Source organism: Rhinopithecus roxellana, chromosome 13 (genome assembly GCF_007565055.1).
Source record: "Rhinopithecus roxellana isolate Shanxi Qingling chromosome 13, ASM756505v1, whole genome shotgun sequence".
Lineage (NCBI taxonomy): Eukaryota > Metazoa > Chordata > Mammalia > Primates > Cercopithecidae > Rhinopithecus > Rhinopithecus roxellana.
Window position 1 is genome coordinate 69,030,225 of NC_044561.1, and position 288,358 is coordinate 69,318,582.

Genomic DNA, 288,358 nt, shown 5'->3' on the forward strand with positions numbered 1-288,358 from the left:
AAGGAGAGAGATTGGAGGCTGGTTCCTAATCATTCTGTGAGGTTATTGTTGGTTTCTGTAGAATTTCAGGAAACTATGATGTTTTTAGCAAGACTTTGTCATTGATCCGTAGCTGTGCCAGTTGTCACAATCTATTCATCATTATTGATATTAAGTAATATCAACAAGTACCACTCTTACCTGGAAGGTCATTGATGTGAGCTGCTCAGTCTCTGGAGGGTAAGATGAGGGAGGAGAACACAGCCCCACCAGCCCTGGAGACACATCCGTATTACTTTGCGAGGGCTGCTGTGACAGAGTACCACAAACTGGGTAGTTTAAACAACAGAAATTTATTGCCTTTCAGTTCTGTGAGCTGAAGTCCAAGATCAAGATGTCAACAGGACTGGTTCCTTCTCAGAGCTGTGAGGGAAGGATCTGTTCCAAGCCCCTGTCTTTGGCTTGTAGATGGCCATCTTTTCCCAATGTTTCTTCACCCTGTCTTCCTTCTATATGTGTTTCTTTCTCTACACATCATGTTCTTTTTCTAAGAACACCAGTCATATTGGATTAGGAGCCAACCCTATTTTAATATGACCTCATCTTGACTAATTACATCCACAAAGGCCCTGTTTCCAAATAAGGTTATATTCTGAAGTACTGGGTGGTCTGCGGCCATACCACCCCACACACACCCGATCTCATCTGAAGTACTGGGTGTTAGGACATCAATATATGAATTTGGGAGGTGGGGGAAGGGGGACACAATTCAGCCCACAACAACATCCATGGCATAATACTTGTCCCGGCAGGTGGGCAGGTGGCCAGCCCTTACTTTCTCAAACTATCCATTTGGAGCAGGTCCCTTTTTTTTTTTTTTTTTGAAACAGAGTCTCTCTCTGTTGCCCAGGCTAGAATGCAGTGGTGCGATCTTGGCTCACTGCAAGCTCCACCTCCCAGGTTCACGCCATTCTCCTGCCTCAGCCTCCTGAGTAGCTGAGACTACAGGCACCTGCCACAACGCCTGGCTAATTTTTTTTTTTTTTTATGTATTTTTCGTAGAGACAGGGTTTCACTGTGTTAGTCAGGATGGTCTCGACCTCCTGACCTCGTGATCCACACACCTTGGCCTCCCAAAGTGCTGGGATTACAGGCGTGAGCCACTGCGCCCAGCCTGGAGCAGGAACTTTTTATCTATCACCTTATTTAATCATCATATCCCTCTTAGTCTGCTAGGGCTGCCATAAGAAAATACCATAGAACAGGTGGCTGACACAACAACAATTTATTTTCTCACATTCTGGAGGCTAGAAAGTTCCAGATCAAGGTCCTGCAGGGTTTGGTTTCTGGTGAGGACTCTCTTCCTGGCTTACAGGAAACCACCATCCCATTGTGTGCTCACATGACCTCTTCTTTGACTGATCTCTGACAGAAAGGGAATTCTGGTGTCTCTTCCTCTTCTCATAAGGGCGCCAGCTCTATGGGATTAGAGATCCACCCTTTTGACCTCATTTAACCTTTATCACCTCCTCACAGGCCCTATCTCCAAATGGGGATAACATTGGGGGTTAGGGCTTCAACGTATGAAGTTGAGGAGAACATGATTCAGTCTACAGTAATCCCTAATGAGAGACATCATCATTGTCATTTATAGGAAGCTGAGACACAGAAAGGTTAACCTTCAGATTCCACAGCTAGAATTAGTGTAAAATGCAGGTGTATTTGACTCCTAAAACCCATTTCTCCATCCACTATTCTGAATGTCTCAAACTGGGACCTAAAATGGGGAGGTCTGCACATGACCTGAAATTACTTCCATTACTGGGGGAAGGGAGGATTGAGCAATTTCCTATTTCTATTAAAGTGAATTATACAAACTTGTCATTCTAGGGATGAAAGGTCATCCTAGAATTGCCTATGGGTGATTTCATACAGTTCAACCTAGAATGAGAAATAGGAAATTCAGAAGGGCCTTGCAGGGCTTTCTGACCATGCATCCTTGTCACATGCCCCACTGCACAACTTCCCCAGCTCCTCGATATCACATGGATCTGGAAAGCAGGGAGACCGGACTATGGAGCCAGCCCTCCAGGGTTAGAACTGAGTTTGAATCTCAGCTTGACTACTTACTAGGATCTAAGGTAACATGTTTAATCTCTCTGTGCTCAGTTTCCTCATCTGGAAACAGAAATTATAATACTCCTCCCTCATATGATCGTAGTGAGGACTGAAAGAGTTAATGCATATAAGGAGTGTTTGGGCAGGATCTGGCACACAGCAAATGCTTTATAAGTGTTAGTTGTTATCATCATGATTATTCTTGTCTGAATTATAAGGAAGAGAAAAAGTATGTATCTTAAGAATAGAGGGTTTTAAAAATGTTCCCAAGTTCCTTAACCAACCTGAGCCACCTGTAAATTAAGTACTACGGGATTTCCAGCTCTGACATGTATTCAGGGGTCCTAGAAACTGACATCAGTTTAATACAAACTATTCTAAAATGTCTTGTGCCCTTGACAGGGAGGTCCAAGTACTGGATACTTGCAATGCAATCCAGCAGTGGCCCTGTCTTTCTTACAAAAATGCCCCAGTCACATGATGATGAGGCTAGATCTATTCCTGTCCTCCTTCTCTTCCTCATATTTCCTTCTTCTTCAAGGTCTAAACGTTTATTGAACTGATACTCATGAATGAGTTACTCGACTAGGCTTGCAGGACAAACTTGGCAGGCTTTAGATCTATTTGTTCCTTTCCATCCCCCAAAATCAAATGGCTGCTCCAGGAAAATGTTCCCCTTGTGGCAGGGTCCGGGAGAAAAGAGAGAGGAAAAATTAAAACGACTGAAGGCCCATGTGCTCCAGGAATGTATCCTGGAGATGGGAGTGGAGGGCAGTGGGAGAACGTTGGTAAGGTTAAAATTTTTAAAGTTTCAGGTCCTGTATCTTGACATCCCGAGTATAAATGCGGGTACCAGACATAGCACAAATGTATTCAAAGCCCAGTTACATATACCAAACCAAACGTGCGCTCTTGAAGGGTGATGAGGTAGGGATGAAATACAGGATCGCCTGAGATCTTCCTCTCTTAGGGACCTGCTTGGCTCCAGCTGATTCAGTCGAGGAGGAAAAACCTCCCACTTGCTCCTCTCGGGCTCCCTGCATGGAGAGAGGAGACACACTCCTGCCACCCAGTTGCAAGAAGTCGCCACTTCCCCCTCCAGCCGACTGAAAGTTCGGGCGATGTCTGGGCCGTCATTTGAAGGCGTTTCCTTTTCTTTAAGAACAAAGGTTGGAGGCTGAGCCTTGCCGCGCGGGTGCAGGAAAGTACACGGCGTGTATCGAGAGAAAAAAATACACACACGCAATGACCCACGAGAAAGGGAAAGGGGAAAACACCAACTCCCCGGGTGCTGGGCTTTTTCGACTTTTCCTTTAAAAAGAAAAAAGTTTTTCAAGCCGTAGGTTCCAAGAACAGGCAGGAGGGGGGAGAAGCGGGGGGGGGGGGAGGGGGTTTGCAGAAAAGGCGCCTGGTCGGTTATGAGTCACAAGTGAGTTATAAAAGGGTCGCACGTTCGCAGGCGCGGGCTTCCTGTGCGCAGCCGAGCCCGGGCCCAGAGCCGCCTGCAGCCTTGGGAATGGAGCGGATCGCAGAGCCCCAAGCCGCCCGCAGAGCAAGCGCAGGGAACCAAGGAGACGCTCCTGGCACTGCAGGTACGCCGACTTCAGTCTCGCGCTCCCGCCCGCCTTTCCTCTCTTCAACGTGGCAGGGACGCCGGGGGACCTCGGTGCGAGGGCCACTGCCGGGTGGACTGGCGGGGTAAGGCGGGGGCAGCGCGCACGTGGCCGTAGAGCCCGGCTCGGTCCCGCGCGCGTCTGCGGGTGCCCCCTGGGGACTCAGAGGTGTCGCCTCGCCCGGGACCAGAGATTGCGCTGGAAGGATTCCCCCGGGCCGAGGCGGGGGAAGGAGGGGTGTTCGAAACCTAATACTTGAGCTTCTTTGCAAAGTTTCCTTGGATGGTTGGGGAGGTACCTGTATAATGGCCCTGGACCAACTTCCCTGTTGAAGCCGCCAGAGAAGTGTGTAAAACACACTACAGGGGCAGTGTGGAAAAAAAGACTGCCTTCAAAACTTGTATCTTTTCTATTTTGAAAAATAACTGCAAATCTATTTTAATTTTACAAAGTTAGACTCATAGCATTTTAAATATCAATGTCTTCATTTAACAGAAGTGAAGATGGAGCAAACGCTCAATCAGCGTCTGTATTATTCGCTCCTGTTGTGCCAGGGTGCGTTTTTGCTGAGCGGTTGCCTTTACTCTCACAAAACCCCGTTGGTGTCTGTCCTCCACATTTTATGAGGGAGAGCTGGATCTTTTGAAGTTTGTATCATCTAAAGCAGGTATATTGAGATGACTATGGATAGAAGTTTACCTGAAAATACTGAAGTTGACAGCTGACAAAGATATAAGAATCCAAAGTATGTTAAAAATTAAGGAGCTGGGGCCGAGAAATGAAGTTACTTCACCAGCATCACACAGCAGATCCAGGACCCTGTGTGATTTGAAAAGGCCAAGGTATCTAATGATGCTCATAATTTAGTTTACATTTTGTGTCAAACAGATGAGGTCAAGTGGACATTATGTGTATATTCCAAAGCCAAAATTACTGCTTGTAATCTCCATTCATCTCTCTGAAGAAGTAGTGCCTCTTTTATATGGCTTTAACATAATGTATAATCGAAGTGAATTAGGGCAGCCAAAGTTTTAATCACAGGACTGATCTTTTAAAAACGGGTATATGTAAAGTTAATTGCTTATCTATGTGAACAGTAATATATGCTATAAAAAGTTTTCAAGGCAACTTCCTGCCTGTGGTTTAATTTGATAGTCACAATGATAGGAAATTGGCAGGGTTAGGTGGTGGTATCCACATTTTGCCCATGAGGACTTGTGGCTCAGATAATTTGAGTTTTTTCTAGTAAGGTCACTAGGTCCCTAGTGCACAGCCTGCTTTTAGGTACGGATGTGGGATGGGGGTGTCGGCAGACCACAGGTTTTTGACTCTCAGTTTGGGCTCATTTCCATGACTCCTTGCTGCCTCCCTGATTTCTGTCAAATGACCAAAGCACATTTACTAATTACTTCTGCCGCAAGGACTACTCCTTATTAGGCTGTGACAAGCAAGTTTCCTCACATAGCGGGTCAGCTCACTCTGGCCACAGGACCCAGCTTCCTAACCACACACATTAAGAAAGAGAAAAATTAGCACTGTCTGAAACCTACAACCACTTCAAGGGGGAAGAGTGGTGTTTGCACAAATATCTACTCTTGTTTTAACCTAATCATGTGTAAAAAGTGTAATTCACTGTCTTTACCAAAAAAAAAAAAAGTCATCACAGTCTGCCTGTGCTGGACGCTATGCTAGAGGCTGGAGAGACAAAAGTGAGCAGGATAGGCACCACCCTACCCTTACAAACCCAAAAAGTTAGAGGAAAGGCTATCAGGATGTTACTATGCAATCTGATAGCATTTCAATTTTGGTAACATAAACACTTGAACTAATTAGAATGTGCTACAAATTTTGCCATTCTTTACTTTCCATGTGCCAACATGGAACATTTGTAACCTTCATCTTTCAATACCTCATCTTAACAGTCTTCTATAAATCAAAAAATCTACCCCAAAAAGCCCTAGGTTTTAACTTTTGAAAGTTTTTTTATTTATCAGCTTTTCATGTCATGACTAAGATCTGCCATTCAATTTAAAGGAATTCTTTCATTTTAGAGTAACAGTTATTAAAATCCTTTATTCCTACCTCCTTGAGAATCTAACTGGAAATTTTATATCTTCTTCCCGGAAAATTTTTTTTAATGTGCATCCTCACACACCATTTTGCATTCGGCGTCAGCAGGCTAGAGGCTTCCTTGAACCTCAGTCATGACCCTCTTTGGGGGTCCACTTTCATAATCAGTATTCTAAACGTAGTAGGCATAAATAGCTTGAATAGAGGAAAGTGGTATGTAGACTCTTGGCCTTCACTTGGACTGAGCATCTCTATCCTTAACCAGTTGGTGTCTCCATTTTTGTTAGTCATTGGCTACTGCTTAGCTGAAGCTATTGATTTTAATAGCCTTATTGTTTTGGTATGAGGCTGCCACTCTGCAGAAGCCTAATATTGGTGAAGGAACACCAGTCTAAGAACCGTAGTTTGTTTCTAGTATCAACTCTGCAGATTTCTGTGCCTCATTTTTCTCATCTCTAAGATGGGTAGCTGATGGGTGGCCGGGACTGAATCATTTCTAAAATCCTTTAAACTGATGAAATTCTGTGATTCCAGTGTACCTACCAAGTTCACTTTCATATACCTCCTGAGACACAGCTGGTCTTTAGTAAATTTAGATCCTCTATGTCCAAAGAAAGTCAAAGTAAGTACCACCATAATTCACTATAGAATGTATTTTTGTCTTTCACTAATCTTACTGGACTCAAAACTGTTACATGTTTCCTTAAATTAGATAGAATAAAACAATTGTGAAACACTACTTTTCAAGGAAAAATGTTACAATTTTAAAAGCCTCTTTTTATCCCACCTCTCAGTAGCTACAACTTTCATGTATGAGTTTCATATATATATATGAAAAAATTTTTCTTATCTCAGGCTCTTAAGGAAATGCAATGCTTTTAATATGATCACTGCTGTGCAATTCTCATCTGCCCTGAAACACTTAAGTTCTGTCCATCAATCAATGTCTTTGGGCTTACAATATTCAGAGCCTTAAGCAAAACCAGCGCAAAAGCACATCTGTCCTCAAATAAGCACATCATATGTCTGAGCAGTTCAGCACCCTCACTCAAAGTCCACAGCTCTCAGCAATGTGGAAGAACATGTGATTCCTAAAATCACCACCCTTACACACAGTGACACACTCACCAGAAAGTGAGGCTTAACATGGCTTAAGTTGCTGTAGTTTAAAACAGATTGTGAATATCTCTGCTAATTCTGAGAAACAATTAGCAGAGATATTAATCAATTAGCACAGATCACTAATATCTGTGCTAATTGTTAGGACAGATTAGCACAGATATGGCTACCTTGTGTGAGTAGATAGGGTTAAGGCACTGGCAGAAGGAAAGATTAGTGAAGAATATCAAATAGGTGATTTAATGAAATTGTGAGGCTGAAGTTGTGAGGCTGAAGTTTGGATAAGGTGAAACAATGCCCTACAATGACATTTATGCCAGTTCTCCATAAACGAGTGTTCTACACAAATAATAAGTTCCTGGCTGTCTTAACAAAATGCTATGGTCCTTTGTATGCTCACACAAATAAGGGTTCCAAGCATGGGAAACAGGTGTCAGATTGCCCAGGTGGGCAACCCAGCCGCATGCTCCTTAGCCACTGATTAACCTTGTGCAAGTTACTTCACCTGCCTGCGCCTCAAGGCCCCCCCATGTTTCAATGGGGAGGGTGTAAATACTCATTCCTAAGGTTGTGAGGAGGAATAACGGAGTTAGTATACATCAAACACTTAGGTGCTTGGCACAGAGGGAGCCCTGTGTGTTTGCTATTATTTTGTTTCAGTGGATGATCTTGTGTATTATAAGAAATCAATTTGGAAGGTGAGATACAAATGCAGTCTGAGAAAGTAAAGACATTTTAAAGACATTTTACTGTGTCACGAATTTTCAGAGATCACAATGACACGGTAAAAAGTTGTTTGGTTTTTAGAATTTTTGTTTCAGAATGCATATCCTTCTCCTTAACCAAACGAAAACTACTAAAATACTTCTGAAAACTATTTCCAAGAAAACATTTTGGTGTATCTTTTAGCAGTTACTTTACAACTTAAAAATTAGGATAAACCAAAGAATTATTTTAACTTGGCTTTTACCTGCTTGTAGATAACCTCTAATTTATATAATGGTTCAATTATACAGTGGTAAATGTATCTGGGCTTGTACTTTTAAAATAGCAAGTGTAACATGTGATCGATGTAGGGTACTTATAAAGTACTCACTAAGCACTGATGACTGATGTCATTAGTATCACGGCCATCATTCACTGAACCCTGATTATGAGGCTGGCACCCAACTAAATGTTTTGCATTGTCACTTCATCTTCACAAGACTTTCTGAGTAGGTTATACCTTTATCTCCATTTTCAGGGAAACAACTAAAACTTAAAGAGGTTTATTAACTTGCCAAATACCACACAGCTAGTAACACTGGTGGGGTATGGAATGGAACCCAGGCAAGCTGAAAACAACAGAACAATGAACACTCCTGCTTTTCAATTAGATTTGCTAATCATTAATATTTGCCACATTGGCTTATCTTTCTGTGTCCCTACCCATCTCTCTCTCTATATCTATATGCAAATCTGGCATCTAACTTCTAGATGTTTCAGCACGGATCTCCTAAGAACAAGGACATGGTTCTATGCAATGAAAACATATGATTATAGCATCCAAGAGTGGTTTTTAAAATCCGGGATGAAACTTAGTTTTTACCCACAAGTCCAGATGATGATTTCTACCAGTATTCTCCAGCTTTACTTTATACTTGACAGACTGAGATCCAAGCCTGGAATCTTCTAAAAAGGGTCCACTGCCAATCTGGAATGCCAACAAATCTTATTAATATATCCCCACATTTGTAAGCTTCTACTAAATTCTCCAAGAACCTGCATATCGGTTAAGTCCTGAAATGCTCCAGTGCCAAATAAAAGCCTACTGTGCAGAAAGAAATGCCTTTGGAAACTCTCAAACATTTATTCAAAAGTATGTAGTGAGTATCTGTCAGCTGTATATCCAGCACTGAGGGATATATATCAGTCTCTGCCATCACATACACCTCAGCACTAAGAAGAGACGCATGAAATAATTACCATCCAGTGTGATAAGTGCTCTGACAGAGGATGGAGAGAGGACTAGCCACCTTGGGGAAGATAGACAAGCAGGGACCCATCAGGCGATGAGGAGAAACCAGCCTCCAGGAGTGTGCTATCTGAGAGTACAAGATAAGGAAGGCAAAGAGGACAGGTCCATACTTGAACAACTTGAAGTAGGTATATCTAGTGCCTAAGAGTGTGTATGGTGACATCTTGTGGAGCAGCGATCATGACCCTCATTTGGTTTGTTAGAGCATTGGGTCAAATGCCATGGGAATGTAACATGTAAATGGTCTTTGCCTTGTAACACAGGGGATCCCATCCATTAAGAGTGAATTTTTAAAAAGGCAAAACCAAACCTTTTGTTTACAGAATTTGCTCTATTTGCCTTAAATAGTTTTTAGCACACAAATTCTTCCTTGCTTGGGGCCACTATGGTGTGTGGAAGCAGAAAAAGATAAACTGTAGCTTACAGAAATAGAAAAGCAATTTTGTCCGATGATACAGACATATGGATATAAACAACAAACAGGTAACACATAATAAGTTCCAAATGAGGCATTTTGTTGAAATTCAGTGTTAAGCATAAACAGTGAACTCAAATGCACAAAGGAGGCCTCATGGAAGAGTGACAAAATACTCCAGAGCAGATAACAGCCACCCTATTTTCTGTTCCCTGGAGTGGGGAGAAAAGACATCAAAATCGAATTATAAATTTTAAAAAGTATTAAATTTCTCTTATGGAAATATGATATTAAGAAGTTTGTTAGACAAATGGAAAACGTTTTGTGGAAACAAGAAATAAGAAAGAATGGCCATCACTTAAAGCAACAGAATACATCTCTCCCACTAGCTCTCCCCTCCCTACCCACAGCTTTATTCACATTTGTTCTATAACATTTCAGCACAGTTCAGACCTGCCGCTGAGCCAGTGTGAGGTCAGGGTGTTGAGGAAGCGAGTCCCCGCAGTCAGACTCCAGCTGGCTGTCATCCTGCTTCTGCTTATTCCACAGAATCAGTCTGGTGGGGAAGAGGAAATTCCTAACCTTTTTTTTTTTTTTTTAACACATCTTCATCAGAAAAGTGACAGCACTAATTACTGTCCATAATAAAACTACTGGGAAGGTAACTTAGCTTGTTCCACAAAGTCATTTCAGTAAAAGCTTCCTGGTTCTAAAATTGGGAAAAGCAGGATAATCCTCTAAGGCTGCCATTCTTTCTCTTTTGTGCATTTACAACTAAACAGTCACTGATACACATTTCCACAGTGACTCTGCAATATCCACACTGACTTTCTTCTAAGACACTTCAAAAATCCATCACACCTTTATGTGTTAAATATCACTATTGGCATATATCTTTAAAAACATTTATTTTCTTAGTTCTCAAAATACAGAAAAGAATGTTATGCTATTTTGTGTGCAAACTGCTATTTTCAATAAGGAGCTCTTAATTGAGAAACAGTTGCTATTTTTCAATAAAGAACTCTCAATTAGAAATATCAAGAAGTGATGTTAAGTTTTTATGGAAGTAAATAAAATATCATGACATGAAAAGTTTATAATTTTTCCCGTAGCAATGGCTTATTCAGGGAATTTTTCTTATATCTAAAGTTAATGATCTGAAAAGTGGTAATCTTATCATTCACCAAGATTTCAGGATGTAAGTTATTCCTACAGAACAATCCATTTTTACCTTTAAAGATGAGTTTGTGTGCTTCAGAAGATGTGACCCCAGTTGGCCACCATCTCAATCAGTAGTAAGTCACACCATCAATCCCCTATTAATGATGGAACTCATGTGAAGTTAAGAGGAAACATAATACTCTTTACCTCATTCCCTGGTAGCAGAGCAGTTGACTCATCTTTAACGTCAGTTACTGAGATGTAACACAGAATCATATTCTACAGAAAATATGTGATAAACTTTACACAAATAAATACACTTTAGAAAGGCAGTCATTTGGATTCTTTTTGTCAGAGAACACTGCAAGTCTTCAAGAATCTCTGAGAAATTAAACACTTTATATGACATTTTATAGCATGTAGAGAGGTTGAAACTCAGAGAACTAAAACTCAGATGATAGTCTACATACTTAATTTGTTGCTGCTTTATGCTGTACATGAAAAGTGTGAGCTTAAATTATAAATAAAAAACTACTGAACTATCAAACTATTTGGAGTACATCCTTATCTTTCCTCTAAATTACTCTTTTTTCCCATTAACATCTACCTATCCCAGGTCCTCTCTCCTCAGCCCTTGATCTCTGCTTTCAAAGATGACTAACTAACCTAATAAACACATCTAAGGCGATGTGTCAACTTCAACCCAACCCTCTTTCCCCAGATAACTGTCTGCATTTCAAGAACAACCTACCAGAGACCTTACCTGTCACCTTGGCTCTCCCACCCAATGGAGATGGCTCTAATGGTAAGGAATTCTGTCTTAAGTAACAGGGAGGGGAAACACTCTGACAGATGCAGAGTTTTCATAGAGGCAGGTTGTTGGTGCATCATGTGGGCAGCCACTTGCAACTTTTGACCCTGCCTCAAAAGGTAACGAAGAAATCGTTGTTATTCTAAAGATTATGACAAATCCAAAGTTTCACAGAATCCTGATTTTTATATACTTGCATTAATCACTGCTTATTTCCATGACATAAACCCAAACTGCAGCTGCAGAATATAGAGAATCAGAATAAATTCTGATAGAAAAGCCAGATACTGCTTCCACATATGCAAGTATATGCTAATTGCTTTTAGCAAATGGATGCAAATAGGAATCAACATTATTCCATCTTAATGATTATGTTTTTGATTGGTACACATAAATGTTAGTGGGAAAATATTTAGAGGAAGTTTAGACCTAAACTAAATCACTTCAATTTTCAACAACATAATTACATTTCACCTACTAAAATGGCTTTGGACCTAGAATTTGTATTGCTACATCAATATAAGATGACTTTCGGTAAAAACAGATGTACATTTGATTTGTAACAACAAATTGGTAGTTTTAAATTATTTGTATATTTCAGGGTAAATAAATTTAGAGCTATCCCACAGTCGCTTTGGTTCTGAAATTTGACCGCTGTAACTTTTTTTAAAGAAAACTGTATGGTGTGCAGTTCCTTTGGTTGCAAATATTAAATGGTTGGTGCTGAGAATAAGCAGCAATATAGAAATATACATAATTGTAGAAGAATATAACCTATGATTTAGACATAAAACGAGATCCTTACAAGATAAAGAGTTATGGAGATGTATGCTAATGATGGTTGTACAACATTATGACTGTTTAATACAGCTGACCTGTACACTTAAAAGTGGTTAAGATGGCCAGGCACGATGGCTCACGCCTGTAATCCCAGCACTTTGGGAGGCCGAGGTGGGTGGATCACAAGGTCAGGAGATCGAGACCATCCTGGCTAACACGGTGAAACCCCATCTCTACTAAAAATACAAAAAATTAGCCGGGCATGGTGGCGGGCACCTGTAGTCCCAGCTACTCAGGCTGAGGCAGGAGAATGGCGTGAACCTGGGAGGCGGAGCTTGCAGTGAGCCGAGATCGCCCCACTGCACTCCAGCCTGGGTGACAAAGCGAGACTCCGTCTCAAAAAAAAAACAAAAAACAAAAAACAAAAAGTGGTTAAGATGTTAAACTTACATTATGTTTACATTACATATTTCACCACAATAAAAAATTTTTGAAGGAAAACCAGAACTTTAATGACAAACTTAGGACATATTATGCTCTGAATATATAGTTTCGATAACGTCTTTCCTGGCAAATCAACAAGGTAAGAATAAAAGGATATTCTGAAATCTTTTTTTTTCTTTGGAGATGGAGTCTTGCTCTGTTGCCCAGGCTGGAGTGCAGTGGCACAGTCTCGGCTCACTGCAACCTTCTGCCTCCCAGGTTCAAGCGATTCTGCTGCCTCAGCCTCCTGAGTAGCTGGGACTACAGGCACGCACCACCATGCCTAGCTAATTTTTTTGTATTTTTAGTACGGGATTTAACCATGTTGGTCAGGCTGGTCTCGAACTCCTGACCTTGTGATCCCCACCTCAGCCTCCCAAAATGCTGGGATTACAGGCGTGAGCCACCGCACCTGGCCAGATATTCTTAAATCTTATGCTAACACCCCACCCTGCCCCCGAAAAAATGTCCTTCGGGAAAGCATAATCTAAGGAAAAATTTCCCAAAGTGCCACCTTCAGCTTCATTCTTACTACAAGAGGAAGAATTGCCTGTCATATAATGAAAGATACTTGGTGTTATCATTAATCTGGTCTACACAGTGCTTCCTCTTGGTAGATTTTTTACCCACTGTGAGAAGGAATGATTTTGATACTCAGTGTGTAGTAATTCTGTTAAGAACATTTAACTTGGAACCTATGCTACATAGTAAAGCTTATACTGACAATGGATATTTCATGTGGTAGGCATAAGTATTGTGGCGTGAGGGGAGGACTGGAAGTATATCTGCAGAACTACCTAGTCAAAGACCCCAATCTAATTTCTAATGTATAATTCATATAAATCCTTCTTGTATTGCTACACATTAAACATTATGCTTGTTACATTATTGGTTAGCACTGTCACTACTGATTGTCAGGCTTATAATTGTGTATAATTCTTCCCCTGCCACTTTACCAGCTGGTGGCCACACTGATTCCAGAAAGAAGTACTTCATTTCTTATTACCTCATGAAAGCACCCTCTGCCCAGTGCCTTGGCTAACAGACTGGCCTTTGTTGTCTACGACCACTAATTCCCACTCAGGCACATAGCAATTCTGTTGCTGGTTGCTTAGCCCAGTCAAAAACACTGGAAGTGGATGTAGACTCCACACTGATGGATGAACGACCTTCTGGTCATTTTACTGTCCTTAAAAGTCTATTTTTAAATTGAAAAAAATATACATATATATATTCTGGGGTATGTTCTCCTTTATTCTGTTCATTAATGTTTTTCATCAATCACTGTGTTTTAAATATGACCTAAGGTTCTACAGTATATTTAGACAAACTTCTCATTTCTCTGCAATATTAGGAATTCATCACGCCTGTATGACAAGGTTGTGTTTGAGAACAAATGGGGACCTGTGTGACATGTTTTATTTCAATATACATTTAGAGTTTGAACCAATAAAAAAGCTATTAGAATTTTTAATATATATAACACATTATCAAAAACACTGTCGCTTTTCTGAGTGCTCTAATCAGGCATTCAGATGTATATTTAAAAAGAGGGAAAAGCCAATCAGTATACTAAATATATTTATTTTAATACCTGTGCTCATATGTTACCTTTAAAGAACAGGAATAAAATTTATGGGTAGAATAGTATGCAAGCAATTTACCTTCAATACAAATTAAACACATCTTTTTAAGAAAAGGGTGAGTTATCTCGACTGGGGAGGCACTAACGCTAGATTATTAATATGTATTTATTAATATGTATTATTAATATGTATTACTGTGACCAGGACCCTGTAAGGGGGGATAAAAGTCCTTATTTTTACAATCTTTATTGACTGAAATTCTATAAAATGAATTGAATTCCTGAAATGACATCATTTAATCCAAATTTTTTCATCATCAACTAATTCATCTCAGAAAACAGTAAAGTTTAAAAAAAATACTATCAGTAAGAATGATATATTTCCTTGGTTTGGAAATTTCCAAACCACGATATTCTGCCCCGTCAAAATATATTCACTGGGGAATTTTTTACTTCATACGTTTCTTTTGAACTTAGTCACATTTTTGTATCTAGCTGGTTTCATTATTAAATAAAAGAAAAGGTGATTCCCCTCTTGTACTGCAGGAGACCACATACTTGAATGATACTCTAACTTCTAGGTTCTGCTATAGTAACACTGAAATCAGAAACCTGTGGGAGAAATGTCACTTTATCTGAGAGAGTAAAATCTGACTCTAAAAGGAAGTAGCAAATTCATCTTGTTCTTTTTTTTAATCAACCCTCTGCCTAAGACAAGTAGTTTGAAACACAGAGGACTCTTTAAGTCATACTTCCTTTATGTAGTCAAAACCAAAGCCACTGGGTATTGCTTTCCCCAAAGGAATCTCTAAATAGCAGACGGGGACATTTTCAGATAGATTCATTTGTAGGCAAACCTCCATTGCTTGTATCGTATTTCCTGAAAGAATAAAGGTAAAACTTCAACTATTTATTACAGAATGAAAAATTCAGCCTTAACTCTACCTTTATAAAACAGGTTAATTGGGTTTTAATTTTCATAAATCATAAAGGACCATTTTGAATATTTGGGCCTTTAATTGTCTAGCTCCCAGATGAAGTACAAACCAGAAAAAAAACAAAAAAAAAACTGTACTGTGTCAGAATGCAAGCTTCCCTCTTTGCATTTTGGCATTTGGAAACGCTGAAGAGTGGTTTTTGTTTTTGATTTAAAGAAGATGATACATATGTGTACCTGATTCAAAACTAGAGAATAGAATTGAAAACATAATTTTCAAAAAGTTTTCAAATATGCCTAAAGGTAACAATGTCATCTTTTAATTGCCAATTTCTCTACCACTTTCAACAAATTACTTCCACGGATTTAATTAGCTCCTTCCTTTCAAGAGAAAATGGACTAGTTTCCTTTCAGATTTACTATATTCTGTCACTCCAGCTTTATAACCGCATGTGCATACACAAACATTTCTTTCTCTCTTGCAGGTGGCACAAACCAGGAAGGGGAAATCTGTGGTTTAAATTCTTTATGCCTCATCCTCTGAGTGCTGAAGGCTTGCTGTAGGCTGTATGCTGTTAATGCTAATCGTGATAGGGGTTTTTACCTCCAACTGACTCCTACATGTTAGCATTAACAGGGTATGATGCCTGTTACTAGCATTCACATGGAACAAATTGCTGCCGTGGGAGGATGACAAAGAAGCATGAGTCACCCTGCTGGATAAACTTAGACTTCAGGCTTTATCATTTTTCAATCTGTTAATCATAATCTGGTCACTGGGATGTTCAACCTTAAACTAAGTTTTAAAAGTAAGGTTATTTAAAAGATTTATCAGTAGTATCCTAAATGCAAACATTTTCATTTAAATATCAAGCCCACGTTTGTTTTTATCATTAACATAAAATGTATTCCTGTCATTCTTAATTGCAGGTTTTGACTTGCTCAATATAATGTTCATAAATACCTTTGATTCAACTGTTAGAAATGTGGGCTAAACACAAATTTCTATAATATTTTTGTAGTTAAAAATTAGAAGGACTAGTGACCTCCAGTTATATCATGGATTGTCTGGCAACATTTTTTAAAATACTTAGAAACTGGTACTTTCCCCCATGTAACGATTTTCTGTTTAGGCAACTTCAGTTTAGAATTAATACTTTCATTTGACTCTTAAAGGGAAATTGAAAGGCTATGAAGCTGAATTTTTTAAATGAGATATTTTTAACAAGTAGCAGGGTAAATAACATCTGAGAGCTAGTGAGATATTGTTTCCATACAAGATACAAAGATTTAATTTAAAAAGTCATATTTGAAATGAAGTCCCAAATCTAGGTTCAAGTTCAATAGCTAAGCCACATAACATGGTTGCGCAAGCTGAGAATCTACCTTTCCACTTCTAAGCCTGTTTCTTCATCCATGAAATGGGGATAATGCTTTACAAGGTTGTTGTGAGGTTTAGGTGAGACACAGAATATTCTGTAAGATAATCAAGTGCTCCATCCATGTTATAGTTGGGTTAATCCAAGAACTAGTCACCCTACTTTGTTAGAGAAGAGAAAAGCTAATGATTTAATTTGCAGGCTTTTTAAGGTTTGGGTTTCTATGCAGTTTTTCTAAATAACCATAACTTACAAACATGTAACCAAATGTAATTGTTAGTATATTTAATGTATACTTGTTTTAACAACTCTTCTCAACATTTTGTCAAGTTTATTCACTGTAACCAAATAAATCTCATGAGTCTTTACTTGATTTAAAATAATTTTTATGGCCCATTTTCTTTTGCAAAGTACAAATTATAATTTCAGAAGATATCTGCCAAAAAAAGACAATGGAAGAAAATTATGAGGATACTAAGGGGAACATTCCTGACTCCTAGGACACAGTATTCTCATGTAAGAGTACCCATTTGGCTTTGCCCCACTTTCTGTTCAAGTTGTATGTGCTGCCAATACAAATTCCTTCTCCTAACCCGTGGAATGAGCTTATGGCTCCATGGAGCTTCCATGTAGGTAGAACATACTCAAGAGAGTTTCTTCAGGCCAGGCATAGTGGCTCACGCCTATAATTCCAACACTTTGGGAGGCTAAGGCAGGTGGATCACTTGAGGTCAGGAGTTCCAGTCTACCCTGGCCAACATAGTGAAACCTCGTCTCTGCTAAAAACACAAAAATTAGCTAGGCATGGTGGTGAGTGCCCGTAATCCCAGATACTCAGGAGGCTGAGGCAGGAGAATCACTTGAACCCAGGAGGTGAAGTTCACAGTGAACGAAGATCGTGCCACTGCCCTCCAGCCTGGGTGACAGAGTGAAAAAGTGTTTCTTCATTTTATCTGCCACTGTATATCTACAAGAGGATTCCTTGCTTTGAGTCCTAGTTCTTCAAAATCCTACTTGCTGCCTGAAGACACAAAGTCATAGAACATTAGGGCTGGAATAAACTATTGTAGTATAACCTTCCTGCTGTTACAATAAAAAGCTATGAACATTACAAAGGCACTTGAAGAAAATCTGTGCTGGGAAATGCCTTATTTGAAGAGCATTTGAGTATACTCCATGAAGCCTAAGATAGTTAATCTTCCTCTAAGCCTCAATTTCTTCATCAGTAAAATGATGAATATATTTCATATTTCATAGGATGTAGGCTTAAATGAAATCATGCATGTGAAAAGCACAATGTCTATTATGCATTAAGTGTTAAACACAAACTTTCAAACTTTTACATTTCAGTCATTTAAATCAAATGATCTACCACAGATCTCCCCAAGGACACTCTAGCTCCAAACTAACTATAATCCCGTGGTGACAACCCAAAGAACCAGGGTTCCTGGGTTTTCTCTAATGCCCAGCCCTCCTAGGCTTCTGACTGCCTATCTCCTCATCGTAGAGGGATTCCTCCTGACCAGTCATTACAAAAATTCTTGAAGCATGAGTAAGACTGAGTCTGTGTTTGGATTGGAGGAATGGGTAAGTAACAAGGTATACATATGTATGTGTGAGTGACTGAGAGTGTGTGTGTGTGTGTGTGTGTGTGTGTGTGTGTGTGAAAGTCACAAACTAAGGATGGTTTTTAAAAATTGCAAAATGTTAAGAGATTTATCTAGGACCTGACCCGCTTGCCCAGAAATTTACGGAATTCAAGACCAAGCCTTTCATATTCACTGTCATCAGTTAGATGGACCCAATAGCTAAAAAATTAAGGAGAAAAAAAATGGAGGAATATGACAAAAAAAGTCAAGTCAGAGGACTGAAGAATATATACAGAACATAGAATACTAGAAATTTTCTGAAAATAGATGATAGCGAATACCTCAAGAAAGTGAGGAAATGTAAAGAGAAAAGGGAGCTTAAAGAAAAATTGTAGAGTTCATAGATGGGACACAAGCACAAAAAGCTGGCTGAGCATGTGGTTCTCTACTAATAACAACTGGAAAACAGTGAAACTAGCAGGAAAAACTTGCACATAAGAGTTTAACTTTCCACTTTGGGTTTCAAATTCTCCCATAGCAATAAGGGCAAGTGAAATAATGTTCACATAAGGATTTTTTGTTTTTGTTTTTGTCTATTACTGTAGTTTTTTTGGTCTGTTTTGTTTTGGTTTTGGTCTTTTTTGAGACAAACTCTTGCTCTTGTCCCCCAGTCTAGAGTGCAATGGCGCGATCTCAGCTCACTGCAACCTCTGCCTTCAAGGTTCAATTCTCCTGCCTCAGCCTCCCAAGTGGCTGGAATTACAGATACGTACCACCACGCCCAGCTAATTTTTTGTATTTTAAGTAGAGAAGGGGGTTTCACCATGTTGGCCAGGCTGGTCTCGAACTCCTGACCTCAGGTGATCTGCCCGTCTCGGCCTCCCAAAGTGCTGGGATCACAGGCGTGAGCCACCGCACCCGGCCTGTTACTGTAGTACTTTAACAAATCTAAGTGTACTAGTATTAGTCTTCATTCATCTAAGACACACAAGTACTGGAATTTTTTAGGTGGGTTCCTCAAATGTCATCACAATGGTGTCTTCTCTATATTCAGTCACTCTTCCACCCTTCTCTGTAATGCTCAGGGATTTCCCAGCTCACTAGCACTTAACCTAGTATATCCTAAAAGTCCAAGTCTAACTACAGAAATGAGTTTAAATACAGTGAACATTTCATTTTCACTATTGCACTAAGCTGAAAGAAATGATTTTTGGTAAATAAAAGTTCATCACAGCAGACAATTAAGTGAAAAGTTCTATATATAACTGAAGATCAAAGGATTCTCACCTGGGAAGCTTGTGAAGCTGCATATTCCCAAGCTCCCAGGCTCCCACTCCCACTGATTGTAATACTGTAATGGAGCTGAGGACACTACATTTTTACGAGGCTGACCAGGCAGTTCAGATTCAGGTGGATCATAAACCAGCTCTGAGGAAACAGTGGTTTTATACACGATGCTACTGTTGATGTTGCTACTAGGAATGGTGCTCACCAGAAATCCTGCAACATATGACTCTGTTTACACACTATTCACCATGTAATGAGAGTCTGCAACATAGGCTAAGTGATAAGAGATGTCTTGTGGTTGACCTCTCTGGAGATAAGCAGCAATGAAATTCCAATGAAGTCTCATCATCCCTCATCACCAAAACCATCCTAACCACCTCAATGAAATACACCTGACTTCCCCCGCTCCCCCCACCCACCGCCCCGAAACCAGCTGCCCTGTGTTCTACCACCAGCTGTAACCAACCAATGACCTGATACTAACTAACCCTAATCTATCAGCTGCTGCCTAGTGCAACAGAGAGGGAAAGTCAATGAGAAGGAATTGGGTGCCAGTTCTTGCTTTGCAAGTAATGGGCTGACTAATGAGATAGCCACAAACGTCACTGCCATCCCATCTCACCCTCTCACCTGTGCTGCAAGGCTTCAACAATCATACCCAGTCTCCACTTAGGAAAATTCTGTCCTTTCTCAAATGCTGGCAGCTCAGCAATGTGCTCTCTTAACCCAGGCCAAGCACATAGTAAAAGAACTCCAAAAAGGGTTCTAGCCGGAAGTGATCTTTCTCCTCCATGCTCCCAAAGCAGATTATAGCTCCTCCATAAACGTGCTTCACATTTGTGCCCCATGTTTGGTTTGTTACCTGTGTATACATTATCCTCTCTTCTAGATGGAGCTTCTGTAGGAAACGAGAATCCTTTTTAATTTTTTGGTATTACACCCAGCTCAGGACCTTGCTCAGTTGCTTAAATTGAATGAGAAAATGTATCCAAGTACCCACTGATGTTGGAAATTCAACTTGTTCTAATATTGTGGACTGTCTGTACCTGGCATATCTGTGTCCCAATTTGAGGAACTGTTTTTCAAGTTGACGTGAATGGATTCCTTACAGATGCTCAAGCATCAATTTGGTTTTCCCTAAATCCTGCAGATCAGGAAGTCAGTATCCAAGTTTGCTTTAAGAAATTTCATTATTATAAATATATGTATGAAATTTTGTCCCCAGAATTTTTTTCTCAACAGGGAAGCCTGACATAAAAACAACCAATTTTGAGATGCTTCAAAAATAACACTGCAGTAATAGCCACTCCTAAAACAAAATATTTCTCCTTTCCTTCAATATATGTAATCACATATGACATATAAAATCTGCTTACTGGATAAATTTATCTTTAAAAGATTATCTATATTTATTAAAAGTTAAAATACATATACTCTTTGACCTGGAATCAGGTATAACAATATATTTTACAGAGCTACTAGCACACATGTGGAATCATATATGTACAAGGCTACCTAACTGAAGTATTAGTACAGTAACAAAAATTAAAAATCAACCATAAATAGGGAATAGATTAAATAATGGTACACTTATGAATGAAACGCTAACTTCTAAAACAGAAAGTAAAAAGAAAGGGAAAATAAGGAAACTGGATCAATCCAACTTACGACAGGAAAGGAGAAAAAATAATGCAAAGAAATGATAATCACAGTAAAGTGAATACAAATTAAAATTTATCTACTAAAAGACAGTAATTCAAAGACTAGATTTAAAAGGAAATAATAGTTTTATGCTGTTTACAAGACAGACTTAAAACCTAACAACATAAAAATGTTGAAAGTAAGAATATACCAGGTAAATACTAAAAAAAAAACTAGTATTAACAATAGAACCTGATTTTTTTAAAAAAATAGATTAAGAAAACTAGATTAAAGGAAAAAATCATTATTACTGAGATAGAGAGGATCATTATTTAAATGATAAAAAGAAGCAGTTTATCAGCACGTTTAAAAATCCCCAACCAGAACACACAGTGCTAACAAAATCATCTTAAAAATAAAATAAGCAAATGCTGATTTAGCCATAAGGAGAAACCGCCAAATCCACAATCATTTTAGGAGAATGGGTTTAAGAAAGGAAAAAAAAAAAAAAAAAAAAGATTTCTGTATGCTCTTAAGAGAAAATCTAAAAAATAATGACATGAAAAAGTTGAAAGGAATGGAAAAATATGTACCATTAAAAGGAAACCCGACATAGGAATGTCATTATAAGACAAAACAGATTTTAAGACAACTAAGAAGTTAACAAGCTGACCCTACAATAAGCATGAAAATTTTGAAAAAGAATAGGAAAGGAGAACTCACCATAAGAGAAATCAAAACTTCTTATAAAGCTATAGTCGTTAAAACGGTGTTACAGTGGTACATGGACAGATAAATGGACCAATGAAGCAGACTCAGGCACTGAAAGGAACCTTTTATATGACAGCATGGCACAATCATTAAGAGTAGAGAGGAAATAGGCTGGGCACTGTGGCTCACACCTGTAATCCCAGCACTTTGGGAGGATGAGGTGGGCGGATCACCTGAGGTCAGGAGTTCAAGACCAGCCTGGCCAACATGGTGAAACCCCATCTCTACTAAAAATACAAAAATTAGCTGGTCGTGAGGGCAGACACCTGTAATCCCAGCCACTCGGGAGGCTGAGGCAGGATAATCACTTGAACCCAGGAAGCAGAGGCTGTAGTGAGCCGAGATCATGCCACTGCACTCCAGCCTGGGCAACAAGAGTAAAACTCCACCTCAAAAAAAAAAAAAAAAGAAAAAGAAAAAGAGTAGAGAGGAAATAAATGGTCCAGAAGAACTGCCTATCCTTGTGAAGGAGAGGGTGATTCAAAATTAGGTCCCTTTCCTCACTCTATATGCAAAAAGTAAACTTCAAATAAATTATACAATTAAATGTGAAAATCAAGACTTTAAAATAAACAATGCAGTAGGCTGCTTTATAACATCAACTTAGGGAAGGCTTTCTTAAATTTCATAAATATAAATCATAGAGGAAAAGATGAATTGTCTACCTTAAAACTAAAGACAATAGAAACAAAATTAAAAGGTAAGCCAGACAAGAGAAATATCTGTAGTGACAAGGGTTTAACTTTCTTTTGCTGCACCTGGCCCGCAAGGGTTTAACTTTCTAAAAATATAAAGAACCAGTCAGGTGCAATGGCTCACACTTATAATCCTAGCACTTTGGGAGGCCAAGGAGTGCAGATCACTAGGGGCCAGAAGTTGGAGACCAGCCTGGCAACATGGTGAAACCCCATCTCTACTAAAAATATAAAAAGTAGCTGGGTGTGGTGGCACTTGCCTGTAATCCCAGCTACTCGGCTACTCAGGAGGCTGAGACAGGGGAATTGCTTGAACCCAGTAGGCAGAGGCTGCAGAGAGCCAAGATCGTGCCACTGCACTACAGCTTGGGCAACAGAGTGAGACTTGTTCTCAAGAAAAAAAAAAAAAAAAAAAAAAAATATATATATATATATACACACACACACACTATTAATATGAGCTGCCCAAAAATCCAATTGTAAAAAAGGGGCAAAGGTTGTAAACTGGTAATTCATAAAAACAAATGAAGACATGCTTATTGGTACTATATGCTCAGCATTAAGCAAATTAAACGAGATAGGATCATGCATATTCGAACAAAATATCTGAATGTCTGAAAATAATAAATGTTAATGAGGGAGTGGAGAAATGGGAATGCTCATACTGCTGATAGAGAGTAAACTGGTATAACTATTGTGGCAGCCGGTTAATATTTAGTAAAGCTGAAGATGCATGGTCCACTGTGGTACAGGCCCTGGAGATATTATCAAATGTGTACACAAAGGAACATGCACAAGGATATTTTCTGCAATACTGTAATACTCAAAAGCCAATAACATCCTCAGTGGTCATCAATAGGAAAATGAATTAATGATAGGATTAATCATATAATGAAATACTATATAGCAGTTGAAATGAATGTACTAACTCTTTACATGTATCAACATGCTATACATAAAAAACAATGATGAGCAATAGAAGCAAATTGCAAAAGGATATATATTATGAAACTATGTTTAGTTTTAAAATACACAGAATAATATGGATTGTGGTAAAAAATATAAAATCATGAAGAGTAAGGACAGGTACAAACAGGATAGTGGTTCTTTGTGAGAGTAAGGAAATGACATAAGATCTTCAATAGATGTGCAGTTTTTCCTTTATTTAAACACAAAAGGATCTGAAGTAAATAAGGAAAAAGGTTGACAGTCGTTACAATTAAATAGTGGCTGTATATCAACACTCTTGGTTACAAACAACAGGATCTACACTTGCTAGTTTAAACAAACAGAAAAAAAATGGCTCACAAGTCTCAGGCCTGGAGGTCAGGACTATGAGGCTCAAAAACACGCTGATTTTTATACCCTGGAGCAGCTGTGGGGGAAAAACTGCTAAGCACAGCCTCCACACCTTGCACCATTACATGGGACCTCTGCCACTGCTGCTGCATTGAAAACCATATCACTGCTCCTCTCAACAACTACTCTTGTCTGCAAAGTACTTGCTTCCAGATTTCACACAGGTATGTCTAACTGGTGAGCCCACGCTACCTGTACCTGTCTCAGCCATAGCTGCAAGGAAGGGTAGGAAATTAAATTTCATTCTTCTGGCCGGGCGCGGTGGCTCAAGCCTGTAATCCCAGCACTTTGGGAGGCCGAGGCGGGCGGATCACGAGGTCAGGAGATCGAGACCATCCTGGCTAACATGGTGAAACCCTGTCTCTACTAAAAAAATACAAAAAACTAGCCGGGCGAGGTGGCAGGCGCCTGTAGTCCCAGCTACTTGGGAGGCTGAGGCAGGAGAATGGCGTGAACCCGGGAGGCGGAGCTTGCAGTGAGCTGAGATCGGCCACTGCACTCCCGCCCGGGCCACAGAGCGAGACGCCGTCTCAAAAAAAAAAAAAGAAAGAAAAAAAAATTTCATTCTTCTACTGGGTAAGGTAAGATCCATGAAGTGGGAAGTTGCCAAAAAGCAGGTGTTCAAACAGTGCTAGTTGCCCAAAAAGCATGAAAAACGCCCACTCAAACAAGAGTTTGTGAAATTATTCTCTGTACTTTTCTGTATGCTCAAATATTTCACAATTTTTAAGAGAAAAAAATGTTGAAGTATATAAATTCACAAACAACAAAGGGAATGGAAAAAAAAATCAATAAACAAGAGATGTCAACCAAATTCTAAAAGACAAAAAGCTAAGTAACTAATAAAACACTAGAGAACGTCACCACCTAGAAAACATGTGGAGGAAGTTCCATCAGAGGCAGCCAAGCGGCCCAACTGGGCCTTAGCTCAGAGACGGCAGAAGTTCACAGATGACAGAAGACAGTAGAGGGATTAATTAAATCTAAACTAATTAAAAAGAAGGAATTAATTAAAGGCCTGTATACAAACAGGTTGAACACTACCCCATCTTCAAATACAGAATGGCCTACATCCAGGGAGTGCCCCATGTAAAATATCAAAGAGATCTTTTATAAAGTCAGTGAAAGAACAGTCTGCGTAAAACTAGGAGTCAATTTAGAAATCAGTAGCCAAGACAAGACCTCTTCATTCCAGCATTTTACAAACCCTCGCCCTACCAGCCAGATTTACCTACTCATCCTTAGTGATGCCTACAAGAAGCCAAACCTTGCTCAAACCACAGAGCTGCCACTCAACCTCCCTATATCCACATTTTCAACTACAAACTGACAGCCAATAAATATAAGACATTTGAAAAAAGCCTGAAACATGTAAGTGAAAGACTAAGATAAAAAATCTGTCACCAGAGAAAAGAGAGAATTCAGGGACTAGAAAGTGAATGAACAAATGAATACCAATTATATCGAATCTTCAGAGAGCTTCATGAAAAAACATCACATTCAAAAACCTGAAAAGGGCCGGGCGCGGTGGCTCAAGCCTGTAATCCCAGCACTTTGGGAGGCCGAGACGGGCGGATCACGAGGTCAGGAGATCGAGACCATCCTGGCTAACATGGTGAAACCCCGTCTCTACTAAAAATACAAAAAAACTAGCCGGGCGAGGTGGCGGGTGCCTGTAGTCCCAGCTACTTGGGAGGCTGAGGCAGGAGAATAGCGGGAACCCGGGAGGTGGAGCTTGCAGTGAGCTGAGATCCCGCCACTGCACTCCAGCCTGGGCGACAGAGCGAGACTCTGTCTCAAAAAAAAAAAAAAAAAAAAAAAAAAAAAAAAAAAAAAAACCTGAAAAGGATTCTATGAAAGAGAAGCAAAAGACAGCTTTCAGAAATTAAAATATGCTTGACATAATGTATTACAAGTAAAATATAAATGCAGGAAAAATAATAAAGGGAAAAAAATACAGAGGACCAATACTGAAGATGCAAATACAGCTGAACGGTATTAGAGAAACAAAGAACCTCCAGAGAAAAGAAAGAACAAAAAAAGTAAGAAAACATAAAAGAGAGATGTCGAAAATTGAAAGGACCGCCTACGTACCAAGCAGAATAACTGACTAAAGACCGAGATACGGGTACAGGATTGTCGAATTTTACACCACCAAGAATAAAAAGATCCTAAGTGTCCAGAGTGTGTTGAGGGAAGGGGATGCAGAGAACAGGTTATATAAAAAGAAACAAGAATCAGACTGGCATCAGACCTTTTATTAGCAAAATCAGATGCCAGAAAATAACTGAGCTGCTTTCAAAGTTCGAAGAGAAAAACTACTTTTCAATCTAGAACTCTGTATCTAGCTGAATAGTTCATCAAATATAAGTGCAGAACCCACTTTAGACATGCAATGGCTCACCTCTTAGACATTTTTTCCTAGAAAGGAGCATAGAGACAAATGTTAGCAAAATGAGAAAGTTAATCAAGAAACAGGAAGATATGGACTGACCTCACCCAGAAAAAAAAAAAAAGATACAGCCTTCAGAGGAAGCCTGTGCACAAGACACAGAAAACTTGCTGACACTGAAGCAGAAACTTTTTGGCAAAATATTTTTGTAAGACTGATTACCGAGGCTTACTCAAGGTGTGGGTAAACAGGCACTCTTTTTTTTTTTTTTTTTTTTTTTTGAGGCGGAGTCTCGCTCTGTCGCCCAGGCTGGAGTGCAGTGGCGCGATCTCGGCCCACTGCAAGCTCCGCCTCCCGGGTTCACGCCATTCTCCTGCCTCAGCCTCCCGAGTAGCTGGGACTACAGGCGCCCGCCACCGCGCCCGGCTAATTTTTTGTATTTTTAGTAGAGACGTGGTTTCACCATGGTCTCAATCTCCTGACCTCGTGATCCGCCCGCCTCGGCCTCCCAAAGTGCTGGGATTACAGGCGTGAGCCACCGCGCCCGGCCTCAACAGGCACTCTTAGACACTGTTACTGGGAGTAACATTCGGCAAAACCTTTGGGAAGCCGGCATCTGGTAGCGCCTGTCAATAATTCCACTGCCAGAAAGCTATTCCTACAAAATTATTTATACGTGAGGCAACGTAGAACATAAGAGCATGTGAGTGAAACTGTCTCCATTCAAATTCCCACTTTACCATTTTCAAGCTCTATGCTGTTTCCTCATTTAAAAAATAGAAACATCTTCTCAACAGGTCACTGTGGGGATTACACAAAAGGTTCCAGGTGATGAGCTTAGCACAAGGCCCAGCACATGATAAATACTCAGTTAACATTATTTACTACAAACACTTGCCATTTTTGCATAAGGATGTTTACTGTGCCACTGTTTGGCAAAAAATGCAAGCAAGTATAGTATGATCCTATTTATGTTTTTTAGAAATTACATTTATATTTGTATGTACCTGCCTAGATTTGCAGGAAAAAAAAAAGAGAAAACATGCCAAAGCGTTGCATCCATGGAGCAGGAACGGAGTAACCTGTTTTTGTACAGTTTCCATTTGAGCAACATGAAGTGTTTCATACTTCAGAGAAAAGAAAAAGTAAAGATCACTATTAATCTTGGGAAGAAAGGGTTAATCTGTATAAGCACACACCAACATATTAAAAACATTTAATTTATTAAACTTATTTAAATTTTAGAAAGTTATTAGGTAGATGTACATTCCTCTGTTGGTTTAGTTTGATCTTCAGTTACCTGTAAAAACATGAATAGCTTTACTTTCCTAATAAATACTTTCAGTTTTACCCCTTCACCCACCATTTTAAATCATTTCATAGCCCTCTTATAATGACCCTTTATCTTTCTCCTTCAATAGTAATTATTACAGAAAGTTAGGTAAGGAGAAAGATTTAAAGGCCAAGTAACCAATATAAATTATCAGGTAAAGAACAATAATTCCATTCAAAAATATAATCTAAAGCATATTATACCTAGGCTTCTCAAGTTTGCCATTTTACTTTTCAGCCATAAAACAAAATCGTTAGTGTAAGAAAAAACACCTGAAGTGCTGTGACAAGATATTTTAAATCAGTTTATTTTCTTTTGGAGTATAATCCATTTAGAATACAGCATATTACAGATTTAGTCTAAATAGATATCTCTATGTCCCTATTTCTATTCTATGTCACTCAGACTCATCAAACAGACACGGCTAAATCTGAATTCAACACCCCCAAAACCTGTCCTGCCTGCATCATCTATCTTGGTAAAGGGCTCCACCTGGCTACCTAAGGCCAGCATTCAATAATTCACTCTCTTCTTCCTACCTGCATATTCCAGCAACAGTCCTATTCATTCAGCCTAAGTTAACTCTCACAGTCCTTCTCCCTATCATGGCTGAACTTTAGGGCCTCATTCTCTTCTATCCCCCTAACAGAACTCTTGGCTTAAGTCATGGCTATATCCCATGACACTCCTACAATGAGCTTTTAAACAATAATAGCTGATCAACAGGTCACTTCCCTACTCAAAATTCTCCAGGTAGTCTCTATTATCTCAGTGAGGTGGAGGAGGAAAGTCAGGAAGGCAAGTTCCACAACATGGAACACAAGCCCCTCATATTGTTTTCGGACTGACTGATTATCTACCCTACATGTGACCTGTACATTCAAATTCATCTTACATTCATCATGTTCTCTATGTAGGCAAGTGACTTCCTCTGAGATAACCTCCAACCCATTCTCCAACAGAGTATCTGCATGGTCCACTTTTATTCACCCTTTAAAATCAGCTTAAGAGACTCCAATTCCTGGAAGCCTTCCTTAAGCAACTCCCCAGCTTGGTCTGAGCCCTCTTCTTTATGCCAGAGCCCCACATGTACATCTGAACTGTCTCCTTATAAGTCTAATTATCCAATCAACATTACTTCCCTGAGACAGCAAGTACATTTTATTCATTTTTTTGTACCACCAGACCATAACAGTACCTGGCACACAATAAACTATCATAAGTCTGTGTTGAATCAATGAACCACGTTTAATCTAATCCCTTCAGAAAAGCAAAACGGACAGTAGAAAAAAGCAACTAAACCAGATTAAATGTTTGAAAAAATATGTATTGACTAACATCATTAGATATTCGAGGTAAGACACTGTCTCTGCTGTTTTTCTACATTTTTCATTCCTTTTAAAGTGTTCAGTTACTATTGCTTCTTTAGTTTCCCAAACTATTTATTTAATATTCATTTCTTTAGTTTCTTTTTTAAATTGTTTTTAATTTTACTTAACTCCAAGTAAACACCCTGAACATTTCTTCTTTAGTTTCTTAATCTAAAATGATCACTGTGACCAACTAAAGAGAGAAAATTACTCTATCCATTCAAAGATAATTTCTCCTCCTGAGAAAAAAAATTTATATACCCCTTACCCAAGAACATTATGGTGAAGTCCCTAAACAATCATTCCTATCTGTAGAGTCATTAATAAAACTAGGTTTATATATCATTATGAAAAACTGTCAATAAATATTTCTTGGGTAACCCCTTCATGTGCTAATGTTGTGTTCAAACTTTGGGCTTACACAAATAAAACAAATCCCGAAAGACTTGGTAGAAGATAACTGTACAGGCAACGAAAACAATCAAAAAACAGTATGTGGATGTATACAATCAAGCACAAACTTATATGAATGAGTAATTATTTGTTAGAGATTACTCTGAGACTGTTCCACGGAGGAGGTGTGACTCGGGGGAGGTAGTGAAGAATGACTGTGTGGTAAATAGACAGAAAGAGAATGGAAAATGGAGTCCAGAAAGAAAAACTATCATGAAGAAATAAGCAAACTTGAAAATAAGTTTAATGTGTGATGCTTAATGTGCTTGCAAGCTTAACCAGAGTGTTTGTGGCATTGTGGGAAATCAGGATAAGGAGGAAGGCCTAATGAGGCCAGATTACACAGGACAGCTATCAGATAACCTAAGTAAAAGAAGCACATTTAACCTATGAAATAGGAAACAGGGATAGTTGTGGTCAAGAAATACAATCACTCAGGCCGGGTGCGGTGGCTCATGCCTGTAATCCCAGTACTCTGGGCGGCCAAGGCGGGTGGATCAGGAGGTCAGGAGATCGAGACCATCCTGGCTAACACGGTAAAACCCTGTCTCTACTAAAAATACAAAAAAATTAGCTGGACGTAGTGGTGGGCACCTGTAGTCCCAGCTACTTGGGAGGCTGAGGCACGAGAATCGCTTGAACCCGGGGGTGGAGGTTGCAGTGAGCCAAGATCACGCCACTGCATTCGAGTCTGGGAGATAGAACGAGACTCTGTCTCAAAAAAAAAAAAAAATACTATCATTCCTACTAAATGCTAATGACAAAAAATAAACTACAAAAACACAAACATTCAAATCTGGTTTTTCAGGACATTAGGACATTTGCACATTTACTGTTAATGGCTAAAGACAGCTTTAAAATATACCTGACAAATCTTAATCCTTTAAATATTCATTAAGTTTACAAAAAAAATCCTAAGATCTAATTGATACCATTACAACTATTAAGAACTATTACTATTACATAGTAATATTATTTCTCTTCAAGTTCTCTTCAAGTTAACAAACAAAATCAAAAGAGAACTGCCAAGTTACAACTTTACCCTTACCAAAACACTAGTGAACAATCACAACACTGCTTTGACTATTGAGACAACTTACTTTTTTCCTTTCTCTTTGTTTCTTTCATTTCCCCCCGCCCCTTTGGTTGTTATTGGTTAATTTTGATGAATTTCTTCAAGAAGAGTACTCATTAGCTGTCAAAAACACTTACCATTTTCCGAGATCTTTCCAATAGCTTATCCCATATCGTAAAATGTGCCTTGAAAAGAAAAGATTTGCGATAAACTAAAGTAGTAAAGTCAAAGTAAAAGGGACAGACTCTTTATATAGCTTTTAGAACAAAATAAATAAAAAGCTAGGCAGCACTAATATAGATGAGTGGTTATAAAAGTAGCGAAAAAAGGTACTACACAGGATAGCTGCTTTGTTTTTTGCTTTCTTCAATTGCTTAAACCCGGGCGGCAGAGGCTGCAGTGAGCATTTAAGAAAAAAACCCTTAAGGATTGAACGTGCTCTTCTTTCACTTTTGCCCCTCTTAATCATTTCCATCACAGAAAGCATTTCTTCTAATAGGAAGAAAAAATCTGCCCTACTTTCCCATAGATTGTGGTTCAATCCTTAAATAGCCAGTTTCAACATTCTAAAAGTCATTCTTCAAATCATAAGACAGTCATTAAAAACCAACTGTGACATCTTCACACTGAAATGGCAGAACCAAAGAATTATTCAAGTTACCCTAAAGAATAAGTAAAACCTAACAAAGACAATAGTAAATTTTTCTTCTTTTTTTTCGAAATGGAGTCTCACTCTGTCGCCCAGGCTGGAGTGCAGTGGTGCGATCTCCGCTCGCTGCAACCTCCGCCTCCTGGGTTCAAGCAATTCTCCTGCCTTGGCCTCCTGAGACAATAGTAAAATTTAAACTCAATTTCCTTAGTCCTTAACAATCTCCTGTAGCAGAGGATTATCAGAATGCATTAAGGAAAACTGTACAAAGTGTATCATGACCACATCAATTGTATTAGGTCAACTGAAAGTGATACCAAGGCATATGGGCAGGCCAGTGACTATTTCACACTGCGTAAAATCTGTAACAAAAGGTAAAATTAATAAATATTGACACACAAACCCTTCTAGAGAAAGAGCTGATTGGTATGTTTGAAGGGAACACCATGCCTGACTCAGGCGGAATGAACTGCTGGTGTAGAGACCTTGAGCTGTGGCTGGAATACAGTGAATGAGGAAAGGAGTGGTATTAGATAAAGTCAGAGAAGCAAGCAGGGATCAGATAATGCAGGGCTTTGTGAGACAGGGTAAAGAGTTGGGATTTGTTCAAGGGAAGCCATTGGAAAGTTTGGGGCAGAGGCAGTACATAACAGATTGTGTATTAAAACGATCACTTTGGCTACTCAGTGGAAAATGCACTGTAGAGGGCAAGAGTGAAAGCAAGGAAGGTGAGTGAAAACAAAGAGGAACTTGGATAAGGGAAGTAGTAGTAGATGAGATGCTATAAGGTGCATAGATTCAGAATATGTCTCAGAGTTGAAAGTTGAAAGGACTTGCGGATGGATGGGCTGGGGCATGGCTACAAAGGGAAAAGAGAATCAAGGATTACCTTAAACAACTAAGGAAACCAGGAGTATCCAATCTTTTGGCTTCCCTGGGCCACACTGGAAGAAGAATTGTCTTGGACTACACATAAAATATACTAACACTAATGACAGCTAATGAGCTAAAAAAAAAAAAAAAAATCATAAAAAAATCTCATAATGTTTTAAGAAAGTTTACAAATTTGTGTCTCATTCAAAGCCGTCCTGGGCCACATGCAGCCCATGGGCTGTGAGTTGGACAAGCTTGAGTTAAAGGATGATTCCATTTTCTGAAATTGGGAAGGCTAGGAAAAGAAGCAGGAATGTGGAGAAAGTCAAAGTCAAACGTACATGAGAGGTGTGCTAAATTTTACAAAATGAGAGCGATGAAAGAAGATATAAATAAGTAAGAAGATACAGTAAGTTCATAGACTGGAAACCTCAACATATTAAAGATGTCAATTCTCCCCAAACTGCTATACAGCTCTAATGGACTTCTTATCAGAATCTCAGGAAGACTCTGTTGACATTGAAAATATTATCCTAACATTAAATGGAAACTCAAATAAACTAGAAGACTTAAAACAATTTTGATTAAAAAATAGTAACAAGAGAGGAATTACTCTACCTGATTTCACAGCCTATTTAGAGCTACAGTAATCAAGACTGTGTGGTACTGATAGAGAACTAAACATACGTGATCAATGGAACAGAATAGAGGACCCAAAATAGACCTACATAAATATGCTCAGCTAATTTTTAACAAAGATGCAAAAGTAACTCAGTGGAGGAAGAGTGGCCTTTTCAACGAATGGTACTAGAGCAATTTGACATCTATAGCCCACAAAAAAAAAAAAAAAAAAAAGCCTAAACCTAAACCTAAATCCCACACTCATAGGAAAAGTAACTCAAAATGGACCACAGATTTAAATAGATGTAAAACTCTAAAACTTTTAGGAAGGAAAAAAAAAAGGAGAAAATCTTTGGGATCTAAGGCTAATCAAAGAGTTCTTAGAATTAACCCCAAAAACATAATCCATAAAAACAAAAATTTTATCAAATGTTGATAAACTAGTTTCATCAAAATTAAAAACGTCTTCTCTGCAAAAGGTTGCTCAGAGAGAATGAGAAAACAAGCCACATATACAAACACAAGGTAGAGACAAAGAGAGAAATCTGAAAACTACATATCTAACAAAAAACTAATATCTACAACATATAAAGAACTCTCAAAACTCAACTGTTAAAAAGTAAAACAATCTAATTAGAACACTAGCAAAAGACATAAACAGACATTGCACCAATGAAGATATATAGATGGCAAATAAGTACATGAAAAGAATGATCAATACCATTGGTCAATAGAGAAATTCAAATTAAAACTACAATGAGATATCACTACAAATGTACCAGAATGACTAAAACAAAAAAAAGTACTGACAGAATCAAATGCTAGTGAGGATGTGGAAAAACTGATCACTCATACATTGCCAGTGGGAATGTAAAATGGTACAGTCACTCTGGAACACTTTGGTTGTTTCTTAAAAAACTAAACATACACTTATCACATGACCCAGCAATTGCACTCCTGTATTTAGCCCAGAGAAATATTCACAAAAACCTGCACACAATGTCACAGCAGCTTTATTTGTAATAGCCAAAAACTGAAAAGAACTCAGATGTCCTTTGATGGATGAATGGTTAAACAAACCATGATATATCCAGACCAAGTAATACTACTTAGCAATAGGAATGAATGAACTACTGATATACTCAATGACTCAGATGAATCTCCAGAGAATTATACTGAGTGAAAAGTGCCAATCCCAAAAAATTACATACTGTTCAATCCCATTCATATAATATTCTTGAAGTAACAAAATTATAGAAAAGGAAAACAGATAAGTAGTTGGCAGGGGTAAGCAGGCAGGGTAATGGGGGCAACAGAGGGAAGTGGCTGTAAATGCGTGTGTCTATAAAAGGCCAACATGAGGGATCCCCTTGGTGAAGGAATTGGTCTGTATCTTCATTGTATCGCTGTCCATACCCTGGTGGTGATACTGTATTTTAGTACTGCAAGATGCTACCATTGAGGAAACCAAGTAAAGATACATGGGATCTCTCTATGTCTTATAACTGCAATTATCTCAAAATCAAAAATTTAAATAAAAAGATTAGCAAGGGGTGGGAGCAATGTGGAAAAGGTCAGGCTTCGGGTCATGAATGGATCATTAAAATTAGAGGGAAGAGCATGCCAAATTTAAGCTTAAAAGGCATTCCAGAAAGGTCTTACCAATATGCACTCTAATACCCCCTCTCTGTCAATGTACCCTCACCTATGCTAATTTGAAAATTTTAAATGCTATATCAATTTGATTTAATTTTTTCAACTAATGTTTCTTTTGTAATTGTATATTTGCACCCTGGGCAACTTTGTTTTTAATCATAAACCTGAGTTTACAAAATATTAGTGTCATATAACTTATGAAAAATTAGAAGTTTATACTCTTCAAACCGGTATAAAATCAAGTCTGGAATTACATCTATACCCAAATTGGAAGGCCTGGAACTTTAAGCTTTACTTACTCTTAAGTGAATGGGTAAAGACACACCCTGGAATCTTCGTATGAGACTTGGCTGGGTGGGTTGAAGATTGTGAACTGCTGACACTTCATACTGGAAACAAATACTTGTTCTTGGAATAAGAGGGCCCTCATTCACATCAATGAAGTCACCCATTCTGATTGATTTAAAAATAAACAAACAAAACTGCAACATCAAATAATTTGTAATAGCTTGAAAAAGAAATCTCTTCATTCTCTTTGCTGCTAGCATCCCTAATCAAGAACATTATATATGGTTCAATTCAGTTTCTGATGACACCTGACATAATGACCTCAAGTAAAGAGGCTAAAACTTTGAAAATTAAATCAAATGAACCATTTTCTTAATTAGCATTGATATAAATTTTAAGGTCTTTAAGAGTCACACAACACATCATGCTATCAAGCTGATCCAACTGCCTAAAACCGATCATCTACAACCTTAAAACAACCCATGTAACAAAGTTTAGAATTCACCGTGTAGGACAGATTGTGTTCAGAAACAAAGGGCAGTTTCTAGAGGAAAAAAGTTAAGTCCAGTTCATAAAAACAGGAGGTTGAGAAAACAGATCCAGGTCATGAAGTCATCTCTGCAGAATGCATTGTCTTGGGACTCGTTCCCCATGGGAGGATGTCATCATAAGCAGTGGACCTTTCTCATCCATGTGTCAGAAAGCACATTCCGGCTTAACTTACATGTATCATAAATAATTACTAGTTAGTCAATATTCATATGAATTACCATGTTCAATTCATAACAATGACTATCTTGCCCAGTTTCAAAACTAACTCCTAAAAATTACATTCTTAAACAGTGGTTTTCAACTCAAAATTAAATAAAAATAGCAAACAATAAAATGAGGATTATAGAAACTACAAGTGTTCCTGAAGGTAATTTAAAGCTTCCATTTACCACCATATCAAAACAATGAACAAAGCAAAAAAAATAAGGTGAAAAGAACAAAATAAGGTACAAATTCATCTTTTTTGGTCATATGCTTCATTCAGATTACAATAAAGCTAAGCCTTATTCTAACATAGCAGCCAGTTTTTAGACTTTTACTTACCTGTGTAGCTTGACTATTCTCTCAGGGTTCTGAGATGCCTTCTCTTCTATGAAATCTATTTTGTACCTGAAAAGCAGCAAAGAAAAAAACATTTTAACTCTAAATAAGTAAAAAAGTGTTTAAAGATACCTCCCTTTCTCTTCCTCTTCAGCCATACTTTTTGAGAGTGGGTTACACTTGGAACCTCCCTTTAATCTGGCCACAGACCCATGACTCTGCCAAACTGTTCTCAACAAAGTCACAGGTACCTGCTTGGTGTCAACCCAATGAACACTTTTTGTTCCTCATTTTCTTAATACCAATGCTCACCTCCACTTCTCAAAGTGTTCTTTCTTTCCATTTTTATTTATTTTGATTTTTTTTGAGACGGGGTCTTGCCCTATCACCCGCCCTGGAATGCAGTGGCACAATTATAGCTCACTGCAGCCTCCAACTTCTGGGCTCAAGCGACCCTCCTGCCTCAGCCACCCAAGTAGCTGGGACTACAGGTGTGAGCCACCATGCCGGGCTAACTTTTTGTTTTGTTTTGTTTTGGTAAAGATAGGGTCTTGCCAAGTTGCTCAGGCTGGTCTCAAACTCCTGGCATCAAGCAATCCTCCTGCCTCAGCTTCCCAAAGTGCTGGGATTATAGCGATGAACCACCACACCCAACCTCAAAGTGCTCTTTCCATGGGTATCAGTGGCATTCCTTACTGCTTGTTATTTTACATCTCTGGCCACTCTTGTCTTTCTCTACCCTTTGAGAATTTTATGCTACACCCTCTTTTCACTTCAAGCATCCTCCTTAGGCCAGCCTCTGAGCTACAATTTAGGTAGTTATATCTCCTATATCTCTGCTTCTAATCTACCTACCTCTTCTGACCACAGTTTCCAAGACCCATCTGGACATCCCTCTAGGATGTTCCACAAGCACCTTACCCTGAAATTTCCAAACTGCACAAATGATCACCTCTTTCCTGCCCAAACTTGTTCTTCCTCCTGAATTTCCTGTCTTAGTACAATACTACCAACCACCCAGGTGTCCATGTGAAAAACCTGCGAGATTTCCTTGATTTCTTTCTCCAACCATATCCCCTTCATTCAATTCATTATCAAGTTGTCAATTTGACTGCCCAGTGTCTCTCAAATCTACCCAATCCTGTCAGTATAGCTAAAGGCACAGATGAAACTGCACAGCCCAGGTTCAAACCATGACTTTACCATTTACTACTGAGAGCTTTGTCCATTTACCCCAGGGTGCTAAACAAGTAATACGTGTATGTGCACCACAGGTGTATGCACAATTATGCGGCAAAGTTGGGGGACATTGGTTTATGCAAAAACACCCCCTGACTACTACAGTCCCCCAGGCACTAATAAGGGTGCCAATTACCTTGAATATTTGTCCCTCCTGACCCACCTCCAAGAGATGCTCCTGTCCCCTCAGAGTCAAAGCCACAAAAAGGCCCCACCCCTACCCCTGCAGCAGAAAGGCTCAATCACTGACCCACCTTCAATGATTCAACTCTTCTGTCCTATCAAGCTTCCTCCAGAATTATCCCCTTCCTCCTACCACACACTCAACTAAGTTACAAAAGTCCCAGAAGCCCCTACCAGTCCCTGACAGGTAGGTAGCGGAATGGGAAATCTCAATGTATACTGAATGGAAGTCAAAAGTATACTGTCCAGTAAAGTACCATGGTGCACTTAAATGTGATTAGTACTAGTTAAAATGAGCCTTAAGTGTAAAACACATACCAAGTTCTGAAGATTTAGAGTGAAAAAGAATATAAAATAACATCAATATTTTAATATTGATTACACTGAAATAACATTTTAGATGTATCACTTAAATAAAATCATTAAAATTAACTTCACCTTTTGACTTTTTTTCAATGTAACTACTAGAAAATTTCAAATTATACAGATGTCTCATATTATATTTCTTTGGGGAGCATGTGCCTAGACTTTTGGCACAGAGAGTGACTTGACGTGTTTGGACAGTCCAAAGAATTTTCTTGTAGAATCAATGCTATAAATGGTGGTTTGGTTCTACAATAGTATCTGTACTCTAGTTAAAACAGTACATTACAACTGGTTTCTAAGTCCACTGGTTCCAGGACATGCTAAAAATGTTTCCAGATAAAGTGTTTCATGGGCAAATATATTTGGGAAATTTTCAGTGTCCACTTTGGGAGACCCTTGAGTGCAATGAGTAAAATTTTTTAAGCCACCGTTCTTCAAACTCAGCTTAACACAGTACATGGTTTCACACGTCAATTAACATCTTATGGAAGAATATTATGAGACAGATAGCTTTGAGAAATGCTAAGCTATAAAGTATGTGTCAAAAACACACTCATAACTAACCCAATATATTTATGATAACCTATCCCTATAAGAATTTGTAATTCATCGCTTCTCGGCCTTTTGGCTAAGATCAAGTGAAGAATTTGTAATTCAACTTCTATATACCTAAAGAAATTCTATTCTATAACCTTTAACAATTTGTAGGTGCATATTTTGACTTCAGACTCTGGTTTTTTTTTTGTTTTTTTTTTGTTTGTTTGTTTTTAACAGCACAGATTTCTCTTTCTAAAGTTCTAATATTCTATTAGGTTAATGTTAAAATTTAGCTTATGTTCTTATAACTGGTAGTAGAAGGTGAAGTGAAAGTTTTCTGAGTGAGAATTGAGAAGCCAGGCAGGAATTAAAATGTTAAAGAAAATCCATCAAATGAATAATTCACATGCAGAAGACTAAACCCCGGCTGTGTAAACATTTTACTTCAGCTATTAGCCCTCTTCCAAACTGCTTGCATTTTCAGTCTTATCAGTGTCATTTTAAGTGTGGAGGGGTAGGAGAGAAACGCTGCCAAATACACAAAATTATATAGTTGCTTAACGTGCGTTATCACTTCACACTAGAAAGAAAAAAGGGAAACATACCACTATGTTGATATAATGAGAAAGACTGGTCCAAGAACAGAGAAGTAAAACAAAGTGAGAAAATTATCAAGGGAGGTGGAGAACATTTTCCTCAGCGAAATAAATGAGATCAGAAACAGAGGTCTCAGAGTGGAAAATAATACACTGTCACATGTATATCAAATATAAAAATTCTTAAGACCTGAATTTTCTTTATTACATATAATACTGGAAGAGTTAGCCTTGATTTAAAGAAAGCCAACACTTACTTGTTGTGTTGAAATATTTCCAATGCCACTTTTGCTTCAACTTCCAGAGTTTCAAATGGAAGATCTTTATAAATTAAAGCATGAGCATCCTTTGTGAAAGAACGTAAGTTCTCCTTAAAAATGAAAGTAATAACCTTTAGTAACAATTTACGGAAAAGCATTTCTCCATAAGCCAGTTGAGACAAAACTCTATGCTCAGTACTGCAAATCCAACTAAAATAAAAGACAAAATCAAGTTTGTTAGAACAGGAAGTTATTAATTTACAACAACTGAAGTTTTCGACCATAAACTATAAAACTTCTTATTTACCAGTAATTAAGGTGTCAGCCTTCATTAATACTAATTATTAAAGATAAACCTATAAAGAAATTTTATCCAAATTATATTATAATTTCATTCAAATTACATAATCTTAAAATGTTATTAAAACTATGATGCACCAAGTAAAAATGCCAATAAATCAATAGCAAGACACAAAAATGTGTTTACAGTATGAATAAAACTAAGTTTATTAAATGTATGGGGAAAAAATTATTGTTTTCATAAGAAAGTTTCACTAGAAATGTAACATCATCACCGACTCTGTACAAAGTATAGCATGTCCAATATTAAGTTTTTGCTTAATAAAAATGTCAATTTTACACAATTAAAATGATGAATAATACACATTAACAATGTTTATAAGATTTTTAATAAAAATTCTAATTAAACTTTCATACTACAAATCATTACTAATACAGAAAAGACCAAGCACTATTACACAATTAATTTTTATAATAAAAAAGACCAAGCACTATTACACAATTTTTATAATAAAATTATTTCCATAAAAATCCTATTAGACTTTTTTGCATGAAATGACTCTTCTTTATAAAGAATAATTTACCATATAAAAAAATCAACATTCATGGTTTAATACAACTATTCCTTCAATGTAACTCTACTTTCTTTAAGCTCTCTACTCAATCCAACTCCATGCAGTTTGCAATCAGCTTGCATATTTCTTTTGTAAGGTTTTATCTTTTAAAAAAGAAAAATGCAAAAGCCAGGCACAGTGGCATACACCTGCAGTCCCAGCTACCAGGAAGGCTGAGACAGGAAGATTGCTTGGGCCCAGGAGTTCAAGGCCAGCCTGGGCAACATCGTGAGACCCCCCCATCTCTTAAAAAAAAAAGAGAGGCCGGGCGCGGTGGCTCAAGCCTGTAATCCCAGCACTTTGGGAGGCCGAGACAGGCGGATCACAAGGTCAGGAGATCGAGACCATCCTGGCTAACCCGGTGAAACCCCGTCTCTACTAAAAAATACAAAAAACTAGCCGGGCGAGGTCGTGGGCGCCTGTAGTCCCAGCTACTCGGGAGGCTGAGGCAGGAGAATGGTGTAAACCCGGGAGGCGGAGCTTGCAGTGAGCGGAGATCCAGCCACTGCACTCCAGCCTGGGTGACAGAGCAAGACTCCGTCTCAAAAAAAAAAAAAAAAAAAAAAAAAGAGAAAGAAAAAAGCAGTTACATTTCATAGATAACGAAAATTAAGGCCGGGCGCGGTGGCTCAAGCCTGTAATCCCAGCACTTTGGGAGGCTGAGACGGGCGGATCAAGAGGTCAGGAGATCGAGACCATCCTGGCTAACACGGTGAAACCCCATCTCTACTAAAAAATACAAAAAAAAAACTAGCCGGGCGAGGTGGCAGGTGCCTGTAGTCCCAGCTACTCGGGAGGCTGAGGCAGGAGAATGGCGTAAACCCGGGAGGCGGAGCTTGCAGTGAGCTGAGATCTGGCCACTGCACTCCAGCCTGGGTGACAGAGCGAGACTCCGTCTCAAAAAAAAAAAAAAAAAAAAAAAAAAGATAACGAAAATTAAATCTTGAACTCAGTTTGCCCCAGTAAAGAAAATCTTAAATTTGGAGACATACTTGAAAAGGAAGCTACACTGACAGGAGCCCAGAAGTCATGAAGAAACAGTTCCAATCCCTTCCCTCCCCTTCTTCCATCCTCTTCGTTCTCTCTTCCCTCTCCCTTTTTCTCATTCTTTCTTGATTCCCTCTTCTCTCCCTCTCAATATTATGTAATATGGGCAGGATTATACAAAAAGTAATTTCCAAGGCCAAATTTAAAGCTAGATCTGCCCTTACTTCAAAATCCTTGCTTTTAAGAACTACTACAGTATTTCACTAAATCTAAGATATATTACTAAAGGAAAACACACACACACACACACACACACACTGCAAATTCTAATTGCAAGATACCATCTACTATAAGGCTCATATATTTTCAGAGATACTAAATATAAAAAGAATGTCCACAGTGGAAATGATAAAATGATGTGGTACACGGCTTCCCCTTTTCAGATCTCCAGACTCCCAATACATAGGACATATAGTTTTGTTTAATTAAGAATTAGGTATTTGCCTATTCTTCCCAATCAGAATCACATCTCCAGGCTTGATCTTTGACAACCATCAGCACCCCTTACCTACAGAGCACCTGATCTAGACTGTCCTTGTTAGGCTCTGTTGCTACCCAAGTCCCAGACCAACAAGGACCATCCTCATTACAAAGGCAGACCATTCACAAAGAATTTAGTTTGTTAATATTTCGTTTGTTGATGCTTGAGTTAGCTTTGTCAAAGTTGGATTCTTTAATTCACCCAGCTCTCAATGTGCCCCTTGTATATACAGGGACCTCACTGTATGCAACAAGTTAAAATGGTTTAAGGGAGCGGTTTTCAAATTGTGCTCTGGTGATCCAAACAGGTATGGCGCCAGGCCCCCTACTACCACATCAGTCAAGATAGTTAAGTTTTTATATTTTATATTCTGGGCCTCTTGAAAACCACTACCTTAAAACCACTTAGAAGGAACATCAAGAAAAGGTCAAGCAGGACATAAAGTTTCAAGACAACTGACCATGTTGATGTAAATACTCTCATTCATCTATCTCTGTCTTAAATAGGCTGAAAAAGCAACAACACCGATAGACAGACAGACAGACAGATACACAGATAGATACATAGACAGATTCTTTTAAATGTCCTCAACGTGCAGTATTATTCAACAAAACTAACGCAGGAATCATTCTAACAAAGAAAGGCAGACACTCTAAAATGAATACTCCAGAAGAACACACTTACTTTTGTTGGCATCCACTCATCAAGTTTGCTATCCAAAACTACGTCATAACAGAAGGCACCAGAAATTACTGTAAATCCAACCAAAATAAAAAGCAAAGTCAAATCTGCCCTAACAGAAAGTTACTAATTTGCAACAACTGAATATTTAGACTACGAAATGAAGGATTAGCAATGTCTCCCAACTCTACAAATTATAAAATGGTTGCCATTCTTCCAGCTGCTTGCCAGAGCTCTATCAAATTTCCCTTAGCCAAAAGATTGTTAACCCCAAATCACTAATCACTAATATTTTTTAAACATTCAAGTTTTCTTCAAAAATGCTAATTACCATACAGATTTCATAAAGTTACCAGATGTAAAAACTCCAGGTAGCCGAGGCGGGTGGATCAGCTGAGGTCAAGAATTCAAGACCAGCCTGGCCAACATAGTAAAAACCAGTCTCTACTAAAAATACAAAAATTAGCCAGGCGTGGTGGCAGGTGCCTGTAATCCCAGCTACTCGGGAGTCTGAGGCAGGAGAATCACTTAAATCTGCGAGTTGCAGGTTGCAGTGAGCCAAGATCACACCACTGCACTCCAGCCTTGGCGACACAGCTAGACTTAGTCTCAAAACAAAAAAAAAACAAAAACAAAAATTTTTAAAAAGAACAATGTATTTAGTAAGTAGATAAATAACTTAATGGATATGAAATGCTAAATTTCTTTTATATCGCCTAAATAGCTTCTTTTTGGTGTTTTGTTCTTAGAATCATTTATTGAGTTTCTTTCAAATATTTTAGGTATACCTACTTCTTTAAAAAAAAAAATTATACATGTGATCCTACCATACTTACTATTCCAAAATCCTAGTTTTAGCAAAATTACAATTTACACCCTTTCATCTCACCAAAGTGTTGTCTCTCTCCAGAGTAATAGTCATGTCTGGTGAGATATTACCACCTCAGGACAGCTCTTCCCAGCAGTCTACTTATACTCATATTTCCTCCTCCTCTACACATGCAATTTGGAAATATATGCTTAAAGTTGTAAAAAATAAACGCTGAGGGCTAGGAGTGGTGGCTCACACCTATAATCCCAGCACTTTGGGAGGCTGAGGCGGGAGGATCATGAGGTCAGGAGATCGAGACCATCCTAGCTAACACAGTGAAACCCCGTCTCTACCAAAAATACAAAAAAATTAGCTGGGCGTGGTGACGGGCGCCTGTAGTCCTAGCTACTCGGGAGGCTGAGGCAGGAGAATGGCGTGAACCCGGAAGGCGGAGCTTGCAGTGAGCTGAGATCGCGCCACTGCACTCTAGCCTGGGCGAGAGTGAGACTCTGTCTCAAATAAATAAATAAATAAATAAGTAAATGCTGAGATAGTGGAATTCCATGAAATTCATATTCAAGACAAACACTTTCCAGTAATTCTATGATGTTAATTATTAACCTGCAAAGACTACTTCATGTTTCATCATCATAAGATAGATTTTGTTACTCATGATAAATGAAACATATGTATAATGCTAATTTATACTAGATAAAATTAGAACTAAACTCTATACATCATCAAAAATAGGTATCGAAATATTTAAGGATCACAAAAAGACATATATTTATATGTGTACATTACCAGGAATTTCTGGAGCTCTGACCAAATTGACCATGTATTCATCTTTGAACGCCCTCTCTATCACACAGCCCATCATCATAGCACAGGAACGCCAATAAGCCTAGAAAAAAATATATACGTATATAAAATATATATAAACACACTGAGATTCACTAAAGTTTCGACAATATTAAATTTTAAGTGAACTTTTGACTTCAAAAATATTTCTCATATATTTCTGTTCACACAATGTAGCAACAGTTACCATCAGGCAATGACTTTACCTCAACCAAGCAAAAATCAAGAAAGAATGAAGCATCAACTTCAGGTTCTTAGTAATGTTTCTGTGCAAGATACCAAGCACCATAATGGTTGTCAACCCCGACAGATAGTTTTATTATCTGAAAGTATTTATTTTTAACCCAGGATAAAGTTAACTTGTTAACAAACTTGTGCTAAAGTAAAATAAATGTATTAATTATGTAACTGTTTATACCATTTATAAATATGGAGAAAAAACTCAACTTTTATGAATGATTAGTGACTCTTATCCTAAACCTAACACCCTAACATGTCGTTCAGATTACTCATATTTACAGCAGAGCAGCAGCAACTGGGCTTTCATCTTACCAGCACATTTTGACTCATGGACATGCCTGATTGAGATGGTATCAGAGCAATGACCTGATCAGAGTCAAAAGGAGAAACCTGCAGTGTACCTGTCCATTGTGTTCCCCTCTTGCTGACACTACTCTGAGCACTTTTCAGAAGCTCTGTTTAGCATTTGAGGACTACAAAAGTGGGATCACTTCTCCATTATAAATTCTGTGCAACCACATTACACTAAAAATAAGTACAGACCCAGGCCTTGAAGACAACTGGCAACATGTACTTCTTCATCTATCCTACTTAAATGTCTTTAATGTCTGTTGAACTCCAGCCAGAATGCCTAGGTTCAAATCTGGACTCCACTAGTTCATAAATCAGTAACCTTGGTCAAGCTGCTGAACTTCTCTTTGTCTCAGTTTATTAATCGGGAAAATGGGGAGAATAGTATGAACACTGTAGAGTTTGTATGAAGGTTAAACGAGTTAATATCTGTAAATCACCTAGAACAGTCCCTGATACATAATACATACATACCCATTGTTGGCTATTATTGTCACTTCTATCATTTTCTTGTTCAATTATTTCAACAAATATTTATTAAACACCTACTGTATGTATATCAAGAACTAGGTCCAGTAAGGGAAGTGGTCCCTATCTTCACATTCAACAGTTTATGGTACAAAACAAAATTCAAATATCGTATCTAGAGACTAGCCAAGTTGTGTGAGACCTTAGAGAAAAGAGGATTAATTTTGACAAGGAGAAACTTAGAAGGTACCACAAAGCAGATGGCCTTTTAATTGAATTGTAAAAAATAAATAGGATTTTAATAGAGAGAAAAGAAAATGCTCACATTTGAAGAAAGCATCAAAAAAAGCAAGGTGGATAACACAGCATAAACCATTAGTGACTGATATGGTTTAGCTCTGGTTCCCCACCCAAATCTCATCTCGAATTGTGATCCCCATGGGTCGAAGGAGAGACCTGGTGGAAGGTGACTGGATCATGGGGCGGTTTCCCCCAGGCTGTTCTCATGATAGTGAGTGAGTTCTCATGAGATCTGATGGTTTAAAGGTGTTTAGCAGTTCCCCCCCACTCTCTCTCTTGCCTCCACGTATGATGTTCCTGCTTCCCCTTCTACTATCATTGTTAAGTTTCCTGAAACCTCTCCAGCCATGAAAAATTGAGTCAATTAAACTTTTCTTTATAAATTACCCAGTCTCAGGGAGTTCTTTATAGCCATGTGAAAACGGACTAATACAGTGGCCAAGTACTCTAATGTGGCCAGAACAAGAAGGAAAAGGAAAGAAGCAAGGGGGAGGCCAAGCTGGAAAGGCAGGCTGGGAACAGATTATACAGGGCCTGGAAAGCCGTGTGAATGTTATCAGGTAGGCAAGTTCTTTAGGTGTAAGTGACATGCTCCTTAGTCATGTCACTTAATAAAGCTGTTATAGGCCTGTAAAAGAACAACTTTTAAGTACCGAAAAAGAAAGTGGGGAGATGGGTAAGCAGAAAGAGTTAAAAAGTTATTGAAATCATCTAGATAAGATCGTCAAAGGCTGAATTCAAGCAGTAGCAGTGGAAACGGAATCACCCACAATATAGTGATTAATGAATGTAAGTTGAAAAAAGATATTAATATAAAAGACATAGCATACCAAAAACACCCAGAAATGGATGCCACTGATATTTTTTGAACTATAAAAGTGCCTAATCTAACAGGTAAAACATTGACTAAAGAGTACAATACAACATTTAAACTTGGCCATATTTTTACACTACACCCCATAGAAAACAGGTCTTAATAAAAAGGGAAATAGGGAAATAGAAAAAGAATGTAGAGACAGAAATACCTTATTCACTTCTCCTGGATCACGATCTTTGAAAGTAAGAAATTTAATTTCACAGGACTTTGTTAAAGGCTTATACATGTCCCAAGGCTGTCCATCCACCAGAGCCAGAATGGACTTCCTGCAGTACCACTCACTTAAATCTAGAAATTTAAAACAGACTGATTATCTAACAAAATCCAGAGTGAAAAGGTACATGTTTAAGTGCTACATTTAGAAATAAAACAATGGGAAGGCAAGATTCTGCAGACTGTCCTTTTTAGAGAAAAAAAGTATATTACATCTATAATCAATTAAAAAAAAAAAAATACCCTACAAAAATTAGCCAGGCATGGGGGCACATGCTTGTAATCCCAGTTATTTGGGAGGCTGAGACAGGAGTATTGGTTGAACCAAGGAGGCAGAGGTTGCAGTGAGCTGAGATCATGCCACTGCACTCCAGCCTGGGTGACAGAGCGAGACTCCGTCTCAAAAATAAATAAATAAATTAATTAAATAATACCCAATATACTCAAGGTCTTATTGGTTATTAACAAAATTACCCAAACCATTTACAAAATTCATTAAGGCTACAACTAGTTTGAAATTAATTTGTCAATTATTAATGAAACAATTTTCTAAGAGTTACACTTGAATATTTAGAGAGCAGCATCACGGATATATCTGGATAGATACACACACAACTCAAAAGGAAAGGGAAATATATTAACACACACCTACAAAAATCAGTTCTAGATTGGTTTTGGGTCTTGCTCCCAAACCATCTCTTATTTCCATGACATAGATGCTTCAAGTTAAATACCGTAGTTACCATTTTTTCGAAATTAATATGAATTCCCAGATAAGCCAGTCAGCTCTGGTCTGTTTCATCATCCCAGAATGCAATGCCAACTGTGATTAGATGTTCTGTAATGACATAGCTACTTACAAAAGTACTCAAACTACAGGGTCTAAATTATCAACCCCTACATAAGCTCTGTAAAGACAGGGATCATGTCTACTTTTGCTCACTCATCAGTATATCCACAGCCTAGCACCAGGCCTGGTATTCACTAGCACTAGCAGGTATTCAGTAACAGTTTACTGAATGACTGCAAGCATGAATGACAAGAAAGTCTCACAGCAGGGGTCATGCTGAGGATGCTTCAGAAGCTGTATCACTACATGTGATGTGTATAAAGCTCCTTAAGGGCCTGAGTTTTGTCTTATCCTCTTCTGTAATCCTAATGCCTATCATATGGCAGAGGTTCCAGAAATACTTGAAAACCAAATGAGTACATATTTATAAGTACTAATTCAAGTGCCAGAGTGAAGGAAGATTAAGAGGGAGTGTACACTCCTTAGGCCAGTTTAAGCTGATAACTAAAGTTGTTAATTACCTAAATGGAATCATTACTGAGTTTTCCAAAAGTTTAAGCAATGCAGCTAGTCATGCCTGTATCTATTTTGGCGTTTAATTTAAATAGTACCAGTTCTATCAAAGGTACTATCAAAACATTTTCATCAAAAATAAAATATAGAGGTTCTTATTCCCTTCATTTCCACACCAAAGCACACATGGGGCACAGCTGTCTCCTTTAAGATATAAATACTTTTATCCCAATCACATTCACCCCATGCACATTCCCACTCACACATTTACCACATGTACATGTAAATGTAAACAAAAATACAACACAGAGAGAGCTCAATGGAAGACAGATGATAGATGTAAGTTAGGCTATACAACGAAGAGGGGAGAAAGAAAAAGGCAGCAAAAAAAGCTGATGAATCTGTGGCCATGGCAACCCCTTTACACCAAAATCCTTTCTTGAGACCTGCATGGTGACTGCTCCCACCACATCACAGCCCTAGCTAAAAGGAGCAAGCAAATCCCAGCTACTTGGGAGGCTGAAGCAGGAGGATAATGTGAGGCCAGAAGTTCAAGACCAGCCTGGGCACCATAGCCACCCTATCTCTCAAAAAACAAAAATAAATTAGCCAGACGTGGTGGTGGGTGCCTGTAGTCCCAGCTACTTGGTAGGCTGAGGCTAGGAGTTTCAGTGAGCTATGAGAGTACCACTACACTCCAGCCTGGGCAACAGAGCCAGACCTCCATCTCTAAAATTAAATTAAAGGAGAAAGCACACTAGTAACAATGCACTCAGGTCTGGCCACCTTCTGCCAGAAAATAATCTAGTACCGTAAACAAAGCTAGATTCAAACAAGCCCCAGGCAGGACAATCTGTGCACTACACTGCCAATCTTGCAATACTCATAGTACCCTCCGGAGCTAAAGGGACAGTGAATAGACAATAAGGTGCCAGATGAAGAACCTCTGGGAAATCCAGGGACTTCTGCGCCCACCACATCTGGCTAATTCATTTCTATTTTTTGAGACGGGGTGGCTATGGTGCCTAGGCTGGTCTTGAACTTCTGGCCTCAAGCTCTCCTCCTGCTTCAGCCTCCCAAGTAGCTGGGATTTGCTCGCTTCTTTTAGCTACGGCTGTAATGTGATGGGAGCAGTCACCATGCAGATCTCAAGAAAGGATTTTGGTATAAAGGGATTGCCACGGCCGCAGATGATCAGAAGTAATTACAACATCCTGTCTCCTGCACCAGTTCTTCCACACAGCTCAAGTAAAAGGGTCAAAACTGTAACCTGATTCTGTTACTTACGCATGGCACAACTGTAGGGAGTTGAAATGTTTTTATTCATCACGAAGACAGTACCGGGGTCAGTTTTCCCAACATGCTTAACTTCTATCTTCTCAGTTCGGGGAGTTAATGATAACTGCCTGGCTTTCTCTTTATTAAAGAGGTCATTCCGCATTTCTGTCAATTCTGTCGGCGACAGCTGAGAAGCTGGAGATGTTGCTATAAATCCTGTGAATAAGTTACAACAAATATGAAGACTGAAAAAATGTTTAACATACTGCCAAAACTGCGCTCAGAGGTAAAATTAAACCGATTTGTAATATTAACAAACACCAGCGGAAGCAACAGAGCTGGCCCAGATATGTGTCTCTACTTTTAAATTTGGCTCTTTCACATCAGATCGCTATTTCCCACCAATTTCCTCTGTCGTGTTTCCAATCAGTGCTTTACAGTAACGGGCAAAAAGTAACCAGGAAACGGAGTCAAAACTGGACTAGAGTCATTGGGAAGGTGAAGAAAGTGGTCGGTTTGAAAGGGTCTGAAGGAAAAGAATAAAATTTCAGGAAACTAAAGGTCCCATACCAAAACTATCAATATCCAGAATGAGAAATGCTGAGTTTATTTCCCAAAAGCCAAATCAGGGAACCTGCCAAGGCAAGTCCAAGTATTCCCAGGGAAGACATGGGCGCAGAGGCGGCCCAAGCTCCTCCCGCGGCCTGACCCGACCCCTGCCCTTGCCCCTGCCCTCCTCCAGCCCCTGGTTCCCATACATTTGTCCTCCCAAGCTGTGTATAAGGCCAACCGCCGCGGCGGGACTGAGAAACCCTCCTCCTTCCTCTGCCCCGCGGGATGTCCCCGGCCCCGCCGCAGGTCCAGTGTGGACAGACAACACATTCTAGGCCTCCTCCCTGTCCCCACGGCCTCTGAAACTCACTCCAGCTGATCCCCCCACCGGATGCGACCCGCCAGAGCCGCAGCGCCCGGACACCCATGACCAGCGCCTCCATAGCAGCGGTGAGAACCGTCGCGCGCAAGTCCTTCTTCGCCCTCCTCCCCCGGAAACGGAGCGCGCACTCGGGAGTTCCGCAGGACAGTTCTGTTCCGGACCCAGCACTCAGACTGCGCACCGCCACCAGGGGGCGTCCGGCCTCGCTGGGGATTCCGTGGCTGAGACCCCGAGACTCGGAGCCGGGGGCGTTACCTGTGCTCTATACCTGGGTGCTGTCACCGACCCAGAGTTGCAGGGCCCCCAGAGCGGTCGGCCTGCCTGCCGCCCACCACGTAGGCTCTGCAGGGAAACAGAGTCCCACAGGCGTCGTTGCCCTCCGCCTTCTGGCCTCTGCGGGTTCGATTCTGGCCACCCAGGTGAAGCGCTTGCTTCCCTAAAAGAATATATGCATTTCTGCGGGGGAGGGGGGCAAGGAATGGGGAAGGCGTCTTCTATTTTGTCAGCGATGACATCTTCTAGCGCGTGTCTCAACTTTCAATTGTGCCGGGTAGGTTCTTAGTTCGGCTGGAGTGGGTCTGCACCCCGGTTCTCCTCTTAGCCATGGTAATAAAGGCCTCGAGACACGTCGCCTTGACTTTGGAGAAGACGTTGTAATTCGTAAGAGCTCTTTACAAATTTTCTAGTTTAGTTTATGTAGTACAGGATGTATAGGAGAAGGCATCCCGGGGCAGAATTTTTGTCTCTAGTCCACTGATGTATCCCAAGAGCCCAGAACAGAGCACAGCTCACAGTCAGCGCTCAACAGATGTTTCTTGAATGAATGAATGAATGAATGCCCTTGCAGGCAAACCTCAGCGCATTGTCTAATTCCTCTGTCCTACCAGGACATGAGTGTTATTTGAAGTAAGCACTCCGTAGGTACAGGATGGAAATATTTTCACTTACAGTAGATTAATACTGTGGCTTTACTTAAGAGTGTCAAATTCAGCCTTTCCCCCACTCTGTCCCTTGCCTTGCAATTGGAATCCGCCGCCACCAGGTGGAAGTGCCGTCTAAGGTACAAATATGACCCTGCGCCCCGATAAACTGACTCTCTCCTTGGCCCAAATGTTACACTCACAACCACTGCGCCAGGAAATTGTAAGTATCTTCACTTTTTAAAACGAGAAATGTAAGTGACGGAGCTTGGATTTACATCCAGGCTACATTTTACCAGGCTACATTTCATTTAAGATCCTAATTCAAACCACGAAATGTACATATATACATATAGGGTTGGGGGGTGGGTGTATCTTTTGCTTCCTCAAATTTGCATACAATTCCCATGAAAGCTCTCTGTTTCATCGGCCTTTTAGAGCCTGTACCCATTTCACCTTACCTAGAAACACTCTAGTGCCCTTAGAACGTCTTAGAGCCACATTGAAGCAAAGCCTCTGAACATAAACTTAAGCAAGTTTGATCATAAACCCATTGGAGGCAGGTAATTGGAGTTCACCAGTATGAGAAATTAACCTAGTTGAAAGGTTGTCACTAGTGATAATGGCCAAAAAATACTATATACCAATCATAGGGATGGGTTTATTAATTTTCACAACCTACCTGAGCAATTGACATAAAAATCTTCATTTTCCAGGAAAAGAAATTCAGGTTTTAAGAGTTCAAGAGATATGCCCAAGGTAAATCTTAGACCAAGAATTCCCCCCAAATATTTTCTTACTCTGAATCCCCTCTCTTGCCTTCTTTATCAACCAGCTCCCCAAATCTTAGTCTCACTCTGTCAATGTCTCTGCCAAATAAAAAGAATCAAGTCTGTGACAGTAAATATCTAAGATAAGCCTGGATCGTTACTGTGCCAGAAAGCCTGTAACTAACTATAAAATACAGACAAACAGAAACATGTTAAAAAGGACGGGGTACCAAACTCAAAGGGGCTCCCGTTGTCCAAATTTGGGAGAGTTTGCATAACACAAAGGATAACGCTGAAATTTTATGACGTGTACACTAAAAATTCATGAATCCGTAATGATACTCAAGAATAAATAAGTGTGGAAAGAGTGAAGGGAGTTTTCTGTACAAAAAAAAAATGCCAGATAATAAAAGTCGTAGGAATAATAGAATAGGGAAAATCACCATTCTGCATCTACCAATGTAACCATTGGTACAGGAAGGGATCATCAATAGATGCTAAAACCAATAGAGAAAGTTTGTGGAGGATCAATATATTCACATAGTCTCTAAGTATCACCTCACAAATTACTGACAAAATACAAATGGATAAATGAAACTTTTCAAAGGAGAAATCTGGTGGATATCATCGTCAGGTGATCAAACGTATCGTCACCCAAAATGAGACAATCTGACTTTATTTATGCTTCTTGGTTGTGATATAAACAATATAATCTATGTAGTATTCCTCACATAAATATTTAACCAGAATCTAAAGAATTATAAGGAAATCAGGTATATCCAAAAAGTGATATATTCTACAAAACAACTGACCTAAACTCTTCAAAAATGTAAGTTGTATGAAAGATGAACCCAAAAAAGTCAAGAAACTGTTGTAAATTAAAGGAGACTAAATAGATCTACATTTATTATCAGCGCATGATCCTTGCTTGGATTTTGGATCAGGAAAAAAGTTTACGAAGAATGTTACTGTGACAGAGAAACTTGAACATAAACTATATACTAAATAATATATCAATGTTATATTTCTTGGATATGATCATAGTGTCATGGTCATATAGGAAATAATCCTCGTTCTTAAGATATATATATTAAAATATCTAGGAACCAAATATCACTACGCCTATAACTAACTCTCGAATGTTTCAGCAAAAATAGGGAGCTCCATACTGAGGGAGGAAACAAGACAAATTTAGCAAATATGGCAAAATGTTAACAATGAGAGAATCTAAGTGAGGGTGTTAGTTGAACTACTCCTTCAACTTTATTCTGAAAAGTTTCAACATTAAAACTTTGGAGAATAACTTCAGTGGTTTTCAACCATGAGGGTTTATTTTGCTTATGTTGTCTGTCAGTGACGGCAGCCACCAGCCAATCGTGGTTCTGCAGCTTTATTCCAGAATTCAGGCTGTAGAAGCAGCCCCTACTTGGTCTTGTGCTTCTTGTGGCAGAGCAAAAAGAATGCAGTAACCACCTTGTGCACTGGCTCTTAAGAGCTTCTGTTCAGACTCACCTATGTCTCAGCCACACGTGTCCGCTGGCCCCAGCAAGTCCCATGGTCAAGACCAATGTCAATCAGGTAGGATGCCTCCTGCAGGGAGCCAGTAGATGAGGTTATATACTTTGCATTCAAGGAGGAATGCAAATCACTGGAATCAAGATTCAATAACAAGGCTGGGTTTCATGGCTCACTCTTATAATCCCAGCACTGTAGAGCAACCGAAGTGAGTGGATCCCTTGAGCTCAGAAGATGGAGATCAGTCTGGATAACATGGCAAAACTCCGTCTCTACAAAAAAGTACAAAAAATCAGCTGGGTGTGGCGGTACTCAGGAGGCTGAGGTGGGAGAATCACTTGAGCCCATGAAATCGAGGCTGTAGTGAGCTGTGATTGCATCACTCCCCCTCCAGCCTGGATGACAGAGTGAGACCCTGTTCCAAAAGAAAAAAAAATCCAGTGACACAGTAATTTTCCCAAGACCACAAAGATGATCTGGGGCTCAGTCTCAGATCTGGCTGTCTCCAAACCCTATACTTTCTTTGTTCTCAAATTCATATGCTTTTTAAATCCAAATATTTGGTTTCACATTTTCAAATCATTATACATTCACTTGTTGGGAAATTTTGTCTTTTACTTTAAAGCTTCCTAATGAAAAGTTTCACTCTCAGTTCTTTTTTTGAATCACAAGTTCTTACCAAAACCCCACACAGGATACCACTGTTGAGAGTTCTCGATGCCTCTATCAACTACCCCATTCAATACATTTCCTTATGTTCCTCCTACTGACCCAGTATGCAAGATACCAAACGTGGTTCTGTGCCTCGCAGAGCTGTACTTTTAATCAGTTTGTGTTAGTCCACGTACTCTGAAAAACAGATACCAAGACAGAGTTAAGTATGCAAGGAATTTGTTAGGAGAAATGCTTGTAAGGGAAAAGGGGAAGGTGGCCAGGTAAGGCTGACCCCATGTGAAGAAGGAAGGAAAATTGAGTGAACACATTCTTGATCACCAGTGGGGTCTCATGAAGTTTCAACAAGATCGTCAGGTGAATCCCCAAAGCCAAAGTGGGCATGCCTCAGTGTCCCCACTGTGCTCAGTCTGGCTGGGAGCAGCCCCTGGGAACCAGGAAGCATGTTTGCCTCAAAGCAAGCGTGTTGATATTTCAGAGCTCAGCAGCTGGGGCCCTGGGTCAGTTACACTGCCTATAATTGAAGGTCTAGGAAGCATGTAAACTAAGCTGTATTTTGGGAATCAAATAATTGCAGCAGCATTTGACATGCATTTTACATGTTTACAGAATAAAAACACATTTGTACCAATTATCTTATATCGGGGCTGAACACCCTCTACTTCCACCTGAGGACAAATTGCTGTGAAATAAAAAGAGATGAATAGGCAGGTGCAACCCACGGCTTTTTTTTTTCTCTCTCTCTTGATGTGTGATGTCTTGAGGCTAAATGGTACCTTTTTTTCAACATCATTCCTTATCAACTCCTTTGTGAGCTGAGGGGGCAATGGGGTGTGTGTGTGTGTGTGTGTGTGCTCGCACACGTGCACACATGGGGGTAGGGGGTGATGGTGAGAGGGTTCTGGAAAAATGAAAGGCAGATGAATACAAAGATATATACATAGTCCACTCCTTCAGCTATCATTTCTCCTCAAACCATCTCTTTTTATCAGATATTTCCTAATAGTAAGGGGAGAACCAAGGACACACATCACAGATAGACTTTCTTGTACAAAATATTTTTGTTTCTTTCACGGAAAACTATAATGTGTATATATATATGTATATACATGAATTGTGTTAAGAAAATAATTTTTATGTTTCCAACCTTCATTAATAAGTACTAAATAATGTTTATTTAAAATGTTGATGATATGGTAAGTGTTGAAAATTATAAATATCCCAACTTGAAGAGATAGTACAGATCATAATTCCACTCCCCTCTTTTGATAGATAGAGAAGATGAATCACAGAAAGGCTAGTATTTGGCTCAAGGCCATACAAAATACTAGTATAGCATCTGGGGTCATTGGAAACGCCAGAGAATGCAGAAAATGCCAGGACTCCTGAAACTGGCAAGTGGTCCTTAAAACCCTCTGAATTGGCCTGGCGCGGTGGCTCACGCCTGTAATCTCAGCACTTTAGGAGGCCGAGACAGGAGGATCATGAGGTCAGTAGATCGAGACCATCCTGGCTCACACGGTGAAACTCCGTCTTTACTAAAAATACAAAAATAAATAAATAAATAAATAAATAAGTAAATAAATAAATAAATAAAAAATAAAATTAGCCGGGCGTGGTGGCGGCGCCTGTGGTCCAGCTACTCAGGAGGCTGAGGCAGGAGAATGGCGTGAACCCGGGAGGTGGAGCTTGCAGTGAGCCAAGATCGCGCCTGGGCGACAGAGCGAGACTCCGTCTCAAAAAAAAAAAAAAACGCCCTGAATCATCCCACCCTGCAGCAGTCGCACCAAATCCTTCATTTCATAGCTTTGTGAACACTGCAAGAATTCGGCTCCCATTGTTAGAAAATCAAAGATGTACCAATCCCTCAAATACATGTTAATATGGATTTTCTCTGATGAAAAGGAACAAATACATTCTTCAAAAGTAAACTTCTCCCTAGTCCCTCATCCTATTTCAGAGCAAGAAAGACTATTAGACTAACAGCAAGTTCATTTAGAGTCTTGTAGGGGTGGAGGCTGCTCATGGTTCCTTGGGAGTAGAGTTAGAGTTGATTAAGGTAACCCTCTTTTGGTCAAACAAGACACTTTCCTTCAGGACCCCTTCCCCTTAATTATACGTAATTTTTTTTCTATTCCTTCATTGTTTGAAATTCCCAACCTGGCCTGCCTTATTCCTCGTCCCTTAGCTTTGACACTTACCTGCCTTCCCTCCGCTCCCCACCATCCAATCTTGACCTATCCTGGGAAGAAGACACAGATGGGTCCTGATCACCCAAAAGCCACCTACACCCACTGACTAACTCCCGAAATGTGGTATAGTGAGGGAGAAAAGCCTAGGTTTGATCCCAGCTCTCCCCTTTGAAGCCCTTTGACCTAAATCGAGTCGAATTATAATTTACTTAACCATACTCTCTCTCTCTCTCTTCTCTCTCTGATGTACACTTAGAATATTTATAATATTTTGCTGCAGTGAGCATCTGTCTGTGTAATATCTGTGCACTGGTGTAAGTATTTCTTCAGGAGAGGTTCCTAGCAATGGAACTGCTTGGTCAAGGTTACATGCATATGACATTTTGATTGAGACTGCCGAAATGTCCATCATAGCCATTACCACACAAGACACAGCAGAAAGATGTTTCTTTTAGATAACAGTTGTGAATATTATCCTGGTGATAAAAGGCGACACCTTCATGGATCTTTGCATTTGTGACTGAAGTCCAGAGTCACACCCTCTAATCTTTCACCTTTTCTGTTTCATATTCAAGACCTTGTCAAACCTACGCTGGTACTTATCTACTGGGGTCATCACAGAAAATGCAAACCCAGAGCCCATAATTTCAACTTCTTGTCAATCTGTCATCCAAAGAGCTGGATTTTATCTCTTAATCCTGTTATTACCTTTTCCACCACACAATTGCATATCTTTAATTAGAATGAGTTGATCTAGCTGGACCTTTCTTAGTACATTCCTCTTGATTCCCTGTCTCCTAATTGTTTTTACATTTTTTATTGTTGTTCTACATTACACAAACAATATAGTCTCCCTATCAAAATTCAAACATTAAGAATATTTAGGGAGTAAATCATAAAAGTCTTCCTTCTTAATCCTTTTGTACTATCTATATGTCTATAGCTATATCTCAAACATTATTTTGTAATCCATTATTTAATATCTAACTGCTCCATAATGATGGCATTTGGGTCGCTCAAATAAATCCCCAAATAGAAGTGGTAAGGCAATGAAACATAAGGACAAGAAGAATAAAGAAAAAAATAACTCCCTGAACAATTCTCTCTATGACAACTGTGGGAGTATTTTGATAACTGTTGGCAACAGGACACTGCATGTGATGTGGGGAAGGAAACCTTGGCATTCAAACAAGCAAATGGTTTGGCGACAGTTTATTAAATTTCTGCCATGCTTGCAAATGCCAGTAGCAATTTCTCAGACTGCAGAACTGCTGTATGTGACAGGCTTGAGGTTGTTTCACAATCGCCATCAAATAATTCATCCTTCAAAATTAAAAATTATATGAACTCTTTGAATAATTGTCACTTCTAAAACCAATGTTCTACCGGAGTTGATGGATTTCACTTGTGCATTTTGAGCGCTTCTCTGCCATACAATGAGGATAAGCAAAGCAGCCAGGTAACATTATATGTAATTTAGTCCTACCAGGAGATTTCTATCAGACTATTAAATCTTCTTCAGACAAAAATAGTCCCTGTTTCTTCTTACATTTATAGCTGTAAATGCCTACCTTTTAAAAGACTTTAACATTACACTTTAAGGAGATAGAATAAGAAGAGCAAACTAAACCCAAAGTTAGTGGAAGAAAGGAAATTATATAGATTCAAGCAAAAACCAATGAAATAGAGACTAGATAAACAATACAGAAAATCCAAACAAAAAGTCAATTTTTTGAGAAGTTAAACAAAATTGACAACCCTTTAGCTACTGACAAAGAAAAGAGATTATTAAAAATCAGGAATGAAACAGATCATATTATGACCAATCTTACAGAAATAAAAAGGATTATAAGGAAAACTATGAACAACTATATGCCAACAAATTAGATAGCTTAGATGAAATGGGCAAATTCCTAGAAAGATACAATTACCAAAAATGTAGTGAAAGAAATAGAAAATCTGAATAGGCCTACATGAAATAAAGAGCTCAAATTAGTCATTTCAAAATGTTCCATCAGTAAAAGACCAGGTCCAGATGGCTTTACTGATGAGATCTGCAAAACATTCAAAGGAGAATTAATACCAGTTCTTTACAAACTCTTTCAAAAGATAGAAGAAGGGGGAACACTTTTTAACTCACTTTATGATGCCAGAATTAGAATTACCCTGATGCCAAAACCAAAGAAGTCACAAGAGAACAGAACAAAGTAAAACCACAGACCAATAGCCCTTAGGAATATAGAAGCAAAAATTCCTCAACAAAATACCAGCAAACTTAACCCAGCAACATATAAAAATGTTTTAACATATCAGTATAATCAATGTGTAACATACTATATAATAGAATAAAGAACAGAAACTACATGATCATCTAAATAAATACAGAAAAGGTAATTTACAACATCCAACACTCTTTCATGATTAAAAAAATGCTCAATAAATTACAAATAGAAGGGACATTGCTCAACCTAATAAACAGTCAACAACCTAGGAAGAGGCATGAAAAGCAGTAAGATGACCCACATCATTAACCTCAGGGAAATGTACATAAAAGTAAAGTGAGATACTACTTTATATCCACTACAGTGGCTATAATTAAAGAGGCTGATACTCACAAGTATTAGTGAGGCGGTAGATATATTGGAGCCCTCACACCCTGCCTGTGGGAATGCAAAGTAGTACGGTTGATTTAGAAAACAGGCTGGCATTTCCTTAAAATGTTGAACATGGAGTTATCATGTAACCTAGCAATTCAATTTATACATAAATACCAAGAGAGTCTAGGTAGAGTGGCTCATACCTTTAGTTCCACCACTTTGGGAGGCTGAGGCAGGAGGATCACTTGAGCCCAGAAGTTTGAGAACAGCCTGGGCAACATGGTGAGATGCTGTCTCTTAAAAAAGAAAAAAGAAACCAAGAGAAATGAAAATGTATGTCCATACTAAAAATGGTGCATGCATATTCATAGCAGTATTAGTCATAGTAGCCAAAAAGTGGAAACCAATCAACTGTCCATCAACTGATGGATGGGAAACAAAATGTGGTATGTCCATACAATGGAATATTACACACAAATAAAAAAGAATGAAGTACTGATATGTGCAACAACATGGATGAATCTAGAAAATATTATGTTAAATGAAAGAAGTCCACCACAAAAAAAACATGTGTTGTATGATTTCATTTCCATTAAATGTATAGAATAGGGAAAGCTATAGAGATAGAAAGTAGATATGTAATTGATTAGGACTGGAGAAGTAGGCTGGGAAATGGGGAGTGACTGCTAATGGGTATTAGGTTTCTTCTAGGAGGGACTAAAATGTTCTAAAACTAGATGCAGTGATGGTTGTAGATTCTTGTAAATATATTAAACAATATTGAATTTATTTATACTTTAAATGGGTGAATTGTATGGTATATGAATTATATCTCAATAAAGCTGTTAAGAAAATTTCTGACCTGTCTGGCTGGCCTTCTGAGAGGATGCCTAATTCCTAGTTCATTAATCATGATGCTTGCCTCTTCCCATCAATCTTGACATACCTGGGGAGAAGACACAGCTGGGTTCTGACCACCTAAAACTAGCTGAATGCAACTATCAGGAACTGCCTCTGAGTGTCTAATATAACATAGTCTCCAGAGCCAAGCTGCCTACATGCAAATCCCCACTCTCCACTTCTTGGCCTTGTAACTTTGGGCAAGTTTATTTCTACTTCATGCTTCCAAATAATCATATGAAAAATTGCATTAATAGTAATACCTGCTTCATAGCATTTGGGGATGACTAAAGCACTTAATGCATAGAAGGCATTTAGCACACTGTCAGGTCATTCAATAAAACAGGTTATTGCTACTGAAACTAGCCTCTTCATACCCTGGAGGCTGATTCTAGCCCAGGTTTTTGGATGACTTTTTACTCTACTTCACATGGGAATGACGGAAGTCACCTTCACTAGATTCCTTAATGCAGCAACAGGCACTAGACTACTTTGCTATGCCATGAATTGGCAGCACAGCCATTTGGGCATGGGAAGCAGGTTAGCACATAACCATAGTTAAATGGAATTTTGTGTGTTTTTAAATTTTACAATTCTGTGAATCAAGTGTGTTTCAACTAAAGGGACTCTTATTACCTCATTCTTAGAAAAACAACTGTATCATGGTTTACCAGAGAAACAAACCAAAAGATCATATGGATTTAGATGATATAGATGTAATAAATCTGTAATAGATTTATTATAAGGAAATGGCTCATGCAATCATGGAGTCTGAGAAGTCCTATAATCTGCAGTTGACAAGCTGGAGACCCAGCAAAGGAGATGGTATAGTTCTAGTCTACATCTGAAGACTGACAACCAGGGGACTGACGGTGTAAGTTCCAGTCTGAAGGCAGAAAACCAATGTCTGTGCTCAAGCAGTCAGGCAGACAGAGTGACTTGTCCCTTCCTCTAATTTTGTTCTAGTCATGACCTCAATGGATGAGATGGTGCTCACCCACACTGGGGAGAGCAATCTGTTTTACTCAGTCAACTGATTCAAATATTCATCTCTTCCAGAAACAGCCTCACAGACACACCCAGAGATAGTGTTTAATCAGATATCTGGGCACCCATGACCCAGTCAAATTGACACATAAAATTAACTATCACAGGTCTACCCCTTGTCAACTTGGCATCCATACACTTCTCCTTAACCCATACTTAATCTTCAAATAAAAACATTAACAGGGTTGTAATTCCACCTAACATGATTCAACTGTTCTGTGTACAAGTGAAAATGCACTAACTCCTTCCACAGAAGAGATGACATCCTTGAGTGGTGCTTATTCTTCTTGATATCCCAAAAGTTAAAAACTAAGATGTAGAAGTAACAATACTTAAGTACTAGAAAGTCAAGTCATTGTTCTTATATTACATGATACGGGAATGAGAGGAAAGCAAACAATGATATTTGATAAGTACATGTACACATATACACATATGGATATGTATGTGTATATATACAACAAAATATTTATAATAAAATAAGGAGGAAATACTCATGATAATCATGGTCCTCATTTCTGTAACAGTCACATAGCCATGGTTGGTATTTATAACTATCTTCCTCCACTACCCCATCTATAGTCTCTTGCCTTCGGCAATCACCTCAGGCGGTTCTTTACCTTGTAGAGTGACTCAAATCTTCATTCCTAAAGGATCTAGGCCATAGTTTGTCCTGCACAGGTTGGGTTATTATAGTTTTCTTTTTTTATAATTTTTATTTTTTTGTAGGGATGGGGTCTAGCTGTGTTGCCCAGACTGGTCTTGAACTCCTGGCCTCCAGTGATCCTCCCACCTTGGCCTCCTAAAATGCTGGGATTACAGACATGAGCCACTGCTCCTGGCCTGTTGTTGCAGTTTTCCTTTGGCTATAATCACAAGGCATGGTAATACTAAGAGACACTCTGAGGGATCTCCTTTATTCCAGAGATGCTCTTTCTTCCCTTCATTGTGGAGTAGTAGTCCAATTTCCCCGCGATAGACAGCACCAGTCACCCCACCCAGCATGGTAGTTCCCTTCTTTGCCTGTTGATTAAGAGTATGAGGAGCCCAAAGTGGCCAAGTGGCAATCTTAACTTCCAATTCAATGGAATTGTGTCTCCCAGTGGAAGCATTCCTCCCTCCGGAACTAAGACCTTCAGGCCAGTGGGCCACGTGGTTGCAGGAACAGGAAGCAAACATTTTGCTAGTGGGTCACTAAAGATAATAGTGAGAGGTGCCAATTCTATTTCCACCCCTTGATGCTTGAACTCATGAATCTTAACTATGGGTGAAGTAGCACAATATATTGGACACCAATTCAGAGGATATACAGCCTTCTAGGAAGCCTTGCCCAAGCCCTGCAAGGTATTATTACCTATTGTCACTGATGCTGTAACTGAGTCTTCACTGTTCTATTTAGCCAGCTACTTCAGGACAGTAGGGAATGTGGTAAGACCAGCAAGGTCTGTATACCTGGGCCCATGGCCGCATATCTCTTGCTATGAATTGAGTTCCTTAATCAGAAGCAATGCTGTATGGAATACCATGATGGTGCATAAGGCATTCTGTAAATCTGTGAATAGTAGTTTTGGCATTCTGTAAATCTGTGGATAGTAGTTTTGGCAGAAGTGTTGCAAGCATTGAAGGCAAGTCTGCGTCTAGAGTAAGTATCTATTCTGGTATGAAAAACTGGTCCTCTTCATCAAAGAAGCAGTGCAATGTAATTCAATCTGCACCAGGTAGCTGGCTGATCACCCCAGGGAATGGTAGACTCAGTGTTGATCTTTGCTACAGGCAGATTAAGCAGTCAGTGGTGGTCATAGCCAGGTTGGCCTTGGTGACTGGAAATCTATGTTTCTGAGCCCCTGCATAACCTCCATTCCTGCCACCACGGCCACTTTATTCATGAGCCTATTGGGTGATAACATGGGTGACAGGGAAAAGAGGCCAACCTGATATCCACAGAACAGGTCATTCTATCCCCTTGGTTATTAAAATCCTCTTCTTCTGAAGTCACCCTCTGGTGAGCGTTCACATGAGACACACATATCTTCACAATTTTTGCCCATTCAGAGAGGTCTCTCCATATGCCTCTTTTTCAAATTACCTGGTCACCAATTTTCTAATCACTTCCAAGTCCCTAACCATCCAGCCAAACCGTTGGCCACAGACCATGAATCAGTACATAACCCCATGTCTGGCCATTTCTCTTTCCAAGCAAAGTGAACAACCAGTGCACTGCTCAAAGCTATGCCTACTGGGATTACTGGGATGATTTCTTTCCACCACTGTCTTTCAGGAATGGCCCAGAGAGAGGCTGTGGTGCTGCAGTGCTCTTTTTTTTTTTTTTTTTTTTTTTTTTTTTTCTTTTTTGAGACAGTGTCTTGGTTTGTCACACAAGCTGGGGTGTAGTGGAGCAATCCTACCTCACTGCATCCTCAACCTTCTGAGTTCAAGCAATCCTCCCGCCTCAGCCTCCCAAGTAGCTGGGACTACAGGTGTGTGCCATCATGCCTGGCTAATTTTTTATTTTTGTAGAGATGGGGTCTTGCTATGTTGTCCAGGCTGGTCTCCAACTTCTGGGCTCAAGCGATCCTCTCATCTTGGCCTCCCAAAGTGCTGGGTCCCTCCCATTTTTAGGTGGTGCTTGCATATTATGCAGAATCCTTTGTAAACCAGGCCTGAGTTTTCTCTTCCTTTGTCACCTGATTGTGGGGAACTTTCAATGAGACCACAGGTGCAGGCTGGGAGACAGAAGGCAATATAGCAGGAGTGGGGACCATGCACATTTGGTTCACTTCTTCACGTAACTTACTTGTACCTTCCAGTCCTGCATAGGCCTGATCATGTGTATACCACTTTCATTTAACAACTGAGTGCTGCTCTGCACACCCAATATTATTGCTTTGTGGGTCCGATAACACTCCGCTTATAATGGGCCGCTCAGGTCACAGGGTAACAATGGTCCATGGTTAAGTATTCAGTCTCTACTAAGGTCCAGTAGCAGGCCAAAAGCTGTTTCTCAAAAGGAAATTAGTTATCTGCAAAGGATGACAGAGCTTTGCATTAAAATCCTAAGGGCCTTCATTTTGATTCGCCTTTAAAGGTCTGTAAAGGCTCCAACGAGCATCTCTATCTACCTCTGACACTTTAAGTACCATTGGATCTGGGGGTCATAGGGTCTATATGGCAGAGAAGCTTGCACGGAGCCTGGACCTGCTGCAGAGCCTTTTCTCATTCTAGGCCCTACTCAAAACCAGCAGCTTTTTGGGGGTAGTAGGGATGGGTCCTGAGGAGAATCAGCATTGTCTTACCTGGCAACAGCCTTGGTGGGGGTAGGGGGGCATTCTAGTTTTCTCTAGAAATGTAGATTTAATGCCCTCAGAAGGGAATATAAAGAAATGCATTTATAAAGAAATGCAGTGAACATCATAAACGTTAAAAAAAAAAAAAAAAAGGCAGGGAGTGTGTTTGCAATTCCAGTTTTCAACTTTTCACTTATTTACAATCTGATTGCTGTTTGTGCAATTTGGGTGAATTTCCCTGTTGGTAGAAATCATCTCTGAAAACCATGGTGGATTTTATTCTCATTCCTTTCCTCTGCAATCTAAAATATTTTGACACCAGAAGGCCCTGAAGGTACAAGTAAGTTGCATGAAAATCAACATAGTGTGCTCTTACATGAATAAAAAATTTCCATCATTCTGTCAATGAGAATTTGAGAATCTAGGTGGTGATACATAACACATGCCCCAAATGTTGATCACTGATTATATAATTTACAAACAGGCTGGCTGACTAATTTGTACTTGCTCTAGTTTCATGACACTCTATAATAGTTTAGAACAGTGATTCGCAAGCTTTTTTCATTATATCCCCCACCCAAGTAACATTTTTAGACCTTTTCCTAATCTCCCCCTATGACATTTTAATGCAGTTGATCAATGATATATGTGTTTATGTACTGTATGTGTATCTGTGTTTTATAGATTAAAAGAGTAAGCTTTTTCTTCAACCCTCAACACAATAGTTTTCTTTCCCTTGGGAAAATATTGCCCCCGCTTGAGAATGCAGAGCCCAAAATAGGTATTCAGATTTTATGCAGTAAGAAAATGTAGGATGAACAATCTTCCTCAAATGAGGTTCTTCTTTGCAGCTTGTTATTTTCAGTAGCAGAAAAGGAGGTAGCTATTTTATTACATTTGAATATTGCCTTGCTGTTCCATGTGGTCCATGAATCACCATCACCTGGGAGATTGCTAGAAATGCAGGATCCCAGCCTCACCTCGTCCTGCTGAATCCGGATCTGCATTTTGAAAAGACTCTCTGTTGATTCTGATGTACCTTGGAGTCTGAGAAGCCCTGGTTGAGAGTTCAGTCCCCTACTCAATTGGGAAACATTACGTGTCACAAAGTGTGAATAGAAAAAAATAGGCATAGGCCCTAAAACCAAAGTTTAAGTCTCCCCATCCCTTTCTCTCAAGTCCTCACTAATACCCCAAGTTTCTTTCTTAAAAGTCATCAATATTACTTTTCCAACTTAGACCTGAGTGTATTTTGTTTGTGTATGTGAGAAAGGTTAACTTTATTTAATTCTCCTAAGCAAGCCAATGAAAGTCCCCATGGAGTTTCACCCTGCTAGCTCCTCTGCTTCTTTCCTTGTGCTCTTCTATTCTAAACAGCAGGGGCCTTAGACTCAGTTGGACAGAGCAAGATAAAAACAAGAAAGAACACAAACTTCTGTTTTTCTCTCCAATAAACTGAACTTTCAACTCTCAGTCAAGACCTCTTAAAGTTAAACTTATTTTAATAGTGATCATTTTTCTTGGATTAAGTGAATAAGTGAACCCAGGAACACAGTCAAGAGATTTTCTCTATTTTACTATTTTGAAGAGCCAGCAAGTTACTGCAGGGGAAAAGGATATATAATTAACTCAATATACTTGGGCCCCTTATTTATGAAGATGAGGTTAACTTATTAATTCTTTTATGTATGTGAAATTTTGAAATATGTGTAAAATAGGTGTGAAACATTTCAACCATACAGAAAACCAGAAAAAAATAGTGTAACAAATTCTAGATACCCACATTCTAGTATTATGGTCTGAATGTTTGTGTTCCCCCAAAATTCAGATGTTGAAACCTAATCTCCAATGTGCTGGTACCAGGAGATGGGACCTCAGGGAGGTGATTAGGTCATAAGGGTAGGGCCCTCATGAATGGGATTAGAGCTCATATAAAAGAGCCAGAGGGAACTCTCTCCCCTTCCATGGTGTAAGGACTCAGTGAGAGGCATTATCTATGAATCAGAAAATGGGCCCTCACCAGACACGGCATCTGCTGGCAACACCTTCATCTTGGACTTCCCAACCTCTAGAACTGTGAGAAATGCATTCCCATTGTTTATAAGCCACCCAGTTTGTGGTATTTCCTTATAGCAACCTGAACAAACTACAGCACATAGGTTAGCAATTTGCCACATTTTGCTGCTGCTTTATTTTTCTGAAGTATTTTAATATAAATTATGGATAGTATGACATTTCACCTCTAATTCTACAGTGTGTATGTTTTTTTAAAAAGTAACTTTTTTATCATAAAAGATGAATTTTAATTAACTAAAACTGTTGAGTTTAAAACTGCAGGGATTTCCAGTAGCGAAAAGCTTCCATTATTCTTCCTATTGCTTTTTCTCCTACTAGCAAAGGTCAAGAAAAGAACTTGAACCTGCTAGAATTGTTCCAAGTACCAGCTGAGGCTTTATTCTTTGGTGTTTCCAGAAAAGCCTTGACAGCAGAAAGCTAAATTCTCTTTCATCTTAAACCATTGATAAACTGTGGTCAAATTGAGCCAAAAGCCAAATCTTTCCTCACTGAAAAACTGCTGTGGAAAGATTTCACTAAATAACAGTAGCTCTTTCTTAACTAAGAATCTCAGTTAATATTTTGGTGCTTTTAAATACAGAAAGAGGGAAGGGAGGGTAGAAAAAAGTGATAAAAGGAGAATCAGAAGAGAGAAGAGAAAATAGATGATCTTATGAACCCCAATTTATATCCCCCAATCAAGACACCTCTTTCTTCTATCTCTGTATATCTCTTTCTATTCTAACATTATTGACCCACTAAAATAAAATTAGGTATACTTCAGGCCCGATGTGGTGACTCACTCCTGTAATCCCAACACTTTGGGAGGCCGAGGCGGGTGGATCACTTGAGGTCAGGAGTTTGAGACCAGCCTGGGGTACATGGTGAAACCCCATCTCTACTAAAAATAAAAAATAAAAAAAATAAAAAAAAAATTAGCCAGACATGGTGGTGCGCTCCTGTAATCCCAGCTACTCAGGAGGCTGAGGCACAAGAATCGCTTGAACCTGGGAGGTGGAAGCTGCAGTGAGCCAAGATCACGCCACTGCACTCCAGCCTAGGCCACAGAGCAAGACTCTGTCTCAAAATAATAATAATTATTATTATACTTTAAACAGAGACAGAGAGAAAATGTGTTTCAGTTCAGTGGCTGGGGGCAGTAGAGAAGAAAATATCTGTAGTAGTTGAGTCCAGGTCACTTATCATTTTGACGTCTTTCCAGCACTTACATGTTTTTGCTATTAGAAGTGTTGCTTAATCTGGCTGGGCACAGTGACTCACACCGGTAATCCCAGCATTTTGGGAGACCGAGGCGGGTGGATCACTTGAGGTCAGGAGTTTGAGACCAGCCTGGGGAACATGGTGAAACCCCATCTCTACTAAAAATACAAAAAAAAAATTAGCCAGACATGGTGGTGCACTCCTGTAATCCCAGCTACTCAGGAGGCTGAGGCACAAGAATCGCTTGAACCTGAGAGGTGGAGGCTGCAGTGAGCCAAGATCACGCCACTGCACTCCAGCCTAGGCCACAGAGCAAGACTCTGTCTCAAAATAATAATTATTATTATTATGCTTTAAACAGAGACAGAAAAGGTGTTTCAGGGCAGTGGCTGGGGGCAGTAGAGAAAAAATATCTGTAGTAGTTGAATCCAGGTCGCTTATCATTTTGACGTCTTTCCAGCACTAATATATGGTTTTGCTATTAGAAGAATTGCTTAATCTGGCTGGGCGCGGTGACTCACACCGGTAATCCCAGCATTTTGGGAGGCCAAGGCGGGCGGATCACTTTAAGGCGAGGAATTCGAGACTACTCTGGCCAACATGGTGAAACCCTGTCTTTACTAAATATACAAAAATCAGCCGGGTGTGGTGGCACATGCCTGTAATCCCAGCTAGTCAGGAGGCTGAGGCGGAAGAATCACTTGAATCCAGGAGGTGGAGCTTGCAGTGAGCCGAGATTGCGCCACTGCAGCCTGGGAGACAGAGAGACTCCGTCTCAAGAAAAAAAAAAAAAAAAAAAAACTCATTGCTTAATTCGGCTGGGTGCAGGTGCAGTGACTCAGGCCTGTAATCCCAGCACTTTGGGAGGCCAAGGCGGGCGGATCACTTAAGGCGAGGCCAACATGGTGAGCCGAGATTGCGCCACTGCACTCCAGCCTGGGAGACAGAGTGAGACTGTCTCAAAAAAAAAAAAAAAAAAAAAAAAAAATTGCTTAATTCGGCTGGGCGCAGGTGCAGTGACTCACGCCTGTAATCCCAGCATTTTGGGAGGCCAAGGCGGGCGGATCACTTAAGACCAGGAATTTGAGACTAGTCTGGCCAAATGGTGAAACCCTGTCTCTACTAAAAATGCAAAATTTTGTCAGGCATGGTGGTGCATGCCTATAATCCCAGCTACTCAGGAGGCTGAGGCACGAGAATAGCTTGAACCTGGGAGGTGGAGGTTGCAGTGAGCTCAGAGCCTGCCACTGCACACTGCACTCCAGCCTGGGAGACAGAGTGACATTCTGTCCCAAAAAAAAAAAAAAAAAAAAATTTAAATTGCTTAATCTTTGTTTCTGAATTTGCAGACTCAAACATAAGAGCAGTGTAGTTTTCTATTTGAAAATGCCTTTAAGATCACATATCTCAGTCCCATTTCCTGTATACAAGGAACCAAAGTTCCAGAGGTGGCTTCTCAGAGACTGGGTCTGAGGGAAAAGCTCTTTGCTTCTGGAATGGCTAGTATATCTCTACCTTTGGTTTTTAGTGCTCCAGGATGTTGAGTCCCTATCCTAGAAAGGAATAACAAGGATGGTCACTTCCGCCACAGGCCCTCACCCTACATCCTGCTTGTTAAACATCATCCACCCCAAGGGGCACTTTCAAAGCCTCTGCTGTCCCCCGCCATTGTGTGCCCTGGCTCCAAGCCAACAGACAAGCATTTGAACTTCTGTCTCTGTGATGACGCCTAGCTTCAGGGAATGGACAACCTGGCCTTCTTTATAATGCTAAGCTTCAAGGAAGAAAATATCTTGCAAAACTTGTCCCATTCCCAGGAGCACTCCCATCTATAAGGTGCAAGGCCAGCCTTATCATTCTGTGAAACCAGAAAGCATTTTAAAGGCTGTGATATGAGAAAATAACTCCTTTCTTGACTTCTCCAGAGAAACAGAAATCTTGGCCAGTAGGGTAGACAGAATGTTGTCACTGTCACTTAACAGAATATCAGTTATGAAACTAAACATTAATCTGTGGCTATTCCAGTAAGCTACTTTTCATTAGGGCCTAAAAGAGCATTCCAGAAAGACTAAAACCATCCACCTGGCTTAAAGAGGGCAGATCCAAGAACGCAGCGGAATTTCTAAATCTTTGGAAGTGAAAATGCATCATTCTTGTTTCTTGTACATCCAATTTTCATTGCAGCAAGGGAGATTAAGTTTATCCATGATCTCTGACATCTTCTCAAAGATTTCTAAAGAGGAAAGACTGCAACTGATGCTGTTATTTTAGGTATATAATTCCATCATCATTAAGAATTTGATTAGCAAAAATATATATAAATGTTTACAGCTATTCATTAGAGAAAAAAATGTGTTCAGGATACATAGTAAACACCAAATAAATCATAAGCAGCCTGTTGTTGCTACATGCAATCTTATTTATCTGTCTTAAGTTGGAGTACCTAATAAATTCTGTACTTTGAAGGAATGTCCTAAGGCCTAGATAAAAAAAAAGGGAGGGGAGGCTACAATGGATTTAGTCTTTCTTTTCTTTCTGTACTCCAGGACAAATTCACAAAAACGCAAAGGATTATTTTGAAGTTGTGTTTTTCCTTGTTGGCACAGTGGGAGAAATATTCTCTTGGCAAATAGGCAAAGTAATAGAATCAGCTACTAAAAACTCAAGTATTATTGTTACCAATTTGGCCCTATGAATTAAACACTTTAAAAGCTGCCTGACTTTTTTACTAAGTACCCTGAAGAAATAATTAGACAAGGGTATAAATGTATAAGAATGTGCCTCACAGATTTAAAATGTTAAAAGAAATCAAAATGACCTGAAAGTAAATAAAATATGGGTTTGTTCAACAAGTTATTTTATATATATATATATATATCCCTGCTGTCAAGACAATGGTGCCATCAGGACTGATGTTGCTGTAGATTGGTTAACTTGGAAAGATGGTTGTAAGAATGAAGGTAACATGGCAGAGCTGTAAAGCCTTCAGATACAGATAGACCTGGAATCATGTCCTTGTTCTGCTGTTGGCCAACTGGATGATCTGAAAATTTATCTCACTCCGACCTTCATTTCTCTCATGTGAAGAATCAAAGTTGATAATGAAAATAGAACACTTGGCAATGAGATTGGCATATTGAGATACTGAAGCTTAAAAAGTACCATTGGCTTAAAAAGGATATTGTTAAGTTTTAAAAACTTATGTATGTTATATAATCATACCCTTGTCAAATGATATATGGATTTATATATTCATCCAGTAGCCAAATATTTACTGAGTATTTATTAACAGACAAGCACTTTGTTAGGCAGAGACTATATAATAACAATAAGCCAAAAATGACACAGACTTTGCCTTCAAAGAGTCCTGCTCATGACTGATTGTGATCAATTAAGTGTAAAACCCCAGCTATAACACTAGAGAGGAAGGGGATAATGAGAGCTTGCAAGAGTGGGGTTGGATCCAACTGGGAAGGGCAGAGAAGTTTCCTAAAGAAATGGCAGCTGAGCAGAGGCAGAGGGATGAGTAGATGAGATGGATAGAAATGAGGAGCAGTGTGTGTAACAGCTAGGTACATTGAATCTAGAGTCAGCCAGGTGTGCTTTCAAAGCTCGCTCCACCACTGTCTTGGTTAGTTCAGGCTGCTGTTACAGAATACCATAGATTGAGTGGCTTAAACAACAAACATTTATTTCTCACAGGTGTGGGGGCTGGGAAGTCCAAGATTATACCATAGATAGAATACCATAGATTGAGTGGCTTAAACAACAAATATTTATTTCTCACAGTTGTGGGAGCTGGAAAGTCCAAAATTAATGTACTGGCAAATTTGGTGCCTGTGAGGGTCTGTCCTCTGGTTGATAGATGGCCATCTTCTCATTGTATCCATTTTTTTTTCCCCCTTGAGACAGGGTTTTGCTCTGTTGACCAGGCTGGAATGCAGTGGCACGCTCACAGCTCACTGCAGCCTCAACCTTCCAGGTTCAAGACATCCTCCCACCCCAGCCTCCCTAATAGCTGTAACTACAGGCACGCACCACCATGCCTGACTAATTTTTTGTGGAGAGGGCATTTCACCATGTTGCCCAAGCTGGTTTCCAGCTCCTGGGCTTAAGCAATCTGCCTGCCTTGGCCTCCGAAAGTACGAGGGTTACAGGCATGAGCCACTGTGCCTGGCATATGAGCAGAGAGAGGAAGCAAGCTCTGTGTCTCTTCTCGTAAGGGCACTAATCCCATTCATAAGTGCTCCCCCATCATGACCTAATCACCTTCCAAAGGCCCCACATCCTACTGCCATCACTTTGGGGGTTAGGATTTCAGCACATCAATTTTGGGGGGGACACATTCAGTCAATAACAACTACCCACAAGCTGTCACAACTCTGGGCCTGTTGCTCAACTTCTCTGTCCCAATGACGTCACCTGTCAAATGGAAATAATAGTTTTCCTTATTCAATATGATTATGAGGATTAAATTCTTAAAAGACACTATGAAAAAAGCTTAGCCTAGTGCCTAATTCATAGCAACTGCTTAGTAAATGTTAGATAATACTAAAGAAATAAAAGAATGAAGAATCAAATCAACTGCATAGCAGAAGCAGCATACGCCAAGGCTCTGTGGGAACTCGATGAGAAAAAAAGATGAAGCCCTGTTGTTTGTTCTGCTTTTATTCTAAACACTGCTGGAAACCATTGAGGATTTTATGCAGGGGCACTCTGTGGACTCCATCCTCTTCCTCTCAACCTTTATGCTACAGCCACACCTTCTGACTCTGTCTCTAGTACTTGTGACAAGGCCTTTGCCCGTGATGTGCGCTTTTCACAGACTCTTCTTTCTACTTGCCTTCTCTTACCTCCTTCAGACTCCAGCCTTCAGATTCCCCTGGGAAGTCTTCCCTGACCTCCCTGATAGCAAGTCCTTTTTAAACAGCACCCTCAGTGCTATTAAATCGCTTTGCCTGATTTATGTCTCTCTCTCCCACCTACATCTTCACAAAATGAGACACTGTCTGTTATTGCCTGCAGTTGTATCCCCATCCACTAGCATAGTGGCTGGCCTATTGTAGGTGCTTATTTCACACTGGATAATGGAAGATGGAAAGAATAGAAAAGAAAGAGGGAGGGGGAAATGTGTTGAAAAATAAGGTGGGGTGGGGAGGCATTGAGGCCAGCTCAATTACAGACATTGATTTTGAGTGGCACGTCTAGGTAGGGATTTCTGAAAACAGACGTGTAGGTCAAGAGATGTACACTAAGGAGTCCTTAGAACATGGGAACTCACTTAAGCAAGTGAATGAAGAAGAGCAGAGTCTTTGGATACAAGGTTTGGCGTCACTAACTATCAATATGGACAAGTTACAAAGTCACTGAATCCTCTTTAAGAGCCACATAGAGACAGAACTTGATCCCAGCCACACAGACCCCCGATTGCATGCTTCCCATGTCCCCTGGCTGGTCACTTGGAGCACCCTGAATACTGATCATACATAACTGAGACACTCCTAATGGTTTGGCTTCTGAAGTTTGTTAGGTACTTACTGATATCCATCAGCTAGAGATAGTGTTGTTGAAATACGCATAATCATACCTTTCCCCCAGGTCCCTCTAAGGTGTGCAGAGATCTAAAGAGAAAATGCACACGAAAAGACTTTCCAAATATCAAGTGTCAAACACGTGAAGATGACATTGTCATTACAGAGATCAAGTGACAATATTAAGGATGTTTTTTTCAGGGAGAAATACATTGCATTGGAGTCCATCTTTTTAGATACTTTCATGGTTGCCTCAGTCTATTCAAGATTTTTTTTAATTTTTACCACTCAAGCTGTTTTAACAAAATACCTTAGATTGGGTAATGTATAACAAAAACTTGTTGTTCACACATCTGGAAGCTAGGAATTCCAAGATCAAGGCACTGACTGCATCAATATCTGCTGAGGGCTCGCTCTTTGCTTCAAAAATGGCACCTTATGGCTGTGTGCTGACATAGTTGAAGGGCAAACTAGGTCCATCAGGTCTCTCTCTCTTTTTTTTTTTTAGACAGAGTCTCACTCTGTCACCCATGCTGGAGTTCGGTGGCACAATCTTGGCTCGCTGCAACCTCCACTTCCCGGGTTCAAGCAATTCTCATGCCTCAGCCTCCCAAGTAGCTGGGATGACAGGCGCATACCACCACACCTAGCTAATTTTTCTATTTTTAGTACAGACAGAGTTTCGCCATGTTGGCTGGGCTGGTTGCAAACTCCTGACCTCAGGTGACCCGCCTGCTTCAGCCTCACAGTGCTGGGATTACAGGTGTGAGCCACAGCACCTGGCCAAGCTTCTTTTATAAGGGCATTAATCTTATACATGAGGACTTCATCTTCATGGCCTAATCATCTCCCAAAGGTCCTACCTCTTAATATCATTACCTCAGGGGTTAGGGTTCAACATATGAATTTTGGAGGGATACAATCATTCACACCGTAGCAGTGATTAGGAGCATTGGTCTTGAAGTCAGACACATCTGGTTTAAATCTGGCTCACTTATTCCTAGTTGCCTAGTCCTGAGTCAGGGACTTTTCTAAGCCTTTGTCTCTTCATCTGTAAGATGGAAATAATAATAGTACCTCCTCACAAAACTGTTTGATGTTGCCTATAAAGTGCTTTGCACAATGCCAATCAAACAGGCCTTAATAAATGTTAACAATTAATATGATCATCTTTTAATTAATGAATTAATTTATTTTTTAAGACTGGGTCTCGTTCTATTGTCCAGACTGGAGTGCAGTGGCGCAATCTTGGCTCACTGAAACCTCTGCTTTCTGGGTTCAAGCGATTCTCCTGTCTCAGCCTCCTGAGTAGTTGGGATTACAAGCATGCGCCACCACACTCAGCTAATTTTTGTATGTTTAGTAGAGATGGGGTTTCACCATATTGGCCAAGCTGGTCTTGAACTCCTGACCTCAAGTGATCCACCTGCCTCAGCCTCCCAAAGTGCTGGGATTACATGCGTGAGCTACCGTGCCTGGCTATCATCATTGTCTTTAAGAGTGCTCTAGAGAGCAGGGACCAAATGAAAGAATTACTGAATCTATCTCAATTCCTTTCAGCATCCTCTCATCTGGATTATATTACCCAAGGTACAAGATGTTGCATTAGACTGCATAGCTCCCTGCAACAGAATGGAGAGTTCCTACCCTCCCCACTTGCTCTTTAATTAAGGACATATATTAAGCATAGCTGTCCTAAGCAAGGACTCTTGGGGGAAATAAGGTATATCTTAGGTCATGTTACATGCACAAAAACAAATCTTTTCCCTGCCCATGTAGAGGGATCTATGCTGGTTTGGAGACTGCACAGGAAAGACCTAATGTGTTTATTCCAGGCATGGCTCTTTTCTTATCTTGGAGAATGATCCTGAATAAGCCATTTCACCATGTTGGGCCTCATTTTCCTTAACTGCGAAATGAATAAGGCAGAAATGGTGGGGAGTGAAGTGGGAAAGTACCTCTACATTCGCTCCAAAGGTTTTCAATGTTATAATTTCATGCTTGTAGACTCATGGATGCCTGTCCATCCTGTGTTTGATCATGGCAAGTGTTTGTTAAATGTTATTTTCTCCCCCAAGAAAATTCCATTAAAAATCATTTTCATATCACCTAATTTCTTATAAAATTACTAATTATCATTCAGTAAAGCACCAACTACTGAGTGGATAATAAATATGCTTTATAAAAGAAAGAAGCACCTGTAATGCCAGCACTTTGGGAGGCCTAGGTGGGTGAATCACCTGAGGTCAGGAGTTCAAGACCAGCCTGGACAACATGGTGGAAACCCATCTCTACTAAAAATACAAAAATTAGTGAAGTGTGGTAGTGCACGCCTGTAATCCCAGCTACTCCAGAGGCTGAGACAGGAAAATCACTTGAACCTGTGAGGCGGAGGTTGCAGTGATCCAAGATCGTGCCACTGCACTCCAGCCTGGGCAACAGAGGGAGACTCTGGAAGCACTAATAAGTGCTTCTTTTACTGATTTTAATTGGCAGGTAAAACTAACCTAGTGATGTAAAGTAATTTAGAAGCAGACAACGTGAAAGAGAATGTTCCTGTTTACGGTAATTAAAACCAGGTGAGGCTGATGAGTTGTTAATTTTTCTTGAAGGTACGTTTTGAGTACTGTATTGTTATAAAGTACCTGAAGGAAGGTGTCACTTTGGGAGAGTAAGGTCAGCTGCATGCTGGAGACACCATGGGCTTCCCTGAATAGGTTTATTTGGCTAGAAAAGAGGGTGGGAGGGGCACAGCATGAGTGCGCTTGTGGGCTCATCAGGACAGAATGTTGAAGTCAGGCTTATTTCTAAAAGTGATCTGGGCCAGGCATGGTTGCTCACACCTGTAATCTCAGCACTTTGGGAGGCCGAGGCAGGTGGATCACTGGAGGTCAGGAGTTCGAAACCAGCCTGGCCAACATGGTGAAACCCTGTCTCTACTAAAAATTATCTGAGCGCTGTGGAGCCACCTGTAATCTCAGCTACTCGGGAGGCTGAGGCAGGAGAGCCTGGGAGACGAAGGTTGCAGTGAGCTGAGATCGTGCCACTGCACTCCAGCCTGGGTGACAGAGTGGGACCCTGTCTCAAAAAGAAACAAACAAAAAGTGATCTGAGGAGATAATGGTGAGGGATAAAATAGGTAATCGGGAACCTGTGAAAGACCTTACATTCTATTCGTAAGAGGTTAAACTTACATGAGAGACACTTGGAGATGCATGTGGTTCTGGAAATAGGAGATATTTTTTTCTCTAAATTTCAGAGTGTGGGCACACTTTCCAGCACCTTCTCCGCACCAATGGGGAAAAATAAACCATCCAACACAGAAATACCAAATCTGAGATATGAAAAGTCACTCCATTTAAACCCAGGCCTTTCCTTCATTGCTTGTTTTAGGAAATGTGCCTTGACACCTCCTCAATGTTACTTTGAATTCAGAATTAGAATGGGTGGAAAGAATTCAAAATGGTAAGCTGTCCCAAAGCACCAAGTCCTCAGTTATATTTACCTGACAAAACTGCTTATAGAGTCAGAGTGAAAGTGATTGTGACAGGTGGGGGCAGGTAGTATGAACATGGAGAAGAGAACAGAATTTAGAGGGACTCTGACGGTATTTCCTCCCCGTTCCTCCCAACAAGTTGCCCCATGCTCCCCGGTGCAGTGATTCCTACAAGCAGAACCACAATGAAACCAGTTCCCAAACACTCGTTAATGAAGCAGTATTAACTACTGCCATTTCTTTCACCATCCTGTTGCTGATGTTTTTTAAGTTAGGAATTTATTATTGTTATTATTATCATTATTATTTTTGAGACGGAGTGTCGCTCTGTCGCCCAGGCTGGAGTGCAGTGGCGTGATCTCTGCTCACTGCAAGCTCTGCCTCCCAGATTCACGCCATTCTCCTGCCTCAGCTTCCTGAGTAGCTGGGACTACAGGTGCCCACCACCACGCCTGGCTAATTTTCTGTATTTTTAGTAGAGAACGGGGTTTCACCGTGTTAGCCACAATGGTCTCGATTTCCTGACCTTGTGATCTGCCCACCTCGGCCTCCCAAAGTATTATGTTTTTATGTAAAAAAACACCCTCTCCTTTGACCAAAACTTTAGTCAGGGCCCTCTGAGTCCTCTTCTTGACTAAACCCAACCTTAGGCTTCCCTCTCTGTCTTTGTAGAATCCAGTTTGAGCAAGAATCCTGCTAAGTCAGTTTATCGAAAATTCCCCACCCTTGGTATCTGACCTTTGATATCTGGTCACCCTGGCCTGCCTTCAGCAAGAGCCCTATCAAGTCAGTTTAGCTAGAAACCCCTCATCCTTGATGCTTCTTCTTAGTACTTTTTCATCCATTGACACCCACCCCCGCAAACCCTGCTGCTGAGTTACAAGTCCGCTTGTCCTTGTTGCTGGAATTGAGTCCAATTTTTCTCCCCCACTGCTGCAATGGTTCCGATACCTATCTCCATGGCCTCCCCCTTTGAATAAAGTCTGCCTTGCCATCTTTAATAAGGGTCACGAATAGTTTTTTTCTTGGAATGTTCCTGAAACCACCATTGCAAAATTATAACTGAGACAGTGAAAGAGACTCGACCTAACCAACTCCATCTTCTAACCTCCAAGCTGTCCTTGTTTATTCCTGGGCATAGGCTGAACTAACTTTGAGAGGAACTTAGTTGTTTATAGTTTGACACAAAGATGGTCACAACCTTTTCCCAAAATAAACCCCCTTCTTGCCTGGGGACTAGACTGCCTTTGTAGGACTAATGAATTAGCCACAAAATTAGAAATTCTGGTTTAAGAGTCATGCAGGCGGAGGCTATAAGATTCTTACCCTCCATAAACTGTTCCTAAAATCAGTGCTTGAGATATTTCGCAGACCCTGCACTTGATGGATCAACTGGCACCACCCAGATGGAGAAACTGGCTTATCTGATCTTATGACCCTCAACCCGGAACTGACTCAGCACAAGAGGACAGTTTCAACTTCCTATGATTTCATCTCCAACCCAACCAATCAGCACTCTTGACTCACTAGTCTTTCCCCCACCTACCAAAAATTATCCTTAAACACTGTAATCCCTGAATACGGAGAGACTGATATAAGTAATAATAAAACTCCATCTTCCGCACAGCCAGCTCTGCCTGAATGACTCTTTCTCCATTACAATTACCCTGTCTTGAAAAATCAGCTCTATCTGGGCATCAGGCAAGGTGAACCCCTTGGGCGGTTATATTCCTAACACAAATAAATGATAAATGCTTGAGGAGATGGATATTCCAGTTACCCTGCTTGCATCATTATACACTGTAGGCTTATATCAAATCATCACCTGTACCCCACAAATATATAAAACTATTATGTACCCATAATTTTTAAAAAATCAAAATAATCTGAATATATCTTATGCATTAGTTGCTTTACTAAGTATAAAACACAAGTCTGCAAATTTTTTCTACATGTTTTTTGGGGGCTTGCTTTCTCCATTATCCATGTAGGCAATATCCTCAGGAACACTAAATACAAGAGACAATTCTCAACCCTCTTTTTAGCATTTGACTGTACAAACGCCTCCACCTTTAGCTCCTGATTCTCTCCCAGTTCCTTTCGTACTTTTTGACTGCTCTTTCTTGTGCTATTTCTCTGGGTTCTTTCTCTTCCTACCTCTTATTGCAGTTGTTTCCTTAGATTTATCCATAAACATTAACTTTTTTGTCTGATTGATCCCCTTCACTGCTCCTGCCTTCCAGAGAGGTCCTCAAACAATAGTTCGTAGATTAGCTGCATCAGAATCAATCAAGTACTTGTTAGTAATACAGCTTCCTGGGCTGCTGAGATTAAAACTTCTGAAACTCAGAATTTTAACATAATTTTAAGGAAAGAATCATAACGAAGGAGCTCCAGAGGATTCTGGGGAGAAGATAGTCCAGTGATCACTGTTCTAGAAGATGCTGCTAATATTTACATTTATTTCTTTAGTCAATTCTGAGGGTTTCCTGAGCTCTAGACCACTCATTCTAACAGTTTACTGGTGACCCCAGCTATATTTCCCTCCCTCAACTCATCCCAAACCTGCAGGAATTATGTATGCCCTCTATGTTTTATTCCTTTAATGACACCATTTATAACCCCCACATACAGCCTCCCACGCTAGAAATCTGATACCTACATCTTCTCTCCTTTCTCACCCCTACATCTAGCTGATAATATAATCCTGCTGACCGTGTTTGTGAAATATCATCTGAATCCACCTGGTTTTTTATTTATCACACAGTGATCATTTACTTCGCAACTTCATCTCTTTCTCAGGATATTGTAATAGTTTAGACTTGTCTAACACCCTGATTCTCTTATCTCTAATCCATCCTGCACATTTCAATATGAATCATCATTCTAGGGCAGCACTCTCTTGTAGAACTTCCTGCAGTGATGGAAATGCATTGTCCAATATGGTAGCCCCTACCCTCATGTGACTATTGAGAACTTCATATGTGATCAGTGTCAGTGGAGAACTGCATTTTAAATATAATTGAACTCAAATGTATATAGGCAGCCAGGCGTGGTGGCTCACACCGATAATCCCAGCACTTTGGGAGGCTGAGGCGGACGGACGACCTGAGGTCAGGAGTTCGAAACCAGCCTGGCCAACGTGGCGAAACCCAATATCTACTAAAAATACAAAAATTAGCCTGCATGGTGGCACATGTCTGTAGTCCCAGCTACTCTGGAGGCTGAGGCAGGAGAATCACTTGAACCTGGGAGGTGGAGGTTGCAGTGAGCCAAGATTGCGCCATTGTACTCCAGCCTGTGTGACAAAGTGAGACTCTGTCTCAAATTAAAAACAAAACAAAACAAAAAGTGTATATAGCCACTAGGATCTAGAGGCTACCATATTGGACACCACAGTTCTAAAATATGAGTCTTTTCTTATCTCATTGCTTTAAAAAGAACTCATTAGCTATAGGATGAGGTCTAGACAGTAGCGTGAATGATCTTCATACTCTAACCTCCTCTTCAGTTTCTACCACCACCTACCTCACTATCCCGATCCCACATACACTTTAGTACTGTAGAACTTTGCTTTTTCTAAATAAGTCATAATTTTTCTATCTCCCAGCTCTTGATCCTGCTGTTTCCTCTATGTAGAATGCCTTTCCTTTATGTCCTTCCTTTCAGAATTTGACCCATTTTTCAAGGTTTAATAAAGAAAGCCCTGCCCCCACTCCCAACAAAAGGAACATCCCCTTATGGACCTTGGACAAGCCATTTAGTATCTCTCAGCCCAGTTTTCTCATCTGCAAAGTGGGAATATCATTTCCTCTTTTACGGAGTTGTTGGGGGATTAGATGTTGCATTATTCAGACTCCGTCACTGAGAAAGCATGCAATAAAAATAGCTGTTATTATTTTCTGTCCTCCTATAACATTTATCATGTGGTATCAGGCATCTTTCCAGATAAGACTCTCTCTCCCCTCAAGACTGTGAGCTTGTTAGCAAGAAAGCCTTGGTCTTGTTCATGGATGTCCTTCAGCATCCAGCACATTGTTGCCATTTGACAAATGCCTTGGCTGGGCGGCAAATAAATAACTTAGTTACTCACATAGGATTGCATAGAACTTTTTTAAGCATGACATTTTTGTGTATATTTTTAGGGGGGAGTAAAAGAGACATACAATTGTAGCAAGAATTCGCAAAAAGAAGATGCCAACAACTTTTCTTTTTAAGCATCAAATCTTTCTCATTACTGCCCAGAAAAACTGGCATAAGCTGTTGTTAAATCTGTGCCCCTTCTCCTCGCTTGACTGGAGTATGAGTTTTAACATTTTGCCATTTTGACTTTCCTTTCTGGGCCCCCTGGGTCCTCTCCTCCCACCCCCTCCCTGGGTAGTAAGTTTTCATCACTGTCACCATGGCAACAGCAAGGATGCCTCATTCCTCACAGTTCTGCACAGCTAAACTCTGGTCGCCTTTGTCCACTGAGCTAGCTGAATTCTTTATATATACACCACTAAATCAACTATCTTCTATACAGAACTTCATCCATTATTCAACCTGTAAAAAAAACCAAAAAAACAAAAACAAAACAAAAAAAACTGATGTATACTAATTTCTTCTCCTGGGAATGGCCTTTTTCCAGACCTACCAATACTCTTGAATACACCAGACATTTTGGTCCCTAGGAACAAATATAAAAATTGCTAGTGTACTTGCGTCCAATATAAGCGCGGCACAATTTTAAAGCACGCAACAGAGCATTCATAATGGGTTTCCCTTTTAAAAGCACAGTAGACCAAAAATAAACCTGACAAAGGGCAGCTGTAGAGTTTTAACACGTGGAAAACTCCACAAGCAGCAGTTATGTAACTTGAAAGAAACATGATAAATATTTCACACCATTAGATGAACTTCCAACTCTGACACTGAAAAAAAAAAAAAGCAAAGAACACGAAACGAATGCACCTCAAATCTCCAAGGAGCAAAAAGCTTAAACTGAGAAGAGAACAAGGCTGTGTTAAAATCTGAGACCTGACTTCCAGCACAAGGCTTGATTGCTTTTTTTTTTTTTCCTCCAGTCCGAGGCGGAGCCCGCGAACCCCATCTCCTCAGAGCGCCACCCCCTCAGCTTCGCCCGTTGGGCAGAAATTTTCCAAATATCTCCACCCCTAGGCTGAAAAGCCAAAAAGAAGTTTTGAGCCAAGGAGGGGAAGAAAGGAGTTGGGGCAAAACAGGAGGCGTTTCCCCACCCGCATACATCCCAGTCCCCGAGACACCCAATCCCCCCACCCCCAGCCTGCCCACGCCTCCCGCCCCCGGCTTCTCGCCCTGGGGACAGCTGGCAGCCCCGCGCGGACCAGACACAAAGCCGATCAATCCCAGAGGCGTGGGGGCGGAGGGACGACCCGCCGGGGCTTTCCCGGGCGCTGCTCCTCCTGCTGCCCCCTTGCTAGGACCCGGCGGACGCCTCGCCTGGTTTTCACGCCCTCTAGCCCCCACCCTCACCCCCGAAAAAAAGAACAGACCCCCACCCCTGGGCTGGAGGACCCGCCTCTTGGCAGCCAGCTGAGAAGGCGCCCCGGGGAGGGGGAAATTGACATCCCATCTAGAACCGTCCCTCCTCTTCCTCCCCTCCCGACTCTGCTCCTCTCCCGCCCCAGAAGTTCAAGGGCCCCCGGCCTCCTGCGCTCCTGCCGCCGGGACCCTCGACCTCCTCGGAGCAGCCGGCTACCACCCCGGGAAGATGGCGAGGAGGAGCCGCCACCGCCTCCTCCTGCTGCTGCTGCGCTACCTGGTGGTCGCCCTGGGCTGTAAGTTGCTCGGGTTCCTCTACCCTTCCTGCCTGGACCAGCCTGCCCCCACCCTCCAGCCCCCCACAGGGCGCTCGCGGACGGTGTCTGGGCGGCTCTGGGCCGAGGTCGCCGCGGGGCGTCTGACCTTGCGCCCCGGCGAGCGGGAAACCCAGGGTGCCCGCGGGCGGACGCTGGGAGCAAGGGAGCGCGAGGTCGTGGGTTTCTTGTAAATTGCGTCTGATTTTGTCAGTTCTAGATACAGAAAAATAAGGGTTCCCACTAGCAGGTTCTCATCCGTTTGTAAAGTTGGGGTAAGTTTTCAGACAGAGGGACGTGATTCGAATGCAAAACTCACTACCCACTGGTAAGATGCTAAGATCCCAAGAAAGATGGCATCACTGGGAGGCGGGCGCCGGCCACACTTTGAGTCCCCGGGGAGGGGGCAGCGTCCGCGTGGTCTCGGCTCTGTAGCGCCCCGGCTGAGCCGGCGATATGCAAAGCACTTGTGGGGCGGAGATGGGGGGAATTCGTGGCTGCTGAGCCAGAATTACTTTCATCCTCTCCACCTGCACATCTACATTCAGTTAGAGAAGTCTCTGGTCTGGGGACTCTAGCCAGCTGCTGTGTCCTCAGGGGACATCCAACGGGACGATTGTTAGAAAGATTCAGAAGCCACATGATCCAGTAGCTGGGGAGACGTCCCAAAGCCAATTTCACCGGATGATTTTAAACAGGATTTTCACGGATTCTGGGCTCATGAGATTTAAAATCCTGGGAACGTTGCCGTTATTTTTTTTTCTTCGCGTTAACTTTTTAGGAAAATGGAGGAAATTACAGTAGACCTTAAGCAATGCAGTTCGACTTTTGCTTTTTCTTTTTTCTCCTACCTTTTTCGTTTTGCTTTTTTCCCTTCCTCCCTTTCTTTCTCTCTTTTCTTTTCTTTCTGTCTGTCTGTCTGTCTGTCTCTCTTTTGTAAAATGAGTTACTGTTGCTATTCTTGTTCCGGTAAAGTAATACTTATAATACTCAACCTGCGGGATGAGTGTCTAATACCACAATACAATGATATTTTCTCACGCCCTTGCTGCCCAAATGATCATCGCACAGCTCAAGTGATGTGAGCCATGTCCCTTTGTGGAGGAGGAAGGTGCACATTGTCTCAGGAAAGAGACATGTGCTGACCAATATTATATAAAGTCAAATCAGAAAGCCAAAGTTTCACAATGAAACCCTTGTGCAATTTTGAAATATCAGTTGGTATTATACAGAACACACAGAAGAAAAAAATGCACTCATGCTAAAAGGCAACAGAGAGGTAGGCTGGACAAATTCTAACAGAACAACTGAGAAAGTTATGTATTCTGCTGAAATCCTAAATTTCAAATAGAAAAGAGTGTGCCTGTTAGTGTAGAATTGTCACTAATTAAAAACAAAATCGTTTCTGCTCTGTTATTCCTATTGACTCACCAACATAGAAACAATACACCCCAAGTTTGAAATCGTAATGGAGAAACAACCAAGAGGCAAGCAAAAGCATAGATGAATAGGGCTGAGTGACCTCTTCAAGCTTTAGGTAATATAACACATTGGCTCTGCTAAACTTGATTCCTACAGGGGATAAATTTGGAAGTGTTGCAGGGACTTTTCTATATTGTTCCTGAGACACACCAAAAGATCTGGCATTGCAAGAGTGTTTTATTTGTGTGTGGGTTTTTTAAATGTTTAAAACAATTTTAGAACAGTTTGGATTTAGATAAAAATTCCAAAACTAGTATAGAGAGTTCTCATATACTCCACACCCAGTTTCCCGTATTGTTAATATCTTACATGAGTATGGTACACTTTATTCAAATTTCCTTCATTCTTACCTAATGCCTTTTCTATGCCAGGATGCCATCCAGGCTACCATATTACATTTAGTTGTCATGATTCCTTAGGTTCTTCTTGGTTGTAACAGTTTCTCAGGCTTCCCTTGTTTTCTCTTATTATAATGGGTTTGAGAAGTACTGGTCAAGTATCTGGTACAATGACCGCCAATTGGTGTTTCTCTGACATTTTTCTCATAACTAGTCTGGGGTTATAGGGGTTTTGGAGGAAGATCAGAAAGTGGTAAGGGACCTAGGTAAAGGGACATTTTCATCACATTATCTCCAGGGAACATACTGTACACATGACTTACTGCTGTTGATGTGAACCTTGATCACCTGTAATCCTACTCATAATGTAGTGCATACCAGTTTTCTCCACAGATTACCTACCCTTTTATCTTCATTTCCATACTAGATTTTTTGGAAGGAAGTCACTACATGCAACCCACACTTCTTCAGAAAGGAGAGTTATGCTCCATCCCCTTGCAGGCGGAGTATCTTCATAAATTATTTGGAGCTCTTCTGCATGGGAGATGTGTCTCTCCCTTCCCTTCATTTGTTTATTTAATCATGTGTTTTTCTATCAGTATGGGTTGATACATATTTGTTTTATACTTTGGGTTATAATTCAATACTATTTTATTTATTGAAGATTTAGTGGATTTCTAATGCTTTTGTTACAGATTCATCTTCTTAATATTCTTCCCAGATGTAACTGTGCCACTCTTTTGGTCACTCCTCTCATATACAATATCATGCTTACTCCCTTCTTTCCTTTTTTTCCTGCTGTTTATCAGCATTTTTTATATCTTTCTTGGTAGTCTGAAGGATTGCTTTTTTGTTGCTGATCTTGTTATTTAAATGATGATGTCAGTATCCCTGTTGAGATATGGACATTTGTGTGTGTTTAGTTGAATTACATTTTTCTTTCCCACTCCATTAGGAAAAGAATTGCTTGATGTTTGCTCACCACTATGCGTCCAGTGCTGAGTTTAATAGCAGGTATAAATATATGCCTGTTGATTCTGTGGTGTCTTAGTCCACTCAGGCTGCTGTAACAAAATACCATAAACTGAGTAGCTTATAAACAACATTTATTTCCCACAACTCTGGAGGCTGAGAAGTTCACAATCAAGATACCAGCAAATTCAGTGTCAGGCAAGTGCCCACTTTCTGGTTCATAGATGGAGCCTTCTCAGGGTGACCTCCCATGGTGGAAGAGGCAAGGCAGCTCTGACGTCTCTTTGTAAGGGCACTTGTTCTCATGACCAGATCACAGTCCAAAGCCTTCAACTCCTAATATCATCACATTGATGATTAGATTTCAACATATGAATGTGGGGGGGACATAAACCATAGCAGATGGAATGGGGATGAGGTAGGGTAGGTAAAAGAAGTGTATAGATTGAACTGATTGCAATATAAATCATGAAGCTCTAACTTCATGTTAAGTAGGTAGGGTGTCAGATTTCTCTGAGGCATCATTTAAGCTGATATCTCAAAAAATAATAGGAATGAGTATTCCGTGTTTGGTGGGGTGTTGTCATGCCTTTTGGGGTCTCTCAGAGGCAAGGAACTGATTGTGAATGATCTACCTAGCCAGTAGCAGCTGGTCCTCAGATTGGGACTGGAACCTGATCCAGGCGCTTAGCCTGATTCTAATCTCTCATCAACTGATAAAGATTGTGGTAGGAGAGAGAGGTCTGAATCTTTTGTAAAATCACAAGGTTCTGCCTTTTTGCCAGAACTGACCCAAAACAGCACTCCAGGGAAGTGGTACTAGGAAAATTCTGCCCTCTGTATCTATTGTTAAGAAGCAACTGTCATAATCAATTTGCTGGAGAGAAGTGGTTCCATGCTGGCATAGTCTCAATTATCTGATGAACAGAAACGTTAAAATGGGCTTGTAGGTGGATTTAACAACCATTTCAAGACTATGAAAGAAATTATATTAAAAAGAATGAAGTCAAAAACAAAACCTTCAGCCTGAGCACCGTGACTTCACTACAACCGAGAACACTCATTTATCCTCCCACATGCGCAGTTTAATGAGAGGAGCCCACGGGAGCTTACGGATGTTCACCACCCATGGTTTCCATTGCATTGGTTTCTTCCTGTGGGCCTTCTCCATAGAGAAGATGTATTAGAATACAGAGGTAAGAGCTGCTAGCTTTATTGAAGTCAGACCACCAGAAAGCTATAAAGGCCATTACTTAAAATAATATTTTTCATTCCATGCAATATAGTAATAACACTGCTGAGTCAATACTCCAGTATACCCCTCCAGCTAGACTGATGTTTTGAGGAAGATGATAGTGAGGATGGAAAAGGGGAATCAGAACATGGGTCAGGTGCTTCCTTTGGCAAAAGCAGCAAAAGAAAACTTAAAACCAGGGGCTGTTTTCTTGGACAGTATTAGTGTTAACAAGGCTAGAACTCAGAAAAAAATAATCCAACCATATTACTTTTCTATTGCTGTGAAACATATGACCACAAACAAAACAATACAAATGTATTGTCTTCAAGTTCTAGAGGTCAGAAGTCCGAAATAGGTCTCACTGGGCTAAAATCAAGGTATTGGCCGGGCGCGGTGGCTCACGCCTGTAATCCCAGCACTTTAGGATGCCAAGGCAGGCGGACCAGAAGGTCAGGAGATCGAGACCATCCTGGCTAACATAGGTGAAACCCTGTCTCTACTAAAAGTACAAAAAATTAGTCGGGCATGGTGACGAGCACCTATAGTCCCATCTACTCAGGAGGCTGAGGCAGGAGAATGGTATGAACCCAGGAGGCGGAGCTTGCAGTGAGCCGAGATCACGCCACTGCACTCTAGCCTGGGCAACAGTGCAAGACTCCATCTCAAAAAATAAATAAATACATAAATACATAAATAAAATAAAACAAAATCAAGGTATCGGCGTAGAGCGTTCCTTCTGGAGGTTCTAGAGGAGAATCTGTTTCCATGGCTTTTCCAGCTTCTGGAGGCTCCCCACTCACGGCCCTGTCCCACCAGCTTCTAAGCATGCGATGCCAGGCTGCCATCTCTCTAGTTCTCTGTACTCTGCTTCCTTCTTCCACTCATCAGGACCCTTGTCTCACCTGACCTTGGGCTCACCTGAGTAACTCTGGATAATTTACCCATTTCAAAGTCAGCTGGTTAGCAACTTGTATCCATCTGCCATTTCAATTCCTATTTACCATGTAAAGTAAGATATTTATAATTCTGGGGAGTAGGTTGTGGACATCTTTGTGGGGCTATTATTCTGTCTCTCACAGCAGCCAAAATGAGGTTATGCCCAGCAACAGTGTTTTCAGTGTTGTAGCCAAGAATATTCTAGATTCCGTGAAGTCACCATAACTTTTAAAGTATAGCTCATAGTGATATAAAGCTGGTTGGTTTTTTAGGTTTGTTTGTTTGTTTTATTTGAGATGGAATCTCGCTCTGTCACCCAGGCTGGAGTGCAGAGGTGCATTCTCAGCTCACCACAACCTCCACCTGCCAGATTCAAGCAATTCTCCAGCCTCAGCATCCTGAGTAGCTGGGATTACAGGCGCCCACCACCACGCCCAGCTAACTTTTGTATTTTTAGTAGAGACTGGGTTTCGCCGTGTTGGCCAGGCTGGTCTTGATCTCCTGACCTCAGATGATCTTCCTGCCTCAGCCTCCCAAATTCTGGGATTACAGGCATGAGCCACCGCACACAGCCTAAAGCTGTATTTTTTATGAGTTGTTTTTCAAATTGCATAGTATGGTGGTAAAGAACATGCACTCCAATGCTGCACTCGGTGCTCTTACCAGCTGCGTGATCTTATACAGGTTAATACCTATATACATGTCAGTTTACTCATCAGTGTTGGTGATAATCCCAGTAAGAGTGCTTACCTCATAGAGATTTAGGAAGAATTACATGTATAGCACGCTTAGTAAACTGGAGAAGCCATTGAAGCCTTTTGACATTGAGTATCAGTTTGATTTGCATTTTAAAGAGAATGCATTGGATGGAGTATGGTGAATGGAAGGATTGGGGTGGGGGGAGTCAAACTGGGGAAACCAGTTAGAAGTTATTGGAGTAGTCCAGGCAATTGCTTATGTAAGTACTTATTTTATATAGTTTATCGGTAAATATACTCACATAATTACACATACACATATAACCACTGACAATTGCTTTTTACAGCTGTCACCTAGTGATGTGATATGTTCTGAGAAATGTGTCGTTAGGTGATTTTGTTATTGTGTGAACATCATAGAGTGTACTTACACTCTGGTAGAGCCTGCTGCACACCAAGGCTATATGGTGTAGCCTGTTGCTCCTAAGCTACAAACCTATACAGCATGTTACTATACTGGATACTGTATGCAACTGTAAACAGTTGTAAGTATTTGTGTACCTAAACATATCTAAACATGGAAAAGGTACAGTGAAAACAGCATAAAAGATAAATGGTACACCTGTATAGGCACGTACCATGAATGGAGCTTGCAGGACTGGAAGTTGCTCTGAGCGAGTCAGTGAGTGAGTGGTGAGTGAATTTCACTCACCTGGGACGTTACTGTATACTACTGTAGACTTTATCAACACTGTACACTTAGGCTACACTAAATTTATAAAACAATAAAGTTCTTGTGTTACAGCAGTACAGGCGTTATAGTATCACTAGATAATAAGAATTTTTCAGCTTCATTATAATCTGTGGAACCACTTGATATGGTCCATTTTTGACCAAAATGTCATTATGTGGTGCATGACTGCATTTGAAATGTAGTTAATTAAATCTGATCAGGAATTTAAAAAAAAAAAATGGCTCTTTGGTTTTTAAGGAAATTTTTTTAAATCATGTATGCTGCATTTTCAACTTTCTGTTCAGTTCCCAACCTATAAACATGAAACAGTAGCTCTTTTGGTTATTATATATACCTTCTTTCAATGTTATTCTCTTTCCCACACATAAGTTTATTTTCAGTATTTGTTTCCAGTGTTTCCAGAGTTTCCCTGAGTTGTCATCCTTAGAATGGTCATTTTACTTGATTTGATGTTCAGAAGAGTAGCCTTTTATGTTCCAAAGGGTATGAGTGTATGCATGCATGGGGTGTGGGGGAAAGAGAGAGAGAGAGAAGGAGAGAGAGAGAGGATGGATGGCTGTGTGCTCAAATAAATGCCTGCTGACAGGAACACAAAACCCTACTCTATGAATCTTTAGGCCAGTGAATGGGTAGGAAATGCTCTCCAGTTTGGATTGTTCCTACATTTTATGAGCAGAGAAGCAAATCCTGTGAAAGTATTTCAAGAGCTGCCCTCTTAGCTGTCCATTGTCTTGGCTCAGAAAGTCCTAAAGAAGAATCCTTGTAAACTTAACAGACAGGAATTTTGTTTTTTTACTGGAGAGCTCTGCTTTTCTTTATCGCATGGCATCAGCATCAAATTTTTATTTGTTTTGTTGGGTTTTCTGTTGTGTTGTAGTTGTCGGAATTTTCTACTGGGATAATTTAGGACGGGCTTGTCTTTATATTTGTAAGGAGTAAAAATGCATCACCTGGTCTGTCTTCTTTATGCTAGGTTTGTCCAATTTGCTTCCTTTCATTTTGTCAATGCAGTCACCCGCCGTTTTTACTCTTCGCTTTCTTCACATTGTGAAACTTGCTAAATACATACTATGGACAAAACCAAAGATAAAAATGAATTAATTGTTAAACACATTTTCTTATATGTCTAACTAAAAATAATATATGCTTAGGGTAAATTCAAACAGAGCAGCAAGTTTATAAAACAAGAAATAAGTCTCCTTTCCAGCCTTCCTAACTCCTATGCCTCTCAGATAGCCCATCCTTAAGTTTCCTGTATATGGTTTCAAGAAATTAGAAAATAAATAGTTCCAGTATATATAAGCATACTCATAATTTCTGTAGAAATAAAGATCACAATTTATTATGCTTACTGCTGTATACCTTCCAGAAAATCAAATCATATTATATATAGTGTTGTGCACCTTGCTCCAAAAAGTTATTTATGTTAGTAATTAAGCTACAACCTAAAGTTCAGTCTACAAGCAGGACTCAAGATAACATCTTATAGAAGCCTTTAAAATTGTTGTGTCAAAATGCAGTGGGAGCTATTTTCTAACTAGAACCACCAAAAATAATGAAACAAAGTGATTAGTAAAACCGAGGGAAATAAACTTCCAAACCAGTAACCAAATATGGAAAGGGAAAAATTCCAACCAAGATCCAATTAAAAAGTCCAAAGGAGAACGTGTGTAGACCCAGAGAGGACAGAGACACTAGCACCAGCTAAGATTCGCAGACAAGTGCAAATGGGTGCTATTTTTAAAGGAGACCAAAGAAGAAATAATGACCACAAATAAAAAGGGAACATGTGAAACTTCTGGGCAAGTGCTAAATTTGAAAAGACAGAATGGTGTTTATGTTTTTTAAAAATGCACTAGAGAGCTGGGCACCATGGCTCATGCCTGTAATCCCAGCACTTTGGGAGGCCTGAGGTCAGGAGTTTGAAACCAGCCTAGCCAACGTGGTGAAACCCTGTCTCTACTAAAAGTACAAAAATTAGCTGGGCGTGGTGGCGTGCACCTGTAGTCCCAGCTACTAGGGAGGCTGAGGTGTGAGAATCACTTGAACGTGGGAGGCGGAGATTGCAATGAGCCAAGATTGCGCCGTTGCACTCCAGCCTGGGCAACGGCAAGATTCTGTCACCAAAAAAAAAAAAAAAAAAACAATTCACTAGATGCATTTTCAAATAGGAATGGATTTTGATCGGAAGCAGAACTGATACAATGGAATAAACAAAAACTCAAGTATCCATTTGTCCAATAACCGAAACATGCAGCCATCTATGTCATAAAACATTAAAATTGTACCTAAGCATTTTGGAGACATGAGATTATTGTACGGTCCATATAGTGCTTTTGGATCCAGAACAAGTCAGGTTCTTTTGTGCCAGTTGTGTGTGTGTGTGTGTGTGTAAACAAGTGAACATCTATGCCATTTTATCTAGATACAGTACTTCTTCCCAACCTTCATTCCTCTGTGTTGTTGTTGCTATTGTTCCTCATGTGGCCAAAAGCAATTTCTCCCTGAAGTTCTGACTCCAAAATTCCTTGTGCCATATCCTAATTCTTTCCAACTCACCAATTCCTCAGAGTTGATGTCTACTCTATATTATACTCTGGTGTTTTGGGTATATTCTTGATTCTCTTATGGCACTTACTAAGTTGTACTTTTATAGTTTTTCCATGTATATCTCTCTGTATTGTGAGCTTGTTGGGGGCAGAGACAACACATCTTTGGGTCCTTAGTACCTAGAGTACTGCCTGGCACATTTAATACTTGATTAAATAGAATTACATAAGCTGGAATTTAATGCTTATTTGTTTTGTAGCTTCATAAAATTATAGAACTTTTTAGTAATAAAAATCTCAAGACATATGTAAAATTAATAGTCCCAAATGAATACATAATATTTCTGCTCCTAAAACTCTCTCCTCCTCTTTTTAATAGTGGCCTCCCTAGAGATACAAGGAAATTTAGAGACTGGTCTGCCTTGCAGGATTTTAAGAAATTGTCCAGATTTCCTGATGCCTCCTTATATCCTAAAAGCACATAAGTACCTCTTGAATTAGTAAGCATTGATTAAAAACTCAGATGAGTCAAACAATACACTCCTCAAAAGTTGCTTAATCTAGAACAGAACAAAGCACATGTATTAGTCTGTTCTCACGCTGCTATAAAGGACTACCCCAGACTGGGTCATTTACGAAGGAAAGAGGTTTAATTGACTCATAGTTCCACATGGCTGGAGGCCTCAGGAAACCTACAGTCATGGCAGAAGTGGGAAGCAAACACATCCTTCTTCACATCATGGCCGGAAGGAGAAGTGCTGAGCAAAAGGGGGAAAAACCCTTTATAGAATCGTCACATCTCATGAGAATTCACTCACTATCATGAGAAAAGCATGGAGGTAACCACCCCCATGATTCAATTACCTCCCACCAGGTCTCTCCCACAACATGTGGGGATTATGGGAACTACAATTCAAGATGAGATTTGGGTGGGGACACACCCAAACCGTATCAGCATGTTAGTTGTAAAAGTTCTACTCTATGAAGCAGGATATCTCCAAACTTTCCCCTCATGGCCCAATCTCTTTGTTACTCAATTGATATAATAGCAAATCTATATCCCATAATGAGCAAAAGTTTATTAAGAGAGATGAGACAATAGAGACTGTTTTAGTCTATTTCTGTTGCTGTAACAGAACACCTGAGACTGGGTAATTTATAAACAGAAGAGGTTTACTTGGTTCACGGTTCTGAAGCCTGGGAAGTTCAACATTGGGCAGCCACCTCTGGCAAGGGCCTCATGCTACATCGGAGCAGAGTGAATGGCATCACCTGTGGAAGCACCCGCAGGAACAGCAAGCGAGTATGTGCAAAAGAGACAAAACACAAGTGATGGCCTCACTTTTTTTTTTTTTTGAGACAGAGTCTTGCTCTGTCACCCAGGCTAGAGTGCGGTGGCACGATCTCAGCTCACTGCAAGCTCCACCTCCTTGGTTCACACCATTCTCCTGCCTCAGCCTCCCGAGTAGCTGGGACTACAGGCGCCCGCCACCACGCCCGGCTAATTTTTATGTATTTTTAGTAGAGACAGGGTTTCACCGTGTTAGCCAGAATGGTCTCGATCTCCTGACCTTGTGATCCACCCACCTCGGCCTCCCAAAGTGCTGGGATTACAGGCGTTAGCCACCACGCCTGACCAATGGCCTCACTTTTCAACAACTTGCTCTTGCAGTTACTAATCTAGTCCCATGAGAACGAGAACTCACTCGCCTGTGTGAGAATTAACCCAGTCCTATGAGAATGAGACTAATATCTTCGTGAGGGTGGCAGAGTCTTCATGACCCAAACACCTCTTTAAGGTCCTACCACCTCTCAACACCATTCCACTGGGAACTCAATTTCCTATGTGTGGATTCTGAGGGACACACCTCAACCATTGTAGAGCCTGATAAAGTGATCTTCATTTCCAAATCAAAGATGATTTTCCTAGGCACTTTTGTCCGGTATTTATACAGGTTGGTGCAAAAGTAACTGCAGTTTTACCTGTTACTTTTAATGATTTTGTGGGATCTTGACACCTGCTCATTAGCACTTAAAAAATTACCCCTGGATCCAGGTGAGTCATTATCTCGGTCAAGAGTCTCATTCAGCATTAGGCAAATGCCAAAATCAGATCCACATAAGAATCTCAGCTCAACTGTGCTACTGCCACCCAGGACAGCTATCTGAAGATACAGATGTGTTCAAAAAACATCAGATCAGTGATCTTCAAACTTTTTTATATTACATATCCTACTTCGTTTTTTAAAAGAGCATATGTCCTGACATTTTTTTATAAATTATAATATGTATTTCTGTATCAACATATTAATCATAAAACATATAATACATAGAATAAATATCAAATGAATGAGATAATGGAGCATTAAACAATAATACACTAACAGGGCAGAAATGAGGTGGTTATAGCCCTATATTACAGTGTTCTATAAAGGCTCTATAAGTAAAATAATGTGAGATTGGTACATGAATAGACAGACAAACCAATGGAAGAGTATATAAACTCCAGAAATTATGCCAACTTTATTTAGAAATCACGTGTGGGTGTGTATGTGTGTGTGTAAAATGGTAGCATTTGAAACCATGGAGAATGCTTAATCAATATTGTTTCAAATGGGAAGCCATTTGAGGGAAAAATGGATCAGAACCTGATATTCTCCATGATGATTAATTTCAAATGGATCAGAGATCTAAATGAAAGTAGGTAAATAAATAAAACCATACCTCACCCCACCAAAAATAAAATAAAATAAAGCATGGGTCTGTTCTTCTATAAACTGGACTGTATACCAAATGAATATCTGCATGGGAAAAATAAAACACCCTAAACAAATCCAAAGATAAATGACTAATTGGGAAAGGATATTTGTAAGTTACGTCTCTGACAGATTATTATCACTGATATAAAAGAAGCCCCTAAAAGTTAAAATACAAACATCAAAATTTTATAAATGGCACACAAAAAAACCCAGAGTTCCCAGAAGAAAAATTTAAGTGGTTCTTCAAATATGGAGCTTTTCTCAGTATAACTTAAAGTGCAAATTAGATGGTCCCAAAGATAGCACTTCTTCCCTTAGCAAAATCACATAAACTCATCCACATACTGTTATTGAAGTTGTATGGAAATAGGCATTCTACATACTGCTGATGGAGCCGTGAGATGATACAACTGATAGGGAGTAGCAATATGTAGAAAAATTGTATATTTACCCTTTGACCCATCATATTCAGCACTATGTAGAAAAATTCTGTATCTGCCCTTTGATCCATCAACCCCACTACTGGGAACCTATTTTAAAGCTGTAGTTGCAAAAACAGGACATGCTTTATGCATGGTGTTATTTCTTTTTTTATGCATTGTATTATTTATTTCACAACTATTATAAAAAAATTGATTGAAAACAAATGCCCATTTATAGGCAATTGGCTAAATAAATAACACAATGATAGGCCCTGTAGCGATATAAAGGAATAATGGTGATCTCTCTATACTGTTATCTCCAAAATACAGTAAGTGAAAAAAGCAAGATGCAGAACAATCTAATGCAACATGCTACATTTTGTGTATGACAGAAACACTGGCAGGTTAAACTGTTAACTAATGAAGCTATTAACAATAGGTAGAACAGGAATGGAACAGACTTCTCTTACTATATATAGCTTATTACATAGATTTCATTTTGAAATTTTAAATGTTTTATTTCAAAAGATAAAATTCACTAAAACAGCCATCCTTAAAAACGGAAAACAAATGGAAATAAATGAACATACTGAGCCGGGCATGGTGGCTTACGCCTGTAATCCGCATACTTTGGAAGGCCCAGGCAGGAAGATTGCTTAAGACCAGGAGTTCAAGACCAATCTAGGCCACATAGGAAGGCCATGCCTCTACAACAAAGAAAAATAAATAAAAATTAGCTGGGCATGGTGGCATGCCTGTAGTCTCAGCCACTCAGGAGGCTGAGGTGGGAAGTTTGCTTGGTCCTGGGAGATTGAAGCTGTAGTGAGCTGTGATTGCACTACTGCACTGCAGTGTGGGTGAAAGAGCAAGATGCTGTCTCTAAAAGAAAAAAAAAGAAATAAATAAACCTACTGTATATCAAATCAGTGATATAACCACACAGAGGAAATAATTATTTCAATCTGAACCTAAAAACATAATATTCCACCAAACAGTAGAATATATGTTAAGGACAAAAATAGCTGCAAATATGTTTTAAACCTTAGTACTTTAAAATAATGATTTTGTTATTTTGACACTACATTATATTATAGGAAATACAAATCAGTAATTATACTAATGTAAATAGAAATTAAGATTTTTAGTGTAGGAAAAAAGAGATGTGTATAAAATGTTTAAAAATTAAGTACAGGTCCTATAATGTTCTATCTGATTTGGAAATGTTCTATTTGAATTGAGTTTGAACTCATGATGCTTTCCTCTTTTCAAAGCTACTTTTCCTATCTGTCCACTAAAAAGGCCCAGAAGACATCACAGCCTGTATCAATCTGCTTTGAAGAAGTAATAGATAACCTCAGAAACCTCAGTAGTTTGCCACCATATGCATTATATATTTGGCTTGTATTCCATTTTGGTGGCTCCAGGTCAGCTGCTGAGTCTCTTCTCTACAATCTTCCTATTCTAGGACTCAAGCTGAAGGAATTGGCCCTATTTGGAAAAGACAGTCCTTGTGGCCTAGGGAAAAGCAAAGGACAGAACTTAACAGCTCTGAAAGCTTCTACGTAACATGAGATATGCCCATTGGTCAAAGCACATTACGTGGCCAAAAGTGGAACTGGGATGGAGAATTGTGTTCTGCCTGCTAGGAGGCCCTAGAAATCATACAATAATAAATAAGAAGGGAGTTAGAAGTTGGGGATAACAATATAAACTATTCTACAACCCCTCAAAACTGAGCATACTTAGCATATAGACTATAATCCCTAAATACCTTCCACACTAACAATGACTAGGGAACTTTGGAGGGACACTTGATTCCAGTTTTAGGGTTAGGCGATTTAAGATGAGCCTGGGATGTTTTCTTGCCCTCGTGTATTCATCTGTTTTCACACTGCTATAAGGAACTGCCAGAGACTGGGTAATTTATGAAGGAAAGAGGTTTAATGGACTCACAGTTCAGTGTGGATGGGGAGACCTCAGGAAACTTACAATCATGGTGGAAGGCGAAGGGGAAGCAAGGCACCTTCTTCACAAAGTGGCAAGAAGGACAATGCCAAGTGAAGGGGGAAGAGCCCTTATAAAACCATCAGATCTTGTGAGAACTCACTACCATGAGTACAGCACGGGAGAAACTGCCACCATGATTGTTACCTCTATCTGGTCTCTCCCTTTACACTTGGGGATTATGGGGATTACAATTTAAGATGAGATTTGGGTGGGGACACAAAGCCTAACCATATCACTTAGAAGGCAAGGTAACTGTCAAAGACTAATGAGATTGTGCCCAAAGGACAAAGGAATCAACCTAAAAAGCTTTCTTTGGCCAAACTGGAGGCAAGATGAGAATCAAAAGAGAAAACGTAATACTGAATGCAATTGATTTAAATATGTTGAATGTATTGTTAAATGCATTAATTATAAAGATACTAAAAAGAAAATCAAAAAAATGTTTAAAAGTCATCACTCTGGCCGGGCACAGTGGCTCAAGCCTGTAATCCCAGCACTTTGGGAGGCCGAGATGGACAGATCACGAGGTCAGGAGATCGAGACCATCCTGGCTAACACAGTGAAACCCCGTCTCTACTAAAAAAATACAAAAAAACTAGTAGGGCGAGGTGGCAGGCGCCTATAGTCCCAGCTACTCTGGAGGCTGGGGCAGGAGAATGGCGTGAACCTGGGAGGTGGAGCTTGCAGTGAGCTGAGATCCGGCAACTGCACTCCAGCCTGGGCGACAGTGCGAGACTCCATTAAAAAAAAAAAAAAAAAAAAAAGTCATCACTCTTTGGTCACCATTAAAATTAACTGGGTCAGTTACTCCTTACCCTGATATTTGACAATCAAAATAAATAATTATCTTTATTCTGCTTTCTTTTAGGCATGTGTGTGTAACCACAAAGCCTTAACTTAGAAGGAAAAGTTCTTCTTTATAGAATTCAGGCAAATAAATGTCAAGGAAATTAGATAATGAAAAAATAATAGAATCTAATCATCATTTTGCAACATGTAATTGACTTAGGGTATGATTATTAATGGGTAAAATCATTAGAGAAAATGTTGATGAGAGCTTTACAGTGGAAGGATCAGTCTGCTATCACCTGAAACACTGATTAATCTTAGCATCATTGAAAGTAGGAAAACCAGGGCAGGTGCTGTGGCTCACGCCTGTAATCCCAACACTTTGGGAGGCTGAGGTGGGTGGATTACTTGAGGTCAGGAGTTGAGACCAGCCTGGCCAACATGGTGAAACCCCCTCTCTACTAAAAATACAAAAATTTGCTGGGTGTGGTGGCTCATGCCTGTAATCCCAGCTACTTGGGAACCTGAGACATGAGAATCGCTTGAACCTGGGAGGCAGAGGTTGCAGTGAGCCAAGATTGTGCCACTGCACTCTAGCCTGGGCAACAGAGTGAGACTTTCTCTCAAAAAAAATAAAAAGGAAGTGCATAGCACTCCCTGTGTAATATTCTTGGCCATCCCTCCACAAAAAGAAAATGACCTCCACTTGAATGAAGCCTCTCAGCAAACGAACTTTCATTACAGAAGGATAGATGCACAAATCAAATGACACCACACAGTAGCATGTGCACAAACTCAGAAAGTGGGTTTTTCTGCAGAATAACTGACCAGGTTTCTGCAACAAGTCAATGGCATGAAAGGTAAAAACAAAGGGGGGAAGAGGAAAGAGCAGGTCAGTGCTAGATTAAACACATGCATAAAAGGCCTAAGAAGCAAACGTAATGCTGACATATAGTATGTATCCTGATTCAAATAAGACATCAGGGAAATGTGACTAGACATTAAATTATACCAAGGAATTGTTTTTGTTAGTTGTTCAAATGGTGTTATAGCTATATGTCTTTAATCTTTAGTGGTGCTTGCTAAAGTAATAAAGAAAATTATTTGGTATATATGATTTGCTTTAATAGTCTTCAATAATGTAAATGTAGTAAATATGACAAAACCTTTATAACTTTAATCTGGATGATGACTATATGGTGTTTATTGTTTATTGTCTCTATTTTTGTATATATTTGAAAATTTTCGTAATAAAAAACTAAACCCATAAAATAGAAAAAAGATAATAATATGATAAATATACTGAAATTCTGGGGTTTTTTTGTTTGTTTGTTTTCTTTCCTGAAGCCCTCTGGTCTTTTTTGTATGCTCCACTTTTCACTCTACAGGTTTAAAGAGAAAATGAATAGAACAAAGTGAATTTACTTGAAATATTTGAAATACCAGCTCTTTTTTTTTTTCTTGAGACGGAGTCTCACTCTGTCACCCAGGCTGGAGTGCAGTGGCACCATCTCAGCTCACTGCAATCTCTGCTTCCCGGGCTCAAGCGATTCTCCTGCCTCAGCCTCCTGAGTAACTGGTATAGGCGTCTGCTACATTTGTTTTTTTTTTTAGTAAAGACGGGGTTTCACCATGTTGGCCAGGCTGGTCTCGAACACTTGACCTCAGGTGATCTGTCCACCTCGGCCTCCCAAACTGCTGGGATTACAAGTGTGAGCCACTGCGACTGGCTGAAACACCAGCTCTCTTAAATGCTGTGCCTTAACCAGGGTAGTCAGTGTAAGAAATGCAAATTATGTTTGAATAGTCCCTTTTAAAAAGCTATTTATTTAGTCTATTTCCCACTAGTAGTTTTTTTAAAATGTCTTTTTTAAAAAAAGAAAAGAAAACCAATTCAACCCTGTCATCAGCTAGAACTCCAAGATCCTGGGTTATACAGCAAAGTCTGTTAGTAAATCCACTGCAAAGAAGCTACATTTTTTTTAACGATGTAGCATGGACCTTTCAGTGCATTTCTTTTTATTCCCTAAAATGTAAAAATACTCATCACATGAATGCATGCCACATTCATAGGCTGATGGCAAGAAAAAGTGAATATAAAAAAGGAGTTGATTAAATTCCTAAAAATTTAAAAGTTTTGTCTTGCATTTGTTTAGTGGAGACTGGTTCCATTAAGGCCTTCTTGTCCACCCTCAGGCTCCTTCTAAACAAGTAAAGAGAATACCTACAGATGTCTTACATTCGACATATCAACTCAAGCACATTTCAAAATGGGCCACAGTTTCTAAAATATTCATTTAATGTTAAAGTTCTTGTCATTAATAACTTAGTGTCAAGCTTCCTATGAGTTCTTCGTAGGATTTAATTTCCCATAGTTCCTTTAGCCCTGAAGACCCCAAACCTATAAGGATTCTCTAGAGAAGATGCTGATTATAGGAAAAGAATGGAAAAAGGAGAGGCATTTAGCAACCACATTAGAATAGCCTGGAGCCTGTGTCAGCAGCATATGCACACTGTCATTGTAGCCATTTGTGTCAGAAGCTATTTCTGTGCTGGATAGCACTTTCTCCAAGTACACTATGAATTCATGAGCAAGGGAATGTAGATGTTAATGGAGGGAGAAGTTTCACTTCACCTCCCACTCTTTTGCCTCTTAATTTTAGAGTGGAAGCAAGATTGCATCACAGTCCTCCATGGGATATATATTCAGAGTCCTAATTATTTGAACAATCATATATGACTTGCTTGTACAATTATATATACGTTCAACTGTTAATATTTAGCCACAAGTTACCAAAATTTGCTGAATAATGATAAGACCCATCAAGACCAGCCTTTTTCATGATGTGGGCTAGAAGGTTTAAGATTTATTTCTAATTAGAAAATCAAAGGACAAAAGATTTTGGAAGCGGGCTATTGCAACACTTCTTTTATAGAGCAGTTATCCCACTGATATGTATGTTGAATACAAATATTTCTGTTCAGAGAACAATGGACTTACATCTATTTTTTTTTTTTCTTTTTTGAGATGGGGTCTCTCTCTGTCACCAGTCTAGCATGCAGTGGTGCAATAATAGCTTGTGCTAATTTATTTATTTTTTTGGAGAGATGAGGTCTCACTATTTTGCTCAGGTTGGTCTTGATTTACTGGACTCAAGTGATGCTTTTGCCTCCTGGCAAAAGTGCTGGGATTATAGGCGTAAGCCACTGCAACCAGCCTGACTTTCATCTTTTACCTAAAAGACTATTAGTCACATCCTCTCTTACAAGGTGACTCATGGCAGGTTCATATGGATAGGGATGGTGGACAGAATCACTTTCACTTTTTAAATTGATTAATTTTATGAATTATATTTCTAATATGTATTTGCCAGTGGTACATTATTGAATTCATAAGCTAAATATCCATGTGAAATGTCTTTTCTAGATGTCCAAAGGACCGCCTTATATCTAACCACAAATGTCAAATTTTATTCACAAAGAAGCAAAAAGTATGATATAAATAAAATGGAACTAGAGTTCCAATGGGCTAGATTGAGTCAGTTCTGCCCTTGGTAATCACATGGTTTTAGAAAAGCTACTTTATTGTATTTGAGTCTTTTTTTCCCTCATTTATTAAATGAAAGGGTTTGATTTAATGATAGTTTGTGTTGTTTATAATTTAACATTTTATGTTTTTAAATGGGAAAATGTACCATATTTTAGCCTGTTATAATAAAATTATGTTATATGTAGCTGAGAACACCTTTTAAAATTCTAAACTGCCTCCTTTAGAATTCTCCTTGGTTAGAACAGAGCCTGATTGAGAAGGAAGCAAGAAAATAAGCTCCAAAAATGCTGAATATTCATGAAGTTGACTGTATATCATGCTATAAACTTTTTGTTGGATGTAGTAGGCAACAGGAAGTTGTTGAAGGTTCTGAAGGTATTGGGGATAAACAATCATTTTGACCCTTACATATAGACTAGACTTGGGAAGAAAGGGTAACTGTAAGGCAGGTCTTAGGTAATGAGGTCTAGGATTAAACTGGAGGCTGTCAAAATTGTTTAGGAAAAGTTGAATCCAGAAGACACTGAAAATAGAAATTGATAAGATGAAGTGATTGATTAAATATAGGGGGCATCAAAGAAATCAAAACAGGCATTCCAAGATTGTAACCTTGTAGAACCAGAGAAATCATGGTATGTAATTGAGAAGCAATGATTTTTTTTTCATATTTCAGGAAGTAATAAAATAGCCAACTAAATATATCTCTAAAGACCATTGGAGAGTGGATGATCATGATCTGTACCTATCCCCTATATTTAAGTGGTAAAATGGAAACAGAAATGTAAAACCACTCTGGGAAAAAACATGGAGAAAATTAGTAGAAGGCAAAAAACTGAACTCTGGAGAACATGCTTAGTTAAAGAATATAAAAGAGCAGAGACAATGACACAACAAGTGCCCAGAGAAATAATGGACAACCAAGAGAACCAGTGTCATGGAAGCTGGGGAGGAATTTTGCAATGTCAGTTGTTATCTAGAGGTCAGGAAGAATGAAGGGAAAAGATCAGGGTGAAGTGTTGGGTAACCTGGGGGAATTGAAAAGTAAAGAAAAAACAAAAATTAGCATTCGAATGGAACTTTACAATTGACAAAACACTTTCAGAGGAATTATTTTACTTAATTCTCATATTAACATGACTGTGAGACACATAGGACTATTTTTTATCACAGTTTCATAAATGAGAAACACGGGAGCTTAGAGTACTTTTAGGACTTATACCAAGGCGGGACTCAAAATCCCACATTCTTTGCTATCTGGAAGACAAAGATACAAAGAATATGCTGGAAAGTACCAACCAATAGTATATTTGCAGTGTCCTTGTCTCTCACCACATATAAATGCCTTCTATATTCACAACTCAAATCAAATTCAAAGCAATATTAACCTGAAGGGTAAGCCATAAGCCTGTAATAAGTATTTCGTGTTCTGAAAATATTATTTAACTAAATGGGAGAAATATCCAAAAATGAACACATTCCATATTGGAAGGGGTTTATCATCCAATTTAATCATCCAAACAGCATCACAGCAGATCATTTAAAAGGGAAATGGAAAACGTCCTCATAATTTTCTAGCCTTTTTTTTTTACTGTAAGTTCATATTAAAAGAATAACATTAATATTGCTTTAAGCAAAGATAAACATTATTATACATCACGCATTTCCTAAATTTCAATTATGTGTTATTTTAAAAATTGCTATGTGTGTCTGATGATAGAACACAAGGCTGTGTGTTTCCTTCCTTTTAAAATAAAAAATAACTCTTTTAGCTGATTTCTTGGGTGCCATTTTGTAATTTCTTTTGTCTTTCACTACTTCCCAACTTTAGTTTCCATAGGAACAGGATCAATCAGAAAGCATTTGGGATTCTTTCAAAATGTTGACTCCAAGATTTCTAATTAGGGTTCAGGCACTTATAGTTTAATTAATGTGAGACTTTTTCTGTGTTTTATCTTTGAAGGTGGAAAAAACTGGGTTATGATATCATAACGTGTTTGCCTTTTCAAAGATTTTTATTAGCGATTTGGATCAAAGAGCTTTAAGATCATTTAAAAATGCATTAATACATGGCTGAAAAAATTAAATATATTATGCATACTATTCTTGACAGATAAGAAGACTTAAAACAACAATTATCCCAGTTAAATGCATCAAAATTAGTTGAATTTTCCTTAGCTGAAAATTGATTCTTTGAAATATAACATAAATCTAGTGTCTTCTCCTATACCTCTTTTATAGTTTGTTGTTGTTTTTCTGAGATGGAGTCTCGCTCTGTCACCTAGGCTGGAGTGCGGTGGTGCGATCTCGGCTCACTGCAACCTCTGCCTCCTGGGTTCAAGCAACTCTCCAGCCTCAGCCTTCTGAGTAGCTGGGACTACAGGCCACTGCCACCACACTCAGCTAATTTTTTGTATTTTTAGTAGAGATGGGGTTTCACTATGTTGACCAGGCTGGTCTCGAAACTCCTGACCTCAAGTGATCCGCCCACCTCGGCCTCCCAAAGGCTGGGATTACAGGCCTGAGCCACTGTACCCAGCCTCTTTTATAGTTTTATTGTGAGAACAAGTATGGTCAATGGAAAATAATGTAGATGATAGATTTTACTTTTTAAAAATTACCGTTATAGTCTCATTACATTAGCTATATAAGACAAAACAATCCTCAGTTTATAAAACAAAGCATTCAACTTTCTATTAACAGAGAGTGTGCTCAAGGAATTAAATCAGGGACTATCAACAGGAAGGGGATTACTGCCCCCTCCAAAGTCCTGCTGCATGTTCATGTAAGTGAAAACTTCATAATTATCTGAGCTTATACTGTAACTTATACGTTTTACATATAAACACAAATATTCTTTTGGACAGTCTTATCATATAACTAAATATACAAATTTGTATTCTAATGCTCACAATAACCCTATTTTTTTTTTTTTTTTTTTGGAGGCGGGGTCTTGCTGTGGCGCCCAGGCTAGAGTGCAATGGCACGATCTTGGCTCATTGCAACCTCCACCTCCCAGGTTCAAATGATTCTCCTGCCTCAGCCTCCTGAGTAGCTGGGATTACAGGGGCATACCACCATGCCCGGCTAATTTATGTACTTTTAGTAGAGATGGGAGTTTCACCATGTTGGCCAGCCTGGTCTCAAACTCCTGACCTTAGGTGATCTGCCCACCTTGGCTTCCCATAGTGCTGGGATTACAGGCGTGAGCCACTGCACCTGGCCAATAACTCTATTCTTATATTCCTGTACTATTTGAAATGGTTTCTGATCTTACTTAAATCCCATTTAACATTATAAATGTACACCAGGCATGGTGGCTAATGCCGTAATCCCAGCACTTTGGGAGGTGGAGGTAGAGGATCTCTTGAAGCCAAGAGTTTGAGACTAGCTGGATTGGGCAACATGGCAAGATTCCATCTCTGTGAAAGTAAACATTTAAGAAAATTAGCTAGGCATGGTGGTGCACGCCTATAGTCCTAGTTACTTGGGAGGCTGAAGCAGGAGGATCCCTTGGGCCCAGAGGCTCAGCGTTACAATGAGCTATGATCATGTCACTGCACACAACCTGGGTGACAAAGCAAGACACTGTCTCTGAAAAAAGAAAAAATAATAATAAGTGTAGGCTAACATGTGACTTCATTGTGTCTTCTAGTGTACTCATGTATAAGCATTTATGAATTAAAATATATATTATGTTGGTTTTTAATTTCTCTTTAACATTAAAGGGACATTACGTTATTTCCCAAATTTTACATATATATAAATTTTGTGTATATAAATTATATGTTTGTATATGTAATGTTATATTATCTATAAATTTTGTTTCAGGATAATAAAGGAGGCATCAAAATTTATTATAAAATGAGGGTCTGATAGTGTTAAGAACCAATGAATTAAAATAAATGAATGCAAATTACATGTATTTAATCACTGCACTAAATTCTTAGGTTTGTGGTGGTTGAAAACAAAATTATATACTCTATTTTTAGGGAAGCAGTTTTTCTCTTTCCAAGATTCATTTTTAGCTAACATGAGCACAAAAATTAAATGGGAGAAAAATGTTAAAAAAATAATTGCAGAACATGCTGCAGAATAATCGTGGCTATGTGTAGATGTGGGTGTGTTTCATTAAAATCTATTTAAGTTTTTTTCTTTCATATGTAGTTAAGGTAAGGATAGTTTTTGAATTATTCAGTGTCAAAATTACTTTTGGATTTTTGTGCAAAGAAGCTGTAAACCCATAACATTATCAAAAAGGTCATAATATAGATAAAACTTAATACTTTTTTTGTTTTATTTATTTATTTTGAGAAGAGGTCTCACTCCTGTCTACCCCGGCTGGAGAGCAGTGATACAGTAAAATTCACTGCAGCCTCGACCTCCTTGGCTCAAGCCATCCCTCCCACCTCAGCCTCCTGAGTAGCTGAGACTATAGGCTCCTGCCACCATGCCTGGCTAGTTTTTGTTTTTGTTTTGTAGAGACAGGGTCTTGCTATGTTGCCCAAGCCACTCTTGAAGCCCTGGGCTCAAACAGTCCTCCAGCCTCAGCCTCCCAGAGTGCTAGGATTAGAGGCGTGAGCCACTGTGACCGGCCTTATTTTTATATTTTATGTTTTTGAGACAGGGTCCCACTCTGTCACCCAGGCTAGAGTACAGTGGCGTGATCATAGCTCACTGTAGCCTCAATGTCCTGGGTTCAAGTGATCCTCCTGTCTCAGCTTCTTGAGTATCTGGTGTGAGCCACTGCACCTGGCTATACTTAGTTTTTAATTTAACTGGTATTATTTGCAGATCTTGTAGCCTAGGTATTACAATACATTAAACAATAGACAGTTAATATTATATTTAAGTATATTTTATATTATATGTAAATATAGCTTATACTATTCTTAAAATACAGTACAAGAAGTTTATACATTTGATTTGAAGACAAAATATGTCCACTTTGGTTTGCAAAAGACATTTGATTACCTCCTATTGTGGGTTAAGTATGATGTAGACACAACCTTGTATCAAATAGTTCCTAACATCATGTTCCTAACACTATTCAATGGGAGGATCAGGCACGTAAAATATCATAATTTTTTAAAAGTCTTATGAAAAGTATTACATCAGATAGAGGAAGGGATGACTATGTATGGGAGGACAGAAGGGGCCAGCGAAAGCTTTACTTTTCTTGACATTTAGGTGAGGTGTTGAATAACATAGAAGTTCATCATTTGGCAGGGGAGTGTTGGAGAGAGGGGATTCCAGGCAGAGGGCTTGGAGAATGCAGAGAGCCAGAGTGTCTGGGAACTCCACGGTGGGTGCCTTGAATATAGGGTTTGTAGGGAGCAGTAGTCAAAGGGGAGACTGGAAAGATGGGAGCCAGTTCCAAAAGGCCATTTGAAGGAATTTGGAATTCATCCTGAAGGTAACAGGGGGCCTCTGAAGGAAGCTAAATATCAGATAGTATTTTAAGGAGCTAACTCAGGTAAGAGTGAAGAAGATGAATTGCAAACTTGTCCATATCGATATTCGTCCTTGGCAATTTCCCTCCTGAATCAAAGGAAGAGGGGTGCTATGGTTTGAATATTTGTTCCCTTCAAGACTCATGTTGAAACATAATCCCTAATGTAGCAGTATTGAGAGGTAGGGCCTTTAAGAAGTGATTGAGTCATGAGGACTCTGCCTTCATGAATGGATTAACCCATTCATGGATTAACAGTTTAAGGAATTAATGAGTTATCATAGGAGCAGGACCGGTGGCTTTATAAGGAAAGGAAGAGAGACCTGAGCTAGCACGCTCGCACACTGAGCCCCCTCTGTGATGCCCTGTGCCACTTAGGGACTCCTCAGAGAGTCCCCACCAGCAAGAAGACCCTCATCAGATGTGACTCCTCTACCTTGGACTTCTCAGCCTTCATAACTGTAAGAAATAAATTCCTTTTCTTTATAAATTGCCCCATTTCAGGTATTGCATTATAAGCAACAGAAAACAGACGAAGACAAGGGGTTTCTCCTACCCAAAGCTAATTTCACACCTGTGCACATGATCCTGTTTTTTCCAGTCTCTTGTGTTCTTTGTGCAGCAATTAATCTCCTCTCTCTGTCATGTATCTTCAACTTATCTTCATTACTAGCTCTCTTACCACAGGCTATAAATATGCTCAAACCTCTACAACTTACTGTAGGAAAGAACCCCGCTATGATTCTCCAATGAAACTTCTTGAAACAGTGATATATATTTATTATCTCAATTTTCTTACTGACCATTCAACTCACTGCACATTGCCTGTTTCCCATGCCATTGAAATTGCTATCATTGTATCACCAATAATTTACTGGTTCCTAAGTCCATGGCTTCCTTTTTTTAATTTATTTTTATTTTATTTATTTATTTATTTATTTTGAGATAGTCTTTCTCTGTTTCCCAGGCGGGAGTGCAGTGGTGTGATCTCGGCTCACTACAACCTCCACTTACTGAGTTCAAGTGATTCTCCTGCCTCAGCCTCCCAAGTAGCTGGGATTACAGGTACACACCATCATACCCGGCTATTTTTTGTATTTTTAGCAGAGACGGGGTTTCACTATGTTGGCCAGGCTGTTCTCAAACTCCTGACCTCGTGATCCGCCCACCTTGGCCTCCCAAAGTGCTGGGATTACAGGTGTGAGCCACTGCGCCCAGCCCATAGCTTGCTTTTTAGTCAAAACCTTACTTGACCTTTCTAGAACATCAAACATTGTTGACACTCCCTCTTTGAAAGTCTGCCCATCCGTGATTTCCATGACATCATTCTGTCCTAGTTTCTCTTATTTCTCTAATGGCCTCTCCTCAATCTCCTACATGGTTTCGTCTTGAACTTTTTTCTTATTCTACTCCAGTGTTTCATGCTCTAAATTATATTCCTCCCTAGAGAGTTACAATGCTCCTTAGCATGTTAGAGGCTCCAATAAGTCCTTTTATACAGCAGAGAACTTTGTTTAACTTGTTAACCCAGTGTTTCTCAAACCAGCATTTGTTTATCACCATGGAATCCTTATCCCTTTGTAAAACACTAAATGTCAACGGCCAGTCTGAGGGAGAAGATGCAGGAAAGGAACGTCAAAGAAGAGAATAGTGTCACAATAGCCAACAAATGTGACAAATCATAAAATGCTACTTAATTTCATCAACATAGATTGGAGAGAAAAGTTCTATGGGTTGTCTAGAGTGTTGCCTTGGGCTTTAACAGGAAAACCTCCTAGAGACTGTGAGACTTGAGAGAGGTCTTGAGGGTTGGAGAAAATTGTAATGGAAAGGAGACAGCACTCCCACCCATGCCTGCACCTCTTCTCTGAGTGAAGGCTGTACAAGGGATAAGAAAGGCTACATGAGCATGTCCTTTGTCCTTGACATGCCTCTGAAGAAGGTATTTGTTAAAGTTTAAAGGCAAGTGCTTGATTATGTAAGGTGGTTTTACGTCAGCATTCTCAACAAAATAGACTATGGAACACTTTTTAAATGACTATAATGCCAGACCTCCAAGGGAACTCCTAAGGTACAAAGCTCACTAGTTTTAAGTAGGCACTCGAATTAATTTACTATTATAATTCATTATGATGCTTGTATTAGGGTTGTCCAGACAAGTAGAACCATCAAGATATGTGTGTGTGTGTGCATGCACATGTGTGTGCATGTATGTACATATGTGTGTATAAAGAGACTTGTTTTAAGGAATTGGTTCATGTGATTATGGAGGCAGGCAAGCTACAGACCCAGGAATTGCCAAGGTTGCAGTTCAAGTCCAAAGGCTATCTGCTGGCAGAATTCCCTCCTGCTTGAGAGAAGTCAGTCTTTTGTTCGAGGTAGGCCTTCAATTGATTGGATGAGACCCACCAACGTTATGGAGGGCAACATGCTTTACTGATTTAAATGTTAATCTCAGACGGCACATAGTGGCTCACGTCTGTAATTCCAGCACTTTGGGAGGCCAAGGCAGGTGGATTACTTGAGGTCAGGAGTTTGAGATCAGCTTGGCAAACATGGCAAAACCCCATCTCTACTAAAATACAAAAATGAGGCAGTCGTGGTGGTGCACACCTGTGTTCCCAGCTACTCAGGAGGCTGAGGCGGGAGAATCGCTTGAACCCAGGAGGGTGAGGTTACAGTTTGCTGAGACTGCGCCATTGCACTCCAGCCTGGGTGACAGAGCGAGATACCATCTCAAAAATAATAATAATGAAATGTTAATTTCATCCAACAACACCCTCACAGAAACATCCAGAATGTTTGACCACGTATCTGAGCATCACTGCCTAGCCAAGTTGACAGGTAAAATTAACTATCACAATGCTATTTTCAATTGTATATCAACATTTTTAAAAAGTAAATAATTGGGCGGGGCGCAGTGGCTCACGCCTGTAATCCCAGCACTTTGGGAGGCCGAGGCGGGCGGATCACGAGGTCAAGAGATCAAGACCATCCTGGCTAACACGGTGAAACCCCGTCTCTACTAAAAATGCAAAAAATTACCCGGGCGTGGCGGCGGGCGCCTGTAGTCCCGGCTACTTGGGAGGCTGAGGCAGGAGAATGGTGGGAACCCGGGAGGCGGAGCTTGCAGTGAGCCGAGATCCCGCCACTGCACTCCAGACTGGGCGACTGAGCAAGACTCTGTCTCAAAAAAAAAAAAAAAGTAAGTAATTTAAGAAAATTGCTCACCTTGTGTTATTAAATTTAGAATGCTTTATTAATCTTATTTTGATTTTATAGTAATAGAGATTTTTTAAAATTACATTAAGTTATGGCTATTATTTATTATTATTATTATTATTATTATTATTATTATTATTTGAGAAGGAGTCTTGCTTAGTCATCCAGGCTGGAGTGCAAAGGCGTGATCTCTGTTCACTGCAACCTCTGCCTCCAGAGTTCAAGCTATTCTTCTGCCTCAGCCTCCCAAGACGCTGGGATTACAGGCACCTGCCACCACACCCAGCTAATTTTTGTATTTTTAGTAAAGACAGGGTTTTGCCATGTTGGCCAGGCTACTTTTTTATTTTTTTGAGACAAGGTCTTGCTCTGTCTCCCAGGCTGGAATGCAGTGGTGAGATCACAGCTCACTGCAGCCTTGACCTCTTGGGCTCAAGTGACCCTCCCACCTCATCCTCCTGAGGAGCTGGAACAACAGGAGCACATACCATGCTCAGCTAGCTTGCTTATTTTTTGTAAAGATAGGATCTCACTGTGTTGCCCAGACTGGTCTCAAACTCCTCAAGTGATCCTCCCGCCTCCATCTCTCAAAATGCTGGGATTACAGGCATGAGCCATCGCACCTGGCAGTTGTGGCTTTTAAAATCACATTTGAAGTTACTATCTAGAAAGATATTTTAGGAATTGACCCTATCATTTTAAGCATCAAATAAATTCATTTAATTTTTTGTTGCAGCATAATGTGAAAATTATTTCTGCACAGTGATATCTTTTGTGTCAGAACTCGCTACTTCGAAAACTTTTGTTCTTTAATCTCGGGCAGTTTATCTCTTAATTAAAAAAATTAAAGTGGTATACTCATTATCATAGTCCCCCCTTATCCACAGTTTCGCTTTTTGCAGTTTCAGTTACCCATGGCCAACCACAGTCCAAAAATACTAAATGAAAAGTTCCAGAAATAAACAATTCACCTCGGATGGGAATCATCCCTTTGTCCAGTGTATTCATGCCATAGAAGCTACCCACCTGTTAGTCACTGATATTGCCTGTTCCTGTCATCCAATCAGTGACATCGTTGTGGCTGGATGATTCAGGATGACTTGAAGCAGATGATTCTCCCTCGATGTACTGTCAGAAGGTCAATAGTAGCCTAATGCTACCTCACAATGCCTGTTGCTCACCTCTATCTCGTCACGTCGGCATTTTATCTCTTACATTATCATGAGAAGGGCGAATACAGTACAATAAGATATTTTGAGAGAGACCTCATCCACATAATTTTTATTACAGCATATTGTTGTAATTTTATTTTATTATTAGTTCTTGTTGTTAATTTTGTACTGTGCCTAACTTATAAATTAAACTTTATCATAGATATGTATGTATAGGGAAAAACATAGTGTATATAGGGTTTGGTACTATCCGTGGTTTCAGACATCCACTGGGGGTCTTGGAACGTATCTCTCATGAATTAAGGGGGAGTAGTGTGTTCCATTCCATCTTCTCCATAATTAACTTCACTTCCATTCATTCAGCAAACGTTTACTGAGTACCATATGGCAAGGATTGTTCTTTGCTCTTGGGATTGACTATTAACAAAACTTAGTAACCAAAATAAAGGTCCCCATCTTCGGTACATAAACACACATGTAATGCATTAGAAGATAATAATGCTATTTTCAATTATATATCATTTGAAAATATGTAAAAAGAAAAAGAAAAGCAGGATCAAAGGAATCAGGAATGTGGAAAGGGAAAGGTGAGATGAAGGTGGGCTGAAATATTTAATAGATCAGAGGAGATTTTATTAAGGAGGTGTCCTTTGAGCCAAGACTTGAAGAAGTGAGGGAGTTAATAGGCATCTGAAGGAAGAGTCTTTCAGATGAAGGAAACAGCCAGAGTCTGGCCTGATTGAGGATGAACTGGAAGCCAGTGTCCCTGGAGCAGAGGGAGGGGAGAGTCGAGAAAAGGAGATTCGAAAGCAATGGGCCACATTGCATAGTTCTAGGCCAATGAAAGGACTTCTCCTTCTACTCTGGAGAAATGAAGAACTAGTCCAAGGTTTTGATCAGAAGAGTACTATGATCTGACTTAGCATTTTAAAGGGTCACTCTAGTGGATGTGTTGAGATTAGATTCCAGAAAGGCAGGACAGAAGCAGGACAGTCAGAAGGCTATTGCAGTAATCCAAGAAAGAGATGTTAGTGCTCAGACCACAGTAGTAGCTATGGGAGGAGTGAGAAGTGGTCAGATTCTTAATACATTTTGAAGGTAAAGCCAATAGTTTTTGCTGATGAATTGGAGAGGGGCTGTGATATGTGGGATCACTAAAAATAAATGCCAGATATTTTTCAACCAGAGCAATGGAATAATTGGGTTGCCACCATCTGACGTGGAGAAGGTGGAACAGGTTTAGAAATAAGGATGATGTTTGGATGTAGAGTTTGAAATGTCTCGTAAACTTCCAGGTGATAGGCATTTGGATCTGAAGTTCAGCAAAGATGTCCAGAATGGAAATATATATTTGGGAGTATTTAGCATGTCAGAGTGTTTAATGCCAGGAATCTGGATCACATCATTAAAGAAGGAAATATAGATAGAGGAGTAGAGTTGACCAAGGATGGGAGCCATGAGAAGAAAAACTAGGAATGTGTTGTCCTGGATGTTAAGTGTAGAAAGCGTGTTAAGAAGAAGGGTGTGATGGGTTGTGTCAATTGAGGTAGTTATGGAAGGCATCATCATAAATTATGTTTTACAGAGGACAAGACACAGCCAAAGAGGTTTTAACTATCCAAAACATATCATAGTAAGGACAAAAAAGGAGGAAGAATTTAAACCCAGGGCTTTCCACTGTAATGAAGTAGTCATTACATTTAAAAAGGTAGGGGAGGCCAGGTGTGGTGGCTTACACCTATAATCCCAGCATTTTGGGAGACTGAAGCAGGCAGATCGCTTGAGCCCACAAGTATGAAACTAGCTTGGGCAACACGGTGAAACCCCATTTCTACAAAAAACAGAAAAATTAGCCAGACGGGTTGGCTAACAGCTGTGGTCCAACTACTCAGAAGGCTGAGGTGGGAGGATCACCGGAGCCCAGGGAGGTTAAGGCTGCAGTGACCCGTGATTGTGCACCTGCACTCCAGCCTGAGCAACAGAGTGAAACCCTGTCTCAAAAAAAAAAAAAAAAAAAAAAAGATGGGGGAAAAGTATAACCCTAATTCATTTTTCACAGAACATCCTCATACACGATTATTGCAGAAGCATTTGTGAAATGCTCTATCTGCATCACCACATTGTATAAAAAGCAATGTGAAGTGAGGGGAGAGGGATGAGAAGCAAGTATTTATAGAGAATCTACTGTGTGCCAAGATGTAGGCTAAGCAATTATGTACATGATTTTATTTAATCTTTACAACCAGCTAGGAAAGACATTACTAGCTTCATTTTACCTAAACGAAACTGAGGTTGTAGCTTGTCCAAGGTGACGTGGCTAGTAATTCACAGCACTGGGTTTCAAATACTGGGTTATGACTTCCTCAAGACAGAATGATTCTGTTTCCATCTATAATGAAGACTAAGACTTAAGTTGCATTTCTCTTATAGACTACTCTCTTCTTACCTTGCTAGACTCTAATGTTGTCTTTTATTTAATTTTAGATGATATTTATTCAAAAAGTCAAGCTGTTGAAAATAATAGTGGTAGGATACAATTTAGTTATTTATCCCAATGGGGGTAAAGTCAGTTCCGATACCACCTTATTAAGTGCTAAGATTACGTGTTAAGGCTGACTCTAAATAATTTCAAAACTTTTGGTAGATTCTGCCATATATCCAGTTCTCTTCATGCTATGACAAACATCCAACAGCCATTTCACTTGAGTTATATTATGACAATTAGACTTTTGCATACCATATCTGGACACAAATACCTTTGTTCCTCTTTTCAATACTCAATTTGAAAGAGTTTCAAAAATTTGACCTTGGCTGAGCGTGGCGGCTCATGCTTATAATCCCAGCACTTTGGAAGGCCGAGGTAGGTGGATCAGTTGAGCCCAGAGGTTCGAGACCAGCCTGGACAATGTAAAGTGATCCTGTCTCTACAAAAAACACAAAAATTAGCCAGGCATGGTGGTATGTGCCACAGTCCCAGCTACTCAGGACTGCTGAGGTGCAATGATCGCCAGAACCCCAGGAGATCAAGGCTGCAGTGAACTATGATCATGCCACTGCACTCCAGCCTGCGTGGCAGAGCAAGACCCTGTGCCAAAATTAAAAAAAAAAAAAAAAAAAAAAAAAAAATTGACCTTTATCCAATAGCACAAAAACTCATTTCCTGACCATTCTAGGAGGCAGCTCCAAAGGTCCAACTGATTTTAATGTGTGCAGATATTCACTAAATTTTTTATTTTATTGGTCTAGTTCACTGACACTAAAAAGGTACGTGTTGGTGTTAGCTCACAATTGGATGTGTAGGACTTGTTTTGAAATAAATAAGACAAAGAACTGTTTTTACCAAAAGAAAAGGGAAATTATGGTCCCTGGATTTAGAGGACCCAAGAAATCAGGGCAGCTAATTCTTAGGAATCTTGCCTGACAATTGTGAATATGATAGTTAAGCTATGCCAAACCATTGTTTCCGTGTTCTGCACTTCAAAATAAATGGTTCTTGTTCGTTTGGCTTCCTGAGGACTAATCAAAGGAAGCATGAAGCAACAATGGCTGGAAAGTTTCCCTTGGTTTTCAAGTTTCTTCTGTAAGCACTTGTGGTAATAGAATTTAATTAATAACACTTGTATGTAATGTAAGGGCCAAGATTTTATGAGTCATCTTCCAGCAGGAAAGTTGAAAAATAAAATTCACACAACTCTCATATTTTAAGAAATGAAGTTTGATAGAGAGTGTGCATGCTAAATCACTGGACATATAAAATCTTTAGTATTTTAAAGGCTGAATATCAGATCATGGTCCATGGAGACCATTTCTTTCTCCCAGCATTGTGGGTGGTAAAATAGAGAAAGCTAAGTAAACCCATTAATAAGGAGAAGTCCAAACTTATGTATAGGAGTGGGTTATTAGTTCCCTGTGTAAGAAAAATAATACAAAAAAAACCTTATTCTTGCAAATTTTATAAAATGTGCATGCATTGCTAAGCCCTCCCCACCCACCCTCACTTGGGCCTTGTGAAGTACCCTTGTAAGGGTTGGTCCCAAAACTTAAGCCTTATTAAACTCATAGTCAACCTGTATCCCTTTATGTGCTTATTTATTATATACAACCTTTTTTTTTTTTTTTGAGACAGTCTTGCTCTGTCACCCAGGCTGGAGGGCAGTGGCAGAATCTCAGCTCTCTGCAACCTCCACCTCCCGGGTTCAAGTGATTCTCCTGCCTCAGCCTCCTGAGTCGCTAGGACTACAGGTGTGCACCACCACACCTGGCTTATTTTTGTATTTTTTTAGTAGAGATGGGGTTTCATCATGTTGGCCAGGCTGGTCTCCAACTCCTGACCTCAAGCAATCCACTGGCCTTGGCCTCTCAAAGTGCTGGGATTACAGGCATGAGCCACTGGCCCAGCAGAAAAGGATTATCTTTGTTTGAGAAATGCAACGATAACCTCATTTGCAGATTATACATTTAACAAATTGGTGATATTAGATAATCCTTTTGATCTTTTTTTATGCTAATCTCTGCAAAACACATTAAACTGTTAGTGATTCTGGAAATTCACTCAGTAAGGCGGAGAAGTAAAACTACCAAGATGGGCCGGGCGCGGTGGCTCAAGCCTGTAATCCCAGCACTTTGGGAGGCCGAGACGGGCGGATCACGAGGTCAGGAGATCGAGACCATCCTGGCTAACACGGCGAAACCCTGTCTCTACTAAAAAATACAAAAAAACTAGCCGGGCGAGGTGGCGGGCGCCTGTAGTCCCAGCTACTCGGGAGGCTGAGGCAGGAGAATGGTGGGAACCCGGGAGGCGGAGCTTGCAGTGAGCTGAGATCCGGCCACTACACTCCAGCCTGGGCGACAGAGCAAGACTCCGTCTCAAAAAAAAAAAAAGGGCTACCGAGTTTAGTAAATGGTTAAGTGATGTATCTTCTCACACATGTTGTTTAAGCGGCTATTTTTCTTTCTTTCTTTCTTTCTTTTTTTTTTTTTTTTTTTGAGGTGGGATCTTGCTGTGTTGCCCAAGCTTGTCTCAAACTCCTGGGCTCAAGCAGTACTCCCAAATCAGCCTCCCAAGTAGCTGGGATTACAGGCGCATGCCGCCACATCCAGGTGGTTTAGTAAGTAACAAATACCTGTGGAATTATTATTTCTCTATCCCCTGACCCAAACAGCCGCTCAGTAATCTGTGTGTGTATCAGCTGTTAGGGTGTTTTGTGCAGAGATGCACAGATTCTCACAGAATTTCAGAACCAGAGTTCAAATCCAGGTTCAGAAACTCAGTTTTAACCATTTGCCCAGAGCTGATCAAACTCTGGAGAAATGATTTACAACACCTAATCTTAAAAATGATTTATCTGACAATTAAATTAGTAAGTGTATTTCTAGTGAGAAATAGAACTGCCAAATGCTGGCAGTGGTTCTGTACTTTTAATCTTTAAAAGCCGTATCTAGGTTTAGGAGTTGGGTAACTACAATTTCAGATTAAAGAGCAATGAATAATCCTAGTTAATAGAACTCTCAAAGTCTGATGAACCGTCTCTGCTATAGAGATGCGTCTATACACAACCCAGACTACATCTCATTAGTAAGGAGGGTACCCAGGCTTGTTGTTCTTCATCTCTTTGCCATTACATCATGTGTCTGTTTTGATGTCTGACATATTTCATATTTTTCTACTTTCCACTAATGAAGTTCTAGGGCCATCATTTTATTTTCTGGTAACTTAATCTTAAGGAGAAGCAATTAGAACACAGAGTGGCCAATAACCATGGCTTCCACTGAGTATGTGGTTCTTACTAGCATCCATTTTGGAAGGGGTATTGCTTCATTTTGTCTTGATAATCTACTAGATTTGACATGACTGTTGTCATCTACCTAAAATCTATAGCTAATGTCACAAGTGAATGAATTGTGTTTGGCTGAAAATCAAAGACTACAGAATCCTAAAATGGCTTCTTCATGTCTGATGAAAAGCACCTGGTGAGAAAGTCACCCACTGATGGTTTTCCTCTGCCACTGTCTACCATGACACACTTGAACATGTGCAGGACATTTTGTTTTGAAATTTTTGAGAATTTATTTTACTTTGAGAAGTTAATTTAATTACTTCATCTCTTTCTAATATCACTGAAAAATTTTAATCTAGTTGTTTGTGCAATGGAACGCCCTGGAAGTTTTCCTGAATTTAGTAATGCAGGTAACTTATATGAAAATAACTTTATCCTCAATTTTGAATCTTCAGTAGTCTCTCTTATACTTAAGTTGTTGAAGAACCAGAAAAGACAGAGGGCATAAAACTTTTGTGCATAAATATACACGGTTTCAAATTAGTTCATTCACTATAAACATTTACTCATTAACACTGTCTCTGTTAAGATGGCAATTTGTAATATACTCTCTGAATAATATCTTTACAACCCTAAAGGTTGAAAATGGCTATGAAGCCATTACAGAGTGTCTGGTGGTCTTGTGTTTGGTGCTACTTTCTCATAATGCCTTGTACTACTGAGGGCAGGGAGAGAGGAAAGGGGACTGTGGAGCAGATTAAGTGGATGGACATCTTGGCTTCCCTGCTTTCTAAAGCATTGTGACCGCGAGCAACTTATTTAACTACTCTCAATTGTTATATCTGTTGATGTGGTTTGGCTCTGTCCCCACCCAAATCTCATCTTGAATTGTAGCTCCTCTAATTCCCACATGTTCTGGGAGGGACCTGGTGGGAGATAACTGAATCATGATGGCAGTTTCCCCCATAATGTTTTCATGGTAGTAAATAAGTTTCATGCAAGCTGATGGTTTTATAAGGGGTTTCCCCTTTTGCTTGGCTCTCATTCTCTCTTTACTGCTGCCATGTAAGACGTGCCTTTTGCCTTCCACCGTAATTGTGAGGCCTCCCCAGCCACATGAAACTGTGAGTCCATTAAATCTCTTTCCTTTATAAATTACCATTACCCAGTCTTGGCCAGGCGCGGTGGCTCACGCCTGTAATCCCAGCATTTTGGGAGGCCCAGGTAGGTGGATCACCTGAAGTCGGGAGTTCAAGACCAGCCTGGCCAACATCATGAAACCCCATCTCTATTAAAAAATATAAACAATAGCCAGGCATGGTGGCACGTGCCTGTGATCCAGCTACTCGTGAGGCTGAGGCATGAGAATGACTTGAACCTGGGAGGTGGAGGTTGCAGTGGGCTGAGATCGTGCCACTACACTCTACCCTGGGTGACAGAGTGAGACTCTGTCTCAAAAAAATAAAATAATAAACAAAAAATAAATAAATTACTCAGTCTCAGCAGTGTGAGAACAGACTAATAATACATCTGTCAAATGAGGATTTTAATGCAGTGGAGTCATATCTTACTTAGAAGTTAGGTTCTTAAGGGGAGAATTTATTCATAGTGAAAATTATCCTTAAATTCCTAAGATGATCATAAACTGACCAGGACATCAGCCACCAGTAACTATAAGTCAGGTCTGTCTTTTCTTTCTCCTTGCATTTTGGTGTGGCTTCCCTTTCTCTGAAAATAGAATATCAATATCTCATTAAGAGGAAGGGCCAGATTGTCTAGTTCGAGAGACTATAAAGACATGTGTCTGCCTCTCTCTCTTTTTCTTTCTCCCCTACTCTCTAAATCTAGTACAGTTGGATAATAATGAGATAGATGACCATAATGTCTAGCTCTAAATTTGTTGCTAATTCATTGGGTTACTTTCTACTAATATACATATTTATCCTTGATAAATACTGGGTGGAATTATTTTATTTGTCAATGCCAACCCTGTGCAACTTTTTATATTTATTAATATATGTGCTAATCTGTTCTCCCATTGCTACAAATAAATACCTGAAACTGTGTAATTTATAAAGAAAAGAGGTTAAATTGGCTCACGGCTCTGCAGGCTGTACAAGAAGCATAGTGGCTTCTGCTTCTGGGGAGGCCTCAGGAAGCTTCCAATTATGGAGGAAGGTGAAGCGGGCACAGGCGTCTCACATGGTGTGAGCAAGAGCAAGAGAGAAAGTGGGGAGGTGCTACACACTTGTTGGCCAGGTGCGGTGGCTCATGCCTGTAATCATAGCACTTTGAGAGGCTGAGGTGGGCGGATCACTTGAGACCAGCAGTTTGAGACCACTCTGGCCAACATGGCGAAACCCCATCTCTACTATTAGTACAAAAAATGGCAGGACATGGTGGCTCATTCCTGTAGTCCCAGCTACTTGGGAGGTTGAGGCACAAAAACCACTTGAGCCCGGAAAGCAGAGGTTGCAGTGAACCAAGATGGCGCCATTGCACTCCAGCCTTGGTGACAGAGGGAAACTGTGTCTGAGGAAGAAGAAGGAAGAGAGAAGGAAGGAAGGAAGAGAAGGAAGGAAGGAAGGAAGGAAGGAAGGAAGGAGTAAGGAAGGAGGGAGGGAGTGAGGAGGAGGAGGAGGGAGGAGGGGAGGAAGGAGAAGGAGGAAGGAAGGGGAAAGAAGGAATAGGATAATCAAGGCAAAAGGAAGGAAGGGGGTGGAGTGGAGAAGTACGGGAGGGCTGGGAGAAGGAGGAAAGAAGACGATAAGGAAGGAAGGAAGACGGAATCAGGACGGAAGAATTAAGAAGAAGGAAAGCGAAGGAAGGGCTACACACTTTTAAACAACCAGATCTCAGGAGAACTTGCTCACTGTCATAACAACAGTATCAAGGGGATTGTGTTAAGCCATTCATGAGAAACTGCTCCCATGATCCCATCACCCCCGACCAGCCCTACTTCCAGCATTAGGAATTACAACTGAACATGAGATTTGGGTGGGACACAGATCCAAACCATATCAGTATAATAATTGTCTTTCAGTAACTATCAAAACCACATGGCCATAAATTCTTATTTTTATGAAACTTATGATATAATTGATACCTGCAGTTTGTATAACTTGCTTTTATACATGATACTGTGATACTATACTTTTAAAGCAGGCGGCCAGGTGTGGTGGCTCACGCCTGTAATCCCAGCACTTTGGGAGGCTGAGGCGGGTGGATCACGAGGTCAGGAGATCGAGACCATCCTGGGTAACACAGTGAAACCCCGTCTCTACTAAAAATACAAAAAATTTAGCTGGGCGTGAGGTGACAGGCACCTGTAATCCCAGTGACTTGGGAGACTGAGGCAGGACAATGACGTGAACCCAGGAGGCAGAGCTTGCAGTGAGCCGAGATTGCTCCACTGCACTCCAGCCTGGGCGACAGAGCCAGACTCTGTCTCAAAAACAAACAAACAAACAAAATCTTTGGGCCGGGCGCACTGGCTCACATCTGCAATCCTACCACTTTGAGAGGCCGAGATGGGCGGTTCCCTTGAGATCAGAAGTTTCAGACCAGCCTGGCCAACATGGTGAAACCCCGTCTCTACTGAAAATACAAAAATTGGCTGGGTGTGGTGACGGATGCCTGTAATCCCAGTTACTTGGGAGGCTGAGGCAGGAGAATCCCTTGAACCCAGGAGGTAGAGGTTGCAGTGAGCCAAGATCGCACCACTGTACTCCAGCCTGGGTGACAGAGAGAGACTCTGTCAAAAAAAAAAAAAAAAGAAAAAGAAAAAAACGTATATAACACTTCTCCAGTTTTTCCTAGTCATGTTTTCAATTAAAAGTGTTAATTTAAATAACACCTTTATAGTAATTTTAAAATTGTAGCAATGTAAAGTAAATATTGTTAGTCAAACCAGACTATCTTAGATGAGGAATAGAGAATACAAAAACTTTTGTTCTTAAAGTTGGGAGGAAAAGAAACATAAAAGGTTTCATTTGACTGGGAATTATTTGACTTGGAATTGTTAGCAGTTATGAAAATAATCATCTCTTCACCTTATTTTATGAACTTCTGCCAGTGCTTTTGGAACATGTTCATAACTATTAAAGATGTTCTGAGGCTAACTTTAAGACAATTGTTGACCTCAACTAGCTGGGCCTACATGACCATTTTCTTTTGTTTATTTTCCTATTTAATTTGTTCTGGAAAAGTGAAGAAACAATAAAAATCACTTCAAGAAAGCAGCCAACAGGGGCGAAACCTAACATCTGCTAGTGATATGTTGATATAAAATTCAACATTTTGTTTTTATAAAAAGAGTTACTAGTTACAAGTTTTTAAAAAAGGAATTCTAGAAAGGCTAAAACAAGGTAGAAATCTTATAATAAATAAACTTTTTTAATTTAAAGATTCAGAGCTTTCTGTTCAAATAAGTTCCACATAAGTGACCATACATTTTAAATATTTTTACTTAATTTGTTGGTAAACCCTGAAATAAATAGAATTAGATGAAGAAAGGTAGCTAGAAGGAGAAGATACTTGAAATCACAAAAGGCCGGGCTCGGTGGCTCATGCTTGTAATCCCAGCACTTTGGGAGGCCGAGGCGGGCGGATCACGAGGCCAGGAGATTGAGACCATCCTGACTAACATGGTGAAATCCTATCTCTACTAAAAATACAAAAAATTAGCCGGGTGTGGTGGCGGGCGCCTGTAGTCCCAGCTACTCAGGAGGCTGAGGCAGGAGAACGGCATGAACCCGGGAGGCAGAGCTTGCAGTGAGTGGAGATTGCACCACTGCACTCCAGCCTGGGTGACAGACTCCATCTCAAAAAAAAAAAAAAAAAAAAAAAACACAAAAATAGGTACAATGTATATTTGGATGACGGCTACACTAAAAGCCCAGACTTCACCACTACACAATATACCCAGGTAACAAAAACTGTACTTTTTCCCCTTAAATTTATACACACAAAAAGAAAAAAATATATGGAAATAAATATTCAGCTACTAAGAAATACTACTGATAATTAATTTATTAAAGCTAATGCCCTTTATAATTTTTTGCCTACATACTTTTGCCAGTTCAACTAATCCTCTTTTTTAACATCTGTGATGCATTATTTTTCTGTTCAAATATTATTATACACATGAAAAATGTACAAGAGAATTAACAAAATTCCTGAAGCTAACAGCTGTTATTTTTCACAGAACTTTTATAGTAATTTTTGACAATTTAAGAAATGTTTCTTAAAGGAAATTTTAACAAGTAGGAAACTGGAATTGAGAAAGAGAAAATGATTTTATTTCTCAATGATTCCTGAAACCCAGTTCCTAAATCTTCTAATCTCAGCTTGTACTAAAGTTTGCCTGAAATGAAGGAAGGCCGGAACCTACTGAAGAAAATAAACATTCTCAGTAGGCAGTGTGGTGTTTGAAAAGTTCAAAGGCATGATGATACGGAGGGAGCAAAGATTATCTTTTCCTATTTTGCCCCGAGGTTTTCCTCAACTGGTTTCCAGGGAATTTGAGTTTTCATTGTTTTGTCTAAAAAGTGTACTAAAATACTTCAAAAATCCCAAGAATTGTCAGTCATAAGTAGAGTTTCTCTGAGGGCATTAATTCACACATTGCTAAAAGGACAGAGAGACTTCTTCAAAGTATACTTTGAAAGTTTCACAGAATAATGGTTTGGCATTGGAATCAGTGGCAAAAATGTTCAGAGATTTTGTCATTAAAAGTAGCAGTAGGCCAGGCGCGGTGGCTCATGCCTGCAATCCCAGCACTTTGGGAGGCCGAGGCGGGTGAATCACTTGAGGTCAGGAGTTCGAGACCAGACTGGCTAACATGGTGAAACCCCATCTCTACTAAAAATACAAAAAGTAGCTGGGTGTGGTGATATGCGCCTGTAATCCCAGCTACTCAGGAGGCTGAGGCATGAGAATCACTTGAACCCAGGAGGTGGAGGTTGCAGTGAGCCGAGACTGTACCACTGCACTCCAGCCTGGGAAATAGAGTGAGACTCAGTCTCAAAAATAAAAAAATAAATAAAAGAAGGAGTAAAGCAGCAAGAACATTTAAGGTCCTGTCCTTGCTCCAGCTCACTGAAGAGGATTCTGGCTTGGTCTCCTGTCTCATTTCTTCCTCTGCTCTCTGAAGATTCAGACTCTATCTTTGGAGTCTATAAAATAACATGTGAGAAGCAGAAGAGAAACTAGGAAAGAAAGGAATGCAGGAGAAGAAAGGGATATGGGGGAAGAGAAAAGAAAGAAAGAACAGCTGCTATGTGATCAAAGTGTATGGAAAAGGATATTTTAAACGATGGCATGGACCCCTTTCGTGGTTCTTGGTTCTTGAAATATACAAGCAGAAGAGTCCTTTTGAAATTACTCCTTAGTGGACCTGACACCTCTCGAGAATTGAGCCACATGGGTCACTATTTTCTATGGACATATTTATAGCTGTCAGTAGAAATCAGTTCAGTCCTGTACTCTTCACATAGACACCATGTTTGCCAGTTTCCCTGTTAAATATGTTAGCCATTTAGAGATATCGAACGTGCATATCACTGGTTTTCCTGTTATACTAGAAATCAAGTAATTTGTGTCCCATAGACTTTTGCAAATTAAAAAAAAAATTTTGTGAGTCACTGTGTTGCCCAGGCTGGAGTGCAGTTGTGTGGTCATAGTCCACTGCAGCTTCAAATTCCTGCGCTCAAGTGATCCTCCTGCCTCAGCCTCCCAAGTAGCTGGGACTACGGGCAGGTGCTACCATACCCAGATAACTTTTAAAAATGTTTTGTAGAGATGGGGGACATTACTATATTGCGCAGGTTGGTCTTAAACTCCTGGCGTCAAGTGATCCTCCTTCCTTGGCCTCTCAAAGTAGTTTTGCAAATTTTAACTTCACAATTAGATTTGCTGTCCCGGCTTTTAAGGAAAAAAGAAAAATCTCCAGAAGAGCATAGGAGTGATAAAATCTAGCACAATGGAAGACTAATTTACATGTTGGTATATAGAGATGAATAAATCACAGAAGAGATGTCATGTCATATGAAAGATTTCTTTCTCCTTTCCAGGAGTAGAATCAATTATCTTTCATAGTTATACAATTCTGATTTTATAGGAACTTTTCAGAATCTTAGAATTCATGATTCTTTGGCATTCTTTATAGTCTATTGGTTTATTCCTGTTCCTGGTTGTTCAAACTGGTCTAACTGGAAATCTAGAGCAATGGTTCTCAACCAGGAGTGAGTTCTTTACCCCCATGTCTCAGGGGACATTTGCTAATGTTTAGGGACATTTTTAGTTGTCATCACTTGGGGCGTGGTGATACCGGCATCTAGTGGGTAGAAGCCAGGGATACTGCAAAACATCCTACAGTGCACAGGACAGCCCCCTGCAACAAAGAATGATTGGGTGCCAGACATCAATAGTGTCAAGATTAAGAAACCCTTACCTAGACCTCCCCTCTGGGATTACCCTGGTGTCCTACTCTCCTAGTTCAGCCTCGTAGCTTCCACCTTCCTGTTGTGCTCCAGAGCCAGTCTTTTGCCTTCATTCTAACCACCAATTTCTCAAACTCTCCTGTCTTCATTGGACTAATGAACCTTTCTTCCTGGCATCTTTGTTAATCTGCAATCCTTGCTCGTGTTCATCTTGGGGCACGGTGTGGGCCTAGTATACCACAGTAATTAACTATGTGGGCTTTAGGTACTGACTGAGTCCAAATCCAAACTCCACCACTTACTTCTTATATAACCGTGGCCAAGTTTCTTACTCTCTCTGTGCCTCAGTTTTCCCACCCTCAAAAACGTGAGCAAAAATGGTACCTTGCCACAGAGAATTGTAAGAGTCAAATGAGTTAATACTTGTGAAGCACCAAGTGCTTAATAAATTTTAGCTATTATTATCCTTTCTCAAGAGTCCATCAAGGTCTTTGTCCTCTAAGTTACTTCCTTCTCTGTACTCCAAGTCCGGAAAGCAGGTGTAATTTGCTCATGATGGTTTCTCTTAAATGTTTGCCTAAATTCTGAATGTTTTCCATTACTCTAATGGCTGGGACTTTTGATGTGGAAAGGCAGGAAATACCCTATTTTTCTCTCTCAGGTTTGGCTGTCCATATCCCTTCCCTGAGCACTTTGTGGCATAAAGGTGGGAGATGGGAAAGACAGGGAAGGAAAAATACTTCAAAACATTTTCATGGATGACTCACAATTCTTAGTCTATAGATGGAAGCTGATGAATGAAGGGATGAGAAGATGGATGCATCAATGGGCAGTACCTAAGTTTCTGGTGTGAGTGGCCACGTGGAATGTGATGCTTTACACAGGGATGAGATTTGCAGAAATAGGACAAAGTTTGGGGGCAAGCTGATGAGTTTTGCCCATGAGTTTGTGGTAATTGCGGGAAATGGAAATACAGATATCCAGCAGAAAGCCAGGCTCACAGATTTAATTTCGAGAAAGATTGGAGCTGGAGATGTGGAGTTACAACTTTTTAGCAAATAAATGCTAGTTGGGTCAATCAGAGTATAAAATACTCTATAAAAAGGAGGTAGTTTAGTCAGAAAAGCAGTTTCTGGATGGATGGATGGATGGATGGATGGATGGATGGATGGATGGATGGACGGACGATGGATGGATAGATGGGCAGAACAAGGAGGAAGAAGAACTCACAAAGCAGACAGAATGAAGTACCAGGATCAGAACAGAAGGACAAAGACTAGGAGAGAATCAAGTTACAGAATACAAAGGAGTCAACAGAGTCACATGTCATAGAGAGGTCAGGTAAGATATACACTGAAAAGTGTCCATTAGATATGCCAACAGATAGGTCATTGTCGTCTTAATGAAAACAGGTTCAGTAGACCACAGGAAGACAGAGGACAGATGGTAGCATGAGTGGAGAAATAGCATTTCAAATAAATTATAGAAATATATAGTCAATAAATAACCTTCTTTAGCTTTTCATGATAGGCTTAATTCAGTCTTACCTTGTATCATGTATAATTTTTTTGGGTGAATAATGAAGGAGAGCAGTTGGATTGTTTTGCCTAAATTGTTGACTTGAGATGACCAATGTATTAGTCTGTTCTCATTCTGCTAATAAAGACATACCTGAGACTAGGTAATTTATAAAGGAAAGAGGTTTAATTGACTCACAGTTCAGTATGGCTGGGGAGGCCTCAGGAAACTTATAATCATGGCAGAAGGGGAAGCAAATACAGCCTTTTTCACAGTTCAGCATGGCTGGGGAGGCCTCAGAAACTTACAATCATGGCAGAAGGGGAAGCAAATACATCTTTTTTCATATGGCGGCAGCAAGGAGAAGTGCAGAGTGAAGGCAGGGAAAAAGCCCCTTATAAAACCATCAGGTCTCATGAGAACTCACTCACTATCACGAGAGCAGCATGGTTCAATTACCTCCCACCAGGTTCCTCCCACAACACATGGGGATTATGGGAACTACAGTTCAAGGTAAGATTTGAGTGGGGACACAGTCAAACCAGATCAACCAACAATAATGCTTTGCATTATTCTGACTTTGAAACAATTAATACCAATCCAATATTGTATACTTACAACACTTACCCCAAAGAATTGCTTGCCTTCAGGAACTCTTCCTCAGTGTCAGTTTGATCCGACCTCATTTACTGGACTTTTCTTATTAGTATACAATAAGGAATGAGCTCATTTATTCAACAAACATTTATTGTGTCTTGCTTTATGCCAGGCACTGTTCTGAGTGTTTGGGTTAATTTCAGAGAATATAACAGGCAACGGTCTTGCGCTTGTAGCATTTATATTTTAGAGATATATACTTATAGGAAAATAGATTTAAATTATTTTTAAACGTCGTCATTACACTGGAGTATAGAATGACATCCGTAAAGAAAGTGATTTAGATCAAAGATGGAATTAGAAAGTTTTATTGATACTTTCTGATACTTTCTTCTTTAGTACTAATAATGCCTACCACACTAGGTTATTTTGAATATTGAATTTTACAGCATAAAAGCAAGTATGTGAAGGTGAAATAGGAGAGTTCCCTGATCCCCCTCATAGGACGTGTGACAGGGGTGTGGCTCACCTTTTCGGTGGCCGCTGCTTGAATCCCTGAGGGGAGGGGCAGCATGCGGACGGACAGGTGCAGGAGCCCAAGTGGGTGTGTGTTACAATGTGCCCTTTTAGCCTTGCCATCCACAGATGGCCTGAGTGTTAACCAGCTCAACGGACCCTCTGCCTTTTCACATGGGCAGAGGGCCAGTGTGACAGCTTTCTGTATCCTGAGCTCTTGCCCAGTATCCCAGAAAAATCGGGTCACACAAGGGGTTAAAGGATGAATGCAGGGGTTTGTTGAGTGGTGGAGGTAGCTTTCAGCAGGATGGATGAGGAGCTGGAAGAAGGGATGGATTGGGAAGATGATCTTTTCCTGGAGTTTGGCCATCCAGAGGCTGAACACTTCTCCTACCACCCCCAGTCGAACTCCTTTCAGTGTTCAGATGTCTCTCCTCTTCTATCTTTCTCTGCCCCGTTGTTCCGCCATTTGTCTGCTTGTCTCCTCATCTCCTTGCCTGCTCATCTGCTTCTAGAACCTGGGGTTTGGGGTTTATATAGGTACAGGATAGGCGGCATGGTGGGACAAAAGGCAACTTTTGGGGCATGAAAACAGGAATGCCTGTCCCCTTTTAGGGTCATGGGTCTCCAGGCCTGAGGGTAGGGCCTTTGTCAAGGAACAGCCCTCTCCTACCCAGTACTTTTCTGTCTCCTATCTGTATCAAAGGTGCCTTTTTAAATGAAAATTTCTGTGTTAGTTTAAGGGAGTGGTAATAAGCAGCATCATGTAACTATTAGATCACAGTAGCAGTAGCCACCATAGTAGTTACTTTAGTCTGTAGACCAGTTCTCAAAAATCATTGAAATGTTTTGGGGGAAAAAATAAAGATGTTCTGCTTGAATTTTTCATCATAATTTTATATACAACTTATATATATTATAATATATATATACAAATTTCATCAAAAGTATGTAAAATGACTCATTTCTATATGACATAGGTATTGTCAGGGATAAATACATAAAGCTATTTATACTTTTAAATAAGCACTAAGAAGAATTAGCTGTTATTTGTGAGGCAATACCGTGTGACACTAGACTGCATAATAAGCTGAATTAAGGATGTAAGATATTTTTCAATGATTGGGCTGGCAAGAGTGTGTTGTCTGTGGTGGGGTACAAATAGATACAAGGGTTATACTTTAGGAAATACTTAAAGGCCAAAACTACAATCTAGAAAATAAATATGTATAGTTTTGTTTGCTTTTTCCTATTTTGATACTTTAAAACTATGTGTTGGCCGGGCGCGGTGGCTCAAGCCTGTAATCCCAGCACTTTGGGAGGCCGAGACGGGCGGATCACGAGGTCAGGAGATCGAGACCATCCTGACTAACACAGTGAAACCCCGTCTCTACTAAAAATACAAAAAAAAACTAGCCGGGCGAGGTGGCGGGCGCCTGTAGTCCCAGCTACTCGGGAGGCTGAGGCGGGAGAATGGCGCAAACCCGGGAGGCGGAGCTTGCAGTGAGCTGAGATCCGGCCACTGCACTCCAGTCCGGGCGACAGAGCGAGACTTCGCCTCAAAAAAAAAAAAAAAAAACTATGTGTTATGAATTGGGCAAAACTGTCACCAAACTTTGGGACAGTTTTCTTGAATATTGCATTCCATTCAGACATTTGAAAGTGAATTTTCATTTATTTTTAATTATCCTATCTGTTTTAATCTTTCAGATCATAAGGCCTATGGGTTTTCTGCCCCAAAAGACCAGCAAGTGGTCACAGCAGTAGAGTACCAAGGTACAGTATCTTACTGATTTTCACAGGCTGCATTGTTGAAATAACTCATGAGAGTGACTCATGTGATGTGATTTTCTATTTGTTGGGATTCTCTGCCTTACCTTCTACTAATTCGTCTGCCTGAAATGCTGCTTCATGCTGACTCCACCTCAAGAACATTTTCTCCACCTCCTCAGTGGAAATTTTGGACATTCAATAAAAGACTGGATGTACAAAGCAGGTCTCCTATTACATTATCCACAACAAAGCAAATCTAATTTGTGAAACTGGGAGATGGAGAGCTTGGAAAGTTTCTAGCCAGCTAGATATGAGAAATAGAAATGAACACTTCAAACCCCTCTGTGTGTATTTAAGATGATATTAATATAGCTTACTTTGGGGCACCATTTTATCTATTTCAGCTTCTTTAAAATGTTTATAAGGAGGAGTTAATTCAAGAGTATAAAATTTCTGTTTTGCAAGTTAAAATAGTTCTGGAGATTGTTATATGCGCAACAATATACTTAATACTGCTGAACTATACAGTTAAAAATGGTCAAGGTGGTGAATTTTATGTTTAGTTTGCCACATTTAAAAAATTGTCAAAAGAAACTAGTAACCTATATATGGGCTTTTAAATAAGTTTTTGTTATTGTTGTTGTTGTGTTTTGCTTTATTTTGTTTGAGACAGGATCTCCGTCTGTCACCCATGCTGGAGTGCAGTGTGGCATGATCTCGGCTCACAGCAACCTCCACCTCCAGGGTTAAGTGATCCTCCCACCTCACCCACCCAAGTAGCTGGGATTACAGGCGCAGGCCGCCATATCTGGTTAATTTTTTGTATTGTTTTGTAGAAACAGGGTTTCACCATGTTGCCCAAGCTGGTCTTGTACTCCTGGACTCAAGCAGTCTGCCCACCTTGGCCTCCCAAAGTACTGGGATTACAAGCATGAACCACCATACCTGCCCTATAAGTTTATTTCAAATATTGACCACCTACTACTTTTCCAAAGGATCCTTTATCTTTTATATAATTAATAATATTGGGCAATCAGAAGAATTGCTATTTCTTAAATTTATTACTTGTTTAGGCCATTAAGAAACGGGTCCTAAATGTCTGACCTCTCATCATCAGATATGTCTTAGGTTCCTGGAGCTGGAGAAAGATAGGTTTGAAGGAAAGAGACAAAGATGAAAGTAAAGGTCTGGAGTGGGGGAGATTAAATGAATTAATATTCACATAGTGCTTTCAATAGTGCTAACACATAATCCAAATTATATATGCTTGTTAAGTAAAAATATGCTGTAGTAGGAATCAGTCCTGACTGGGAGTGGTGGCTCATGCCTGTAATCTCAAACTCCTGAGGTCAGGAGTTCGAGACCAGCCTGGAAAACATGAAGACACTGTTTCTATAAAAAACAAATTAGCCAAACATATGGTACACGCCTGTTGTCCCAGCTACTCAGCAGGATGAGGCAGGTGGGTGGATCACTTGAGTGCAGGAGTTTGAGGCTGCAGTGAGCCATGATCATGCCAGTGCACTCCAGCCTGGGCAAAAAAGTGAGAGATTGTCTCAAAAAAAAAAAAAAAAAAAAGGGCCAGGCATGGTGGCTCGCGCCTGTAATCCCAGCACTTTGGGAGGCTGAGGCAGGTGTATTACCTGAGGTCAGGAGTTCGAGACCAGCCTGGCCAACATGGTGAAACCCTGTCTCTACTAAAAAAATTAGCCAGGCCTGGTAGCGGGCACCTATAATCCCAGCTACTTGGGAGGTTGAGGCAGGAGATCGCTTGAGCCTGGGAGGCAGAGGTTGCAGTGAGCCAAGATTACACTACTGCAATCCAGGCCTGGGCAGCAGACTGAGACTCCATCTCAAAAATAAATAAATAAATAATAAATAAATAAAAAGTTCATCATTAAAAAAATGAGTAACTTAATAAATTACATCAACAATTATTAGGTTAACTAGGTTCTCTTAAGTTCTAATATTTTATATGCTTAAGCTATAGAACACTCCGGTATGAGTTAGTTTTAAATGGAGAGAGGTGGTAAGAGGAAATTAATGATTGGGGGAATTTGGGACTATGGAGCACCTCCAGGATGGATAATCAGGGCTGGGTGAGATGCCAGAACAGAAGCTGGAAAGGCCACAAGGGTAAGCACAGAGTAAGGGAGGTGAGGATGGACCAGGATGTCCCCGAGGGACAAAGGAAGTGAAGTTCAGTTCTACTTCTCACTTTCACGGAAGTTCTTAATACTGGGTCCAACTGGGTACAGGGGATGTATATCCTCTCCCATCATATCTGAGTTAGGACACCAAAATTATATTATTTAACCTTACATTATTTTTTAAAAATGTATCAAGGTGAATTTTACATAACCTGAAATTCATAGTTTTTAAGTGAACAATTCGGTGGCATTTGATAGATTCAGTTTTGTGCAACCACCACCTCTGCCTAGTTCCAAAATATTTTCATCATTCCAAAACAAAACCCTGTGCCCATTTACATTACTTTTTAATGCATGTTTTATTTTTAATATAGAAAATCCTTTCATAATGTATTGCAATCAAATGTTAATCTTACTCCAAAATAAGTGTTTTCTTTCATCTCACCTCTTTTTAATTAAGAATTTCATTTTAATTCTATTGTATGTGTGTCCCCATCATTCCAGCTTGGCTCTTCATAAGGCATAAATACATTTCTGTGTCTTCTACATTTTAGTCTTAGGACTAAATGCAGTAACTTAATTTTGCTGTAAGTCTATCACATTTTATGATTTGTATATATGTGTATGTGTGTTTCACCCAATTTTTTCATTTGTTATGTCTTGTTTCTCTGAGGTCAAGAAATTATGAATTAATTCCTTCTTTCCAGCGCTGCTGCGCTGTATCACTTCGCATGATAGTGCCAAGAGCAGAAGGAGACTGAAATCAGGGCAGCTCTGCCAGGGTTGTAAATTACATGTGCAGCTTTCTGCAAAGGGAGTCTAAACCTGAAAGCTATAAATCAGAGTTTAATAGCAAGCATTTCTTCACAGAAGTAATTTCTGCTAAGTCAGAGCTATTTTGGTAGTATCAGTTCTCTTTTTGTGTTATGTAAGATTTTGATGATTTTTAACTTGAGCCCTGAGAATGAAATCAAAGGATAATTAGCAGTACAGAATCCAGGAAAATTAAAATTCATAATGATTCTATGTAATTCCGAAATGTGATTGTTTTGCCACGTGTTGCTGCTAATGCTTTTTATAAACAAAGAATTCTCTTTTCTTGATCCAAATGAAATAGATATTTTGGCAATGAAATAATCACCTTCATAGAAAAGCATGGCACATTTTCCTGTTTTTAATATGCCTTAGGTTGAGAAAATATGATTTATATCTATTTTTTTGCTATCTCCTACAGAGATAACATTTTATTTCAAATTGGAGTGATTTCTAGGTAAATTTGTGATGGTATAAGGTATATATTTCTATGTAAAGGCAAGCTTGCAACTATAACTCAGAGAAATTCCTCAGGGGGTGAAAACAATGATCATTTACAGAGTACATACCATATGCAAAGTAGTACCATGTACATCACGCAATAAATATAGTGTCTCATTTAATCTTAGTGACAACTTTGTAAGATGAGTACTGTTCTTTTTATCATTTTACAGACGTGGATATAAAAATAATTCTCCCAATATCACATACGGAGTATATGGTAGAGGTCTAACTCCACAGCCTCTGCTATAACCTGCATGTTATGGCGCAGTAACCCTAAAGCCTGATACACAAAATTATGCTGGCATAAGTACTGAATTTTGGCTGAAGAGAGAGAAAAGAGTTCATGAGAGTTAGGTTGTAAGTTCATTTACTTCCTTGTCCTCAGATATTGACCCCATGATTCCAGTATTTTTATTTTCTGCATTTGTTTCCTATGGTTGCCATTAAAAAATACTACAGGCCGGGCGCGGTGGCTCAAGCCTGTAATCCCAGCACTTTGGGAGGCCGAGACGGGCGGATCACGAGGTCAGGAGATCGAGACCATCCTGGCTAACACAGTGAAACCCCACCTCTACTAAAAAAAAATAGAAAAAAGTAGCCGGGCGAGGTGGCAGGCGCCTGTAGTCCCAGTTACTCAGGAGGCTGAGGCAGGAGAATGGCGTAAACCCGGGAGGCGGAGCTTGTAGTGAGCCGAAATCGCGCCACTGCACTCCAGCCTGGGCCGCAGAGCGAGACTCCGTCTCAAAAAAAAAAAAAATACTACAAACCAGGTGACTTAAAACAATAGAAATTTATTCTCTCATGGTTCTGGAGGCTAGAAGTTCAAAATCAAGCATTAGTACCCAAGGGCCTAAGCATTGGCTCTTTCCTTGCTTGAGATCTTCTTTCTCAAAGAACTATACAATGAATTCTCTCCCTCTTTTAAACGTTTGGTCAAATGTCACCTTCTAAATGGGGTGAACTCTGGCTACCGTTTTTCAAAAATTATAGCCCTGTCCCTAGCACTTCCAAACGTCCTGTACTCTGCTCTGCTCTCTTTTGTCTTCATAACCCTCATCATCTACTAACGTACTAGGTAATTCACTTTATTATGTTTCTTGTTTATCTGACTTCCCCTGCTAGATAGTAAGATTCCAAAGGGCAAAGATCTTTGTTTTGTTCACTGATACAGCTCAAGAACAATGCACCAGACAGTAAGTACTCAACATATTTTGGATGAATTGGATAAACCATTTCTCCACATTTTACATGGCCAGCGAGAGAGAGGCTGGAGTGAAGTCACTGGACTTAGGAAAATTATTGCTATATTTTCTAGTATAAGTTCCATAGAGGTTTTTCCAAAGCGCAATAAGGACAGGAATTAGGAAGAATTCACCGGGAGGGGTGTGTGTATGTGTGCGTGCACACACAAGCACACGCACATGCGTATCTAAATATGTAACACAATGCAATTATTTAAGTGTAAAATAAGACTTAAGACACAGAAGACATGAGGAATAGGCTAAAAATGAGTGTGGGTGTGTGTTTAATTGTTGGAAACTCACAAAATACTGGAAGGAAACCTATCTACAACTCAAGACTCCGGAAGGTCACCACCCATTCCCTTAATCAACAGAACAGAACTGTATTTCCTCAGACAGGTCCCTTAGCACACATTTGTCTTTGTAGCATAATTGTAAACATGTCTGTAAAATGATGTCTCTTTGTAACATAAAACCTGCTTTAAAAACTTTAGACATCCTTGAAAACAATTTTTGGTTCTTTTCTTCCTTGCCTTTCTTTTCTCTGCCCTACTTTCTATTTTCCATTACCTTTTATTCCATTTTTGTATGTCCAGCAATATGTGTGGAATGAAAAAAATTAGAAACTAAATATTCTGCATTCTTTTTTAACATTCATTTGCTTAACATTAAAATCAGAGGTATGAAAAGGATTTTAAAATAATTTCTGGTCAAAGATACTGTGCTTTTTTAGGTCAAACCATATGCCTTGTGGGAAAAAAGTATTTCAGAAATATGGAGTTGACATTCTAGAGAGCCTGGTTAAAAAATACTTTTAAAACTATTTATAACTGGAGGTTTCCATTTGGCAACTTGAAGCTGTTCCCAGACTGGCACTGGGTTTTTTTTTTCTCTCAGACATCTCGTTTGGACAGTGAAAAGAAGGGGGTTCCTTTGGGGGCTCCAAGAATTATTTAATGACACAATTGCAGTAAATTTCTTGTAATAAAAGCACTTAGCTACATTGAAGTAGTCACAGTTGATGCCAAGATTTAAATTTTAATAATTATCTGGACCGAGGCAAGGTTATATAGGCAGTTGTTTGGGGGTAAAAATCAATGATTTATTAGGAGACTATATTGGATATATATTAATGTATTTGTAGAGCAGGTCGACAAAGAAGGGATCTGAGTGAGAATATAGCACGTTGCTGAAACTTTTCTGGTTTCCCAGCATGTCCTGGGCTGGATTAAGTGCCTTTCTTGGGTACTAAGCGTGAATCACCATTTGCATAGCTGGTATTCAGCCACACTGAGCTGAAATGCCATTATCTTAGTTTCCTCTTCTACCAGATGGTAGACTCCTTCAAGACTGAGACTGAGAATAATAAGATACATAATTAATCATAGATGCCATTTGTTAAGTCCTTACTATGTCCAAGTTTGTGTGCTTTGCATATTTTATTGCATTTGAAGACTCACAACAACTTTGTGAAATATTAGCCCATTTTACAGATGAAAACTCAAACTTGATAACCAGGGAAATAAGCATAGTGTCACACAGTTATTATGTGGAAGAGCTAGAAGGCTTCCAATTCATCTCTGCATTGAGCCAACATAGGACCCGTTGAAGTAATTTATGAATAAATGAATGAATAAAAATATAAAGGAGTAATTTAAATATGTTTACAATTTTGTTACCCAGTTAAGTAAAATATAAATTCATGGAGACAATTAGAAAAACAAGTATTTTTATTGTTGTTCCTAGAGGCTATTTTAGCCTGTAAAACCCCAAAGAAGACTGTTTCCTCTAGATTGGAGTGGAAGAAACTGGGTCGGAGTGTCTCCTTTGTCTACTATCAACAGACTCTTCAAGGTAAGAAGCTGGAGGCTTGAAGAGGTGTGAGCAAGAGAATGCCAAGTACAACCAGGATCCTTTAATTGACAAATGAGATCAGGACATGACTGATTACTGAAAATGTGTTTTTGTAAGTGTGAGATGAAAGCAACCATATCTGAGACATAAAACACAATAGCCACAAAAACAGAGAACAGAGGGAGGTGAAGCCCACTGAATCCCTGGACTCTTCTTTCTCAATTCAGGCATAAAGGAAGCAAAATGCAATTGCTCTTATTGACTCCGTAGATTAAACTCTCTTCCTTCCTTCCTTCCTTCCTTCCTTCCTTCCTTCCTTCCTTCCTTCCTTCCTTTCCTTTCCTTTCCTTTCTTTCCTTTCCTCTTTTCCTTCCTTCCTTCTTTTTTTGTTTCTTTTCTTTCTTTCTTTCTTTCTTTCTTTCTTCTTTCTTTCTTTCTTTCTTTCTTTCTTTCTTTCTTTCTTTCTTTCTTTCTTTCTTCCCTTCCTTTCTTTTCTTCTCTCTCTTTCTTTCTTTCTCTTTCTTTCTCTCTCTCTCTCTCTTTCTTTCTTCTCTTTCTTCCCTTTCTTTCCTTTCTTCTTTTTCTTCCTTTCTTCCTTTCTTTCCTTTCTTTTTTCAAGGTCTTGTTCTCTTGGCCAGACCAGAGTACAGTGGTATGATCATGGCTCACTGCAGTCTCCACCTCTGGAGCTCAAGTTATCCTCCCATCTCAGTCCCCAAGAAGCTGGAACTACAGGTGCATACCAGTATGCTCAGCTAATTTAATTTTTTTTTTTTTTTTTTTTTTTTTTTTTTTTATCAGAGGTGATGTGAGGTCTCCCTATGTTGCCCAGGCTGGTCTTGAACTCCTGGGCTCAAGCCATCCTCCTGCCTCGGTCTCCAAAAATACTGAAATCACAGGTGTGAGCCACTTGCCCAGCTCCTGAGAGAAAGGAATTAAAAACTTGTGTGGTTTGGAAGTGAAAGGTTGCTTCTCAGTCATAATGCTGTCACCCTATTTCCTTAAGTCCATCTTGAAAGGCAGGCCACCACTGAGAAGCTTAGGGAGTTAAGACTTAAGAGTGGGTTATGACAACAACCATTATCAAGTACTTTCTTTTCTTTTCCTTCTTTTGTTATACATTTCTTTCTACTACCTACTCTTGTCATTGAATATGTGATGAACTTATAATTTATGACATTGATAATGATGGATGAAGCAAATTTCCATTTGCTTCAAAATAAACCAGTGGTTAATAATATAGATGAAACAAGATAAACCATGCATTGATTACTATTATAGCTGGTCAATGATACATTGAGGTACAATTCACTCTACTTTCTAATGTTGTGTATGCTTGAATCTTTCCATTATAAATATTTCTAAAGCTGGAAATACAATTTTACAAGTGTAATAAACATGTTATTATTTTAAAATGCTATGTATTTCTTTAATGTTAAAGAATTAAGTGAAAATGTTTGAAGTTTATAGAAAATTTAAAATACCCCCTCGAGTTCTCATCTGTCAAGATAAGACTACTAGCTGTAAGGTGTTAATAGCACAGCTGTCTTCACTTGAATTTTCTGTAGTTGCCATTTCTGGCATGTGCACATTATGCAAAATTATTTATTTGAGCCATTGCACCTGCCTAATTTTTACATTTTTTTAAAGAGATGAGATCTGGCCATGTTGCCAAGGCTGGCCTCAAACTTCTGTCCTCAAGCGATGCTCCCACCTCAGCTGGGACTACAGGTACAAGCCACCACACCGGGTGCAAAACACTATTTTAATTTTGAATATGTTACTATCAAAAAATAAAATAATGTTTTTAACCACCTTTTCTTGTGCCGCAGTGTTACGTGGGCCACCACACATAGAGTTACTGTTCCAGCCAATTAAACCAGACTCCCTGGTTTTCTGAAGACATGCATATTTTTACAAGGGAACTAGGAATGAGGCAAGCATTTGAACTGAATTCTTTAAAATATAACATGGGGCTGGGCACAGTGGCTCATGTCTATAAACCCAGCACTTTGGGAGGCCGAGGCATGTGGATCACTTGAGGCCAGGAGTTCCGAGACCAGCCTGGCCAACATGGTGAAACCCCATCTCTACTAAAAATACAAAAATTAGCCAGCGTGGTGGTGCACATCTGTAATCCCAGATGCCCGGGAGGCCGAGGCATGAGAATGGCTTGCAGTGAGCCAAGATCATGCCACTGCACTCCAGCCTGGGCAACAGAGCAAGACTCTGTCTCAAAAAATAAAATTTATATACATAATATGGAAGGGCCTCCGTGGCCAGGCCTGCTGGCAGCTGTTCCTCAGAGGGCCCACGCTGGAGCTGACAGCCTGCCAGGGAGCTGGGCACTTGGAGACGGGGTGGGAGCACTGGGGTCAGCCAGAAATCAAACATGTCAGTGAAGGCCCAGAGCAGCTCAGAAGATAAAATAACAGTTCACTTTATAAACCAACAGTGAAACATTAACAAACAAAGGAAACATTGATAACTCTTTGCTGGATGTTGTGGTTGAAAATAACATAGATATTGATGGGTTTGTTGCCTAGGAGGGAGCCTTGGCTTGTTCTGTCACCTCATTTTTGAAAAGCACATATTTGAGAGGTTAGACACAATCACTGACAATATGCTTGATCTGGCATATGGACTGACGGACAGGTCAGAGTTGTATTGCCAAATCTGTTTGACAAAATCCATGGGCCATATGACTGTCTGAGTACCTGATGGAGTGGCCAGTGCAAGACAATCCGCTGACATGGGCAAGACCACCTAAGCTAGAATAAACAGGAATGCTTTCACTACATTTTACCTATTTTTATAATTATGTCTTTTTTTTTTTTTTTTTTTTTTTTGAGACGGAGTCTGGCTCTGTCGCCCAGGCTGGAGTGCGGTGGCCGGATCTCAGCTCACTGCAAGCTCCGCCTCCCGAGTTCCCGCCATTCTCCTGCCTCAGCCTCCCGAGTAGCTGGGACTACAGGCGCCCGCCACCTCGCCCGGCTAGTTTTTTTGTATTCTTTAGTAGAGACGGGGTTTCACCGTATTAGCCAGGATGGTCTCGATCTCCTGACCTTGTGATCCGCCCGTCTTGGCCTCCCAAAGTGCTGGGATTACAGGCTTGAGCCACATATAATCAAATAAAAACATGCATGAATGAACGTTATTATGACCAGCTTTACTATTTTAATTCACCTTGTATAACTACTGAAATTTGTAGTTCTGAACACATGCAATTTTTATATTTGTTAAATTAGAAAAAGGTCAGTTAAAGATTAGAAAATAATTAATATGATAATACCTTACAAAATTTGCCTCACGTTTGTTTAGCAACTTTTAGCAAAACGTTTTCACATGGCCTTATGTCTGCTTACCTAGAAAGTAAATTTTTTAAAAAAGATATTATTATCCCTGTTTTATGTGAGTGAAGGCAAAGACCTAAAATGGCTTGTTTAGGGCCATCCAAATAATTAGAAAATCTGTACACACCTGCATGGGTGTTTACTGTAAGGTATATGTTAGACTGAAACTGGAGAAATTATGACTATCTTACAGCAGCAATTAAATCTGACTGCGTATGGACAAAAGCATTTAATTGCTCGGTGAACTGCTTAACTGACAGTTATTAACCTTATACATAAAGATTTCAAAATTTGATTCGGTGAGAAGTATAAGGTTGAACATAGGCATTACAACACTGCCAAATAAGTTTGATCTCTGTTTTGACTAAGCTAGTAGAATAAACTAAAATTAGATGTCAAAATGAAATAAAATATGAGAATATAAAACTATATATGCTTTTTTGAACTTTTTTTTTTTTCTTTTCTCGCTCTGTCGCCCAGGCTGGAGTGCAGTGGCACAACCTCGGCTTACTGCAGCCTCCACCTCCTGGGTTCAAGCGATTCTCCTCCCTCAGCCTCCCAAGTAGCAGGGATTACAGGTGTGTGCCACCATGCCCAGCTAATTTTTTGTATTTTTAGTAAAGACGGGATTTCACCATGTTGGCCAGGCTTGTCTCCAACCGCCTCGGCCTCCCAAAGTGCTGGGATTACAGGCATGAGCCACCACGCCTGGCCTTTTGAACATTTTAAAAACTGTCCTTTCCAAAATAAAAAATTTAAATAACAGCATCCATATACAATTTTTAGGCTTTAAACTTGAGTTGATTAATAGGGAAATAAATGCTTTGGTTACTGAATGAACTGACTACAGGAAGGTATTACACAGAAAGCTACTTGGGTTATTACTAATATCAGTGTCTTCTTTTTCTAAAAGGTGATTTTAAAAATCGAGCTGAGATGATAGATTTCAATATCCGGATCAAAAATGTGACAAGAAGTGATGCGGGGAAATATCGTTGTGAAGTTAGTGCCCCATCTGAGCAAGGTCAAAACCTGGAAGAGGACACAGTCACTCTGGAAGTATTAGGTGATGTGCATGTAAATGTGTGACTACGTCTCTCACTTCTTCTCCACCACCCAGCCCTGGGGGCAACCAAGCACTGGTCCATGAACATGCCAGCATCAACTGGGAGCCTCAACCAGTCAAGTTACAGAGACCATAAGCATCACCTTCCCGGCAAGCTCTTGGCCATTTCTCCCCATCTCCTCACTGGCTGCTGAAATTTTAGTAACGCGTTATCACAAAGTATCTCTTTGTTAAAGATGGAGGCAATTCCTAGCGGTCCTACAATGTACATAGGAGTATCTTTCCTGAGGGTTTATTTTTCAGTATTTTTCAGCATATACACAATTTTCCAACCATTTAAAATAGTATCACATGAGATGGTAGAGAAGCAATAATACACAAAAAAAATAGACCGAAGGTAGGATTAGAAGTCATTTGGTAAATAAAGGAAATTGACATTGATTATGTACCTAATATGTGTTAGCCCTTGTCACATAAGTAATTTTACTTCATCTTCATTAACATTAATATGATTTTTACAGATGAGTAAATGGAATTTAAATGATTTAACAAGGCCATACAGCTAGAAAGTGTCTGGACTAAGATTTTAATCCAGATGAGGTTAACTTCAAAACCAGTATGTTTAGTTTCTGTAAGAATCATGGATAGACTAGACACAGGGGCTTATGCCTGTAATCCCACCACTTTGTGAGGTTGAAGTGGGAGGATCCCTTGAGGTCAGGAGATTGAGACCAGCCTGGGCAGCATAGTGAGTCCCCTATATCTCTGTCTCTAAAAAAAAAGAAAAAAAGAAAACAAAAGAAAAATCCATTTGTGGTGTTGTTATACACCTGTAGTCCCAGCTACTTGGGAGACTGAGGCCAGAGGATTACTTGAGCCCAGGAGTTCAAGGCTGCAATGAGCTATGATTGTGCCACTGCACTCTAACCTGGGAGACAGCAAGACTTTCTCAAAAAAATAAATAAATAAATAAAAAGAATCACTGATAGATAGTAAAACAGTTCATGATGGTAGTTTGTGGAGGAACATGATCTCTTCTCTTTCATTGGTGGTGTATAATCTACCAAGCAAAGAGACTAAAACAGCTCCCCTTCCTTTTTCATGTTGTTCATGCTCTTTCTGAAATACTAGTGACGTACTAGCACAGGAGAAATTTAATTCAGAAAACCTTGCAGCAGATCCGGCCAGTTTATTCATTTTCTAGTGTTGTATAACAACTAAATAGGTCTGTAGAGCAGAAGTCCAACAAGAAGACCGGGTATCTGCCCAAAGTATCCCAAGGCTGAAATCAAAGTGTTGACAAGGCTGAGTTCTCATCTACAAGCTATGAGGAAAAATCTGTTTCCAGACTCATTCTTGGTGTTGGCAGATTTCTGTTCCTTGTGGTTGTAGGACCAAAGTCCCTGTTGCATGCTGGCTATCAGTTGGTGGACCACACTCAACTCCTAGAGGCCACCACATTCCTTATTACATGGTCCCTTCCATCTTCAATGAAAGAAAAGCATGTCAAATTCTTGTACTTCGTTTTTGTTGTTGCTTTGAGACAAGATTTTGCTCTGTCTTCCAGATCACGGCTTACTACAGCCTCAACCTCCTTGGCTTAAGCGATTCTCCCATCTCAGCCTCCCATCTCAGCTGAGACCATAGGCACACACCACTTTTGTGTGTGTGTGTGTGTGTGTGTGTATGTGTGTGTGTTTTGTAGAGACATAATCTCGCTGTGTTGCCCAGGCTGGTCTCAAACTCCAGGCCTCAAGTGATCCTCTTGCCTTGGCCTCCCAAAATGCTGTGATTACAGGCATGAGCCACCACACCTAGCCTTCTTGTGCCTTGCATATCTGACTTTTCCTTCTGCAACCAGCCAGAGAAAACTCTCTGCTTTTAAAGGTTCATGTGATTAGGTCAAACCCATTCATGAAATCATCCTATCTTAGGGACAATGGTTTTGGGACCTCAGTTACATTTCCAAAATCTTTCTACTACAGTATCTAGATTAGTGTTTGATTGAATAACTGGGAAAAAAAAAAGTGTATTTTTACCAAGGACTGCAATCTTGGGAGAAGAATTTGGAGTAAAAATATTGTAATCTTGAGAGACCACCTTAGAATACAGCCAGTTCTGGGTTTTCCTGAATAATAAATAGGTCACCTAATGAAGTCTGGTTTACTTTTCAATCCCTGAGATCAGAATAACCCTAATAGCTGGACCAGGTATTTTCTAACTTGGCCAGTTCTAGACAGAATGAGATTTATAGTTGAGTACTGGGCCCGAAAAGAATACTCAGGTTTGGCTGGGCATGGTGGCTCATGCCTATAATCCCAGCACTGTGGGAGGCCAAAGCAGGAGGATTGCTTGAGCCTAGGAGTTCAAGACCAGCCTGGGTAACGTAGTGAGACCCTTTCTATACAAAAAAAAAATTTTTAAATTAGCTGGTCATGGTGGCTCGAGCCTATATTCCAGCTACTTGGGAGGTTGAGGTGGAAGGATCAATTGCTTGAGCTCGGGAGGTTGAGGCTACAGTAAACCGTGATCACACTGCTTTACTCTAGGCTGTTATAGGGTGAGATTCTGTCTCAAAAAATATATATATATTTATCTACACACACACACATGCACATGCTCTCTCTCTCTCTGTTAGGCTTCTTTTAAATATAATTGGTAATAAACCAATTGAGGAAAACAGTAGAGATTGTTTATCTAATAAAGAATAACTGTTGTATAAGCTAAAGTAATGCTTATTATTGTAAAAGATAAGCCTTTAACTGTCAGTGAGTTGATTAGCATAGTAAGTTTCTTTCTCACTTAAGTAAAGCCTAAATAGTTGGGACAGTGGTGGAGGAGCTATATTACTTTATTTCATGAAACCATTAGAGACGCAACCTAATATAGGTCTGACATCTTCAATACATGACTTTCCAAGGTCACCATTGTTGTTGACACCTACTTGGTAGTAGGAGGGGGTGGAGGATATGAACAAACATGTGGGAGGTTTTTAATTAGTCGGACCTGGAACTGGGATATATCACTTTTTTCCCACATTCCATTAGCCAGAACTCATGTATATTGCACACATCTTTACCTGGCTATTAAAACCCTTGATTATAGAGACAAAGTCAATAGCTTTAAAGAAAACAAACAACCTTGATTAGCTTATAAATAACCAATATCATCTGACTTATTGTTCAGTGGCTCCAGCAGTTCCATCATGTGAAGTACCCTCTTCTGCTTTGAGTGGAACTGTGGTAGAGCTACGATGTCAAGACAAAGAAGGGAATCCAGCTCCTGAATACACATGGTTTAAGGATGGCATCCGTTTGCTAGAAAATCCCAGACTTGGCTCCCAAAGCACCAACAGCTCATACACAATGAACACAAAAACTGGAACTCTGGTAAGGTCATTTCAAGAATTGACTTGATAACTGTCTTGCATTTGTATTAAAAAAAATTATTAGAACTTAAGATGATGTTGAATAGAGAAGTGATACCATTGCTTGCTAAGTGGAGAGAGGCAGGGGCAGCAGGAAAGATGGCAGCACTTGTACCAAGAAGTGGTGGAAAGAGCTACTACAGGAGATGGGAAGAGAAAACAGAGAGTGAGGGAGCTGAATGTCCAAGGACCAGTAAAAGAGCAAAGGGGCAAAGATTCCTGAAGCAAAGGAGCAAAGGCTGTGTGTTTATCTTTTCAGAATTTAAAAAGATTCTAGAATTGATGATCCTATAAATGATACAAATTAAGATTTTCCTACACCCTAAGCTACTTCCTGGTAGTAACTCTGGCTCTTTAAAGGAAATGTTTATTATTTGCTGCTGCAGTGAACTCGCTTGTGATTTAGGAAAGTGCATGAACCCTTTTACCATGGAGACCTTCATTTATATAGGTGGTGTTTCCTAGGAATTAGAAATACCTAGACTACTGAGTACTACCATGTGCTATTAACTTTAAAAAATGCGTGGCCAGGCGTGGTGGCTCACGCCTGTAATCCCAGCACATTGGGAGGCACCATGCCTAGTCAATTTTAATGAATTTTGAAAGGAGGATATAATGCTTCATTCATTTCATCTACAAGTGCACAATAACATTTACAAACTATATCTTCTGATAAACAAGAAAGCAAATTGCTAAAGTGGCTGAATAATGAAGCCTATTGGATGCAGCTACTGTTTGGACAAACGGAGGCAAGATGGTGCAGTTCTGGATTCTTCACCGTCAACTTTCCCACGCCCGGGAAAGACACGGGTCGACTGCGCAGTCGCAACCCGACCTCCGACGGAGAAAAACCGGAACCCTCCTAGCCACGCCTACCGCCCCACCCCCGACCTGCCTATGTCCCGCCCACTGCCCGCCCACTCCCGGGCCCAGGATATAAAAGCCGCTCCCGGCTGGCACGCGGTGCGAACTTCCTTGGCTCCTCCTTGTACGTGGGGTTCAGGAACCTCGTCCGAGAACACCGTTGTGAACTTCCTTGGCACCTGCTCCTGTGCGGACCTGGGAACCTCGCCAGAGAACGCCGGAGCGACTTCGTCGGCCTCCACCGCCGGAGACCGGTGAACCTCGCTCCCTCCTTCACATTGGCTTGTAAATAAAGTTTTTTTGCCTTGCCTACTTGCCTTTTCTCTGGCATTTGCTCTGGGGGTCGCATTAAAGCAAATCAGCTACTTAAGCACGGCCACGCTCTGGCCTCTCGGCAGTCAGCAGGTACAATCAGCAGGTCTGAGTGATTTTACACTGAGCAACTGGGCAGAAAAACCTGCTGTCACACTTTGCTATATTTACTTTTCAAATGCAGTTTTTCTCAGGGTGGTTAGTAAAAGCCCCAAGGCAAGTCTGAAAGGATAGATTCACTTTCCTCAGCTAATCTCAATCCTTGAAATAGCTTGTGATGTCAAAGGAATGCACCTGGGTTGAACTAGGATGGGTTCTTATGTGAGAAATGAACAACAAAGGCTCCAGTGTATGGAAGCCAATGACTTCCTTTTAATTACCAGCTATAATATGCTGGAAGATCATTTGGGGTTTTAGTCTAACATATTATTTATATGTAACCTTGGCCCTGAGTTCATGGTGAATATTCTAAAAGCATTCTGGCTTTGAGGAGAGTGAGAGATGATTCCATAGAGTGAAAAAAAAGGAAAGAAAAACAGGAAAACTTCCTCTCCCTCCATTTAGGAGGATCTAAGACAATGACCCTTCAAGGTGACCAGGATTACACTCCCTTTCTTCCCTCCCTCCAGCCCTTTCTTCTTTCCTTCCTTTCTCCCTCTCTCCCTGCCTCTCTTCCTTCCTTTCTCCCTCCCTCCCTCTCTTCCTTCCTTTCTCCCTCTCTCCCTCCCTCTCTTCCTTCCTCTCTCCCTCTCTCCCTCCCTCTCTCCTTCCTCTCTCCCTCCCTCCCTCTCTCCCTCCCTCCCTCTCTCCCTCCTCCCCTCTCCCCTTCCCTCTCTCCCTCCCTCTCTTCCTCCCTCCCTCCCTCTCTCCCTCCCTCTCTTCTTTCTTTTCTCCTCTTCTTCCTTTTTGTCTGCCTGCATTCCTTCCAAATATCCTCCAAGGGGATAAAACTACTGATAAAAATAATGAAGTATATTATATCTTAGCTTTTGGTCTTAGCTTTTGGTTGCTTTGACAGGGATGGGAAGGAGGAAGGTCTGGCTTTTCTTTTCAAATTTTAAAAAATTCTAGAATTGATAGAATCGACAATCCTATAAACCCATACCAATTAAGATTTTCCTAGGCCCTAAGTTACTTCCTGGTAGTGACTGGCTCTTTAAGTATTTATTGTTGGCTGCTGCAGTGAACTCGCTTGTGACTTAGGAAAGTGCATTAACCCTTTTACCAGGGAGGCCTGCCCTTCATTTATAAATGATGTTTCCTAGGAATTAGAAATACCTAGACTACTTAATACTACCATGTGTTATGAACTTTAAAAAATGCTCACTGCCTTCCTAACTGTACTGCTTTCATGGTAAAAAAAAAAAAAAAAAAAAAAAGAAAGGAACTTCCCGTATGTATTTTATCTTTGTTCTTTGTCAAATTAAGCAAAAGTCTAGCTTAAACTCCTTGAAGTCATGGAGACTTTTAAATTCATAGTAAAAATAGAAAGTCTCAAATTTTTAAAAGAAAGACAAACTTAAAGCTAAAACTTGAGGGACAGGGTTATTTAAAAAGTCTACTTGTAGATCTATGGCTTAAAAATACATATTTTTGCATCCACAAATAGCAATTTAATACTGTTTCCAAACTGGATACTGGAGAATATTCCTGTGAAGCCCGCAATTCTGTTGGATATCGCAGGTGTCCTGGGAAACGAATGCAAGTAGGTAAGCATGAAATATTGGGAGGAACAAATGGTTTTCAATTAGACTGTGAATTCCAGCATTTGGGGGTAGAAGGAGCAAGGAGCAGGACATATCTGAGTGACTTGAAGGATAAACAGGAGAGAATGATTAAAATTAACTTGATATGATGTGTTGCAAAGAAGCAAAGATGCTGTTTTTAAGCCATCTCCCAAATAAGCCAAAAATACTTAGTATTGTATTTAACCACTGTTTTTAGTTTTTTAAATAATTGTTTTTAAAATACATTCTTCTGGGTAATCTTTCTCTCGATTAAAAGTTAAGTATCTTGTAGTCTAAATTGTTGAAAGTCCAGAAGTTTGAATTTCTGATATTTTTTAAATTCAGGAATGCATATCATTGATATTATCCACCAAATTAATTCAGGTGTTGACATTTACAGTCAACATAGCAGTTATTTAAGTAATCAGAAAGTATCCCTTTCAATGCTGCTTTGAAATTATTTAAAAAATTCATCACAACATGTTTAAAAATTAAGGCATTGTTTTCTTAGTTTCATTTATTCACATATGTCCTCATGGGTTTTTCTTTTGTTGTTGTTGTTTTTGGTTTTTGTTTTTTTGAGACAGAGTCTCCGTCTGTTGCCCAGGCTGGAATGCAGTGTCGCGATCTCGGCTCACTGCAACCTCTGCCTCCCAGGTTCAAGCAATTCTCCTGCTTCAGCCTCCCAAGTAGCTGGGATTACAGGCGCACCCACCGCACCCAGCTAATTTTGGTATTTTTAGTAGAGACAGGGTTTCACCATGTTGGTCAGGCTGGTCTCAAACTCCTGACCACAGGTGATCCGCCCACCTCAGCCTCCCAAATCTGGGAGGCTGTAATCTGGGATTACAGGCGCACCCACCACACCCAGCTAATTTTGGTATTTTTAGTAGAGACAAGGTTTCACCATGTTGGTCAGGCTGGTCTCAAACTCCTGACCACAGGTGATCCGCCCACCTCAGTCTCCCAAAATGCTGGGATTACAAGTGTGAGCCACCGCGCCTGGCCTGTCCTCATGGTTTTTACCATTACCTTGTACTACCAGCACAATTTCTGTTTATTTTTCCTTCCATTTAAATGGTCCTGTTTAATTTAAACGTCTACCTTTGCCTTCTCTTAAGGAATCATATCCAGGAAGTCATGGTTTTGATGTATTAGGTACTTTTTCTTAGCACACAATAAATGCGTAATGAATAAAATTTAAATGTTTGTTTCTCCACGAGGACCACTTTAATTTGGACATGATTCTCACATATCTACTCTTTCTAAATACAAGTTTGCTTAGAGGTTAAAATTAGTTTGTTTAATGCTCATCCATTGATCCGAGGTGTTTTGTGTCCTTGGTTGGGACTTACATCTTTTGAAATACATACACATTCATAAATTCATTTTTTTGGTTTTCTTTGTGAATTATAACTATTTTCACATGTAACCAAAATTAGAATATGTTAACTCTCCTAAAGAAATTTTTTCAACGTGCAGGATTTGTTGGTTGTTTTTTGTACCGACTCACTGTAAAACTCCAGCAGACTCTACTCACACTGAGCCTTTCAGCAGTTTAGTTCCTTTTCTTTCAGTCAGAAAAATGGTACCTTCCTTTTATAGAGACTTTTTTCCAAAAAAAAAAGAAATGACAAAATATTTTCATATTTAATGTTACATTTTTTCTACAGTGAGACATAATACGGCTGTATGACTTGCTCAACATCACAGAAAACGGTGAACAGGATGTAAGAAGTTAACTTACTCCTAATCTATTACTCCACTATCTACCATTTCATTGAAGAAAAATAACATAAAATTCATACCACAACTTAGCACTTACAGGACAAGACAATTTTTTGTCAGTATTTCCTTTTAGGGTGAATCCTTCCTTCATAGATGTTAAATTCATTGACAAACTACAAGACAGTTTTTTTTTGTCAGATAATAGCCCTTACTTTGAATGCTTCATAGATGTTAAATTTATTGACTACTACAACGTAAATAGAAGGCACACTTTGGTTCTCAGGAATTTCACTTATTGATTTGACTTTGCCTAAGATTATGATTACTGTAGATTTTTTCTCTATCTGCTCTTTTTAATCCAAGTAAATAAAAAGCCGAATCTTACTGACCTCTCAATACCCAAGCAAACTGAGTTTATACCAAGCAATAATTAATGTTTTCTACTCTGGTCAAATTACTTAACCTTTCAAAAGATTTATCGAGTTTTCTTTTTTTAAAAAAAATCAATATTTTGGAGGTATTTAAGAAAATTAATAACACACTTGGCATTAGGAAAGAATTTCGAGACCTAAAGTTTTTATAATAAGCAGATTCACTTAAACAGTATCTCTAAAAAGATCATTTCCAAAGTGTACATTGCTTTAAAATATTTATTTTTGAGAAAATGCTACCTAATATTTTCTCTAGGTTATTTAATCATATGCTAATTAAAACTTGTTTTTTAAAATGGGAACTCTTTGAAGAATTGCTTCTTTAATAAATACATGGGAAGTATCTAAATGGCAGAAGAGTGTGGCTCATAAAATCCTCACGGACAAGATGGAGAAATATGGTCCAAACAATGTTTCGGTGGATCCACATGCAGTTGAATCCCATGCTCAAAGAATGTTAATCAATTGTGTTGTATGACGGGAGGTGTCTACTAGACTGTTACATAGTTCTTTCCTAAACAAATCCATGTTCATCATATTATTAATGACTTGAATGAGAGGTTTTTTTTTTTTGTTTGTTTGTTTTTTGTTTTTTTTTTTTTTTTGAGATGGAGTCTTGTTCTGTCGCCCAGGCTGGAGTGCAGTGGCCGGATCTCAGCTCACTGCAAGCTCTGCCTCCCGGGTTCATTCTCCTGCCTCAGCCTCCCGAGTAGCTGGGACTACAGGCGCCCGCCACCTCGCCCGGCTAGTTTTTTTTTTTTTGTATTTTTTAGTAGAGACAGGGTTTCACCGTGTTAGCCAGGATGGTCTCGATCTCCTGACCTCATGATCCGCCCGTCTCGGCCTCCCAAAATGCTGGGATTACAGGCTTGAGCCACCGCGCCCGGCCGAGAGTATTTTTAATAAAATTCTCAATTTGCAGAAATGTTAAGCTTGGAAGGTTAATAATGTAATTATTATTAATAATTTTTATTAATTATATTATTAATAATAATACATTATAATTAATGTATTATTGGGCAACAGAATCAATCTGGGAAGAATCACAGTAGTTATTTCCAAACTTGGGTTCAAAAAATCCAGTTGCATTACATTAGAGGATGGATGCCTTAACAGCCATAGGAAAAGCCTCAGAGAATTTAATTCATTTTTCATAAATAGGATGACAGTTTAGTGGCATATATGTACATGGCTGTATGTACACATATATACACACCCATATAATTCAAAAAGGAAGGTATTTCTTACACTTAGTTTTACAGAATAACAATGACATGTGCTTTTTTTTGAGACAGTCTCTGTCACCTAGACTGGAGAGAAGTAGTGCAGTCATAGTTCACTATAATCTCAAACTCCTGGGCTCAAGTGATCCTCCAGCCTCAGCCTCCTGAGTATCTGGGGCTCCAGGAATGCACCACCATATCCGGCTAATTTTTTTTGTCTTTTATTTTTTAGAGATGGATTCTTGCTGTGTTGCCTAGGCTGGTCTCAAATTCCTAGCCTCAAGCAGTCCTCCCACCTCAGCCTCCTGAGTAGCTAGGATTACAGGCATGAGCCAACATGCCCAGCACCACGTGCTTTCTTTGATGCCGAGTTTTTCATTATTTGTGAAATTGACACAGATGATGAGGTAGAAGAATTTTAAGTAAGATGTGGGGTAGGGAGTGGCAGTAGAATACTTGAACTCATTGAACTTCAAAGATCGCTTTCGGTCTTTTAATCCTGTGAATTATTACACATCTCCACATGAATGCAAAAGAATAGCACACATTTTATTTTTTAATCTGAGAAGTTTTTAAAATTTAGTATTTTCCCAAAGCTTAAGTTCTGTTAATATGTTTAATCAATTTTGAACCGTGTCTTAGAATTGAGTTAGTTGAATAGGCTTCAAAATCGTTAAAGTATGCTTTATGATATAGCTGCAAAGGGGACCCTTTTTTTGAACCTTTTCAATTTAATGACTGCATCAGTCCGTGTAATCCACATACGTTTATGCACAGTTTATTTTGCATTCCAGATGATCTCAACATAAGTGGCATCATAGCAGCCGCAGTAGTTGTGGCCTTAGTGATCTCCGTTTGTGGCCTTGGCGTGTGCTATGCTCAGAGGAAAGGCTACTTTTCAAGTAAGTGAATTTCACTCTCCTTTGGCAGATGCCTCTCTATGGCTATGGAGTTTATTTATGAGACACTGTTTCTCCTAGGAAGTTTTTTTTTTTTTTCCCAGACAGAGTCTTGCTCTGTTGCTTAGGCTGGAGCGCAGTGGTGGCAAAATCTCCACTCAATGCAACCTCCACCTCCCAGGTTCAGGTGATTCTCACGTCTCAGCCTCCCAAATAGTTGGGATTACAAGCGTGCACCAACACACCCAGCTCATTTTTGTATTTTTAGTAGAGATGGAGTTTCGCTATGTTGGCTAGGCTGGTCTCGAACTCCTGGCCTCAAGTGATCTGCCCGCCTTGGCCTTCCAAAGTGCTGGGATCACAGTTGTGAGCTGTCGCGCCTGGCCCTCTCCTAGGAAGTTCTAACAAACTCTGGAGAATATTGTTCATTTATTTTCTGCTATAGAAAATGTTCAGGATGACATGCAGGTGGCTTATGAAACACCTTGGCAAACCTAGGGAGAAAAGGCAAAGCTGCCTAGCTGCAAATTCCAGAGAGTACCACAGAATATGCAAGAGATCCTTGGAGTGCTGCAGTGCAGCGAGACAGAGATATTCAATGTGAACAGATATTTATAGTATCTTTGCATGTTTTTAAGATTTTTTTTTTTTTTTGAAAGAGTCTCACTCTGTCACCCAGGCTGGAGTGCGGTGGCGCAATCTCGGCTCACTGCAAGCTCCGTCTCCCGGGTTCACGCCATTCTTCTGCCTCAGCCTCCCAAGTAGTCGGGACTACAGGCGCCACCACCACGCCTGGCTAATTTTTGTATTTTTAGTAGAGATGGGATTTCACCATGTTAGCCAGGATGGTGTTGATCTCCTGACCTCGTGATCCACCCGCCTCGGCCTCCCAAAGTGCTGAGAGTACAGGTGTGAGCCACCATGCCCGGCCAATATCTTTTTAAGTTAGGAATTGTATATCTCAAGATATAAGTTGATTTCAAATTTATAAAGAAATTTCATTGAAATAAATAAGTGAAATATTTCATCAGTGTAGAACAGTGAAGTGTTGAATGTTAAATTTAGGACAACTGTATTTAGAAGAGAATTGTTCAGCTGGGTGTGGTGGCTCACGCCTGTAATCCTACCACTTTGGGAGGCTGAGGCGGGTGGATCACTTGAGGTTAGGAGTTCGAGACCAGCCTGGCCAACATGGTGAAACCCTGTCTCTGCTAAAAATACAAAAATTAGCCAGGAATGGTGGCATGCACCTGTAGTCCCAGCTACTCGGGAGGCTGAAGCAGAGGAATCACTTGAACCTGGGAGGTGAAGGTTGTAGTGAGCCAAGATTGTGCCACTCCACTCCAGCCTGGGTGAAAAAGCAAGACTCTGTTGCAAAAGAAAAAAAAAGAGAGAGAGAATTGTTCAGTCAAAACTAGAAACCTATTGTATTTATGAGAACTACTTCTGTACACAGTTTTGAATTCTTCACATTTAGACCTTTTGTAACTTCACACCTCCATTTGATGATGCAATAGGTTTGATGTAAATGGGTGAGATTTTAAAATGTTTTATTCTCTTAATGCATTTCTTCACTCTCTAATATTATTGGAGAGCTCAGAAGCTGCAGCACTCTATCAGGTCCACTGGCAATAGTGTATAAAATAAAATTTTTAATTGAATTACAAATTTATAGCATATACAAGTTCTAGACCCATTGTTTTACAGCAAACATTAATTTTGGAATTTAGATTTTTAAAACAATTTTTTTTTTTTTTTTTTTTTTTTTGGAGACAGGGTCTCACTCTGTCACCCATGCTGAGTGCAGTGGTGTGATCATGGCTCACTGCAGCCTTGACTTTCCAGGCTCAAGAGGTCCTTCCACCTCAACCTTCTCAAGTAGCTGGTACTACAGGCACATACCACCACGCCTGGCTAATTTTCTTTTATTTTTTGTGGAGACAGGTTCTTGCTCTGTTGCTCAGGCTGGTATTGAACTCCTGGGATCAAGTAATCCTCCCACCCCAGCCTCCCAAAATGCTAGGATTACAGGTGTGAGCCACCACTCCTGGCCTTAAAAAAAGTATTTTGTGCCAAAATAAAACTTAAATATAAAATGTGTTCCTAATAATACCTACAATTAGGTATTATGTCTCATAAAATGTTTCTGAGGACATGGATTCCAAGAGATGCCCTATAATTAAGAATAACTGGGCTGAGTGTAGTGGCTCACACTTGCATTCCCAACACTTCGGGAGGCTGAGGCGGGAGGATCACTTGAGTCCAGGACTTCAAGACCAGCCTGGGCAACATAGGGAGACCCTTTCTTCACAAAAAATAAAAAATAAGCCAGGCATAGTTGCACACACCTTTAGTCCCAGCTACTCAGGAGGCTAAAGTAGGAAGATCGCTTAGCCCAGAAGGTCAAGGCTGCAGTGAGTTGTTATCTCACCACTGCACTCCAAGCTGGATAACAGAGCAAGACACTGACCAAACAAACAAAAAGAGCTGCTCTGTCAATTAATGCTTGTTCAGTGCTTCAATGTAGTCCACTGCAATGTAACTTTATGAATTGAATCCAGCTGTGTCCCCCTGCTGGTCATCAGTGAAAGTACAAACAAATAAGATGACTCTTTCAAAACTCTTGTCATCTTTATACCCTAAAAGAATACCGGTCTGAGTTTTTTAACGAGGAGTTAGTAAACAAATTTTCCTAAAGTACTGAATTAATTAAAAGTTGACTTGGGCCGGGCGCGGTGGCTCAAGCCTGTAATCCCAGCACTTTGGGAGGCCGAGACGGGCGGATCACGAGGTCAGGAGATCGAGACCATCCTGGCTAACACAGTGAAACCCTGTCTCTACTAAAAACACAAAAACTAGCCGGGCGAGGTGGCGGGAGCCTGTAGTCCCAGCTACTCGGGAGGCTGAGGCAGGAGAATGGCGCAAACCCGGGAGGTGGGGTTTGCAGTGAGCTGAGATCCGGCCACTGCACTCCAGTCCGGGCGACAGAGCGAGACTCCGCCTCAAAAAAAAAAAAAAAAAAAAAAAAAAAGTTGACTTGAATATTAGGGGTTCGTTATCTAAGAATGTTACTGTCATTTTCATCTAGCAGAAAAATCTATCCAAGAGGACCATATTCTTGAACTTATGTTTAGGACAGAGGTTGGCAGACTAATACCTGTGGACCAAATCTGCCCTCCCCGCCTATTTTTCTACGGCCTATGAACAAAAATGGCTTTACAGATGAACATTTACAATCTATTTGATGATAGGGACTACTGACTTTGAACCCCAATTAAAGAGAAATGTTATCTTCCCCAAAAGAATTCCATTTCTCTAACTAGTAGGCCTGCTTTTCAAGATTTTTATTATTATTATTATTATTATTATTATTATTATTATTATTATATTTTTTATTTTACCCTTAAAAATGTTTGGAAATTTGTTTGCTCTCTCGTTATCTAAGTACCTACATAGTATCCTCTTGGCCCCAAAGCCTAAAATGGTTGCTGTATGGCTCTTTACCAAAAAAGGTTGCCAACTCTTAATTTAGAAGGCATAAACATCGACAAGATTAAAATTAATAAAAATAAATTAAACCCAAACTCATTTTTATATGAATCTGCATCATACCATAATAACCCTTGCATTAATGATACATATTTTTTCTTTTGCAGAAGAAACCTCCTTCCAGTAAGTATACTTTCCTACAATGCATGTCTTTCCTCTATGTCAACTACTTTTCTATTAATCATCTGCTTAAAGTCAAAAGAGGGAAGTTGGGTTATTTGTGTAAGTTTACTCTCCCAAGAAGTTACTCAAGTTTATCAAGAAATACATCTGTATTAGGCTGTTCAGCAAGCTTTAATAACTTGCTGATCTGTTGGATGTGGGCTGTGAGAGAAACAGAGAAATACTCGAGATGGGATAATTTATTTTAAAAAGAGGTTTAATTGGCTCATGGTTCTGAAAGTTGTGCAAGCCTGGCACCAACACTGCTTGGCTTTTGGGAAGGCCTCAGGAAGCTTTTACTCATGGCTGAAGGCGAAGCAGGAGCAGGTACGTCACATGGCAAAAGCAGGAGCAAGGTTGGGGAGGTGCCATATACTTTTAAACAACCAGATCTCAAGAAAACTCAGTCACTATGCATCAAGGGGGTGGTACTAAACCACTCATGAGAAATCTGCCCCCCATGATCTCATCAGCTCCCTACAAGCCCCACCTCCAACACTGGGTATTACAATTCAACATAAGATTTGGGTGAGGCAAATATCCAGACTCTATCAGCATCACACTTCACACTTCATACCTACTTGTAAATGATAGTACACAGAGAATGATGATTACCCAGACAAGAAAAATGGTCACTAATTTGATTTCATAAGCATATCTATAAACTAATTTAAAAAAACATATTCGCTGTATTTTGCTAAATTGAAATTTTTCACATGAAATTTTAGTTAACAGTCATTTCTTATATTAATTGAATACCAATTTTGCGCCTAACACTGTTCTAAGGACCGGGGATACAGCAGTGAACAAAACAGGCCAAAAACCCCACAAAACTGCCTTATGGAGCTTACATTCTAGTAGAGAAAGGCAGAAAATAAATAGATAATAGTATATAGTATATCAGATGGTGGTATTATGGAGAAAAATAAAACAAACAAGAGAATATAGAATACAAAGGGTAGGAGTGGAGATTGTAATTTCAAATACGGTGGTCGGGAAGGATCTCACTAATATGGGATTTTTGAGAAAGGCCAGAAGACGGTGAGGAAGCAAGTTGTGCAAATAAGAATGAGAAGAGCGTTCAGGCAGAGGGGAGAGAGCGAACTGAAAGATCCTGAGGCCAGGCAAGCCTAGAGCATCTGAGGTATGTCAGCGGGACCAGGGTGACTGAAACAGAGTGAGAGAAACAGAGGAGATGAGTGTACACAAGTAGTGGTGGGGGCAGACTCTATGGAGTCCCTTTTAGGTGGTTGTGAGGAGTCTGGCTTTGGTCTGAGTAAGATAGAAAGTCACTGGAGGGCATTAAGCAGAGGAGTGGCATCATCTTAATTTTTCAAAACTCACACTGGCTTCTCTGTTAAGAATAAACTATGAGATGACAAAAGGTGGAAGCAGGGAGATCAGTTAGCAAACTACCACACTAAGTGAGGCAAGAGAAAACGGCGGCTGGTACGAAAGCAGTAGTGTTGGAGATGCTGAGAAGTGACAGTGTTTTGGATATAATGTTTTAATAACTTGCTGATCTGTTGGATGTGGGCTGTGAGAGAAAGAGTAATCGAAGATGGCTTCAAGGTTATGAGAAGGATGGAATTACCATTTACGGAAGTGTGGAAGATTTTAAGAGGAGAGAGTTTGGGAATGGTGATGGGGATAAGCGGAGAGGTTGGAGTGTTTGGAATTTTAATATTTGATATGCTTATCTGATTCCAAGTAGAGGTAATCAGTAAGTAACTGAATATTCAAAATCTAGAGTTTGGGAAAGTAACTGGAAATAGAATTGTAGGAGTCATTGATACATGAAATATGGATGAGCTCCTCAAAGCCCTGCAGTTTGTACTTATAACTGTCCTTCTTGCATGTATGGATGTGGCAGACCCAACTTTGGCTCCATAGGTGCAGAGAGAAGATGGATGACAAACTATCTGAGGCCATGGCAGTTGGGAGTGGAGAAGAGATACTGAAGCCATGGCTTCAGACAGTTTGTCATCTCCTAATTCCTTTGAAGAATCAGCTGCTGTTGACTTCCTGTTCCCAGATTTCTGGCTCAATCCTGGTCTCTCAGTCTCGTAAGATCCTAATACAAGTCTAGGTTGAAGTTCAAATTATCACGAACTAGCAGTAACAAAGCCAATGAGTTCAGAAGGGCACAGTAGCCTGAAAGTGTTGCTACTTCCCACCCCTATCCTCCAGGTGATTGTGAGGACTGTCGCTTTTATTGAGTGACACAGAAAGTAATTGGAAGGTTTTGAGCAGAGCGGAGACATCATCTTATGTTAAGTGGGAAGGGTGACATTGCTGCAGTGAGGGAGATTATTCTTCCATCAATATCTCTAGCAAATCAAGTAGTAATCTGGTGGGGAGTAACTTCATTCCTAGACATTTGCCCTGACATTCATTAAATCTGTGGCCTTCAAAATATGTTGAATGACAAAATGGATGAATGGAACCCTAGTCACCATGTAAAACTTTTTCCATGGAAAAATAAATTTTGAGATTATAATAGTCAAGCTTTCAAAATGTTAAATGTTAATATATTAAATTAAAAGTTAGTAAGTCTCTGTTGTGCATTCCACAAAAACTTTTCTTTAGTATACCAGCCATAAGCTACATTTACATGCACAAGGCTTCACACTGATGTTTTGTTGCATGAGTTTCTCTGTGAATATTGTCTATAAATATAAGGAATTCAGCAAGAATTGTTGTCTTGTTTTCTACCTAAGATATATGTTCATGTTCTTGCTGAGAAAATGTATGGAAGTAAAATTAACTAAAAGAGCATATATGTTCCAGATTGAAGTGATAATGCAGTAAATATTGTCTTTTATATTCCACAAACAGGAAGAGTAATTCTTCATCTAAAGCCACGACAATGAGTGAAAATGTGAGTATTTTTAAAGCATATTTATAGAATGAATGTGTTTAGGGAATAGGGCAGGGAAATGAATTATATGGACTTTGTGAATTTTCACTTTTAATACACTTTGCACCAGTGTCTATCACTGGTGTTTAAAAGGAGCTAAGTAGATGTTAGCTTCTGTACCCTATCTAGGATGGCATGATAAAGATACCTGGCATTTCCAATTGCAGAAGTGATCTTTAATCATATCATGATTTGTTTCACGGTATTTTCTATAATTTTTAGTCTGCTTAGTATCACTAGGTCTGGCATTATCGGCTCTCTTTGACAGATGAGTAAATTAAAACACAGGTTCTTACAGGATAACAGTGGTGGAGCTAGGACTCAGGCCCTTTTCTTCCCTGTAGCTTGACCAAGCAGAGTGGTTCCAGCAGATCTGTGGTTCTAGCATTCACCTTTGGTTATGTGAAGTACTTGGAACATTTTAGGGCTAGGCAATGTCTTAGTCATTTGGGCTGCAATAACAAAAATACCATACACTGGGTAATTTACAAACAACAAATTTATTTTCAGTTTTGGAGGCCGGGAAGTCCACAATCAAGGTGCCAGTAGATTCAATGTCTAGTGAGAGCCTGTTCCTCATAGATGGAGGCTTCCTGCTGTGTCCTCACACAGCAGCAGGGGCAAAACAAGCACCCTCCGGCCTCTTTGATAAGGGCACTAGTTCCATTCATGAAGGTCCTGCCCTCATCACCTGATCACCTCCTAAAGGCCCCACCTCTTAATATTGTTGCATTAAGGATTAGGTTTCAACATATGAATTTTGGGTGACACAAACATTCAGACCAGACCATTATATTTGAAAGGAACATTTCAGAAATGTTTGAAAAGACGCAGTAATTACCTAACTCAGAGGGTTTAAGGAACATAGACATTTGGACCCTTTGTAAACACTACATTGATGCAGCAAATACCATTAATTACTCAGATTTTGTAGCTCTTTGGATGGATATTCAGCCTTCTGGATGATTTTCTCAGGAATATAGTGGGTTGGGACTAAGTCGTTTCTTGAGAAACAAAGCATGGGTTCTCAGAAACACGTTACTCATCTATGGCAGGAATTCTCTCAGTTTTCCTCTCAGTAGAGTCTGGAGGGTGGGGCAGGGTGGGGGTCGGGGGAGGGGGGAGCCTGGACATCAGTATTTTAAATGCATAAGTGATTTTAATGGGTAGTAGTGTTTAATATTCACCCATTTTTCTGTACAAATTTGATTTTTAAAAATTGTTCCAGAAACTATTACAGAATTCACCTTATTTTGTGGTTTACTACACTGAAAACATACTGATGTTTAATTAGGGGACAAGAAACTTTGTTCCTGGCCGGGCGCGGTGGCTCAAGCCTGTAATCCTAGCACTTTGGGAGGCCGAGACAGGCGGATCACGAGGTCAGGAGATGGCGACCATCCTGGCTAACACGGTGAAACCCCGTCTCTACTAAAAAGTACAAAAAAAAAAAAACTAGCCGGGCGAGGTGGCGGGCTCCTGTAGTCCCGGCTACACGGGAGGCTGAGGCAGGAGAATGGCGTGAACCCGGGAGGCGGAGCTTGCAGTGAGCTGAGATCCGGCCACTGCACTCCAGCCTGGGCGACAGAGCGAGACTCCGTCTCACAAAAAAAAAAAAAAGAAACTTTGTTCCTACCATTTTTGTTCCTACAATTTACAGAAAGTACTCTCGGAGTGTAGAATCGAATACTCCCATCCCTCCAAACAGTATGAAGCACATTGTGGCTAAATTGAATGAACAAAAGCCATTTATTTTTTCTTTGCCTTCCTCTCAGTCGCCCTCATCAGCTAAGAGCTAGAGTCCCCTTCATTTCTCTTGTGCCCTACATCACAGGGTTTCTCAACCTCAATACTACTGATACTTTCGGCCACATCATTCTTTGTGTAAGGTGCTGTCCTGTACATTGCAGGATGCGTAGCAACATGCCTGTCCTCCAACACTAGATGCCAGGAGCATCCTCCTAACAGGATTTATCTGCCTCTGCCTTGCAGTCCTACCTCTTTACTCTCTGGGCAAAGCTTCAGAGTACCTTGTCTGCTAGGAGTTAGTTAATTAATTCCCCATAAAATGGGTTTAATTAAATATATACTGGTGTGGCTAGGTGCAGTGGCTGACGCCTGTAATCCCAGCACTTTGAAAGGCCGAGGCGGGTGGATCACAAGGTCAGGAGTTCTAGACCAGTCTGGCCAATATGGTGAAACCCCGTGTCTACTAAAATACAAAAATTAGCTGTGCATGGTGGCATGTGCCTGTAGTTCCAGCAGATTGGGAGGCTGAGGCAGGAGAATCACTTGAATCCAGGAGGCGGAGGTTGCAGTGAGCTGAGATCGTGCCACTGCACTCCAGCCTGGGCAACAGAGCAAGACTCTGTCTCAAAAAATAAATAAGATAAATAAATAAATACTGGTTTTTACCTGTAAAATTCTTACAATAAATACAGCTTGATATTCATAAGATTTATGTTTCTTTAAATATGAATTAATATATTTAAACTTGTTTTTTGTTTCTTTTCCTAGGATTTCAAGCACACAAAATCCTTTATAATTTAAAGACTCCACTTTTGAGATACACCAAAACCACCGTTGTTACACAAATTATTAAACTATTATAAAACTCTGCTTTGTCTGACATTTGCAAAGAGGTACATGAGGAAATGAAAGTGGTGTTTCATTTTAATTTTTATGGCTACTAACTCACCTGAACTTGTTATTTTAAACAAATAGTTCTGTCCACACCTAAAATACAGTCTGGCTTCTTGTGTCTGGACTAAGTTAAAAGAATCAAAATACTTTGTATATTCTGGGCTTTGGGAAATGTTAACTGCTTCCTAACTTCTAGAGAATGTTATTAAAATGTAACATACTGATTGTGAAGTTAATCCACAGATCATGAAAATATAAATCAGACTCTGAGCGACAGTCTGATTTAGGGGGTCCAACAAATACTCTGACAGATGCAAAAGGAACCTCTGGTCTCATTTCTGCCAGACTCCTCTTTTCTCCCCTCATATCATCTTATTCCGATGCTCGTTCATCACTAACATATCCACAGAAAGGAGGAAGCGGGATAGGTCTTAGGCCCGAGGATTTGCACTTAGTGTTTACTTCCATTCCTGAGAACTAAAAGCAACATCAAAAGAAATACCTAATGGCTGGAGCCCACAGGTGTGCACCACAGGATTCGCCTGGTGTGTGTCACTGATTTCTTCATTAAATGTAATTTTGACGGTCAAACACACAAACCAAAGTGGCTGATTTCACCCCTACTGCTGCTTGCCACTGCTTCCTTCTTGTAAGATTTCTTTAAAGAGGATCAGTGACCTTGGCATCAGAACTCACCACTGGAGGCTACACAAGTTTGCAGATACCTTTCCCTGCAGGAGTGGTGACTTCACATCTTTCTGTCTCTAAAAATTGTGCAGTGACATTCCGGGTCAAGTTCCTTGGTCAGGGGTTGCCAATTCTGCTTTTGGAAAAGGAGGGATGTGGAGGGAAGAAGTAATTGTCTACAAGGAAGATGAGATGAAAAAACTCACTGACTCCCTGCATCTGGTACTCCTCTTGATACATAGTGGGCACATGAGAAATGGTTCAAATGAAAAGTGGGTCTAATGTGGGTTTCTCAACTGATGAACTATAAAAGCCTCCAGCTACTATTACAATGTGAAAATTCCAATGATCCATTTACCAGAGCAGTTAGACTATGTTAAAAATGCATATCTGTAACTTCTTTTAATTACCAAATTGATATTAAAAACAAAATATGGCTAGGGCATGTCCTGTTCTTCTGGGCAAATCTGGATGAAAAGGTCACTTGTTACCTTTGACAACTATGAACATGGTTAATCTTCTTTCTTTTCTTTTTTTTTGAGACAGAGTCTCACTCTGTTGCCCAGGCAGGAGTGCAGTGGCACAATCTTGCCTCACTGCAACATCTGCCTCCCCTCCGCCTGCCAGGTTCAAGCAATTCTCCTGCCTCAGCCTCCCAAGTAGCTGAGATTACAGGCATGTACCACCACACCTGGCTAATTTTTGTAATTTTAGTACAGATGGGTTTCACCATGTTGGCCAGGCTGGTCTCGAACTTCTGACCTCAAATGATCCACCCGCCTCAGCCTCCCAAAGTGCTGGGATTACAACTGTTAGCCACCGCACCCAGCCAGTTATTCTTCTTTCAAAAGAATCTTCTCTTTTTACCCAATTGGCAAAGCAAATCCTCAGGATTCATTGAACAAATGGATTAAGCACCCACTGAGTGCCTAGCATGTGCCTGGACACCAGGCCACTGGGAAGATGCTCCCCCTTTGACTTAGCTGTGACATTCTATGTCTCTCACCAGATCCCTTCCTGGAGGTCGGGCTTCTGTAACATGGCTCTGCCCCCAAAATCAAATTTTCACCACGAGTCAGGGATCAGCAAATATTTTTTGTAAAGAGCCAGAAAGTAGGTATTTTAAGTCATAAGGTCCCTGTTAACAACTACTTGACTCTGCCATGGTAGCACAAAGGCAGCCACACCCAAAATAAGCAAGTGGTCATGTCTGTGTTCCAATAAGACTTTATTTACAAAAACAGCAGGCACAGACAAGATTTGGCCCACAGGCAGATTCCCAACTCATGGTGGTGAAGGACAGAAAAAAACACCTGTTTACAAGCTTTTGTAAGAAATCAGGCTAAATATTACCTGTTTGGGTTGGAAGATTTCTGTGGTTTCAGGAATGCTTTCCTCTTGCATTGGCATGCCAAGAGGATAGATGACTCTGAAAGACGCCTCTTCAGACATACCTGTCATCACACGAGATCAACTTCTTCAGTTTAAATGACACAAATCCATATTGTGGAGGGAAAATATGTAGTGCCTTAGCTTCACTAACAGTTGTAAAACTTCTTTTGAAGACATCAAAGGCTAGAGGATTCATTTTATGCAGTGTGAACATCTAACACTCTCTGTGTCAACATATATTGTACATTACCTTAAACTATTGTACTAGCTAACAATCCTTGTATAATGTTTTCTCCCACACAAAAGGCGCAGTATTGAGCACTAATTTCCTAATTATTAAAAGTATGTATATGTATCTGTGGGTCACTGGTGTCCAGACTTGTATTTCCATTTGTGTTTACTTGAGGAATTTGAACACTAACAATTGGTAAAATCCCATTGTAATTCTTATAGCATTTTGACTTTACTTTCTTGCAGTGAATTGTGTTGTGTAAAGATTAGGGCTTTAAAATCTTTATTAGCAAGCTTTGTTTTGTTTTCATTAGTGTTGCTGTTGTAACTAGATTTAATTTATTTTTAGTTGGAGGTTCGACCTAACTAAATCTGGACCGATTGTTTTTCAATACAACTTTGCAAAGAACTTCCTTCATCCACAGGTGGCTTTGTTTGATTAAAGTCTACACTAATAAAAATAGCTGAACTTGTTAAACTTTTTAGCCCCATATAACAGTGCAGGGAAAGAGTCATCCACCTATTGTTATTCATAAAACCCAGGAAACTACACCCTCTTACCTTCTGTAGCTATAAGGCTAGCTGCTGGTTAGCTGTTTAAGATTAGAATCTCACCATCTCTGTTTGGATGGCTGCCAACTTCTCAAATGCTGAGAAAAATACTCTGAAAATAAAAAGCAAAAACTATTTATTGAACACTTCATATATGTCAGAGGTGGGGATGGATGGGGGTGAGGATGTATAAAACCTCATTCATCTCAACGATACTATAAAGTGGGCAATGTCATCATTTTGCAGATGAGGAAACAGTTACTGACTTGCCAAGTTCATGGAGCTGAGGAGTGAGGAATCAGGGTCTGTGGGGACCCACATCAGTCTGATCCAGGATGTTTCACACACCATGTTTTTCTCTACCCCATGATTTCCTTTTAAATTCCTTGCTGTTATTGTTGAGATGGGGTTTTGCTCTGTCACCCAGGCTGGAGTGCAGTGCCGCAATCATGGCTTCCTACAGCTTCGACTTCCCAGGCTCAAGTGATTCCCCCAGCTCAGCCTCCCAAATAGGTGAAACCACAGGTGTGCGTCATGCCCAGGTAATTGTTTATTTATGATATTTTATTTTTGTAGCAGCGGGGTCTTGCCATGTTGCCAGGCTGGTCTCAAACTCCTGGACTCAAGCGCTCCTCCCTCTTCGGCCTCCAAAACTGCCGGCATTACTATAGGCCTGAGCCCGGTCCTTTTACTGATTGATTGATTGAGACGGAGTCTCGCTCTGTCACCAGGCTGGAGTGCAGTGGCGTGATCTCGGCTCATTGCAACCTCCAGGGTTCAAACAATTCTCCTGCCTCAGTCTCCCGAGCAGCTGGGACTATAGGTGTGCACCACCACACTTAGCTAATTTTTGTGGTTTTAGTAGAGACAGGGTTTCACCATGTTGGCCAGGATGGTTTTGATCTCCTGACTTCGTGATCTGCCCACCTCAGCCTCCTGAAGTGCTGGGATTACAGGCGTAAGCCACTGCGCCCGGCCAAGCCCAGTCCTTTTAAATTCTTGTGTTATTCTCTGTCACTTTCCCTTCATCCTCAGTTATCTCTGGCCCCTCCACCACCTTCCAGTCTCACTGCCAGACAAAATACCTTTTTGTCATGCCTTCCCCCCAAACCAGTCTAAATATCACAATGGACCATTTCATTCTCTTCCACTCTCCTGTCATTCTCCGAAGATGCCCAAATCTCTAATATTATTTTGAAAAATATTGAGGCTAACCAGGATGAATGCATTTAAATCCTGTCACCACTACTGCCCCCTCCTATCTCTAAATCTCTCCATCCTTAGCCTCCCATTTACATTGACTACATCATTCATTGTCTTATTCGATTCTTCAGTCACTACTTTCACCTTTTTATCTCAGGCTTTCACTACTATCTCAACTTTTGTCTCCTGGGAAGACAAGTACCTACCCTCAAGTACCCTACAAGTACCTCTACCCTCAAGTACCCTCTCACAACATCAATCTCTCCAGTTCCAAAGGCTCCTTTTCCCTCTAATCTCCTCTTCCCCCCACTCCGTCCATCAATTTGCCCCATTTCTCTCGAACCATGTCAACTCCCTTCTCCCTTCCCCTGGCTAAAACCCTTTCACTCTTCCTTTACCTAGTCTATCACAAAATCTAAACTCCTCAGCCTGGAATTCAAGGTTTCCCACCCATCACAGACATATCCCATCATATTGCCACAGCCTATGTATTCAGCTACATGTTCTACTAACTTCTTTGGTTGCCTTATGCACCCATTAAACTGAGCTATGGACATTTTATCTTAACCTGTTTTACCCCTCCTCTATACATTTCCTGATAATACCCCATCCACCTGGAATGCTAATTCTCCTAAACACAAGACTTGTATATTCTATCTACTCATTAAGAGACAGGTCAAATTCCACCCCCTCTAGGACAGCCTTCTCTCATTTCCCCTGCTGGAAAAGGTTTCTTTCTTCTCTGAATTTCTGTAACCCTTGATTCACTTACTGGTTTCTATCCTGTGATAGGAATGAACATGTTTGACACCCCTACCAACCTGGAAGCATTTTGAGAAAAGAACCATGTTTTACACAACCTTATAAGACCCAAATAATTTAACAGCATCTAACACATGGTTGGCATTTAGTGATAAATGAATTTTTACAAATCAAAGGAACACTTATCAAAGAGCAAATTTAGTATTTAATTATAAAATGTCCCCATAAATTGTTAGAATATTAATAAATGATTATATTCTGCAATATATAATTATAATAGTTATCTAATATGTGAAGTTACAAAATTGTTCCATGAATGAAGGTTGGATGGAAACTATTTTTCTCATACCAGTCTTTCAGCAATTAGACATGAATTTCCACACAGTTCTTCAGAAGCTCTTCAAATATTTTTCCAACTTTAAAATTTTAAAATTTAATTTTCCATCTTTTGTTTTCTCTTTTTGGAACACTTTTAGCATTAACAACTGGTTAAGAAATCCAAGGTAAACTAAAAGCTTTCATTTGTGATACTTTCAGTATTTGTTTACTTTTCAATATATGCCAAGTTTTTACTTGACCAGGTTTGAAAAAATGTATTAAGACAAACTAGAGTGTAAAATGTCTTTTTACTTTCTACCAAGAAATGCTCTCAAAGCAAGTAAAGAGTGTGTCAACAAAGAACCTGTTTAACTTCTTTGAGATTGAAAGTAGGCTGTTTCAAAGCTCCATCTCATGATCCCTTTATTTTCAACTTCAAGTGTGCTATTTATAAAGTTTCTTAAAGATGGAATAAAAATAGAGATTTACCAAGAGCTATAGTTGGAGTCCTAAAGTTGCTTATGCTTTTTTTTTTTTTTTTTTTTTTTTTGAGATAGAGTCTTGCTCTGTCACCCAGGTTGGAGTGCAGTGGCGCAATCTTGGTTCACTGCAGCCTCCTGGGTTCACACAATTCTCATGCCTCAGCCTCCTGAGTAGCCAGGATTACTGGCACTGGCCATCATGCCTGGCTAATTTTTGTATTTTTAGTAGAGACGGGGTTTCGCCATGTTGGTCTTGAACTCCTGACCTCAGTGATCCGTCTACCTCAGTCTCTCAAAGTGTTGGGATTACAGGCGTGAGCCACTGCGCCCAGCCAACTTCCTAATTTTTCATTCTCAAACTTTCTTTCCAAATATTTACTATAGAATTTAACTACTGTTAAATTGAAGTTACTGTAGGTTAAGAAACATTTTCTTTCTAAATCTTAGGATAACATATACCAAAGAGAATGAATAAGCATCTCTTTACAAAGATGCTACATTCATGTAACAGGATGTTAATTGGGACTTTCTCTGTTGCTCAAAGACTAAAAACAAGTATCCCACTTTCGAGGGAAAATGAAGACTGGACGCAGTGGCTCACACCTGTAATGCCAGCACTTTGGAAGGCTGAGGTGGGAGGATTACTTGAATCTAGAAGTTCGGGAACAGCATGGACAACACAGTGAGACTGTCTCAAAAAATTGAAGAACTAGCTGGGTGTGGTGACATGCGCCTGTAGTCCCAGCTACTCGGGAGGCTGAGACAGGAGGATCACTTGCGCCCAGGAGGTTGAGGCTGCAGTGAGCTGTGATCACACCACTGCAACTTTAGCCTGGACAAAAGAGTGACACTTTGTTTCAAAAAAAGAAAAAAAAAAAAAAAAAGAAAATGAAAAATACATTGGGTATAAATACCCCTTCACTGTTCATGAAGAGACAGCTACCCTGAAATAATTACTCCAGTCCACCACTACTCTTTACCCTTCACCTCATCACACAGTCCTTATAAGCTGAAGTGTGTATGGATGGATTTGGGATGGGAAGGAATGAGGGGACAGAAAGAGACAAAGAATGAGTTTGCCAAAGTCATAAGGAGTACTAGTCCCCACGTCACCCCCAAGGGAAGTAAAGAGACTGTTTAAGAGAATCACTTGCAAAAACTGAAGGCACCTGCCAAGGAAACAGGAGCTATTTGAGCCGGTGGAAAAAGAGCTGGAAAAAAATATCAAGAAGAGGGGGAGGGCCAGGTGTGGTAGTGTGTGCCTATAGCGCCAACTACTCTGGAGGCTGAATTGGGCGGATTGCTTAAGCCCAGGAATTCAAGGCTGCAGTGAGCTATGATCAAGCCACTGCCTGGGCAACAGAACAAAAGCCCATCTCTTTAAAAAAAAAAAAAAAAAAAAAAAAAAAAAAAAGGTGAGCAAAGTAGGGGAGGATGGTGAAACATCTGTTTTCCCAAGATTTCTTAGGTCAAGGACATGAGTGTCCCATGGGTCCCGCAGGCACCATTGGAAGTAGCTGGGCTTCAGCCTTCTTGCCAGTGTCTCACCAGAGCAAACATCAGAAACAGTGTGTACTTACCATTCCAGTGGGAGCTAAGGGGAGTCTGGAAGGGAGTAGGAGTGAATCTGCCATTCAGGAGAATGGAATCTGTACGACTGGGAAGACCTCCTTTGGCCACAGGGCCCCCCACAAGAACTCATACATGCACCTTACCAGAGAGCTAGCATTTGGAAGGCTGCTACTACCCCAGGAGCAGCAACAATCAGAGAAACAACAGCAGCCAAAAACAAACAAAAAAAACCTACACTGAATGTTAAATAAGTAAAAATTGCCTAGCCTTCTTGGGTTACTATTAAAGGTAGTGCTATGTAAGTAACAGACACATGTCCCTTTCTAGTTCTCCTTACCTCTCCTCAACTCAAATTTCCTCTTCGTATAAGGACACCAGTCAGATAGGATTAAGACCTACCCTAAAGGTCTCATTTTAACTTAAAGCCCCTATCTCCAAATAGTCACATTATGAGGTAGTGGAAGTTGGGTTTCAATTCAATCAAAGTATGAATTTTGGGGAAACACAATTCAGTTCATAACACCAGGCAAGGGGGAAAATAGCCAGGGGGAAAATAGCCATTTTGGATAACCACAAGCCTGAGATCGTTTGTCATAATCACATAAAGTGGTTCTGAATGGTTAAGTGCAGGGCAAGGAGTGACCTGGCAGGCTGAAGTGCTGCACAAAGGCCAGCGTTTGCAGGGTTGGAGCAGTCTAGCCAAAAAGAGAAAGGGACTCTGAGGAAGATGAAGCCTTGGTTAAGATCCCTGACTCACAGCACCACCAGAGGTTCAGCTTGAAAACAGGGAGTGTTTGCCTGACCAAAATTTAAATGTAAATGTACAGCCCTGTAATATAGGGCATGAGAATAGGATGCTTCCTACAGTCAAACAGAACCCTGTTTCAATAATGAACAAAGAGACTGGGATATTCAAGCAGTTCTACAGTTGTGAGACAAGTAAAAAACGTGTGAATGAGATAAGTATGTGTTAGCTGATAAAAGGTAAAATTCAGCTGAACTCTGAATGAAGAAGGAGGTAAAGAGACAGGGAGAGGAAGCATATGCAGAAAAGGTCAGTTTGTTCTCTACTGACTGGCAGTTCCAGCTGACACAAGACGGCTTTGCAGCCACAGGTGGGTGGAGGAGAGCTGTTTCAGGGTAGGTTAGAGGAAGACCCTGGGCCAACTAGACTTCCACGATTACCTTTAGATAGTGCCATAATTAAATACCCGATTCTCTGTTCCAACGCCTGCAATTATTTAAGTAAAAGTAGTTCAACTGCTCTGTCACTGCTTAGCCACATTTGAAGAAAAGTGGGCTGTTTCTTCCTACTGTACTGCCCTCCCCAATTCCTTCTCTACACTGCATATTAATCGTATCTACATAATTAGGAAATATCTGTAGATCTTTCAAAATGGTATTCCCTAGCAGGTTTTGCCTTCAGCTACACTATGCCATAATAAAAATCTATTCCCTTTGGCCCAGGCACAGTGACTCAAGCCTGTAATCGCAGCACTTTGGGAGGCTGAGGTGGGTGGATCACCTAAGGTCAAGAGTTTGAGACCAGCCTGGCCAACATGGTGAAACCCTGTCTTTACTAAAAATACAAAAATTAGCCAGGCATGGTGGCGCACACCTGCAATCCCAGCTACCCGGGAGGCTGAGGCAGGAGAACTGCTTGAACCTGGGCAACATAGCAATACTCCATCGCCGGGGAAAAAAAAAAAAAAACAGAACACTGTTGGCTTCACACTTTTACAGAAAATCTTAAAGATCTATTAAAGACCTATATTTAACACATATCAGAGATATTGTCAAATACTAATAAGACATGGCTGTTTTTCCTTTAAAATTTACATTTTTGTAAGCCTGATTTTGACCATTAAATTTTTTTTTAAAATAACTTCCTTGAGAGCCAGTTACAGTCACTAAAATTTTGACCATGTCTGATATGACACTTATCTAGAATGTATCTGTTGGAACTCTTCTTACTAGGACAAAACAACACCATATGGTTTACTCTTTTAAAGTAAGTTCCTTTATAGAACCCCATTCATCCCTACCTTTCCCTCATCAATCTGAACAGAATTGTAACATACACTGTGACCTGCAAGCAAAGATGAGGGACCTGGGTTACTAGGAGAAAATTATTTAACATTTGAGGAGATCAAAGTTAAAACACAATAGACGTTCCAGGACATATAAAAAAAATTACACTCAGATTTCTGAGAAAGCTATGACAAAGAATTTATAAACCATTTCTTCATGTTCTAAAGGAAGGGTAACATCCCTCCACGACAAGCAGGGTGACGGGCAAGTTGTACCTAATTTATCCAAGGTCTTCATCTGCTTAATTATAACCAAATGAAAGGATCTAAAAACATCCCTAACACACAGAACTTAACTCATCAAGAACACACTCAACATCACCAAATAATTTATTTGGACTCAGAATTAAAAGATCATTTGACAGTTATGAAATCCACGTTTATTCTGAAACATCTAACTAGTTGTACAGCTAACCCATGACAAATTACCAGATTAATTTTACTTTATTTCTTCAGGCCTGGGGTTTTTCGATGACTTCAAATTTGGGATCTAAGAAGAAGGGGAAAAAAGGGTCAAGCTTAGCTATACTGCAGTAAAATGGATTATGTAAAATGCTCAAGATTTAACTCATCAATCTTCTGTTTTTTTAGTAAATATCTACTGTTTGTAAACATTTACATAGAAATATAGCTAAACATTTATGCAACACTTTCTATGCGCCACACATTACATTAATCGACTTTGCATATATTATGTCATTTAACTACGTATGCGGAAGATACTATAATTCTCCCCAACTGTCAGATGAGGAAACATGCACCAGTTAATTACTCAAGATTACACAACTGAAAGTGATTGTCAGGATTCAGGATCAGGCAATTCAATTTCAGATCCCCACCATTTAATCGCTATGTTATGTGATTTCCTATACTGCTCTTATTCTAATGGCAAACATTTAGCCGGCAGCTTCTCAGGCACACATCATGGTCCTAATAAATTCACATGTTAACACTGTCATTCGATTCTCTAAAAATCCAAGTAAGGGTAAATATTCTTCACTTATCCCCCACAAGAATGAATCTGTGATTTACAAGATGTACCTTCAAATTTGAAGGTGGGAAATGTATTCATGTCTGCTTTACCAAACATTTGCTTGAGCTTAAAAAGCTCCTTCTCCAGCTCTTGCTGATACTCTGGACCAGTATCAACAGGTCCTCCAGATGTCCTGTTAAGTAAATGAGCAAACAAAAATTAATTTTATGTACTAGTTTACTAAAACAAAATTACTCTTCACCACATTTCAATATATCTTTTTTTTTTCTTTTTTAAGACAGAGTCTCGTTCGGTCGCCAGGCTGGAGTGCAGTGGCATGATCTTGGCTCTCTGCAACCTCCGACTCCCTGGTTCGAGTGATTCTCCTGCCTCAGCCTCCCGAGTAGCTGGGATTACAGGCACAGGCCACCATGCCCAGCTAATTTTTGTATTTTTAGTAGAGAGGGGGTTTCACCATGTTGACCAGGATGATCTTGATCTCCTGACCTTGTGATTCGCCCGCCTCGGCCTCCCAAATGCTGGGATTACAGGCGTGAGCCACCACACTCGGCCAATAGACCTTTTTAAAGCATTCATGTAGTCAAAGAAAAAACTTCAGAAAGAAAAGAAGTATTTCCACTTCAATTTCAATTCAAACTATTTTATTATGATGAGGTTTCACATAAATGAGGTAACCTCAAACAAATCTCTAAAGATTCAAGGTTTCTTAGTATCACAGACACTAAGTCAGAATTTCTCAGGGTCTAAGTTGCAATAAGGTATATCGTTAAGTCTACGGGCTCTGGAGTCAAAGACTGGTTCCATTTGAGTGTAAGTTCAACTATTCAGCAACTTTGTAAACCTGAGCAAGGGACAGAGCCTCTAAATTTTAGTTTCCACATCTAAATATGAAGTTCCTACCAAACAAGGGTGTAAATGCACACATACCTCTAAGCACAGTGCCCGGCACACAGTGAATACTAAATGATTATCTACTATTATCATTTGCTTTAAGTCAGTCATCACTAAATGGCTTTTAAATAACTTAGTAACTTAAGTTTCTACAATAGGGGTCCTATTAAAGAAGCAAATTATTTCCTACCCTCAGAGATTTTGCAATTTAGAAGAAAAAAATTACATGTTTATAAACATTTATGCTGTAAAGGAGTGATGTGGTGAGCTTCAAAGACATGGTTTAACAAAAAGCTATTCAAGTTGAGGAAGAGATTACTTTTGCAAAGCTAATCAGGGAAAATTTCATTTTAAAAAGGTGGCATTTGAGAAACATCAGGCATTTTGAGACCTTCCAAGATGGAAAAAGCAAAGACATAGAGGTGGTAAAGGATTGGCTATATGTAGGGAATGCTAAGGAGTCTAGATGGAAAAATCAGCAAACCCCAGATCATGGGAGGCCTGGAATGTTAAGCCTGGGAGTTTGTATTTTATTTGCTAAGCAATAAAATGACAAAATTAGATGTGTGCAGTTTGGGAAAATAAATATAGCATCATGGACCAGCAGCAGGGCCAACTGGGTCTAATTAATTCTTTGAAGAAATTCTTCTGTTTTTGTCGTAAATATTACTGCCTACCTAGCAATGAACAATATTCTAAACGTAAAAAAATGTACACGTGAAAATTCCTTCAAGGGTAATAACATTTTTACACATGTCTATGATCAAAGAGTATAGAGTCTTATTTAAGTTAGGAGAACGTGCACAAAAAAATACATAGGTGGCTCCAATTTAAGAACTTGTTAACAATGTTTCTTGTTAGAGATCCAATTTTCTTTCAGATTAGCACTGTCCAATAGAACTTTTTGTGATGTTAGAAATACTCTGTGCTGTCCAATGTGGTAGCCACTAGCCATATGTGGCTATTGAGCACTAGAAATAGAGCTAACATGAATGAGAAAATGAGAAACTGAATTTATATATACACTTAATTGTAATTAGAATTTGAATAGTCTCATGGATAATGGCAACCAAAATGGACAGTGTGGTTCTAAATAGATCCTTCAACTAGATACTTTAATACTGGTTACTGATGAATGATGGCTATTTTAACTTTAATAGGCACTCTTGTGATAAAAAGAGGTCAGAAGTCATCTACCTCCTCAACTGAATGTAAGTCTTGCTATTTATCTTGTTTATTACTATATCCCTAGGCTCTCACATGGTGACTGGGACAAAGCGGTCACTCAGAAGACACCTGTTCATTTCACTAGCAAATACCAGGCACTGAATCATTTAATTTTTATAACATCCTATGAAATGGGTAAGTACTATCGTCATCCCCATTTTACTAAGAGAAAACTGTCCTACAGAAGGTAAACCTGCCCGAGGTCATAGAGCTCATTAGTGGCAGTGCTGGATGCCAGCCCAGGGTCTCTCCTCAGAACTCTCCGTGTGTGTTTGCACAAACCAATCAATGACCCACAAACAAGACTCCTTAGATTTCGGGTACACCTAAGAATTCACTTCTTACTAGAGAAGCTTTTCAGGACAGTTAAAATGATGCAAACAGCATCAATACCATAAGGTAACACCACATTTGGACAGAAGACACTCAAAATTCCCTGACGAGTCCTACACATCTGGTTACTTCATAGTATGATTTTTGGCAAATTCTAACTGTCAGCCTTGGTTTTCTCATATATAAAACTGGGGTAACATCTATAGGGTTGTCAAAGTAACTTACTACATTTAATTACTACATTTTACTAGTAACTTACTACACTAATCCCTTCACTATCTCTCCTCAGTTTTGGCAATAATAACACCTTTGTTAGTTACCTCGCCTCAAAGTCAGTTTTCTTTTATTGTTCCCTCTCTTCTTCCTCTCCAGCAGCTCACCAAAACCAGTCATCAGTGTTTCCATGTCTTGACTCTGTCACTTTTACATTACCACTGCTATAAAGTCAAGGTTCTCATCAACTAATGCTTAGGTTACATTTTGTTAACATGTCTATCTTTGCTCTCTTCCCATTTCCAACCTTTCAATACCCTGGTTAAAATTATCCTCCTAATTCAGAGTAATCTTCTTCCATCCCCAGTCACGTTCAGAAAGCTTTAATTTCTCACGAATGCCTACCACATATCTTACTTTCTCAGTCTACAATCAAGGCCTTCCATCATCCCTCATTCTAACCCTATACCATCCTTACACTCTTCATATACCCTATACTTCAGGGAAACAGAATTATACCATTCACCAAATCTATTTTGTGCTTTCTAGTTTTCATGCCTTAGTTCACACCATTCTTTCCTCCTAAAAAGATACTCTCCTCCTACCCTCACTTATCTGTCCAACCTTCATACACTGATCTTTAGAACCTAGAGTAAACGCCTGGGTTTACTGTCTACTGAAGGCCTCCTGTGGGTTTGAGAACCATTTCATGCTACAAGCAAAATCATGTAAGTAAATTCTTCACGTTTGTCTCTTTAAACTGGGAAGATGATCCACAGTTGTCCATGAGATTCTCAAAAGGGATGAATACCCAAACAATGCCTTCCAAAAAGCCTCTAAAATGCCTCTAGCTGGAAAGCAGTATTATTTCCTATGAACTCCCTAAGCACTCAACGTTTCCCTATCTTAGCCCCTAACTCATTTTACCTTATATTGTATTTATTTGCTTACTAGCTTTCTACTCCTGTCAGACTTTAAGAATATTGTAAAAATGCCCTGTGGCCCATCACAGTTAACAGCCAAGTGCTTTACACACAGTAGACAACTATATGAAATAAAATGGAACTATGAATTGATGCACATCACTCTTCCTAAGATTTGGGGTTTGGACCTGATGACGGCTAAGGTGGCCATTCATTTCCAAAACTAGGGTTCTACAATTGTTTTTCTTGGACTTACATTATGTCATTTCAGAGTCTTTTGTCCTTTAATATATATTCTCAGAGATCTATAACTATGGAAACAGTGTTTTAAAAAAAAGAGCTGTGCTTATACATTTCTCTCAAATTACGAGGTCACAGAAAGGCCACTAAATTGAGGGCTAAAATATACTTTGGTAATACATTTTTCCCCAATTAGTTTTATGATCTTAGGCTAATCAATGTCTAAGGGAGTTACTTCTTTCAAACTTAGCTGCTAAATGATTTCCAAGACCCTCTGTATTTCTATGAATTGATGTGGTTAATAATACATGACATTACAGTAAGGATGTATTTTAAATGGTAATAGATTTAATAGGATTTTCCCTTATAACTAGTATGAAGAAGATAGTTTACAACTTAAAAAAGTCAAGGTTCTCATCAACTAATGATGAGAAAACCTTCTTTTTTGAGGGTACCTAATGAACCTCTGTGTCAGAGATGAGCTCAGTGAAGGTCTGACACTTTCAAATACCACGTCATTTTTTATTACCACCTTGGAACTTACATACTTTGAATATTTATATTTACACTGTAGTTATTTATTCACTTACTGTCGCTTAGATTTGTATTCTCTAATCTTGTCCACAAAGAGTTTCTGTACAGGATCAAGTTCCTTATTAAATGCCACTGCTGTAACACCAATGTTCCTCCGCAAATGGACTGAGACTGCTGACCGAATGACAGAGGAGAACCTGAAGAGCCTCTGAAGAATCATGCTGATTCTGTTACTGAAAACACGCATCAGAAATGTTAATATACTTACTAGAAATCACCTCTAAATATATCATGAGATTCAAATTCTACTAATTGCTAAAGAATTACATCCTATCAGATCTCAGTCTATACCTGACCACAGTTCCTTTCTCCTCCTCATTCCCCACTGCAAGATTTTTAGGTCTTAACCAAAAGTCCCTGGGATATAGGAATAGTTAGAAACTCAGGCCTAAAGCTTCATCAGGGTTAGAGCACAAAATGTGAGGTGAGGTATTTTTTCTCCCTTGAACTTAGTCTTGGATCAGAGAAAACAGCAGAGGTAGACTGTTGCAACACTGTCCACTCCTAACAGGAAAAACACACTGGTCCCCAAACTGATGTACAAGGTTTCCCATGCCTCAGCCAGGCATGATAACCTGAAAGTGTGGACTTCTCAGGCCCACAGAGGGAGAAACTGCTCTGTCCGTTACAACAGGATTCCAGCCATTTAAGAATACTGTAACAACTAAATCAAAGTCCAGAAGAACCAGCAAAGAAAAACAGCAGCCAGACCAAATGAGCTGTGCATGACACGGGGGAGGGTTTGGCAGTCCAATTTTATCAGTGAAATAAATTGGTGAAGGAGATGGAAGTCTGAACTTTATAAATAAGGACTTATGGCCAGGTGCTGTGGCTCATGCCTGTAATCCCAGCACTTTGGGAGGCCGAGGCGGGCAGATCACCTGAGGTCGGGAATTCAAGACCAGTCTGACCAACATAGAGAAACCCCGTCTCTACTAAAAATACAAAAATTAGCTGGGCGTGGTGGGGCACACCTGTAATCCCAGCTACTCGGGAGGGTGAGGCAGGAGAATCACCGTAACCCGGGAAGCAGAGGTTACAGTGGGCCAAGATCATGCCATTACACTCCAGCCTGGGCAACGAGAGCAAAACTCCATATCAAAAATAAATAAATAAATAAAAAATAAGGACTTAAAGACTTTCGAATCCCGAGACTTCCTTAAGCTAAAATATATTATTTTCTAACTAAAACATTTCAGAAGAGGACAATCCCTGTTGAGATTTACTTTAGCGATTTAAAGATCAAATGCAAAAAGTATTCCAAATTACAACAAATAGGTGCAAACAGGAATTCTAGAAGAAAAGGAATAAAGAGGGCCAAGCGCGGTGGCTTGTGTGTGTAATCCCAGCACTTTGGGAGGCCAGGGCAGGTGGATCACTTGAGGTCAGAGGTTTGAGACCAGCCTGCCCAACATGGTGAAACTCCGTCTCCACTAAAAATACAAAAATAAGTTGGGCGTGCTAGCGCATGCCCATAATCCCAGCTACTTGGGAGGCTCAGGCAGGAGAATCACTTGAACTCAGGAGGTGGAGGTTACAGGGAGCCCAGATGACACCACTGCACTCCAGCCTAGATGACAGAGCAAGACTCCATCTCAAAAGGTAAAAAAAAAAAACAAAAGGAGTAAGAGACCATAAATAATTAGAATACATTTTTCTCAGATCAAGGCCGAGTCTATAAATTGACAGGGCTTGCCAAACCCCATATTGGAATGGTGACAAAATGCTCACAATGTACCACAGCCTGGTAAAATTTCTGAATCTTTTTTTTTTTTTGAGACAGGGTCTCACTCTGTTGCCCAGGCTGAACACAGCTCATTACAGCCTCGACCTCCTGGACTCATACAATCCTTCCACCTTAGCCTCCCAAGCAGATGGGAGCACACTTGTGTGCCATCACACCAGGCTAATGTTTACTTTTATTTTTTTGTACAGACGAGGTCTTGCCATATTGCCCTGGCTGGTAAAATTTCTGAATCTTCAAGTGAAAACCTGATATGCTAACATGCTTCCATGCCCTCCCCGAATTTCCTAATGACAATACCAGTCAGCATCACGTTGACACTGGACTTCGACTAAGTCATAATAGGACTAGTGGAAGTAAGTATACAAACTATGTTATTGGTCTAAAGTAACACAGAAATTAGATATAAGTATTTAGAGGTCAGGCGAGGTGGCTCATGCCTGTAATCCCAGCACTTTGGGAGGCTGAGATGGGAGAATCACTTGAGGCCAAGAGTTCGAAACCAGCCTTGCCAACATGGTGAAACCCCGTCTCTACTAAAAAAAAAAAAAAAAAAAAAATTAGCCAGGCATGGGCACACCTGTCATCCCAGCTACTCGTGGTGAGGCTGAGGCAGGAGAATCACTTGAACCTGGGAGGTGGAGGTTGCAGTGAGCCAGGATCACACCACTGCACTCCAGCCTGGCCTACAGAGCAAGAGCCTGTCTCAAAACAAAGAAATTAGAAATAAGCATTTAGAAACTTATAACGACTCAAGAGGTAATTTGTTTGCTGAATTTAAAAATAAAAAAATTAGAGCTTATGAACCAGGTGTGGTGGTTCATGCCTGCAATCCCAGAACTTTGGGAGGCTGAGGAGGGAGGATTGTTTGAACTCAGGAGTTCAAGACCAGACTGGGAAACATGGAGAGAACCTGTCTCTAAAAAATTAGATGTTGTATTTTAAGTGACTTCATTGTTTTGTTTTTTAAATTTCATTTCTTTTGTAATTCATTTTCACTGTACTCAAAAGTGTCCACAAGAGTGGGTGTGAGAATGGCCCTTTACCACTGAGTTTGAGAAGCACTAGCTAGAAAACTGTAGAGTAGCACAGTAGTTCTCAAAATGGGGTTGGGGGTGAGGGAAGAGGTGAGATTTTTCTCTCCATGGAGACATCTGGCAATGTCTTTAGACATTTTTGGTTGTTCTCACCAAGCTGAGTGCTACTGGCCTATAATGAGTACAAAGCCAGGAATGCTGCTAAACACTCTATAACGACAATAACAGCCCTCTCACCCACAAGAATTATCTGGTCAAAATGTCAATAATGCCAGGGTTGACAAACTCTGGAATGGCATGTAAAAATTATCAAAAGAAATCCTACAATGAGCCAGGTGCAGTGGCTGGTGCCTGTAATCCCAGCACTTTGGGAGGCCAAGGCAGGAGGATCACTTGAGCCCAGAAATTCAAGACCAGCCTAGGCAACACAGTGTGACCTCATCTCTAAAAAAAAAAAAAAAAAACAGCCAGGTGTGATGGTGGGTGCCTATAGTCCCAGGTACTTGGGAGGCTAAGGCAGGATCACTTGAGCTTGGTAGATAGAGGCTGCAGTGTGCTGTGATTGTACCACTGCATTCCAGCCTAGGTTACAGAGTGAAACCCTGTTAAGAAGGGAGGGGAGGGGAGGGGAGGGGATCCAACGATCAGGCCGGGCACGATGGCTCACGCCTGTAATCCCAGCACTTTGTTGTAATCCCAGCACTTTGTTGTAATCCCAGCATTTTGGGAGGCCAAGGTGGGCGGATCACCTGAGGTAGGGAGTTTGAGATCAGCCTGACCAACATGGAGAAACCCGTCTCTACTAAAAATACAAAATTAGCTGGGAGTGGTGGCACATGCCTGTAATCCCAGCTACTGGGGAGGCTGAGGCAGGAGAATCGCTTGAACCCAGGAGGCAGAAGTTGCAGTGAGCCAAGATCGTGCCATTGCACTCCAGCCTGGGCAACAAGAGCAAAACTCTGTCTCAAAAAAAAAAAAAAAAAAGAAATCCTACAATCAATACAATCAAAATATGCTTCACCTGACAGAATGAAAGCAAAGTATTTGAAGAAATTAAAGAATTCATAACATAGCACTTTTGTACCCCATCAGGGAAAAACACTTGAGAAAAAGCTACAAGCAAACAACAAATGACCTTTCACAAGGTCATGTGCCACTTATTATCATTCCTATGTTTAAACATACAGAAACTGAGGATTAGAATTATCTGGTCAAAGTTACACAGCAAAATCTAACTTAACACAAATATGTTTAAAAAAAAAATTGTGCAACTCAATGCCTACTTTCCCTTCTGGCAAACTAAGGACATGCTTAACATTCAGCAATAAGTTCACCCAACATTTGCTCGGCCCTATATACTGTGTAAAGTACTTCCATATATATCCTCTCCTTGTACCCTTACAGCAATACTCAAGAGTTAGAAGAAAGTGTTCTTATCCCTGCTTTACATATGATAAAACTACATCTAAGAAAGGTTAAGCTGCACATAGTCACACAGTTAATTTGCTCTAAGTCTGACTGCATAGATGTTATTCCTGCTACAACATGGGTAAACTTCACTTTCACTGTTTCAATTATTTAAGTGCCTATGATTCCCTAATCTCATTTCTAATTTTAGTATTCATCCTGAACCCCAAATCTATACACAGTATTCAACAGTTCTCTTCTCCCTTATAAGTACTACGAACTCATCCAAAGAATGAACACATAATCTCATATCAAAACTTGTTCCTTCTTTAATCCTTTTCATTTTATTCACTGATTAGTGAATGCGTATTGTCTACTGACACGCAGAAAACAGTCATTACACAAATAGCTGTGAAATACCACCTGACATAAATTCTCCATTCCAGTACCATCGAGTGCCACAAGAGAATGTGATAGCGTCTGACATGATCAGAAAGACTGGGGAAGGCAGCAGTAAGAAAACACTAGTCTGAGCAGAGGCCTCGTCGTGGGCAGGGGCATGGTTCTCCTATTTATAGTGATGACTGACCGGCCAAAGGTTAGTAGGTTCGCTACCTCTTCAGTGCATATTCCTAAGAACAATCCATAAAGTCGCCTAACGAAGTGTTAGCACCGTCATCGTTTATAGGTGGGATGCAAACTTTCAAGATTGTAACTATTCTTTTCCCTCTTATTGTGCACGTTCTGCCTAAGTAGCTTAGACGGTCCCGTGCGCCCGGGGCGAGTAGGCCTGGCCGAAAACCTCTCCCGCGCGCCTGACCTTGGGTTGCCCCAGCCAGGATGCGGGCCCGAGACCCCCAGGCCTCCCAGTCCCCCTCGCCGCCCCATTAGCCCTCAGAGAGGGTATCGATCTTATTTCTGGGTCTAGGCAAACTCCCAGGTCTAGAAACGTAGAGGTCAGCTGTGACCCCGGCCCAGGCCGTGAAGGTATCCAGGACACAGAGCTGCTCTCTCCTCCTAGCAGAGTAAAGGTGAGAAGCAGCCCAGGCCTCGTGAAGAAACCCAGAACTGGAGTCCCAAGAGGCCACGCTGATCTAGCTACCCTCCCAGTCACCTTGCACTTAGTCCCGAGCTGCCAAAGCCTCCGCCGCCGCCGCCACCGCTCTACTTCCGGCCCTGGCTCCGCCCCCACACGCCTACCCGCCATCGCAATGCATTATGGGCCGCCGTTTCAGTCGGTCGACGCTCACCGGACAGGAAGCGTCTCGGAGACAGTCTGCGACCGGACGGGTCTAGGTGAGACAGAAGCCAAACAGGAGGAGGAAGTGGAGGGTAAGTGCTTCCGGGTCCCCTGGCAAAGCCTCCGCCATCTTTTCTTCCCCTAATTTGACCCGTTTTTTCCCCTCCTTGAAACCTTGCTCTGTACGCATGCGCCCTTTGACTGGCCTTTCCCCTAGTTCAAGCTCCCCTCCGAGTCAGCGTCCTGTTCGTTAGGGTTATCGAAGTGTATAATGGTGCAGGGAAAGTGAGACTGTGTAAAACAAAGCGGATTGGGGCGTTGTGCTTCCTTGTGCCTCGTGAGCCTCCGTTGCCTTGGGCGTTCGTTTTGCGCACCCTGCTGGGAGTTGTAGTCCTGGACCCGGAGGTGCCTGGAGGCGGGAGGGGGGTTGGGGCTTCTTAGCGCCGATTCCGCGGCAAGGGCCCTGGGGCCTCACACTTCTAGTCGCGGGAGCTGCAGGTCTTACCCGGAGAGACGCTGCACGTGGAGCCCGCGCCGCTGCCGTTCTCAGCCGGCTCTGGAGTGCGGGCGGGGGCAACAGGGCCGATTCCGGAGTGGGTGAGTTCGGCCGCCGGGGAGGAGGGGAACGCGGGCCCGCGCGGGCCGGCCTCGTTCCGGGGCCTTTTCCCCCACAGCGGCCCCCCCGCGGCCGCCTCTGTGTTTTGTTTCCGCTGGTCCCCGGCGCTGTGACTCCCATTTCCGTTCGTGGAGACTTGAGGGAGTCGGGTGGGGAGGGGCGGGAGAGGCTGTGCGGGGAGCGAAGGGGAGGGGCGGGGGGCGAGCGGCCTGGAGCCCGGGGGGACCGGGCGCCGCCGGGACCCGCGCCGGACGGGTCGTCTGTCGCCGCTCCCTCCCTTCCGCGTCCCCTCCTCGCCGGTCCACGCTCCGCCGCAGTCTCAGCCTGCTCAGCTGGGATGTAGTCCTGATGCCCCCGAGATTTTAAGAGCAAAATGCAGACCCTGTCTCATCGCGGGACTCAGCGATTCACTCACTTCAAATCCAGTGTCTTTATAGAACAACACAGTTACACGAAAATCACTTATCAGCGTATATGATAGTCATCTGGGTTTGGTTTTTTGTGTGTTTGTTTTTAAGCGAGGAAGTTAACCAAGGAGATAACAATGGGTTGTCTACTTTTAAAGTTTTTTGTGTGCTGGAAGACACGCTGTGTGTGCGTGTTTGGATTTAGGGACCCCAGTTTGATCAGGTTAGCGGACCTGAGAGGTCAGTGCCTAATATTGCACTGCAAGATGATTAGAAATTTAGACATAAAGTTCACTTCCTAAGTAGTTTCCACTAATAGCAGTAGGGCTGACTCGTGAGAGGAGCAAAGATTTAGCAGGATTCACTTGAGCGAATTGTAGAAGGAGGCGGTGATAACATTCTTAGGTAGTGTTATCTTGAACTTCAGAAGAAACCGCTCAACTCTTCAGCAATTGCTTGAGGGACCAGCCTGTCTCTCGGGGTTCCCTCCAGGCTTTCCAAGCTGCTTTATTTTTAGACCCCAGACAGTGACGCTGGGTGGACTTAAGTCAGTTTTACCTGAATTGTGTATACAAGAGCACCTGTCATGAAGCATGTATGGTAATGAAGTAATCAAATCATGAGCTAGATGTTAGGTTGAAGTAAGTCATCAGACTGAGTACTAAATTAAAACTGTTGACTTTAGCCTTCCCTCAACTCTTTATATATAAAACTCCAAACCTATGGAAAAATTGGGGAAAAAATCATACAGTGAACACCCATATACCCTTCACCTGGGGATCCCAACTGTGAATCTTTCACGGTATGTGCTTGCTTTATATTCCATAGATGTGCATGCTTTGCTCTTTCTTAACTGCTACCTTTATTTTTGAAATAAAAATGTCTTTTAATTTCCTCAGACACTGAAAAGCATTTATTTAATAACTTAGGAAAATGTACAGTAAATCTCGCAGGTACTCCTACACTCCACTTATATTTATAATGGGAAAAAATGTTATAAGTTCTGTAATTAATAACGCACTCCAATGAAGGACAATTCTCAAATTTATCTGTAGTTTCAAAAGGGAATGTTACATCTATCTGTGTTGTAAAAGACATTAGCTGTTCCCAGAATTTTTCCTTAAATTCAAGTTTAGTTTGTATCCCATCTTGTGAAACATTCCCAACCCCAGGTTGGATTTAATCCAGCAGAACCAGAGTGTCAGTGAAAGTATATGAAATTGTTCTGTGCAGTTCTGGCGGGGGCAGCCCTTAGATGGAAAAACTGCTAGTAATTTTCTCTCAGTTTTCCTAAGTGTTGACGTAGAAGCCTGGGGAATTGGTTTTAGAAAAAGAGATAAGACTCACTCAGAAACTCTTATGTAAGATTTGGACTATTTCTCAAATCTCTGTTTTGCTTCTCTAGACTAAGCATAGATAGAGAACCTGGAGAGAAAGAAAGATCATTTAAGAGACTGAGTAATATTTTTTGAAAGATCATTTAAGAAACTTAGTTTTATATATATATATATATATATATATTTTTTTTTTTTTCTCCAAAAAGGCATGAGTTTTTGTTTTGTTTTTTTCTCTAGTTGGCACTTTCGAGGGATTGGTCTATAAATTTTTTGAAAGATCATAGGATAAATTTCTTTGTAGCAACTTCCTATTTTAGTGTTTATATTAGGGGAGCCCTAGGTGTCCCTGTTGACAAGTCATTAGGGCCACTTCTCAACCTCTGGCTACATCATATGCTTTTTTTTCTATTTTGCCAAAGTTTGCAGAAAATTATGTTTTCTAATCATTAAAAAATTGGTTGTGGAGATGAGAGTGGACCTCTTTATAAGCCCTGAAAATAAGTGATTTTTTAAAGTGCTATTCTGCTGCAAACCTGAGTCTCACTGTTTTCTGTAAACAACAGTTTTTTATGATTTATTTATTTTGTGTGGACGTTATTTCCTTTTAATCAGTGCTAAAATTCCATAGTTTATGCTTTCTCCGTGTTTTCTTTAATACTTTGTTAACATAGACACTTGGATTGGCACCAGCTGTCACCAACAAAGCTGCCCTGAACATTATCAGTCAATCCTGTTAACCAATTGGAGAATTTTTCTGCAATGCTTAGTTAGGGATGAAATTGCTGGGTTCCAGGTGTAAGTATGCTTGATATACTTTTCTGCAGAATATCTACACCTGTGTGCACCACAGCTAAAGAGAGGGGAGGAATCTTATGTTGCTGCTAACTGCTCTCGTTATTTAACTTTCTGACATTTGCCGCCTCCCCCGCACCCCAACACACACACACGCAGTATAAAGTGGTAATTTCTTGTTTTAAATTGAACTTTTGAATGATTTGAATTTGGGCATTTTTTTGTATCATGAGTTATTTTGGTTTCCCTTTATGTGAATATCCTTTTCCTAGGCTTTGGCTACTTTTCTAATTTGTCCCTTTTTTTGGTTATCAAATTCCAGGCCATTGTCTATTCCATTGTCACTTTTGGGTATTGGAAATATCTTCCCATTCTGTAGCCTGTCTGTTGAACATAAATCTTGATTTTTATGTAATCAGATTTTTCTCCTTACGGTTATGTTCTTGGAATTTTATTTAAGAAATCCTTTTCTATCCTGGACCACAAAAATGTCCCCATCATTTTCTTCTGTTTCATAGTTTTGCCTTGTATGTTTAATCCTTTAAGGCATCTGTAGTTCATTTTATATGGTGTGAAATAGTTCTTATTCGAATATTTATTCAACACATATTGGTGGAGTGCCTGCTGAATATCTACACCTGTGTGTACCACACAGTACCACTCTTCAGAGTACTCTGTATATATCTGTGAACACATATTCCTGCCCTGTGAAGCTTATGTTGTCCTTCAAGGTAGATCCCTACTGGGTTTCCACCTGTTTTCTTTAGCACTCAGGATGAATTCCACAATTTTACACATAGCACCAGTTGAGGAATAGGCTTTATTGGAGAAAGGGAAGGCTTATTAGGCCAGCATCAGCAAGAAAAAAGAAAACCACAGGGTCTTCATTTTTTCATCATCCCTAAAAGAAGCCTGCTGGAGCCTGTGCTGTCTGCTAGATAGGCGTGTGAACGGAGCCTGCGCAGTCTGCTCCATGTGTACGTGTCCATCCCAGTGGAGAACCTTACCCTTTTATTACTTGTCCTTTAAGGTCAAGCCTGAGAGCAACGTTAATTATGTGGGAAAAATTAGATCATTTTGTATCAAGCAGTCTAGATTTGGATGCCAGCTATTTGTCAAAAAACCAGCTACCCCATAGTTGGAGATACTGAGAACTGTGGAGAGTTACAGCCCTTTCGAAAGTGGAAAGGGAGACAGTTTCTTAATGTGAGTGTGACAGAGTATGCAAATTTAGTGGCTTAAAAACACCACTAGTTTATTATCTTAACAGTTTTGGAGTCAGAAATATGAAGTAGGTCTCGGCTAAAATGAGGTGCTGCCAGTCCTGTTTTTCTAAAGCCTGCAAAGGAGAATCTGTTCCTCGTCTAGCTTTCAGGAGCTACCTGCATTCCTTGACTCATAGCTCCTTTCCTCCATCTTCAAAGCCATTCGCAGCTAACCAGCAAGTCTTCACATTGAATCACTGTGGCCCTCTCTTCCAATTTCCTCTTCTACTTTTATGGACCTTCTACTTTTATTTATTTGTTTTAAGAGACAGGGTCTCGCTGTTGCCCAGGAGGGAGTGCAGTGGCGCGATCATCATTGACTGCAGCCTCGACTCCTGGTCTCAAGATCTTCCCACTTCAGCCTCCCGAATAGCTAGGACTGCAGGTGCACACTACCATGCCTGGCTAATTTTAAAATATAGGAGACAGGTTCTTTTTATGTTGCCCAGGCTGGTCTTGAACTCTTGGGTTCAAACACCCTCTCTCCTCGATCTCCCAAAGTGTTGGGATTACAGGTATAAGGCACCATATCTGGCCCTAGCTGCGTTTTAAAAACGATCACACTCTGGCTGTTTTATTGGCTGAGAATAGACTGGGGGGGGGGGGGGACAAGAGTGGACACAGGGACCTCCTTTAGCAGATTGTTGCAGTACTCCAGGTAAGGGGTGGTGGTGGCTGTGGTACTGATATACGCAATACAGAGCCTATATTTGAACAACCATGGTTCATCTGCATCTGGAATGATACCTACTTAGGTTGATACACCAAAACTGTGACATGGAGCCACAGGTGGTTTAGCATCACCTCTGAATAGCGTTTGTATGAGATGGGGCTCAAAATAAGATTGCTCTATGCAAAATATTTGAATGCAGTGCCTGATGCTCAGTGAGTAATGGTTATTAATACAAATGAATATTTAAATTCTTCATTTCGTCAAATCTTGTAAGTGGGAACACAACTGTTTTGTAAATGTCGGAATACCAAATTTAGTGGAGCATTCCTTATAAAGGTATGCCTCTTTTTAGATGTGCCATACACTTTAACCTCTCAGAAGGTGCTGTGGACTGAAATTACATGGGGAGTCCAAAGACAAATTTATTGACCTACAGGGTGGTATTTAATAACAGAACCTGGTACTTAACAGTAGTAACACCTCAGAAATGTCCACAAAGAAATATCTATGTATATATAGCTATTTGTGCATTACTTAGCATTTTTAAAATTCTAATGTTTTTGTATCAGTGGTTAAAAATTTTACATGGGATAATTAAAAACTGAAGTAGTGATTTGTTTAAAATAAAACCACATCTGAAAAAAATCATTAAAAATTTTCTACTGTGTGTAATCAGGGAAATAATATGTGTATCTATATTACTTTGTTTTGCTGTTTTATAATATTGCATTTATAGAGACATCATTTGTATCAAATTCTAGCTGAATAATTTGCATGTCATTGTATCAGTGTGATACTTTGCAGTAAATTATGCTACTAAGGTACAACTTTTAGCTGAATAAACATAGTTCATCTCCATGTTAAGCTTCAGGTTTGAATCTTTTATTGAGACTGAGTTGCTTTAATATAGTTAACAGACCCTTAACTTAATTTTGAGGTAACTTACTGATCGCGATTGGTCCCAAAAACATCCCAGTAAATCCAGTAGATTGATGAAGTTGTCATGTCAGGTTAATAAACACCAGTTTTTAAAAAAATTGATTTGTAAATGTCATTTGTGGATTTTCTTTATTTTATTTTACCAACGGTCTCACTTTGTCGCCCATGCTGGAGTGCAGTGGTGCGATCATGGCTCACTGCAGCCTCAGCCTCCTGGGCTCAGGTGATCCTCACATCTCAGCCTCCCAAGTATTAATAGGTGGGACTACAGGTGCGTGCCACCACGCCCTGCTAATTTTTGTATTTTTAGTAGAGACAGGATTTCGCCAAGTTACCCAGGCTGATTTCAAACTCCTGGGCTCAAGCAATCTGCCTGCCTTGGCCTCCCAAAGTGCTGGGGTTAGAGACATGAGCCACCACGCCCAGCTGATTTTCTTCTATAAGTAAAGACTACTTCCCCCTCTTCTGCTTCCCTTTGCGTTTTATTTGAATTGGGTCTCTACTTATGTGTCATTTCTGTTTATGTAGATAATTTTAAAATATCTTAAAAGGTCACTCTTGCAGGACCGATCCTTTGAAATACTTCAGCCATGACTAAAAGAGAAGCAGAGGAGCTGATAGAAATTGAGATTGATGGAACAGAGAAACCAGAGTGCACAGAAGAAAGGTAGGTGTTTCTGAATTTTATCATTTTTTTAAAATACCAATATACCTAATTAAAACCAGGAAACAAGTCATAGTTCTTTTGGACTTCCTTTTTTTTTTAAACTGTTCTCAGCATTTTAGGAGATAATGTTTGATTACCACTGACTTAGTGTGCTTGTAGCTGAGAGGGAAAGACAGTTTTAAACTAATGATAGTAAAAGGCTGAATGAAATCAAAAGCAATTGATTTCAATAGTTTTCTCCTTTGGGGCATTTAATTCTTTATTCTTTTCCACAGCACTGGTTGCTTTAATTTCAGAAATAGTTTAATTCAACCTGTACTAATTTAACAGATATTTATGAGTAACTGTTGTAAACAACTAATTGACAAGAATATGTGAATAAATAAGATACTAATCTGCCCTTATAAAGGCCACATTGTATTTGAGGAGATAGACAGGTATATGAGTAATTATGTGACCAGTACTAAGCATAAAGTGTAGTGAAAAGTGTTAATTCTTGGAATAATAATGGAATCATACTTATTTGAAAGGAGGACAGTATTAGTGAGTTCAGAATCCAAGGAGAGAACGTGAGTAGAAATAGACATCTGGGCGTCAACAAGAAGACTGAGGAAAGCAGTAGTTAGTGGTCCCTATTTTACTCTGTGGAGTAGGAGGTGAGATAATAAGCTGACAGTAAAAGGGATTGAAAAGTAGTGGAGAATCTGCGTGGAGTAACAGGTTTAGAAATCTCTGCGGTGCAACTGGACAAGATAATTAAGGTTAAGGAAGATACCGAGTGTTGAGAGTACAGTTGAGATTTAAAACCTTAAATTTTTAATAGAGCTTTTCAACTTGTTTATCCCAGTTTTTCCATCATAAGAAAGAGGGAATGTGTGCTTCTGTGGAATTTCATGTATAGATATTTGTGTAACAAATTACCCCAAAATTCAGAAACTAAAAATGCCCAACATTCGGCCAGATGCAGTGGCTCATGCCTATAATCCCAACACTTTGGGAGGCTGAGGTGGACAGATCACTTGAGCCCAGGAGTTCAAGACCAGCCTGGGCAGCATGGCAAAACCCTGTCTCTATAAAACATACAAAAAAAAAAATTAGCCTGGCCTGGTGACATGTGCCTAAGTCCCAGCTACCCTGGAGGCTGCGGTGGGAGGATTGCTTGAGCCCAGGAGTTTAAGGCTGCAGTGAGCCATGACTGTCCCACCGCATTCCAGCTTTAGTGACAGGACAAGATGCTGTCTCAAAAGAAAAAAAAAAAAAAAGCCCAACATTTTTTATTGCACATTGTTTCTCAGAGGAACCTGGGAGCAACTTACCTGGGTGGATCTGTCTCGGGGGTATTTCATGAGTTTGCAATGAAGCTGTCAGCCTGGGCTGCAGTCTCCTAAAGACTGGACTAGGGCTAGGGTGTCTGCATCCACAGTCATGCTTGAGACTCTTAGCAGGATGCCGCAGTTCCTCATCACATGACTCTCTCTAGGGCTGCTCATGGGATGGCAGCTGGCTTCCCTTAAAGCAAATGGTCTGAGAGACATAGAATGGCAAAGTAGAAAGCCCCAGTATCTTTAAGTAATCTAAGAAGTGACATACCACTTTATCTTGGTCTTCTGGTCATACAGTCCAACCCTGGTACAGTGTGGGAGGGAACTCTAAAAGGGCATGCATTTAAGAATCATTAGGAGCCCTCTTTGAGCCTAGCATGCATATATTTATGTTTACACATGCATGCACACAGATGGTCCACAAAGTCTAAAGTATGTGCCATCCAACCTTTTATGGATAGTCTCGGTTAGGCGACAGATCGGTAATTAATATGTATGACCTATGTGAAGGAGGCAGTAATTGTCATTTACCTAATGTAGATTTTTGCTGTACAGGAATTTAGGTCCAGTTTTATGAGATCATCTACTTTTATTTTTTTTAAGAGAAATTGATACTTTAGATATTTGTATGAAGTCTTCCAAGGTTTTAATGATAGTAATAAAAACTTTAAAAAAATGTTTAATGTTCAGCTAGTATAAAATAGTTCTTTAAAAATTTGTTTTAAAGTGATATCTGGGCCAGGCACGGTGGCTTAAGCCTGTAATCCCAGCACTTTGGGAGGCCGAGGCGGGTGGATCACGAGGTCAGGAGATCAAGACCATCCTGGCTAACATTGTGAAACCCCGTCTCTACTAAAAATACAAAAAATTAGCCGGACATGGTGGCGGGCGCCTGTAGTCCCAGCTACTCGGAGGCTGAGGCGGGAGAATCGCTTAAACCCGGGAGGTGGAGCTTGCAGTGAGCTGAGATCCAGCCACTGCACTCCAGCCTGGGCGACACAGCAAGACTCCATCTCAAAAAAAAAAAAAAAAAAAAAAAAGTGACATCTGAATCTCAAGAATAATTGTTACAAAAAAAGAAAAAGCTGACCTGGCACAGTGGCTCATGCCTGTAATCCCAGCACTTTGGGACACCAAGGCAGGTGGATCACGAGGTCAAGAGATTGAGACCATCCTGGCCAACGTGATGAAACCCCGTCTCTACTAAAAATACAAAAATTAGCTGAGCGTGGTGGCACACGCTTATAGTCCCAGCTACTCGGGAGGCTGAGGCAGGAGAATTGCTTGAACCCAGGAGGTGGAGGTTGTAGTGAGCCTAGATTGCGCCACTGCACCCCAGCCGGGCGACAGAGCAAGACTCCATCTCAAAAAAAAAAAAAAAAAAACAGCAACCTACCATGGCTATAGCTGAAGACTTGGGTAAAAAGGCTTACTTAAGATTTTTTTTTTTTAACCTTAAAAAATAACAATAGTATATTAGTATTTTTAAATAAGCTTGTTTTTAATCATGAAGAGTCTATTTTATAAATTTTAAATGTTTTAAGTCAGGTGCGATGGCACACACCTGTAGTCCCAGCAACTTGGGTGGCTGAGGCAGGAAGATCACTTGAGCTCAGGAGTTTGAGGCTGGCCTGGTGTGAACATAGGGAGACTGTCTCTAAAATTAAAATATAAATAAATGTTTTAGAAAAAAATTTTAAGTTATGTACATTCATTGACTATCATGTATATATCTCATTTTACTTGTAATTTATGTGAAAACTCAATAGATTTTTAATGCATGCTGTTTTTGACAATCACAAATGAGATTTAAATCATGTTTAAATTAAACATGTTGGAATACTTAATTGAATTCTACATTCACCAATTCAGCAAATATTACTTAGTGTTTGTCTTCTACTTGGCCCTATGTAAGGATTTGTAAGAGATTTATAGGATTGCTTACCAAAGATTTTAACCCTTTTGAATTCGAAGTGTGAAATAACATGAAAGAGCACTAAGACAGTTTTTAGGAAGAGTGTAAACTTTTTAGGAAGAGTATAAACTTTTTTGAACATGGAGCTGTCCTGATTACAACCAGTTGTGTTCATATTAAATTAAAGGGAAAGTCTTTTATTTAACTTACTCTATTTTTATATCTTTATATTTTTATTTATGTGGGGAAGGGAAATTGACTAGTAGAGATGGCATACAGATTTTGAGGAGACAATGTGTCTTCCTTTCTGGGTCTAAAATTCTTCAAAATAACTTGAAAATATAATGCAAATGGAAACATAATGTATGTGCAATATTTATATGTGTACACATACACACATATGTATGTACATACATAATCAGGCGTATTTACAAGGATGCTTTAAATTTCAAGCTAGCATTTCTCTATGAAATTCAGTGTTCATTTTGGCAATACTCGTTGGGGATGAGCCTACCACAGTATCTATGTAGAAATGACTTTTCAAAGACCAGAAATGTGTTTTGGTTTGGGATTATGTTTTTAGCATATTGTTACTTTGAAATCCAGGCTAAAAAATATAACTGTTAGCACTTACATCTTTAACATTTAGCATTGTAGAACAAACCTACGCACCAGCTGAATGTGTAAGCCAGGCCATAGACATCAATGAACCAATAGGCAATTTAAAGAAACTGCTAGAACCAAGACTACAGTGTTCTTTGGATGCTCATGAAATTTGCCTGCAAGATATCCAGGTAATTTTTATTTTTGTAAATTTTTATTGCAACATTTTAGTCTGCATAGGAATATTTTTTTTGTTAGCCTTTTCTTTATAGCTATAGACTTTATCTCTGTAAGAAGATTTGATTGGTATTACTGTAAAATTTAAGTGTTTAGAAATAAGGTTTTTAAGCAAAATTGTCTCCATTTAAAATTATATTTTAAAAATTTAGTACTAAAACAAATGAAACATTTTTTACTTTTCACAAATATAAAATGAGAAGTTTAAATAAATTAGAATCAAAGCTTAAATATAAGTAGTAATAGTAGGGAGCACATTGACTTTTGAAACTGAAGTGTATTTCTAGCCAGCTTCTAACTTCTCAAACATATGATTTAACTAAATGATTTCCACATTTCCCTTTTACCTTTATTTTCTCTGACAGTAGGTTTTGGATAAGAATTTAAATATTAACTGATAGGTCCTGGAATTTATTGTAAAAGGATTTTACTCATGGTAGTATTATAATATGTTATGTCTGAAACATATTCCGAGTTATATTTTGCAGTGTGTTTTCAAGATAGGTAGTACTTTTATGTATAAAAGGTAGCAGCTTAAATAGAATTGCCCAGTTTTCCATGACCTTTCTTAAACATATGATTAAATACATACTAGAGTTTTACACTTTTTCTTTTTTGTTATTTTTGAAATGGAGCCTCATTCTGTCATCCAGGCTTTAGTGCACTGGTGCAATTTCAGGTCACTGCAACCTCCACTTCCCAGGTTCATACCATTCTCCTGCCTCAGCCTCCCGAGTAGCTGGGACTACAGGCCGATGCCTCCACACCTGGCTAATTTTTGTAATTTTAGTAGACAGGGGGTTTTGCTATGTTGGCCAGGCTGGTCTTGAACTCCTGACCTCAAGTGATCCGTCCGCCTTGGCCTCCCAAAGTGCTGGGATTATAGGTGTGAGCCAGCGCACTTGGCTGAGTTTTATACTATTTTTATATTAACTTAGATTAATGTACATTGTGTCATCTTTTGGATGGTTCTTTACTCTTTCCCCTGCCTGTCTTGTGATATGGGTATTCCTTATATTACAGAACTTTTGTGTTAGTTTTTTAAAAATTCAAATCATCATATGCTGCTGCTATTTTTAATAAAATACTGTTGTACAGTAAGTTGAAATGTTTTAACAAAATTTGTGCATTTTATTTGCCTTTTAACCATACTTTAATCTTTTCATTTCAATATAAATCTAGTGATTGGTGGTGGGTAGGGATGATAGAGTGCCCTGAAACTAGGGAATGTGGGATGGTCTAGTAATTTTACAATTTTAGGATTTAAAGTTTTTTTCTCTTAATGACAGGATGAATTAACTTAGTCTTTTTGGAAGACTACCTCCCGTTTAATATCTGTTAATGTTAAATGTGAAATACCTGACGGTTCCACTTCAGCAAATTATTCCTACAGAAATGCTCACCTGGGTGGGTAAAGGTATATGCATGAAGATGTTCATGGCTTTGCAAAAACTGAAAACACCTCAAATGTTCCAAAAATGAGATTTGATACATTAGTTCCATAGAATAGAATTTGAGTTAGCTATTAAAAACTGGTGAACTTGAGCTATGTGGGCAAGGTATGTTGAGTGAAAAAAAATACTTGCAAAACAGTCTAATTCTCTCATGTAATCTTCACATCAGTCTTTGAAATCAGCATATTACTAGTCACATTCTGCAGATGTAGAAACAGATTTAAAGAGGTTAAATAATGTGCCCAGTGTATGGCTACAAAGGGGTATACTGGAATTTGAATCCAGACCTCTGTGACTCCAGAACTCTCTTCACTTGTTTGAGGCAAAAAAACAAAAAATTTTTTTAAAGGTTTATAGTGAATATAACTTGGTGTCACTGGACTTTGCCTGGTTTGCTCATATGTAAAATAAAGGGGAATCTGGACTTAATCTCTTAGTTGTCTTTCAGCTATAACATTTATTGCTTTCAATACTTGACCTATCCAAAATGAAAGTATGGCCTGCAGATTACCCAACCTCTTCCAGGTTCTCAGTAAATATTAGTTGGATAAATGGTAATATTTATAATTCATATTGTCATAGAATTCAGGGCTAGCTTTGGATCTAAGGGCATTTTGCGTTAGTCCTTGACCCCCTTTCCTCCTTAAAAAGGATATAAGGACCGCCACTTCTATTCTTCATGTCATGCAAACATACATTTGAATCACAAGTCTTGCTGCTTATGGTAATGCTCTTATATTTTCAGATGTGGTCTACTTGAAAGCTGAGGGAACAACGGCTAAGTTGCACTTTTTTGAAGAATGTTAACACAAGATCAAATACCAGGCTTGAGTTTTGTCCTTGTTCTGGCTTTTAGTGAACTTGCTAACATGTTCAATACCTGAGCGCTTATACTTTCAGAGTTACATTTGCCATAGCTTCTAGTGGATAATACCAGCGTCCACCAGACAAGGAGAAAAAACTTGACCTTAAGACAATTTTTAATGAAATGTATATTAATGGATGAAACTGTCATATTTAATCTATCTGTCTACAAGATTACACAGTCTCTTTTTTTTTTTTTTTTTTTTTTTTTTTTGAGATGGAGTCTCGCTCTATCGCCCAGGCAGAGTGCAGTGGCACTCACTGCAACCTCCACCTCCCAGGTCCAAGCGATTCTCATGCTTCCGCCTCCCAAGTAGCTGGGATTACAGGCGTGCGCCACCACTCCTGGCTAATTTTTGTATTTGTGTATAGACAGGGTTTTACCATGTTGCCCAGGCTGGTCTTGAACTTCAGACCTCAGGTGATCCACTTGGCTTGGACTCCCAAAGTGCTGGGATTACAAGTGTGAGCCACCACGCCCAGCCCTACACAGTTTGTCTTATCCCCTGTTCAAGTTAGATTCATAGTCATTTGTCATGTGTTTGTGCCATGACGACACCATCAGGTTAATTATTGGGATTGAGAGTAGAACTGCAGCTATATGACATGCAGACACAGTTATAAATTATGCAAGATGATTATAACAGAAGCCTGTCTATAAGCTGATTACAGAAAGTGTCTGGAAGTCAGAATTAACATCAATTTGCCATCGTGTGAAATGCATTCATTATAAGGATATATGAAGGAAAAAACACTAATACTGAAATGATAGAGAATTAGGATTCAAGATATTCATAGCAAGGTTAGGTAGTAAGGTCATAAGTGCTTTAATTTTATTAACTTTATGATGAGAGATTTAGAGTAAACCCTTATCTTCAATATGTAGCGCTGGTTACAAGGCAGATATGGCAAGAATATGTTAATATATTTAGATAAATTATCACCACTAATTAAACACTCTTATTCATGACAGGTATAGCATACTTTAAATACATTTCAGAATGAATAATTGACTTTTGGAATTATTTAAAATCCCAAACTAGACTCCAGAGATAGAGAAAACTGACATGACAAATTTGGTGGTATGCTGTCCTGAATTACTTTCGCAGTAGTGAAAATATTTTAAATTTTGGCAAAGAATTAAATATGACAAGCTAGATAATGTATTCTTATAATTTAATTAGTATGTTCAGTAATTAAGTTCTTTTTGGTACATCAATTTATTCTAAACCAAAGGCAAGGGACTTAATCTAATGATTGCACTAAAATAATCTTACTCATTTTGTCATCCATGGTTAGCTGGATCCAGAACGAAGTTTATTTGACCAAGGAGTAAAAACAGATGGAACTGTACAGCTTAGTGTACAGGTAATTTCTTACCAAGGTAAGTTACTTTTCGTGATAGTTATTTAAAATTTTAGCTCATGTTTTTCTGATATAATTTGTAAGTCTTAAGTGTTTTAGATCGTTGCCTAAATTACTTGATATAACAGCCAAATATTCATTATTCATGCTTTGGGTTTAGTAGTTGTATTTGACAGGGTGAAACAGATAGTATAATACATTCTACCTAGTTTAATCATAAAAGGATATATTATATGGTAGTAAATAGCAGAATCACAGAGAGTGTTGGAAGTCAGCAGGTTCCAGCTGACTTCCTAAGAGTACCTCAGTCACACTGCAGAACTGGACTGCTAAGGAAGCTGCTGCCCTGCCATGATCTGGAAAATACAACACCTGGAAGCTACCATGGTGGCTGTCACTTTAACCATGTTGCCTTTATAGTGATCCACACTAGTCAAAAAAATAGATGTCTGCTGGCTGTGGGGGTGCACACCTGTAATCCTGCCACTTTGGGAGGCCAAGGTGGGTGGATCATTTGAGGTCAGGAGTTTGAGAACAGCCTGGCCAACATGGTGAAACCCCATCTCTACTAAAAATACAAAATAAGGTGGGTGTGGTGGCACATGCCTGTAATCCCAGCTACTTGGGAGGCTAAGACAGGAAAATCACTTGAACCCAGGAAGTGGAGGTTGCAGTGAGCAGAGATTGTGTCACTACACTCCCTCTTGGGCAACAAGAGCAAAACTCTGTCTCAGTCAGTCAGTCAATCAATAAAAAAAATAGATGGCATAGGCCTCAATGGTCCCCAACCTTTTTTGGCACCAGGGACCAGTTTCACAGAAGACAATTTTTCCATGGATTGGGGCAGGGGAATTCAAGCGCATGACATTTATCATGGGCTTTGTATCTATCATTACTACATTGTAGTATATAATGATATACAACGCATCATAATGTAGAATCAGTGGGAGCCTTGAGCTTGTTTCCCTGCAACTAGACAGTTTCATCTGGAGGTGATGGGAGACAGTGACAAGAGTATCAGGCATTAAATTCTCGTAAGGAGCACGCAACCTAGATACTTCACATGTGCAGCTCACAATAGGGTTTGCGCTCCTGTGAGAATCTAATGCTGCCAGTGATCTGACAAGAAGTAGAGCTCAAGCGGTAATGTGAGCGATAGGGAGCAGCTGTAAATACAGATGAAGCTTCATCCACTTGCCTGCCTGTCACCTCCTGTTGTATGGTCTGTGGCCTGGGTTTTGGGGACCCCTGATCTGCCTGCTTGCCCCCTCTTAGCTCATTTCCAAATAGAAGGCTTATACCAGTGATTCTAAAGCCTAAATCACACCTGGAACCCTAGCTGCAAAGAAATCCAGTCTGTACAGTTTAGCATAGAGAGAAAAATTTGTAATAGACATAGAATCATCCAGTCAGCCTTATTCATTACAGTATTTTACTAAACTTGTATAAATACCCAAGTTAGAAAAGAAAATTAGGAAACTATTTTTGGTAGGTTGAATTTTAGCTTTTTAAAATTTAGAATAATGTCATCTCTGAACATATATTGTTCACAATTACGTTTCACAAACCACGTTTTTCTTCAGACTCTGAAAATGGTAGTTACGTACTTCTGATCCTTAATTCCCTCAGGATTGATTATTGGGAACAGGAAATAAATTAGTAGTCTTTATCTTTAAAAGCCTGGTGACCTATTGATGCAAGTGTGTTTAAGAAGAGTTTACTTAAAGCCATAATCATGTGAAATTTAGATGAAGGATTAGGAAATAGATTTTAAGAAAAAATACTTTTGATTCTGATTATTTTTATCATGTATATTTGAGAAGTGATTCTCTTTATACCACCTGAGAATGATAGTAGTAGTTTCTTGCAATACTGGTTTTCACAGAAGATCAAAGTTGAGTTGTGCTTTTTCTTTAAACTGTACTTTGATTGAATTTTGATACAGATTGTAATAGATTCAGTAAGGAACAGAAGCAGTTATATGATATGGTAGTGTCTTAGAGCTGTCATTTTAGTCTGAGGTTATTTCATAAAGGGCTAATTCCATTTTGAATAGATAAATAATAGTATGTCTTAGAGTACTGCACACATACTGAAATAACTGCTTTTATGGCGTAATTTCTTAATTATAATTTCTGAAACAGGTTTCAATGTTTTGATTCTGGATAGTTGAGGAGCCTTTGTATTAATAAATTATTTATCTTTGTCTTTTCCATAGGAATTACAATTCTTAACACCTTTATACTAGGAGCTTAAAATATTCAGGATTTGGGTTTTTCTTCATCTAATTTAAAATGAAAATTAGAATTTAATGGTAAATTTAATATAGCAAATTTGGCATCGTTTTTAACACATCTACTTTGTCCTTTAAAAAGAAAAACTGAGTCAGTAAATAATAATTTTAATTTGTTTAGAAGGATTTTTTAAAATTCCAAGGATAGGTAGCTGCTCGTTTATACTCTGCATAGTCTAATTTTTATTTTGTTTCATATTGGTAATTTTTATTTTTATTTTATTGTATGAACGGGTACTTTTTTTCTAATGATGTTTATAGATAGGGTTTGTGTGTGTCTTATGTTTTACAAAATTATTTTAAACTTGTAGAAAAGTTGCAAGACTAGTAAAATAATTCTTGAATATTCTTCACCCAGATTCCCCAAATGTTAACTTTTACTACATTTGCTTTATTCGGTGTAGTTTTTCTCTACCATTTGGGAACATAAAAACTAAATTATGTTTTGGTGACTTCTTTGTTTTCATTTAGATTCATAATTTTTTTTATCCACTGTTAAGGAATTGAACCAAAGTTAAACATCCTTGAAATTGTTAAACCTGCGGACACTGTTGAGGTTGTTATTGATCCAGATGCTCACCATGCTGAATCAGAAGCACATCTTGTTGAAGAAGCTCAAGTGATAACTCTTGATGGCACAAAACACATCACAACCATTTCAGATGAAACTTCAGAACAAGTGACAAGATGGGCTGCTGCACTGGAAGGCTATAGGAAAGAACAAGAACGCCTTGGGATACCCTATGGTAATGAAATACATAATTCTATATTGGGTAGAACAGTAGGAATTAAGCTTGACATAGAAGAGACTAGGGTAAGTTATAATCTATTTTACATGTAATGTTATTAGAATGAATGTTGATTTTCTTATCTCTCTCTTTTTTAATTGTAACGCACATTTAAGCTCATATGGTGGACAAATTCAGTCCTGCGTGCCGGAAATACAAAAAAGTCTAAAAAATTTCTGCTCTTAGGGTGTTTTGAGAGTGTAGTTGAAGAGAGAGAAGATAGATGAAAAGAGATAATTGCTGTAAAAGGTAACATGTTTTTAAACTGTTAGTAACTGTTATAGAAGAAGCATGCTATTGGAATCTCAAAGGGATCATAGTTGCCCTGAGAGAAAGTTGAAAAGAGTTTATTATAATTAAGATACTATTGGGCAGAGAAAGACATTTAAGACAGGAAGTGTTATATGCAAAGCTTAGACCTCGGGGTATGCATGAGTAGTGAGAAAATTGAGTGGTTAAGGAGTTACTCTGTAGCATTACAGAACTGTTTTGATTGATGAAAATAATTGAAAAATGAATATAGTGGTGGTATATGGTGTAAGTTGGAACAGGTAGAGACTGAGTGAAGGGAAAACAGGAGCATATTATTATAATTATGGCTAGATGATAGGTGGTTTCTTTGGGAGTAGAAAGGAAAAAGTAGATGAAAACAGTGATAGGACTGAGAAGATTGACAGATTTGATGAGAGTAGAGAGGGAAGATACAAGTATTGATCTAACTTCTCAAGCTTCATCTTGGTGACTGAAACAGTAATAATCTTGATAAAAATTGGTTCCATCATCATTACATGTTTATTGAACACTACCATATGCCAGGCACCACGTTAAATTCTGGGCTTAATTAAGATGGTGCACTAGAAAGAGCATGCCTTCAATAGCCCAGTTGGGGAGGTAGAGAAGTCTGGTATAGGAAATGTTTTTTTCAAGAGAAGGTGGATAGCACTTGATTTTGAGGTGAAAGTTTATATTCAGCTGGAGGTAGCCAGAAAATGGTTTCAGTTATATAAGATTTGGGCTGGAGACAAAGATGTTATATGAAACTCATTCACATTGAATTTGTATTTGAAGCTATAAAAGTCTACGTAGTCCCTGATGAAGAGCAAGGAATGGAAAAGAACACACAACTAAAGCATATACCCTAGACCCTATAAACATTTAGGATTGGAGAAAAGGGAGACAAGAAATAACTGAAGAGACAAAAAGAAAGAAATGACTTATATGTATAGTGTCACTGAAATTGAGGGGAGAGTTTGGATGGTCAGGACTCTCAGATGCTGCCGAGAAAGTCAAAGAATGCTGACTGATATCTCTTAAATTTGATGATCAGAGGATCATTCTTAAATTTAGACAAAAGTAACTAGAGTTGGTGAGACAAAACAGAATTATAAGAAATAGACATCTTAGAAGTGGGGGCGGATAGGAAGAATGCTGGGGTAACAAATAAATACTATTGATCATCCAGGAGTTGGTGGGGACCTCAGTGTATTTGTAAATGAAACAGTATTGTCGGGTTTTTTGTCCTTTTTTTATTTTTTATTTTTAGAGACAAGGTTGTACCTGGGTTTTACTTGGGGAGCAGTGCTGATGACAGAAAGGCTGTATTATAGAACTGCTGTTTTCCCTAAGACATTTTTTTCTTTCTTTAAACCAAACCTAAAAGATACGCAATAAATGATAGAGCTTACCCATGGAACTGAAAGAGAGCTACGGAACCAGACAGCTAGTGTAGAATTTCAGTCTCTCCCTCTACTGCCCAGGACTGTAGACACTCATCACGTGTGAGCACTTGAAGTGTCCCTGGTCAAAATTAAGATGTGTTATAAATGTAAAATACCCATTAAAAGAAAGAATGTAAAATCTTTTTTAATTTTTCATATTAATTACCGGTTGAAATAACATTTGGAACATCAAGTTAAAATAAATTCATTATTAAGATGTATTTCACCAACTTTTTAAATGTAACTATTAGAAAATTTAAAATTACATAATAGTCTGCATTATATTTCTGTTGGACAGCCCTGATCTTGATAATTGTCGCCTTTAGTTCTGGATGTTCTTACTGCATTCTTTTGATAAATACCCCTGTGTTCTTTTTTCTGGAACTCCTGTTGAATCTCTTGAGTTGATCTGCTGCATCTTTTTTCTTGTTTATTTTTCATCTTTCCTATCTGCACTACTTTCTGCCAGATTTTCTTGTCTTTATAATATAACCTATCTGATTTTTAATTTACAATGGCTCTTCGTTTTTGTTTGTTCCTTTCTGTAGCATTCTGATCTTATATTGCCAATATCATGTTTTCTCCTACTTCTCTGAGTATATTGATTATAGTTTTAACTTTTAAAAAGCTTTACTGCAGTATTTCTGTTTCTTGTGGATTCTGCTTTTCTTGTGGTTTTTGTTTGTGTTGTTTTTAACCTCTCTCAAATATCTAATTATTTTTGCTCATCTTTTCACATTTAAGAATTAATCACTTTAGGCCGGGTGTGGTGGCTCACGCCTGTAATCCCAGCACTTTGGGAGGCTGAGGCAGGTGGGTCCCTTGAGGCCAGGAGTTTGAGACCAGCCTGGCCAACATGGTGAAACCCTGTTTCTACTAAAAATATAAAAATTAGCTGGGCATGGTGGCGCATGCCTGTAATCCCAGCTACTTGGGAGACGGAGGCACGAGAATCTCTTGAACCTGGGAGGCGGAGGTTGCAGTGAGCTGAAATTGCACCACTGAACTCTAGCCTGGGCAACACAGTGAGATTCCGTCTCGAAAAAAAAAATAAGAGTAAATAACTTTAAAGCTAATTAATGTGAAGTTCTGAAGGATTTGATAACTATACGCTGATAAAATGAGGCATTGGCTATTTCATTAAAAGAATTTCAGGCCAGGTGTGGTGGCTCATGCCTGTAATCCCAGCACGTTGAGAGGCTGAGGTAGGAGGGTTTCTTGAGGCTAAGAGTTTGAGACCAGCCTGGGCTATATAGCCAGACTGTCTCCACCAAAAAAAAAAAAAATTGCTGGGCGTAGTGGCATACACCAATATCCTGGGAGGCTCAGCTGGGAGAATTGCTTGAGCACTGGAGTCTGAGGCTATAGAGAGCTGTGACGGCACCACTGGACACCAGCCTGGGTGGCAAAGCAAGACAGTCTCAAAAAAAAGGCAAAGGAATTCTTTTCAAACGTATCAGTATTTATAGATCTTTTTGCAGATACCTGTCAGCAGAAGATAGGGGTGAGCATTTGGGATCGGTGTGTATGTGAATACTGTGTTTTGGAACTGGAAAAGGAAGTGGAGCAGAGAGGACATAGAGACGGTCTCACTCTTCAGTTTATAGGATTTTATTACTGAGAATTGTTCTCTCGGTGTCTGTTCATTTCATGTCTCTCCCCATATATTAATAAATGTTTTCCCAGTGTCCACATGTGTGGGGTACACCCATTTAACTGGCACCCCAAATGAAAGAGAGACCCTGAAGTTTCTAACCACACCATCTACTTTAATCAGTCTCCTCGTTTTCAGCTTTAAGCCTCTGATGCTACTCAGAACCACCACGACTTGAACCAGTGAACAGGGTTCTGCGAGCAGGAATTCTCTCACTTCTTACTGGTATCCTCCTTGGCAAACATTTCAGGTCATAGTCCCCCCCCCCCCCCCCCCGCCAAATCGATTACCACTCTGTTTATTGTCTTCAAAACATTAGATTAAATCTCTCATCCATGCCTGTCGCTTTGTACTCATGTTCCTATGATTTTACATCCTTAAAAAATTCCTTTACTGTTGTTTCACTAGAGTCTGAGAGAAAAGAGGCAGAACATGGGTGGCCAATTAGTTATGTTAAACTAGAAGTCCTGATACTTGAAAAAACAAATCAGACAAATTATATTTTTCTGTGAGTTTTTATTTTTTAAATTTTTATGTAAAATTATCTTTTTCTTTTAAAAGAGGTGTGATTTAGGATAGCTTTTCTAATTTAACTCTGCTTCTGTTGTTTTCCATTAGTATAGTATTCACAGATAAGGCAACTTTCTTTTTCAGTTCTTGTCGACTTTTACCTGGGCCTTCTCCTCCTCTTCCTTTTCCTTGGCGTCCCTCTGCCGCTCACTTCTAATTCCACTCTGCCAGTTTCTCCTTATTGTGGGCCATTCTCCTGGAAGTGGTTCTTGGCTCAGTTTGAAAAACACCCAGGTGCTACATTGCTTCAGCACTTTAAATCTTAACACAGACTGCGGCTATTGGATTGGGCAAAACTGCTTTTTAGCGTTGCTTTCATCTTGTCCTGTTGTACTTCCAATGCATGCTTCTTGGCTGTGCTCAGGCTTTCCTGTGATCAGAGTGGGTCACATTTCTCTTGCTTCCCTTTGCTTTCTCCTGCACACAAGCTAAGACCATGGAGGTCTTATAACTCTTACTGCTTTGTCTTTACTCTCTTGTATCTTGAAGTCCATGAAGATATCTTGTCACCTGGTTTTATGTAAATGTTTGTGGGTTTTTGGTTTTGTCCTCTAGTCACTTTTTTTATGTTTATGTGTACATTCAGAAAAATTAAAAAACCTTTGCCATCATCTTCCTAGAATCCTCCCTTAACTTCTTTGTGGAAAAATTTAATAATATATCTTCTATGGCTATTAATCCTGTATTCTTTGAAGCTAGGGCACCTCTGTTCCTTTAGTCTCAAATGGAATAGTTTCAGTTTCAATAGGACTTTGCCTCTTTGAGTAACTTTTATAAAATTCTTATGTTTGATTTATTTTCACTATAATTTGCCCTCGATACCTAAATGTTGTTTTTTTCCTACTTTTCTTATTGAATAGCATTTATTTATTGGGTATATAAGCAATATTATTTGAATAAATCATCTTCTTGAAGCGGGAGTACCAGAACCAAAACTAATTTAGCTAATATGTATTAAACTTACACAGATAGAATTTTCTGTTAGGTGCAGGTGATACAGCAATGTAATAGTTATAGATATTGGCCATATTTTTTTATTTATGAATTCAATTAGTAAAAAGTCATAGGGAAAAGGAAATTATTTGGTTATACTCTTTAAGATTAAAAAAGTGTATGAGCAAGGCACTGTTAGGTTCTAAAGATATAATGATTTACAGGACACATTTATATTTCTTAGTGTGTTGTGAGGGAACAGCTGAGTAAAACAGGCTATTACCCTGTTTGTTTATTTATTGGAAATGCATCATAAGGATAAATGCAGGAGCGGCCAGCTTTTTACAGGAAGGAAAAGGGAGGAAAAAGGATGTGGTTCATGTTTTGGAGAATAAAGAATCCCCTTTTGATTTTTTTTCAATGCAACTGCAAATTTTTTAAAACTTGGATAATTTAGTTTATTCTCTCCAGAATAATCTCATATTTTATTCTTTCATTTGACCCACTGGAGAGCAATTTTGCATTTTGTTTTTCTTAATACAGTTCCAGCTGAGGTTGAACCAAGTGACTCCATCAGAAATTTAGATTACGAAATTGAAAAGGAGCTGAGGAGAAAATTACAACATAAATTTTTGTTTTGTTTTTGTTTTTGTTTTTTGCTTCATATAATGTTTACCTCACATACTTAGGGAAAGAAAACATCTGTGTGTATGTGTGTGTATTAACAAGTTAACTGCAGATTTACACAGTATCTAAAATGGAACTAGGCTAAAGTTAATGTTTTTCTTTCTAGATCCCATACAGTGGTCCACAGACCAAGTCCTGCATTGGGTGGTTTGGGTAATGAAGGAATTCAGCATGACCGATATAGACCTCACCACACTCAACATTTCAGGGAGAGAATTATGTAGTCTCAACCAAGAAGATTTTTTTCAGCGGGTTCCTCGGGGAGAAATTCTCTGGAGTCATCTGGAACTTCTCCGAAAATGTATGAAATTACAGTTACTTCTTTACATTGTAATTTAAGCTGAATTTTATTTCCTTATAACTTGTTTTCATCTTAATTGTTTATTGATAATGATAAGTAATAAGCAGTAATAATTAACATTTATTTACTGTATAATGCTATGCTGAAAGCTCTATATGTTATCTCATTTAATTCCTATAGTAATACCACAAATCATTACTTTGCTTATTCTTTAGATAGGAAAGTGAGGCTTTGAGAGCCCCACAAAGTCACAGCTAGGAAGTGGCAGAGCCAGGATTCAAGCCCAGGCTAACATTAGAATCCAAGTTCTTAAATCAGGTGCTGTGCCCTACACTCAGCCCTCTTCATATATTCTATTTGTTGCCTTCTGTTTGATCAGCTCTTAGATTTACTGCTCATCTAGAAACTGAAGAGATCATTTGTTTACAGGTGGCTTCCTTCCCATTCTCTTCATTATTGATGAGATTAAATCTTTGTTCAAGTCTTTATAATTAACTGAATAGGGTCTTAAGAGGGAAGGAACCACCTTTTTGAATTGGAAGCCACCGGTTATAAGTTTTTCCACTTACAACTTACAAGGCTTCAGACATTATATATGATTCAGTGACCATATAAAGAAATTGGACCAGCAATTTGGGAGAATGAGACAGGCAGATCACTTGAGGTTAGAAGTTCGAGACCAGCCTGGCCAACATGGTGAAACCCCGTCTCCACTAAAAATACAAAAAAATAGCTGGGCAAGTTGCTGTGTGCCTGTAGTCCCACCTACTTGGGAGGTTGAGGCAAAAGGATAGCCTGAACCTGAAAGGCGGAGGTTGCAGTGAGCTGAGACCGTGCCACTACACTCCAGCATGGGTGGCAGAGCAAGAGTCTCAATTGGAAAAAAAACAGAGAGAGAAATTTGGAAACGACTTGGCTGTCCAAGAAAACAAGGCACAAATATAAATTATTTTTGCTTGAATATTAATCCATCTTATATTTCAGTGACTGTTAAGACACCGAATCAAGCAACCCATTCCTTGACAGTTTTGCATATCAGAAATGCTAGCCGGACCCACATATTTTTCAGAACACATGAATACAACAAACTCTTGACTTTGCTTTTGTATCAGTTATGGATGAAAATGTTAATGATAGCATTTTGTTCTATTATATATCCAGTAACGGGAGAGCTCTGGTGGAGGGATTTTCCACCTTAATTCAATGCTTGCAGTTTTCACTCAAGGTGCTTTCTCTGGCCGCGTGCAGTGGCTCACTCCTGTCACCCCAGCACTTTGGGAGTCTGGGGCGGCTGGATCACTTGAGGTCAGGAGTTGAAAGTGCTTTCTCTGCTGGTGAATAAGAAATGAACTCTGGAGAGAGGCATTTCCTCATTGTTTATAATTTTATTCTTGTAAAGATTCGCTCAGATTTTAAGTATCTATGATACTAAAAGACTTAGTACATTCATTGTATTTGCAGCATTTATTTCCAGTGTCTGTTCTTATTAGATAAATAAGTTGAATGTCCTGGTTGAAGCTTTGTCATTGGTTTCACAGATTTCCTTCCATGCAGAGGTTTTGAAATGAATAAGGTAAATTCTGAATTGTGAAACATGTGAGTCATGTTTATTGAAACACTTTCTTGTAAGAAATCTCAAGAACACAACAAGGATAGTGCATAGATGATAGTTTCATTTTTCCCAAATCCACATTTTTTCCAGTCTCTCCCAGGTCAGCTCTTCGTTGTGGCTGTCTCTTTCTACTTCTCTTATTGCGTCTCAAACTTTAAAGTTCATTCATAGGTTTTTCCTAGAACAGAAGTCAAGGTGTCTTGTGTATCTTTCCATTTCCATGCAGTTGAACGAGTCTTCTTCAGAAAAGCTCTGCTCTGGAACCGTTGCTTTGTCTTTTAAAGTAACAAAGTCCCACAGCCTAGATGAGTGTCTCACGGAATTTCTTGGTGATCCAGCCATGGTTCTTCACTCTGCCCGGGCAGGGAAATCCCATCTGGCTTGGAAATGTAGTGCTCAGTTCAGAATTGAGAGATGGGCAGGATGATGTATAAGGGTATTTCTAACAGACTTTCTAGAATTCACAAGTCTCACTTCTCAGAACAGGGTTTTTTGAGCGCAATGCAGTACTCTGGTCCCTTCTGTAGGAGAAGTCTGCAGCCTCTCTGTGAAAGGCACTGATTCTGGGACAGAACCCAGCCTCTATTATCCATCCTCAGTGATCAAGAAGCGGCAGTACTGAAGAAGTAGAGCTTCAAGAAGCGGCAGTACTGAAGAAGTAGAGCTCCTTCTTCAGATATTTGTATTAGATTATTCACCTGAGCGGCCACCTGCCTGCAGTCCCCCCTCTGCTGAAACTTCATCCAAGTCCTACTATACGTGGGAGATAATTAGGAAATGTTCCAGTACTACCAGTTCCATGATGTCCTTCTCGGTGTGAATCTCTGTCTTCTGTCACCAAAGGCAAAGGAAGTTCTCAGTTTGCTAAGGGTTTTCTTTAGGAAAAATAATTGTTTTATTCCCGTGGTGTCTAATGTTTCTTCATAAAATGGCTCCATATCCCCCAGGGCTTTGCCTCTCAAGACTGCTTCCTTTGTGCCTAGCAAGGATTTGGGAATTTCAGGGAGGAATATGATATTCAGAGTGCCTGTACTCTGAAGAGATTGGTCTTGGACCAGTCTTTCAAAAAACTTTTTTTTTCCCCTCTGTGGTCTGCCTTCTATCTTGAGAGCTTCCAGGAAACAAACCAAACTCCAATCTGAGAATTAGGACTTAGAAAGTGATTTTACAAGTTGATTACAGCTGTGCTGTGTGATGGTGACGCTTTCGTTTGCCTCTTTTGAGGCTGAGTTCCTTTAGTCTTCAAATGAAACGGTTCCTCTTTGAGGAACTTTTATAAAATTCTGAGGAAAATTTACTACAAACATAAGGTACGTATTTTTTTTTTTTTTTTTTTTATCAAGAGAGACCACAGTTCTGGAGGAGAATGCTCAGAACTAGGAGTCTGGATAAAACAGTGAGGTTGTCAGTTGACTGGAAAAGTAACTGTTTTGTGCACTGTGCTTCTTAAAAATGTGTTTCTTTGATCCTCACAATAACCTCACGAGGCAGTAAGTATAGGTGTCTAATTTAAACATGAGGAAGTTAATGTTGAAAGAGGTTGGTAATTTTACCGAAGTCATGTAGTCAGTCAGAGCTAAGAACTGAATCCAGATCTGTCTGAAGCCAGTCCTATATAATTGTTTTAAGTCCTCAGTCTTCGGACCCTCAAAGCTCCCATCTGATAGGATTCAGACCTCTTTTTACTTCCCCAACCTTTTCCAGCTCTGCGTGTCTGGAACTGGGTCCTGGCAAGGCACCCTTAGCAGAGTCTTCTTGGGAGCCCAGGCCTCAGTACCCAGAATGATTGCTGGAGGGTATAGTTTCAATTTTAAGAGAGAGGCATGCAATTTATGATGGGCACAAAGTAGGCTGAAGTAATAGAGACTGGGATGTGCAATTCTTTGAGAGGTAAAGAATAACATTTAAGTGGGGAATAGCAACAGATAAGTAATGAATGGTTCTGTAAAGGCTTGTCTTAGGACCTTTTATAATATTTTTATTTGGGGAGCTATATTTTTAGATGTGAAATTATTTAGTTTAATTGAGACATTCAGGACCGCTACAATTGTATTGAAAATTTGCTGTCTTTAAGTAGAAGCATTATAAAGCTTAAGCAGCTTTAGTCAAAAGTGGATGTTACAACAGATAATGGGAAGGAGGCCTTTTTGGTGGAGATCCATATCTAAATAATTTCATTTTGGTGTATATTTTATCTTTGATATGATCTTGAAGATTTCCATATTTTTACATGGTTTTATACAGATTTCGATACAAATATTTACATTTAGAAAACCATAGTTCTCTGCAGAACTTTACTGAACACTGAAAGACATTGGAGCTTTTCCCTGTGTTACTTCTCTTAAAGCTATCTTTTCCTTTTAAAGTGACTATCAAATATTTTTAAGGTTTTTATGCTAGTAAATTTCAGTTCAGTGTTTTGGTTTCAATTGTGGAGTTCTTTTTTAAAAGAATGTTTATTAAGTTGAGTTTTATTGGATTGGGGTTTTTGGTTTTAAATTTTTAAAAATTGTGTTTTTTCCAGATGTATTGGCAAGTCAAGAACAACAGATGAATGAAATAGTTACAATTGATCAACGTGAGTATTCGTATCTATATTTGCCCTTTTATTGAAGAAATGTTTATTTGATACTGCAAGGTAGTAAAAAGGAAAATTATTTAAAAATATTTTTTCCCACACACAAAATATCTTTTGTTCTGTGGAATGAGAGCTTGACACAAGTACTTCATAAGATCCACTCATGTCGTGTTTTTAAATGATACGATTAACATAACAGCTTGCTTTGTATCTGAGTTCACTAAAATTTGTTAGGACATCATTTGTTTCATCTTGACTGACTGTTAATTACCAAGTTGTAAGAACAATTCTAACCACATTCATACCTGACAGAACTTTCATGCCTGATAATAACTGGATATTGGGTGACATCCAATTAAAATATCAGTATAACTTGGATACAGCAAAGAAAATATTCAAGTGTCCAAAACAAACTTGAGGAGTTACACTGGGTTTGAAATGAAGAAAAAAGGCAAGTGAAAATAGGAAAACAAATAGTTTTCATTTGGTGGGAGTTGCAATCAAAGTATACATTTGTATACATTCTAATTGATCATCTGTCCCATGTGGCATTTTCCAAGGTTTTAAGAGTCCACCAGGCCAAACCCTTCGCCGCCTTCACTACTTTTGCTTGGCTTTTCCCCTTTCTTTTCTCTCAGTTTGCATTCAGCTTTATTCTTTACGTTTGGTTCATCCATACTGGGTACTGTGCATGCTGGTCTAGAAGAGTCTTTTTGTTTCTCTTAGTATCAGTCTCCATTTTCATGTCATATTTTCCAACTTTTATCTCACATTGCATTTTCTCTTGGCATGTTTGGGTTTGGGTACCACTACAGTTGCTATCTCTTAAACATCTTTCATTAAAACATTACTGTCTAGTTTGAGAATCCTTTTAAGCCTGCTGAGCTCTTTGAGGGCATTTTTTTCCCCCTTTTCAGCAGACATCTTTCTTTTCCCCTTACACCATAAGCTTTTAGCCATGTTTTACCTGATATACGAACACACACGTCACAAGATCATCCCAACCGGCTAAAATTTTTAATGAGGAATTTGAGATACACAAAGAAAGTAAGTGTAACTAACACCTGTGTACATATAAGAAATAACATTTTATATACCAAGTTTACCTGTTGTAGATTTCATTTTCCTCTCTCCTACCAGAGAATTGACCATCTTGAATTTTATGTTTATTACTGTCTGTATACCAACTATGTAACCATAAACACTGTGTAGCATTATTTTGCACATGTTTAAATATTTTCTGTAAAATAATACATTATACATATTCTTTTATAACTTATCATTTGAGAATTACCCATGTTGATACTTGCAGCTGTTTCATTCATTTTCACTGCTGTATAGTATTTTTTAAATGCTGTGAACATCATTGAGTGAATATTTGTAAGAACATGTGTGAGATGTTTGTGGCATAGGGTTTCTTTTTTTTTGAAAAAAAAAGTCCAAAAGAATACATGAAGTTTATTTTTATATGTTAAAGTAATTACAACTCAAAAATATACTCTATAGTAATACAAATACGTGCAATAAAACTATGGTATAAAGAAAGAAAGGAGTTAATAGATTGAGATTCAGGATGGCGATTACTTCAGATGAACTAGAAATAATCTGCATCTAATTATAGGGCACTTTCACCATCCTTTTGCCCTGTCTCATTAGTGGATGTAGCATGTTTTATTTGACTAGTTTCTTTTGAATCCCTTTGCCAATTTGCTACTTAATATTTTGCTGGTTAGGCAAAATGAAAATCTTTTTATTTACCAGGATTGTTAAGTTCACTTGTACTTACAGATACAATTGATAAAATCATTCTCTCTTCTGTACTGATCATTTTATATAGTCTTTCGTTATGTAGTTTATTTACTTAATCTTTATTTTTATATTTAGGAAGGTTTTTATTTTTATTCAAAAATTTACTTTTATATACATAATTATATGAAGCCAAAGCTTTTCTCTTTTTCTCATTATCTATTGATACCCTATTATGAACAATAAGGAAATTAGCTATTCACCAATTCTTTCCCCTCTTCTTCCTTTCCCGTGCCATCTTATTTTGTTAAAAATTTCCTGTAGATTAAAATCATAAGGAATTAAAACATTTATTCTACCTTGCATATGATCTCCCCATACCTTCTTATTTATTACTATTATTATTATTATACTTTAAGTTCTAGGGTACATGTGCATAACGTGCAGGTTTGTTACATATGTATACTTGTGCCATGTTAGTGTGCTGCACCCATCAACTCGTCAGCACCCATCAACTCGTCATTTACATCAGGTATAACTCCCAATGCAATCCCTCCCCCCTCCCCACGATAGGCCCTGGTGTGTGATGTTCCCCTTCCCGAGTCCAAGTGATCTCATTGCTCAGTTCCCACCTATGAGTGAGAACATGTGGTGTTTGGTTTTCTGTTCTTGTGATAGTTTGCTAAGAATGATGGTTTCCAGCTGCATCCATGTCCCTACAAAGGACACAAACTCATCCTTTTTTATGGCTGCATAGTATTCCATGGTGTATATGTGCCACATTTTCTTAATCCAGTCTGTCACTGATGGACATTTGGGTTGATTCCAAGTCTTTGCTATTGTGAATAGTGCTGCAGTAAACATATGTGTGCATGTGTCTTTATAGCAGCATGATTTATAATCCTTTGGGTGTATATCCAGTAATGGGATGGCTGGGTCATATGGTACATCTAGTTCTAGATCCTTGAGGAATCGCCATACTGTTTTCCATAATGGTTGAACTAGTTTACAATCCCACCAACAGTGTAAAAGTGTTCCTATTTCTCCACATCCTCTCCAACACCTGTTGTCTCCTGACTTTTTAATGATTGCCATTCTAACTGGTGTGAGATGGTATCTCATTGTGGTTTTGATTTGCATTTCTCTGATGGCCAGTGATGATGAGCATTTTTTCATGTGTCTGTTGGCTGTATGAATGTCTTCTTTTGAGAAATGTCTGTTCATATCCTTTGCCCCCTTTTTGATGGGGTTTTTTCTTGTAAATTTGTTTGAGTTCTTTGTAGGTTCTGGATATTAGCCCTTTGTCAGATGAGTAGATTGCAAAAATTTTCTCCCATTCTGTAGGTTGCCTGTTCACTCTGATGGTAGTTTCTTTTGCTGTGCAGAAGCTCTTTAGTTTAATTAGATCCCATTTGTCAATTTTGGCTTTTGTTGCCATTTATTTTGGTGTTTTAGACATGAAGTCCTTGCCCATGCCTATGTCCTGAATGGTATTACCTAGATTTTCTTCTAGGGTTTTTATGGTATTAGGTCTAAAATTTAAGTCTCTAATCCATCTTGAATTAATTTTCATATAAGGAGTAAGGAAAGGATCCAGTTTCAGCTTTCTACTTATGGCTAGCCAATTTTCCCAGCACCATTTATTAAATAGGGAATCCTTTCCCCATTTCTTGTTTCTCTCAGGTTTGTCAAAGATCAGATGGCTGTAGATGTGTGGTATTATTTCTGAGGACTCTGTTCTGTTCCATTGGTCTATATCTCTGTTTTGGTACCAGTACCATGCTGTTTTGGTTACTGTAGCCTTGTAGTATAGTTTGAAGTCAGGTAGCGTGACGCCTCCAGCTTTGTCCTTTTGACTTAGGATTGTCTTGGCAATGCGGGCTCTTTTTTGGTTCCATATGAACTTTAAAGCCGTTTTTTCCAATTCTGTGAAGAAACTCATTGGTAGCTTGATGGGGATGGCATTGAACCTATAAATAATCTTGGGCAGTATGGCCATTTTCATGATATTGATTCTTCCTATCCATGAGCATGGTATGTTCTTCCATTTGTTTGTGTCCTCTTTGATTTCACTGAGCAGTGGTTTGTAGTTCTCCTTGAAGAGGTCTTTTACATCCCTTGTAAGTTGGATTCCTAGGTATTTTATTCTCTTTGAAGCAATTGTGAATGGAAGTTCATTCATAATTTGGCTCTCTGTTTGTCTGTTACTGATGTATAAGAATGCTTGTGATTTTTGCACATTAATTTTGTATCCTGAGACTTTGCTGAAGTTGCTTATCAGCTTAAGGAGATTTTGGGCTGAGACAATGGGGTTTTCTAAATATACAATCATGTCATCTGCAAACAGGGACAATTTGACTTCTTTTCCTAACTGAATACCCTTGATTTCTTTCTCTTGCCTGATTGCCCTAGCCAGAACTTCCAACACTGTGTTGAATAGGAGCGGTGAGAGAGGGCAACCCTGTATTGTGCCAGTTTTCAAAGGGAATTTTTCCACTTTTTGCCCTATCAATATGATATTGGCTGTGGGTTTGTCATAAATAGCTCTTATTATTTTGAGATACGTTCCATCAATACCGAATTTATTGAGTGTTTTTAGCAGGAAGGGCTGTTGAATTTTGTCAAAAGTCCTTTTCTGGATCTATTGAGATAATCATGTGGTTTTTGTCTTTGATTCTGTTTATATGCTGGATTACGTTTATTGATTTGCATATGTTGAACCAGCCTTGCATCCCAGGGATGAAGCCCACTTGATCATGGTGGATAAGCTTTTTGATGTGCTGCTGAATCTGGTTTGCCAGTATTTTATTGAGGATTTTTGCATCGATGTTCATCAGGGATATTGGTCTAAAATTCTTTTTTTGTTGTGTCTCTGCCAGGCTTTGGTATCAGGATGATGTTGGCCTCATAAAATGAGTTAGGAAGGATTCCCTCTTTTTCAATTGATTGGAATAGTTTCAGAAGGAATGGTATCAGCTCCTCCTTGTACCTCTGGTAGAATTCAGCTGTGAATCCATCTGGTCCTGGACTTTTTTTGGTTGGTAGGCTATTAATTATTGCCTCAATTTCAGAGCCTGCTATTGGTCTATTCAGGGATTCAGCTTCTTCTGGTTTAGTCTTGGGAGAGTATAAGTGTCCAGGAAATTATCCATTTCTTCTAGATTTTCTAGTTGATTTGCGTAGAGGTGTTTATAGTATTCTCTGATGGTAGTTTGTATTTCTATGGGGTCAGTGGTGATATCCCCTTTATCATTTTTTATTGCATCTATTTGATTCTTCTCTTTTCTTCTTTATTAGTCTTGCTAGCGGTCTGTCAATTTTGTTGATCTTTTCAAAAAACCAACTCCTGGATTCATTGATTTTTTGGAGGGTTTTTTGTGTCTCTATCTCCTTCAGTTCTGCTCTGATCTTAGTTATTTCTTGCCTTCTGCTAGCTTTTGAATGTGTTTTCTCTTGCTTCTCTAGTTCTTTTAATTGTGATGTTAGAGTGTCCATTTTAGATCTTTCCAGCTTTCTCTTGTGGGCATTTAGTGCTATAAATTTCCCTCTACACACTGCTTTAAATGTGTCCCAGAGATTCTGGTATGTTGTATCTTTGTTCTCATTGGTTTCAAAGAACATCTTTATTTCTGCCTTCATTTCATTATGTACCCAGTAGTCATTCAGGAGCAGGTTATTCAGTTTCCATGTAGTTGAGCGGTTTTGATTGAGTTTCTTAGTCCTGAGTTCTAGTTTGATTGCACTGTGATCTGAGAGACAGTTTATTATAATTTCTGTTCTTGTACATTTGCTGAGGAGTGCTTTACTTCCACTTATGTGGTCAATTTTGGAATAAGTGTGATGTGGTGCTGAGAAGAATGTATATTCTGTTGATTTGGGGTGGAGAGTTCTGTAGATGTCTATTAGGTCTGCTTGGTGCAGAGATGAGTTCAATTCCTGGATATCCTTGTTAACTTTCTGTCTCGTTGATCTGTCTAATGTTGACAGTGGGGTGTTCAAGTCTCCCATTATTATTGTATGGGATTAGACTTACAAAGTCTCTTTGTAAGTCTCTAAGGACTTGCTTTATGAATCTGGGTGCTCCTGTATTGGGTGCATATATATTTAGGATAGTTAGCTCTTCCTGTTGAATTGATCCCTTTATCATTATGTAATGGCCCTCTTTGTCTTTTGATCTTTGATGGTTTAAAGTCTGTTTTATCAGAGACTAGTATTGCAACCCCTGCTTTTTTTTGTTCTCCATTTGCTTGGTAGATCTTCCTCCATCCCTTTATTTTGAGCCTATGTATGTCTCTGCATGTGAGATGGGTCTCTTGAATACAGCACACTGATGGGTCTTGACTCTTTATCCAGTTTGCCAGTCTATCTTTTAATTGGAGCATTTAGTCCATTTACATTTAAGGTTAATATTGTTATGTGTGAACTTGATCCTGCCATTATGATATTAACTGGTTATTTTGCTCGTTAGTTGATGCAGTTTCTTCCTAGCCTCAATGGTCTTTACATTTTGGCATGTTTTTGCAATGGCTGGTACCGGTTGTTCCTTTCCATGCTTAGTGCTTCCTTCAGGGTCTCTTGTAAGGCAGGCCTGGTGGTGACAAAATCTCTAAGCATTCGCCTATCTGTAAAGGATTTTATTTCTCCTTCACTTATGAAACTTAGTTTGGCTGGATATGAAATTCTGGGTTCAAAATTCTTTTCTTTAAGAATGTTGAATATTGGCCCCCACTCTCTTCTGGCTTGTAGAGTTTCTGCCGAGAGATCTGCTGTTAGTCTGATGGGCTTCCCTTTGTGAGTAACCCGACCTTTCTCTCTGGCTGCCCTTAAGATTTTTTCCTTCATTTCAGCTTTGGTGAATCTGGCAATTATGTGTCTTGGAGTTGCTCTTCTCAAGGAGTATCTTTGTGGCGTTCTCTGTATTTCCTGAATTTGAATGTTGGCCTGCCCTACTAGGTTGGGGAAGTTCTCCTGGATGATATCCTGCAGAGTGTTTTCCAACTTGGTTCCATTTTCCCCCTCACTTTCAGGCACCCCAATCAGACGTAGATTAGGTCTTTTTACAAATCCCATACTTCTTGCAGGCTTTGTTCATTTCTTTTTCTTTTTTCTTTAGATTTCTCTTCTCGCTTCATTTCATTCATTTGATCCTCAATCGCTGATACTCTTTCTTCCAGTTGATCGAGTCAGTTACTGAAGCTTGTGCATTTGTCATGTATTTCTCATGTCACGGTTTTCATCTCTGTCATTTCGTTTATGGCCTTCTCTGCATTAATTATTCTAGTTATCAATTCTTCCACTCTTTTTGTTTCTTTGCGCTGGGTACGTAATTCCTCCTTTAGCTCTGAGAAGTTTGATGGACTGAAGCCTTCTTCTCTCATCTCGTCAAAGTCATTCTCCGTCCAGCTTTGATCCATTGCTGGTGATGAGCTGCGTTCCTCAGTTGAAAATGCAGAAATCACCTGTCTTCTGTGTCGCTCGCGCTGGGAGCTGGAGACTGGAGCTGTTCCTATTTGGCCATCTTGTGTCATAGGGTTTCTGTCCTTTCAACCTTACTCCAGATATTGCCAGAGTCTCAAAGTGGTGGTGTGAATTGTCATTTGTCCACATTTTCTACAATATCTGACAAACTTTTTATGAACAAATGTTTTAAAAACAAACATGTTGGCCAGGCGCGGTGGCTCAAGCCTGTAATCCCAGCACTTTGGGAGGCCGAGACAGGCGGATCACGAGGTCAGGAGATCGAGACCATCCTGGCTAACACGGTGAAACCCCATCTCTACTAAAAACTACAAAAAACTAGCCGGGCGAGGTGGCAGCACCTGTAATCCCAGCTACCAGGGAGGCTGAGGCAGGAGAATGGCGTGAACCCAGGAGGCGGAGCTTGCAGTGAGCTGAGATCCGGCCACTGCACTCCAGCCTGGGTGACAGAGCGAGACTCCATCTCAAAAAAAAAAAAAAAAAAAAAAAAAAAATGTTAAAATACTCTAATGTGTATGCATCACTAAGTTATTTCCAAACAAGAATACTAGCTCTTACTAAGATGCACAAACTGTAATGCAAGCATTATACTGTACCGTCTGACCTTTTATATTTTGTTCGAAATTGTGGATTGAGGCTTTTTGTAATGAAGTACTTTCTTGGGGTAATTCATAAGGCGTTAGTTAAACTGATAATGTTTTTCAGTAATTTTTTTTCCCCCTTGTCTGTCTTTGCAGCTGTGCAAATTATTCCAGCATCAGTGCAATCTGCTACACCTACTACCATTAAAGTTATAAATAGTAGTGCGAAGGCAGCCAAAGTGCAAAGAGCACCGAGGATTTCAGGAGAAGATAGAAGCTCACCTGGGAATAGAACAGGTATTTTTGTGTTTTCTTGTATTTATAAAATATATCTATCTAGTTAGGTATATTTTGTTTTATTTCACTGTATGAAAAATGTGAATTTCGACTATTGCCTCTGGCAGTATTTAGACAGCATTTCTAGAAAAACAAAAATTGTTTTTGCCATGGCTGAGATTTGAACCAAAGAACCAGTTTGTTGACTTTGCCTTGGGCTAATCTATAACACTATAGCCAATGCTTTGTTCCTCTTATCAATTTAGGAAACAATGGCCAAATCCAACTATGGCAGTTTTTGCTAGAACTTCTTACTGATAAGGATGCTCGAGACTGTATTTCTTGGGTTGGTGATGAAGGTGAATTTAAGCTAAATCAGCCTGAACTGGTTGCACAAAAATGGGGACAGCGTAAAAATAAGCCTACAATGAACTATGAGAAACTCAGTCGTGCATTAAGGTAAGCCTTGATTACTTTTCTTTGTTATCAAGCCTTTCTGAAAAATAGCTGCTGCTTCTAGATGTAAGCATTGTTATGTAATGATATTAAAAACTTGTTCATGTTTTCTTTACACATTAAAAAACCTTTTTAAAAAGATCTTAATAATTTTGAGGTACAGTTTTTTTTTACAGAATTACTCTAAGATTTTTTTTATCTGATTTGAAAGCATATAATACTGTCCAAAAAAAAAAAGTTTAATTTTTGAGATTTTTATATTTGCATAGGTGAATTGAGTGTAATTTTTAATGAGTAAGCAGAAACTGTCCTCTGTTTTTACAATTACATGCAAAATATTGACCCGTTTTCTATACAATCTGCCTAAATCTGGATATCCAATCTTTACATTGATACAAACTCTCCATAAGTAGTATAAGGTTTTTCGACAGAAATTACTATCAGAAATTATGCTTACTGCAGTGATGGAAATTCAGCAGGTACATTTAAGTATCTGAGAAAAAGGATATATAAGAATATCACAGAATTATGTCTGATTTTTGGGGGGGATTGAATATAGTAAAGTAGTTCTGCAATTTACGAGTTTTTCTAAATAGCATGCTTTAACTGCTTCTTGTTTCACTTGGCCATTTTCACACTGAAAGATTATAATTTAGCTCACACACACACTCTCCCTTCCCCTTTCCATCCCCTCATCTCAATATCCCAATATAATTATATAGAAATTTTGGTTCAGCAAGTATCATTGTTAGAGTATTATGGCCATATAACTATTATTACATAGTTGACCGTTATTCTTCTTCTTTTCCTGAATGACCTGTTGTTTCTCAGAGTTCATAAATAACTAAAATGTTTAGTTTTCAATATGCTTATCATTCAGTCTCAAACACATTGCCAACTGTCTAAAGATTCTTTGTGTATAATCAGAACTAAAGCTGCCATTTTTGAGAGTTGATACAGATTGTATACATACAAGATCCCTCAAAATTACAGCGGTAATTTTGATTTTTCAGATCAAACTAAGTTTTTTCATAGAACTTGAAAAGGTAATTGTAAAATTTACATGGGACTATAAAGTACCATGGTAGTCAGTAGTCAGGACACCTGAAGATTAGCAAAGTGGAAAGACTTGTCCCACACCATATTGAGACTGACTCTAAAATTACAGTAATAAGACAGTTATGCTATTTGCTCAAGACAAATAGGCCATACAGTAGAATAGGGAGCCAAAATAGAACCAGGAATACGTAACCATTTGATTTAAAGAAATGGCAGTGGGGAGAAAACATATGAGGAAACTATCTGCTTTTCAGTCATCAGTGCTGGGATAATTTACTATCCATCTTGGGAGAAAAGTAAAAGTTGACCTCTTCCTTACGCCGTACCAAAAATCAATTCCATGTAGCTTGTAGCTCTACCTGTAAAAAGTAAAATAGAAAAGGATCTAGAAATACTTTCATAACTTCTGGTGGTAGGGAGACATTTAAGCAGAATCAAAAGGACTAATTATAAAGGGAAAGATCAATAAATTGGACTATATTTAAATTAGGAACTTTTGGTTGTTGAAAGCCTTAAGAGAGCCACACATGTCTTACAGAAGTATGTAGAATATCTAACCAATTCTTTTTTTTTTTTGGGGGGGTCGGAGTCTCGCTCTGCCGCCCAGGCTGGAGTGCAGTGGCCAAATCTCAGCTCACTGCAAGCTCCACCTCCCGGGCTCACGCCATTCTCCTGCCTCAGCCTCCCGAGTGGCTGGGACTACAGGCGCCTGCCACCTCGCCCGGCTAGTGTTTTGTGCTTTTTAGTAGAGACGGGGTTTCACCGTGTTCGCCAGGATGGTCTCGATCTCCTGACCTCGTGATCCGCCCGTCTCGGCCTCCCAAAGTGCTGGGATTACAGGCTTGAGCCACCGCGCCCGGCCTAACCAATTCTTATGAATCAGTTTTTTTAATGGGCAAGAGACTTGAATAGACACCTCAGGCTAGAGATTATCCAAATGGCCAATGAATATATGCAAAGGTGTACAGCCTCATTAGTATTCAGAGTAATGCAATTGAAAACCATAATTAAATGGTACAACACACCCCCTGGAGTGGCTACAATTTAAAAGATTGCCAGAACTAAGTGCTGTTGAGCATATGGAGCAATGGAAATGCTTCTACCCTTTTGATAGGAATGCAAATTGTAACAGTTGCTCCCCTAAGCAACTGTTCGATATATACCAAACAGAAGTGTACTTGTATGCCCATACACATGTTCATAGCAGATTATTTGTAACATCCAAACCCCAGAAACAACCAAATATCTATCAACAGTAGAGAAGAAATCATTTATGGTATATCCATACAGGAATACCTTGCATTCTTGAAAACTGAGCTCCTGCTACAAAGACCAGTGAACCTCACAAACATAATGTTCAGTGACAGAATCCAGACCCAAAAGACCAAACTCTGTATGATTACATTTATTCAGTCAAGTTCAAAAAACAGGAAAATTAAATTGCAGTATTTAGGGATGCGTGTTTGGGAGATAAAAATATAAAGAAAAAGCAATGAAATTACTATCACGATACAGGCTTGTGTTTACCTTTTAGAGCCAGGATTTGGGGAATGATTGGGAGGGGACATAAAGGGAATTCTAGATGCTGACAGTGTTCTGTTTCTTGAGTGATACTTAACAGGGGAATGAATGTTCACTTTGTAATAAATCACTGAACTGTTCACGTCTGTGTCCTTTTGTTTGTGTGATATATTTGCAATTAAAAAGTTTTTAGGCCGGGCGCGGTGGCTCAAGCCTGTAATCCCAGCACTTTGGGAGGCCGAGACGGGCGGATCATGAGGTCAGGAGATCGAGACCATCCTGGCTAACACTGTGAAACCCCGTCTCTACTAAAAAAATACAAAAAACTAGCCGGGCGACGTGGCGGGCGCCTGTAGTCCCAGCTACTCGGGAAGCTGAGGCAGGAGAATGGCGTGAACCCGGGAGGCGGAGCTTGCAGTGAGCTGAGATCCGGTCACTGCACTCCAGCCCGGGCGACAGAGCGAGACTCCGTCTCAAAAAAAAAAAAAAAAAAAACGTTTTTAAAAAATACAAGTTCAAAAAAAGGAAAGAAAAGAAATCATATCCATGAAATACAGGTATTGTGTATCTTTCTACTTCATTTTAGGGAGGGAACAAGTGGAATAAATGCTACTGTATACAGTTGTGTGATGCATGTGCTAGATCAAAGGAAGTATTCAGTAAAATTCAAATTTATGTGTGTATATTCTTTTTTATCACCTCTTACCAAGAAATATGATAATGCCAACTCCTAGAACTGGCATAATCATAGAATATATTTTCCTCCTAGAATTATAAAACCTCTTTTCCATTTTCCTTTTTTCCCCCACGTAGTCTTACATATTAATGTAGAAATTTTTTAAAGCAATTGAAACGCCTACAGCATTTTTAACTGGATGGCAAGGAATTGTTGGTTTGTGAGCTGAGATCCAAATTCTATACTAATGTAACTGACATAAATGGAAACTATAAGACTGCACAATGTGTTATATCTCTTACTGGGAAATCAAACGTAACTATTTTCCTTTAACTATTCTGGAATTAGGGAAAGATGACAGTTTCCTGTATATAGGTCAGTCCTTTCATTAATAGACTCTTGATTAAGCCAAGTGACTTTTATCCTGCTAAATGTGATAGTTTATATTAGTGGTACTTTTGCAAATAGTTGTTTCTTTTGTAGTAGCCCTTTGTCAGTGGGCAGTGCAATTTTAAAATAAGGGCTTTGCATTCTGCCAGTCCTGGAAAGAGCTTGACTTGCCTCTTTTTCCTGTTGTTGGAATTAGCAGTACATAGTGTTTGTTTTTAAAGTCTGTTTTCCAAATGAAACATAAATCCAACTCCGTTTGCATCTCTATAGAATGCAGCAGTAAACCAGATTTCTAGAATGACTGCTGGAACTCTGCTTATGTACATTTAGAAATATTGTCTCTTTACAATGCCCTTTTCCTGTTTTTCTCTATCCTCTATTTCGTTTAGACCTTTTCCTTAGACTTAAAGCTACCTATTGGGCTTGGATAATTTATCTGAAATTTGGAAAGCATTTACATAGTGAAATAATAAAGATGAAGACATGACTTCATCATATAGGATTCTTTACAAGACAGAAAAGAAGTGGAATATATTAGTTTTTTCATATTATCGAATTTTATTAACATAGCTTATATTTTGTAGAGGCTGTGTGCCAGTCATTGTATACTAAGCACTTTACAAAGATTATCCCTTTAATCCTCAACAGTGATATGAGGGTATAAGCACTGTTCACCTCACTTTATAAATGAGGAATAAAAGCTTTGAGAAAATATGACTCCTGTGGTCTCAAAAATGTTAGGTTTTGAATCTTGGCTGACTCCAAAGCTCTTGTTCTTAGGCTCTTCCACTGCTCTAAAGGTTGTTTTGTTTAATACTTTTAAATCAATGTTTTATCCTAATTGTTGAAAATATGTTTTGAAAGTTTAGAGAGTTTTGGAGTACTGAGCGTTGAAATTTTAGTAAATAATGTTTGGATATGTTTCATTTGATAGTAGCATTAAATATTCTATATAACTTCAATATTAATTGCTATTGTGGTGGATGCAGTACTCTACGAGGCTTCTGCTTACGGAATAGTCTGTAAATTATTCTAAGTCTCACTTATTTTTTATGAAGTTTCTAATTTTTTTTCTCTTTTTAAAGGTATTATTATGATGGGGACATGATTTGTAAAGTTCAAGGCAAGAGATTTGTGTACAAGTTTGTCTGTGACTTGAAGACTCTTATTGGATACAGTGCAGCAGAGTTGAACCGTTTGGTCACAGAATGTGAACAGAAGAAACTTGCAAAGATGCAGCTCCATGGAATTGCCCAGCCAGTCACAGCAGTAGCTCTGGCCACTGCTTCTCTGCAAACGGAAAAGGATAATTGAGCCCCAGGACATTCTGGGACTCCGAAGTCTTTCTTAAAATGTTTAGAGCAAGTATAGCTCTTACCTTTATTACCGAATTTGAATCTTCTTTTATTTCTAGACTGTACAGTCTGATGCATGATTTTTTTATAAATATTTCATACTCTTGTGAATTTGGATCTTTTTACTTTGAGCATATATTTTAGAATATGTGTATGTTAAAGGATCTCCACAATGTCTGCAGCGTGAAGGCAGGTTCATTGTGGAATAGTTTGTTAACAGTCAGGAAAGCTAAACTGGTCAGTATTAATGTGTAGCCCTACCAAAAATAGCCAGTAGTATCTGAAAATGAAAAATAAATGAAGTATCTCCAGGAAACAGTCTGGCTTAACTATTTTTGAAAATATAACTGTTTCCCCTCTCTGCTGCTTTAGATGTTGCTTTACATAGAACCAGAAAATGGAATTTCTCAGCTAAAGCATGTGTGCCTGTTTCATCTAATCAAGCAGAGCTAAAATGTTCATATCAAATAAATTTATATTAATTACTAAACTAAGAGTATCAGGTTATTTATGTATTTGCAAGCAAAGGACAGTAAGAAGTTGACTGGCAAAAAGAGCAGTGCTGAAGGAGGAGATCCAGGTTTAAATCTGGCTTATTAACTCAAGCCAATTGTAAGGATTTTCTGTATAGATTATTCATGTCAGACCAAGAATTTAAATTATTTTGAGAGAGGCATTTAATTCTAATAAACCAGCTGTTACAAAAATTATAAAATGATCTCTGTTTTTCCTGTCAGAGATTTAAAAAACTGAAAAGGTATACCTCAACCCAAAAGTAAAGGTTTGGTTTGGTTTGTTATGGCTTCCTTTTTTTAAAATTACCCTGTAGTGCCAGTTTATTATGCAAAGCAGCTTATATTCCTGTGTTTCTGATAAAATGAAGACTTTAAATTAGTCAGCAGTACTTTACCTTTCAAGGCATTAGTAAATTACCTTCAAATAGTTTTAAAAAGAAAATTCGACCTCTGTTATAGGCAGTCTTCTAAGATAATACTTTTCCACTTTTTTTCCTTTTCCATATTATATATGTGTATACATATATCTATATATTCAGTTGATCATTTTCTAAACATATATGAAGGCATAAAGATATACAGAAGAAAAATTATTATTCATTTTAAGATTCAAATTAAATAATTCCTGCATATATGACATTCCTTACATAAGCTAACACTAAACAAAAATGGCTAGAAATGTCTTTTTCTTTCTTTTTTTTTGTTGTTTAAGGTATTAAGCACAAATTATTCTATGAGACTGGCAGATAGCTATTAATCCTCTTACAGATTTGAGAAGGTTGATTCTCAAATATTTATGCACCTTCTCCTTCATTGTTTTCTTTAAATCTGTCCCCTTAAAAAGCTTCTTAAGAGCTCAGTTAATGCTTTTGACTTAACTAGGAGAACAAGGCATGTTAATGCAGGCAAGATGGCATTGTTAGCAATTCTGGTAGTGGTTTGGAATAAATCATAAGAGGCAGGGATCTTAAGGACAAGGAAGAGAGGAGAGAGAGAGAGGAGGGATCTTTGATTTCTTTCTCTGGTAATCCTAACGCATCATTTTACTCCAACATGTTCTCTTAATTCATTTATATTATTAAGTCCTTTCTGCAGCTGATATCTGAGCAGAGTAAAATTTGTACGTCCATTATTACTTTTTTGAAAGAGAATATATGAACAAATTATTAGTACAATTTGTGCACTGTGGTTGTAAGAATGTCTGAGTAAAATAACAATATGAAATAATATACAGAAGCTCTAGCGTCAGATAACACATAGACAGCTAGAAAGGTTTTGCACCATCCTCTTACGGCCTAGGGAGTTGACAAGTTGCTTGTAGTTTTAAAAAAAAAAATAAAGTATACCGTTCTGCTATATCATCAAGAGCTTAAGAATCTTGGCTTTCATATTTAAAATGCTTTTGGGAAGACATATATTAAAATTTTAGCCAAGATGACAGACATGTCTCAATTATATATGTGTGTGTATGTTTTTAAAGCTAGAAACATTAGTTTTAGATTCCTAGAATGAAAATTCTTTTCTCATCTATGCAATTCCCGTATGGTTTTTCTAAAATCATATTTTATTCATTTTCTCCCTTTAGCAATTTTCATCTTATTTCTCATAATTTGAATAGAGACAGTTCTCATACATGATCAGATGCTTTTTTTTTCTTCTTACCATCATTTATGCATGACATAGGTAAAGTAATATGACTGATTTCTCCAGTTGATTCAAGAAACTCATTACTTTGCCTTAAATTATATGTAAAATATTTGTTTTACTTAGGTTACAGTTATCAGAAAGCCAGGTAGTTTTTTTTTCTTCTATTAAAAGATAACATATTGTGAAAGAAAATTAAAAGTTATGCTATTCATTCTTTGCTTTGTTTTTATAAATGAATTTTTCATAGAATTTACAGTATATTCAAAGGAAGAAAGATAAAATTATTGGTCATCATTTGTACCTTAGAAGTACAAGAATTTAAGTAAAAGAAATGTTCATTTTTGTTTTAAAACTTGTTTTCCATGTGAAGTTTTTATTGAGCCAACTTTCATACATATCTCGCTAGCCTAAAGTCTAAATATTTGTGTTGGCATCAGAAAAACCAATTAGGCAGAATTGCTTTGCGTGGTTGATCTTCAGATAAATTGACTGATCACATTTATTTTTGTATCAGTCTATGTCATTTAATTAGGAAAAATTATTTAGGTGTTTTCTCCCCTGATTAATGGTGATACTCAAGTATGATACAAAAAGAATTGTATCACCAAATATTTTTGCGAGGTCTGCTGTTTTCCATATTCCTTTTATGCTACTGCCTTTAAGAAAGAACTAGTATCCTTGAAATAGCACAAAAATGTTTTAAAATTCATAATTGCAAAATAAACCTGTGACTAACTTAATGTCTTCAGATCTAAAGGGTGTAAAAATATTGATACTTCAATATTTCATTTGCTGCCAGGAAAAAAAAAATTCTCAATCTTTTGTAAATGGGAGGAGGACTTTTGCATACATTTTTACTCTTTAAATAACGACAACGACACTTATACTGTCATAATAACAATTATGTATTTCTTTGTGGTTTTAATTTTTTTTTGTAATTTTACATAAAACAGTTATTTTCTATTTTTACGCAGATAAAAAATATTTGTGCATAAAATGTAAAAATAGTAAAATGAGAAAAATAAAACTATTATACAGTATGTTTCTGTGTTGCTTAAAGTTTTTTTTTCCTGAAAACAAAATCTTAAATCCTCAGGATATTTTGTTGGATAGTAATCTGACAGTCCACTTATGATACATTGTACATATGATTCCCATGCACTTTTTAACTTAAAAGCTGTCAATTTGTGAAGAACATATTTCACTGAACTAAAATTAGTAGGTTAAGCTCTTTAAGAAAATGAAATTCCATCTACAAAGCCAAATTGTTTTAGAATAGTAACAGATGAAGTGGTAAGACTGAGTAGCTGTCAGAAGGCAAGTTGATGATTGCTAAATTGTAAACCTTTTGTAAAGCCTTTTTTTTTTTTTTTTAAACAAACAAAAAATCACCTGTTCATGTTGGCTATCAGCAGGTTGCTTCAGCCAGAATCAGAATATAGAAGAATGGGTTAGGAAAAAGTGATTCATGCCTCCCTTTATGGTGAAGCAATGATGAAACTTTGATTGACATGCTTAAATAGGAACTTATGGTTAGAAATAAATTGCTTTAAAAATACACAGTGTAATTGTATCTAGTTTGAAGCGATGAAAAACCATCAGCCAGGACGCTAGTGAGGTGTATTTTTTCTCCCAGGACTTCAGTTTTGTGTATGTACAGCTTTAGAGTTTAATTTGCAAGCCAAATATGTGTTTAAAATGCTTTTTACTAATAATAAACTGACAGCTTTAGAATGTTGCTTTTAAAACTTTCTGTAGTGAAGGACCACTTTCTTATTTCCAAATTGTCACAGACAAACATTTGTAAAATAAAAACTGAATTAGTAGCAGGGAGGGGGAAATGGGAAGTTACTGTTTAATGGGCATAGAGTTTCAGTTTCTCAAGATGAAAAACTGGAGATGGTTACACAGCTATGAATATGCTTAACAATACCAAACCATATTAAAAGATGGTTAAGATGGTAAATTTCATATGTGTATTTTACCACAGTTGAGTTTTTTTAAAGAATCAATTACAAGAATTTTAAAAATCAGTATTTACCATATTAACAATACAGTGGGGGAGGAACATGTTCAACTCAATAGATGCAGAAAAATACACAATTTAACATCCATTCATGATTAAAACTCTCAGCAAACTAGAAGAGAACGTCCTTAACCTGATAAAAAGGTATCTATGGAAAAACCTGTAACATCACATGTTTGTTGCGCCTCACCACTCCGCCCCCCTCCCCACAAAATTTGGGAAACACAAATCTGCTTTTATCATTTTTATTCAGAATTGTATTCTAGCCTGTGAAATAAGGTAAGAAAAGTAAAAAGCATATGTACTGCAAAAAACAAAACTGCAGAAGACATCAGACATGTTAAACGCCCTCGAGAATAAAAAAAGTTGTGAGAATAACAAGGTAAGGTACAAGGTCAATATGCGAAGTTCAATTTTATTTCTACATGCTAGAAACTAATAAATGGAAATTAACATTTAAAAACCACCATTTACAATAATATTGACATGAAATAGGGACAAATAGAGCAAAATTTGTGCAAGACCTATCAATGAAAACTATAGAACTTGCAAAGAAATGAAAGAATGTCTAAGTAGGTGGAGATATAACACCATAATTCTGGATTGGAAGACTCAATTTTGGGTTTTCTTGCTTTTTTTCTTTTTGAGACAGTCTCATGCTGTCACGCAAGCTGGAGTACAGTAGTGCTATCTCAGCCCACTGCAACCCTGCACCTCCTGGGTTCAAGCGATTATCATGCTTCAGCTTCCCGAAAAGCTGGGATTACAGGCGTGTGCCATGATACCTGACTAATTTTTTATATTTTTAGTAGAGATGGGGGCTTCGCTATGTTGGCCAGGCTGATCTCGAACTCCTGACCTCAAGTGATCTGCCTTGGCTCGGCCTCCTGAAGTGCTGGGATTACAGGCGTGAGCCACCATGCCTGGCCTGAGACCCAATTGTGTAAATGTAAATCTTGTAAATGTTAGTTATTCCTAAATTGATCTACAAATTAAATTACAATAAAAAATTCTGCGCGTCTTTTTCTGTAGACAAGCTAATTATAAAATTTATATGTAAATACAAATGACAGAATAGCCACAATATTTTGGAAAAGGAGAACTTGCACTGTGCTATATAAAACTTTGCTATATAAAGCTACAGCAATCAAGAAGTGGTATTTAGGTAAGGATAAACATATAGGTCAATGAACAGACTAGGATCCAGAAATGGACCCACATATATGGCTCATTGATTTTTGACAACGTTGCCAAGGTAATTCAATAGGGAAAGGGTAGTTATTTCAACAAATGTTAGAACAACTGCATATATTCATGGAGAAAAATGAACGTCAACCCTTGCTTCATACCACACATAAAAATTAACACAATGGATTCTAGACCTAAATATAAAATCTAAAACTTATAAAAAATTTTTATAACCTTGGAGTAGACAAAGATTTCTCAGATATTAAGGAAGCAAAACTAGGCTGGATGTGGTGGCTCCTGCCTGTAAATACAGTGCTTTGGAAGGCTATGAATTTTGAGACCAGCCTGGACAACGTAGCAAGACCCCATCTCTACAAAAATATAAAAGTTAAAATAAAATTAGCTGGGCATGGTTGTGTACCGCTGTAGTTCTAGCTACTCAGAAGGCTGAGGAGGGAGGATTGCTTGAGCCCAGGTTCAAATTCAAAGTTCAAGCGCAGGTCGAGCTTGAGGTTACAGTGAGGTGTAATTCTGCCACTACAGCACTCCAGTCTGGGGGTGACAGAGTGGGACGCTGTCTCTGATAAAAAAACAAGACAGTAAATTGGACTTCATCAAAAATTTTTAAAACACCTGTTCTTTGAAAGACACTATTAAAATAAAAGGCAAGGCTGGGTGTAGTGACACACGCCTGTAATTTCAGTGCTTTGGGAGGCTGACTGGGGAGGATTGCTTGAACCCAGGAGTTTGAGACCAGCCTGGGCAACCTCATGAGACCCCCTCTCTATGAAAAAAAATTTTCTTAAATTAGCCAAGTATGGTAGCATGCACCTGTAGTTCTGGATACTCAGAAGCCTGAGGCAGGAACATTGAGTCTAGGAGCCTGAGGTTATGATGAGCTATGAGCACACCAGTGCACTCTAGTCTGGGTGACAGAGCAAGACCCTGTCTCAAAAACAAAAAAAAAAAAAAAGTTACTAAGTTAAATAAAAGGCAAGGTACAGATTGGGAGAAAATATTTGCAATACATTTATCTTACAAAGGTAAGATAAGTGTATTTGACCACACTAATTTGCAATATTTTGTCATTAAGTGATGAGCATCAGTTTTAACTGAATGATTATGGCAATGTTACTATCTTACAAAGGTAAGATATTTAATATCAAAAATATATGAGAAACTCTTTTAACTCACTAAGACAATCAAATAATTTATGGTCAAAGGATTCGTACAGACGTTTCATTAAAAAGATATATGTATGGCCAATAAGCATATGAAAAGCTATTTGGCATTATTAGTTATCAGAAAACACGAAGCCACAATCCAGTACCACTAAAAACACATTACAACTGCTCAAAGTTAAAAGACTCACAATACCAATTGTTCTCAATGACAAGGACCAAATGAAGTCACGCACATTGCTAGTGGAAATGTAAAATGGCACACTACTTTGGAAAACTTAAACACTTCTGTCACGACACAGCAATTCTAATCCTAGGCATTTATTTTATTTATTTATTTTTTTGAAACAAAAGTTTCACTCTTGTCACCCAGGCTAGAGTGCAATGGTGCAATCTTGACTCACTGCAACCTCCACCTCCCAGGTTCAAGTGATTCTCCTGCCTCAGCTTCCCAAGTAGCTGGGATTACAGGCACCAGCCACCACGTCCGGGTAATTTTTGTATTTTTAGTAGAGACAGGTTTTTGCCATGTTGGCCGGGGCTAGTCTTGAACTCCTGACCTCAGGTGATCTGCCCGCTTAGGCCTCCCAAAGTGCTGACATTACAGGTATGAGCCATCATGCCCGGCCCAATCCTAGACATTTATTTAAGAGAAATAAAACACGTTCACTGAAAGACTTGTACATGAATGTTTATAAGAGCTTTATTGGTAACGTCCCCAAACCGTTAACAACACAACTATCCATCAACAGGTGACTGAATAAATTATGAATACCCATAGAATAGAAATATGACTCAGCAATAAAGGGAGTGAACAACTGCCTCGTCAACAACTCTGGAAAAGGCAAATCTCATTGTAAGGATAGAAAGCAGTTCATTGGTTGCCTAGGCTAGGGATAGTGGTTGATTTCCTGGATTAGGCATAAAGAAATTTGGGAAGATGATGAACATAGCCTATATTATGCTTTGTTGATGATTATCTGGATGAACAGACTTGCCAAAACTTATCTAAATGTATACTTAAAATAAGTGCAAGGGGTTATGTAAATTACACCTCAATAAGTTTAAAAACTGAACTAGAGAAATGAAAAAGACAAAAATACGTATTTTTTAAAAAAGTATTAGGTTCCACAGGCATAAGGTTTCTCTATCAAATTACCAACATTGTTTTAATCCTTGCACTTATCTCCCTGTGGACTGACAACAAACAGTTCACAGACTGACCACACTGACGTACAACATTTCATCATCAACTGATGAGCATCCGTTTTAACTAAACGATTATGGCAATGTTCATGGGATTTGAAAATTTCTCTGTAAATTTTTTTTTTTTTTTTTTTTTTTTGAGACCGACAGTCTCACTCGCCCAGGCTGGAGTGCAGTGGCTTGATCTCGGCTCACTGCAACCTCTGTCTCCTGAGTTTAAGCGATTCTCCTGCCTCAGCCTCCCCAGTAGCTGGGATTGATTACAGGCCTGCATCACCACACCCAGCTAATTTTTGTATTTTTAGTAGAGACGGGGTTTCACCATGTTGACCAGGCTGGTCTCGAACTCCTGAGTTCAAGTGATCTGCCCACCTCGGCCTCCCAAAGTGCTGGGATTACAGGCGTGAGCCACCGCGCCTGGCTGTAATCTGAGAAAAGCGTTTTCTCGTGTCCGCTAACAAGGTAGTTGATTTGGGAATCTTCATTCCATGACACTAGTAACACCCAGTTAACACTTATGCTATTTTTATAGGTAACACCACAGTAACTAGATAGGAATGAAATAGAACATTGAAGAAAATGTTATTTATCAAATCTATGCGCAACTCTTTAATTCACTTCCTTAGAAAACTATGCAAAAAGGTTTGCCCTGATGTTCATCATACGAATAGAGAAAGCAAGCTTCCTATCGCTAATGTTGGTTTTACTTTGTGAATGAGGTGGCATGTTGCATATTAATACACTGATAAACATCACTGAATAGTTGAACTAGAATGTTCATTTGACTTAATGGTTAAAGGAAAAAGCTATGCATTAAGAACTCCATGCTAGGATTCTTGTCTCCAGCTCTCAGATCATAAAAATAGAGGATTTTTGTTTGTTTTTGAGACAGAGTCACTCTGTTGCCCAGGCTGGAGTGCAGTGGCACGATCTTGGCTCACTGCAACCTTTACCTTCTGGGTTCAAGCCATTCTCCTGCCTCAGTCTCCCATGTAGCTGGGACTACAGGTGTGAGCCACCACATCTGGCTAATTTTTGTATTTTTAGTAGAGATGAGGTTTCACCATGTTTGCCAGGCTGGTCTCGAACTCCTGACCTCAAGTGATCTGGCCGTCTCGGCCTCCCAAAGTGCTGGAATTACAGGTGTGAGCCACCACGCCCGGCCTAAAAATAGAGGATATTTTAAATAAAAGTGTGAGAATCTGCCCTATTGGCCTAAAATGTATTAGCTAGTTGATTAAACAAATAAAGAATACCTAGAATAAAGGTATAAACAAATAAAGAACCTTCTATTGTGGAGGATATGTAAAGTGGCGTGCCAAAGGAAAGAACCAGAAGAAACAGATTATGGTCCTTGTTTTCCCACTACCAGATATGAAACTTAGAGCAAGTTGTTTAAACTTTCTCCTCCTCCATTTTCTGTCTCCTATGCTAGGGTCATTGACACACTTGCCTGCAGTGCAGGGCCATTGAAAGGGTTAAATGAACTCATGTATGTGAATTCATCTTGCAACTGTAGACTCCTAAATAAGTGTAAAGGTCTAGGAAAGAAAAACCTCCCTTCAAAGAATCCGGTGCTCTAGTTTGAAATTGGTGCTCACCTCATGTAATGGTGAAAAATCATAAAATAGCATAAAAAATGTGTTGAATGACTGAATGAGTAAGGAATAAGAGCTAATTCTGATCTCTTATGATATGTCAAGTCCTTTATTTGCCTTCTCACTTATTTCTCACAACTCCTTGAAGTAGATAAGAGAACTGTCCATTTTATAAATGGAGAAATCGAGGCATAGAGGGATTAGTCAACTTGGCTGAGGTCACTTGCATAAGGGCCAACCCAGGCTTGAAGCCCTGCCTGGGGATTTTCATTAGGATTAAGTCTGTCTCAACAGAAGACTGCTGTTAACACCTACAGTCAATGAAAGGGAGGTGTGTTTAATACGTCTAACAAATGAGAATTGCAAACATTGGGTCCTTTTCTCATTTCCTCTGGCTTTTGTCTTATCCAAAGTGAGACGCTTAGTAGTATTCATCTCTACTAAGTCAATGGAGTTTTATAAAATATTACCATACAACCAACCCTTAGTAAAATAATGGCTCTAGGCAATCATCACCAACAGCTGCTAAAACCATTAGGTGAAAAGCTGGTGAGACAGTTTGTAAAGGATGGATTTGCCTTACAATCCCTGAATACATCTATCGATCTTAATATCATGAAAAGAGAGACAACCAGGGCCGGGCGCAGTGGCTCACGCCTGTAATCCCAGCACTTTGGGAGCCTGAGACAGGTGGATCACAAGGTCAGAAGATTGAGACCATCCTGGCTAACACGGTGAAACCCCATCTCTACTAAAAAATACAAAAAATTAGCCGGGCGTGGTGGCAGGCCCCTGTGGTCCCAGCCACTCGGGAGGCTGAGGCAGGAGAATGGCGTGAACCCAGGAGGTGGAGGTTGCAGTGAGCCGAGGTTGCGCCACTGCACTCCAGCCTGGGCGACAGAGTGAGACTCTGTCTCAAAAAAAAAAAAAAAAAAAAAAAGAGAGACAACCAGATAATCATATGCCTCCCGATATGATGCATTGGGACAACTCTTGCCAAAACACAAACTGAACCTAAATCTGATAAATTCCCCCGATATAAGTACCAGTTCATAGGAAATATAGGAGACTGTCATTTACATGGATACAATCAGCAAAAATACAAATGAAAACAACACAGATACAAAAAAATTACAAGAAAAATAAGAAGAAGGGGAAGGTATAGATTAAGAGACTTAAGAGTCTCTTTCACTCACCCAATGCATTGTGTGGTTTTGTTTGTCTCCTGATTACAATAAATAAGTAAACTTTTGAGGCAATCAAGGAAATTTGAACACTGTATTTTTTAAATATTAAGGAATTTGCCTTTTTTTTTTAGGTGTGGTAATAGTATTGCGGTTATGAGGAGGAAAGAAAGGAAGGAAAGAGAAGAGAGAGAGAAATGGGGAAAGGGATTTTAATCTTTCAAAAATGCATACTGAAGTACTTAGAGATGAAATAGTGTGATGTCTAGCATTTGCTTCAAAATACTTCAGTGGGTGGACTTAAAACACACACACACATTACACAAAGGCCATGTGCTAAAAACTGCTAAGACTGGGTGACAGATATGTGAGGGTTTATTATATTATGCTCTCTACTGAGTATGCATGAAATTTTCCTTAAAATAGAGCATTTGTTAAAAAACACTATCATAAAGAAGCTTACCCAAAAGAATACCACAGATGTGGCAATGTCACCTACAAAATCATATCAGGTTTTTGAAACTGCATCACTAGGTAAAGAATACATATTTCTTTTCATGAAATGGGGGGTACTTTATGTAACAAAGGTGTTTCTGAAAAGTTGTACCTAAATAAAATATTATAAGCATAATTGCTAGCAGTCTATTATACACACTGTCTGGCCCCCCCAGAAAGGTGCATTCATTTTTATTTTATTTTTTTTGAGACAGGTCTTTCTCTCTCACTCAGACTATATACAGTGGCACAATCACAGCTCACTGCAGCCTCAACCTCCTGGGCTCAAGCGATCCTCCCACCTCAGCCTCTCACTGGGACCGCAGGAGTATGCTACAACTCCTGGCTAATTCTTTTTAAATTTTTGGTAGATGCAGGTTCTCCCTATGTTGCCCAGCCTGGTCTCACACTCCTGGGGCTCAAGTGATCCTCCTGCCTTGGCCTCCCAAAGCGCTGGTATTAAAGGCATGAGCCAATGTGCCCAGCCCATGGTTCTTGAATACCAGAGAAGAAAATAAATGTATAATTAAGCTCTAAATTACATAGGAGTGGTATTCCTGAAAAACATTTAGTAAGTGGAAACTCTGGATCTATAATACACATATTTAGAAACCTAGGACTTGCAACCACTTCACAAGAAATATTAGACACAAATTACCACAAGACAGCACAGCTTACTGACATGGAAATTAGATTCCATCAAGCCTATGTCTAAAACTCCTTCCTAGTTTCTTATTGCCCTCTAGAAAAGAAGTCCAATTTCCTTAGCATGGTGTGAAAGCATGGAGCCAGTTTCTATCTTGACCCAGCTTCCAGTTCCTGTACTCCTTCCTCCTGGAAGCATTATTTATCAACCATAATTAGCCCAGGTAAGATTTGTGCATTAGAAATACGGTCACTTCACTCTCTCTCCTCTACTGGATTAGCATCCATTAAGTTTAGGACCTGGTATTTTCCTTGTTTACCACTGCATCTTAAAATCTTAGCTGTGGCTGGGCCCGGTGGCTCACACCTGTAATCTCAGCACTTTGGGAGGCCGAGGTGGGTGGATCATGAGGTCAGGAATTTGAGACCAGCCTGGCCAACATGGCAAAACCCTGTCTCTATCAATAATACAAAAATTAGCTGGGTGTGGTGGCACACACCTGTAATCCCAGCTACTCAGGAGGCTGAGGCAGGAGAATCGCTCGAACCTGGAAGGCGGAGGTTGCAGTGAGCTGAGATTGTGCCACTGCACTCCAGCCTGACAGAGACTCCATTCCCTCTCCCCGCAAAAATAAAAATCCTTAGCTGTTACAATGGATACAGCACTGTAGCTGGGCCACTAGTCCTCAAAATTCATGGCGTTGCCATCTTATGTCACTTATTTTACAGACAAAGAAAAATTATTATACTAGAGAACTGTATTTTTTTTTCCTACAGTTTCTTAGATATAATTCCATGGAAACTTGGATCTGCTGAAACAATTGTTGGCAGCATCAGTATAGCATTAGGAAATGATAAAAGGAAATCTGTTAACACTATCAGAAATTTCATTAATCACATACGTTTATCCATTTGATAAATCATGTGCCTTTGTCGATTTAAAAATACATTTATATTAAGATATTTTATCTTTCTGACCATTTTTCTGACTTTTTTTGGAGAAGCATGCTTTGGTGCTATAGAGTATCTTCAGCACAGTGATCCATATTTGGATAACAAGAGTCACAAAAGGAAAAATCACCGTTTCATTACTTTAATGCTTATTTGCCACAATATATTTGATTTGTATATGACTTTGAGAAACTATTTTGTGCTCAAGTACATTCCCGTAAATAGAACTTTATATTTCTTAATTGGCCAGCTTGTTGCATTGATTTGTCCCAAGTCTCATTATGAAATCTCAAAATCTCACTTTGGTTTGAAAAAGTGAAGGGAATCAGACCATTTCTAGCTTTGCTTTTGCTTTTGTTTTTGACAACATTTTTGGTGCAGAGTTTGACAAACGGCAGAATTACCCCCCAGCTAAAATATTATTCGGAGGCTCAAAATTCATACTAACCTTTGTTTCCTAAGCTGTAAAAAGTAGCTGCCAAGCAGAATTCTTACGGCAGGTTCTCATCGAAATCTCACGCTGAAGGAAATCAATGACATATGTGAGGGCAGCAAGCTTCAGAAGAATTTAGCAAACAGGATGTCAGAAACCTTTCAGAAATAAATCATTCACCTGGGTGGATTTAGGGCTGAGATATTCTATGATATGTGTTTGATAAACTTTCATGCCACTGAAAACATTTCTCCCTCATATTTAGACTTCTAAAGCTTTTCTCACCTATTTCTTATGTTAAAAATTAACCCATCTCATCCCTGTTGAGAAATAAATAATGCCCCATATCTTTGAAAACATAAACCAAAGAAAGATCATGTTCTATGTCTTCACTTCATCCGTGAGGACGCCAGAATTTCTTTTGGCTATTTGATTGTCAAGTCGTTGGCAATATCAAACAGAATTGTCTCTCAGAGGAGAAGTAGTTGAACTTGTATCACCCTGTGGGACCTGTTGGGAGTAAATTAGATTGTGGAAACGGCATATGCTCTATCTGAAAGTCAATCTCAGTTCATTAACTAGTATCCGAAGAATCTGAAGGAGTTAAGGATGAGAAATAATGTTTCCTCAAATAAATCTTTCTATATTTTCACTATTTCCTAAAAGTTGATAGCTAGAGGATCAATTTAGTATCTCTTTGGGGAGGAGCATGAGTAGGGACTGTGGTGTGTGTGTTTTGAGATGGAGTTTCACTCTTGTTGCCCAGGCTGGAGTGCAATGGCCCAACCTCGGCTCACTGCAACCTCTGCCTTCCGGGTTCAAGCGATTCTCATGCCTCAGCCTCCCAAGTAGCTGGGATTACAGGCATGTGCCACCACACCCGGCTAATTTTTGTATTTTTTTTTTTTTTATTTTTTTTTTTTTTTTAGTAGAGATAGGGTTTCTCCATTTTGGTCAGGCTGGTCTCGAACTCCCGACCTCAGGTGATCCACCCACCTCGGCCTCCCAAAGTGCTGGAATTACAGGCGTGAGCCACCACACCCAGCCTGTTTTTTCATTCTGTTCCCTCTGATTGAAATGCTTCCTCTCTTTATCCTTCCTTTTCCTTCTTTCTCTCTGCCCATCAAAATTCTCATTATCCTTTGCTGTTCAGAATTGACCAGACTGTCCTTGAGCACATTTCCTTTGAAGCTACACTCACCTGATTTTCCACCTCACTGACCCCTACTTTTGGGTTCAATACTAGGCTCCTTTTTTTCTTCCAGCCTCACATTAGGTGACTATAACTTTACAAATCATCTATGTGACTCATAAATTTTAATATCCAGCTTTGACCTCTCCCAGAATCCATTAATATCTCCATCCGCTTACAAGGGTGTAAAAGTTAAGACATTTTAATCAAAAAATGGCAAAAGGAATACTTTTTATTTTTATTTTTTTAGACCAAATCTTGCTCTGTCACCGAGGCTGGAGTGCAGTGGCGCAATCTCGGCTCATTGCAACCTCTAGATCCCAGGTTCAAGCCATTCTCATGATTCAGCCTCCTGAGTAGCTGGGACTACAGGCACAGCGCCAGCACGATCACTAATTTTTGTATTTTTAGTAGAGAGGAGGTTTCACCATGTTTGCCATGCTGGTCTCAAACTCTTGATCTCAGGTGATCCACCGCCTCAGCTTCTCAAAGTGCTGAGATTACAGGTGTGAGCCACTGCACCTGGCCAGAAAACAGTACTTTCTATTTTCCAACTTATCTGTGCTCTTCCCAATTTTCTCTTCCCAACAAACAGCACCTCCGTCGACCCAATTGCTCAAAAGAAAGGACTTAAAATTTTCCTTGATTCCTCTATTTTCCTCATATTTATATCCGATCAGCAATTTTTCTCTTCTCCTTTTTTTTTTTTTTTTTTTTTTGAGACAAGATCTCTGTCACCCAGGCTGGAGTGCAATGGCGTGATCTTGGCTCACTGCAACCTCCACTTCCTGGGTCCAAGTGATTCTCCTGCCTCAGCCTTTTGACTAGCTGGGACTACAAGTACCCACCACCACGCCCCGCTAATTTTGTATTTTTAGTAGAGACGGGGTTTCAACCATGTTGGCCAGACTGGTCTCGAACTCCTGACCTCAAGTGGTCCGCCTGCCTCAGCCTCTCAAAATGCTGGGATTACAGATGTGAGCCACCGCGCCCTGCCTTATCAGTGAATATTCTATCATAGATACCTATCACAAATCCATATCCTCTTCTTCATCCCCACTGCTACTAACCTAGTTGTCCAAGCCAAAGGTACTCAGTTGGATTTATGGAGATGACTCTTTAAATGTGTTTAATTATGTTGATTGATTTTTGAATCACAAACTGATTTTGTTTTCCTGGAATGAACCCCGCTTGGGGTTCATTATTATTGTTTTCGTATGTTGCTGGATTTGGTGTGCCAGTATTTTGTTGAAGGTTTTTTTTTTTTTTTTTTTTTTGTCTGCAAACGTAAGAGATACTGGTCTGTAATTTTCTTTTCTTTGTCAGGCTTTGCTGTGGGTTTATGTTGACCCCATAACTAAGTTGGAAGTGTTTCTTTTGTCTCTAATTTCTGAACATTTTTGGATATTGTTATTATTTCTTCTTTAAATATTGGATAGACTTCACCAGTGAAACCATCTAGTCCTGGAGTTTTCTTTGTAAGGGGACTTTTTTATTAGTGGATTACACTTCTTAAGTAGACACAGGGAAATTAAAAGCTTCAATTTCATCTTAAGTCAGCTTGGATAAGTTGACTCTTTTTCCAATAAATTTGTCCACTTCATCCAACTTGTCAAATGTGTTGGCATAAAATTGCCATTATCCATTGTCTATAGAATCTATGGTATATCTTGCTTTCATTCTTGACACTGAAATTTGGCTTTGTCTCTTTTAAAAAAAAAAAAAAATGTTCCTGCTAGGGATGAATCCATTTCACTGATCTTTTTAAGGAATTAATTTTTGGTTTTGTTAATTTTCTGTTATTTGTTGTCTTCTCTATAGATTTATGCTTTTATCTTTATTGCTTTCTTTCTTGTTTGGGTTTAATATAATCATATCTTTCTGGCTTCTTAACGTGAAAATTTATGTCACTGGTTTAACACATTTACTTGTTTATTTTTTGAGAATCCACAGACCATTTATTAAGATAAATCTTATTTGATGCCATAGACAAGTCTTGATACATTTAAAAGGATTAAAACCACACAAAGTATGTTCTCTGACTGTAAGGGATTTAATTAGAAATCAATAACAGAAAGATATGTAGAAAATACCCAATGATTTGCAAATAAAACAATACTTTTTAAAAATTATTTTTTTACTATATACATTTAAAGTTGTGCATTTCTCCTAAACACAGCTTCAGCTCCATCAAATACATTTTAGAATGTCATATTTTTATTATAATTCAGTTTAAATATATTCTAAGTTCCTTTATCATTTTCTATTTTGCACACTTGGATTATTTCAAAATACATTATTTAATTTCAATATCTATCACAGTGGTTTTTGTAACTGGAAAAGTTACAAAGATTCCAAATTTCTTATGAGACAGTATTGTTTACTCATAAAAACTCAGCCCATTAAAAATGATGTGGCATATGAAATAAGATAACATATAAACATTTTATTTTTTTACTTCTTTGTAAAATCCAATTTTAAACATTTTATTAAAAGCAAAAAAAGTTATGATATAGCATTAAAATATTTCATTTTGGGCTGGGTGCGGTGGCTCACACTTGTAATCCCAACACTTCGGGAGGCCAAGGCAGGTGGATTGTCTGAGGTCAGGAGTTTGAGACCAGCCTCACCAACATAGTGAAACCCTATCTCTACTAAAAATACAAAAAATTAACTGGGCGTGGTGGCAGGCGCCTGTAATCCCAGCTACTCAGGAGGCTGAGGCAGGAGAATCACTTGAACCTGGGAGGCGGAGTTTGCAATGAGCCGAGATCACACCATTATACTCCAGCCTGGGCAACAAGAGCAAAAAGCTGTCTAAAAATTTTTTTCACTTTGAAGAATACATACATCAGGATCTATATATGTAAATCATATGTACTTATGTATATGTGATCTTTACACCACAGGTAACTTAAAAAATATGAATGCCATTCCCTAACAGATCTTTACACTCTCTTCAGAAACTTCATAACTTGGATATGTGAAGGAAATCCTAGAGCTGAATTTAAAGACAGGGTTTGAGGAGACTGGAGTCATTCTGCAGAGTAAAATAAGATTTTGTTTTGTCATTGCTGTTCACCCATAAAATGAGGGAGAAGAGGAAAGCTAAGCACTGTGCCTATGAAGCCTGCGTTGCAGAATCTTTTAGCAAGATTAATGTCAAATGTGGAATTTTAAGATATTGGCATGATTATATGTCAAAGGGTGTTATAACAAAATATCATTAACCGGTGGCTTATAAACAACAAAATTTATTTCTCACAGTTCTGGAGGCTGGAAGTCTGAGATCAAGGTGCTGGCAGATTCGGTGTCTGGTGAGGACCCACTTCTTGGTTCGCAGATGCTGCCTTCTCACCACCGTGTCTTCATATGGTTAAAGGGGCAAGACAGCTTTCTGGGACCAATTTCATAAGAGCATTAAACCTATTCATGAAAGCTCTGCCCTCGTGACCTAATCACCTCCCAAAGGCCCCACCTCCTAACACCATCCCCTTGGTGACTAGGTTTCAACATGTGAGTTTTAGGGAGACACAAATGCTCAGACTATAGCAGTTACATCCTTCCATGTCCACTACCACCACCTGCACATCTGCCTCTCATAAAAATGCACTGAAAAGGCGAGTTTGGAGGCAATTAACCAACAATGTACCCAGTTTTAGATTTAGGAAATGTAACTAAATCTTAAGGAATGGAAAGACTTCCTGCAGACATCTACATTGTGTTTGTGTGTGTATTTATTTGAGTATATCTGCATATAACTGTTAAAGAATTGGATGACAATTCACTAACACACATTTGTTATCTGTAGGTGGTAGAAAAAGCATTTTTAACATATTTGCTTATTCCAATTTCTACTCTAAAAATAGACCACAGTAGTCATACTCCCACTTATGGTTAAGATGGTGTAACCAGAATGAGGTAAGCCTCATTTATTTATCAGCTTAAAATGAGATTCCAGGGTTGCAGCATGTGGAGAGAGTAGAAACCACTGGGAAGCCAAGACAGAGTTCGCAGAGCAGAGAGAAAAAAATCGCACAGAGATCAAGCTTGGGAGATCTGCAGAGGGTTACCCCGGGGCCGTCCACTGAGACCTGGTCAGTACATATACAGGAGGATCCTACCCAAGGCTGGGGAAGGAGCCACGTGACAGGAGCACAGGGAACAATCCTCAGAGCATACACAGGACCAGTAGCAGTCGTGCTTCCACCAGGCAGAGAGGAAAACCTTGTAATCATAAGATATAGAGTACTCTGAATGCTAGAGACTAAAGGCTGCCCTGATCCTACCTGACAAAACTTAAAAAAGCCTAGTCTTAGCCGGGCGTGGTGGCTCACGCCTGTAATCCCAGCACTGTGGGAGGCCAAGGCAGGTGGATCACCCGAGGTCAGAAGTTCTAGACCAGCCTGGTCAACAAGCTGAAACTCTGTCTCTACTAAAAATAAAAGATTAGGCAGGTGTGGTGGTGTGCTCCTATAGTCCCAGTTACTGGGGAGACTGAGGCAGGTGCTTGAACCCAGGAGGCAGAGGTTCCAGTGAGCAGAGATTGTGCCACTGCACTCCAGCCTGGGTGACAGAGTGAGACTCAGTCTCAAAAAAAAATCCAACAAAGCCTAGTCCCAGAAAAAAATTTAAAATGACTTTTAGGAATAAAAATAATAGATTATTGTTAATTTGCATTACTTTTTAAAAATATGATCATTACATATTATATGCATGTATCAAAATATCACATGTACCCCCAAAATATATATAACTATTACATGTCAATTTTTTAAAAGTTGTACCCAGTCTTCAAATTCCAACTAAAATGCTAACCGATTTCCTTCATCTGAATTTTTGTAGCATTCTTTTATGGCAATTAACACAGTCTCTATTTTAGAGATTTTATCCAATTGTATTGTAAATGGGTTTTATTAGGTTGGTGCAAAAATAATTGCGATTTTTGCAATTACTTTTAATGGCAGAAACCACAATTATTTTTGCACCAACCTAATAGTTGTGCTGTAAATTCCAGGGGACAGGGAACACCCAAGATTCATAGATCTTCGTGTAAATATCTTAACAATCTTTCATTATTAGTGCCTTACATAAATCTGATTTCCAAATATATATTTGCCCAATAAATATTTCAGTAAAGTTTAATCCAAAAATATAAGTATTAACTGGCTACTAATTCATATGGATTTATGTAGAAGTCTTCCTAAAAATGTGAAAGTTAAGAATCATTCTTACATCATTATTGCCAGCATGTTTTCCAAAGTATGAGCCTAAATATATGGACTAGTCAGTTCTCATGGCCATTAGTGTACACATGTAAAATTATTTTTATTATTTATATTGGAATGTGCAAAGTCTATTTTCAAATCCACTGGGATTATTTTTATGGCACAGTGATGATTAGAGCTGTACTTCTAAGTCACGTAGAAAAACAATGTGAATCTGGGGGGTCCTGTGATGCTTCGAGATTTCAGTTCCAACTTGTTCCAGTTGATGTCACTATGGCAAAGGTATCCCACACATGCTGCATACAGCAGCAGGGGAAGGAGGATACAAATCTAATCATGTGGCCGAATCAAGAGGAAACGTATTTGGGGGCAACGCTAAAATGGAAATGAGAGCATGGCAGAACATCAGGATTCTATTTTTGGAATCAGAGGGGCTGAGTGAACTCATTTACCTGATCTTCTACGAGTCAGCAAAACAAACACACAAAGCCATTGTGAGTTTGCAAGCTGTGAAACTGCTGCTCTTTGTAATGACCGATCTTCCTATACTCTGAACTGCCGCAATACATTGAGGTAGTAGCAGTTACAGCCTTTCATATGGCTTCTCTGCTCTGTAGAAAGTAGTAAATAGACCTCTTAGGGCTACATTTCTAGCTCTGGGCTGTTGCACCATTTTTCTCCCTGCAGGAAGTCATGACAGACTACAGAGGAAGTCCAAAGCAAGGACAATGCTGTTTATGAAAAGGAGTGGTAATGGTTCCGAGTGAAAATTAACAGATGTTTGGATAAAAATGTCTGCCTGGGCACTTTATGGCTCCAAAGTAAATAATATATCTTTGAGTTTTAGCAGCTGTTTAGGGACTCATATATCTCTTAGCGTTAAATGGCAAGGTAAAGGAACTTACGTAACTTAACACTGTTCATCAACAAGAACTTACTGGATATCCTTCTGAAATGTGAAAACAGATCTCTTTTCAGATATTATTCAACTGTGCAAGGAGGCAAACAGATGTATTCATTAACACTCCCCACAGAGCATATTGTGATATTCGCAAATGGAAAATGCTAGAGCTGAGGTTACACAAATGTTTTCTGTTACGAAACCTGCTTCCATGAGACCATGATTTTCAAGGAGGATCTCATTTAGGACTGTTTTTTGTTATGCTTTACGCAATGGGTGATTTTTCTAATTAAGATAATTTGCATTTTAACCTTGCTTTAGAAAATGATTATTCTTTTTTCTTCGGTCTAAAGGTAGATAATCTTACCTGTTTACATTCAGATTTTTTTACCCAAGTTTTGCCTCAGGATCTATAAAAGTCAATTTTTTATAGTAAGATATTGGATGCCCAGTGAAGAAAAGGTTTTCGCCAAGCTGAAGGAAATTCAAGGCAAGATTGTGAGATGTCATTGGTACAATACACACCAACTAAGAATCCTTGTTTGTTTTATACCTGTGAACCAATAACAGTGACCAGCGTGGGGACATTTTGTTGGAATTCTGTGTGAGAAAAGCAGGCGTGTTCAGTCCTGCAGCGCCACCAACAGCTCTGGATGCCAAAGGACCATGCCGGTGGGGTTCAGAGTGTCCAGACAGAAGTATGGGTCAGGGTTTAATGGGGAAATGAGATGGGTCCGAGATGGGTAGGAAGAGAGGAAAATGAGCCTCTCAATGCTCTCAAAACAGCCATTGAGGCAATGAAATGGGTTTTGTTTCTTTACTTTTATTTTAGGTTCAGGGATACATGTGCAAGCTTGTTATACAGGTAAATTATCTAGGGGGTTTGATGTACAGATTATTTTGTCACCTATGTAATAAGCATAGTATCTCATAGTTTTATGATCCTCAACCTCCTGGATTCACGCCATTCTCCCGCCTCAGCCGCCCGAGTAGCTGGGACTACAGGCGCCCACCACCACACCCAGCTAATTTTGTTTTCGTATTATTAGTAGAGATGGGGGTTTCACCATGTTAGTCAGGATGGTCTTGATCTCCTGACCTCATGATCCGCCCACCTCGGCCTCCCAAAGTGCTAGGATTACAGGTGTGAGCCACCACACCTGGCCTATACCACATTTTCTTTATCCAGTTTACCATTGATGAGCATGCAGATTGATTCCTCATCTTTGGTACCATGAATAGTGCTGCAATGAACATGCACGTGCATGTGGTCTTTATGGTAGAATAATTTACTTTCCTTTAAGTATATACCCAATAATGGGATTGCTAAGGTCGAATGGTAATTCTGTTTTAAGTTCTCTGAGAAATCACCAAACTGCTTTCTGCAGTGGATGAACTAATTTACATGAGCACCAGCAATGTATGAGCATTCCGTTATCTCAGCATCTGTTATTTGACGTTTTTATAGTAGCCATTCTGACTGGTGGGAGATGGTATCTCACTGTGGTTTTGACTTGCATTAATGAAAAGAGATTTATTCGAGACAGGATCTGGCTGTTGCCCATGCTGGAGTGCAGTAGTGTGAACAGATTCACTGCAGCCTCAACCTCCTGGGCTCAGGTGATCCTCCTGCCTCAGCCTCCTGAGTAGCTGGGGCTACGGGTGTGCACCATCACATCTAATTTTTAAATTATTTGTAAAGACAGGGTCTTCCTATGTTGCCCAGGCTGGTCTTGAACTCCTGGGCTCCCGTGATCCTCCCACTTTGGCCTCCCAATGTGCTGTGATTACAGACATGAGCCACCACAGCCAGCCTGAAAAGTTGAAAGGCACAGGGAGAACTCAGGTTTCTGTGGACTCGACCAGGACATGATGAAAAATGGACCTTGAATGAAATTCCTTGACTTTAGGTGGCTAGGAAGACTCCTGGTAAGTATCTGCTGTGGTAACTTCAACCCACAGAGGAGAGACAGAGAGAAAATTCCCTGAGTCAGGGGGATAATAGTCATGACAAGGGCGAAACAGAATGGAAAAAAAAAAAGAGAGGAAAGGTTGATATTGTTGACAGAATAAACACTATAAAGGAAAATCATCCTTCTGAAGTAAATTCTGTCAACATGAATCTTGTTTGTCAAATTTGATTTTAATATTGAGAGTAAGATAATTTTCAGTTTATCTGCTGGGACCGTGGTGAAGCATTTCCTTTATCTAGAATTTCCCCAGTGATCTTTCCAGGGATTTTTTTCTATATCCCAAGCTTTCAGCAAATTTTGATGAGATGCCCACTTTGTGTGAAGAGATACAAAAGAAGCACATGTGACCCCTGCTTCCCCGTGTGCAAGACAAAACTGGCCCCTAATGAATTGAGACGAGATTCCCAAGATTTGGGGATTTCACGGAAGGGTAAAATTGCAAAACAATGCAAACAACGTTTTAGTTTCCTAAGGCTGACATAACAAAGTCCTACAGACTAGGTGGTTTTAACACAGGAATTTCCTCACAATTCTGGAAGTTAGCAATCCAAAATCAGGGTTGGTTTCTTCTGAGGTGTTGAGGAAGGACCCGTTCCACTTCCCTCTCCTTGGCTTTTAGACGGATTTCTTTTCCCTGTGTCTTCACATCATCTTTCTTTTCTTTCCCCTCCTCCCTCCCTTCCTCTCCTTCCTTTTTTTTTTTTTTTTTTTTTTTGGACAGAGTCTCACTCTGTCACCCAGGCTGGGGTGCAATGGCACAATCTTGGCTCACTGCAACCTCTGCCTGCTGGGTGCAAGAGATTCTCCCACCCCAGCCTCCTGAGTAGCTGTGATTACAGGCACATGCCACGACGCCTGACTAATTTTTGTATGTTTTGGTAGAGATGGGGTTTCACCATGTTGGCCAGGCTTATCTCGAACTCCTGACCTTAGGTGACCGGCCTGCCTGGGCCTCCCAAAGTGCTGGGATTATACGCATGAGCCACCGCGCCCAGCCATGTCATCTTCCTTCTGTTGCTTGTTTGTATCCAAAGTGCCTCCTCTTATAAGGATAGCAGTCAAAAGGTGGGTTATTAGGCCCACCCTGATAACTCATTTTAATTAATTTACCTTTTTAAAGACTCTTCAAATACAGTCACATTCAGAGGTTCTGGGGTTGGGACCTCAATATACGAATTAGGGGCTTGGGGATGGGGGGATATAATTCAGCCCACAGCAAGCTACAACAAACCCACAAGCCAACAACCTGAGGTGGATGACACATGCTTTCAAAATTTGTATTTTGCAAAATCAGGATTAAAACACATGGCTGGGTGCAGTGACTCATGCCTGCAATCCCAACACTGTGGGAGGCTAAGGCAGGAGAATTGCTTGAGGTTAGGAGTTCAAGACCAGCCTGGGCAACATAGTGAGACCCCATCTCTACAAAAAAATTTAAAAATTAGCCAGGCATGGTCATGCATGCCTGTGGTCCCAGCTATTCAGGAGGCTGAGGTAGGAGGACTATTTGAGCCCAGGAGGTAGAGGCTGCCGTGAGCCATGATGGTGCCACTGCACTCCAGCCTGGGTGACACAGCAAGACCCTTTCTGAAAGCCAAACAAGCCACAAACAACAAAACAAAACCTATGACATTATTATAATTTAATAAAAGAAATAATTTATTAACAGAAAAATGATGTACTAAGGATATAATCAAAGAATAAAGGAGTATCCTTTAAAGTAAATACATTTAACTTTATAAGCATCTCATAAATTTGTCCTTATTTTTAGGACCAGTGAAATTTTGAAATTTTTATTAGTAACTGGTGAGGACGTGCTAAAATACATTACGGTAATTGTAACATGGTGCCCCTAGGTAAAATTTGGTTCTGATATTTTCAAAACCTTAAATATGCTGGTAGAAACCCTGCAGGAGGTAAGACCTAAATATATCCTGAGGCCTTGCTTCCGGGAAAACCACCAGAAGGGATTATTTGGTTATACCCATATTAAGCTGATAGTTTAACCAAAAGAGTAATTTCTAAGGAGGTAGAATGTTCTGTGAAATCATGAGAGCAAGAGTGAGACAGAAAGAGGAGGTGAGGACATAGAGTAGCACTTTTTTTTTTTTTTTTTTTTTTGAGATGGAGTCTTGCTCTGTCACCAGGCTGATGCGATCTCGGCTCACTGCCACCTCTGACTCCCTGGTTCAAGCGATTCTCCTTCCTCAGCCTCCCAAGTAGCTGGAATTACAGGCACGTGCCCAGTTAATTTTTGTGTTTTTAGTAGAGACGGGGTTTCACCCTGTTGGCCAGGATGATCTCAATCTCCTGACCTCGTAATCTGCCCGCCTCGGCCTCCCAAAGTGCTGGGATAAAAGGCGTGAACCACTGTGCCTGGCCAGATGGCATTTTTATAAAGAGTTTATTTCCCTTTTTAAATATAAGCTACACTATGCCTATGATCTGCCACTCTTTCTTATGGAGGTAGGGAGTGTGTGTGTGTGTCTTGTTCTTGTTGTTGCTTCTGTTGTTATAGATATTACTCATGAGTGATCCGGGGTTGAGACTGAGCCATTGAAAGAAGCTACGTGAGGGCAGTTCATCTCACAAGAGGGAAGTCAAGTGAAAAAGTGGAATTGAGCCTGGACTATACTTTTGATCTCCTGCATGTGAAGCTATTAAAACAGAATCATACATATTTGGAGAAAGGTTCTGATATGATACTAATGTACTCTCATGTGATTTCCTACTGATGCCCTGTGACAGATCCCAAGCCCCACAGGCAAGGATTTTGTGGATCCAAAAGGATCTTCTCATCATCAGTTATTTCAGAAAGAGATGCATTCTAAATGAGGAAATGAGGACTGACAACTCAGTCCTTAGATTGGCTTGGCAAGGAGAAAGTGTATGGCACCTCTTTCTGCTGTGTAGATCTTTGCTGGCAGCAAGGGACACCAGTGTCAGGAGACTAGCTCAAGGGTACTCTGGGTAGAGGGTTACATACCCTCTGTCCTCATGCACGTTGGGCCAAGGCACCCAGTAAAGATGGCTCCTGCCTGAAGAGCTCTGAAAACTGCACAATCCATTGGCAGCTGAAATAAAACTGTGTATTGCATTGAAATGACTTTCTGTCATGTAAGTCCTGAACTTTAAGTCTTATTAAAGACTACAACCTGTCTCAGTTGTGCTGAGCTATAAGAGTAGGTTCCATGCTTGGCCCATGTGGGAAGGATTTCCACTCTTTAGACAAGATAATATATTGGTCCTATGGTATTGAAAACATTCATATTTTGTTCATTATAAATGTTTTACATTAACTAAAAGTATTGCATTAAAATATTACTTATTTCAATTGCTGAGTTTTTCTGTGCCTCTGCAAATTTGGCACCCTATTATCAGCCCTGATTACTTCAACTATAAAATGTCATGATCTGTTTTACAATGAGACAAAGAGTTTTAAGTTTCCAAGTTCACAGGAAATGAAACAAGAAATGTAACAAAATGATTTTATATCACAGTAGGAATAAGTTTAACAAAACACATAAAAGTACTTCATGACTCTAAGAGCTGTCAGCATATATATAAACTTTTTCAGTAAATGATACTCAACATTGGGTGTAGAAGAAAGAAGGGAAAGGAGTAACTATAGCCTTTGGGGTGGGGAAAGCAGTCTGAATGTGACAATCACATCAACAAATCACTGGCAGCATGAAATTCTTGCCCTAAAATTGTGCATTCTGATATGATGTATCAACGATTATTTTTGGATACAGTACCACAGCAAGTTGAAATACTTCTACCCAAACTTGGGATGGATCATTACTCTGCAAATACTGTATCACATTTGCAGCATCTTCTTGAGCTTGGAAGAATACAATAACTCAAATATGTAGGAGCCTTCTGACTGCAACTCTGACATGTAATGAGTTTGGAAATTATCACTTCTGGCCTTTCAACAGGAAAAGCTGGAAAACTGAAAATTGATGACTTTTCCCAGACCTATCAGATAATTAAGGTTACAGAGTAAACTACCATCCCAAACTGCAGAGGCATGCAAATCCAGATAGTCACAACCAGTATCTGCTCTTAACAGAAGCTGGGAGAGCTATAACCTGGTAGGAACACTGACCTGGCTATTTTGATGAATGGCTGAAGGCTGTATGTGCACTAGCTTCCGAATTAAAAGCTCCTGGGCCTCAGTCTAAGGGGACTCTCACATAACTTTTATTTCCAGAAAGCCCATCTGGTCCTCATGATGAAGAATCAAAATAAATCCCCTCGTGGCTCTGGGAGAGGGAAGAAGGAGTAACCATTGTGAAACATGCCCTAAGCTTCTGCCACAAGAGGGAACTCTACAGTAGAAAAGGCTTTATCAGAGGCTTATCTTATCTGGGGAAGGACATTTCTCCCATTTCTCCCACTTCAGCCCCTTTAGCCTTCTCACTTAAGGAGGGGGAAAGACAAGAGACACTTGTGAAGGTCATAGCCCAGGGACACAGGCCCATAATACACTGGGATTTAACCATAAGATCCAGAATGCTTCACTTCCCCCATATCTTACCACCACACCAAGAGGGCTTCAGTATGACAGCGGATTACTGTTACAATGTTTTGGATTCCCTGCATTTCTTTGAATTTGTTCTTAGAAAATAAAGAGCTGCAAGCTGCAGAGTCTATCTGAGGAGGAGTTCTCAGGGAAGCCCAGAGTCAACAGGGGAGACAAAAATAAGAACACTAGTGGGGCGTGGTGGCTCATGACTGTAATCCCACCAATTTGGGAGGCGGAGGCAGGCGGATCACCTGAGGTCAGGAGTTCGAGACCAGCCTGACCAACATGGAGAAACCCTGTCTCTACAAAAAACACAAAATTAGCCGGGAGTGGTGGCACGTGCCTGTAATCCCAGCTACTCGGGAGGCTGAGGCAGGAGAATCGCTTGAACCTGGGAGGTGGAAGTTGCGGTGAGCTGAGATGGTGCCACCACGCTCCAGCCTGGGCAACAAGGGCAAGACTCCATCTCAAATAACAAAAACACTAAGAAGTTTGAACCTACAGTTACAGCTAACATTAAATACAGCCCAATTTCTAGTCAGATAACAAAAACTCACCTAAATGCCTTATTACCTCGCCTCCTACTACCTAATACATTGCCATGTCTGGCTTTCAACAAAAAAATTTCCAGACACTCTAAAGACAGAAAAAAAAAAAAAAACATACAGGAAAAAGCAAAGTCTGAAAGATGAAGCAAACATTAGAACCAGACTCAGATATGAGACAGATTTTTGAATTATCAGACAGGGAAATTAAAATAACTATGATTACTATAGGGATCTAACGGAAAAAGTAAACAAGCAACAACAGGTAATGGAATAACAGAAATGGAAACTCTAAGAAAGGATCAAAAGGAAATGCTAGAAATCAACCACATTGTAACAAAAATGCAGAATGCCTTTGATGGGCTTATCAGTGAAGTGGCGTTGTCTGGAGTAAATACCTGAGGTTCACTGTCTCACACCAAGGGAATTGAGAACACGGACCCAAGAAGTGGGTTTAATTTAAGAGCAGGGGTTTAGTAGGCAAGAAAAAGAGAAGGGAGAACAGCTCTCTTTCTTTGGAAAGAGAGGGGCACCCGAATGGGAATTCCTGCCTGCCACGGAGTAAACCGGATTTTATAGACAGGTTTGAGGAGTTGCTGTCTGATTTACAAAGGGCCCACAGATTGGTTGGACCAGGTGAGATGTTTACAGAGTGAGCGAGGAAGCTGGTTGCCCCAGCCTAATCTTATTACGCAAATGGAGTCTTTGCTTGGCTGGTGCCATGTTGCCTGCTCCTTACTGTAAATATGGCTGGCAAAGAGGAGGGAACATGGAGCTGCCATTTTGAACCTGTCTAGTCCCAGGTAGCCTTTCCTATTGGCACAACTGCCGGCGTTCAACCGTGCAAGCTTCCAGCTTGCTTGTCTATGTCTACAGCTCGATTTTACAGGCTGCTCTTTGTTAGAAAAGAAAATGATCTTGGGGCTGCTTTTCATTAAAAGGAAAACCTGGGCCAGGCGCAGTGGCCCACACCTGTAATGCCAGCACTTTGTGAGGCCGAGGCAGGCGGATCACCTGAGGTCAGGTGTTTGAGACCAGCCTGACCAACTGGAGAAACCCTGTCTCTACTAAACATAAAAAAAATTCGCTGGGCGTGGTGGCACATGCCTGTAATCCCAGCTACTCGGGAGGCTGAGGCAGTAGAATCGCTTGAACCTGGGAGGTGGAGGTTGTGGTGAGCCGAGGTCGCGCCATTGCACTCCAGCCTGAGTAACAAGGGCGAAACTCCGTCTCAAAAAAAAAAAAGAAAAAGAAAAAAAAAAAAAAAAAAAGGAAAACCTTACCAAGGACTTCCGTGCCCTCACTATCTGCCTAATTTCTTAACTCCCATATCATCAGTAGACGGGACATGACCAAGGAAAGAATCAGTGAGATGGAAGGTTTGTAATAGAAACTTCCAAAACTAACACAAAGAGAAAAAGGAATGAACAAAATGGAACTGGCCATCCAACACCTGTGGAACAATTTTAAAACGTATGATAGACACACTTGGAATACCAGAAGGACAAGAAGAGAATGAAGTAAGAGAAATATCTGAAGTAATTAAAGCTGAGGATTTCCCCCAAATTAATGACAGACACAAAACCAAGATCCAGGAAGCTCAGAGAAGGCCAGAGGATAAATACTCAAAAAATCTACGTATTTGTATATCATATTCAAACCACAGAAGACCAAAGACAAAGAGAAAATTTTGAAAAAGATGAAAAAAAACTCCTTATCTGTTGTATTAGTCTGTTCTCACACTGCTAATAAAGACATATCTGAGACTGAGTAATTTATAAAGGAAAGAGGTTTAAGTGACTCACCATTCTCCATGGCTGGGGAAGGCCTCACAATCATGGCGGAAGGTGAATGAGGAGCAAAGTCACGTCTTACTTGATGGCAGGCAAGAGAGCGTGTGTAGAGAAACTCCCTTTCATAGAACCATCAGCTCTCTTGAGACTACCACAAGAACAGTATGGGGGAAACCACACCCGTGGTTCAATTATCTCCACCTGAGATTTGGGTGGGGCTCGCCCAATCATCAATTGGTGATACGGTTCAGCTGTCACCAATAGAGAACAGCTGTTGTCTATCAGCTGTTCAGCTAACAGCTGAACCCTATCACCAATAGAGAACAAAGATAAGAATTACAGATTTCTGAGTGAAATATTTAATTTAATGAGCAAACCCCTGACCCCACCAATCTAGAATTTCATATCCCACAAAATTATCCTTCAAAAATGAAGGAGAAATGAAGACCTTGTCAGACCAAAAAAAAAAAAAAAATTGTTGTTAGCAGATGTATACTGCAAGAAATGTTTAAAGTTCTTCAGAGAGAAGAAAAACGATATTGTTCAGAAAATCAGATCTACATAAAGAAGCAAGAGTGTTGGAGAAGGAATAAATGAAACTAAAATAAAATATTTTGTTTATCTTGTTCTTGAGTGAAAAGAAATCATTTTTGTTTTTGTTTTTGTTTTGTTTTGTTTTGTTTTGTTTTTTGAGATGGAATCTCCCTCTGTCCCCCAGGCTGGAGTGCAGTGGCACAATCTCAGCTTACTGCAACCTCTGCTCCTGGGTTCAAGTGATTCTTCTGCCTCAGCCTTCCGAGTAGCTGGGACTACAGGTGCGTGCCACCATGCTCGGCTAATTTTTTGTATTTTTAGTAGAGATGGGGTTTCACCATGTTAGCCAGGATGGTCTCAATCTCCTGACCTTGTGATCCACCCACCTCGGCCTCCCAAAGTTCTGGGATTACAGGTGTGAGCCACTTCACTCGACCCAAAATCATTTGTTTTAAGTAATAGCTGTAGCAATGTATTGAACAATTATATACATAAGTGAAATGAATGACATAAATGTCATAAGGGGTGAGAGAGGAACTGGGAATACTCTACTGTGAGGTATCTTACTATACATGAAGTGGTATAGTGTTATTATCTGAAGGTGGATTTAGATTAGTTTAAAATGTATATTGTATTTTACTCTGAAATTAGAAATACAGATTATATGCTAACAAAGGAGGTAAAATGGAGCCATATAAAATACCCAACTAAAACTGAAGAAGGCAGAAAAAGAGGGGAAAAATAACAAATGCAATAGAAAACAGTTACAAACATGGCTGGTATTAATCCAAGAATATCAGTAATATCACTTTAAATGGGAATGGTCGGAATATAGCGACTAAAAGACAAAGATTGTCAAAGACTGTCAAAGCAAATTAGAAAACAAGACAATTATATGCCATCTACAAGAAACCCACCTTATAGACTCAGATGGAAAGTAAAGGGATGGTGAAAGATATCATGCTAACACTAAGTTTTAAAAAGCTGGAGTAGCTGTATTAATTTCAGACAAAGTGGACTTTAGAGCAAGGAAAATTATTAGTGATAAACAGGGGCATTACATAATACTAAAGTGGTCAATTCTCCAAAATGATAAAACCATCTTTAATGTTTATGCATCTAACAACAAAATGTCAAAATACATATGGCAAAAACTGATAGAACTTGAAGGAGAAATGGACAAATCTATCACAAGTGAAGACTTCACTCATCTCTGAGCAATTCATAGTTCAAGCAGGTAGAAAATCAGTTTAAGGGTATAGTTCACTTGAACCGCACCATCAGCCACCTAGATCTGACAGCTATAGAATACTTATCCAAGCAGAAGAATACACATTATTCTTACATGGAACCTACACCAAGATCAACCATCTGAAAAATAGTAATCATACAAAGTATGTTTTCAGATTACAGTGGAATTAAACTAGAAATATACAACACAAAGAGAGAATATCCTAAAATATTTAGAAATTAAACAACATGTTCCTAAATAACTCATGGGTCAAAGATGACATCTCCAAAAACACTAAAAATATTTCAAACTGAATGAAAATAAAAATTCAACTTACCAGCCAGCTGTGGTGGCTCATACCTGTTCTCCCAGCACTTTGGGAGGCTGAGGAAGGAGGATCACTTGAGGCCAGGAGTTTGAGAGTAGCCTAGGCAACATAGTGACACTCTGTCGCTTTAAAAAATAATAAAGTAAAATAATAAAAAAATTTAAAATACAACTGATCAAAATTTGTGGGATGCAGTGAAAGCAGTGCTTAGAGGGAAATGTATAGCATTAAATGTATATATTAGATGAAAATATCTAAAATCAATAAGCTATATGAAACTAGGAAAAGAAACTAGAGAAAAGAAGAACAATTTAAGAGTGACGCAAACAGAGAAAAAAATAAAAATTAGAGCAGATATCACTGAAATTGAAAATAAGAAACCAATAAAGAAAATGAAAGAAATCAAAGTTGGACTTCAGTTAATAATAGTATGTCACTACTGTTTCAATAATTGTGCCAAATGTACCATACTAATGGAAGATGTTAATAATTGAAGAAGCTGGATGTGAGATATGTGAGTCTCTGAACTCTTTGTATTATCTGTGCAATTTTTCTGTAAATACATAGCTGTTACAAAAACTATGTTTTTAAAAAAATATTAAATATCTGGTTTGAGAGGGTGAATTCATTACTAAGCAAGTTGGCAGTATCTGCTTTTAAAAAAGCTTTGAGAATGACACTAAGACCCATATTTTAGAGATGGCTCAGATCCGACATGGCCAAGACTCAGGAAAGGCATATTTCGGGTTCCTTTTGGAGTGTGAAATTTGAGTATGAAATTGTCTAAGATCTTCAAGCAGTCACCTTCCATCTGTTTCCAAATGGGACAGGATATAAATAAGTTTATTGCTTTTGAAAGATCATGTGTAAAAGGGCTACAAAAACAAGGACATGGAGAAAAGGTAGAAAGGTGCTTCTAGAAATAGGATTTTAAAAAGTGAAAGTTCTGCATTAACAAGACTTGCAAAACCTGCTTAGGTTGGCAAGAGCTATTTTTTGAAAAAGGAATTTTGAAGGAAAGATCAGAGGTACATGTCCCACATAAGGTCTGCTTTAGAAAAGAATGGGATATTAATATTGCTATGTCACCTAAGTTTGACTTTTAGAACAGGAACACCCCAAATAACAAGAGTGGTTTAACCAAATAGAAAGCTTGTCTCATTCTCATACTGAATTTGGAGCCAATTGACCAGGGCTTGGTTTCCTCATCTGTAAAATGGATGGCAACACACATCATGGTGATGGTCATCATCATCACAATTATTAGACTGTGGCCGGGCATGATGGCTCACGCCTGTTATCCCAGCACTTTGGGAGGCGGAGGCGGGCGGATCACCTGAGATTAGGAGTTCGAGACCAGTCTGGCCAACATGGTGAGACCCCATATCTACTAAAGATACAAAAATTAGCCGGGCGTGGTAGCAGGCGCCTGTAATCCCAGCTACTCAGGAGGCTGAGGCGGGAGAATTGCTTGAACAAGGGAGGCAGAGTGTGCAGTGAGCCGAGATTGCACCACTGCACTCCAGCCTGGGTGACAGAGCAAGACCGTGTCTCAAAAAAAAAAAAAAAAAAAAAAAAATATATATATATATATATATATATATATAGAAACACAAACACATGTATGTACAACCCAAACACTGACTGAGAAAGCTCTGAAAATGAACATCCTAAGCCTCATTCACATAGGACAGCTTTATAGATTTTTTTTTAACATCCCTGTTTTTAGCTATAGAATTGCTAATTGTGCAACAAATGCTACAGAGCTGCTCGCTTGGCATAAAAAGGAACAGTGAAATCCATAAGGCTGAAATCCATCAGCATACTGAAAACCAAAATGTAGGAATACTTTGGGAAGGAAGTATGTGTGTTGTACGGGAGAGAGCACTGGCTTTACAGCCAGGTAGATTTACACTGGACCCTGTCAGAGCCACTCATTCATAGCATAAACCTGGAGACTTTGCAAACTTCTTTGTTTTCTTTGTTTGTCTGTTTGTTTGGAGACAGGGTGTCACTCTGTCACCCCAGGCTGAAATGCAGTGTCGTGAACATGGGTCACTGCAGCCTCGACCTCCCAGGCTTACGTGATCCTCCCACCTTAGATTCCTGGGTAGCAGGAACTATAGTTGGGTGCTACCACGCCCCGCTAATTTTTGTATTTTTTTGTGTGGAGACAGGGTTTCATGGTCTTAAACTCCACTCCTGGGCTCAAGTGATCCGCCTGCCTTGGCCTCCCAAAGTGCTAGGATTACAGGCACGGGCCACAGCTCCTGGCCTGCAAACTTCTTTCTTCCTGCATTTTCCCCACCTGTAAGGTGAGGATGTTCCCTGGAGATCTGTATTATGTTAATGATCGTTAACCAGTGACATGTCCAGAAACTAGGACAGGGATGCTACTGGATTAAGAAAATATGAGAAATACGAGGATGGGAAAATGTTTCAAAGCAAGTTGCATGCAACGTAAACTAGATCTCTGAAGACAGGGCTGTTATCTTCCTGCCTGAAAGAAGTGGTTCTGTCTGATGGAACTTAGCTTTAGCTGGTGGATACTAGCCATGACATTTTGACTCAATGAACAATAAACTCTCCCACTGTCTCTTACTTCTCAAAATCCCCCAGAGGTAACCTGCCAAAACACCTACAGATGATTAATTCTCCATTCATATGCTCTCTGACTTGGTAGCAGGAGAGAGGCACTTATCTTAACATTCTTTAGACAGAAGATTAAGAAACAAACAGTATGTCAACAAATTGTTAGTGTTAGGAGTCCTTTAACAACTTCAGCAAGGCATCCTTTTAGGAGCTTTAAAAATAAGCTTCAAATTTAAAGTGGCACGTAGAGAGCTGAGATTACAGGTTTGAGCCACCATGCCCAACCCTATGTTTAAATTCACATGTATGCACGCCATACCCAGAAAACTCCCTTTGAAAAAAAAAATAACAAAGTTCTTTCTAATTGGCAACCTACAGAATCATACAGCTTATTGTTTACAAAATAAATCAAACTCTTAAACTGAACAACAGGAAAGTGAGTGTTTAAGATGAGACCAGTCTTCTGAAAACTGGGACCAATAGCTGTGTATTGATTGTATTCACCATTCCAGGTCTCCGGTTATCTGAATAGTGACTTGTCTGATAGACTAAACTTACACACCATCACTATTGTTGATAATGCTAATAAACTAGAAATCAGTATAACGAACTTTAGCCTGAATTCCTTAAATATAAGTCTTTGCATTATGCTCAAGGTATTTCTACTGTATTGTCTTAAAATTTAGATTTTAACATTTCATTAAGTTTAATGTAAGAAATGTATTCTTTAAGAAAAGCTTCCACTTTGGATGTTTTTTTTTTTTTTTTTTTTTTTTTTTTTTGGAAGAAAATGTCAGGGACATCATACCTAGAGAGATTTAAAAATAGAATGAAGCTAAAACCAAAAATATGCTTTTAAAAATTTTTTTGAGATGGAGTTTTTGCTCATTGCCCAGGCTGGAGTGCAACGGTGCGATCTCAGCTCACTGCAACCTCCGCCTCCCGGGTTCAAGTGATTCTCTTGCCTCAGCCTCCTGAGTAGCTGGAATTACAGGGGTGGGTCACCACGCCTGGCTAATTTTTGTATTTTTAGTAGAGACAGGAGTTTCACCACATTGGCCAGGCTGGTCTCAAACTCCTGACCTCAAGTGGTCGGCCTGCCTTGGCCTCCCAAAGTGCTGGGATTACAGGTGTGAGCCACCGCGTCTAGCCCAAAAATATGTTTTTATTATAGAAAAAAAGTTAGTTTCTGTGGTACAGATTTTTTCCCCCATAACAACTTGCTATAAAAAAGTAAGACTCACCTCTCTTCTTCCAGAAACCCCCAGGGAATAAGATTATCCATTCAGTAGAGAACAGAACTAGGAAAGATAAATCCCTCTTTGACTTCTGATATTTTATTTTTCTGATGTTTTCTGTAACTCCATTACCGTTTTGACATAATATTTGACCTTTGAATTTTTAACTTTTCCCAGTTGTCATTCTTGAGAAAGTGAAAAGATTATAAGTTTCAACATAAATTTGGAGTAAGCTCCAGTTTTCACACAAACACACACAAATCACAAGGCACTTACAATGTTTCGCAAGCTACAGGTCTTTTAAAATACCACCTATTAGCCATTGAACACAGGGCTGTTAAAAACTTTTATTTATCAGAGAACATAGTTGCTATGCTCTCCATATAACAATACTTTTGAAAACTTCCAACCATTAAAACTACATTTTCTGGCCGGGCGCGGTGGGTCATGCCTGTAATCCCAGCACTTTGGGAGGCCGAGGCGGGTGGATCACCTGAGATCAAGAGTTCGAGACCAGCCTGGCTAACATGGCGAAACCCCGTCTCTACTAAAAGTACAAGAATTAGCCAGGCGTATTGGTGCGTGCCTGTAGTTCCAGCTACTCAGAATGCTGAGGCATGAGAATCCCTTGAACCCAGGAGGCAGAGGTTGCAGTGAGCTGAGATCACACCCCTGCACTCCAGCCTGGGCGACCAAGTGAGACTTCGTCTCAAAACAAACAAACAAACAAACAAACAAACAAACAAACAAAAAAAAACCCACAACAACAGCAAACAAAAAAACTACATTTTTTCCGTCTCGAATCTTTTGATCCTGAATTAATACAGAATCTAATTCAAGTGGATGCTAACTCCATTCTTTGGAATTTTTTCTTTTCTTTTCTTTTCTTTTTTTTTTCTGAGACAGAGTCCCACTCTGTCGCCCAGGCTGGAATGCAATGGCACAATCTCTGCTTACTGCAACCTCTGCCTCGCTGGTTCAAGCAATTCTCCTGCCTCAGCCTCCTGAGTAGCTGGGATTACAGGTCCCCGCCATCACGTCCGGCTAATTTTGGTATTTTTAGTACAGACGGGGGTTTTGCCATGTTGGCCAGGCTGGTGTCGAACTCCTGACCTCAAGTGATCCCCTTGCTTCGGCCTCCCAAAGTGCTGCGATTACAAGCGTGAGCTACTAAGCCCAGCCTTTTTGGGACATTTCCTCTTTTCTAAACATACAGCAGTGGTAGTTAAAATATAAAATGAAAATATAAAAGGCATAGTGATGCTTTAAAATCCAGTGAAGAGTCTGCGTAGACTGGGAAGCAGCACTTGGACAGAGACAGGTGAGTGAACTGAAGATCCAGGACTGTGGTTGTGGACCGGAGAGTTGGGCTCTGTCCGGATAAATCGCTCCTCAAATGACAGGGGCTAGAGTTAGCTCACCGTTGAAAACAAAGTCCGGTGCGGTTTTTCTGCCCCTGAAATGTAATTCAGAACTCCTGCTGCTGACACGTGACACTCAGGTTTCTGCGACACTTGGGTTTCTGTGGACCTGAAGAAGAGGGAGGACACAGACTCATAAGCGGGAACTGCATGCGACCAGCCCCCCAGAGGCTCATTACTGAACTGCAGTGTCTCCAGCAGCGCCCTGTGCAATGATTTTGCTCTGCACTGCGCCCCCTAGAGGTGAGTGGAAGCAAGGTCCAAGCTGTGAGCAAGTAGGATGAGTACTCGAAGGGAGTGAAATGAAACCCCAAAACAGCCAAGCAGCCTGCAAACCAAACATTCAGAATGCATGAAGAAATATAATGCCAAGAAAGAAAACTGCAAGATCATCATCAAGTAAATGTGGGTCGGATAAAAATAATAGGACAATCTGAAAGAAGACTTTAAAAATAAATATTTAAGGTACTTCAAGGGAAAATTAAGGGAAACATTCTCAAAAAAAAAAAAAAAAAAAAAGTAAAAGGGAGAGAAAAAATGTAATACAAAATAGGCATAAATAAACTAACTATGGGGAAACATGAAAAATGACTGATTAGAAATATGAGAAATTTAAAAAATCAGAAATATACCTTAAGAAATTGGATAAACTATATTGGACATAACTGCAGTAGAAAATTAGTTGATGAAACCATTTATGCAGAAATAGTGGATAGATGGAAGGCTTTTCCTGTGTATCCAAAAGAAGGTCCAGAAAAGAAAATGGAGGGAAGAGTGGAGAAATGATATCTAAAGAGTGACTAGCTAAGGCTTTCCCAGAATCAAATTAAAACACAAGTTTTTAAATTAAAACAGGGCTGGGCACAGTGGCTCACACCTATAATCCCAGCATTTTGGAAGGCCGAGGCAGGAGGATTGCTTGAGTCCAGGAGTTCGAGGCTGCAGTGAGCCATAATCACGTTACTGCAACACTGCACTCTAGTATGGGCAAAAGAGTGAGACTTTGTCTCAAAAAAATGTAAAAATTAAAAAATAAAATAAATGTATTAGAAGGGTAGTCCAAGTACCAAGGATAATAAAGAAAAATAAACCCAAACAAGACATATTATAGTAAAACTCTCTAGGAAAATTTAACAGTTACTGGGGAGAAAGATTACCACATGTTAATGACTGAAGAGTTATTATCAGCAAAGATAGATGCATAGAGAGAGTGAAATAGTATCTTAAATATCCTAAAGTCCATAATTACTAGCGTAGTGTTTTATACCCAGAGAATGAGGGCTATACTAAGAGTTGGCCACACATATCTTCTCAATTAAAAACCATACCGGTCGGGGGCGGTGGCTCACGACTGTAATCCCAGCACTTTGGGAGGCGGAAGCGGGTGGATCACAAGGTCAGGGGTTCGAGACCAGCCTGACCAACATGGTGAAATCCTGTCTCTACTAAAAATACAAAAATTAGCTGGGCGTGGTGGTGCACGCCTGTAATCCCAGCTAATCAGGAGGCTGAGGCAGGAGAATGGCTTGAACCCGGGAGGCGGAGCTTGCAGTGAGCTGAGATCTGGCCACTGCACTCCAGCCTGGGTGACAGAGTGAGACCCCATCTCAAAAAGAAAAAATAAAGAAAAAATACAATAAAAACAATACGAACAACAAAAAACTATGAAAGGATATATTTCAGCAGGAAAAAAAACCGAACCTAAAGAAAAGGCACTGAGATACAAAAAATACTGTAAATATGGAAACTGATAAAATATTTTGGTGAGAATAATATGGACTATGTAAATAAAATTATACCTCTACGCAAGAAGAAAATGAAAGAGCAGAAAAGAAGCAGTAACAAAGCAAATAAAAAGTACAGTCATCAGGAAAAGAAAAAAGCAAAGAAAGAAAGAGAATAAGAAAATAGAAACAATTCCAGCTGTGTAAATAACCACTCTAAAGGTAGACAGATTAAACTCACCTTTTAAAAAGACTGAAATGATCAGATTGGATAATAAAACAAAATCTAACTACATGTTGCCTTTAAGAGGCATAGGTTAGAATTTTAAAAAAGGGATGTGTAGTTATGCAAGATGTCAACAGTGAGTGAGAAAAGGGTGCTCAAGACCTCCCTGTACATTTTTTGCTGTGGCAAGTTTCTGTGAATATATAGTTATTTCAAAATAAAAAGTTATCAAAAAGGGAAGTGGACAAAACCTATAGCATTCAAGTATCAACCGAAATAAAGAGGCACAGCAATATTAATACCATACAAAATAGAATATAAGACAAAAAGAATTAATGGGGATAAAAAGATCAGTCCATAATAATTGAAAGAACAATCCACTGAGAAAATGCAATAATTGTGAACCTGAATATACCTATAGTAAGACCCAGAACTGTATGAAACAAGCCCTTATGGAATTACCAGGAGAGAGAAAACCACGTAGTAGTAAGATTCCAATATATCTCTATCAGGGTCTGATAAATTTGACCAAAATTAGTATTGATAAGATTTACAAAATAAATTGGCCTTATCTAATAGATATCTAGAATTCTCCCTCTGACAAGCAGACATTATACATTTTTAGAGTGTATCTACAAAAAGTATACAGGGCATTTCAAACATTAACCACACCCTGTATCACTAAAGAAGTTTCAGCAAATGTCAGGGAGTGAATATGACATAGTCACTGTGCTCTCCTCCTAATTCAATTAAATGATAATCAACAAATAAAATCCATTTTTTAAATTATTTTTAGAAATAGAGTATCACTCTGTCGCCCAGGCTGGAGTGCAGTGGCGCGATCTCGGCTCACTGCAAGCTCCGCCTCCCAGATTTAGGCCATTCTCCTGCCTCAGCCTCCTGAGTAGCTGGGACTACAGGCGCCCGCCACCTCGTCAGGCTAGTTTTTTGTGTTTTTTTTTTTTAGTAGAGACGGGGTTTCATCGTGTTAGCCAGGATGGTCTCCATCTCCTGACCTCGTAATCTGCCCGTCTTGGCCTCCCAAAGTGCTGGGATTACAGGCGTGAGCCACCGCACCCGGCGCAAAGTCAGTTTTTAAAACTATTCATGTGGCTGCAAACCTAAAAACTTACTTCGAATGAATTCCCACAAAAGAATTACAAAATACTTAGAAATGAATGATAATTAAAGTACAGTATATCAAAATATATAGGATTCAAATAGTCACATTAATACATTTCTAACTTTAAATGCACTCAATTAAAAAAAGAAGAAAGAAATCAGTGAAGAAGGTGTCTCAAGAGCTAGATAAGGCTGGACATGGTGGCTCACGCTATAATTCCTGCACTTTGGGAAGCGAAGGTGGGAGGGCGGCTTGAATCCAGAGTTTGAAATCAGCCTGGGCAACATAGTGAGACCCCCCCACCATCTCTAGCCTCCACCCACCAGAAACTGTTTTAATTATCTGGGCATGGTGGCGTGCACCTGTAGTCCTAACTACTCCTGAGGCTGAGGTGGGAGGATCACTTGAGCCCAGCTGTGAAGTTGAGGTTGCAGTGAGTTGTGATAGCATCACTATACTGCAACTGGGTGACAGAGCAAGACTTTGTCTCTTTAAAAAAAAACAACAACAACAAAAAAAACAGAGCTAGATAAATAAATGTAAGGAAAGTATAAGAACTGAAACAGACAGAAATACAGATGAATGAGATAAAATCAGAAGGAATAGAAAGGGTTAAAAACTAGAGTAGGATTAAGTAAAAGAGAGAGAACAAATAAAAATATAAGAAATTTGGAAATCATGAGTACTTTGAACAATTTTATACCAATAAACCTGAAAAACTGTGCAACTGTAATTATCTAGGAAGAAAAATATTAACAAAATTAACTCAAGAAAAATAGAAAAAAATTGATACCCATTTTAAATTCACTGATATTATCAAAGCCTCCCTTGATAGGTGTTTCATGGACTCAAGTATGTGTCTCAAATCTAATGGCAGACGCTGAGAATTGCAGGCAGGTTATTTAAGACACAGTCATTTTACTTATAGATAATTCTGTGTAGTTCGTTCTTTGTCCTCTGGAGAGAAGTAGAGTTTTTTCGTTTAACAATGATTAATTTTTCTCTAATTTATCCTGGGGAGACTGGCTTGTTAAAAACAATACTGGAAAAATAATTTTTTGGTAAATATGGTTTATTTGCCGAATTGATGGTCTCCTTATAGAGTTTTTTTGTTGTTGTTTGGTTGGTTTTGTTTTTTGTTTTTTTTTTTTTTAGAGACAGGGTCTCACTCTGTCACCCAAGCTGGAGTGCAGTGGTGTAATCATGGCACATTGCAACCTTGAACTTCTGGGCTTAAGCACTACTCCCACCTTAGCCTCCTGTGTCACTAGGACTATAGGTGCATGCCACCACACCCGGCTAAATTAAAATTCAATTAAATTAAAATTAAAAATTTTAATTTTTTTTTTTGGTAGAGATGGGGTTCTCACTATGTTGCCCAAGCTGGTCTCAAACTCCTGAGCTCAAGCAATTTTCCTATGTTGGCCTCCCAAAGTGCTGGGATTACAGGCATGAGCCACTGTGCCTGGCCAAGATAAATTCTTGACTGTGGAATTTCTAGATCAAAAGTTTGGTATTCTTCACCCCCAGTGCACTTACTGGTTGAGAAAACACTATCCCAGTCACCATCTCCCAGCACTGCAGGGAGGAAGACTATGTGGAGTTAGAACAGGTAGAGTCCCAGGACTAACCCTACCCTGTCACACATCCTTGCTCACTTAGCTACTGCCAGAAAAACAAACCTCTTCAGTCAATCTGTATGTCTAGTGAGATCATGTAATTTATTGTCTGAACTTGGACATATACTAAACTGCATGTCAGGATGACACATACACACGGGGACAGCCTTGGGATGTTTTGTCATCTTACTCATGACCCCTACTGTTCAAAACACCTCCCCCATAAATCTGACTTGATCCTCTGCATGACCCCACCACCACACCCACACCCATATTTTTCACTGTGGCCTTCAGGTCTGCAACCAGCAGATCCACATACATTCAGTCTCTTTGCTAAACGTTTCTTTCACTTCCTGAATTCACCGGAAACGCGGCTCTCCCTTGTGAACACTCTTCTCCCTTTGACTCTGTGCTGCATTTTAGGTGTTAACTTGACTGGGTTAAGGGATGCACAGAAACATTTCTGGGTGGGTCTGTGAGAGTGTTTTTGGAAGGGATTAGCACTGAAATCCACAGACTGAGTAAACAGGATCTGCCCTCATCAATGTGGGTGGACATTAATCAGTCTGATGAAAGCAGGGATAGAATAAAAAGGTACAGGAAGGGTGAATTTGCCCTCTCTTCTTGAGCCGGGGCATCTATCTTCTCCTATCTTTGAACACTAGAGCTTCTGGTTCTCAGGCCTTCAGACTCTGGACTTACATTAATGGGACCACTGGTTCTCAGGCCTTTGACCTCAGATTGAGAGTGACAACATTAGCTCCCCCGGCTCTCAGATCTTCAGACTAAGACTGAATGACACTACCAGCTTTCCTGAGTCTCCAGCTTGCACACAGTAGATGATGAGACTTCTCAGCCTCCATAGTTGTGTCTAGTTCCCATAACAAATTCCCTGTTATAAATCTATACAAATCCTATTGCTTCTGTTCCTCTGGAGGACCTGACCGACACACACCCTCTCCAGGGGAGCTATTTTTTCTCTTATACTCCTTGTATATCAGGGCGAGAATATAAAATTCAAAGTCTTCCTTTTTGCATTTCACTGCTATTTCCAGACCATTTGTCCATCTTTTTGGGGCTGGGGAGTTGGGGGAAGGAAAGATTTCACTGTATCTTTGAGGCTTAGACTACCTGACTTGAAATATTCCCTCCTCTTTATGGCTGTTGTCTGGTGGCATCCCTACCACTCATCCTCATGGCTGAGGATGGACTCTCAGCTGTAAACATTTATCTCTACATAGACCCCCATCACAATGACCAGCACCTTCAACAATTAACATGACAGATTGGCTCTTTGATACTATTATGTAGTAGCCGGGCACAGTGGCTCATGCCTGTAATCCCAGCACTTTGGGAGGCTGAGGTGGGCGGATCACCTGAGGTCAGGAGTTCAAGACCAGCCTGGCCAACATGGCAAAACCCCGTCTCTACTAAAAATACACAAATTAGCCCTGCGTGGTGGCCCATGTCTGTAATCCCACCTATTCGGGAGGCTGAGGCAGGAAAATTGCTTCAACCTGGGAGATGGAGTTTGTGGTGAGCCGAGATCATGCCACTGCACTCCAGACTGGGTGGCAGGTCAAGACTCTGTCTCAAAAAAATAATAATAATAAATTAAAAAATAATATTATGTAGTTTTAGATTTGATAATGTAGTGTGGAAGATTTTTCAGAATCATTTTAAAAATTAGATGCCAATCTGATATATTTATACATATAAACATGTGAGTGTCTGGATTTGCTTCCAATGGTACAGGAAGATTGGCCATGAGTTGATAATTACTAAGATGGGTGACATATGGATGGAAGTTTATTATGCTCTCTCTACTTTTATATTTAAGTTTTCCATAACAGCAAATGAATCTCTGCAAGTTTCCATAACAAAACAGCAAATGAATCTCTCTAAGTATTCCAAACCACCACCATGGCCTCTCATTTCCTTGACCACTACTTCCATGGAATCACTCAGTGTCATAGTCAAACTTTGTCAGCCCAGAAATTATCACCTCCAAAATTCCCATGTCATGCCTCTCATTCTCACAGCACTACTGTCTGTATTTCAAGGTCACTTACTTATTCTAGAAAATTCCAGCATTCTCAACCTCATTAAGAGCTCCATTTCGGCTGGGTACGGTGGCTCATGCCTGTAATTCTAGCATTTTGGGAGGCCAAGACAGGCAGACCGCTTGAGGCCAGGAGTTTGAGATCAGCCTGGCCAACATGGCAAAACCCCATCTCTACTAAAAATATAAAAATTTGCTGGGCATGGTGGTGGGTGCCTGTAGTCCCAGCTACTTGGAAGGCTGTGGCAGAATTGCTTGAACCTAGAAGGCAAAAGTTGCAGTCAGCCGAGATGCCACTCCAGCTTGGGAGACAGGGCCAGATGACTCTGTCTCAAAAAAAAAAAAAATTTTTTTTTTAAAAGAGCTCCATTTCATTGACCCAGCCACCACATTCTCTCTTGTCCCTCATCCCCTTCCTGTATTCACTTGCCTCCTTGTCTAGCTTAAATTATGTTGAAAATTCTTGCCATGTCTTCAACTCCCTTGCTGTTTTTCTTTCTGGCATACTTGACTAAGGAAATTCTGATAGTTGAAGTCTACTGTCTGCCATCTTGGGACCAGTGGTTGAGCAGTTGAACATTTTTAGGAGAAATTCACCCAAATGGGCTGACTTATTTATCTTTAAATTCATGTTTACAATATTTGAATGGGCATTCAACACTGTCCAGTAACCTACCAAAATTTTCCTAATGTCTATCTACTAAGATGACTAACTCATCAGCCTCTCCTCTTTCATCAGTCCTGTTGCCCATCAGGACTGATGATCTCCCTCACGCATCACTAAAGTGATAAAATTAACCTGAGAGAAATATTTTACCTTCTCATTAACCAAATCTTTAAACCTCTTAAATCTGCCTCCCCTTCTTCCCATCTATCCCATCCCTTCCTTTCCCCAAATGACAATTTCTCCACATGCTCTCAGAACAATTTTCCTTCCCAGGAACTTAGCTCCTTTGATGGTCTGCACTCTCTCTGCATTATTAATCCACCAGTTTACACTGGATTATTCCAACCAGGACCTAGGCTAGCTGAGACTTCTCAAACTGAAATTTGCACATGAGTCATCTGAAAGTCTCATAAAAATGAAAATTATGATTCAGTAGATCTGGGGTGGGACCTGCAATTCTTCATTTCTCAAAAACTCCAAGATAATGCATGGGTTCATGCATCTCATTCTTTGAGTAATAAGGCTTTAGTGCATTTTAGAGTACAAGTAACAGGTGTTCATATGGTAGAGGTACAAGCAGAAGTGCTATGAGAAGTACCAAGCACAACACAGGTACCAATCCTCAGAAGAAAAGCAGGCCATATCTCTGCAGAAGCAAGCACCTTAGGGCCTTCTGCTAGGTCCAGGTTGAACTGTTTAGTGTGCAGATTATAGACTGGTCCAGAACTGTCCAGTAGCAGTTGTGGGGGTTGGGGAGCTCAGAGCAGTGGTTTTTAACAACTGTGCTTGAGTATTTTAACCATCAGTAATTTGTACCAGTATTAACCAGCTGAATGCAACAAATATGGTTTGGATATTCATCTCCTCCAACTCTCATGTTGAAATGTGATCCCTAGTGTTGGAGGTGGGGCCTAGTGGGAGGTGTTTCAGTCACGGGGGCAGATCCCTCATGAATAGGGGTGCCGTCCTCATGGTAATGAGTTCAGCCTCTGTGAGTTCACATGAGATCTGGTTGTTTAAAAGAGCCTGGCACCCCCTCCCTCTCTCTCTTGCTTTCTCTCTCAGAGTGTGATGCTCCTGATCCTCTTTCACCTTCCATCATGATTGTATACTTCCTGAGTCCTTGCCACTAGCAGATGCTGGCACCAGGCTTTTCATACAGCCTGCAGAACCATGAACCAAAATAAACCTCTTTTTTTTTTTTAATAAACTACCTAGTCTGAGATATTCTTTATACTGATAAATAACTAAGACAGCAATCTTTATGTCATATGACAAATTTTAGAAGAAATTAACAAAAAATTCACAGAGACAGCTCTGAGCTCAAATTGGAAAGAATATTCTTACAGTGCCAACCAAAAATGAAGTGGGCTGAGTGAAAAATAATTTCCTATTCCTGAAAGGATTTAATCCCAAGTGAAGTATTTGTCATAGAATATGTAGAGAATTGTTTGTGTTACAGAAAAGGAGTCCAGATCCAGACCCCAAGAGAGGATTCTTGGATCTCATGCAAGGAAGAATTCGGGGTGAGTCCACAGAGTAAAGTGAAAGAAGTTTATTAGGAAAGTAAAGGAATAAAAGGATGGCTACTCCATAGACAAAGCAGCCCTGAGGGCTGCTGGTTGCCCATTTTATGGTTATTTCTTGATTACAGGCTAAACAAGGGGTGGATTATTCATGCCTCCCCTTTTTAGACCATATAGGGTAACTTCCTGACATTGCCATGGCATTTGTAAACTGTCATGGCGCTGGTGGGAAGGTAGCAGTGAGGATGACCAGAGGGTCACTCTCATTGTTATCTTGGTTTTGGTGGGTTTTAGCCAGCTTCTTTACTGCAACCTGTTTATCAGCAAGGTCTTTATGACCTGTATCTTGTGCTGACCTCCGATCTCATTCTTGACTTAGAATGCCTTAACCAACTGGGAAAGTAGCCTAGTAGGTCTCAGCCTCATTTTACCTAGCTCCTATTTAAGGTGAAGTTGCTGTGGTTCACACCCTTCTGACATTTGAACTAGATAATTCAAGATTCCTTCAAACCTTAGATTCGATGAGTTCTACTCCAGTAAATAACCATTATCGCTCCAGTGTGATCTTAAAAAAAATCTAAAATAAACTCAACTGGACTGCAAATTAGAGTTTACTTGAGGTCACAGTTTACAGACTGCTCAGATTTTTTCAGAAAGAAAAATTTTAAAATAATGGATCAAAAATACATATCCTTTCCCAATCTTTCTCATTCTTTTCTAATTTTCTTTTTCTTTCCTTATTGCACCTAATAGGTAAATTTTGCAAGTGCAAAGAAAAAAAGTCAATAAACAAAAAATCAGTTTCTGAAGACCAGAGGTAAACAGTTGGAAAGTGAAATTATGATAAAGAATAACATTTACAAATGCTGCCAGAACATGATATACTTAGGGATAAGCTGAACAAAATACATGTAAGACCTGTTTGTATACCCAAAACTACAAAATAGTGCTTGAAGAAGTAAAAGAAGACATAAATAAATGGAGAGATACACCATGTCATTGGAATGGAAGATTTAATATTGCTAAGATGACAATTCTTCCCAAATTGATCTATAGATTTGATGCATCCCGGATCAACATTGTATACTTTTTTTTTTTTCAGTAGAAATTGAGCTGATTCTAAAATTTATGTGAAAATACAAAATCCCTGGAATACCCGGGGCAATTTAGAAATAAATGAACAAAACTGGAAGACTTACACTACCTGATTCCCAACCTGCCGTAATCATGACAGTGCAACACTGGCGTAAGAATCAATGGAATAAAACAGAGAATCTAAAAACAGACCCCTTGCTTATATGATCAATTAAAATTTTGTTTTCTTTTTTTTTTGAGACAGTGTCTCACTCTGTTGCCCAGGCTGGAGTGCAGTGGCGTGATCTTGGCTCACTGCAACATCCACCTCCTGCGTTCAAGTGATTCTCCTGCCTCAGCTTCCTGAGTAGCTGGGATTACAGGTGCACGTCACCATGCCCGGCTAATTTTTTGTATTTTTAGCAGAGACAGGGTTTTACCATGTTGGCCAGTCTAGTCTTGAACTCCTGACCTCATGATCCGCCCGCCTCGGCCTCCCAAAGTGCTGGGATTACAGGCCTGAGCCACCATGCCCGGCCAATCAATTAATTTTTGACAAAGTTGCTAAGAAAATAAAATGGGAGAATAATAGTTTTTCAACAAATGGTAGTGGAATAATTGGGTATCTGTATGGACAAAACTGAGCCTCAATCATGACATCACACCATACATGAAAATTAACTATAAGTCAATCATTAATCTAAATATAAAAGTTAAAACTAAAAACTTCTAAAAGAAAATAAAACTTCCAAAACAACCTTGAAGTGGAGGCAGATTTCTTAGAACAGGAAAATTGCTATAACCTAAATAAATGTGTGAATAAATTGGACTTTATATGAATTAAGAGTGTCTATCTTTTGAAAAACTATGTCAAGAAACTGAAAAGGCAAGCCACAGTCTGGGAGAAAATTGCAATACATTTTTCTGACAAAGAACTTGCATTGAGGATATACAAAGAACTCAAACTCAATGAAAAGTGAACAAAATATTCGAACAAACATTCCAATAAGAAGATATAAAAATGACTGGCCAGGAGTGGTTGCTCATGGCTATAATCCCAGAACTTAGAAAGGCCAAGGCGGGTGAACGGCTTGAGCCCCAGAGTTTGAGAGCAGCCTGGGCAAGACAGTGAGACCTTGTCTCTACAAAAAATGAAAAATGAGGTGGGAGTGTCGCTTGAGCCCAGGAGGTGGAGGCTGCAATGAGCCATGATTGTGCCACTGCACTCCCGCCTGGGCGATGGGAGTGAGACCCTGTCTTTTTTTTTTTTTTTTTTTTTTTTTTTGAGACGGAGTCTTGCTCTGCCGCCCAGGCTGGAGTGCAGTGGCCGGCTCTCAGCTCACTGCAAGCTCCGCCTCCCGGGCTCACGCCATTCTCCTGTCTCAGCCTCCCGAGTAGCTGGGACTATAGGCGCCCGCCTCGTCGCCCGGCTAGTTTTTTTTGTATTTTTTAGTAGAGACGGGGTTTCATCGTATTAGCCAGGATGGTCTCGATCTCCTGACCTCATGATCCGCCCGTCTCGGCCTCCCAAAGTGCTGGGATTACAGGCTTGAGCCACCGCGCCCGGCCGAGACCCTGTCTTTAAAAAGTAATAAATAAATAAACAAATAAATAAGGCTAATGGAAGTGAGATCCTGTCTTTAAAAAATAATAAGTAAATAAATAAATAAGGCTAATATTATCATAAGAAGATGCTCACATGTATTAGTCATCAGAAAAGGGAGATTAAAGCCCTATTGAGGTACCACTACACATCCCACATCGGCGAGAACGACAGACAGTAAAATTAAAAAGACAGACAGTACCAATTTTGGTGAGAATGTAGAGTAACTGGGACTTTCAGGTATTATTGGTGGGAGTGAAAATAGTATGGTAAGCAAAGCTGCAATAATAAAAACAAAACTGGCATAGAGACTGACCATAGAGACTAGTGGAACAGAGTAGAAAACACAGAAATAAGCCCTGTCACAAATGGTCAAATAATTTTTGACAAGGCTGCTAAGATCATTCAATGGGGAAAGGACAATCTTTGAAACAAATGGTGCTGGAAAAACTGGATATCCACATGCAAAAGAATGAAATCGCTCCCTTACCTTACAACGTACACAAAAGTCAACTCAAAGTGGGATCAAAGACCTAAACATAAGAGCTAAAACTATAAAACTCTTAGAAGAAATTATAGGGGAAAATTCTCATGGCATTAGGTTTGGTAATTGTTTCTTGGATGTGACAACAAAAATACAGGCAATAGAAGTAAAAATAGGGCCGGGCGCGGTGGCTCAAGCCTGTAATCCCAGCACTTTGGGAGGCCGAGACGGGCGGATCACGAGGTCAGGAGATCGAGACCATCCTGGCTAACACGGTGAAACCCCGTCTCTACTAAAAATACAAAAAACACTAGCCGGGCAAGGTGGCGGGCGCCTGTAGTCCCAGCTACTCGGGAGGCTGAGGCAGGAGAATGGCGGGAACCCGGGAGGCGGAGCTTGCAGTGAGCTGAGATCCGGTCACTGCACTCCAGCCCGGGCGACAGAGCCAGACTCCGTCTCAAAAACAAAACAAAACAAAACAAAACAAAAGAAGTAAAAATAGATAAATTGGACTAAATTAAAATGTAAAACTTCTGTATATATATATGAACAGACACAATCAACACATGAGGAAAAAGCAACTTACACAATGAGAGAACATGCCTACAAATCACATTTCTGATAAGGGGTTAATATCTGTAATATAAGTATAAAGAACTCCTACAACTCAGCAAAGAAAACCAAGCAACCCGATTTTAAAAACGGGCAAAGATTTTTTTTTTTTTTTTTTAGATGGAGTTTCACTCTTGTCCCCCAGACTGGAGTGCAATGGTGCAATCTCGGCTCACTGCAACCTCAGCCTCCTGGGTTCAAGCGATTCTTTGCCTCAGCCTCCTGAGTAGCTGGGATTACGGTGGACCACAATCACGTCCAGGTAATTTTTGTATTTTTAGTAGAGACCGGGTTTCACCAGTTAGCCAGGCAGGTCTTGAACTCCTGACCTCGAATGATCTGCCCGTCTCAGCCTCCCAAAGTGCGGGGATTACGGGCATGAGTCATCGCACCTAGCCTTAGGGCAAATAATTTGAATGGACATTTCTCTAAAGAAGATGTACGAATGACCAACAAGCACAAGAAAAGACGTTCAGTATTACTAATCATTAGGGAGATGCAAATGACAACCACAAAGAGATACTACTGTTAAAAACCTGAAAATAGTAAGTGTTGCTAAGGATGTGGAGGAACTGGAGAAATTCACTGTTTGTGGGATTGTAAAATGGTGCAGATGCTGTGGAAAACTATATTGTTTTCAAAAGAAAAATCGAATATAAAATTACCGTATGATCAAACCACTCCACTTCTGGTTATACATCGAAAAGAATTGCAATCAGGGTCTCAATGAGATACTTATCCACCCATGTTCACAGCAGCATCATTCAAAATAGCCAAAAAGTAGAAGCTAACCCAAGCATCCACTGGTGGATAAATAAACAAAATGTGGTATGTACATGCAATAGAATATTATTCAGCCTCAAAAAAGAAAGGACGTTCCTTCTTCTTCTTCCCTTTTTTTTTTTTTTTTTTTTTTTTGAGACAGAGTCTTACTCTGTCGCCCAGGCTGGAGTACAGTGGCTCAATCTCGGCTCACTGCAACCTCCATCTCCCGGATTCAAGCGATTCTCCTGCCTCAGCCTTCTGAGTAGCTGGGAGTACAGGCGCCTGCCACCACACCCAGCGAATTTTTGTATTTTTGGTAGAGATGGGATTTCACCATATTGGTCAGGCTGGTCTCAAACTCCTGACCTCAGGTGATTCACCTGCCTCAGCCTCCGAAAGTGCTGGGATTACAGGAGTGAACCACTGTGCCCAGCCAAAGAAGGACGTTCGGACACATGCTACAACATGGATGAACCTTGATTCAGGACATTGTACTAAGGGAAATAAGCCAGTCAGAAAAAGATAAATACTGTATGATTCCACTTATATGAGGTACCTCAAATAGTCAAATTCATAGAGACAGAAAATAGCATGATGGTTGCCAGGAGCTGGCGAATAGAGAGAATGGGAAGTTGTTTAGTGGGTACAGAGTTTCAGTTTTGCAAAGTAAAAAGACCTTTGGAGATTGGTTGCAGAGCAATGTGAATGTGCTTAGCGCTATCGAACCATATACAGTCGTCCCTCAATATTCATGCAAGATTGGTTCCAAGATCCTGCTCAGTTGCCAAAATCTGTGGATACTCAAATCCCTTCTATAGAATGGTAGTATTTGCATATAACCTCTGCACATCCTCCTATATACTTTAAATCATTTTTAGATTGCTTCTAATACCCAATGCAATGTAATGCTATGTAAATAGTTGTCATGCTGTGTTATTTGTATTAATTTTTAATGTTGCATTTTTAAAAATATTTTGACTGCTCTGCAATTGGTTGAATCTATGGATGTGGAGCCTGCAGTTACAGAAGGCCTACTGTACTTAAAAATGGTTAAGATGGTTACTTTTATGTTAATTAATGGTTTTTAAAAATTAATTTTGAATAGTATGGTACAATCCCTTAGGAAAACACTTTGGCACTTTTCTAGAATTTTTTTTTTTTTTGGAGACAGAATCTTGCTTTGTTGCCCGGGCTGGAGTGCAGTGGCATGATCTCAGCTCACTGCAACCTCTGCCTCCTGAGTAGCTGGGACTACAGGCCTGTGCCACTAGGCACAGCTAATTTTTCTATTTTTAGTAGAGACAAAGTTTCACCATGTTGGCCAGGCTGGTCTCCAGCCCCTGACCTTAAGTGATCTGCCCCTCCGCCTCCCAAAGTGCTGGGAATTACAGGCCTGAGCCACGGTGCCTGGCCTCTTTTCTATAAAATTAAGTGTATATGATTCCATAATATCCAGAAACTCCATTGCTACACTTTTACCCAAGAGAAATGAAAACATGTCCTCGAAATGACTTGTACACAAATGTTCACAGCAGCTTAATGAATAGCTCCAAAGTGGAAAGGGCCATTAATAAGTAAATGGATAAGCAAACTGTGATATTTATACAATGAAATATTTTTTAGCAATACAAAGGAATGAGCTATTGATACATACAACATGGATGAATTTTTAAAACATTATGCTGCGTTAAAGAAGCCAAAATGAAAAAGTACTTACTACATTATTCCATTTATACAAAATTCTAGAACAGGCCAAACAAACCTGTAAAGGTGGAAAGCAGATCATGTCAAAGGGAGAAAACAAAATTGACCCAAAGGGCATGAGGAGACTGGGGCGATAGAAATGTTCCGTATTTTAAGTGTGTTGGGGGCCAAATCTGCATGCAGTATTGGAGCAAGCAAGCAAGCCATGTTCTTTCTTGGTCAAGCAAATGAAAGGGTTTCCCAGATTCTGATAAAAGGAGCAAGAGGCTCTCTACTAGAATACTGATTTGTTCCCTGACACTTTCAGTGAGGTACTTGAAGAACTCCCACCGAAGCGATTCACAAATGTGAAGCTACACAGTTTTATGTACAGTCTTGGGTGTTACTTGCCAACATTTACCCCGACTTCGCTGTACTCCTCCAGCATGTTGATATTCTCAGTAATTCTCAGGTCATTTTTTTTCTTTTTCCTTTTTTTGCCTTGACTTCTCATCAGCTCCAAACCTCAGATCCCTGCTTCCGTCCAATACAATTTCTGAGTCCAGAGTGACATGAAGACTGACATAGCTCACCCACCAAATTGAAGTCCATTGAAAAATCCCCATTGCTTGGCTTATGGTCCACCTTTCTGTACCTCAAAAGCATTTGATTCACCTCTTCTGATTCCTCACCATGATCCATGTGGTGGTTGCACCAGGCATCCTCTCTCTCTCCTCCTTCCCACAACTTGTCTTTCTGCCGTGACTTTGCTTCCAGCGTCACTGAGAAGATAACGCCATGAAATGTGACTCCCTCAGTTACACATGTTATTCCTCATGTTAATTTTGCTTCTGCACTTCCAGCTTTGCCAGCAACCTAAGCCTAGGTAGGTGCTCCTCTTCTCTCTGTTCATTCTTGGTGCCATAGTGGCTGGTGGGGGTTCATTCCATATATAAGGTATTCATTGCCATCAAGGCTTTCACTTGCCAGTTTTAAACTATTTTATTCCATACAAAAATATTCCAGAACTTTTATACAAGTCACTGCCTCATTTACCAATTGTACCAATTTTACTAATTATTATCAATGTACCTGCCCACGAACAATGTGTAAGAAGGAGTTTCACTGCACTCAACAATCCTTAGAGAGGCAATAAAGCATAGTGGGTGAAAGAGCTCCACCAAGAACTAGCCACATGACCTTGACTAAATTAGTTCGACTTCTGTGCTTTAGTTTCCTCATCTGTAAAACAGGGATAAATAATAAGACCTTGTAGTGATGAGCTGTTGCAAAGAGTAAGTGGCTGGTAGATGGAAAGCACTTGGCATGGTGCTGTGCAATAGTGCTTAGTAAGTGCTATACACACACTAAATCTATGCACATTCATAGCTGAAAATACCTCTGTTGTGGATTTCTTCTATAATTAATAATGTTGAACATTTATTCCCATGTTTTTGGTCATTTGTTTTCTTTTGGGAAATGCCTTTTCAAGTCCTTTGCCAATTTGTTTTTGTTTGTGTTTCTTTTTCAACCCTGGCCTACAGAACTTTGCCAATTTGTAATGGCCCACAAACATTTCCTCACTGATTTTCAAGCTGTTTATGAACTAAGGCTATTAGCTTTCTGTTATCTTGTGTTTTATTATTTGAAAATAGCTTTTCAGTCTGTTATTGGCCTTTATATTTGTTTATAGCATCTTAATTTTTTTCTTCTATGACTGGAAAACTCTTCCCATTATTATATCACTTGAAGTTGCTATTTTCTGGATTTTCTCCTTCCTCCCATCCCCAATCTGACAACTGATAGAAAGTGCCTTGAGCTCTTTGGAGGACAGTGCCATCTCGAATGCTCATTGTTCAATTTGGGGACTGTTTAGTAAAGAATAATAATGTTTCTAAAGAGATAGCTCCATACTGTACTTGTAAATCAAGGAATTTGTCCTCCAGTCTCCTCAAAGAGTGAGGCTATTCCTAGAGAAGCACCATAATTGGCTGAAAAAGATGGACATTTGAAAAGCCACATATAAGAAATGTTAAAAAAGAAGCCCTGCTTCTTGAGATTGAACACTGTCTTCTGTAGACTTCCCTCAGGAAATCAACCTCCGAGAGCTGCTGTTGTTGCCTTTGCTTCTCTGGCCATTTGTCAAGCTAAATTGAGTGGAGCTCCTGTGTGTTGTCTGTCTAATTGCCCTCTTTGACAGAAGCTTTCTCATTACCTACCTGGCCCTGTTGCAAACCAGCACCTGGAGGCAGACATATTGCACACCATTTCCTCCAGGGTCTTGCTGCAGGTTGTCTCTGGGAAGTAATGAAAATCTGGAATGTTCCCAGTGGGCAGGCTTCAGACCCACCTCCCCCTGCCATGAACCCTCAGCAGGCCAGCAATGTAGTAAAAGCCATTATTGAAGAAATCTGGAGGAGTTCACCTCTAGGCAGGATGATTTGACTTCTGGAAGATATTCTGGAGTTAGCCAAGATATTTTTATCTGAAAATTGTTTCCGTCTTATAACTGTGTTCCCTGGAGGCTCTAAGAATAGCAAAAACTGACAAATTATGTTTTTGTTGTGGTTTACTTTCCTTTAATCTGCTAATGAATAGTTTTAGCTCCACATGAGGCTGTGTCTTGGCAGCTGTGTTCTTCAGGGCTGTTTCCTCTCAATTTGGGGGTATTCTCCTGGCCTTTGATGCAGAGTCTTAATCTTAAGCTGCCTTGTCATGACAGGTGTTGATTTTGCCCGAGACTTCTTGGTCAGTTTAGGTGAATGTCAGGCAGAAACTCTTCTCTCTTCAAAAAGAATCGTTAGAGCAGAATAAGAATAGGGAAAACCACCTTCCCAGAGCCTTTTTAATAAAGGGATTCTTTTGTGTTTATAGGTTGTTGCATGACCTTGAGAATGACTGCTTGCAAAATAAATTATTCAGAGGTTACCATGGTTTTCAAATTAATAAGCAGTTTGTTAAAGGAATGCTTTCAAAGCCCTACTTCTTAGATTTCAAATCTTACTGTACTTATATGTCTAGCAATTTTTTTTTTTTTTTTTTTGAGACAGAGGCTCACTCTGTTGCCCAGGCTGGAGTGCAGTGGTGCGATCTTGGCTCACTGTAACCTCTGCCTCCCGGGTTCAAGCAATTCTCCTGCCTCAGCCTTCCAAGTAGCTGGGACTACAGGTGCATGCCACCACACCTGGCTAATTTTTGTATTTTTAATAAAGATGGGTTTTCAATATGTTGGCCAGGCTGGTCTCAAACTCCTGACCTCAGGTGATCCACCCACCTCGGCCTCCCAAAGTGCTGGGATTACAGGTGTGAGCCACCACGCCTGTCCAAGTCTAGCAAATATTAACAGACACAAGGGAGTGTAGTGGGTTGAATAGTATCCCCCCCAAAATTCATGTCTAGCCAGAACCTCAGAATAGGACCTCATTTGGAATTAGGTTCATTGCAGATGTAATTTAGATAAGGATCAAGATGAGATCATACTGGATTTGGTTGAACCCTAACTCTAATGAGAGTGCCTTCTTAGATGCAGGGGGAAAAAAAGACATACAGAGAAGAAAGTCATGTGAAGATGGAGACGAAGACTAGAGTTAATGCTGCCACAAGCCAAGGAATTCCAGGAGCCACCAGAGACTCGAAAAGTCAAGAAAGGATTTTTCTTTTTTTTTCCTTTTTCTTTCTTTCTTTTTTTTTTCTTTTGGAGATGGAGTCTCGCTCTGTCATCCAGGCTAGAGTGCAGTGGCGCTATCTCAGCTCTCTGCTACTTCTGCCTCCTGGGTTCAAGCGATTCTCCTGCCTCAGCCTCCTGAGTAACTGGGATTAACAGTTACCTGCCACCACACTCAGCTAATTTCTTTTGTATTTTAGTAGAGATGCGGTTTCACCATGTTGCCCAGGCTGGTCCTGAGCTCAGGCAATCTGCCCTAGCTGGCCTCCCAAAGCACTGGGATTACAAGCATGAGCCACCGTGCCCAGCCAAGAAAGGATTTTTCTAAAGAATTGTCAGAATTGTCTGTGAGTGGCCATGCTGACACCTTTATTCCAGTCTTCTGGCCTCTGGATATGTAAAATAAAATAAAATAAATTTCGTGTTTTTTTTTTTTTCCTGAGATGGAGTCTTGCTCTGTCGCCCAGGCTGGAGTACAGAGGCACAATCTCGGCTGACAGCAACCTGCACCTCCCGGGTTCTAGCGATTCTCCTGCCTCAGCCTCCTGAGTAGCTGGGATTACAGGCGCCTGCCACCACACCTGGTGAATTTTTGTATTTTTAATAGAGATGGGGTTACACCATGTTGGTCAGGCTGGCCTCAAACTCCTGACCTCAGGTTATCCACCCACCTGGGCCTCCCAAAGTGCTGGGATTACAGGTGTGAGCCACCACGCCCAGCCAAATTTCTGTTGTTTTAAGCCACCTAGTTTGAGGTAATTTATTACAGCAGCCCTAGAAACTAATATAAGGGGATTTGATCCTAGGCTTTATTTACAAATTTAAATTTCTTTAAACAAAACTGAAGCTTAGATATTTGATTACCTTTTTAAATATTTCAATTATCTAACAAACTTTCCAAGACGCTTGTGTCTTGATTTAATTAGCTATTTCCCTATTTCAAACACCTCTGTTGCTTTCATTTTTTTCTTGAAATCATAAAAAATACAGCAAAGTGTACATTAATTGTAAACTAACAATATGTACATTTCTTTGCAGAGGTAGACTCTGGCATTAAAACTATTAGCATTTGAGCTGGTCCAGTGTGCTTGACTGATGGGAGCACAGTGCTGATGAGACTAAGACACCAATTAGCTCTAAAGGGAGAAAAGCTGTGTCCTCCACGGCCAGGCTAGAACGTTTGATTCACTTAACAGGTGCGTGCCACTGGGTTACCAGGGAGAGATGTACTCATCCATTATTGTTAAAGGATAAAGCTCAAATATTTCTATTGGTTTCTCTGATGAAACAAACTTAATTTTTCTATGAAGAACATTATTTATAATAACACGTGAAAATAGCTAAAGCTTCATTCAGGCATTAATCTCATAGGAAATGTTTGTACAAAAGGCGGGGAGATGTAAGACCAAGACTTCTCATGACATTTCATCACAGAGCAATGGCAGAATGAGATACAGAATGCAGTTTTAACACTGTATGTCTAGGGGCATAATCCTTCTAGCTTTAACTGGCAGCTTTTTTTTTCGAGGACTGAAGCCACCAGCATAATAAACATCTTTTAGCTCTGCCTTCACCACAGAACTGTGTTTAGGAAACTCATTCACAATCCCAGGATTCACTGTTTGAAAGGAGTTGCTGGTGTTACCTTCAGAGACCTTAAATTGGTTTGAAATTATACAGTCACTAAAGAGATTGTGATTATCATTTTAAGTTCTTTTTTTTTTCTTTGAGACGGAGTCTCACTCTGTCGCCCAGCCTGGAGTGCAGTGGTGCGATTTCAGCTCACTGCAACCTCTGCCTCCCAGGTTCAAGCAATTCTCCTGCCTCAGCCTCCCAGGTAGCTGGGATTACAGGTGTGCACCACCACACCCAGCTACTTTTTGTCTTTTTAGTAGAGATGGGGTTTTGCCATGTTGGCCAGGCTGGTCTCGAATTCCTGACCTCAAGTGATCCACTCACCTCAGCCTCCCAAAGTGCTGAGATTACAGGCATGAGCCACACCGTGCCCAGTTCATTTTAAACTCTTTATGCCTCAGTTTCCTACTCTCTAAAATGGGGATCATAAGGGCACCTACTTGACAGAGATAATTAATACATGAGTTTAACATAATATGCTTAGTAATTGGTACAAAAAATAGAAAGAATAAACAAGACCTACTATTTGATAGCACAACAGGGTGACTATAGTCAATAATAAGTTAATTTAATAAGTTAATTGTACATTTTAAAAATAATTAAAAGTATAATTGGATTGCTTGTAACACAAAAGATAAATGCTGATGGCGATGAAGACCCCATTCTCCACGATGTAATTTTTTTTTTTTTTTTGAGATGGAGTCTCGCTCTGTTGCCCAGGCTGGAGTGCAGTGGCGTGATATTGGCTCACTGCAACCTCCGCCTCCTGGGTTCACGCCGTTCTCCTGCCTCAGCCTCCCGAGTAGCTGGGACTACAGGCGCCTGCCACCATGGCTGGCTAATTTTTTGTATTTTAGTAGAGACGGGGTTTCACCCATGTTAGCCAGGATGGTCTCGATCTACTGACCTCGTGATCTGCCCGCCTCGGCTCCCCCAGGTGCTGGGATATAGGTGTGAGCCACCGTGCCTGACCATGATGTGATTATTACACATCACATGCCTGTATCAAAATATCTCATGTACCTCATAAATATGATATACGCCCTCCATGTACCCTCAAAAATTAAAAATTAAAAATAATATGCTTAAAACAGCCTTTAAACTAGTAGCCATATATAAATGTTAGCTGTTACTTCTTCTTAGGCTTTGGACAAGAACATATCTTTCTGTGTACCAGTCTATTTCCAGTGCCAAACTCTAGTGCCAAGTAAATAGTGAGTGCTCAATGAAGATTTGCAAGTGACTTAATAGCAACTGAAGGAACACATAGAGGCATTGACTTTGCCTTGCCTTCTTGATCTGTTTATTTTTTTGTTTCCCTTAAGCTTTGTAATTTAGGGATTAGGAGCAGCTGGTTGCTTATGTTCATAACTCAAAACACAAAAAGAGCTCAGCGGGTCTAAGAGGGAGCACAGCAATGTCTTTCACAGCTTAGACGGTGAACGGTGAAAGTTTATTTTGACGTTAGCTACTTTCATCGATGAAAACTGGTTAGAACATTATTTTTGGACTGTTAGATACTGAAAAGATTGACTGTAAATCCATAATTTTCATAATTTTCACAGCTGTGTTCTCCAAAATTTTCTTTACTCCTACAAGTGAAGAATGAAAATAACAGAAATATATCTATCTGTGCATAGGAAGTCCTTTGCCTTTGGGAATTCTCCAGTGGGCAATTCAATTACTTTGCTATAGTAACTTATGACCTCCTTCTCAGAGTTAACTTCCTCATCCTCTTGAATTGCAGGTGTTTTTGTCAGGTGTGGATGGGCAGGTCTGTGGTTGGGCTTGCACCTGCCTCAACAGTTTACTACTTCTGCCAATTGGGTTCTAGAAAGCCCTGCTGCAATCTGGTGGTTTAACTTGAGGTAGAGTTTCCCAGAGAGACAACGTTAGGTATTAGGTTTCATAACCAGATCAAGGAAATCAATTAATCTTACTATCCATGAAGGGTAATTGGATATAACAGCACTAGGAAATCCAGCCACCATTTATGACAATCGTTGTAGGGGCTGTTTTAGGCTGTCAATTTAGTGAGCTAGAAGTACATCTTTCTTAAAAGTGAAATTAGGGACTACACTTCTCTTTACCCTCCAGTTGCTGTCTTTGAACACAAAGTGATAATTCTGGTCAGGCGTGGTGGCTAACGCCTGTAATCCCAGTGCTTTGCCAGGATGAGGCAGGGGGATCACCTGAAGTCAGGAATTTGAGACCAGCCCGGCCAATATGGTGAACCCCATCTCTATGGGAAATACAAAAAAATTAGCCAGATGTAGTGGTGCATGCACCATCTGTAATCCCAACTACTCAGGAGGCTGAGGCAGGAGAATCGCTTGAACCCGGGAGGTGGAGATTGCAGTGAGCTGAGATGGCGCCACTGCACTCTAGCCTGGGCAACAGAGCAAGACTCCATGTAAATAAATAAATAAATAAATAGAAAGTGATGATGCTTCTAGTCTTCACCTAAGTAGGAGATGACTCCTCTGGACAGACAAAGAATGAGAATGAAAAGTCAGGGGGAAGCAGGGAGCCCTGGAAAACAAGAGCCATCTGTTGGGTAACCTCTGAGCTTAGTCTGTCTTTTTTGAAGTTCCCAGGGCTTGATTTATGGCACACTATGAACTCTGCTGTTACAATTCCTTATTTCCAATTATAGCATGATCTTCTTATTGAAAGATGAGTTCCTAGAAGATTGATCCTTGACATACCCTTTATCATCACTGCTTAATCACAACGCCTGTCACATACTAGGGGCTACATAATTGTTGAAATGAAATCCCTCTAGTTTCTAACCTTTCCTAACCTGTTCAGGAGAATTGTATAACTTGATAGGTTCTTCACTACCTCTCCTGTCACTCAAGGAAGAACTCAACTTTCTCGACATATCTTGTTAATTTCATTCCAAAAAGTGAAACAAATTTCTACCCAGACCCTGTAGGGAAAGACAACAGGCCATGTATCTGATAGGCAGATGTGTTCGCCATGTGCTAGACCCTGTCTGCGGCTAATTGTGCTCTATGCCCGCCAATCAGGTAATTCTGAGTGGTAGAGATCGGTTGGATTTCCAATGTACCCTAACAATAGACTGTGTCCTTCCTGCCGTGGTTTACCTGAGACGCTTCTGCATCTCTTTTTTTTTTTTTTTTTTTTGGGGACAGAGTCTCGCTCTGTCGCCCAGGCTGGAGTGCAGTGGCGCGATCTGGGTTCACTGCAAGCTCCGCCTCCCGGATTCCCGCCATTCTCCTGCCTCAGCCTCCCGAGTAGCTGGAACTACAGGCGCCCGCACCACGCCCGGGTAATTTTTTGTATTTTTAGTGGAGATGGAGTTTCACCGCGTTAGCCAGGATGGTCTCGACCTCCTGACCTAGTGATCCACCCGCCTCAGCCTCCCAAGGTGCTGGGATTACACGCGTGAGCCACCGCGCCCGGCCGATTCTTTTCAGTTACTGTTCCAACTCTTACCGCTTTATTTGAGCTACCATGACTAGAAATCAATTTCTGGAGATCAAAAAATGTTGACCAAGACAATACAGCGGTACGTCTTTAAGGACCAAAAAAATAAAAATAAAAATAAAACCCATCTTCTACATTTAAGAGGAAAACCAACCTCACAGGTCTTTACAGGAACGAGAGGGAGAGCAGGGTTAGAGATCTGTAGATACATTGATCAAGTCAGGTGTGGTGATGTGCTAGACCTCAGCTGGAGGAGAGCCGATTACCTAGAAACTCAGTGAGGAGGAAAGAGAGCAGGGATAACTACTGATAGGCGAGTATGTATGTCCTGCTCGTTAAGGAGGTGAAGGCAGAATTCATTTATAAGTAAAGAAGATTCGTGGTATAGAGACCAGATATGTTAGGGGATGATAGTCTCTTATTTTATTCCTGGTAGACTCACTTGAGAAATAAACATGGAGCACCAGTGGCTTGTGCTTAAATATGTCTTTTGTATGTATATTTGCTCAGTAGAGGTTTAATTTTGATAATTTCTACTTCTTATGTATAAATAAGCCAGCAGTTAGAACAATTTCCAGAAATATTCACAATGTATTCTATAGGAATGATTTCCCCCCAGTCTCATTTTGTGAGACTAGAACCCTCTGGAATTATACAAAAGGGAATCTTGTGTATGAAAATGTAGAAGAATTAAGCTTACTGGTCATAAACATCTTGATGCTAATTGTTTGACTCATTTTCTTACTTTAATGATATTAACCTGTAAGATGGATTTCAGATTGATGGACTAGGTAGTGGCTTTCAGAGGGAATGCCAAGATCACCAGTGTCTTGCTCTGTCTAACTCCCAATTAAAAAAAAAAACTTTAAAAATAAACTTTGGTTTTAGAATAGGTATTGATTTTCAGAATAGCTGTGAAGATAGTATGGAGTTTCCATATACTCCACACCCAGCTTCATTTGTTATTAGCACCTTATATTAATATGGTACATTTGCCACAATTAATGAACCCATGTTAATTATTAAAGTCAGTACTTTCTCTTTTCTTCTTTCTTTCTTTTTCTTTCTTTCTTTTCTTCTTCTTTTTCTTTCTTCTTTCTCTCTTCTTTCCTCTCTTTCTTTCCTTTTCTCTTTCTTTCCCCTTCTTCTTCTTTCCTTCTTTTTCTTTTCCTTCCTTTTTTTTCTTTTTTTTTCCTTCCTCTCCTTTCCTTCTTTTTTTCTCTCCTTTCCTTTCTTCTCTCTTTGTTTCTCTTCCTTCTCTTTCCTTTTTCCCCTTTCCTTCTTTTTCTTCTTTTTCTCTCTCTTCTTTATCTTTTTTCTCTTTTCTCTTCTATTCTTTCTTTTCCTCCTCTTTTCCTTTTTTCTTTTCCTTCCTCCTTTTCTTCTTTTCCTCCTTTTTTCCTTCTTTCCTTCTTTTCCTCTTCTCCTTTCTCTTCTTTCTTCTCTTTTCTTTCTTTCTTTTTTCCCTTTTCTTTTTCTTTCTTTCGTCTTTCTTTCTTTTTTCTTCTCTCCTTCCTTCCTTCCTTCCTCTTTCCTCCTTCCTTCTCCTCCCTTTCCTTCCTTCCTTCCTTCTGTCCTTCCTTCCTTCCTTCCCCTCCCTTCCTTCCTTCCCCTTCCTTCCTTTCTTCCTCTCTCTTCCTTCCTTCCCCCCTCCCTCCCTTCCTCCCTTCTTCCTTCCCTCTCTTCCTTCCTTCCCCTCCCTCCCTCCCTCCTCCCCCTTCCTTCCTTCCTTCCTTCCTTCCTTCCTTCCTTCCTTCCCCTTCCTTCCTCCTTTCCCCTTCCTTCCTTCCTTCTTCTTTCTTTCTTTGACAGAGTCTTGCCTCTGTTGCCCAGGCTGGAGTGCAGTGGTGCCATCATGGTTCACTGTGGCTTTGCTCTCCCAGGCTTAAGCAATTCTCCCATCTCAGCCTTCTAAGTAGCTGGGACTACCGGTGCATGCCACCACATCCTGCCATTAGAAAAAAATTATTATTATTTGCAGAGATGGGGTCTCCCTGTCTTGTCCAGGTTGGTCTCAAACTCCTGGGCTTAAGCAATCCTTCCACTTCAGTCTCCCAAAGTGCTGGAATTACAGGTGTGAACCGCACCCAGCCAACATTTTCCATAGATTTACTTAGTTTTTACCTTACGTCTTTTTTCTTTTCCAGGATCCCACCTAGGAAACCATACTGCATTCAGTCATCAAGCTTCCTTAGGCTCCTTTTGGCTGTGAGAGTTCTCAAACTTTCTTTATTTTTGATGACCTTGACAGGTTTAAGAAGTACAGGTCAGATATTTTGTAAAATATCCTTCAATTGAAATTTGTGTGATGTTTTTCTCATGGGTAGAGTAGGATTATGGGTTTTGGAGAGAAGGCAACAGAGAGAAAATGCAATTTTCATCATCACATCACATAGTGCTATAGGTATAGACTATCAACATCATTTGCTACTATTAATGTTAACTGTGATCACCTGGATGAAATGTTTGGTTTTTTGCCGCTCTAAAGTTACTCTTTTTTTTTTTTTTTTTTGAGACAGAGTCTCACTCTGTCACCCCAGCTGGAGTGCAGTGGTGCCATCACAGCTCACTGCAGCCTCAACCCCCCAGGCTCAATGATCCTCCCGCCTCAACCTTCTGGGTAGCTGGGACTACAGATATGTGCCACCATGTCCAGTTGATTTTTTGATACTTTAGTAGAGACAGAGTCTCACTATGTTGTCCAGGCTGATCTCCAATTTCTGGGCTCACGTGATCTTCCTGCCTTGACTTCCCAAAGTGCTGGAATTGCAGGCATGAGCCACTGTACCTGGCCTAAAGTTACTATTTATTTTACTCCTTTTTTTTTTTTTTTTTTTTTTTTAATTCTAGGGAGCTATGAATGCAAGGGCTACCATATGTTTATTGGAACACTCAATGGTTTCCTCTATGTATTGAAGCTACTCTATTCTGGATATGGTTCTTAAGCCTTCCTAACCATAAAAATCACATTGGAGCTTTAAAATGCATGTCACTAGGTTCCCCCACTGAAGATCCTGATTTATTTGGGCAAGGGAGTCCCTGGGCAAGAACCTACCTTTTTAAAAAAAAAAAAAAACAAACAAACACAGGTGATGCTAATGTAACAGTCTGTAAACTACATATATTTTGAGAAAACAGACCTAAACTGTAAAGGGAAATTAAGAAATCCTTAATACCACTTAGAAGTTGCCATATCCATTTCTGTGATGCTAGAGTAAAGGAAAATTTCATTGTAAGTTTTTTTTTGGCATCATCCCAGAGCATAACATACAATTAGTATCTAACTCAATCATTTCTCTTCTTAAAAGCACTTTCCTATCCCTCTTGGATGGGCAGGGCCACTTTCCAATGTGCTGCAATAGCATTTTATTAAAACCAACATCTCATGTTAACACAACTATTTGTGGGCTTACACAACAAGAATAAATGGAGAAATATATCCCAGGAAGGAAAATATTATTATTAAAGAAAAACCTCAACTGACTAGTCACATTTTTATCCTGTAGGGATAGCAGAATTCACATCATGGAAATTTTTATGTTTTCATTTAGAAAAACTACTTACGGAGCCTTTTGGTTATAAAACAAAAAGGCCCGGACCCATGTAGATTAGAGAAGAAGAAACAAACAAGGGAGCTACACTGATCTTCATAATGAACTTAAACGGAGTCCTCCCTGAGGATGGAGAGAATGATCTAAGCTGGAAATGGCTATGTGGGCTTTCTTTGACCAGGCTCCAGAAGGAATAGGTTTCCAATCCCTGGAACTTAGAGAAGCCAGCGCAGAAATGGGCTGAAGCAACGTGATGAAAGAATGAGGTGCTAGAGAAGAGACAACCAGAGAGAGGTTCCTTGGGGCAGAGAATGGTGGATGAGATTTAGGATCAGTGCTGCCAGATTCTGTCTGTTGCAAATTATTGCCTTTTATCCTAGTCCTTCATATACATTAGCCTTGTTGTGGATCATGTTTTAAAGCACAAGAACAAGGCAGACTGGACAGACCTAAAGTAGTATAAAGGGGGTAGAGTCAGAAGACCCAAAATGATGAAGGAGAGGATTGGAGTAGGAGTCGGGTCTGGGACTCCTCAGAATTATAGGTGAGTGTGCTGGAGATCCACATTCATATGCATGGCACTTTGAGTTCTTTGATCTGGACTCATAATGGCAGACAGACTTAAGGACTCTGGGTTATATTAACAAGAAAGATCCTAAAGATTCTTTTGTCTTCCTGCAGATCTGAAAGATGAATATTGATAGAAACTTTTGTAACAAATGGATATCTCTCCTACCATTTTCCCCCTGATTATGTTGTTCTAGTTGTCTGTGATTCTTATTGTCAGCACAGCACTGAATTTTCAAATAAACTCTTGCTTATGAAGCTGGCAGTATTTCATTATTTATGACTTTGTTCAACTTCATCTAGCCTAAACACAAAGTAGACAGAAGTTGTGTTTTTCTATTGCTGACAGCAAAATTCTCTGGCATGAACATATTTCTTTATGCAGACAAAAGATGTTGAGAAAGGCATGATAGGTTTTGCACAGTACAGCTGAGGAGGATGGATAGAATGACTGCTGCAATATAAGAAACTGAAAAAAAAAATTCAAGGCAAAAGAGCACAATCTATAAGCTAGTAAAACTGGGATATAAACATGAAAATTAAAAAGATACATTTCCTCTAGCCTTGTGCTATAAATTATATGAAAAGAGGACTGATGGAAGAGGGAAATTTGTTTTAAGTAATCTGGGAAAGGCTATAGTCTCCTTCCTCCTTCAGGATAGGAGGGAGGAAGGAAGGAAGGAAAAGGAATGGAAGGAAGGAAGGCAGGAGGAAGGCGGTCAAGGTAAAGAAAGAAAGACGGAAAGCGCGAGCTCTATAGCGAAGCTCTCTATTCTCTCGCTCTCCCTCTCCCTCTCCTCTACTCCCTCTCCCTCTCTCTCTCTTTTTCTCTCTCTTTCTTCTTTCTTTCTTTCTTTCTTCTCGCTCTGTTGCCCAGACTGGAGTGCAGTGGCACTATCTTGGCTCACTGCAAGCTCCTCCTCCCGGGTTCACGCCATTCTCCTGCCTCAGCCTCCACTGGGACTACAGGCGCCTGCCACCATGCCTGGCTAATTTTTTGTATTTTTAGTACAGATGGGGTTTCACCGTGTTAGCCAGGATAGTCTTGATCTCCTGACCTTCAGATCCTCCTGCCTTGGCCTCCCAAAGTGCTGGGATTACAGGCGTGAGCCACCACACCTGGCGACTAATGAGTCATTTCTGTGTGTTTGCTGGGGGAAGCGATAATGGACTAAAGAGAACATCACATTAGAATATTTCTCATAAACGGGTAGCTGTGTTCCTTCCAGTTGCTGAGAGCTGTCATGGAGCCTGGTAAGAGTTTTGTGATAGTGAAAAGTTTTATGGATAACAATATTCTCAAAATCAATATTTTCATGGTTGTTTTAATGTTTATATTTTGGGTTGATGTATTGGTTTTTTCTTGCTGCTGGAACAAATTACCACAAAGTCAGTGGTATAAAACAACAGAGATTTGGTCGGGCGTGGTGACTCAAACCTGTAATCCCAGCACTTTGGGAGGCTGAGGTGGGCGGATCATGAGGTCAGGAGATTGAGACCATCCTGGTTAACACGGTGAAACCCCATCTCTCCTAAAACTACAAAAAATTAGCCTGGTGTGGTGGTGGTTGCCTGTAGTCCCAGCTACTCAGGAGGTTGATTCAGGAGAATTGCTTGAACCCAGGAGGCAGAAGTTGCAGTGAGCCCAGATCGTGCCATGGCACTCCAGCCTGGGCAACAAGAGCAAGACTCCATCTCCAAAAAACAAACCCCAAAAATCACAGATTTATTATTTTACAATTCTAGGGGTTAGAAGTGTGACATGGATCACGGGGCTAAATATCAAGGTGTCAGCAGGTCTGCATTTTTTTTGGAGACTCTAAGGGAAGGTCTGTTGGCTGGGAGGCCAGGCCTGTCTCGCATTTTCACATTTTTCTGCCTGCTTTATATTTGCTGGCAGCTTATTAGATTGTTCCCACCAGATTAAAAGTGGATCTGCTTTCCCCAGCCCACTGACTCCAATGTTAATCTCTTTTGGCAACATTTACACAGACACACCTGGGATTAATACTTTGTATCCCTCAATCCAATCAAGTTGACCCTCAGTAGTAACCATCACACCACTCATATTCCTTGGCTCATGGCCTGTTCCTCTATCCTCAAAACCCTTAGTGTCACATCACTTGATTTTCTACTCCAGCGAAGAACAGCTTTCTGCATTAAGGACCAAGGTGATTAGAGTGGACCTTCCTGAATAATCCAGGATAATCTCCCCATCTCAAAGCCATTAACTTAGTCATGTCCATAAAGTTCCTTAGCAATTTTAAGGTAACATATTAATAGGTTATTGGGATTAGGACATATATACCACAGATTGACTGTAGATTTCATGTTCCAGTTCATTCATTTTTTTTACCGGAGCCACTGAGAAAATTTTTAATGTAAGTCATGAAAAAGGATGGGGCAAAATTGGAATTGCAGGATTCCTTGCTTCCAGTAAAAAAAAAAAAAAAAAAGAGAAAAGAAAAGTTAAGGATTAAGTAAAGGACTAATTTAAACTGGGCTCCCTACTCCAACCAATTATTCAAATTGTCTCGTTTGATAGCCTCAGGGTGCTACTGATACTGACTAATTTGATCCCTGTCTGGAATCTTTTCCTTGACTTCATTATTATACTTGTTCTTATCTACCTCAGGTTGAAATATACATGATGGTCATGGCAGGTTTCTTGGTAAAGGAGTTTGGCTTGTTTTTTCAATCCATCACTAGAAGGTACCTTTTGGAGCTATCAGGTATTGGGAAATGCTGTTCTGGTAAGACCTGCCCAGACTTAGAAAACCATGACAATTAGCACCATTAGAAAAGGAAAATTTGGTTTAGAGCCAGGTAACAGTGACTCTCTTTAGAGAAAGAAAGGGTCATTAAATACTCTAGTGCAACACAATCTAACAGAAATACAAAACAAGCCACATACATAATTTAATTTATCTAAAAGTCACATTAAACAAAGTTTAGAAAGAAGATGAAATAAATGTTTATAATATATCCAAAGTATCATCATTTCAACATGTAATCAGCATAACAAATTATTGTTAAGACACTTTAAGTTCTTTTTCTATACACTACGATTTAGGATCTGGTGCCTACTTCATATGTACAGCACACCTCATTCAGTCTAGCCACATTTCACTTGTGCTACAGCCACAAGTGGCTGCTAGCATCTACTGCATTGGTTAGAGTCTAGTAGAAGCTTATTGTACTTAAGGGACATCTTTAGATAACCTTGTTATTGAGTCCTTCACAGCATTCTCTACTCTTATCCCATCATCAATTCTAAAGCTTGACCCCCCTTAGATGAGATAATGGCCACTGCTGTCTACCTCAACACCAATGTACTACTTCCTTTTCTCTTGCCAGTATCCACTAGAGAAGCAAGAAAAAGTAGCACTCCCCATTCTTCTTTGCAGCTAGGGGTGGCCATGTGACATGATTGTGGTCAATGAGCGGTCAGCAAAATTATGATCAAGGGTTTCTGGGAGCCCAAATAATCTCAAAGACACATGGGCTGACACCATGAAATAACTGAACCAACGCTAACATTCACCAACCTCCACATTTCTTTCTACAAAAATCACTGGGCACAGTGATGCACACCTGTAATCCCAGCACTTAGGGAGGCAGGCCAGGAGTTCAAGATGAGCTTGGGTAACAAATTGAGACTCCATTGCTAAAATAAATAAATAAACAAATAAATAAAATTAGCTGGGCCTGGTGGTGTGAGCCTATAGAGTAGGTTACTTGGGAGGGTCACCTGAACCCAGGATTTTGAGCCTGTAATAGTGCCACTGTACTCCAGCCTGGGCGACAGAGCAAGATCTTATCTTTAAAATAACAATAATACGCTGGGCATGGTGGCTCACACCTGTAATCCCAGCACTTTGGGAGGCCGAGGCAGGCAGATCACTTGAGGTCAGGAGTTTGAGACCAGCCTGGCCAACATGGTGAAACCCTGTCTCTTCCAAAAACACAAAAATTAGCTGGTGTGGTGGCGTGCACCTGCAGTCCCAGCTACTCAGGAGGCAGAGACATGAGAATCACTTGAACTCAGGAGGCAGAGGCTGCAGTGAGCTGAGATGGTGCCACTACTCTCCA

At 39.7% G+C, this 288,358-nt stretch overlaps 5 protein-coding genes, 1 long non-coding RNA gene and 2 pseudogenes across 13 annotated transcripts; 4 read left to right on the forward strand and 4 right to left on the reverse strand.

Moving 5' to 3' along the window:
• Positions 1-3,518: 3,518 nt before the first annotated feature.
• Positions 3,519-16,850, forward strand: LOC104678213. Its single transcript, XR_004052475.1, has 3 exons — positions 3,519-3,689; positions 11,214-11,297; positions 15,574-16,850. It is a non-coding gene; the product is annotated as an uncharacterized LOC104678213 (long non-coding RNA).
• Positions 16,851-27,404: 10,554 nt separating this feature from the next.
• Positions 27,405-49,648, reverse strand: MRPL39 (mitochondrial ribosomal protein L39). 2 transcript variants are annotated; one of them, XM_010383428.2, is made up of 10 exons: positions 49,540-49,648; positions 48,627-48,833; positions 45,972-46,111; positions 43,531-43,630; positions 41,919-41,986; positions 38,790-38,902; positions 35,615-35,680; positions 34,531-34,684; positions 30,570-30,617; positions 27,405-27,501 (listed from the first exon to the last, which is right to left on the reverse strand). In XM_010383428.2, the coding sequence occupies exons 1-10, from the start codon at positions 49,610-49,612 to the stop codon at positions 27,454-27,456; spliced, it is 1,017 nt and encodes a 338-aa protein (XP_010381730.2). In that variant the 5' UTR covers positions 49,613-49,648; the 3' UTR covers positions 27,405-27,453. The 2 variants fall into 2 exon arrangements, with proteins under 2 accessions (XP_010381730.2, XP_030771034.1); XM_030915174.1 differs by lacking the exon at positions 27,405-27,501 and adding an exon at positions 27,524-29,565 and having other exon boundaries at positions 30,566-30,617.
• LOC115893114 lies at positions 38,008-38,095 on the forward strand (annotated as a pseudogene).
• A 31,276-nt stretch (positions 49,649-80,924) lies between the features above and the next one.
• On the forward strand, positions 80,925-161,165 carry JAM2 (junctional adhesion molecule 2). 2 transcript variants are annotated; one of them, XM_010383429.2, is made up of 10 exons: positions 80,925-81,549; positions 127,464-127,529; positions 133,981-134,088; positions 138,355-138,507; positions 141,694-141,896; positions 144,720-144,819; positions 149,014-149,121; positions 152,775-152,790; positions 155,668-155,710; positions 158,267-160,832. In XM_010383429.2, exons 1-10 carry the CDS (start codon positions 81,483-81,485, stop codon positions 158,297-158,299), a joined length of 897 nt encoding a protein of 298 aa, XP_010381731.1. In that variant the 5' UTR covers positions 80,925-81,482; the 3' UTR covers positions 158,300-160,832. The 2 variants fall into 2 exon arrangements, with proteins under 2 accessions (XP_010381731.1, XP_030771035.1); XM_030915175.1 differs by lacking the exon at positions 149,014-149,121 and having other exon boundaries at positions 80,937-81,549; positions 158,267-161,165.
• Positions 161,166-167,993: 6,828 nt separating this feature from the next.
• On the reverse strand, positions 167,994-178,659 carry ATP5PF (ATP synthase peripheral stalk subunit F6). 2 transcript variants are annotated; one of them, XM_010383435.2, is made up of 4 exons: positions 178,535-178,659; positions 173,093-173,269; positions 168,723-168,847; positions 167,994-168,171 (listed from the first exon to the last, which is right to left on the reverse strand). In XM_010383435.2, the coding sequence occupies exons 2-4, from the start codon at positions 173,254-173,256 to the stop codon at positions 168,134-168,136; spliced, it is 327 nt and encodes a 108-aa protein (XP_010381737.1). In that variant the 5' UTR covers positions 173,257-173,269; positions 178,535-178,659; the 3' UTR covers positions 167,994-168,133. The 2 variants fall into 2 exon arrangements, with proteins under 2 accessions (XP_010381737.1, XP_010381736.1); XM_010383434.2 differs by having other exon boundaries at positions 178,399-178,537.
• On the forward strand, positions 178,399-222,854 carry GABPA (GA binding protein transcription factor subunit alpha). Of its 5 annotated transcripts, none has more exons than XM_010383431.2 (10): positions 178,399-178,616; positions 185,118-185,220; positions 189,107-189,251; positions 192,915-192,999; positions 195,774-196,019; positions 201,730-201,924; positions 206,061-206,114; positions 214,076-214,216; positions 214,462-214,654; positions 219,383-222,854. In XM_010383431.2, exons 2-10 carry the CDS (start codon positions 185,144-185,146, stop codon positions 219,609-219,611), a joined length of 1,365 nt encoding a protein of 454 aa, XP_010381733.1. In that variant the 5' UTR covers positions 178,399-178,616; positions 185,118-185,143; the 3' UTR covers positions 219,612-222,854. The 5 variants fall into 5 exon arrangements, with proteins under 5 accessions (XP_010381733.1, XP_010381732.1, XP_030770464.1 ...); XM_010383430.2 differs by having other exon boundaries at positions 178,523-179,121; XM_030914604.1 differs by having other exon boundaries at positions 178,526-178,616; positions 185,105-185,220.
• LOC115892844 (potassium/sodium hyperpolarization-activated cyclic nucleotide-gated channel 2-like) lies at positions 178,481-179,558 on the reverse strand. The gene is made up of 2 exons (XM_030915330.1): positions 179,030-179,558; positions 178,481-178,576 (listed from the first exon to the last, which is right to left on the reverse strand). The coding sequence occupies exons 1-2, from the start codon at positions 179,258-179,260 to the stop codon at positions 178,481-178,483; spliced, it is 327 nt and encodes a 108-aa protein (XP_030771190.1). The 5' UTR covers positions 179,261-179,558.
• Positions 206,647-207,074, reverse strand: LOC104678212 (annotated as a pseudogene).
• Positions 222,855-288,358: the final 65,504 nt, after the last annotated feature.

Coding starts and splice junctions, on each gene's coding strand:
- MRPL39 (XM_030915174.1), bottom strand. CDS start 49,612: ATGGAGGCGCTGGTCATGGGTGTCCGGGCGCTGCGGCTCTGGCGGGTC. Junction 48,834..49,539: donor CGGTGGGGGGATCAGCTGGA/GTGAGTTTCAGA, acceptor ACTTATTCACAG/GATTTATAGCAACATCTCCA. Junction 29,566..30,565: donor AAGATCTCGGAAAATGGTAA/GTGTTTTTGACA, acceptor TCTTCATGATAG/TTTTTCTTTCTGGACTCCAT.
- JAM2 (XM_010383429.2), top strand. CDS start 81,483: ATGGCGAGGAGGAGCCGCCACCGCCTCCTCCTGCTGCTGCTGCGCTAC. Junction 141,897..144,719: donor ACACAAAAACTGGAACTCTG/GTAAGGTCATTT, acceptor ATCCACAAATAG/CAATTTAATACTGTTTCCAA. Junction 155,711..158,266: donor CCACGACAATGAGTGAAAAT/GTGAGTATTTTT, acceptor TTCTTTTCCTAG/GATTTCAAGCACACAAAATC.
- ATP5PF (XM_010383435.2), bottom strand. CDS start 173,256: ATGATTCTTCAGAGGCTCTTCAGGTTCTCCTCTGTCATTCGGTCAGCA. Junction 168,848..173,092: donor GAATACAAATCTAAGCGACA/GTAAGTGAATAA, acceptor TTTACTTAACAG/GACATCTGGAGGACCTGTTG. Junction 168,172..168,722: donor TCCCACCTTCAAATTTGAAG/GTACATCTTGTA, acceptor CCTTCTTCTTAG/ATCCCAAATTTGAAGTCATC.
- LOC115892844 (XM_030915330.1), bottom strand. CDS start 179,260: ATGGGAGTCACAGCGCCGGGGACCAGCGGAAACAAAACACAGAGGCGG. Junction 178,577..179,029: donor CACGTGCAGCGTCTCTCCGG/GTAAGACCTGCA, acceptor TGTCTCACCTAG/ACCCGTCCGGTCGCAGACTG.
- GABPA (XM_010383431.2), top strand. CDS start 185,144: ATGACTAAAAGAGAAGCAGAGGAGCTGATAGAAATTGAGATTGATGGA. Junction 185,221..189,106: donor CCAGAGTGCACAGAAGAAAG/GTAGGTGTTTCT, acceptor TTTAACATTTAG/CATTGTAGAACAAACCTACG. Junction 206,115..214,075: donor AATAGTTACAATTGATCAAC/GTGAGTATTCGT, acceptor CTGTCTTTGCAG/CTGTGCAAATTATTCCAGCA.